At 34.4% G+C, this 288,358-nt stretch overlaps 9 protein-coding genes across 11 annotated transcripts; 4 read left to right on the top strand and 5 right to left on the bottom strand.

Moving 5' to 3' along the window:
* Positions 1-8,899: 8,899 nt before the first annotated feature.
* On the top strand, positions 8,900-68,551 carry VGlut (Vesicular glutamate transporter). Its single transcript, XM_073082924.1, has 13 exons — positions 8,900-9,286; positions 21,313-21,472; positions 22,621-22,738; positions 60,666-60,778; positions 61,262-61,401; positions 61,817-62,071; positions 63,637-63,830; positions 64,225-64,387; positions 64,837-64,944; positions 65,242-65,427; positions 65,736-65,921; positions 67,117-67,293; positions 67,796-68,551. The coding sequence occupies exons 3-13, from the start codon at positions 22,671-22,673 to the stop codon at positions 67,985-67,987; spliced, it is 1,782 nt and encodes a 593-aa protein (XP_072939025.1). The 5' UTR covers positions 8,900-9,286; positions 21,313-21,472; positions 22,621-22,670; the 3' UTR covers positions 67,988-68,551.
* Positions 68,552-78,827: 10,276 nt separating this feature from the next.
* Positions 78,828-94,154, bottom strand: LOC140749706 (pancreatic lipase-related protein 2). Its single transcript, XM_073082839.1, has 7 exons — positions 93,846-94,154; positions 84,347-84,485; positions 83,722-83,947; positions 83,120-83,300; positions 81,300-81,491; positions 80,125-80,293; positions 78,828-79,657 (listed from the first exon to the last, which is right to left on the bottom strand). The coding sequence occupies exons 1-7, from the start codon at positions 93,901-93,903 to the stop codon at positions 79,555-79,557; spliced, it is 1,068 nt and encodes a 355-aa protein (XP_072938940.1). The 5' UTR covers positions 93,904-94,154; the 3' UTR covers positions 78,828-79,554.
* Positions 94,155-100,722: 6,568 nt separating this feature from the next.
* Positions 100,723-107,559, bottom strand: LOC140749518 (pancreatic lipase-related protein 3). The gene is made up of 6 exons (XM_073082598.1): positions 107,480-107,559; positions 106,526-106,674; positions 104,583-104,834; positions 103,390-103,581; positions 102,624-102,795; positions 100,723-101,262 (listed from the first exon to the last, which is right to left on the bottom strand). The coding sequence occupies exons 1-6, from the start codon at positions 107,530-107,532 to the stop codon at positions 101,184-101,186; spliced, it is 897 nt and encodes a 298-aa protein (XP_072938699.1). The 5' UTR covers positions 107,533-107,559; the 3' UTR covers positions 100,723-101,183.
* Positions 107,560-110,755: 3,196 nt separating this feature from the next.
* On the bottom strand, positions 110,756-229,236 carry ft (cadherin-related tumor suppressor fat). The gene is made up of 9 exons (XM_073082597.1): positions 224,068-229,236; positions 130,060-130,368; positions 127,455-127,688; positions 122,151-122,352; positions 121,218-121,405; positions 120,518-120,940; positions 119,933-120,434; positions 114,439-119,797; positions 110,756-114,071 (listed from the first exon to the last, which is right to left on the bottom strand). The coding sequence occupies exons 1-9, from the start codon at positions 229,219-229,221 to the stop codon at positions 111,449-111,451; spliced, it is 14,994 nt and encodes a 4,997-aa protein (XP_072938698.1). The 5' UTR covers positions 229,222-229,236; the 3' UTR covers positions 110,756-111,448.
* A 10,030-nt stretch (positions 229,237-239,266) lies between these two features.
* Positions 239,267-242,670, top strand: LOC140749774 (uncharacterized). The gene is made up of 3 exons (XM_073082931.1): positions 239,267-239,388; positions 239,686-240,454; positions 240,763-242,670. The coding sequence occupies exons 2-3, from the start codon at positions 239,687-239,689 to the stop codon at positions 240,859-240,861; spliced, it is 867 nt and encodes a 288-aa protein (XP_072939032.1). The 5' UTR covers positions 239,267-239,388; position 239,686; the 3' UTR covers positions 240,862-242,670.
* Positions 242,671-245,032: 2,362 nt separating this feature from the next.
* On the top strand, positions 245,033-252,111 carry LOC140749754 (synaptic vesicle 2-related protein). The gene is made up of 14 exons (XM_073082908.1): positions 245,033-245,212; positions 245,302-245,422; positions 245,652-245,811; positions 247,109-247,205; positions 247,670-247,794; positions 247,912-247,975; positions 248,095-248,220; positions 248,506-248,577; positions 248,939-249,078; positions 249,973-250,133; positions 250,745-250,853; positions 251,135-251,219; positions 251,483-251,572; positions 251,926-252,111. Exons 1-14 carry the CDS (start codon positions 245,210-245,212, stop codon positions 252,061-252,063), a joined length of 1,491 nt encoding a protein of 496 aa, XP_072939009.1. The 5' UTR covers positions 245,033-245,209; the 3' UTR covers positions 252,064-252,111.
* Positions 252,112-256,590: 4,479 nt separating this feature from the next.
* LOC140749951 (lysine-specific demethylase 5) lies at positions 256,591-259,895 on the bottom strand. Its single transcript, XM_073083217.1, has one exon. It carries the CDS (start codon positions 259,336-259,338, stop codon positions 256,900-256,902), a length of 2,439 nt encoding a protein of 812 aa, XP_072939318.1. The 5' UTR covers positions 259,339-259,895; the 3' UTR covers positions 256,591-256,899.
* A 3,114-nt stretch (positions 259,896-263,009) lies between these two features.
* On the top strand, positions 263,010-265,041 carry mRpL38 (mitochondrial ribosomal protein L38). Its single transcript, XM_073082437.1, has 4 exons — positions 263,010-263,355; positions 263,492-264,057; positions 264,365-264,526; positions 264,735-265,041. Exons 1-4 carry the CDS (start codon positions 263,180-263,182, stop codon positions 265,007-265,009), a joined length of 1,179 nt encoding a protein of 392 aa, XP_072938538.1. The 5' UTR covers positions 263,010-263,179; the 3' UTR covers positions 265,010-265,041.
* A 1,283-nt stretch (positions 265,042-266,324) lies between these two features.
* Positions 266,325-273,426, bottom strand: LOC140749405 (putative protein FAM10A4). 3 transcript variants are annotated; one of them, XM_073082433.1, is made up of 9 exons: positions 273,270-273,426; positions 272,935-273,137; positions 272,392-272,480; positions 271,810-272,021; positions 270,319-270,428; positions 269,745-269,904; positions 268,731-268,901; positions 268,023-268,179; positions 266,325-267,277 (listed from the first exon to the last, which is right to left on the bottom strand). In XM_073082433.1, the coding sequence occupies exons 2-9, from the start codon at positions 273,117-273,119 to the stop codon at positions 267,207-267,209; spliced, it is 1,155 nt and encodes a 384-aa protein (XP_072938534.1). In that variant the 5' UTR covers positions 273,120-273,137; positions 273,270-273,426; the 3' UTR covers positions 266,325-267,206. The 3 variants fall into 3 exon arrangements, with proteins under 3 accessions (XP_072938534.1, XP_072938537.1, XP_072938535.1); XM_073082436.1 differs by having other exon boundaries at positions 268,023-268,074; XM_073082434.1 differs by having other exon boundaries at positions 273,210-273,362.
* Between the last annotated feature and the right edge of the window lie 14,932 nt (positions 273,427-288,358).

Raw genomic sequence — 288,358 nt, 5'->3', positions numbered from 1 at the left:
AAAAGTTTTTAAGGTTTTTATCTTTTCATCGGTCTGAATTACCATTATGAATGAATGATCAATTTTATCAATGAATTATCAATCAAAGAAAAAGTCAGCTAATACAAAAAGTAATGATTAACATTATATATAATAGAAGTAAGAAACGAATCGGTTACTTTTATTAAAGAGATCTTCGTAAAATCTTCACAATTTTACTATAAAAATCAAACATATTTTACGTAGCCGGATAGTGAGGGAGGGATATTGTTACGGATCATCCTTAAGCCCACTCAGTATCGACTCAGCAAACTTTGCAGCAACTTGGTCGAGAGTAATGAAGACTTATGAGTCTGCCTGTCGCCATCTCGTAATTGTCATCTCGGTTATTAGAGAAGTGAGGCTCGTTACCGGCTAAGTAGTCTTCATCGACGTTGACACATTGCGAAGGCGTCGTTTTATAATTAACTTTATTATTTACTCCGGAAAAGCGGCAAGATTTTTGGATTTTTGAAGAAGATATACCTACTGTTATGAATCATCCTCCTACTTTTAATCTAAAATTATACATACATACACCATTGTTTATCTTGTAAATAATATTTTATAAGCGTACACTTACTTAGTTTTATTTGTTATTTTCGATTTAAATCAATAAAAAATACTTAATCAGTATTGTACATTAGTAGGTGTAATGTGTATAAATAAAGCATCTCTATCAGTATCAACCTTAAAACACTTATTTAACAATGACTTTTGTTTTTAGTAGCGTTCTATAACTATTGCGTTATATTAATTAGTTGCATAACATTAGAAAAAGAAGCTTATATAACTATCACGGGCTTAAAAAAGTATTTAATGCTTACCTACATTGTTTTCGCCGTTTCAATATTTATGCCATATTTTTATACCTGTAGCTTAATAACACTTCATATCTCATATATGGGGGTTGAAATAAACTCCTTACACGTTTAAACCCTCTTTTGAACGCGTATCGGGCTTAATGCGTTGTACATCGTTCCATGTGAACGAGCATGATTCATCAGAGCCCATTCACAGCGATCTCTGGATTCAGACGCGGTTTAAGTAGTGCCGTATGATCGATAGGACTTGAATAAAATCATTCGATTTTTTATACTTAACAATAAGGCATAGATAAATGTTATTCAGTTTGTTTTTACGGTATATATCTACTAAGCGAGCATGTGATTTATTTATATTAAACTGCATAAGAATTCTACATAGTATTTATTTTCTTTTTACAGTTTTTTTTTAGATTAATTCCACTACTAGAAGGTACTAAGAAGAAGTTATTTATTTCATGGGTGCAAAATCGGACAAAGACAAGGCAACATTTATAGCGATACTTCTAATAAATTTATAATCTATAAATGTATTAAAACAGAAATAATGGAGATGGTTGTACCGGATGTAACAGGCAATACATTTGTGACTCTGTGACTTAAGTACTTATAAAAACAAAACCATAAAAAAATAATGAGTGTGTAATCTACACTAATATTATAAAGAGGAAAGCTTTGTTTGTTTGTTTGGTTGTAATGAATAGGCTCAAAAACTACTGGACCGATTTTAAATATTCTTTCACCATCTTTCACCATTCGAAAGCTACATAATCTACGAGTAACATAGGCTATATTTTATATAAAATATATTTGATAAAAAAGTTTGCTGGGTCAGCTAGTGAATATATAAAAAGTGTAGTAAATATAAAATTAAACGCACTATTCAGTTAAAAAATATCGATATGAAAACATCGACAAGCCACATCACGTATGCGTTCGATAGAGATTTAGCGGGTGCGTTGTCGACGGCGCGGATTACCGTGATTTCCCGGGGGGCTCGGACCGAAGACACCTCGGTTGCATCGCGTTATTACTTTCCCATACCACGACAGCTGCCATTTCTGACGACTGATAATTATTTTGCGAGTAATTATTTTGTATAACGCTTACCTTAGCGTCTGGGGTGGCTTTTATACCAAGATTTTTATTGTCTAAGGCATAGATTAGTAAAGATACTTCGCCGCCTTGAAATTGAATGAAGCCACAACGGCTTATTAGTAAGTTCTTTTTTTTAATTCTTGACAAATAAAAACATTTTTAGAGAAAATTTACGAATAAATAACTAATACTGCGTAATTTACATAATCAATAAATAATTATTTCAAATATTTTAGGGACATTTAAGCACTGAGACGTGGCAAAACTTTTTTACGCAACTATTTCAATTCTCAAAACTGGGTACATTTTCTTGTTAGGAGTGAGTAATCTTTACTAATCTACGGTCTAAGGTAATCAGAGTATTTGTTTAATTTGTAATGGACGTATGAATTCAATTTAAATCGTCTATGAAGCAACTGTTGTAGTTTTGGAGTAAATAAGTATTTATGAAGTAAAATTATTTTTTTTTTATCTATGGTGTTTATGTACTTACTCGTACTTTTTATTATTTTCAGACTTGGCTCCGTACTGGGAAATATCAAGAAATAAAAGAAAAGAAAGTGGATAACGAGGATGTTGAATTGAATTTTTCTTTTGAAAATAAATTATCTTTTACTTTTTAATTTAATTTTTGTTTTTAACCAGAATTTGGGATCCTGCATAATACGAAATCTACAGGGCGACTGTTTACATTTGAATCATATGCATTGCTGAGTAAAAGAAGCAGTATCGACTACAAAACAAAAATATTTGCTACAAAAAATCACGAACTTCGAGTGCTTTATACGAGATGGAATTTGTCAAGATGGTTGATATTAATGTTTATGATGAAAATGAAAACATCGGTGTCCACCCTTCAAAGCCGACGACAATGCATCACGAGGCGACATCCGGCGGAAGTGGCGTAACGAGGCCGTTGTTCCGCCCCCACCCCTCTCCACCCTTTGCGACTATTTTTCCGATCCCCGTCGAGATTATTTTCGGTCACATTCATTCGATCTGAATGCCATGGTGATGAATACCGGTTCATATTAATAATTTGTCCGTGGGCGGTTTCGACGTCTGAATACTCCTGGTACTCTTAATTCGATACGGGATCCGTTTCAAAGAGCTCGTTATTAAGACTCGTTTTCTGTTAATTAAAGCCACTTTTCCTATAGATACTTATATTACCATTTTCGATGGCTTTATTTCGTTTTCATAAAATTTTCCTCTTAGAATAATTATGATACAAATTTGTTTTTTATTTACATCGTTTATTACATATTTCTTATTAATATCAGTTTTTCGGCTATTGCTCCCTTTACATAAATGTAACTTAAATTTACCGCAGTGATAACCTAATGTTTGAACCTCGGCTTCGCGATCGAGGGGTCCGAGGTTCAAATCCCACGCACGCAACTCAGATTTTTTCAAAGTTATGTTCGTATTAGAAAATAATTATAACCGTTACAGCAAAACGGTGAACAAGAATGATGAAGGAGAACATCATGAGGAATCATGCACACCTGGGAGATTATAAAAAAAATCTCAAAGTCCAATACGCACTTGACCAGCGCGGTGGACTTATGGTCCAATCCTTCTCATTCTGTGAGAAGACCCGCTCAGCAATGAGACAGTAATGGGTTGACGGCAAATGTGAGTTCAACACCTAAAGTTTAATAGGTTTTAATCGAAAGACCTGTTATTGACCTTCTAATCAAAATATCTTGATGTAAAATAATGCAATGCTTGAGTGATCCAATTGTGACCGTACTGATACCTATTAAAATGATATAACGTATCTGTCATTGTGATATTTTTTATAACTTAACTTGAGGAAGGTGGGAGTTCGAACCGCCCGGTAAGCGACCCCCGGAAGGGCAGCGGTATGTGTGGTCGCATACCGTCGTACGCATCAGACGGTGTGGCGAGCGTCTAGCTCACCTGGGCAGAGCCCGACGGGGCGACACGCTAAGAGGACTCCGGTTGCGTTCCTTTGGAGATCCCGGAGCCCTCTACGCAGCGCCGAGGACGGCCACCGGGGGGGTTTTAGTGCGGTAAAAATCCCACATAACCCGTCGGCGCTCCCACGGCGCTGGGTACCTTTTGAAGGTTTCCCCCTCGTAAACAAAAAAAAAAGAGGTGGCCACTACAACCCTCATAGATATGTATACTTTTATATCTACGACAGGTGAACTTTCAGTCACTAACAAGGCAATCAGGGCCGACGTTCGACTCTCGTCTGAGGCACCAATTACAGCAGATTAGCTCTAAGAGGCTTTGCTTCGGCCGGGCGCAGACGGATGTTATGAATACATCATTAAATGCTGCTTTTACTCGTTATAACGCTGAGGCAAAAGTAATACTTTGATGTTTTCTTTTCAAATACGCATAGAACAAAGTATCTTTTTATCTATAAATAGAGTTATATCCTATTATAAGAGCTATATAAGAGGTATATTGGCTAGGAACTTCACCTACTTTAGGAGTAGTTTGAATCTTTATTTTTAAGGTATTTTTAATAATTGAGTATACAATTTATTTAATAGTAGTCGACAAGTCCGCTAGTGGACATTTGAGAAAATCAATACAGAAACCCATATCAGGAGTTCCCTTTGAAGTCGATCGCAGATGCGTTGCCATTCGTCAGAACTCAGAATATCGCCTAATATATTGGTTAGGTGGTAGGTACATTTCCACATAAATACGAAAACTGCTTCAAGCGAGAAATAGCTGAAGTGATGGTACTTCCACGGTTGAAATGTACCTAACCTTACCCTTACCATGAGTTTTCAAAACATCCCACAATTTTACGTTACGTTTACTCAATTCATTCTTCTGTTCCGCTTGCTTAATAGACTGATAAACGTAACAATAAGTAAGTGCTCAAGTCTTTTTGTCTACCTCACATGTTCGCAAAAGAGAGAGACAAAACATAATTCTTGTGTCCTAGTAGTAATAAGTAGTATGAATAGTACCTAACAATTAATGTAATCTAAAATAAAATCTAAACTAATTAAACACAAATCAATGATGTATTTGTACATTTACCGATTACTCTAATTTTTTCAAACAAAAAAATTTAAGGCACAAATCTAATTTCTCCTCTCAGCGTGCAACAAAAAAGGGTTGGTTTTGCTATCAATTTAATCAGCTTGGACTTCCTGTGGTTTGTAATTAGATTTTAGGATATCTAATGGTCGCCGAAAATAATACACGTACAATTTACTTATTTTTTATGTCTTATTTTGGCAAATTAATTATACTTACTTGTACGTTTTATTGTTGTACAAATTTTATTATAATTAAAAAAACACGATTTTATATCATTTTAAAGTCGAATATATTGCCACAAATTTTATGTAAGATATGTTGTATCTACTATTGTTACTATTACGCACTTTTTATATAAATTACTACCTTTACAAATCTATAAAATGGAATTATCATTTGTTAGTTTATAATAACTATCTTCTTAGTTGTATGTAACTGACGACAATAATTATAGCGTAAGTTGGAGATAAGTATGTAACTTGTATTATAATCATTTTCTAAGACCTTTGTCTTCCCTTTAACTAAAGATGAGTTTACTTATTAAAAAGTCTAAGTAGTAGCATCATCAACATAGAACAGTTTCTAAGACTACATTAAGGACTGCTATCCCGGGATTACAACCGATTAACTTAAAAAAATCTTCGAAGTACGTTAACGCGCATAAAATATTATGTTATTAGTTGTGTACATCTATGTGTGTTTATGTACTCTTATATGCTAGCTGTCTTCATTTCTAATTGAAATTCCATGTTATTCTTTTTTGGCCTGTGTTATCTATAAGTTTTGTTGCATGTAATTTTGTTAATGAAGCAATAAATAAATAAATAAATAAACCTCGCATGATTTTGCTCAACTTTGTAAGCCCATTATGATGTACATAAACCTTCGCGATGTACTAAGCGTGGTTATGCTCGCTTTGTATTATATTGCGTGACAATAATTGTTATGGTGTCGTCAAACCGATTTATGATGGAAATGCATTAGCGAGACATGTAATTTAACTTTGTTCTCTTTCAAAAGATTTTAATCGACATAAAACGCCACGGAACAAAGTCTTATTGTCATTTGATGTCTGACAAAATGCAATAAACATTTATTAATCGCTCTGATGTTTTCAAGGAGAAATATTGACGCAAAATATAAATATTAGTTGAAGTTGGTTACAGTACCCTTAGTATAAGCTTTTACGTTTTGACAAAAATGATTTTTTTTGTATTTGTCCATACATTTCCAATTTGCGCTCCTAGCGGACTGTATCAGAACTGATTGGAAATGTATGGGATACGTAAACATATACAAAAACAGCCATTTTTGTAAAAACGTAAAAACTCATACTAAGGGTACAGATTTAAATGAACGATAGCGGCCACTTAACATCGAGTGATACTTTAAAAATATATTTATTCCTTAAAATACAATTTATATTAAAACTGTTTCTTACACCTAGAAGTATAAAAGTTTTAATAAGACCTTTAATAAACGGTTTGTCCTGATGTTATGAAGCCAATTTCCACCCCTTATAAATCGATGTTTATGGCGTAAAGCTTCTTATCTTAGTTTCCACTCCAGTAGTTTAACCAACCGAACTTAGTAGCAAAAAAAATTTTTAACAAAAAAATAAAACCGACTTCTATGTCACTACAAAGTAAAAAATAATTGAAATAAATGTTGCTTTAGTACATATTTCTGAAGTCGGCGCTCAATATATTTCGTTTGATAACAGCGTAAACATCGTGTCCAATATGAGCGCCGACTTCAGAAATATGTACTAAAGCAACATTTATTTCCATTATTTTTTACTTTGTAGTGACATAGAAGTCGGTTTTATTTTTTTGTTAAAAATTTTTTTTTCACCCTTTTTAGTGATGATATGCTAACGTTTGTATTAATATTATGTAAAATTGTATAAAGGTGATCATGAATAAAGGTAAGGTCTTAATTCATACGGATTGGACGCAACCGCTCGCAGGGCGCTACCGCGCCCTTCTCGCTTAGTTTTATATTGTCTTATATGTTCCAACCTAACCTAACCAATTCAATACGAAACACTATAGGCGAGGCTTTATGAGATACTAATTATTGACTAGGTTAGGTAGGAACAGATAAGTAAATAAATCAAACTAGGTGGTAAAACTCTGCGAGTGAACCGGTCCAATTTACATTAATTCAATAGTTAAGAAAAGAAAAAAAGTTGAAGGACAAATTTTTCATCATATGTCTCTGTCTAGCAACTTCATTACAACAAATGTATATTCTATATACTTTACATGGGAGGCACATCTGCATCATCAGGATTGAAGAATTGAAAGTCATATCTTCCATCATATGTCTCTACTCAAAGACCTCATCATATATTCGTAAGCTCCAAATGCCTAACTTGTATGATTGAGGCAGGAGGCACTTCTGCATTATCAGAGTTGAAGAGTAGAAGGTCAAATTTTTCATCATATATCTCTACCTATCAACCTTATTGAATATTCATAAGCATCAAATGGCTAACTTGTATGGTTGAGGCAGGAGGCACCTCTGCATTATCAGAGTTGAAGAGTAGAAGGTCAAATTTTCCATCATTTATCTCAACTTATCGATTTTATTAAATATCCATAAGTTCCAAATGCCTAGCTTGTATGGTTGAGGCAGGAGGCACTTCTGCATTACCAGGGTTGAAGAGTTGAAGGTCAAATTTTCCATCATATCATGTTAACCTAGATACTCAATGTTCATTTTAAGTTTCATGAGAATTGAGTGGGCAGAAGGTAAGTTGTCATAAAATATGTAAAAAGCAGGGGTAGTGATGATGAGTTCCACCCCATAACTTAAATTCTAATCATCAGAGCATACTAATGTTAAGGTAGGAAAGTACCGCACTGAAACTCTCTTTCATATGAAAAAAAGAAAATTAAAATTGGTTAAGAAATACTCGACTTATTCAAGTTTATATGAAATCGGGTTTTTCCAATTTTCCGGGAAAACTGGCGTAAATTTTCAAATTTCCTCGAAATGGGACCCCCTGTGAAACTAGCCACATACAATGGTGTATGAATCATGTCGATCGGTCGCGGCATCGTGAAAAAATCGCCGAACAAACATAAAAAAAAAAAAAAAAAAAAAAAATATATACGGTCGAATTGAGTAACCTCCTCCTTTTTTGAAGTCGGTTAAAAATACATGTAGCTCAATAGGACAAGTTAAGAAAATCATGTAGGTTTGTCCATAAAATGTAAGTCAAATCCTTTTTTACGTTTTTTTTCAACTAAAAGATTGTATTTTGAGATAATTAAAATACATGTTTGTTTTAATAACGAGCACTTTCATTGGACATGTTATTAACTAGAAATATAGATAATTTATTAGTAGACAAGTAGTCTTCAAAACCAGAACTTGTTCATTTAGATTATACCTACATCATATCGAAATTACGCACTCACGGCATAAATGGGTAATTTGATCAGTAGGTACTTGCCTGTGAGGATCTTATGTACAATATTTGATCTCTTCTGAATTGATTAGAGTCCTTTGTGTTTGGTAGAGCCAATTAACATTAGCTAGGTTATACAGTACCTATACTGCCTACCCGATGTTAATTGGCTCTACATAAACACCAATACAAAACAGGTTTGTTGTTATCTATGCCAAAGTTATAAAGTTTTGTAGATGATATTACAAAACTAGAATGTTCATGTATGAGATAATATATAGAGAGATATATGTCTGTACAGTGTACACATAGTGTTACAGGTAACATGTGGGGGGAAAGAAAATGTGCATGCATTTCCTACCTGGTCGGAAAACGTAGATGCGGCTAGAGGGGATGGATTGCCGGCGGGGCGGCGGACGGCGGGGGATGGCGGGGGATGGCGGGTGGTAAACACAAAGGTTCTGCGGAGCCGGCAGTCACGTGGCGCGTCCGCCGGGGGCGCATCACTCTTAAGGGTGATATCGAATCACCGGCAAAACAAACATCTGATAACATCAAATACAAACTTACAAAAATCAAGAACAAAAATGAGTAGTTTTATAAAAAATATATACCGATTTGTCCTTAAGAGTGATGGCCTCCGGGCGTTGTAACTTGTCATTAAATATAATTAAAACTTCAAAACTTATCGTAAACTTTTAACATCACTTATACGTATTGATTTAGAGTATTTGTATATAATACAACAACCACTCTAAAGAATATCAGTATAAAACATATCAAAACAAAATTAGCATATCTTTCACATATTAATCTTTAGCAATAAGTAATTAGGATAATGTAGTGGTGACATATCGAAGTTCGTAGTTCGTCGCTTTGAAAGAGATTATTGGTGAGTTTGATGACTTTATGTAGAGTTTGCATGAATTAAAAATATTATTTATTATTTTTCAGAGGTTTATTTCGCAAATTTTGTTTTTTCTATTGTTTGTCGACAGATTTTCTATTTTTTTGTTTTATTTGGTAACCTTTGACGAGCTTTATTTTAAATTTTATTAGTACGTGGACATCACTAAAGACAAGCAAATATTTGGCATTTCTCTTATGATTTTTAGAGAGAATTAAAGAAAGTGTTTTCACTTCAAAAAGCTTTCGATCGAACAACTTTTTTAGAGTTCCGCATATGTTTCGCTGATAATTAATTCCAATTTTTTTTTAATATATTTTTTGTGTATTATTGTGCAATCACAGAGGGCCATTCAATGGATGTAGCATAAACTCGCGAAAATAATACTTGTTATAGTTGTTATTATAATGCTCACGATTATCAAATCAAATCAAATCTCTTTATTTGTGAATACAGGTATTAAAAACACAGGTATTAAAAAGTTACATATAGTGCGCTATATTCCACCTTGTCAGGTATACAAATATATATTAAATTAAATTATCAAAATTTATAACAGAAAAATAAAGAAAAATGTCATTATAATAATTTACATTCATAAGTATTAATTGTATTCATTAAATTATTAATTACCATATTCATTTCAACCTTGATACAATTATTATCAAATATTAATAATAATCATAATTATGTCAGTAAGGAATTCGTGAATTGTATTAAATTTATATAATTAAAACTAAAAAATGTATCAAAATTAAATGTCAATTTGGAGATTTTAGTCAAATTTGTCACTTAAGATATATTATATTTGCAGCTAATATTTTTATATGTTTACGTATAACTTTACGTATGAAAAAATTTCAATCTATTCTTCTATTTTGAAAATACATAGAAAAAAATTACATTTCTGAGTACAATAAAAAATGAATAAATACGTTTCTGTTTATAGAAAAATTATGACATTAATAAGAAGTGTGTTCAATTTATTTTATAAGAAAAAGGTCAAGTTATAACTAAAAGCTCATGTTGTCAATTATGTTCCCGCCATTTCTAAGTTGTTCATGTCGTACATTACTCATGTCATTTAATGTTTGTGTGATAAACTTTTAATACAAAACGGAATGTTTCATTTTTTTTACAACTACTCGTGATTGTTATGCTGAGTCCTGACTTTTCACCATGTCTTTCAAACTATATGCACTAAATTTCGTATAACACTAATTGTTTGATAGTAATTAGGAGTTTAATTTGATGATTTAACGCAAAACCGGGTGATTTTTCGAACTGTACGTTGAATATCTTAATAATATTATTTAAATTATAAAAGTTTCCAAAATTGCAAACTATAGGAGAATACATTATTGAAATATGTAGGTTGTTATATAAGAAAAATGCCGGAAGTTTCATTTCATTATTATAAATAGAAGGATGTATTATATAATACAACCAATGTAGTACAACCTTCTTTTCATAATAATGACCAATATAAATAAATATGAAAAAAGAAACAGTTATACAGGGTGTTTGGTAATAGATATCCGAGTTTTTAACGAGATAAATACCAGTAGATTTTAGCGATAAATCATAAGCATTTTTTTGGGTTTCGTACCCAAACGGTAAATTTGGAACCCTATTACAAAGCCTCCGCTGTTTGTCTGTCTGTCACAGGGCTCTATCTTATGAACCGTAAAAGATAGACCCTTCAAAATTTTACAATAAAAGCATAGCGGCGGTCACTATAACAACAAATACATACTAAAAATAAAAATAACTAGAAAATAAGCGGGTGTTGCCATACAAAAAATCTATATTTTTTTTATTGAACTGAGTTAGAACGTTAAATTTTTTACAATGCATTTACTTTTGTGACAATGGGTTCTATGACTAAAAATAAATGAAAATTAGGTGGTAAGGAACCTTCCTTGTGATAGTTTGACTTGCACTTGGCCAATTATTATTTTCTCCGATCATTATGAAATGGAAGCCATTTATATATTTATGTTATCGAAGTTGGAGTACGTGTTTTAATTTATTATTATCTGCCAAAGTACAAGTCTTAAAAATACAATATCTTATTTAAAACATAAAAATATCTCCCATTAAAAATGATATATACTTTACCAAAATATTTCAATAAGTGTCTGAAAATAATAGACAAAAGGAACATTTTGAATAAAAAACAGTTTTTTTAGATTTCGCTTTTCTGAGTCTTTTTAATTCATTTTGAGCACTAAAGGATATGTGCATACAGTAGACATTAGATCATCCAATTTAAATGCTCCATTTGCATTTATTCTACTGCTTAAATAAGAGAACATTTTTAAGGGTCATATTAAACTGCCTCAATTTTTACCCTATACTATTGAATAAAATGGTTTTACTTTTAAATTAGCTTTTCCTTGAGTTTTTTTTATATAGTTACTTACGAGAGTTTAATTTTTACACGCCAGATTATCCGACAGTGGAATAAGTAATATGTGTTTTTTCATAGTGAACTCGTTCGATTCCAGACTGGGGAATAGATGTTTAACTTACTAGTATCTAATGATGCAGTTTTAGTTTTTAAAAATATCGTTACTCCTATCAACATTTTTCGCTATTTCTTATAGTTTGAGATTTAGCCATTAAGACGTACTTGCAAAATATGTAAGGTATTAACTTTGGAGTAGTTTACACGTCAGTCCAATCCTTTCTATTTATTTGAATATTTATTGAATTTTAATATACTGTTTATCTCGGCAGCCCGTGTAGTATAATGTGTATTATACTGCATTATTTCATTTTAAAGATGAAAGTGATAGAGCCATTCGCAGTGATAGACTCCGGACGCACCGCTGCCGCTTTCTTACTTATAGCAGCAGTGTAAAGCTTACTGTCGTGTTCTGATTTTAAAGAACAAGAGACACCTACAGTATTCTAACTTAGTCTTCAGAAGTAGATATGCATTTGTCTTGCTAAGCTAAGGGTACGATTATTATAGTCTAGGCTTTAAGCAAGAAAATACACGTCGTACTGAAAAATACAATTTTTCTTCGCTGTATTTGTGGTTCTACTGTGACGGCATTATCGTTCCACCTTCTGCCCGTTAAATATGGTGTTTCGATTTAAACTCGTAAGAAAACAGAAGACTGAAGAGTTACACTACCTCGTCAAGACAAAAAAAAATAATTCGCCAAGTACGAGTCGAACTCGCACATGGATGCTTCCGTACCATCAAATGATAAGTGAACAACGTATAATAAAATTAAAATAAATATATTAAAATATGTTTTATGGTTCTTATTTGTATTTATTATAATACCAGTTATTGTAAACGGATTGTAAAAATTTCAACCGTTTCGCTAGTACGGTTTAACAGTTAGATCGAAAAATGCCGAAAAATACCGGTTTGTTGTATGGAGACCCCCTTTAATATTCAACTTTATTTTATTTTTAGTATTTTTTGTTATAGCGGCCACCGTTATGCATCCTCTGTAAATTTCATGTGTCTATCTATTACGGTTCCGGAAATTATTAATTTCACAATTAATTAAAATTACACATAATTTAACTCTTGTTCATATAGAAACATTCATTTACAATTTATTGTTTGTAGGCAATGACATTGTATACTAGGTTTAGGTTATATATCTATGTTTGTGGGCGAATATATTTTATTTTAGAGAGACATAAACGTATGTATAAGAAATATTATTTTTAACGGATGCTTCACAGAGAGTTCTTGTTCTGAAGAGGTAACAGCGTAAGAAACTGCAGAAGGTACAATTGTACCTTATGCAGCTTCTTACGCTTACGCATAGGTACAATTGTAACTGTAGCATTACCATGAGTTGGCATAGAAACGCCACTATAGAAATGGTAAATAGAAAACTATTGTCATTTTGCTAGTGAATAACATAACTACTATCGTTACGGTATTTCTTGACAACGTCTGTCAAATTAATGACTCATGGGACCGAATTTGTATGGCAATAGATCATAATGACATTCGCTAGCGATTTGATTTCGATAGGTTTTTTTACGTATCGAGTTACGTCACTACGGATTTTAGTTCTACGAGTAACCACCAGAGGCGCTGTACAATTTTTCATACATTTATTTTACGCAGTCGCTAGCGAGTAATACTTTTGTAAACTCATGGTAGTCCTACTATCTCCATACGTTAAAACGAAAACTGGAACTCTTATAATATCACTATATTGCTGTTATCATCTATCTGTCCGTCGATGACATCCAATTAGCAAAAAATTGACACGACCGATAAAATAGAAATTTGGTACATAGATGCATTTTGTGACTCAAGCACAGTCGTGTAAAGTAAATATATTTTTTTGTAAACAGTTAAGTAAATAAAATATGCGTTCAGAGGGAAAATTAGGCAAGAAAAATATTATGCAATTATAACGACATTTTCTCAATGTCCGTCATAAACATAATTTTTTATTTGAAAGAGCATTCAGGCTCTGTCTGCATCTACTTCTTTGTATGTATGTTTTCACAAAGCTTGTTCAAGATTAGAAGTAGAGTAGCTTATATTATTATATGTAATAAGATAACTATTATAATAAACCAAAAACCCAACTGCTTAAAACTATAACCAATATCACTTCTATAATTAGGACGAATCTAACGACACCTCACATGCCCAAAAATATTATTTCTCTCAGTCTGGTAAAAAATCTTGCGAAAATTCTATCAAATTGATTTCCACCTTTTAAAATGATTAATTATTTTTTTAAATTCGTAATAAGAGATATACAAATGTATTTTAAAAGGGGTTATAATTATACCCACAATGCATAACTATAATCAAATAAGGCAAAATGTCACAAATAAGGTAAATTATAATTAGCCTTATTTAGTACCACTTAACCATGTGGTACTTATTTAGTCACTTATTTAGTGATATATCACTTAACTGGAACAGACGAAATAATTAATTGAACATAATATAACATTTGTGAACATCCTGAAAAATAATTGAAATTCCTTTAATTAGGATTTCAATATACAACCTACAACAGATATGGTTCAATATTAATTTAGCGCAGATAGCAAAATCGATGAAAAGCTCTCTACACCCTCGCCCATCCGAAACTAATTGAATAAAGCGATCGTCCGATAACGTCGACTGTACGTCGGGAGTTGTTTATGTCGAAAGTTAATAGAGTTATTAAATTCGGCTTTAATTTATTCAATTTGGACGTAGACAATGGCAGCAGGGGCGGAGCTTGTGCGGTGCCCGCCCGCGCACCTGTAATTGTATTACGTAGCTGTTTATTGCGAGTGCCGCATTTGTATAAATGCTCTTTGATGCTATAGTATGCTGGTATAGATGGAAGTAAGGCTTCGTTAAAAAGCTTTAATAGTTGTATTGATTTAGGCCGCTACGCTGGTGGTTTAGGTTTGAATTTCACTGTTCATCATTGTATTAAAAATCTTTTTTTTTTGTAATGTAAGAGTAGCAGACGAGCATGCAGTCCACCTGATGGTAAGTGGCTACTGCCGCCCATGTACATCTTTAATCAACCCCAGATAAGATAAGATATTCCTACCTGAGGTCGGCCACAGATGCGCCGCTACCCCTGAGGACTAAGTTGGAACGCCTGTCTCCCTTACCACACCCTTCAAACCGGAACACAGCAGCGCCTAACACTGCTGTTATGAGGTAGACATAGGTGTGGCGGTGGTGCCGCCGGAGTCGAACCACAAAGGGTTCTACCACCTTCAAAATCTGTGAAGTCTATCAACTTGTACATGACAGGCGTCGTTACTTAATATAAATCATTATTCATAAGAGACCTTTGTCAAGTAGTGGGTGTGGTAGAAGCTGGTAATGTTGACATGCGTAGCAATTCATATATAAATGTTACAAGAATCTTAAAAGTTGTTAACGGAAGTATTAAGGAAATTTTAAGACTATCTAGTAGGTAAAACTAAAAAATATCCATGAGGCAGGCCATTCCACTTTCCACATATTTTAATATTTCTAATAATTGTAATTATCACAAAGTAATTAAACGTGTTTAGGAAAAATATGGTTAGTATAATTTTGGTGGTACATGAGACATACTTTTCCGTGGCATTCCAGCTTAATCCTCAGGGGTAGCGGCGCATCTCTGGCCAATTTCAGGTAGTTAGATTCCTACCTGAAATAAGATAAGATTAGTCTTATCTGGGGTAGATCACAGACGTCCATGGGTGGCAGTAGTCACTTACCATCAGGTGGATGACATGCTCGTCTGCTACGCTTATATTATAAAAAGAAAAAAATATAGATATTAAAAAAAAGAATTTTTAAAGTGCCATTATATTCGTTCCATTAAATAAACTGTCCCTTTACTCCAACTTACGGGCACACACATACTAGTAGCGCTTTACATGTCAATATGGGCACGGCGGTGAAAGTTCCTTTGATTTTTATTGCATCTCGAGAAGCCGGCGTCCTTGGGGAGCGATCGGTCGGCAAACATCGCAATCCGATACCAAATCGCTACTTCCACCTGTTTTTGTACGCCTCCACCGTGTTAGCAAATAAATATACTTGCAAAGTCGGTTTTAAACTTTACTGCTAAGTTTTGAGGAGTTGTGGAAATATGAGAATTTGTCCAGAAATTTTGTGTGCGGGTTCGATGTGCTGTTTGCGTTAAATTTTTGTAGAGTTACATTGGTCTAATAAGTACAACTTTTCCAATACTACTTATTATTAAGTATTAGAATTAAGGCAAGTTATAGGCTTATTTTTTTTAAATCTCGTCTCATAATACTTCTATCAGTTTTCAAAAGACATGAAAGCCTAATTGAAACTCGGTCTCTCAATTGGAGGTCCGAGGTTAGAATCAAAGGTGAATTTCAGTTATATTCGTATTAATTAACGATTACTTGTTTACGTACAATAAAACATCGTGATTAAACCTGCATACCTGAGAGATCTTAATAAATATCTCAAGGGTGTGAAGTCTACCAATCTTGGCCAGATTGGGACTATGGACATTTAGAGGAGATCCATGCAGTGATACAGTAATGTGACAATGTTGACAACGTTACATTTTCCGCTATATTCCTGTCAAGAGTAATTTAAGTCCTCAAAGATATAAATTAATTCTTGAGTGGTTGCCTAATAAAGAACACATTAATGCAAGTACGTTATATTAGGAAACAGAATTCAATAAACTGATTCCAATTTACTTTCGGCTGAGTTCACAATTTTCTATATTAAATCGTTGGAGCGACACGGCGCGGGCGGGTTGCTATGATACCTCAGAGAAGTTAATAAGTCATAAATAGTAGGAGTGAGAGAGATGGGTAGACATGAAAATCAGGGTGTGGGAAAGGGATGGGTACCCCAGGTGGAGGCGGTGATACGCAATCGTGTGGAAAAAGGAGTCTTTAAAGAGGCATGAGGTGTCCCCCAGACTGACTAATGTGATATTTGATTACTATCTATATTATATGGAAAAAACTAAATTGAGGTTTTGTATAGCGCGAAGTCAGTGCTCATTACTTTGTACCTCAAAATTTTTAAATATGTATTTCTATTTGTTTATTTTATAGATTTATTTATTTCATATTTGAACATCAGTATTTCAAAATGCTTATTTTTTCATTAAATAGTGTTTTTTGTAATAATGCTTATGTATTTCATTTAGTATTGTGATATTATTTAATAAAGACTAAGTTATTCCTATCTCTTAAAATATTTTAGAAACTCCATTAAGGTCTCTGTACCATATTTTCCTTTGTCTTACCACTTATTTATTGTATTTCTTTAAAACGTTAAAAAATGTATTCAAGCGTTTAAAATTCGAAAACCAATATTTTTCATGTCATTCACTTTGTTGGTATGCAACGATCATTTTACTATTTCTTGGCCCTATATAAAAATTGTTATTAAAGGAATACGTATTAATCTTCATAAAATCTAAACAACAAATCACTATGCAATTCCTCGTATACTTTTACATTAATTTCTTTATAAAGACCACTTCAAAAGATGTAAACCGTTATGAATCGGAAAGAACTCTATAACGACAGACGTATGAGATTAAATATTATTTTATTCTCAAAATTTACACATTCTAAAAAATATCACATTTCAAAGTTGCTGCAGAAGAATCATGTACCTCTGTAGGCTTAAATATAGAAGGCCGTCGGCGGCTCTGTTCGGCGCTGAACCTGTCTCTAGTATCGATAGAGCTTTATGAAGTTGAAGTAGCTTATAGTCTTTAAAAATCTAGGCGTTAATAAAATTACTTAAATGCTAGTGGCACGGAAGTAAAGATATCATATAACATATCACACAACATTGAATGATATTGTCGGCACAAATGTCTACTTATTATCTACACAAACTAACACCTGTTTAATATAATCATGGTATCCAATATTTTTGTTTCCAAAGTGAAATTGGACAATTTCTCCATAATCAGTCTATTGAAATTTAACAATTTCTAGCAATAACAGCAGTGTTAAGCGATGTTGTGTTCTGGTTTAAGGGGATATACTTTTCCGAGGCGTTCCAGCGAATCTCTTATCCTATCTAAGGTTGATTGCAGAAGTCCATGCGTGACAGTAGCCACTTACCATCAGGTGGACTGCATGCTAGTCTGCTACTTCAATATTATAAAACAAAAAAATATTTTAGTAAGCTGATGCACTTTATTTGTAATTTAAAAACGTTTAACAGCAAAATGGTCTGATGTAGGTTGCGCACTTGACATGGTAAGTTGAAAGGCGATAAGAGCTGAGTAGCTGCCGGCGAGTGGTCGATCGTCGCTAAGTGGTGGGGGATGCCACTTTTATCGCTACTAAGAGTGCATTATCCTTCTATCTTGAAAATAGCACACTTTGTAATACTGGCAATATTAAAAAAAATGGAAAATAAGGCAAAAAATTCTTAAGATAATTAAGATTTTTATGCTATTATTAACAATAATACACAATATTTAAAGCATAGAAAATAAATTAATTGAATTCTTGCGTATACAAAATCACTAAGTAATTAGTTCCAGAGAACGTATTAATGAAAGAGTAATCCTAATTCACCTCTAGCCGTACATAAATAATTTACAAATAAATTTATTCGTAACGGTATTAAATACAAAGCAATTTTTTTAATGTACACATACTGAAAAGGTTGAGATTGAGATTGTTCAATATAATAGATCTAATTTAAAAATCTATTTCTTGATTCAAGTATGAAAACCACCGTTTGCGGTGTGGTTGCAGGTTTTAATGATCTCATATAGGGGGCTTTAATTTGTGTGTTGTCTAACAATTATGCAGTCGTATATAGCGATAAGTATGGTGCTTTTAGGTCGCAGTACGCTAATATAAGTAGTAAGTAATTTTGGATTCAGTATTCAGAGAGACCCAGTACTACACCTGGAACAGTAGCTTATGGATTGTAATTATAATATCAATCATTTGATAATCATCAGTATCAGTTATTATGTATCGTACTTATAAACATAGAGCGCTATAGAGTTGCATACGGTACCATCCAACTAGTTCTCTGGGATAGCTACGAATTTATGAACGAACTATTAATATAGGTAATATAGCAATGTGCTGCACTTCTTTTGTCTGAGATTTCTCATATAAAATACGTAGTGTATCGATACAAATCCTTACTAATATTATAAATTCGAAAGTAACTCTATCTGTCTGTCTGCCTGGTTGTCTCTCCTTCACGCCTAAACCACTGAACCGGTTTTAATGAAATTGTGTACAAAGATAGTCTGAGACCCGAGAAAGGACAAAGGATACTTTTTATCCAGGAAATCCCACGGGAACTAGGGATAGCGATCTAAGATCGATTAATCGGATAGTCGAACTTTTGGACTCAAAACATCGATTATTTTAATCGATATTAGTAAGGATTGAATCGTAAACTATGCATTTAACCAAGTGACGATCTTTAGCAAAGTTGAAGGTCCGAATTTTCAGTCTTATGTATGTTAGCATGTTATATTATTTTCTTTTAAACGCGGGCGAAGCCGCGGGCAAAAACTAGTTAATTATAATTAAACAGTTTTAGCATTAATACTTTTAACAATAGCGAATTTATGATAACATAATAACGAGCACCCTCACGAATGGCTATAGAAAGTCATAACTTAAAAGAGATTAGCGTAACAAATCCAAACAAATGGCCGTTTATCCTTGCGTTTCGCTGACGTTGATATCATAGCGATATCGGGAGTTCATTTCACGGGCAGAGGAGCCCGCAAATGAAGTTCCCGGCCCAACGAGCGCAACCGTCTCCCCTGATTGCCCCTCGTGAATATATTCCAATGGATGTGGTACGTTTATAATGGTTTAATAGAGAAGTTTTTTAAGTGACAGCCTCTATTTTCAATGCTTAGTTAGTGGGCAATTGTCACTGGTTAAGTACTTACTGCTCTAGGTAACTTCAAAGGATGTAGAAGATTTTTAGAAAAAGAAAAATGTGGTTCGAGCTACCATCAACAAACATATTCGTAGCGTGAAGCAGTTTTTGCATTTTGGTGGAAGGGTAGGAATGTTGGGAATAAGACATCATAGTGAAAATGAACGAAAATAGTTTATTTTATTAATTATTATTTACTTACCTTTAGGTTGATACTAACAAGTGGAAGATTGTTTTTGGTGGTATGTTTGGGTTAATATTGTCTTTATTACCCGATTGTCAAAAAGGGTTATGTTTTCCGCGCGTGTCTTTTGTGTTTGTTCTATATGACTTTGAGGCACACGGTTGTCATTATATTCGTCTCAAATTCAAAGTGTCGTTTTTTTGCATATCTGGATTGAGATAGAAATAATCCGGGGAATCGTAGGTTATGGGATGTAATAATAAGAAAATTAAGGTAATAAAGTGATAATCGACAATATTAGATAATTCGTATCGTATGTATAACAATAGGGATTAAGGACTGATAAACTGACTAAATGACTATTTTACTGTGCCAGAGATCAACACACAGCCGAAACTGAGAGTAAAACTAGACTAGACTAAACTAGAGAACAAAACTAAGAGTTCCGAAATTTTGCGCACTGGTTCTTTATGTAGTGTAAGAGAGCACTAAGAAAGTGTTTTTGATAATTCCACCCCTTGTGTTAAAATTGGGGTTGAAAGAATGTTTGAAAATCCTTAGATTTTAAAGCTTGCACTATGAAATTTTGTATTTGACTTTTTGGGTAAAAATAATGAAACACCTATTTTGCCGCTTTTGGAAAATTAACTCTTAGGGATAAAATAGAGGTTAAAAGTTCGTTTGAAAAACCATCAATTTTGAAGCAAATACTATTAAATTGATTGGTGTGGATTTTGAATAAAAATAATGAAACCCCGCATTTGAAAATTCGACTTCGGTCTTTTTAGTTCGGGTTTTTGTTTTTTTTAAGCATATTGTTGTTTTGTGTTTGTTGTAAAAGTTACTGTACTGCGCTGTGAAACGTGGATCACAGCGATATACTTAAGTTAATCCAAATAATATCGAAGAATTTGTAACTTATGTAAGAAAATATGCAAATAATCTATTTTCTTTAAAACATACGTTTTACCTTTACATTTATTTGACACTATCCGAAGGCGCAATAATACAAGTTTGTACTTTTCATAACGTATTCAATCGGTTCCCGACAAGCAGAACAGATTTTCTTATGGAGACATTCTTGTATTTAAAACAGCATTTGATTAAAATACATACGTACATTTTTTAATTGCATATTTGGATTTAGGGAAATTATATTTATAAAGATTATTCTTTTCTAGGATATCAAATATGTTAAGCCTTTTTGTAGGATACTGTTTTGTATGAATTCTGACATTGTTGTATATACGTAGAAATTATCGATTTTTTAGAAGCGACCAGAAATGTGCTAGTAACCGTAATAAGCTTTGTAATAGCTTTATGTATATGCTAGTATCGTATGCAGAGGGGTACATAGAAAGGGTTCCTGTGTACTTTGTGAGCTTTCGGATCTCCTGAAAATTTTCTGAAATGTTACAAAACCCCGCCCCTTTCCAGGGTATCTCGCCATTGGTGGATGTTCGTCTATTTCCGTAGACGTACCCTCCAATGACGGTAGGGGCTACGCGCAGCCGTAGCGTCACCGTAGAGCCGCGCGGGGAGCTACACGATCGACAGACGGTGCTACGGACCTGCTACGCCGAGGATCTGGAAAAATGTAAGTATTTCTTTGTTTAAATAAATACTTTATAACTGTGTGAAATTGTATAGTGATATAAATATACGTAAATCTATAGCTAAATGTAAGTAGCGTACCGTTTTAAATATATATAGGACAGTATGTACTATAGTATCTATGTATATGTACGAGTACCTCTCACTGGGTTATGTAACACTTTCGAATCAATACTACCTCCGCGTCTGATGAAACAGTATTATGAAATCCAGCAGTGATTATGAAATGTAGATGTTGAAATGTGAAATAATACGTCAATCTATGCTAATCAATTGAGAAATGATATTTTGAAAGATTTACAATTTTTAAATTTGATTTTTTAGAAAAATATTTTGCTTTATATTGACTTTCCATCACCGATGTCTTCAATTAGCACGTCAGATTAATGTGATTTTTTTAATAAATTTTTGGAGAATATCAATTAAACAGTTTTATTTGGCGACCAAAAGGACTTTTTAAAGATTTAGGCCAATAGTTATTTGTGTCAAATTTTATCCCACTTCATACAAAATTATAGCGTTCGTTATTGTTGGCACTTGATAAAATTTAACCAGAATGGGTGTGGTTGGGTCTTATAATGCTAGGTTTATTTCAAACCAGAGGAAACCACACATTTATTCAGATCAGAAACTCTTATTAAATGTGTAATCCGCCCTATAGGTTCGGGGTTCGAATCTTAGGCACCAGCAATGTTCTGAGATTATGTGCGTTAGAAATTATCACTTACCTTAATGTTGTGTGAGACTTACACATCTAAACATTTATTCATTTCTCTTAAGTGTATGACGGTTAACAACCCTCGCTTGTCCACAGTGATGGACAATGGCTTAAATAGCTGATGGGAAGCCGTTACTCGTCAGTTTGGCAATTATGGGTTGTTAATTGAATAAAAATGTTGTACCTTGAGGAAACCTTGAGGCTGTTAAAACAGTTCTCAAAGGAACATGAAATCAATTTACTTGGCTAGTGCGATGGTATATAAGGTGTCTCAATCTGAGAAGAGATGCGTGCCTCGCAGTGGGAAAATAATGGGTTGACGAAATCAGACAGATTTTTCCTTCAATTCCCGACTTTAGCAACATTTACTTACTTCAATAAGTATATTTTTTAAATAGTACTTTTTATTGTAGGTGTTAGCAAAGTGTGAGTGCAGTTACATGTGGGAGATCGGGCGTCCGCAATGCAGGGGCTCCAAGCCGCGAAAGAGAAGGCCTCAGGCCTGTTCGCTAACAAACCCCTTTTGTTCAAGTAAGTCCACATTATTATTATACTTTTTTACATTAAAAGGTGGTAGAACCCTTTGTGGTTCGACTCCGGCGGCACCACCGCCACACTTACGAGCGTATTTCTGCCTCATAAGGGCAGTGTTACAAGCTGCTGTGTTCTAGTTTGAAGGGTGTGGTAAGGGGTCTTCTTTATTCTACCGAGTCCTTCCAACTTAGTCCTCAGGGGTAGCGGCGCATCTGTGGATGACCTCAGGAATATCTAATCCTATCTGGGGTTGATTAAAGATGTCAATGGGTGCCATAGCTTACCATCAGGTGGACTGCTCGTCTGGTACTCCTATATTACAAAAAAATACAGGTTCATGATACCAGGTAATCTATGCCCAGCTCTTCATATTTAGGAGGATTTATTATACTCGTATTAATATTTTCAAAAATGTAGGGCGTACATATTCTTTAGATGTTACTTTAGCATACAATCCAGGGTAATGGAACAGTGTCCCAATTTAATGTTAATATCCATGTGTAGGTCTTTGGTTTATAATTATTTTAAAATCTTTTGATAATAAAGACGTATCAATCATATCAGTGTACCTTGACCAATTTGGATTACATCACCAGTCAGACATCTTACGGCATTAAGATGTTACTTGTACACTTTGGCATTTATGTAGGTGGTAGAACCCTTTGTGGTTCGACTCCGGCGGCACCACCGCCACACCTATTTCTACCTAATAATAGCAGTGTTAGGCGCTGCTGTGTTCTGGTTTGATGGGTGTGGTAAGGGAGACAGGCTTTTCCGAGGCGTTCCAGCTTAGTCCTCAGGGGTAGCGGCGCACCTATGGCCGACCTCAGGTAGGAATATCTAATCCTATCTGGGGCTGATTACAGATGTCTATGGGCGGCAGTAGCCACTTACCATCAGGTGGACTGCATGCTCGTCTGCTACTCTTATATTATAAAAAAATAAAATCGGGATATCATTATCAAATACTCTTTTAAGTATGAGTGCTAATAAAAGGAAATAATTGGTTAAAATTAAACTCGAACTCGCTAGATCTATAGCTCTAAATAGATCTAGATAGCTAAGGCGTCATAAAATTGTTACGAAGTTATAGAAAAGACAAATTATTGCAGGGTTTGAAATTTTCGTAACGAGAATAAAAAAGATTTAGAATACAAAAAGTTTGATGCATTCTATTAATCTTTTTTATTCGTATTGTCTAAAACTCAAATGTTTTAGCATTGAAAAGAAAATATAACAGAAGTACAAAATATTAAGTTATAGATAAAGAATCTAACTATAAGAATGTTTCTTGTACGATAAGAGAAACGAAGCAATTTGTCTGGAAGCTGCAAGCCGCTGTCGATAATATTGACAAGCGGATTATACGCGTTGCAATAAAATAAAATAAGGGCGCAGAAATCACCAACTAGTAGGAAATACTTTGTAGGGGTGGCAACTATTGTTTTGTCAAAGGTAGTTATAAAATAAAATTAACTGTCGTTAGCTTTCATCATATTGTTAAATGAAGATCTCTCTAAAGTTTTATATCTTTAAAGTGTATAGTAACTCTTAGGTACAAAAAATATAAATATCAAGTTATACTAATACAAACAAAAAAGTATATAAAACTAAATGGTTTAAGTGAATATATTTATAATACGTTACATTCTATAACATAATTATGACTAACATATTTATGAATCTTAAACGGTAAAATCTTAAATGAACCATTAATTAATGTTAAACTTACAGAATAGCTGAAACAACTCAGCAACGAACATATTACTTATTTTTTATGTTTTAAGAGTATTTTTGAGTATTTTCATATTTCAACTAACCAGTCCCTAATTGTACGATACTGACCGTAGAGCTCATCTTAATAAAATAACGCTTATATTTCACGTAACGCTTACTGCGTGCAATCAGTGCTATTAAATGGAGCGAGTGCTATAAATAATGCGATTATTTAGCGGCGGATCGCAGCCCTGGCGAGGCGAGTGCGCAGCGCTGATAACAAACAGACAATCCGGATTTGTGACGTCACGCGGACCGCCCAATCGTCTACCACGCACATTTTCATCTCTTGTTTTCCTTCCAGAAAATTCTTGAGAAATAATGGACAGTCATTAAATATTAAACAGTTTTTTAGGTACGGTATTAAGTATTGATATATCTTTAAGTGACCCGTAAATGTATATTTTGTACATACATGAAGGTTTATCCTCGTTATTTATTACGATAACTGAAGATACGAAGAGTCTTTATTGTCCAATCCTCAATTATCGCTTAACAGATTTTTTAGTCTATCTAAACAGTTCCATTTTTTATCAACATTGGTCCCGTAAATCACTTGAGTATATTTGTGATGTTCCTCATACGTCTGGTCTTCCACGCCTAGTTAAAATTCACTCTAAATAATTATGGACATGAACTGTTTAGATTTATCGTCGCTTAATTACATACAGCCATAGATAAGTATAGATATCTCACCGCCTTGAAATTGAATGAAGCCACAAATGGCTTATTTTAGTAAGTTCTTTTTTTGAATTCTTGACAAATAAAAACATTTTTAGAGAAAATTTACGAATAAATAACTAATACTGCGTAATTTACATAATAAATAAATAATTATTTCAACTATTTTAGGGACATTTTAGCACGGAGACGTGGCAAAACATTTTTACGCAACTATTTCAATTCTCAAAAGTGGGTACATTTTCTTGTTAGGAGTGAGTAATCTTTACTAATCTATGCATACAGCTAGCAATATTTCAGAAAAGGTCATGAATTATTATGAATACATTACTATTAGTATATTGTCATCTTTCAACACGGCTATAATCAATCTCTTTCGGTCGATTCGCGTCACTGGTTGCGACGTACAAGTATTATCCGGATTTACGCTATACTCACGAGCAGGCAACCAGCTATCGGAAATTTTATCTTATTGTATCGAAAAATATGAATAGTTTTTTGACGTGTTTTGTTCTTTCAGCTTTAGCTGAAGTTAAGTTGATTTATCAACTTAGTCACTAGTCATTATATTTTTTTAAAGTTTTATCTGCAAAATTATTAAGAGTTGTTATCGAAGCTTACAGATTTGTGTCATCAAATAGACAGCTATTTGATTATCTGGTTGCTACTGAAAATCAAAAATGAGATTTAAAAAAAAGATTATAACGACTTTTCTATATGTTGTCACGAAAAAGAAATAGAATAAACAACGGTTAATACTGAAGATATAAATTTGTACAGCCAACAAAGTCCTAATAATTGATAAAATCAAAATAATTTGTAATTTATTTTTTATAATTTTGGATTTAAAAATATAATATTAAAAATATATAGTGGTTTAATTAATTAGGCATTATGGTTACTCCATGAAGACTTAAGCTTGAAATATATAAAAAGAAAAAACAACTATTTATCCAAACTTAAAAGGAATTCAATTAAAAATGACCATTCAATTAACAAATATAATGCAAGGTCTATATGACGACATGCAAATTAATCTCCGATGCGCTCTACTAAGGATTTAAGCTCATAAATTGCGAGCGGAGAGAAAGGGTAGCTGGTTCATTATTTAGTCCGTTTAAATCACTAAGTCCTTAAAAGACATTAGCGGGCTTTGTAGCGTTATCGTAGTACACAAAAGAGATTTGAAATGTTCTACCAAGGGGTGGATCCCGTCAATTATTACTCTTTATATCCAGCTTATGTTATATTTGTTATTCGTTCCGCTCTAACGAGTGTATAAAATTTTGGATTATATTTTACATACAACTGATCATTTATTTTTAATTTATCATTTGTTTAGGTAACCGTTAATTGGTAGTAACGATGCGTTAGTACGACCGGTGAAATATGAGGATTTAGGGTTTTGGGTTAAATTTGAGTTCAGACAAACATAAGATTCTTAGTACACATAAAATTTAGGTTTTATTCTGCTTCTTAGAATTATATTTGTGTCTGTTTGTTTCGTGTCCAACAAAATAAGGATGTCGTAAATGTAAGAAATGTGGGAACTTGACCCTTTGTTTTAACGAAATTTAGGCTTAACGTTTAGTATTTCTTTAATTTAATTTCTTAATTAAAACACAATTCATACGCAAACATTACATAGCACCACGCTTATACAACCAAAAAGATTGATTCAAGGCGTGAAAAATAATGGCGCGTGCGAGAAATCTATCATATTTTGTCGTCTATACTCAGTGTAGAGTGCTTAATACGTACACAGCACTCACACTAATTGTTTCCGCCATTTGAATATTGCCGGCGACAATTACTGGATTGGTCCATGGCCGGAGGACGGCTGCACAACGGTCCCCTAAATTAATTGCTCGCTGCCACTTTGTTTTATTTTGCTCTCAACAAAATTTATTCCTAAATAAAACAATAGAAGTGTCATCCCGTATTCAAATTCTCTTAAAATAAGTTGTTGTTTTAACGTTTTGTCAGCATGACTGTTGTAAAAACATTAAGAAAAACCTTGTCAGTTCCATTATAAGGAATGTGAGTTTACAAGTTGATTTACTATATTTTAAAACGTAGACTGTATATACTGTTACTAAACATAAATCGTAAGCACTGTAAAATACCTTTTTTAAATAATTTTATAATAATAATAAAACATTGATGTTAAAATAGTTGTAACAAAACGGTGTTTGAAAATAAAATACGAGAACTAATTATTATTAATTAATTAGTCCTAAAAATTATATACTATATCAATAGCGTATTCGATTCAGCTGAGATAAACATACGAGGGCCTTCCGTAACGATGTAAGCGTAAATAATATTTCCTCAATTTGCACCTCTTACTGAGTAGGTCACTTCCGGTGACGTCACGGTGTTAGAAAGCGGTGATTATTAGTTTAGCCACCCCACTATGATACCAAACTTGTCTTAGATATCAGAATCAAAAAAATCAAAGTAATTTCGTCTATTGTAGCAACGAAACTTTTACTATAGGGCACAATTATTAATACCTATATCGTGTCATATTGTTTTGTGCTAAAGCATTGATGCTTTGTCCCATTTCAGCCTAAAATTTATATGAATGAAGAAAGCTATTTTTATTTTTGACTAAAATTAGCTTGCTGTTTCACGTTTCAGCCCAAAATTTATATGAATGGAGAACTACTCTTATTTTCAGTAAAATCAAATTGTAGCGATTGTTACTGTTACTGACGTTTAAAAACAGTTCTGTAAAGAATCTATTTTAAATAAAATATTTGATTTGATTCGTGTATACTACGAATGTATTGATGAGTTTTGTTTAGCAGACATAGTTAGCTTATCGAAGCCATTCGACTCTACTCCTACAAACAATAGTATGCGACCAGCTTTAAGTAGATAGGAGGTCTATTAATTTTACTTGTTTCTTATAATTTCTTGCGTAAAAATTCACGATTAGCTTAAGAATTGCGAAACAATATCTTGTCCAAATCGAGTATAAATCATTATATTAATTTCTTTTGTATATAATCACTTGAACGTCTTTGACTTTGTACATAAAACATATCAACTCATAGTTAGCATAACATGTTCATTATCAAGTATAATATTACCTATTTAGGAACAAGACAGCCTTTGATGCGGCCATCATATTTGTATCCATGTCAGCGCAAATTGACAGTTGATATTATGTTTCAATAGACCTCAGGGCTTTTGGGTGAAAATTTAATGAGCGGTAGCCCTGCTTTGTGGTTGTTGAAAGGGATCACTAATTAGACCAAAATAGGCGTTGGAATATAATCGGTACTATTAATGAGCTGTGTTCTGGAGTACTTGGGTATTTATCGCTCTATTAGTGTGTTATGTGGGTGAGAATTAGTAGCGATTACATGGTTTATGAAGTGGAGTATTGTGGTGATTGATCTGTACATATTGTTTAGTATCCGTCGGTAGAGTTAATACGTGATTGACTGGTGTCATGAGAAAAGTATAACTTTTCTATATTAATTGGCACTTTTACTTTATGTTACGATATATTAATATGATGATATGTTACGAAGACTAGTTAATACTCAGTTTAATAATAAATTCTGGTGTAAGTAGGCTATAAATCAACGTAAGATTTAAAAATTGTATGACCATCAAAATGGGTAATACATAATTGGCTCGTCATGTTAATTGGCATTGAATATCTATTGTCACGATTTGTTTCAACTATTAAATTAGAACGAATAATCCCCTCGGCCGTCTTGATGTCTGGTATACGTAGCCATAACTTCAGCGTAAGTTCAAAAAATATACCAGTCATTATAATTGGTAATAAGTAATCGGCTCGTCATGTTCCCTAACATTGACTGTTTATTGCCACAGTGTGTTGCCAATTGAGATCGTGGGGTCGATCTATAGCCGCCTCGGAGTCTGGTCGGCGGGACGGAAAAAATAGTAATAAGTTATAAGGTTTGTCAAGTGATATTTAATGAACGATTTGTTTTGACTATTAAATTTTAATGACATAGTACCTCAGTCGTTGTGTCTGGTATTCGTATCTATTCAGCGTTAGCCCTAAAATAATACGAGTCATTAAAATTGATAATAAGTAATTGGCTCGTCATGTTCACTGATATTAAATGTTCATTGCCACGGTTTGTTGCCAATTCGGGAGATCGGGGGATCGACCTGTATTCGCCACGAAGTCTGGTCGGCGGGATGGCACAAAATGGTAACAAGTTTGTCAAGTGATGTTTAATGTTTATTATTACGATTTGTTTTAACTACTTAATTACAATAACGTAGTCCCTCTGTCGTTGTGTCTGGTATGCGTAGCCATTCAGCGTAAACCCTAAAAATAATACGAGTCATTAAAATCGGTAACAAGTAATGAACTCGTTATTGAGTGATTGACACGGTTTGTTGCCAATTGAGATCGCGGAATCGATCCGCAGCCGCCACGGAGTCTGGTCGGCGGGACGGCAAAAAAAAGGTTATAAGTTATAAGCTTCGTCAAGTGATATTTAATATTTATTGCCACGATTTGTTTTGATTATAAAGTTACAGTGACGTAGTGCCTCGGTCGTCTTTATGTCTGGTTACTTCCATGTAAACTTCCATGTAAGCTGACATTGAATTTTTATAATCATAGACTGTTGCCAATTATGTGATCGTGGGATTGATCCGCAACCGCGACGGAGTCTGGTCGGCGGGACAGTAAAATCTGGTAACAAGTTATAAGCTTTGTTAAGTGATATTGAATGTACGATTTGTTTTAATGTAATAACATTTCAATGACGTAGTACCTCGGCCATTGTGTCTGGTATACGTAGCCATTCGCAGAATAAAAATAATACAAGTCATTAAAATTGGCAATAAGTAATCGGCTCGTCATGTTCGTTGACATTGATTGTTTATTGCCCCGGTGTGTTGCCAATTGAGATCGCGGGATCGATCTGTAGCCGCCACGGAGTCTGGTCGGCGGGACGGCGCGACGCCGCGCCCGGCGCCAGGGGGACGCATGACGGAGCCACTAAATCTCCAAACAAACAGATTCGCAAATATTTCTGTTATTGCTTTCGATATTTTGAAATACTATTTTGGTAAAGGTTGCTGTTCGAGTTATTTTATTCACTGTGATTTTAGTTTAACGAATGTTTTTGAATGTACATCTGATGGTTGATTGCAAAACGCACATTAAGAATTTTGTTAGGAATAAGCAGTTTTTTTGCACGAAATTTTATTTCGTAAGTCTTTTGTTTTGCTTAAATAAAGAAATAAATATAAGAATGTCAAGAAAGAAGAAAACATTTAGATGGCAATAGTTAGCCAGCTTCTACACAATCGCCACAACATTGGTTTTAAAACAAATTATACTTATTGAGGCAGTAATTTATTTATCAGTAGGGACCAGTTAATTAACGAGTTCATAGGTACAGATTAAATATATTTATAGGTAGTTATGTATGCTATCGTCATTAAAGCAGGAGCACTAAATTGTCAAACGGTAATGAGAATCCTCTGAAAGGACAGGATTTAATTTGCGGTGCGGCCGATGGGGGCGGTCCACTGCTGGTATTAATCCTACTTCAAAGGGCACACTGAAATTAGACACTGCTCGTAATACTTTAGAATTATTATTTTTTAAATGATACTTCCTGTGCCTTTATTAATTAAAACTTCGTCTAATGAAAATATTTTGTCCTGTGCCTTAAGATTCTTGTTTCTTAATATTATGCTACTTCTATTAAGCTTATTTATTGTTTAATTTACGTTAATATTGCAAGATCAATTAAAAGCAATTGTTATTAGGCAATAATTACTGAGATAGAGTCGTTTAAAAGTCGTCGTCGTATAGGTTATCTTATTGATTTGATAATCAAATATTTTTTTATTGATTTGATTTTTGATAAAATAATTCAATTATATACGAAAATTTACATTTTATTTCATGGTGATCTGAAATATAATTGAGAATTACAATGTAGTATCCTTCTTCCCACTCGTCGGCATCGCGATTGTTTAGCCTTTAAAAACAAAAAAAAAAGTTTAAAGACCACTGACACTGCGTATGACAGTGACAGCTCCGGATTCCTCACTTCTTTTTCGCGCTTCCAAGGCATCGTGATACTATTTTTTCAAAGTTTTGTTAAACGTGTATAGTGAAGCAAAGCTAGTGAAAAAATGAAGAAAATGGAAACTAGGAATGAAGAATCACGTCTGCGTAGTTGTAGTCGCAGTAGCAGGAATTTACGAAGCAATTCTTCGGGTTGGATCACCGGTTCAGAGGTTATGTACAAATTACTTACCAGGTATGTAAGAAAATAATGTATTCATTTATTACAGTTATGTGTGTACAACTATAAAAATGCCTAAATAACTAACATATGCTTAGAGAGGAACTATATTGTTTGAAAAACTTTCTCGTATCTACAACTTCAAAACTATTCACGCACGCCAATCTCGCTCTTGCACGTTACAGACACCAAACGGTGCTCATATTCGCCATTAACCGCAAGATGCTTGCATTTTTATGCATATAATTTAGCAATTAATGGTCCAGATATAAAATGCACCCGAGCCACGAGTACCACCTACTCGAGTACGAGATACTCGTGGCGTCGCTTTGTCGACACTAAATGGTTCCCATGTTCACCATTAAGCACGAGATGCTGGCCCTAACATGTATATGTGACAAATGTTCGAATATTCAAAGAGTCACAACCGTCGAGTACGAGATACTCCTAGTTTTACTTTATTGACACTAAACGGTTCACTCATTCGCCATTGAGTACGAGATACTCGCGCTAACATTTCTATGTGGCAAGTGGTCGAATATACAAAGCATCAGAACCGTCGAGTACGAGATACTCCAAGTGTTACTTTGTTGACACTAAACGTTTCACTCATTCGCCATTGAGTACGAGATACTCGCGCTAACATTTCTATGTGGCAAGTGGTCGAATATACAAAGCATCAGAACCGTCGAGTACGAGATACTCCAAGTGTTACTTTGTTGACACTAAACGTTTCACTCATTCGCCATTGAGTACGAGATACCTGCGCTAACATTATATGTGGCAAATGGCTTGAATGCTTCCATCACTAGCTATTGCACTAATAATACACAGTATAAAGCATGAATGATTTATAAGCACCAAGCTAGAGCTGCTACAACACAAGGTTATGCCAACCCTGTTATACCAACTCTGACAAAATAATTTTCAGAACCAGCTATAATTTCAGGAATCATTCATGGAGTTATTGCAAATAGCAAAACATATTTGTAGCTATATGACAAAACAGTGTCCTAACAGAAATGGAAAATATTATGTCAACATACTGGGACAACGAGTGAATACAATAATATCATCAGAGTTCTCTAAAATTGGGAGGTATGTGTGAAGCAACTGGATGAATGACATATTCCAATTAGAACTGAGGAAATCAACCTGGTACATTTTGATGCTCTTCTCAGAATAACACTTTAACTAGTGCTACCTATAAAGGTCATAATAGGTCATTTATGCTCCACCACAATACACACGATAAAAATATATGTAATACATGGTGGAGAACAGAAAATAGGAATCATCACATTGCTGGTGCGCTAACCCAAAACAAATATAACCCTGTGCATATAAGAATCTTATCAGGATTCACTGCACAGCATGATGCTCATGAGCTCATGTAACGGAATCATACTGAAGACATTGAAACTCACTTAGCTGCATTACAAATGATAGAAGACTAGCTATCTTATCAGAAAATAATGTCTAAAATAGACATTTGTGACATAAATGTTTTATGCAGCACCCCGTTGCCAATTTGAAATTGGTTGAGATTGGTTGTTCCACACAAATCAATTGTGTTATATGATATTAAAATTTAATATATGGCGTCAAGATAAAAATCTTACAACATTGATGACAAAATTATTTTTGTATACTAGTTAATCCAATGCTCGATCTCAAATGGTAATAGATGTGCTCTTCACATTATCACATACACACTGGTGTATATACATGACAACTGTTTCATGTTAACCTGATATAGAACAGAAGGCATGTTCTCTCAAAAGAACCACCTCAGGAGGACAATGATTAAGCAAACAAGACTCCGGCTTATTGATACTTACACATATCTGTCCAATATATTTTTAGTCACATGAAGAAAGAATACTATAAGTATCCCATATATTGGATCCAGCGTCTGAAGTCCTAGCTTTGATAGTAGCATTCTGTGTTAATACCTCAACACAATTGAGCAGAGTTCATTGATTTGTTATGGATACTCTATAGTTCCTACTCAATTTCAGCTGTTTTATAAGCAAATAACAGGTACCTATACATGGCTCAAAGTAAACAATATTACATGGGTTATATTGTAGTACATCTTACTCACATATATACAAATTATGTATAATAAAAGTTAATCAGTTACCAGCTATATAAAGCTGTTTGATTTGATATCTTTTGGGCTAGGTATATATGAATATCCTAACATCCAGATTAGGTGTATTTCAAGATATTGCGGATTTCAGGAAATACTCGTATTATTAAGGTATAACTCTAAGGAGATTTGTATCAAGGAGTACAATCAGAACTATAATGCACCACCTAACTACTGGTACAGAGTACCTACTTAAAGTCATTGAGCTTACATAATATATATAACTCTATTATATATAGATGTAACTTGAATTGAAGTTTTTAAATTATCTATTTAATACACTGGTTTACAGTGATAAAATCAATCCAGAAGTCTGGAGTTGTCTCTGGACACAAATACCTTTATGATTTATTCTAAGGCCAGGTACTATAACAATACCTGCAATACTATAACAATACAAATGTGCTAAATAATAAATGTCCATACTTGTAAATAATTCAAAAACCTTGTTTAGTATTACTTATTTATGTGGCATATGTGACATAAATGCAAATATGTGAATGTCAAGAGTGAACTTTATGTACAAATGTGAGAATTTATACAAAATTAACATTTTGGATTTCGTTACACTTATCTTTCAGTGACTCAATAGGAATAAATACAGTAATAATTAAAGGTTTGGAAGTTCAGTCCACAAACATACAGTTAATTATTAAATATCTGCACATATTTTTCACTTTTACTGTACTTAACTGCTTAAAATATGAGGTTGATCATCATGAAAAAATTGACTAAAGATTGGTAGTACCTATGTAATGTTCTACAACAGAAGCCTGGTACTCCCAACATTACAAAAAGCAATCAAATAATAATATATTATTTATATGGTTGCTTAAACATTTCCTTTAGCAACTCCGGGTTTATATAGAAACATGCATCATACATTTATACACCAGTCATCAGGTCAACAAATAACACAGCAGTCCATTAATCTTGGAATAAAGACAAGCATAATATGAGAATTGCTATTGCACTTAAGTCTTCATAAGGTCTATGTTAGTTACACTAAAACTGAAATTGTTATCATTCATAATGAAATTTAATAATGTCCACCATGGTAATATGTGACACATTAATGATATAAAAGTAATAACAATATTATTATATCATGTGAATGGCCAGCCATTAATATGATATCTTCTTTGGGTCTTTTATGCCTAGTGTGTATACCTAGATGCTCTTATAAAACATAAAACAAAGAAAGTAAGCTGCATGTCCAATCAATTTTCAAATGTAAATCTAGCATCCCTAGAATTAATAGGAATTCCTTAGGGGTATGTGTGATGAATGTTACTATATAGGACACACATGGCAGACATCTGGCCTGGAACAAAGAAAACTATATTATATATACAAATTATTATTATAATTATTATATATAGAAGATTTATCTACTTTCCTTTTCTTAAAGAATTAAGATGGAGAAAAATGTGGGTAATAACTTTATAATTTATCACTGTCAGAGCTGTAACTAGAACCAGTTGTGTTAGTAATCATTACAGGCTAAGTAAGCCAGAACCCCATGGAAGTTATAAAATATTTGACTTATTAAAACTGAATTAATCCTGGGAATGCTCAGCATAAATACTTTTGAGTCAAGATAAGCTTTTCTGGTCTAGTCATGAATGGGGTTTGAAATAATCATATACATAAATACTGCAATGAAAACTGATATCAACTTTTACATACACACAACTGATAGTTACACACATTTTTAGGAAAAGATGTTAGATGGAAAGTCAGATTGGATTTCAAAAGGAAACACATCATAAGCTTTCCAACCAACCATATAGATATGTAACTTTACAGAGGGCATGCATAAGCATGGTACAGCAAAAAGTATAAGTAACTTTTGCAAATCTGATATATACCTACAAAAACAGGAAGTCATATAAAACTAAAATGTTTCATTGATCTAAGAATGATCATGTCCCTCCTGAACATGCACACTAATATAAAGAAACAAAGTAGGTATAACACCCAATATTATACCGGGTATACCTACAACATAAAATATAAATTTATCTCACATGGGGCATATATCATCCCAAGATCAAATCAAATACCCAATCATAATTTGTCAATAAATAATGGTATTAATTCCTTAATATTCAACATGGGATGGCTTCCTATTTTAATAATATTGGAATACATACAATGTACCTACTGGTACATTTAAGTATAGTATTATATAAAAGTACATTATTATTTAATGCACATAACATATGAAACATATTTATACATATATTGCTATATAGCAAAGGAAATAGTATTATTTGTGTCAATAAAATTGACCAAGTAATTCATTCTACACATAATTATGACATACTATGGAGGGTAGAAAACATATTTTCGACCTTGTATGTATTTATTTTTTGCAAGGTGCAAAAGCTTGAATTGAATAATTATTAATACTGACTAAATTACAATATTACTATTATTATTATTATTATTGGCCAATTTTAGTAATAATATATTTAGAGAAAAATATTGCATTATTATTGCACTGAATATTATTTCATCTAATTCAGAGGGAATCTCACTTAGTACTATGTGTTTCAGAACATTTCATCCATATTATACAGTAAGAGTAAATATTCAGTTAGCAATCCTAATAATTATGTATATTTTATAATTATACCTAATTAAGAGAAAAAATTCTTATTAATATGATATTTTCATATTGTATTTTATATATATATTATTATTGAGAATAAATCTCACTAAGCACTATGGATTTCACAACATCTCATCCATATGATGCAGAACAAATAAATATTCAGCAATGTAATTAAATCCATATAATAATATATATGTATGGTAATAAATCTCTAATTTAATTACATGTCCCATTGTTGCAGTTGTCTCTAAACATCTACATTGTAATTCTCAATTATATTTCAGATCACCATGAAATAAAATTGAAAATTAGACGAGCTTACCTGTAAGCGAAGTCTGATTATAATTTTATGAATGGTGATCTGAAATATAATTACCCACCCTCCCAAAATCAAAACCCATACTGCAACAATAAGAACAAAAGAGTCTCCTAGATATAGACAGCATGCATATTATCAAGGAGACTAAGTTGGAAATGATAGACTCTAAATTAAGTGAGGAATCCGGAGCTGTCACTGTCATACGCAGTGTCAGTGGTCTTTAAACTTTTTTTTTTGTTTTTAAAGGCTAAACAATCGCGATGCCGACGAGTGGGAAGAAGGATACTACATTGTAATTCTCAATTATATTTCAGATCACCATTCATAAAATTATAATCAGACTTCGCTTACAGGTAAGCTCGTCTAATTTTCAATTATATCTAAAACATCATATATTCAGTTAAGAGAGTCGTGAATTTTGTGAAGCCAATAAATAAAACATTAATAATACAAAAGTGACTACACAAATACCCACCCAAGGATGGAAGTTTAAATTTATTAGATATTTGCTTGGGTGAAGATCGAACGAGGAACTCTCTTCGCGTCACATCGATATGGTGACCGCTGCGTTACACGGGCCGACAAAATATATCCACAGTCTAATATCACGACATTATTACTCTATAAGTCCATGGAATCCGTGAGATAAAAATAGTAGGTTACGGCCTGATACTTGCCTGGCGCCAGGTCGCGGGCAGACGTAGCGGCGCCGACGCGACGTTCATTCCAGGGATGTTATACAGTTCCGTAACCGTAACCGAAAGTATCGGATATGAAAAATAATATCCGAAACCGTATCCAATCCGATTATATAAAGGCGTGGAATAATGTCGGATAAAGGTGGATTCTAAATTACACACTATTGTGAAAAACTTTCGTCCGAGCAAACCGACGCTATTCAGTTGCTTGAACAATAAAATTAAATCTTTGTTTATATTTTCTTATTTACGATTATTTAATATCTCCTATACGTAACTGAAATCATCCGAAATTATCGGATAATCCGAAATAATTCAAATCTGTAACCATATCCGAACTATATTTTTAATAGAGTATCCGTATCCAGATCTGAATTATCATATCCATATCATCCCAATTCATTGTTGGGCCTTCAAGACATCCTATGTTATTTCAGGGTACAGAGCAACCACTGACCTACTTATTTACTTTTATATAGGTCTTGGTTTTTTATACAATTCACTGAAAGTATGTCAAATAAATATCTTTTAACGATACTATTTCCTTTGTGTGATATTCATTTGATTTGATTTTACGAGTACACATGTTTGACGCAACTTTGAAAACTTGTTTTCGCTACACGGTATTTCTTTGTATGTTATACTATAAAGTGAAGTCTTACCAAGCTTTAGTTAGACGAATCATTAATAGTACGAGAACGGCTTAAGTACGTACCGGTTAAGTATTTATTATTACACAAGGCTTTTTCACTTTAAGGTTAGAATAAAAATACGGAAGATAAAGTTTAAGTAGTGTTAATACATCAGTATTAAATGGCCATCCTATGGATTTTTTTTTTAATATTTGCGAGATTAAATTTGTTTGTTTTTGTAATTAGTTATACAAAAACTACATTACATCATTGGGCGCATTAACTTAATTTGAATTTCATTACACGATAATGTTTTAAAATAAAGCTTTAAATTTTTAAATTAATTATACAGAGGAAGAAAATAATTTCATTAATGAAGTCAAGTACTCTAATATGACTTCTCTGTTTCATCTCTACACTTTGTCATGGCATGAAAATGAACGAATGTGTATTTAATACGACATTCATTCTATTCATGCAGTCGTATTATGTTAATGATGTACCAATGTTTCAGTATATTAAGTCATGTCGATCTACAATGCAGCTTCTATTTCTTTCTGTCACAGATCGTGTAAAACTTCACGTTATTGTACTTAATGATTTTTTTAATCTTATATATAATATTCTCGTGTCACAATGTTAGTTACCGTAGTCCTCCGAAACGGCTTTACCGATTTTCACCAAATTTTATATGCACATTTTGTAGGTCTGAGAATCGGCTACTATCTATTTTTCATACCCCTAAGTGATAAGGGTTGTTCACCCTTAACATTTTTTTTATCTATATGGCAACACAACGTTTGCCGGGTCAGTTAGTATAGACATAAGATTTATAAACAAGTGGGCACAATTTATGGTAGATATATCTAAACTTGCTCTATATTCGACATTGGTCGCCCTTTGTGTAAATATTTGAGAACTGTAAGACTATCGATCATCGCGCGATCATGGTTGAAGAGCTTTTAAGGGCAATACCACATACCTACATGCGATACGATGTCGCATAGTGACACGTTGCGACGCCGAATCGCGAAGCGATGTCGTGTTGTGGAAACCCTGGCGTCCATCCGATATATCGTAAAAAATACGACATGACTTCATATCGAGGTAGTATGTCGCAACGATGTCATCGTGTGTACATGTATTTTCGCACTTAGCACCGTAATCTAGCAATATTTAGATGACGCTTCAGATGATGAATATTCACTTATTCAGACATTAACATTAACAGTAACTTAACTTAAAGTTTGATTTTGAACTTAAAATATATCGCTTGGTAACATAACTTAAAGTTTAAGGGTAACCATGGCACCATGCCTTTGGCTTTCTACAAATAGCAAATGAAATTATCCATTAAAAATAAAAGAGTTAATATTGATATAATGTAAATGCAGCCTTATTTACATTTTAAAAATAAAACACAAGACTGTAAAACGTCCAAGTCAGCGGTTTAGTCGCATTGTGCAAATATTTGAGATGTGTAAGACTATCGATCAGTGCGATCGTGGCACACTTCACGCCGCTGCCGTCACGTCTCGAGGGCTTGTAAGCACCGCACGCTTGCAATTCCACCTTACTTCGCCACTCTTAGTCTCTTATCCACATATTGATGTGGGGGTTCTATGTTTGCCCGGAAAGGTGGATGCTGGGTCTTTTAGCGTGTCATTTTTGATCGTCGCACTTATAATGCACTTAAAAAAGATATCAACTGTAAATGCGTGAATTTAATACGACTTTTCTCATTAAATATTTTTATGCGTGTTATAAAGCTTATCTAATTTATGATCTAAGGTTTGAGAGATCAGTATAAAACTTTGTGTGTAGCGGATATAAGTGTATGAAATAAGCCATGTGATTAAAAGTAAGACGGAGTAAAGCTATTGGAAACGTATGTTAATTGCAATTCCAATTTTCAAAAGCAAAAAAAGAACTGAAAAACTTCCAAGTCAGCGATTTAGTGGCATTGTGCAAATATTTGAGATGTGTAAGACTATCGATCAGTGCGATCGTGGCACACTTCACGCCGCTGTCGTCACGTCTCGAGGGCTTGTAAGCACCGCACGCTTGCAATTCCACCTTACTTCGCCTCTCTTAGTCTCTTATCCACTATATTGACGTGGGGTTCTATGTTTGCCCGGAAAGAACTTTTAGCGTGTCATTTTTGGTCGTCGCATTTACGCACGTGAAACAGTTCCATCAATTTTTTTATATAAGATTGAAGTAGGAAACTAGTACGTAATCTTATGGTAATGTTACTTTAAATAATTTCTAGAAAAATACTTTAATTAAAAAAATATCTATATATGACATTTAATAAGAAAATAACAAAGCAATTCGTTGCGCAAACATGAAGTCTTGTCAACGATATATTATTCGATTTAAAGTTAAAATATAACTTACAATATTATCAGAAATATAAATTATTCAGAAAACTAAGTTATTCTAAGTAAATTCAGGTCAAGCGCCGTTATTATGAAGACATTTCAAAGCTCGATTGAATTTCCGGGCGGTAATGACGTCACGGGCCAAACGCCACCGGAAATACCGTTAATGCATGTCAATTGTTGTTCCCCTCACTTTGTCGCTAAAATCGTGTTAAAGCTCGTTATAGGCTTTTAAAATACGTTTAGTGTTTATTAGAATAATTTATTTTATAGACAAAAGCATTGCATTAGGAATAAATTTCTTTTTTTTATATTACACAATTAGCAAACCAGCATACGGTTCTAGGTGGCTTCTGCTGTCCATGGATATCCGTAATCAATCCTATATAAAATGAAAGCCCCATCCGAGGTTGAACACAGTTGCGTAGCTACCCCTGAGAACTAAGTTGAAACGCCTAGAATAAGAAAGTCTCCTCTACCATACCATTCAAACCGAAACACATTAATACTAAAAACTGCAGAAATAGATGTGGGGGTGGTGGGCTCCGGAGTAGAACCACAAATGGTTCTACCATCTGCAACCTTCAGTTAATTAATAAAGTTTATAAACCAATGTCGTCAAATACATTTTACGTTCAGTTCATGTATGTTTCGGGATTTCGGAAACCTGGACCTGTTCATCTACATACATTTTTTAGTACTGTTTGTATGTAAATGCACGTAAAATTACTTTGTGAACAGAATTCCGTAGAAGCTACAAAATAGATTCGAACAATAAATTGTTTGACATGCGTCGCTGAGCCTTTGAGCGGATTAATTGCGAACGAAATGTATAAATGTATCAAATGTATGGTGCATCTGATGTATCTGAGTATTAATAAGCCTTTTCGAACATACTTGGCATGGGCCTATTGTTTCTGAAAACAAAAGATTGATTAAATCCTTAATAATGATATTGATATTTCGTCAAACATAACTCATAATAATCAATCTATGACTATCCCACTGCTGGATTAAGGATGAAACTATCGGAATATAATGAAGGAATATTTTGAAGATATTTTTATCAGTAAGTCGTCATCCCAATTTTATAGAAATTAAAATTTAAATCACCCACTTTCACATCTGTGCGTTAACTGGTACGAAAAAACTTTGTTCTTAGTTCGTACCTCGAGATCTCATTTTTGGCTCATTAATCATCTCGACTCCATATAATTTACCGCATCAAAAATTTGGAGCAGTTAAATCTGACGTATTTTAAAATTTATATTTATATTAGTCTGTTGATTATATTATAATATTAATATTAATAAGATCATTTATTCGCGGAAGTTGCCTATACACATACATAAACATATGAACAGTAAACAAAAAAATATTATATTTACGAATATTAGTCTGTAGAAGTGCAACCAATGTCATCTATCGGCAATTATACGTGAAAAAGCTAATAAAGCCATCGGTGACGACTACTGCTACGAGTATAAGAATATCAAACGAGAAAAGCTCCCTCATCTCCGTCTGTCAATTATGTCAAAAGCTCTAAGTTCTAAGTCCCGAGATTGGGTTTAGATAATGGGTGGGTAATCACGACGGTGATTTATCACGCTGCTATCGCCTTCACTGTCCATTAAGCAATCAGCCTGCAGCAACCCTTTGTTGTGTCTCTGGGCGGAAGTGCGACAATGTGTGCGAACGATTTAGTTACCCTCATGAATACGCTTTTTGTGTTTTAAATTAGCAATGTATTACGATGTAGAAGTAAACGCAATTCTACAACACAGTGAATGCACTGTTAAATTTAGAACAACATTTATCACAAACCGACATATTATGTATTTTTATACAATATCGAAGATTTTCATCATGCAAACATACATGGTGGTGGAAAGTGGTTACTACCGCTCATGGACATATTTAATCAAGTCCAAATAAAATATGATTCCTATCTGACTTTGGCCACAAAAGCACAGAAACGTTATTATCCCTGAGGACTTTAAAATCTTAAAACATACAGTTTAAATTAAAAAAACTAAAAACAAATAAATATATTCTATAAGTAGTTATTTACTAGTTAGCTCTATATATGAAGTTCCTTTACAACTTTTGTAGAATTTTAATAAGCTACCACTGCTTTGCAAAGTAAGAAATGAATATCCATGTTATGACATAGGTTATTTTCAAATTAGTAACGCATAATTAATATAGAATCTAGAACTAAACCAATTACAAATAACAAATTATTTATCGCAGTTCTCTTTGAAGTTGCAAATACAATAAGACTACCGCACACAGAAACACATCAGCTGTAAACTTACTTTATAAGGCTACACCTCTGTATAGGGCCCCAAATTAAGTTTCATTACGCGAACGTATTGCACCCTCCAACGGCAAAGCGAGTCGATCAGCGGCAAACAAATAAGTATATCGTTCACAATCGAATCTATTTTATGCAAGCCCCTCAACTTCTCTCAAAGCTCCGTCGATAAGTCCTATGCGACTGTGCCTTATAACTCACATAATGGTATAGCTAAAGTTATACGTAAGGAAATTTAAATACATTAAGAAGTTATTCCTCTTTATCTTATATATAAAATTCTCGTGTCACAATGTTAGTTACCGTACTCCTCCGAAACGGCTTTACCGATTTTCACCAAATTTTTTATGCATATTCATATGAAAATGCGTTTTTTAACATGTACATATATTTGCCGGTTTTACAAAAATATGTAAGAACCCGCTCCTCGCCTTTTTTGTCACTTATTGACATCACCGAGAGAGCGTATTGTGATTTAAGATACAAAACTTAAAATTCGGTTAGAAACATTTGTACATATAGATAGCCGTATAAGTTTTGTATTTCAAAGATCAATACCAAATAACCACAAATGATAACAAAATACTCAAAAACACCTGGAACCATAAAATTTAGTAATATACGTTCAATTCTCAACATCTTTATAAAAGTAATATTCTACTGCAGAAAAGAAAACTTTATCGTATAAATTGGTCATGTTTTCATCCGATTTTCGTAACCTTATAAATTTTATCTTCTCCAATATCACATACGACGAATTTTACAAGGGTTTCAATTCTTTTTTAGCTTACTTTACATCTCGTATTGAAACGTTGGCTTTAGTATTTAAATGGATTCCCATTTGTAGTCCCGAAACATGAAAATAGCGTGGCTCTTAAACTGAGAGGGGTCTTGTGTAAAGTTCACAACGAGCTAGAAGTGACTGTCATAAATATTGCTGAATTTATTATATGTGGGGTTAGCAGAATCCATTAGAAACATAAATAATAAGCATATACATTATGATTCAAATGCTTGTCTTATATTTTTCTAAATAATAAAGATAATAGATAGCGTATACTTTCTCTACTATATATTTAATACTTATGTTATAATTACCCGACTGCCAAGGAAGGGTTATGTTTTTCGCGCGTATCTTGTATGTTTGTCTTTCTTTATTTGATCCGATCTAACAAACGGCTGGATGAATTTCAACAGTTAAAGTGTCATTATATTTGTCTCAACGACCCGAGTGTCCTTAGATAGGTGTTAGTAAAAAAAAATCAAAATGGCGGATTTTTGGCGCGAAATAGTAAGATATTTAAAAAAAAAAGTTAACCGAACCTATCGAGTAGGGTATCAAATGAAAGGAAATTAAACGGATATTATAAAAACATATTTGTATATATATAAAACAGTAAGGTGACTGACTGACTGACTAACTAAATGACTTTTTCATTTTTCAGAAATCAACGTACAGCCTAAACCAAGGACCTTACAGTTCTGAAATTTTGCACACAGGTTCTCTATATAGCTTGAATAAGTACTAAGAAAGGCCTTTTGGAAATTCTACCCTTAAGAGGGTAAAATAGGGGAAAACAGTTTTTTTGAAATCCTTTAATTTTGAATCAACTACTATAAAAATTTGTATTTGGCTTTTTGGATAGGAACAAGGACGCACTTATTTATTCCCCTCCGAAAAATCAACCCCGTAGAGGGTAAAATAAGGGTTAAAAGTTCATTTGAACAATCGTCAATTTTCAAGTAAACACTATGACATGTTGTATCAGGCTTTTTGCATAAAAATAATGAAATGCTACCTCTAACGAGGTAAAATAATGACCGATACTTTGATTTACTGAAGTTATATATTTTATAGACCGTAAATAGTGAATTTTTTCGGAAAATAGTAACACGTTTTAAAAAAAGTTAACCAAACCTATCGAGTAGGGTGTCAAAATAAAGGAAATTAAGAGGAGATTACATATACATTATATAATATATCTTATATATAAAATTCTCGTGTGAGTTACCGTACTCCTCCGAAACGGCTTCACCGATTTTCACCAAATTTTATATACATATTCAGTAGGTCTGAGTATCGGCCACTATCTTTTTTTTTACACCTAAGTGATAAGGGTTGTTCATCCTTAACATTTTTTTTATTTATATGGCAACACAACGTTTGCCGGGTCAGCTAGTACATATATACTTGTATATACACATCGAGATGACTGTCTGACTAAATGAGAGAGTTGCTGTGCCACAGATCAACGCAAAGGGAAACCGCTGAACTTAAGCGTGCTGGAATTTTACACATAGGTTCTTTATATAGCGTAAATGAACACTACGAGGATAAAATAGGATAATATTGTTTGAACATCTTTTGTTTTTGAAGCAGACACCTACTATGAAACTTTGTATTTGGCTTTCTGGATAAAAATAATGAAATGCCTATTTCACTGCTTTTGGAAATTCTACTTCAGCCTTTTTGGTGCAGTCGGGTTTTTGATTTTTTAAATTAATTACTTGTTTTACTTATTTGCATTTGTTTTTACGGTATATTATACTATTCTTACGGGAGAATTAAGGCATATATTATGTGTCTACTAACATAATTGTAGGATTGAAAGTATTTCATAATTTCTGTTCCTTTACTTTGTAGACTTACAATCATTTACTGACAAATGACACTTATCAATAATATTATTCGTTTCAGTGAGCAAACGAGTGCGTAGGCGGACATATTTTTCATGCAAGTCAACTATTATAAAATAGTAAAGGCGGAATCTTTATTATTTTATAAGCTAGTGGTAAAATGGTAAATTATTTTTTATTTTGCGAAAATTCGTAGTAAATAAATTAAAAACAAAACATATTGGCATTTCGTTAAGATTCATAGCTCTATGTCCCCAGTACTTTTAAAGTATATTACGTATCCTCATACATACGTATGGAGAGGGTTATTGTTGTTTTTCAAAGCCCATAGTAAAGGCGTTTCGCCTAACTGAAAGGGGTTTCGATGCGGTTTCACTTCGCTTTCACAGATTGCGCGTACAACCCTCGCCGCGGCGGCTGGTTTATTGAGTGCTAAGGAACCATAAAAATGTAAATAGGAAGCCTTGTAAAAACGTTGCGCTTTAGTATGATGAGGAATTCATTAAAACTGTAACGGTATCAGTTTTTAATTTATGACTCATAAATTATATTTATTCCTCATAGTTAAACAGCGTCTGGAGGATATACGGGCGAGATATATCGCGCGAAGTTTTATTAAGTACGACGAAGCCTAACGAAGTGGATTATGTCAGTCTAGACGACACTTTACGCAGATACAATCACTCCCCAGTCTCCAGGTCGATAACATCAAATGGGTGCTCCTTAAATACGCATTAAGAAACATTTTTGCGACCTCCTCCGAGATAAGTTTCCTTGATCCCGACTATTGTGATAGCCATCAGCGGAAAACTCCGTGAAAAGCCCCGGGTTCATTCGCCATTCATGGGGCGATTTGATTTACTTAAGATCTTCGGCCTGATACTGTCTATTAAGCGAGTGGTCTACGGAGAGGACGCTCGTTTGTATAAAGGAATAATACGATGCTTTGCTCAGCTTTACGGGGTGTCTTAAATAAGATACCGGATAAATTGTAAGAAGAAAGAATCACAAAATTAACTTGTTTTTATTTAGAAGACCCTATTGCGTTAAGTTAAGCGTCAAAGGTTTATGGATCTTAAGAATATCTTAATCGAGGAGTGATAAGTTGGTAGTATAAAACTCGGCGTCTAATCGGGGGTCTTAGGTTCAAATACCAAGTATGTATATTTTTTTATTAATTGCTTTAACAACGCAAAAATACTATCTTAAAGAAGCTTATAGGCCAGATAGTTATTTAAACGAAAAAGTTTTCAAAGATATTTGAAGTCCACCTGGTCTACCTACAAGTTGGTCAGCTTAGTGGGCTACTTGTGAACCACTCTCTGAGAAGAAACCCGTGCCCATCAATGCGGTTGAAGACACAATTATTATATCTCAAATTATTATAAATGTACTGCCTATGTTTTGTGATTAGATTTTTCCTAATAGTCTCTTGTTCGCTGACTCCGCATAGGCTGACGTTTGGCTTTATGGCGTGGTGAAAGGGGGTATTCTAGAGGGTGAGTTAACGCGTGGTTCCGGGCGAGCGGACGGGCGATTTATAAAATGAGTTTGCGGTGCAACCAAGCCGTGATACCCCATTGGTTACGTCTCACTTCTTTATTAGTGATGTTCCAGTTTATCGCTAATGTGTATATCGATATGTGAAGAATACTGTTATATCGGTTTTGTGTTTAGCTGATTTGAAATGTTATGATGATAGTCTAGACCGGAAAACGTGATCCATTTGTATTCCTCATATGGAATTCAATATAATTTAATGCGGCAATTTAATTTAGTCCTCCGATCTATTCGATTCGATTGGTCGCGCAAACAATTTTAAATTATGATTCATTTGTTTGTAGTTTTTTTTAATGGGATTCTTTTTCATGGGATTTATAATATTATTCTAATTTTAATATTGTCGAGTGAATGTATAGTCTACCCGCACTGGACCAGCATAGTGACCTTTAATCATCATTTTTACAAGAGGGGACCAATGCCTAGCAGTAGTGTAGTTTAGTAGTGTAACGATAATGGTTTAATAATCATAAAATAAAAATCAAAATAAAAACCAAATTACGATTGTTAACAAAACGTAAAGTCACATCACTAGAACGCGCATTTGTCGCGACGCCACCATTTTCCCTCCGAGCCATCAGTGGAAAGTTAAAAGCATTGAAAGACATATCGCGGGTTCCTTCGCAGTCATTGTTCTCTCGCCCTTTGTCCCGACCGAATGTTTTAATGTAATTGGCTTTATGGACGCTTTTTAAAGTTCCTTCCGATACGAATGTGTTGTAAACACATAATATCAGCTATTGATTCCACTACGCTATTGTTACTCGTTGCTTTATGTAATTTTTGTTTAATAGAATTGGTTGCTAATAATAGAATTTCCAAGTCTGAGGTAGAACGGTATGTATAGCCTTTAAGGATCTATTTGCGGATGGTTATAGATAATATGCTTAGCAGTGAACACCTACCTATACGAACATTTGAAGATGGGATCCATGGTGGATTATTGACCAGGCAGAATACATGTCAAATCAAATCAATTATTTTTATTCAAAATAGGTTCTTTACAGAGCACTTTTTGAATGTCAATAAAACTACCACCACTTCACAAGGTGTTTCGTTATAGAGAAGAAGCGGCGAAAGAAACTTCATAACACACATCATTTAAAAAAATGTTTTTTACAATGTTAAACTTAACGAGCTGGAATGCTCTTATATTATTAAAAAAAGGTATTATTTAAAAGATACCATCAGGTAGACTACATCAGGTAGGTGTTCTTGTTTGCTATTTAAGTCTTATAAACAAATAGTATTTCGTTATTGTAAGTAAATGTACTCCTTAAGACATTCTGATAACGTTCGCGATTTTTATCTAACGATAAAATCGAATCAACATCTTTCCTTTAATGGTAATTTGACAGAAGACTATTTAATTTGATCGCGGTCGATACTCGACACTGCGGCACCACTAAACCATTAGTATACAATTAATGTTGCGTGCAATTTAAGAAATATATTTAAAAGAATAACATGCAAGTATCGTCAGCTTGAATGATAGGCGAAACAGGAAACTAATTATTGTTATATATAAAATTAAGGATATTTTGCGGCATTTTATTTCTTATCAATTGAATCTCTCAGAATAATTACTCCATTTTTATGGCGAATCAAAACTTCTATAAAAAGTCTCGAAGATATGTGATAATCAAAATGCACTTGGCCAGCATGATAGCTAAGGCCTAAACATTTTTCATTTTGAATGGTGACCAAAGATAGTAATGGATCAAAGATCGAAGACAATTCTGATGATGAATTCTTTAGCTAACATAACATTCTCTTCCACATAACGAAAAATAGTACATTACTCTTAAAGACTAACGTATAGTGATAGAAATAGAGATAGATGTAGGTACTTAATGCGCCTCACTCACTCGGCCTCTACAGAGTTCAGTAAGTGAGTTGGATATAAATTGGGGCATTGTCTGCAAAACTGGAGCGTTCGCGAGACTTTCAACGTCATTCAGCAAAAGCAAGCAAAAAGGAAATTCACTATCGAATACTAGATACTCCTTTTACACTGAATTGGATTTATTTACGTAAAAGGGAGCGATAAAAATGGAGAGATTGATTATTATACCGTTACTGAATACTTTGAGAACAAGATCGCTGATCTTGAATGAATTTTCCTTTTGTTTTCTCCCTCTGTGACTGTTGTCGTTTCTCTCTCTCCCGTACAGTACTTTCACGATACGCTCTTGTCACCGGAATACGGGATCAATCGGGCGGAGTGATTCCGAAACTTTTTGCGAAATACTGATAAGAAAATTCGTAATATTTTCTTAACTGATATGAGGAACTGATAAGGATAATGTAATCGATTTGACAGCTAAACACGTCATTACATAAACTTGAATAAACAAAATACAAAAATTGAATAAAGTAGAAAATTTAGTTTGTTAAAAAGTTTTTTCAACCCATAATTAACTAAATAATAATAGTGTTACATGTCTCATATCAATCATATACATTAAAATACTTTTAGTTTCTAAAAATATGCATAATTAACATGTATAGTACAAAACACCTTAGTGTCAATTATTTTTTTGCACTTGAATTTTAATTACGTCACTATTCTATAAACTACTTATATTTTCCACTCGGTATGGAACACTTAAATACCTTACTGATTCATGAAACAATGTTACAAAGGAATTTTCACAAAATAACTAACTTCTAAATGTGCTTTGAAAATTAAAGTCATCTTTAATGAAAATAATATTCTCAGCGAAAGCTTAATATCGTGGAATATCTCTCCGAGTAAGGACAGAGGGAGCGTAGCACGCATTCTGGCTAGTTTGATATCAGCTCCCGTGACGTCACCACCGTTTCTTTGCTCATAAGAAAATACGATAAGCGAGCTTGTCAGTTAATTGGAAACCTTTCTAGTGAAAGCTGACTTCTAGGCGAAGTGTATAAGTTATTGATTTATCGCTGTGATGTTCTGAAGTTCTGAATATAGGTCAAAATTTAAAATTAATTGCCGACAATAATACTAAACGGTTTCTTCGCCTTCACAAAGTTCATGATAGGTTATCTGACATCGTGTAAGAAATCTACAGGTTGTTTTATAGAGGGTTTAACTCCCGAGGGAGTAGTAATTGAAATTTGGATTCTGGAGTGTTGGGGATAAGGTGGAAAATTGTTAAGGAAAGCTGCAGGGTGTGAATTCGTTTGTAACCTGTTGATTCGTGAAGAAATCCTCAGGGAACATGTTTTGGCGATGGCTACTGTAAGTATACCGTTCGGCGAGTTAATAAAAGCTTTTCGAGCTTTTAGTAAATTAGAAAAATGCTTAGTAAAAGTAAATTGTATTGTTTTGGGAGTTTATTACCAATGTTATGTTAATGTACTTATTTAAATCAGTTTTGTTAACTTTGTATCATAATGACTGAAAATATTGTCTAATGAAACTGACTGTAAAATACATTTTAGCTTAGCGAAGCTATCTATGTTAAACAATAAAATAAAGTGTATCTCAGTGGTAGGAATAAAATTGTTTCGTAGAAAAAAGTATTTAGGAAATTCTAAGGAACATAAACGTTACTATTATTCTAATACGAATACGATACGATACTAATCTACGAGTTCGAATCAGTCTTAATGAGTAATAACATGTTTATTCGTTTATTAGTAATAGGAGATTATAAAGCAACTAATAAACATGTTATTAAAAGCCCCAAATAGGACACTGTTTTGGGGCTGATCTTCAATACTTTTAGTAATTAAAATAATTAATTATTGAAATAATTCGAATTGAGTCCAAATACAAATATGAATGTTATGTTATAAATACACTACAGTAAAATATTTACAAGGAAACTGGGAAGGCAATACACGCATGATATCACTTTTCGGCACGCCATTACCAGGGTCATTCATAATTGCCCCTCGAGACGAACTGTATTTCCCGTACAATAATTGCGTGTCCCCACTCAGTTATGGGAAGTCATCGGTAAGTTTTATGTCTTCACATGTCGTACACTCCCCGGGGACTGTATTACGATGTCACAGGTATGCCAATTTCTTTTTATGATTGGGCTCTCTGCTAGGGAAAATGTAGTTTCATCGTACTTGATTTTTTAAGTACGGTGATTTTTGTATGTCGGTTTCTGTATATTTGTGATTTATATAAATATATTACGCATTGTTTTTGTGAGTTGTATTAAAGGGAAATATGATGAGGGGCGTTCAGACTTAGTATTTAGAAGTAGTGTCTGATTGACCTCAGGCAGAACTTTAGACTTTTTTGGGTCTAAGGCGGATTTTTGACCTTTTCTGGGAATTCTGCCGTAAAGTGCGATGTAGATACTGTATATAATTATGCATGAAATATGATAAAAATGTGTATATTCGGATGCTTTTTTAAATATTCTTCTGAAACTATATCGTCACCACTAAAAGCAATGCTGAAAATGATTATTTATTTTCAGTATTTCGTGAAAATAACTGCACATATTGTGTCGTTACCAATTGATCATATATTGCATATATTGTTCGTTGACTTATAAGTTCTTTATGTAGATATCATATTGTCATCATGTTTAACATTCAGATTTAGTTGACTTCGTGACAGCTAAACTCATACTTTTTAATTCCAAAAGTCCACTTGTTCACGACTCTCGTTACATGAAAATATATTTTTGACTACTTAAATAATAATTCCGAATCGGGAAGATTGATAAGAGGTCGATATGGAACTCTTGAGGCCTCGACACGAATATTAAAATGTTCGGGCGACCTTCTTCGCTAACATTTTACGTAAAGCCCGTGGGACTGTTATCCAATTGGCTGCTCATTCTACATTTTATTCATTATGCCACTGTTTCCAATCATCGTTTCCATTTTCCACTTTTCGTTAAGGTAAATTTAATATTTATCTATACAATAGTTTTACAATTTTTACACTTTTTATACTTATGTATGTAAGTGTATGTCACACTCTAAAGACTACAGAAAGAACTTTTTGTCTATAATGTTTAAAAAAAGAATAATGTAGGTTACGTAAAATTACTTAGTTAGTTAACAGATTGATTTTTCTATACTATGTGTATGTATTTTTTTATAATATAGGAGTAGCAGACGAGCATGCAGTCCACCTGATGGTAAGTGGCTACTGCCGCCCATGGACATCTGTAATCAACCCCAGATAGGATTCGATATTCCTACCTGAGGTCGGCCACAGATTCGCCGCTGAGGACTAAGCTGGAACGCCTCGAAAAAGTCTGTCTCCCTTACCACACCCTTCAAACCGGAACACAGCAGCGCCTATCACTGCTGTTATTAGGAAGAAATAATGTATTTATATTATTTTTTTTAGTTATGGTCAGCCAAATCCAGTCAACAAAGTGCACTTGTGGGCACGGTTTTCATTTCAGAGTGAGAAGAGAGTCCATTACGTTGGCCAATTGCGTATTGATAGACTTTAAACACTTGTAAAGCTTTATTTCATTTTTGAAGAACTTTCAGAACTCTTCTTCAGAAATTAAAAAAAAAAAACATAAATAACAAAAACACTTACAGTAAGTACTAAAACATCATTCAAAATGGGTTGTAGCAATTTCCACCCTTAATGTACACAATTCTCTCGGTTCCCGAAGCGGCGCTAAGCCAGGGAGTTTGCGTAATTGATATTTACAACTAACCTGGATTCGAAACACTCTTTCCCGGATTAAACGAGGATTTGTTTGGATTTAACGTCTTCGGGAATTCAACTTCAATTTATTTACCGCTCGAGGTACGTAACGCTTACGCTACCGCTGAGAAGGAACGAGAATTGTTTTTTAAACTTTGACAAAATGTTTACTTTGTACGGGTGGAGTTTAATTTTCTTAAATTTTATAGTAAACATTGACTCATTGGCATACATTTGCACATTGCGTTTTAGTATTAAAATTACATTTAAAGATAATCTTTAAACGAAGGCTTATTTTTTTGTCTAAAATGTTTTTTTTTAATAACTTTTAAACGGCTCTACCGATCGATTTTAGAAACTAAGCTCTTAACATCAAAAAATGACGTCGATCGCCATCAGCCCGTTCGAAATCAATTTAAAAAAAAAAAAAACCTAACCTAACCTAACCTAACCAATTGAATAAATGTATGAATAAATATATTTAAAAAAAAAACGTAACCTAACCTAACCTAACCTAACCTAACCAATTGAATAAATGTACGAATAAATATATTAAAAAAAAAAAAAAAAAAAACTAACCTAACCTAACCTAACCTAACCAATTGAATAAATGTACGAATAAATATATTAAAAAAAAAATTGAATTTGTCACATTGTTTAAAGAAAAAAAAAATTGAATAAATGTATGAATAAATATATTAAAAAAAAAAGAATAAATGTACGAATAAATATAATTTATTAGTCCAGTACCTGTACAAATAGTCACATTGAAAAAAATAATACATAGCAGGTACGTATTTATTTTCTAAGTCCACTTTACAATTCGATATAACGATAACCGTCAAAAGATAAAAACAATCTCTCTTACCAATACAAATTCTTATCTTTTCTATCACAAAAATAGTCTTAAATAAAATAAAAGTACCGAAACATTTCAGTATTTGTTCGATAGTTGTACAACAGATCTGGGATATTCAAGAAACAATAAGCGGGAGTCTCGAACGTGCGCGGCGCGCCTCCCAGCAGATTAGGGCCCGACAAAGAGAATAAGAATCTACGAACCAAATATCATCGCAAATACGACACGCTGTGTTTGCCTTCCATTTTTATATATTTGCCCGACCTGAGCTACGAAGATAAATTCAAAAAATGAAAACTCACGCCGAAGGCACGTCCGGTTTGTTTGTGATTCGTTTTTTGGAAAACCATAAACGCGCTTTTGAGAAATATTTTTGTGTTGGATATTTGCGTCGAATATTGGTATTTCGTTATGAAGCAGTGATAGCCTAGTGGTTAAGGAACACGGCCTCTCGATCGAGGGGTCCGAGGTTCAAATCCCAGGCACGCACCTCTGATTTTCAAATTTATGTGCGTATTAGAAATTAATTATCACTTGCTTAAACGGTGAAGGAAAACATCGTGAGGAAACCTGCATACCTGAGAGATTTATAAAAAAAAAAAAAAATCTTAAAGGTATGTGAAGTCTACCAATACGCACTTGGCCAGCGCGGTGGACTATGGCCTAATCCTTCTCATTCTGAGAGGAGACCCGTGCCCAGCAGTGGGACAGTAATGGGTTGATGATGATTGGTATTTCGTTGCGTTGTATGAGGTTAATATAGTATTTATTACTCGCAAAGGATGATTAACCTTATTAACAGGCATAGAATACTCTAATTCACCTACTTTTAAAGATTAGTTCTTATTAATACCATATGGGTTTCAAAATTGTATCACCCTTTTTAGTACATTAACATAACACGTTTTGATTGAATTGCTTCATCTAGTATACTTATGTATTAAATTATCGTTATATTTATAACATAAACTATAGCTATTTAACAATAACTTCGAACAATTCTTATCCTACCCTATATTTATTTGGTCACCTAAAAAATCGTAGAGAAATTGTTTTGGTGGCAGATTTCCGCCTCATTCGATTCTCCCTGTATCCAGCGTCGGTCATAAAATAAATCTGGCCATAAATAAAGGCATGGAGACGCTAACAAGCGTCTCGGGTTCACTAAGTTATATTTCTTCGGTCGCTTCGCCATTTTTGTCATAACTCTATTATTTTCGCAAGTGTCAAAAAGAGATCTTATTGCTGATTTATTTATGGAGTCTCTTTTATTTTTTATCTCGTTTATTTCTTTATTGTTATAACGACAGTTTATAAATTCAATTTGCTTACAAACTTACAAACACATCAGGTTTTTAGTGTGTTGTTAAAAAAGATTTTTCCGTAAAAACCTACTTGAACTCTCGCCTAATAGGCTTCGTAGATTTATTACATGTTTTATTCAATAGTAAGGTTTCGTTTCGCGTAAGCTGACTGACACTCCGGATTCCCGATTTTTGATCTTATGGCCTTTTTTAACTTTGAATACTACTAATAATTTTATTGAATGATTGTATCACACTCTCAAGGTTTTATTATATTATTCCAATAGAAGTGTATATTTAAAACTTAGCTACGTTTCATTTTATGCTCCACTATAGGATTTTTCCTTACAAACGAGGAGACGTAGTCCAAAATGGACCACGATGGTCCAATGGGGATTATCTAAAAACAATATTTCAATATTTAATCCGGGATACATGTGAGCATTACGGATTATGTTACTGTCGTCCATACCGATCGTACGTACATTTATTTGAGAATCAATTCATAAATATGTCATCGTGACTGATGCCACCAATACTGATTCGATTTTTATTCATCTATCGTACTCCAAAAGTTATGCATTTACGATCCCCGATCATGGGGTGGTCGGGAAACAAATTTAACCGACAATTGTAAATCAATTAAGGAGGGTGGCTTCTCGGGGTGTAATAGCTACCCTCCTCCCACGTGCTTCAGGCCCGGAATTGGAAATATAGAAAGTAGTATCTCTATTACTATGATGAAAATATCAGTGTTGTGAGAAGAATTTTTTTTTTAGCTTGTCTTATTTTTTCAGTATATTATAAACAGCTAATTAATTACAATTAAGATTTACTTTAACGAATTTCTTAAGTCTGTCACTCAAGTATGGCAATCAATGTCTATGAAAAGCAACTTTTGCCTGGTCCGACACCATCTTTATAGGGTTCTGTACACAAAGGTCAAAAACGGAACCCTATTACCCAGACTCCGCTGTTTGTCCGTCTGTCACAGGGCTCTATCTCCTGAACTTTAACATATAGACACTTAATTTTTTTACAGAGTATGTATAAAGACCGCTTTAACAAAAAATACTAAAAATAAAAAAAAGTTGAAAAGAAATACCACCACCGTCAGGTCACCATACAAGAAACCGCTATTTCGGGACGTTTTTAGCTTTATTTATAGAACCGTTATAGGTAGACAGTTCAAATTTCCACAATCCACTCCACAAGCCACTCCAGTGGGTGCTATAATAAAAAAACTAAAAATAAAAATAAAAATAAAAATGTTGGTGGTACGGAACCCTCCGTGTGCGAGTTCCACTTGCACTTGGCCAATTATTTAAATCCTAATATAATAATTAAAGTGACTACAATGTGAATATATTTCATTTACTTAATATATACACTGCGTACTGAATATTGTACTATTGTTGGAAGTTCAGGATATATGCAGGATAAGCTCAGATGGTTGTTGTTCCAATATATTACCATCATACATCCAGTACATCAATTTCTTCACAAGCTGGTTACGAATCAACTAGAAACTTCTATATTAGCCCCTTTCCCCCGTTTTTTTTCGCGCCCAAGCTTCCATTTTATTTTTTTAATTTTATTCCCGAGTGTCATGTCATACATACGGCCAACAATAAAACCCGAATGCAAGGTTTTTAATCCATTTTTAAAATCAATGTTTTGTTATATTTAAACGCAATTAAAATGTAACCTTACACTATTATAGTAGAATTATATGGATATCTCTATCAAATATAGATCTAAAAATAAAAATAAAATGTCACAACCATTATCTGAATCAATCTGATATGAAATATTTCAACAATTGTAGAATGTCAAAAGTACAAAACTAGAGCTGGCGAAGGATCTTAGCACTCGTAACGGAACGTGGATTCTTTGTACGACTCCTTAAACTATTTCATGGTAACAAAGACGAAAGTAGTATGCTGAACTTTACCCAACTTTAACTCACTTGCTTCAGCTTAAAGACAAAGAGAATTGACTGGCATGAATTAATTAGTTGCATAATTACTATAAGAACGGCTGTTGGCCTAGATTCTCGCTATCGAACTAGAATTTAAGCTTCGAGGTCTTATGTCTAACGTTTCTAAATTAAGACTATTGTTTAATCATATTGTCGATTATGATATTTTGAAAATTAATTACAGTATTTTTAATTTGCGAGTCTTTTAATTAGTGATTACAGTGAATAATGAACCAAATAATTTCAACCAAATATATTCATTTAAATTCAATTAAAGCCGCCATTTTGAAGTAAATTAAGTTTCCATGCCAAGATATATAAACACAATTCTACTTATTACTGAGATATCTCAATTAATTAATTAAAACGTCGCCACGTTCTGCCCTGGATTGTATAGGTATTCATAGTGGGGGCCGCTCAAGTGCATATTGTGATACGCAACACCCCGACACCCTGCTCTTCACGTCTCATCCAGGAGTTCTGTCTTCGGAAACTCGAGGAAACGGCATGCAAAAAAATCACGAGCTTCGCGTGACTTGGAGGGAGATTCGGTGTTTTATTGCCAAAATATATAGATGCAGATAAAAAATTACCATGTAATGTCGTTTAAATAAACTTGACAATAAAAAATTTCAAAGAATTTTGCAAACTTGTAAACAAATATGTTACTTAGAATGTATTTAAAATGTGCTAGGCTGCATAAAATTCATCTTGATGTGGGTAGACCAAAATATTGTTAAGATAATTCGATTTTAGTATCGGTTAGAAAGGTACCTCAGCAAAGTAGATACTTCAGCTTATTGGAGAAAAAAAAATCGAATACTTATCATTCAGATGACATACATACATACATACATAATATACATACATACATTATAAAATTGTAATAACCACAACATTAATATTTTTATCTATAAATTAGAAGTAATTTAATTTTGAATATTATATGTAGATGTGATATGAGAAAGTAAAATCATGGTTAAACTATTCTAATTTTAGGGCTAGTAGCGCTTAGTAAATTGTGATGGAGTCCGGTAAAACTGATTATAAAGTTAAGCTTTGTGGCGAGATAGATTATTGCGTTCAATTTCGTATAGAGGCACTTTAAACTATAAAAACGGTAATATAAAATTAAATTATACGGAAAGGGACTGACTTTTAAATATTTAGTATTTAATAGTTGGTTGAAGTCGCCGTCAATTCATTACTGTCCACTGCTGGGGACTGCTTCTTTCTGAATGTGAAAGGTTTTACCATTACCATTTACCATAGTTAATCACGCCAACTGGTTAACCACGCTAATAGTAATCACGATAACTTTTGTGACTTGATATACTTCACATGCCAGAGATAATTTGATTTTCCTTAAAAGTGTAAGGATTGTTATGGATAAAAATATCGTAGAGACTAGATTTCATAATACTCGTAGCCACCGAGTTTTCTCGTCTTTTACAAAAGAAAAGCACTCCGACACACTTGGCGACGATTTTTTGGAAAACAATTGATGCATTAAGCTTTTAAGAAATAATGTACGTTTCGAAGTGCAACTCCCATGTATAGGGTGATGACACACCAGCTCAAAACAATAATTATACCATTTAGTTGCGTTACATATAATGATGGGTATACGTAAGGGTACATTAGAAGCATAATATTTAGGGCGACGCGAGGGGAGATTTGAAAAAGAGATAATCTCTATTTTTGTTTGTTATATTACGGGTGTCTTTATCAAAAATACAAATGTTTTTTGATTAATAGAGATTTATTGGGCGATAAAATTGCTCGCGTTTCTTTGATCTTTTTTTATCGAATTGCACCGATTTAATTTTATTTTGTATTTCAATTTGTTATAACTTCTTTCCAATAATTTACTTTACAATTCCTATCTACATTACATTATGCTACATACAACAATACAGTATCGATAAAAATAACAATGAAAGTAAATAGAAAACCAAAATAAAGCGGCACAACCAAAGTTTGACACATCATTTTATGTGCCTGTTCTTTTTAACATTCATAAAATCAAGATTACTGGTGTGTAAATTCATTTTTCCGCTGACAAAAGTAATAAATGTGGCTATCTGTTCGCTCCCCCCATTTAAACGCCGTTGGTAATGAATCGTCGCATAAAAGGCATAACCAAGTGGAAACGACGGGTCGTCTTTCGGCACGACGCCGACGCAACGCCGCGTCACTGCGTCTCGCGTCACGATGTCCCCACGTTATGCCGTGACGCGTCAATGTCCCGGCGTCACGGCGTCACCGCGTCCCTTATGTCCCACTGTCCCCGCATTACTGTCATTGTGCTCACCAGATCGCGTACTAATGCGTTTAGGTGTGACTGGAAAAGATGTCGCATCAACAGTCGCGCTCTCTAAAGGGGAGTATTGCAAATATGAATACTTAATAAGGTTTGGGCGGCTAATGGACACCACAATTAAAGCAGAGCTGTAGCTTTACAAGATGTAGTCAATTTGCGTTTAAACTGGATCATAATAGTGGAAATTAAATTACGCTTTCCATGTTTTGTGGGGACATTCTGCAAGCACTTTTAGGTTTATTTAAAACTGTTGAATACTAACGAGATTTATTTCTACGAATATAAGACGGAAAAAGCCTGATGTATTTTTAAATTATACAGAAATGTTTACTGTCTTTTACTTAAAATGCTAATTACACTCATACGTATTGATACATTAATGAATGTGTTACTTATTTCATAATTTTACAGTTCATTTTTATAACTTTTTACACTGTACCTAGGCGCAATCTCTGGAACTGCCGAAGTATATTTTTCTATAAGTAATTATTAAGTCCTACTATCTACTACATCACCTACTAAATAGTCTACTGAGCATCCTTGAGTAAGTAAGGCAATGTTTTGATTGATAAGAACCGGTAATGTTAACATTGTATTTGTCTGCCTGATTTAATATTGTAAGTAAGTATAGAAATGTTATGTCACTTTTCATTTTAATCATCAAGCTATCTATGATAAGTAAAATCGCAGCAAGAAAAGCATTATAGGAACAAATTTCGGCTGACAAACTGGTAGTGACGTCAGCTTCCATATCCTCTATGCGATGTGAGGGCGGCATTACGTTGCTGATTCAATTAGAATTCACCCTCTGCGCTGCTGTTCGTTGTTTGCAAATCACCAGTTGCGACGTTTAGCCATTTATTATTATCTAATTTGTTTCCTAAAAGCAAAGTGGTCATAATTAGAAATATGTCAACCTCTATATATGAGAAACTTCTTTTTAAACCGATTTCTTCTTAACCACAAACACAAAATTACAAATATTTCTTCCTTCTGTCGTACAAAATATGTTAATAATTAGTATCAGAGTTTAGTTTTTAGGTCACATCCACGAATAAACTATAATACACATTGAAGGCATTAACATAAAAATGTGTGCATAATAAATTATTTGGCAAACATTATCAATACGTATTTGACAAGTTTCTCCTTAAAATATTGTTTCAGCTCACCAGAATATGAAGACTAACTCTAAGTTTACATTTTAATAGGATTTCTAAAATTAATACCGTGTTCAACTAAAATAATGTCGAAGACTACTTCAGCCTTTAACGTGTAAAATACCCAATAAGGGTTATGAGCACATCCGATGCAGGTACAATCTCGTATGCGCTATTATGCTGCCGTAGAATTTTAACTCTATTTTCTCATCGTTCTACGCCTCATCCTTTCGTTTTAATTGCCCAGGAAATAGAGGCGCAATGTCATTTGTAATCGAACTCTACGTAGAGCCGCCGGTGTGAAAACTGTATCGATATTTTATTACAAAAATTAACACTTCAGTATCGTAAACCGTTTAATATTGCAAAGTTTCTGAAATAGGATTTTAAATTTGAGTGTGACTTGAATCGAAATTAAAGTATTTTATAGGGTAAATAGAGGGTGTAGATATTAGGATCAAAAGAAATTCAAAAGGAAATTAGAATAATATTTAGAATTTCCATTATAAATATACTCTTAAACTGGATATAAAATTATAAAAAATATATACGTTCAACTATATTTAAAAAGAAGATTTGACTTATTTTGCGTATGAGTAACTGAATTTCTTTTGTTACAGAAATGCACAATATGAAAACTTCCATGTGGAGCAAAAGGGCTATGATCAGATGTACGATGGAGAAGACTTGGAGACACCGCCGTCACCGGAAAGACCACCACCTCGACACATAGGTAATGCACTCATTATTAAGGTGGAAATATTTAAATTTTAAATTTGAACGTATTATTGCGCTATTGGACATAGGTGAAAGAGCTTTTCATATTTTGATTGTGGAGGTACCACTCTATTTCAGCTTTATAACCGTGTTAAAATCTGTTATGTTGTCTTTCTAGCTTTTCTTTAAAGGTTTTCATAAAGTACAGACTTTTACTCGAGCATTTTCAAACTGTCCTGCATTGCATTGCAATGTATCGTAAACGATGGCAAATAGGATACCAGCCCTGTTTTTGTATTGTCCTTGTGTGATATGCGTCGGCGTGTCCATATGATGTCATTGTAAATGTATTAAAAAGTAGTTTGCTACATCTACCAATAGAAAATTGGGAAGCATCTTTACACTTTGTAAAGGTATAAGTGACAAATTGTGATATAATTGGGATGTACTTTACTGCTAGAATTAAATAGAATAAAAATGCGAGTGTATTTTCTATCAGATAAGTACGTGCGTGCGGAATGCCCATGTCTGAGCGCTCGCTACACCGTCGCGCTGCTGGCATGCTTCGGCTTCAGCATCATGTTCGGCATGCGCTGCAACATGAGCATGGCTAAGCTTAAGATGACGGAAGTCGTTAACGTAAGTATTTCTTTATTACGAAACGAGTTCACCCTGTGGTAAAGTTTTTTAGCGTGAAACGTCTTAGTGCTCATATAACATAAATAATAATGTGTTAACAACATTTAACGACACCGAGTAGGGCATATTTTGTATGAGTTCGTCGCGGATTTTTTTTTATGGTTAAAGTCCTGTATATCATGCTCGAAAGAAGTTTAATTACATCGCACATATTATAGGGATAATAATAATAGCGATAAAGGGTTACTGTCTTTGTCAAACTTCATTCGTCGAATCCAGCTAGGTAGCTGGTAGCTATAGCATTGCATTTACACTTTTTCATTATTCATTCAGTAGCTTTTTTTTAAAAGGCACATTTTTATATTGAAGTTCATTTTACTTTATGTTTTTTTTTAATTTTTCTTTGTTACTTTAGACCACAAAAGGGGTAAGAGAAGACACACCGTTCAACTGGACAGTTGAGGTTGAGTCCTCAATAGATTCATCATACTTCGCGGGCTACCTCATCACGCAAGTACCCGGCGGTTTCCTGGCCTCTATGTATCCAGCTAACAAGATCTTCGGCGCTGCTATTGTGGCCTCCGCTTTCTTCAACATGGCCATCCCAGGAGCCATGTCTGTTGGCCCAGCCGCTGTCGTCATGCTGAAGATCGCTCAAGGCTTTGTTGAGGTACGTATATTCACATTTTTTGAAGGTGCTAGAACCCTTTGCGGTTCAACTCCGGCGGCACCACCGCCACACCTATTTCTGCCTAATAACAGCAGTGTTAGGCGCTGCTGTGTTTATTGAAGGGAGTTGTAAGGGAGACATACTTTACCGACGCGTTCCAGCGTAGTCCTCAGGGGTAGCGGCGTATCTCAGGTAAGAATATCTAATCCTATCTGGGGTTGATAACAGATGTCCATGGGCGGCAGTAGCCACTTACCATCAGGTGGTCTGCATGCTCGTTTGCTACTCCTGCATTATATAAAAATTGTATTGTAGTCTTATTGCTAAATTTACTTGCAGATACAAAAAAGTTAGTACTTAATTTATTTCCTTCACTCGTGTTACATTTTGTTATACGTCATAACGTTTCAGGGTATTAAGAGATCATATACCAAATATAATGCCGTTCGTTTAAATTTTGAACATTTGGCATTCAATACGTGACGGTGCATGATCAAGCTTATTAGAGATGCGTCAAATTTTGATGCTCGAGTCCGTATCGAATGCGTGACTCGTCACGTTTGGATTTCCTGCTCCCCTTTATTTGGTGCTTTAGACAAAGTAAATTCTGCATATTACATTGCAACTGTTTTTGTAACTTAAATAATAAAAACATTTATATTTTATTTTTATTCTCTTCTTAGGCAAAGATTTTGTACTGGTATTTTCATCGTGTTAAACTACTACAACTATTTATTTGTTTTAATCTATTTAATTTAACGTTGTTCATGCCTATAATTGGCACTCATACGAACCTTATTATTATTAATACTATTATAGTGTACTTCTAAGTACTATACAATGTATTGTGTGTGTTGCTGTTGGCATGTAAATAAATAAATAAATAAATCTACCTTTGATTTATATTCACGTTATCTGTCATATACTATTTTCAATTACAATCGATCGATATCTCCTAATCGTACTTGAGTTCAGTCGAAATCGCTTTCCAAAGTACAAAGGCTCTTTAGGATTACTGATCCCTCCACGCGTCGCCATGGCTACGTATTTACTCATCCTTGTACCCAGCTAAGCCCGATCGTCAATGGCAATGCTATCCTATTAAATCTACAGCATTTATAGATACGAAGGCATTGTGTGATTTATTATACGTTTCAATTCTTTGAAGATACATTTCATTTTATGTGATCGGGTTTTCGTAGGAGTTTTTATTATCTTTTTTGCGTCTTGTTTATATTTTTTATACTTAACTCTTTTTACAATCTTAGAAGTGAGATCAAAATCTAAGTGCTTAGATATGTTTCTCTTTTTTATTAGGTAGTAGATTTAACTTAGTGTTTCAATGCACATTACATTAAGATATTGTAGATAAGAGCTTGTTATGCAAAAATATAAAAAAGAAACTATTTTCCCTGAAAAGTACCTACTGGTTTAATTTTTAAGATAAGACGTCTAAAGATACCTAGAGTGTGATCGTTTTTCAATATTTCTATTACAATAGTTGTTAGTTAACAAAATAGCAAAATATATTAGACACATAAATAAATGACCACTTTTTCCTCTAGGGTGTAACATACCCTTCTTGCCACGGCATCTGGCGTATGTGGGCTCCACCGCTAGAACGTTCTAGACTGGCGACGTTAGCCTTCTGCGGGACCTACGCTGGCATTGTGATTGGCATGCCACTATCCGGCTTGCTCACGGATTACATCTCCTGGCAAACTCCGTTTTACTTTTATGGAGTTTCGGGTATCATATGGTAAGTGGTATTATAAGATGCCTATATATTTTTGATGTCATTGAAATGGTAACCTATATATTTTTGATGTCATTGAAATGGTAGTTTATAGTAAACTCTATAATTAGTTATTATGTAACTAATTATAGAGTTTACTATAAACTAACATAATTAAATTGCAAGAAAGTTTAATTTTCTTAGCAGAATGGATCCATATTTAACGATTCTTATTTTTTGTTTAAAACATAAACTCTATCTATACTGATTTTTAGGCTAAAATCATATTAAAAAGCTAGTGTTTTCAAATCCGTTTTTTAAAAGATCAGCAAAATAGTTAATAAAAATATTATAATTGTATTACAATATTATAAATCAAGAATACTTATCTTTACAAAATACCTTTTGTTTATCAAAGGTACTTCATGTGGCTCTGGCTGGTCTTCGAGAGGCCAAGCAAGCACCCACACATCTCCGGTAAGGAGCTGACCTACATCGAGCAGTCCCTCGGGACCGCGACGCAGGCGGCGATGCCTGGCTTCCGGGCCACCCCGTGGAAAGCCTTCGCCACCTCGCCACCTGTAAGTTCTAATAAATTAAAGTATAATACCTCCAAACTTAGCTATCATTTTGATAATTAGTAGGTAAAAAGCTTCAAATTTTGCAATCATTTTAACTATATGCAATATGACTAAAATCGTGGAAAAACGACGTAACAAAAGTGTTTTGTATTTTTTGTATTGTATAAGTTGTATTGTATACCTGACTGTTGGGATATCAAAAGAAGTTGTATAATATGCATTTTCTTAACAACGTGAAAGTCTTTTACTTAGGAGTTTAATAAGAGAGTGTGAGAGAGCGAATAATCTTTCTAATTTTGAGGTCATCTACATAAATAAAAATACACAAATCATGCGACATAAAGAAGATTAAATGACTAAACTTGTAATAAACAGACTTAAAGTTGTCTAGTATTGTATTGTAGTTGTTGTATTGTATTGCCATTTTTTACAATGGAATGTTTTTTCAGGTGTACGCCATCATCGTAGCTAACTTCTGCAGGACGTGGAACTTCTGTCTTTTAGTTATTTTCCAATCGTCATACTTCAAAACCAGATTCAATATGCAGATTACTGAGGTGATGTTTTACTGTCTTTTTATACACTTCAGTATTGTATATTGTATTGTGTAGTGCAACGTGTATTGTATATCTGATATAATGTGTATCTCTAAGTATGAAGACCAGTCAGTTCGTCTTAAAAATACAATTTAGTATTTTCGTTTACATTATAATGCTTTCAGCGTCATTTAGGAAGCTCGTTTCAATGATTTTAATTAAATAATATCAATATACGAAAATACATTTGGCATTGTATTATTTATTTTTCTGATAGATACACGAGTTATATGTAACTTTTGATATTTTGGTAAACAGTCTGGTTTCGTGGGCGCCATTCCTCATCTGATAATGACGTCACTTGTGCCTATCGGCGGGATGATGGCGGATTACTTGCGTAAGAACAATATCATGACCACCACGAACGTGAGGAAACTGTTCAACTGTGGAGGCTTCGGTCTGGAAGCGTTTTTCTTCGTGCTCGTCGCTTACGCTGATAATAAGGTAGGCCTAAATTGTTTTTAAATATCTCGTACTAATTGTCTAATCTGTATTGTTTCTTTAGCTATATCAATTCTAAGTTTGTATATGGTGTATTATTGGGATGCAAGATTATGAAATTTTCGATATAAATACGGATATTTCAAATCTTCAAGTAGATGGTGATCGCTGATCAATACTATTATTATATTAAAAATTTATAAAATTGTAGCGGGGGCAGTTTAATATTGGTAAAAAATATCGATATTATTGAACATTCGATATATCGGTCCTTCCTTAGTGACTGTACTTACATAAATCACTTTACACAGTACTTGGCCACGATCGAGCTGACGTTGGGTGTGGCCTGCAGTGGGTTCGCCATCTCAGGGTACAATGTCAACCACCTGGACATCGCTCCCCGATATGCCTCCATCCTTATGGGTCTCTCCAACGGCATCGGCACCATCGCTGGCTTCGTCGTACCAATCGTGATCGACTATATGACCCAGGAGAAGGTAAGTTTCTTCGATTTTAATTCGAATAGTGTGATGAATGTAATCGTATTGTGACATTATTTCTTTAATAATTATTAGGATTATCAGTTCATTATTGTCCTATTTCTCGGCAAATATAATATGTATGTCACAGAATAAGAACCATTAAGTTGTCAAAGATTTTATATACTTTTGAAGACTATCAAGTATCAGTCTTCAAAGTCAACTATCTAAAAATTAATTACACATTTTTTCCTATTAATTTCCTTGTGAATTTTCATTCAGTGAGGTATAGCTAAATTTTGGAAAAAGAGAATGTACCAGTTCTTTTCGCCAGTTTCATTACTTATTCTATCGTGGTCGGTACTTGCCAATAAAGTTATTTACTCAATCCTTCAGGAACTTAGCAATAATGACTATATTGCGATTCGATTGCCACTGGAGCGTACTGAGTAACCCTCGAGTTTCTTCGAGGAAACAAAAAGGACACTCGCTCGTGGCTAATTTAAAAAAGGAAATCGAGCTCGGTGTGACGCGCGGTCTGAATATCAAATGAACTGCTTTGTGGGTGCGCGGCGATGCGTTACACCGACTACGTTTCGCGCTGAGCACTTTATTATCGCGGGTCTGAATGCTCTACTGACTCTCCGGATCTCACAGAAAGGGTGTACGGATTATGAAATATTGCACGCTTATAATCTAATATTTAGTGTCGAAATCGGGGACGCGTATCAGTTTGCTATGAAAACGTAATAAGCTATTTGAATAAGTTATTTTCAGACGTGATATGTATAATGTTTCCTCTTTTTAATCGTATAGTTTAAGTGTCTCGCGTAAGCTAATTGGTGATTAAGTACAGTAAATTCGAGGCAATAGAGACTTCCAATTACCTACTTATCGATTTTTGAAAAAGGAGGATAGTCTTAAAAAATAAATTAATACTTATACAATACATAATAGAAAGAAAAAAGAAAGAAAGAAAATAGTTTATTCAGGAATATTGCAACACACAGTACAATTGCAAATATACACCATCACGCCTATTTAGCTGTAATAATAATAGCTTTAAGGTGGTGAATAATTGTACAATCTTAAATATGTATATATTTTATCACTTATGTAATGTAATAGTAATAATTATGTTAATAACTGTAAAAATCTGGTATATTTGATTTGTGTTCCACATGGTTTTTGCATTGGTAAATTTTGTAAACAGAATATAAAGCAACAAGTCATTAAGGAATGGCGAGCAGTGTTCCTTATGGGGGCGACTGTTCACTTCATTGGCATCACCTTTTATGGCATCTTTGCGTCCGGGGAGCTGCAACCCTGGGCGGAACCCACGCCCCCGTATGAGACTCCAATGAAGAACTTGGATCAGGAGACTACTTTCGTAAGTATTTTCGACGAGCTTTTTTAAATCTTAGATCTTGTGCTCTATCGATTCGCTTTTAAGTCTAATCTTAATCCGAAGTTATCACCTTCATACTATTTCCATATAATAAACAATAGTAATGAACGCTTTATACACTCAAATCCCCACACTAGGATATATGAATATATACTACTTCCACGTAAAACAGCAGTGTTGAACGATGTGATTTCCTTTTAAGGGTGTGATATGGGAGACACTTTTTGAGGTGTTCCAACTTAGTTCGAATAAGTAGAAACCCATCTGTTGCCACTTATCATCATATTATAATTATATTATCAAATGCTCGTTTGCTTCCTTGTGTGTACAATAAAAAGGCCACTTAAAGATCTGAATTAGCCAATATTTACTGTTAGACCTAAACAGAATTTCTATAAGACTATTTTACAAATTTTTGAAACAATTATACACTTGAAAACTGTATAAGAGTAAGTATTAGACATTGATAGAGCACATATTTCAGACGGAACAGCCTTCAGCGCCGCTGAAGGGCTCAGAGCCACCGGCGTACGGCGCGATCGAGCCTCCGCAACGCCCTCCCGCGCCTCAGCAGCATGTACCCAATAATCCCTTCGTATCCGGAGCCTTCTACCAAGCCGAACCCGTGCAACCTCCCGCTGAAACATACCAGGACCCAACAGAAAACACGTACTAAATCATAACATTAACTATTTATTACCTCAAATCACTACGGCTTGGTATAAGGCTCGCAAACTTTTATAGGTAGATAGAAAACATGTATGATTGTTCTCGACATTAGGTTGTGTGTAAACCAAATCGTTGATAGCTGTACTATAAGGTCTCTCACTCTTTATTCGTTTGGTTGGTCGTATCTCTGTTCGGCGATATGTGCTAATTCTGTTGTTCCTCTCTAAAGTCTATCGTTGTTTTATAGTTCTAGTTTCTAACGGGTATGTTTTATGTTAACGTGTACAAATGTATATACAATACATTGGCATATCATCAGATATTAATTTAGTAGTCTTACTTTATATCCGAGATTCTGACCGCTCCTAGGAGAGCGACACTTTGGAGTCAGATTCTTTGTATTCTTCTCATCTAGATGTTTTTGGCAGTCTTTCGGTTTTGAAATCTGATAGGCTGTCTTCTAGTTAATTTTCACTTGTTTACAATCTATTACTATTTACATGCTATTTTTCTATCTTGATAGTATCCTGTCCTCAAACTTATTTTTTTTAGATTGAATCTTTAATGTTCTTCAAAATGCTAGTATGTGTACGTTCTATGGAACTCACACATTATAATACTATTTCCCATGTTACATTTCCATTATGTTACAATTTCCCGAAAGAGAGTAAAATTTTAGACGACATTGATACGGACAGGATGCGTGGAATATAATAGTTTACTTCTAATTTAATTACTGAGTTTTCCCAAAAGCTTTCCAAAGCTATGTTCATTTTGTTCATTCTAGATATTTCTCTTGAACAATATCCATTGCGAAAAGCAGAAAAGGATTTTTCTCCCGAATATAGCATTTCCTCCAAATTAATAGAACTCGATACCTATATAACCTCTTACTTAGTTAAATAAACTGTTAGATTTTAACTATTATTTGATTAAATGTTAAATCTTTTTAACTCTAACTTATATTTCATATTTACTTATTTACTCACATATGTTATATCATACATTTGCTCGTCCTTGTTGCTAGTCACAAAATGTTGTTTGTAAAATGTTTATAATACTTATATTTACGAAATAATAATTATCCTAGGGTTGTAATTCAAATTGAAAACATAAATGTACATGTTTAGTCGTAGGATTTAACTAAAAATGTTAATTAAAGGGAAGTAATGTAATCATTATAGTATCTAAAATGCTCTTAAAAATGCTATCATTCTTTAAAATGTACCTTAAAAAGTTTATTTATAACACTCAGTACAAATTGAAATAATATCATTTAAGTAGTCGTGTCACGAATAATTCACAAAAGTAATAATACAGGGTGGAGAATAAAATGTGACAATGTGAACGCGGCCTTTATTTTTTTATTTTAAGTAGCACATTTTTCAGTATTTGAATGTTAAATTTGTAAGTGCTTTGTGATTATTAAAAAGTAATTCAGTATCTCAGAATGTACCAGCATATATTCTAAAGGTTCTGTATCTTTGTATATCCTGTAATATTTTGAGTAACAACATAAATTTGCATCCATGTAAGCATGAATTACTACAAATAGCTCATAAACATCTGCATGGATTAAAAAAATATTGAAAGGCATTTCTAATGCGCCTACCAAGTTAATATTTTATTTACCGTACAGATTATTCACATGAGAATTTTACATCGACCTTGTCATTTTGTCACACCCTGTATAAACTATTTACCTATATTATTATTACTTATATAATTAATTAAGAAAAACGTAAAACAATGCTTAAAATAATAATAATCATAAGATGTATCTTAGAACGCAAATATTATACGTTTGTTTTGAACTATACCTATAACTGTTATCAACATGTATTCAAAACACGCATATATATTGTATACAATGTAGTACTTTTCCTAATTTTAGTGTTACTCATATAAAATAGTATAAAATAAAACAGATTTCCCTCTCTTGATAGTTAAGCATTATTCCTTGGAGTTACTTTTCTGTATATATTTTTTAACAGTTACCTACTTTCATTTCTTGGTTTCAATATAACAATGTAGAGGTAATATTATGTATATTTATGGCTGATGTAATAAACATTTTTTGAATCAAACAAATTCATTTAAATCATTATCACTTTTCATAATTAACCTATACCTAATGTAGCAAACTACAGGTAAAATTAGGTGTTTAGATAAATCTTCTAGTATTTCGGTTTAAATAACTTTAAATCATCAGTGTTCTTTATTTATGACGTCACTTATCAATCCTTCTGGTTTATTTGTATTAATTTTTGTACGTTTTATTTTTACACATATATTTTACTCACTGTCTATTTATTATTTGCTAATGTCTATGAATGTGTTGCCTTCATTTTACATGTCCTACTGCTGGGCACGGGACTTACAATAAGAGGTAGGTGTCTAAGCCGACTCTTCTATAGTTCCGTGCATCGAGATGGACAATCATCACGAATTGTTTATACTATACATATATCTTGTATATATTATGTAGTCATTTCTCGAATGGTATTAGAACTCGAGTTAGCACGTTTTTTTAGGGTTTAATGGATGTACAGAAGTGCAACTTTAGTCACTGATTATAAGGTTAGTTAAGGAAATTTATAAACACGTTTTTGTAGATTTAAACAAAATTTCGTTTTTAAATACATATTCCTAAAATGTTAATTTAATTGTAATCGATTTTATTTCTCTCTCGTTTGTTATTAAATAATTTCACAGAAACACACAAAAGTAGTTTATAAAAGTGTATTTTGTACATAATTTTATTTCTCTATAAAGTAGAGGACAGTACATAATTGTGATACAAGTTTAGTGTTGTAAATATTGTATAATATAAATTTATTGTGTTTTATTATTTCGAATTGCATGCTTAGTATTCATTGCTTGGTTTGTTAGTATTACATTACTTATTAACTCATACACAACTCGTAGTGCACAGCAAAAAATGCACGTACTGCGTACTGCACTGTTCTGGATTAGTCTGCACTCACTGCACTATTATTATAAAGGCACACTGTACATTTGGCAAAATTTTTTTGAAATATTGCAAACTTCTTAGACAGCACCTAATTCTCTGCACTAATATCGTATAGGTAAATTCGACAATATATTTTCGAGAATTTAAAATTGACAATAACGTTTTCGAAATGTAGTGAACTAAAATAATATATAATTTTAAAATTATTAGTAACTTTAAACATAACGAGACAATAAATTTGACTGAAGGTTTTGAGACCAAACCTCACTCGTTAAATAGTGCACGCGAGATGTATTTTTTACTTAATTTTATTATTGGTCATTGGTCATTTACATTATATTCCTCATTTGGTAAACATTAACGTAACGGAAAACTGCTCTTAATTTCACGTTGTCAAAATTCAGTTATATCATAACTGCCATATTGGATCGCATCAGCGACTTAATGTTTAATAATGTGCCAAAAAAATAATACCCATAAGATGCAACAGTACGATAAAACGTCAACGACAAATGGAGTAACGGACTGCAACCATGAGATAAGTAGCTTTGTACAGAGGCACACATTTCCATTGCCATAAATACTACACGTCTACCAAATAATGGTTATTAAAATACGCTGAATATAAGATCTGCTTCACCACGAAGATTTTCTCTATAAAGTCCAAAGGTCTCTCCAATACGTCCTTATAAACAGTGTTTGCATATACAAGTGCTAAGTGAGCAGTACTGTAAATAATACATTAAATAAAATAATAGTAAATTCAGGTTCAGTGAAATACTGGAAACGCAGAACGCTTACAGGATTTAATAAAACGTCATTATGAATAGATAAAATAAACAAAAATATAACAATAATATTAAAACTATACTTTGGTATCACCAAGGATCATTTACAGCGAAAGAAGGATAAGATTGCATGCGTTTCAAAATTCTCAAGAACGACAATAATGTTTTTAGTAATGGTAAGTGTAAAATTAAAAATATTTATGCATGAGCTTCATAATATATTAGAATTTAGAATTAGGAAGAAGTCATTTGGACATAGGTGAGAATTATCATGATGTTCCAAGTTACTTTCGCAATATAAGGAATAGACGCCGGTTACTATTTTTTGCTTAACTGTCCCTACAAAATATTTACATAAAAATAAAACCTAATTTCCATTTAAAATCAAGCTAAAACGTTGGTACAAAAACATGAGATGCCATCGACGAATAAAGTCGCATGACACTTTGAAATAAAAAGGTTTCGTTACATTAAATTAACGTTTAGAATTTTAGAGTTAATGGTAATAATAATGCATAATATGTTATTTTAATGAATCTCTACGCCGTCAATTCTGTGTTGTAAAAATTCTAATTAAATTATAACTTACCTCAACATGTAGCGACTTAAATTTTACCGTAATGCAATACCATCAAATCACTCGTTTTCAGTTCTGGGGCCCTTCCACCATCTTTTAAAAACAATCATACTTCAGGAAAGTTGTATTTCAATATTGCATCAACGTTATTTTATTTCGTACCACGACCTCCTTAAAAAAGTTTTGTTTTGTTCCAGCCGAGCGATGTAAACTTAAACCCTTATTCATTTTTCGCTTTTCCATTGTATAAAACCAACTGAAATTGTCATATTTATTGTCATATTTATTGTCTTGAAGGTGGTAGAACCCTTCGTGGTTCGACTCCGGCGGCACCACCACTACACCTATTTCTACCTAATAACAGCAGTGTTACGCGCTGCTGCGTTTCGGTTTGAAGGGTGTGGTAAGGGAGACAGGCTTTTACGAGGCGTTCCAGCTTAGTCCTCAGGTGTAGCGGCGCATCTGTGGCCGACCTCAGGTCATGCTCGTCTGCTATTCCTATATTATAAAAAAATATATATATAAAAACAATCGTACTATAACGAGGTCGTGGTACAAAATTTCAATGTATGATCAAACTAATAAGTAAACTCTATGTTTTAAGAGATGGTAGTAGGTCCCCTGCACTAGTAGTGTTTCGTATTTTCTAACATGCATAATGTATTCATTTATAGGTATCATATCGCCACGTAGTTATATGGAATTATAGTTAAATACATATGTATAAAATAAATTTAAATCGGTGATCAAAGAAAATGAATAAAACAGCTTTTTAAGGAATTTAAAATAGCCTCAAATATGTTTTTGATATAATTGTCTTTTTTCGCCCAGTTTCGTAAAATGTAACCGTCATTTATATTTCAAGTAATAAATTAGCCGAAGACTTAAAAATCTCGGTTTTAGTTAATGATATTGACGTATAATCATCCTGTGATTACATGATGATTACTGTAGTAATCTGTGACAATATATTAAGTATATTATCATTTGTTACTTCCTTACATATTCTTCTTGTACATTTTTATTATTGGCCGGGGTTTGTGCATGATAAATGGAATTATAATAATGATTAAAGAAAGTTAGTATAGATAGTAGGTATCCATTTGATAATTTTCACAATGTCCAAAATTATGGCGGAAAGGGTAAAGATCCCCCACTCACTCGTTGACATGCACAACTTTATAAGTCACTTAGTGCCTGCTCACATGTACAACACATGCACAACCACATCATGTTCCAACAACACTATATGCGTTTGCCGGCAAATCTATAGTGTGGTGTACCACACAAGCGCAACACAACAAGTGGATCACGCATGAGCCACTCTATCGCAAATACTTTTCTTGTAGTTACTTACTACTTGCCGATATTTTGTCGCTGTAGTGTGGTTGTGGTGCGTGTGAACAGGCACACATAATCTCTATGCTATGGTTTATAAATAAAATGGCCACTTACAACAACATAATGTTCAGTGAGTGTGAAAAAGTGGATCTATATGAGTAGATGAACGGTTTACCTCAGTTTATGTGAAAGTAATAATTTGGATTCTTTATTACGATCGCTTTTGTCCATATTCGTTATATTATATATCAAATAAAATATTACGGAATTTAAAATAATACTTTATTCGATTACATTCATTTTTTACATTGACAATCAACAACATCGGTTGTCTGGAGACTTAATATCCAACATTATACTTATATACGGCTTTGATTTTTACGATATATCAATTTAAGCTTGCATTTGCAATAAATAAAATGAAGCCGTTCAGCGAAATGTCCGCCATAAATGATTGCTTTCGTTATAACTTATAAAGTAAATATTAATGATGTAAGCATTTGTATAATACTTGTATGTATGATGGGAAGTTTGAAACATGTAAATAAATGATGTGCTAACCGAAGATGACTTATAGTTAATATATGTATATTTGAATTCCTTCCTCAAAGTTATTTAAAGTTCATTCTAATAAATTATTATTTTACTCTTTACGTTTTAATTTACTTTTTTCTTAGTTTATTTATTTTCTCTTTATATTAAGGTGATAGTTATTTTTACTATAAAACATGTTATGTCGTTAGAATTACATAAATTGGATTAAATTAATTCGGTTAGACATTGGTGGCATATATTAAGGATATTTAAGTAATTAAAAAAAAAGTATATTATGTATAAGAAACATTGTATGACAATAATATAAATTAGGGTAAGTTTAGAACGGAGTGATCTCACTCTGTAAGGCTGTGTTGACAATAAAGCTGACATACAAGCGACCGTAGTGTGTAAAAATCTTAAATAAGTAATATAGATACTATTATAAATATAGGTAGTACCAGAGGTTTCTGAAAGAAATCGTATTATAGTATTAAATAATGTTCGTGAATATGAATAGAATACTCGTATGTGTACTCAAAAGTAATTGTGATATTTACTTTTTAAGATTTCAGTGGTTATTTTTTATATTCTTATTTGGTTCTACTATTAATAAAATTATTATTTTCATACAGAAGATTAGGTTTATTGATTTTTTTAAAAAGTTTACATTCATTTCAAAATATTCATATATTATTTTACTTATTTAGTTAGTGTTTATTTTTTTCAGTACTTTGTATTATTTTAAAATATAGGTAAGTGGTATATATAGTAAATTGTACAATAATACTGACAATATTTCATTTTGTAGTATTTATTCTTTAGAAATGACAATAATGTATTTAATGGTTATCGAGGTAACATAAAGAAAGATCTATTGAGAAAGGTTTATTTTTTGGAAGTGTGTTGATTTAAAATAAGTGTCTAATTCACGTTTAATTTATCCTATTATTAATTTATCACGTTTAATATTATTGTTTTCTATGAATCATAATGAGTTGGTGACTTCACATCGTTGGTGACATCCATAGAAAACAAATATTCCAAGTAAACTGTCTAAAGTTACAGACAGTTTACTTGGCATAATTTGGCATTGGCATCCTTTCAAAACAAATATGTCCACATCATGATCGTTGATGATGAATGTGGGTGAACCGACCCTGATAGATCAAGAATTCCACTCATGTAAAATGTGTCTTTTCTACACTCTTTACACTAGAATACACGACCACGAAGAACTACTTCTTTAAGCGCTCCTGTGTTCTGGTTTGAAGGGTGTGGTAAGGGAGACACACTTTTCCGAGGCGTTCCAGCTTAGTCCTCAGGGGTAGCGGCGCATCTGTGGCCGACACAGGTAGGAATCTATCCTATCTGGGATTGATTGCAGATGTCCGCGAGCCACTTACCATCAGGTGGTGCATGCTCGTCTGCTACCCCTACATTATTGTATGTTATGTAAATTTCGTTCTTTAAAGTCAGTCTCATAATACAAGTCTCATAGTCTCGTATATACCATTTTAGAGTTAAGTCGTATATAATGTAATTAGGTAGGTACTGTATAAGTATTCTTGCGAAGATGCACTGATTTGTCAATTACTGATTAGACACATGATTAAGGATTTTCTTTAAAGTCCTGATTCGTACGCTGTAAATATGTTGTGTCGCTTTTACGGCACTAGCAGATGTGCTATTTTTGGCATGTGTGTGTTTAAGGCGATTTAATGTACGCTCCAACATGATTTGGCGGTTTACTGCATTCGGCTGTGGTATCGGAAACGCGTATAGCGCCAGTATTAATGCTACATCGCATTTGTCACGTTCAGTTGCTACACCCTATTATTAATTTAAAGGTGGTAGAACCCTTTGTGGTTCGACTCCGGTGGCACCACCGCCACACCTATTTCTACCTAATAACAGCAGTGTCAGACGCTGCCGTGTTCCGTTTTGAAGGGTGTGGTAAGGGAGACAGACTTTTCCGAGGCGTTCCAGCTTAGTCCTCAGGGGTAGCGGCGCATCTGTGGCCGACCTCAGGTAGGAATACCTAATCCTATCTGGGTTTGATTACAGATGTCCATGGGCGGCAGTAGCCACTTAACATCAGGTGGACTGCATGCTCGTCTGCTACTCCTATATTATAAAAAAAAAACATCCAGTGTACAAAAGTAGCTACCACGGGTACTCAAATGTCAAATGTGTGCGGTGTTTAATAGCTTCATCTAGCTTCCGAAAAACAGTCAAATCGTCGATGCTAAAAGAAGGATGTCTGCTAGAGCCCTTATATGATTTTGATTACGTATTTCTATCATATTTATGCTAACGTTTAGTTTTTAGAGTTTGTTTGTATTTGTAACAATTTTAAGTTTTTTTAAATATACCTACTATGTACATATTTTAAATTTAATTAATATTTTATGTAATTAATATCTATTCAAAATTAGAAGATTCAATGATTTATTTTACTTCCTTTATTGTTAGTTTATATAATTCAAATATATACTCACAAATTATTAATATTTTAGAAACACAATTTTACTATATTATCAGTTTGTGACATTGTGTTACGTGATTTTCGGCGTTAGAATTTATTTATTAGATTTTGTAGATTCTTAAGTGTGCGCGACGTTTTACTCAAATAGTAGTGTAAATATAGGTAAAAGTGATTAGGTGTACTTAAGTAATATATTTTGGACTAAGTGTGGAGTATGTTGTAGGGACACAAGCGATTCTACGAATCAAGTGCAATGTGCATGGTTAGCAATGGCGATCGTATGCGCTTGGTTCGTAGGAACGTTGTGTTACTAGTCTGCTCCCCGCCCCCGAAACAAATACCTGTGTCTTGGGTGGCTAAATAAATGTGATCAAAATTTAACATCTTTAATTTAAATTCAAACTAATTACTCCTAATTTAAACTCAAATATATTGGCCTACAATGTCTTGCTCCTTATACTAGGAGTATCATAAAATTGCACTTTTCCTTCGATCACTTTCCTTCGATAAGTTATAATTTTCATATTTATAAACCAATACCATCATATACCTACTCTGTTTTACGAAATTTATGTTATGCAGTATAGAATATGTTATGTTAATCCACACTCAATACATAATAATCTTTAGCGTTAAAAATTACATAAATAAAACGAATTTTAGTCTAGGATACCTTAAGATAACACTGTAAATTACATAAAAATAAATGTAAATAAGTTAGAATACATATGTTGTAAAATATTTAGTTTCAAGAGGCCTATTTTCAAATAGTTATGATTATTCCATATTATTACTTATATTTATTTATTACATTATATTATTATATTAATTTATGACATAGATCGTTTATATAATGGTCCGTATTTATAACAATAATATTATTTTAGTGTCACGAATTATTCGTACTCGCATATCGTTTTGAATTTATATTTTAATTATTTTGTTTTTCACGTTAATTATATTGTCTATCATTTTTAAAGTTTTGTCTAGTTCAACATTAGGAAATTGTTTTTTTATGTAAATAATAAGTCTTTAGGTATAGAATTACGTTAGAAAGTAGTATTTTACTGAAATTTCTTAGATCATTAATGTTACTTCACGATGTCTTAACAATATAAGAGAGGGAAATGTGTTTTTATGTTCACTTTAAGTTATATTTTACATTATATATACAAAATATGTATGTTAATTTATTAAAATTTTAATAATCACTTACATTATTATTTTAAATTAAAAGTTAAAATATTTATTGTATTATTTGTTATGAAAATATAAACAGGACATATATTAGCTGTAGCACCTTGGCTTTTTATAGCATCTACGTATAACGGCGTGTTGTACTTTGTATAATAAAAAGTCCTAGGATTGACTTCTAAAAATGTATATCGAAGTGTACTCGAATTATATATGTACAAATTTTGCAGCTTTCGTTACTTTAATAATATAATAGCCACGAAATAAACATTAAACGAATTAATCATAATAAAATATACTGTAACCCTATTTAATTTTAGATGTAAGTATTTACTAACTAGTAAAATCTTTGATGTTTATAACTTAAATTGACATTGAAAATAGAAACTTTACAAAATTTTCATTAATTCGAAATTGTTATTTACCATGTAGAATAAATGTCTTGTTCGAATTGTCGTGAAATATTTGGTGTTTTCGAAAAAAATAATGATCGTACAAGTGTATAGCTTCAACTGTTTGAATATATACTTCATTGTTCTGTTAAATCAATGGTGACATTATCTTCCCTAATATATGTTTAAAATTATTCCAATTGTTTTATTTTATCTCAGCTAAATATCCTTAACCAAAATAATATGTGAATATTTGCGATTGATTTATAATTATAGTAATTTAAACATAAAATAATCAAAACACGTTTTTTATAATAATTTATTTCATATCCTTGGCAGTTATCACATCTTAAAAATAAATTAAATACAAATAATATAAATATCCAAATTAAATTATATATAAAGTAGCCAACTTTTTCTAATAGCTGTAAATTATAGACGAATGTTACATTTATTTATCAATCTTAGTAAAAATTGTTTCAAACCTATGAAATGGAATTCGCCATTACAGTATTTTTCGGGGTTTGAACACTGGGCATTCACATTAGGTTTTTTGTGAACATAACGTTATTACGTTATTTTTAATGTTTACGTCTAGGAAGAAGCCTAGATTCTGACAATGAAATGCATATTAGGTAAATATAATTAATGATCAGCTTGTGAGTCTTGTAACCTTATTTTTTCCCTGATATCCTTTATTTAATTTTTATTAATATTATTGGTACTTAATAACATAAAATAGTTAATATTAAGTAAATAGTAATATAATAATTATTTCTACAAAAATGGCATTCGTGCTGTACATAGACAAAATCCACGCAAAGCTATATTAATTTTCCTAGTAAATTAAAGCTAATCCCTTCTTATACATAAAAACTACACCAGAAAGAACACGAGCATGACATGAGCTGAAAGCGTAGCAGGTAACTTTCGAGGCTGAAATTATTTGAAATGAGAGTTAAGAAAATTAAGAAGAAAACAAATGAAAAATTAAAAAGAACCCGACTCTAGCTAGAAAAGAGCTGATCTTCAAACAGCAGAATATTTTTCATTAAAATTAAGAACAAATCAAATACAACTAAAATGAAATCTCCATCCGTCCTGGAGCTACGACAGCATCGGCGGACATACATGTAATGGGTATATGTATGTATACCCATTAAACTTATAAAAGCCCTCTTATTGTGCCGGGGATTCGAAGTATTACGAAACAGCCATGAGGTAGGTAACTAAAATAGAATATCTTATTGTCCTCAAATTGTATAATTCTAAACGTTGTATTGTAATCAGCTGTATGGGGACACGGATCTTAGGCGCCTGCTCTTGCCGGGGAAACCTCTCGCGTACGGCGGTTTCGCGTTCGTTGTTACGTAGTACACGCCACGAGCACTGAAATCAATTAAATGGATTAAAAGTCAATACAATAAAATTAGAAAATTGCATAATATACATCAAAATTGCGTCATAAATACTACACCTATTTCTCTGTTAATCCCTACTTTAACTTCGCGCCATAAGATTGTCATGAAGAATTCGCTGTTTAGCAATAAGACCGTCTTTTATATCTACTTCAAATATTTACTAGTACTATTATTTTCTGCATACATGAAAGTGCATTATTATTGTTACATGTCTGTCTGTTAGTACGTTCTTTAAAACGTAATTTATCAGACATTTGTTGAGTCAAATAAAATGCATTCAGCGTTCATTAATAAAAAAACAAGTAAAGTATTTGCTTCGCTAATTCTGTCACTGATTGGTTTATCAAACCGACCAAGTATTACTATTAAATATTTATAACGCTGAGTTCTAATCTGCCCATACCAAACATAGAGTCGGTTAAAATGAGTACTCACTTATGCGTGACGTGCTCTCCCATGAGGACATACTCAGTGTCTTTTGGTTCACACCAGCCGATGAGGTAAGAGAATAAATTAGGGCAAGGACCAGCCCAGAAGCCGACCCTGCTATTAATTGACTCTATAAAGTATGGTGTCACTTTTGTGTGGTCGCAAGATAGAGTTTCTGGAATAAATTACATAAATCATACATACATTGTAAATTTCTCAGTTATACGATTTAAAAATAACTTAAAAAAATTGGGAAACATAACCAAAAATAATTTGAACACATGCGGATTATTATAACGCCATCTAGTGTACATTTGCAAAGATTGTTTTAAAGTTTAACATCACATTGGTTCATTATGCTTATCATTAAATATCACTATTTTCTAAAAGAAGACGTTTAGTAAGAAACGACATCAAACTATTGCAAAATTAATGTAATTATTATAAATATTAAAAATACTAAAACATAATAATAAGTAGAGCTAGAGATAGAGTCTCCGACCGCCCTCTAGTGACTTGTGTGTGTTAATATTTAGTCTACGTTTGCATGATCTAGTTGCCTTAAATCACGACAGGTGGTGCTGTAAATAATACAGCACGCGATACGAATTAAATTCGGTTTAGTTCTATATAGCGAGGAAATCTTTCAACATCTTTCAACAACACCTTTCTAAGGACCTCGTCCTTATTTCATATATGTCAAAATCAATACAAGTTTCACTGTTTCATTTGTAAGAACTGAAATAATCACATTCCAAAAATATTTTTAGTAATTACCAAATTGGCTATTTTTAATTTTCATGAACAATCATGAGAACAATCTTATGCTGATCTATTAAGGCTTATAAATAAAGTACATTAAAATACCCAGTTTAATTCTTAACGTGGTAGAACTCCTTGTGAACGAACGAACAAGATAGTCCTACCACTACCTACATACCTTACATAACGAGTGTTTATGCTAATATCCCTATTTATTTGTAACGAGAAAGGCAAGTATAACCATACTTGTAGAAATTAGTCGACCCTTATTTGGTAAACTTTTTGTTATTTATTTAGTTATTGATAAGCAATAGGTCTTAGGACCATTTAACCACCAGTTAGCTTGTTTGTGTGGCACATTTTTTTTTAATTTTATTAAAGTTAAGTAACGTTTAATAAAATAATGTTTTTTTACTTACGAAAAATAGTATCATGAGCGCATCCAGGCTGGCTCGAGCCACCGTTGACATAAAAGTCAGCATGGCCATTAGGGCCCCACTGCCCAAGAATTCCGGCCCCAGTATGTAATATATCCACAAACAGGGCATCTGTGTGATCCAGGTCTCGGGATCGGTTATTACCCATGTAGAAAAAGATCGTTGGGTCTAAACCTGTAAGAAAATAAACATTTATGTAATAAATATGTATGAGAAAGTATCGTCATCAACTCATTATTATCCCACTTCTGGGCACGGGTCTCTGCTTAGAATGAGAAGGATTAGGTCACAGTCCAACGCGCTGGCCAAGTGCGTATTGGTAGACTTCAAAACCCTTGGAAAACTTTTTTTTAAGGTTTCTCTAGTATGCAGGTTTCCTCACGATGTTTTCCTTCGCCGTTTAAGCAAGTGATAATTAATATCTAACATGCACATAACTTACAAAAATCAGAGATGCGTGCCTGGGATTTGAACCTCGGACCTCTCGATCAAGAGGCCGAGTTTCTCTACCACTAGACTATCACTGATTAGGACACTGTAAATATAATGGAGATGAAAGATAATATATTATGAAGATTAAATTTAATGATATTTTAAGCAGACCGCATAAATCAACGGACCATGTAGTAGGTCTTAACTGATCTATAAACATCATCGGAATTTCAAAGTGTGCCCATGACCTTCCGTGCTTTGGAGGGCATATTAAGCTGTTGGTCCCAGTGGTTATCATTTGTAAGAAAAATGACCCTATCGGGGTCTAACAGGCATTTGAATACATCCGACAGAGTATACCTCTCTAACCTAACCTAACCTATACCTCTCTCTTTCAATCAATTCGCCTTTCATGATGATTTCGTAATGAAGTAGTCTTCCCAAAGATTTGAAGAGTGACCTTGTCCAGTAGTGGAACCATTAAAAGTGTTAGGTAATATTTATGTGCTAGAGGTAATCAACACGCATCTTATACATATTTTTCTTAATACTGCTCATTAATGTCAAGGTAATACGAGTAATACACCAAGTAGTTTTGTAATAACAATATGTCGTGTTTCATTATCTTTAAATAAATAACGATTATTATAAATTTATGTCGTAAGCATTAGTATTTACATGCATAAATATGAATTCAAGGTTGTAGAGCTCTGTTCTACCACCAGTTCGATTCCGGAGGCATCATTACACTTTTTAAGCTTAATAACAGCAGTTTTAAATCTGCTGTGTTCCAGTTTAAAGGGTGTAACGGATACTTATCTCGGTGTAACAATTTAGTTCTCAAGGGTAGCAACACACCTATGGCTGATCGCAAGACTAATTTTATCTGAGGTGAATTACAGATGTCCATGAAATTAATATAATAACATTATGTGGACTGCACGCTAGTTTACTACTTCAATGTTATAAAAAAAATATCACATCTTTATATATATATTTCTTATGTGCGTGTCTATGTCACTGAACTCCTCCTAAACGACTGTGTGTGTTCAAGGGGACTTGAGAATGGTTTAGATTCACAATTTAGTCCGTGGGAAAAGGTTTTTTTAATTCGTAAGTAGTTATAGAATCGGAAACTACGCATTTGATCAAGTGATGATCTTTAGCAAAGTTGTTGTCCAAGAGCCTACGAGGGTGTGGGAGTTGATAAGATCAATTTTTGACAGATGGCACCACTGTCATTCCAATGTAGGTACAAATTTTCCGTTTTATGTATGTCATATTATTTCTTTAAAATGCGGGCGAAGCCGCGGGCACCACTAGTATTTTTATAAAAACAAAATACAAATAACATACGAAATTTTGTATACCTGTGATTCTTCCAAGTTTTCCCTGCCCCAAATGGTTAGCTACTAATCCAAGTATATGGGCACCGACACTGTAGCCAATAGTGTGGATCTTCTCCGGCGGTATCGACTTCACTGGATGGTACTGCAGGTATTCCACCAACTGCGTGATGCACATGCTCGCGAAACGCGGAGCCCATTCTAACTAGAATATTTACATAGTAAATAATGTGAAAAAGTAACAATAGTGTAGGAATAGCTTGTTATTTTACCTCTTTGATGTTAAGTTCATATTAAAAATTAATAATAACTTGATTTAATGGCCAAGGGAAGGCCATTGTGACTGGCATGTTACCGTACTACAACAGGCTGGGAAAACTTCGATAGCGTGATTAAGAAACACATGGCGCCTTTTCTTGACGAGTTGTGGGAAGTCACCACAAAAATAAATAAGATATACAGAATTTTATAAGTTTCAAATTAGAGCCAAATTACAGATATTTATAATTTCAAAATATACGAGCAAACATTGCTTTATATGAGACTAATTATTACGGAATGGTCTTGTAGCTCAAGCAGCGTTTTGGAAAATCAAAATGTGTTAAAAATGGACGAAAAAGATATACCTGACTAAGACACGGCTCTTTCACTAAGCTGCCATAGTCTACGATGATGATGTTGTAGTTGCCCCGTGTGAAGTAGGCCTTCCTCATGTCAGTACTTGGTGATAGGTTCCTGCCCCCACCAAAACCATGCACCACTATCTTCGTGGGATGTTTCGGGTTGAATCTTGAGTAAGTCAAGGAGTCATTGTCTAATGTGTTCAGAAGCTCTCCTTTCTCTTGTGTTTTGCTGTAAACGAATTTTCATTAATTAGGAATGTATAAAATAATTGTAATTTTAACAATTGTATTTAGAAAATGTACTTCTAACTAAGGAAATCACGTTTTATCTAAAAACGGGTAATAACTGTGACATACATATATTTAAAATTGGTATTTTTTTTAGCATACATTGCTGGAATATTTTTAATGTACTGAAATAAGAATAAGAATACATTATCTATTGAACCATAATAGGTAAGCAGTTCAAATTTTCAGAATGTAATTACTTCTATGACTGCTATAATAACAAATAAGGAAAATTAAAAAAAAATGAAAATTTGGTGCTATAGAACCCTTCATGTGCGAGTTCGATTTACTTGGTCATTTACATTGACCGTATGAAATATAATATATACAAAATATTTACCGTGTATACAGATAAAACTGCATGTTTGGATGTGGGCATCTGTATGGTGGTGGTATACATGACGTGGTGTTGAACAGGTCTCGTACAGACTGGGGCTTCTCTTTGCTCGGCTTCTCGTTCCTTTCCTGAGTTTTCGACACTGAAAATTAAGATAAGGTAACATATTACATAAATATGTAAGGAACTCGTAATTCTAGTATGGTTCATGGACTATGTATTAGTAGAAAAAGATGATCTTTCAGATTTGGAAAAATGAAAAATTGATCGGCTTTGCTACAGTTAAATTTCCAATTTAATCTTAAGAAATGGTAATAAGGAACATCCGTAGTGCCTCTGTTTCATTCTAAACTAAACTTTAGAGTTATTTGAAGTATACTCGTACATGGACAAAAAGATCAGATGGACAGCTTAATCAGTGAAAACCTATTGAATCCAGACAGGAAGGATTGTCAGGACTCGAAATACTGTAGGATTTATCCATTTTTTCACTTCAAAGCATACCTACTTCTAATCTAAGAATAATCTTAACCCACACTTTATAATCTATTATTTTTTGTTCTAACAAACAATTCAGTATTGACTTTTAAAGATTAATGCTAACAGGAAGCAAACTAGTTTCAACTACGCTGTCAGACTACTCTCGAGAAGTTTATTAACGTTACATTCCGTTACATTACATTACATTACGTTAATTGCTAAACTAATAAACGTTTCATACAGATTGCGACTTTGATATTCAATTTGGTATGCTACCGGCTTGTACTGGACAAACTAGTTTTGCCTAGGGCAGTGTAGTTCTTCCTATATGTGGTAGGATTAATCGGTAAAACCTAGGCTGAACTAGATCATCCTAATTCCGATAAGATTGATCAATACAGCCTAGAAGGTGGTTATTACCTATAGCCTATTTGAGGTATTATCATTATCATAACCACGACATAATCTCGAAGGAATCTACATGATAATTTGTATTAGTTTTAGGGTTTCCTCACGAAGAAAAACGGATTAATGAAATAGAGCTTTAAAATAATATTATGTTTATAACTATGGACAAGTTTGAAAGTTAGTAGTAGAAAGTAAATCTTGAATTAGGAGTTTAGTTAATACATTATATAATCATTTTTCATCATCTCTGTTGATCAAGAACTACCCAATTCCTAAAACAGCTTCATAATTCTCAAACTGCTGACTTAGTAGAGTTTGTAGTTTAAGAGTAGATAAGTATAATATAAGAAAGAAAAATCAATATTTCATTTAACAACATGAATACGGTAAACGAAGGTAAAGTAAAATATGATTGCGAAATGTTTAAAATAAGCATATTGCATGAAGTTGAAGTCTGTTTTGGCATAGTAATAAAATTTTGATGTCATATTTCAAGGTCAACAATTCAATTTATAACGTAATTGACAGTCGCTTACGAATTTATATTACATGTTTATGCAAATGACTTCAATGACATGACTTTTCTAATAGCATAAACATTTATCGGAATACACGTTATGTGATCGAGCTCCGGTATGGCCGAAATTCTTAATTTTACGGCATTACAAGTACACCTCATGTTTTTATTATATGAATCATAACGTTACCTAATGTTGTAGGCAATTTCTGTGCGGTTTTTTATTCTTCACTCATTTTGCTTATTTACATATTAAAATAGGTAAATATTTTAAGTATAACGAATGTATGTCTCGTAAATCTTGTTACTAATAGATCCCTCTAATTAAACCTACCTAATAGGCTGGATTTAGTACAACACGAAACATAATACTAGAGGGAAAACCAACTATTGTACTTAGTATGTAACTTGTGTAGAGCAGGATTCAGATCTATTTTTAGAAAGTTCTACTTCGTATAATAGCAATTAAAATAAAATGGAACTATTAAAGACAGATCTTATAAAAACTGGAGTACAATACAACTTCATTCACCTTTACATAATACTAAAGATTAATTCTCATAAATCGACGTGGGGATAAAGCCAGTGTAAAATGACCTCCCATTTACTATTCTCTCGAACACACAAAGTGCCATAGTTTACTGGCTAAGCAAATCAACGATTGTGTGACAGGTCACAGGTGTAACAAGTTATACACTTTCACTTCGTTGTGGAATAATTTTCCAGTAAAATCTTAAGATCCGTATCAGTCTGTGTCGGTAACTTAGGGCCCAGTAGACGTGCTACAAAACATTGACAATTGATAATTTAGCTGTTTTTCGGAAACAAGATGCAATAATCAAAAGCAATAACCACACAAATTTGAGCGCATATTGAACGCAAACAACATTAAATAAAAAAATCGCTAAAACAAATAAAATTAATCCACCATTCGTATCCACCATTTGTTAGCCCCTTTCCTTTCACAGGTCTGCTGGAAGAAATTTCATTAGGAATAAGCAGTACCTTTGCACAAAATGTTATCTATAAGTCTTTTGTATTAGTTATCTGTGTGCATAAATAAATAAATAAATAAATTAATACAATCGATAAAATGGACGCAGCAAGTCGCCAAAACGTAATGCACCATTGATGCAATCGCCAAAACGCGAATCGCCGATACTAAAGTAGCATGTCTGCTTCGGTCGTTAATGAAGGAAAGGATAGTGTTTAGATTACATCATCACTGGACATTGTTACAAAGGTGGAAGAACTCGTTGTTAGAGCGTAATGAACTACGAACATAACTATTTTCGCGTTATATCTGGTTTGTAACACTTCATTGTTTTTGATGGATGTGGTAATGCGTATAAATAATTCAGAGTTAAAATGCTTTTGTGATGTCATTCAGCTAGAAATTGATGCCTAATTATAAAGTAATTAATTAATTGGTGTCCATTTTAGACATTCATAGGCAGAAGTGGTAACTTAATATCCAGTGGACTTTGTGTTTGATATTTCAATTCTTAAAAAAAGATTTATAAATATCTTTCAAATATTAAAAAAAATAGCGGGTTCTTGCTTGTACGTTTCCGTGCAATCAAAAATCTTTGTTTGTCTTTGGGAGTACTTAAAAAACTTGTGAAAAAACTATATATCATGTACCTTAACCTCTTACTTACCTTGATAACTTGAAAGGTTTACAAGCTTAGGATTTTATTACAACTTTATTTTTTTAATATATCACAACATACTAAAAGTTTTATTTTGTTTCCTACAAAGTATACGGTTATTACTTAGGTGGCGTGCATCCTGTATTTACAAAATAATATGTTAGCAAAGAATTGTCTAATAGTATACAATTACCCACTAATGTGTAACGTAACGAACTAGAATTACAAGTACATAAATAAAATTTCTGCAATTTTGGCATCTGAAATATCCCGATTTAGACATTAATATAGAATTGAAATTCGTCGCTCGATTCCATGGCACTATCGCCATACTTTCTTTTTTTCCTTTTGTTTATCTCACATAGTCTTTAAGAGCAATATATCTGTGTATCTATGACCGACTTTAGGTGGGATTTAATTCCATCTAGACTTACAGATATTTATAAGCCATTTAGAAGGTGGTAGAACCCATTTTGGTTCGACTCCGGCGGCACCACCGCCACACCTATTTCTACCTAATAACATTAGTGTTAAGCGCTGCTGTGTTCAGGTTTGAAGGGTGTGGTAAGGGAGACAGACTTTTCCGAGGCGTTCCAGCTTAGTCCTCAGGGGTAGCGGCGCATCTGTGGCCGACCTCAGGTAGGAATATCCAATCCTATCTGAGGTTGATTACAGATGTCCATGGGCGGCAGTAGCCACTTGCCATCAGGTGGACTGCATGCTCGTCTGCTACTCTTATATTATTAAAAAAAAAAAATTGTATAATGCATGCACGTTGGTAACGTTTTTATTAAAAAATAACAAAAATAATTATTGATAAACCTACCTAAGTACCCATATTGCAAAATTTTAAAACAATGCAACAATCGATAGTAAATCTACGTTGCCACAACGCATGAGAATGTCATGGGAAAGATTGGAACAAAGATCTTTCTCATTGTAAATCAGTATTCATGCCTCACGGCTTACATGCATATACGTGACAAAACCTCTAGAACGTTACATGAGTGCTTTATTTTGATTATGAAGGCAATGATCACAGCTGCCATGATAGTCTAGTGCAGCGTTCTCCAGCCTTTTTCAGTCCACGGACCCTTAGGAAATCAAGCACAGTTTTCACGGACCCCTTTAATAAAATAAACAGAAAAAAACGGATTAGGTTATTACATTAAAAAAAAAACAAATACAGAAGGTAATTATAACTGTTTATTATGAAAAATATGAAAAAAAGTAATGTGAAGGTTGGTGTTGCTTTTTTTGCAACTAAATCAGGGATATTTGGGTTGATGTTGCTACTAAGCTGTAATCTCAAATCAGATTCTACATGTAATCTGTTTTTTGTATAAACAAAGAGTCGAGAATGCCTTTTCACATAGGTATGTGGTTGAAAAAAGCAGTAAAGCGGCTCTTTTGCATTTAATGAGCGATTTATGTATGGTCCAGAGATGACACCGCGGACCCCCATACATATACTCGCGGGTCCCCAGGGGTCCGCGGACCCCAGGTTGGGAAACGCGGGTCTAGTGGATTGAACCTCTGCCTCTCAAGCCGGGAGTCCTGTGCATATTACAGGTATGTACGCTTCTCTGATTTTTGGAAAATATGTCCGTATTACAAATTGTAACATGCTTTAACGGTAAAGAGGAAAATTATGCATCTGACAAATGATAAAAAGGTTCTCAACGTTATGTAAAGTTTACCAATACGTATTTGGCTAACATGGTGTGCTTAAGTTTAATCTATTTCATTTTGAGGTAAATCGGAGCCCAGCTAATAATGAATAAAGGGCTGATAATCAAAGTTACAATTTTACGTTTTTTTTTTATATAGGAGTAGCAGACGAGCATACAGTCCACCTGATGGTAAGTGGCTTCTGCCGCCCATGGACATCTTTAATCAACCCCAGATAGGATTAGATATTCCCACCTATGGTCGGCCACAGATGCGCCGCTACCCCTGAGGACTAAGCTGGAATGCCTCGGAAAAGTCGGAATTAGCGACAAAAGGGAAGTTATGTCCAACAACAATCTATTTTATGACTTAGAAACTTGTTAAATGTATATAAATAGATTATCTTATGTCAGTATAAGTAATCTTGCGGATTCAGTTTATATTGACTTGATATGAGATAACTAAAGTTAGCGCTTTATTAGATTGAGCTTAAACTGATGTTTTTGAGAAATTACTATTATAATATTTTGGCAAAATAAATGTTTCTTAAATTGTAAAGCCCTTTGTAAATTAAATAGTTTTTGCCTTTTTAGTTGTTTGCTTCTAGCAGTGGTGTAAACTGTTCTATTTTGGTTTGAAGAGTGACAATTTACAAATAACAAATTAAAACGTAGGGATTAGTATTTCTGGTCGATCTTGAGTGAGAAATCTGGGCAGTGTTAGGCACTCCTGTGTTCCGTTTTGAAGTGTGTGGTAAGGGAGACAGACTTTTCCGAGGCGTTCCGGCTTAGTCCTCAGGGGTAGCGGCGCATCTGTGGCCCACCTTAGGTAGGAATATCTAATCCTATCTGGGGTTGATTACTGATGTCCATGGGCGGCAGGAACCACTTACCATCAGGTGGACTGCATGCTCGTCTGCTACTCCTATATAATATTATAAAAATCTGGGCTTTTTGCGATCAGTTGCAGACGAACACGGCGGTAGAGACTATTTAATTTAAGTAGTTGTTCTTCCTTAGACTATAAACATGTATAGATATATTCAGAAAATAGTGAATACTAACAAAATATTTAAACTGGAATAGAAACCAGATTTCTTTAAAGCGAGTATGTTTAATTGCCATGAATTTATTGCACAATGACATGGGTAGACCTACGACCGTGAAGGCTGACTTGACTATTTCTCAAGTTAACCTCAGAGTTAACTTGAGAATATAAAATTTAAATATCAAGGTCAGTTTCGCTCATACTGATCTTTGTAACTGTATGTACATAGAACGGACTTTTTAACGTAATGATGATAATTTGAACTTGATTGGCAATATTTAAATTTCGGTTTTATGACATGTTGAAACCGATGTTGACAACCAAAATTCTGTCATCATTTATAGTTTTTTTAGTCAAGTAAGTATGACAAAGAGAGTGGGTTAACATATTTATTTTAATAGTGGCGGTTCAAATTAATAGTTATAGTTCTTACAAGCTATAAGTAGGTCATTGGCAGCCGAAGGGACTAATTGAGACTAAATTAAGCGCTTTATTTGCAAATTGTTGTGTTAGAAAATATTTTAATATCGAAGTTTAGAAACTTATCCTAAAAGTTAGGTACTAAAACTAAAATAAGACTAAGCATTAAGGATTTATTTTTAAACGGAGAGAAAATAATAATTTCCGTAATATCAAACACTTCGCTTTTAGCAAGTAGGTAATTATATAGTATTGTAAGTGTATTAAGAATATAATGTAAAGCTATCAACCATCATATAAGTCGTGAAGGTGGTAGAACACTTTGTGGTTCGGCTCCGGCGGCAGCACCGCCACACCTATTTCTGCCTAATAACAGCAGTATTAGGCGCTGCTGTGTTCCGTTTTGAAGGATGTGGTAAGGGAGACATACTTTTACGAGGCGTTCCAGCTTAGTCCTCAGGGGTAGCGGCGCATCTATGGCCGACCTCAGGTAGGAATATCTAATCCTATCTGGAGTTGATTACAGATGTCCATGGGCGGCAGTAACCACTTACCATCAGGTGGACTGCATGCTTGTCTGCTACTCCTATATTACAAAAAAAAAACATATATAAATAGTACGTATATACGACTTTTCTTTTTTACTCGTCATCGTCTAAAAACAAAAGATAAACGCCGTTTGACAAATGTAGAACTTGAGAATGACAAAAAAGATAAAAGATACATGGTTTACTTTTGTATTTACCTACATGAAGTGAAGTAACATTGTGAGAGCAGAGAACGAGCTTGTTATGCAAGCTCGAATGTTACCCGACTCACTTTTAACGTAACTGTAGAGTCACCTTCATGCTATGTGCATTCCGGATAAATGTGGGATTTAATGTTCGCGACATTGCTACAAAGTACAATTATGGTTATTATTGTGTCTTACGTTTAATGTACGATGTAATGTACCGTTTTAAATTTCGCCAAGTACGCGTTGGAATCTCTACTGAGATCTGCGTACTACTTCATCATATCGTGTTTGAGTTATATATTTATCAAACACAAGTTAAATTGCACAATTAGCTGATAAATGCTCCAAAAATATTTATAGCAACAGAATGTAACAACGAAAAACAAATGAACACGAACATAATAGGAACATTTCTCTGTTAATAAGTAACATTTTGCCCTTAACTTAAAAAGTTTTAAGATGAATAAATAAAATATTAATAGAAAACGAAAATAAATACTATTATACAAGCATTGCATGAACTATTAGAATCCTTGCTTCTTAGACTTAAAAAATCCATATAATGCATTGGAGGATAAACGTAAATTTAAAATGAATCCTTTTCAGCATTTGGCAGAAAATAAATATAAGTTGCCTTTAATGTATGTAAAGCAGACAATGTCCTTAAATCTCGATATCATGGTCACACAAGCAACCGCATTCGGAAGTAGCGCATTGTGCGCACAACTGTGCGTTATACCTCGTTCACATTAATGTTCTTTATTCACACTTTTATGTACGCTAAATGGCACTGACTATCTTATGACACAGTTTACGCAGCTTACATTGTCAAAACCCGTGTATAATTACATGAGAATTTTTAGTGACAAAACATCAAGATAGTATCACATAAAACAACGGAACATTATATTATTATTATTATGTTTCTATATTAGTACATATTTTAAAAGAAGTTATTTTTACTTGTTAACTACTATTTACATAGTGTAGTTGTAAGTATGATTTTAAGGTGTATCTCCATGAATTTTTTATTTCATTATAAGACCTCTATACTTTAACTTCATCAATCGCTTTTGCCGCCATAATGCCTTTTTCTTTTTGTTTTTATTAATTAAACAGACAGTGTGTATGCCCAAAAAATATTTCCAGTGAAACATTCTTAAGTTCCTTATAATTTTACACAATGGTTATTTTTAGCAGCAAAGTAATACATTGAATTAAATAGTGTCTCAAAATGGTTTATCTAAGTTGACTTTGCGGACTGTCTGCTTTTTATTTAAATAATGGTGACTTCCGTAACTACTTTCGGAAGTGGCACACGCTGCACTGCACGGTGCAGATGACACGTATTAGGCCGTTTATACACTAGGCGTTAAATCGTCACAAATTATGTAAGTGGAACATTACTATATCTGAAATGTTATCTATTCTTGCAGTATGTACTCGTAACTTTATGTAATTTAATTGACTTTTTTGGTAAATTCGAGAATGAACCAAAACATTACTTATGAAAGTTTAATGAAACATACTAAAAATATATTATTTTTTTATTTATCAAAGCCATGCTATTTTTTTACCTAATTATATTAATGTTGCTCAGCTTTGATCTAAAAAAATAAGCTATTTGTATCAAATATATTTCTAAAAATAAGGATTATTTTAAATATAATTGTAGCTTAAGCTCAGATAACGTTTTAAAATCCGCCAACATAAACTTCCTTATAATATGCCTAGTGTGTACACAGCCTTACGGTCAAAAAAACCAGTTCAAAGACTGCAAAGACTATTGAGAGTGACAGTGAGCTTCCTCGTTGCATAACCGGAACCTAGTTTTTCTTGTACACTAAGTAGTTGCCTAGAATGGACGTTTTTATCTATTTCTAGGTCTGTACGTATCGGTATGCGCTACATCGCGCGTTTCGTCTGCATGACCTGGATATTAATTTAATTTATGTAGTTATTAATTGATACTACTTTTACTTATTTTTAAAAGTAGATCCTGGAAGTTTCTAAAGGCTCTAGAAAGATCTAATTTATGTAATAACATAAAATATTTATACATTACCGAGGTTAAGTTACTCACCCGGAGGAAACAATTCATGGTCGAAATATATATAACAAAATAAAAATAACTTTACAAAAATAAAATAACATTGAGAACACAAAAGGTTTTCAGACATTCAAGGATTTAATTAACGTTACGGTTATAATTACATGTTAAAAAAAATGGTCTTAATTATATACTTAATTACTTAGTCTATTTTTAAAGTATCAGGTTAGAATTTATTTAGTTATGACTATTAGCGTAATTAATGGCGTGATATTGTTTTGCAAAAAGTACGTGACTAATATTTGATAAGAAATAAAAAATTAAAAGTAGTAAAGTTTTAAAAGTATTAAATACTTGTACTAAAATATTTAGTAGTTATTACTTCTAATAGATTAAAGTTAATAAAATTTAATTAAAAAGTGCAATGTGTTTTCGATTACATCTAATCGATGATAATCTATTAGGATAAGCCACTGCAAGAATCACAACAATTATTTTATACAAATACATAGTTATCTTACCAGTTATCTGTAGTGCGGTTATTCCGATAACAAGCAACCACTGTGCATTCGTCACCATATTTCCGATTATCCGTTATATCCGATTAAATCACAATTTTAAATCACTGTTTTTATTTTAAGAAATTAAAAAAAACCAGCAAGTTTGGTTACTGTTATCACAGCCATTCACAAAACTTAAATAAAAGGTAACTTCACATTTTTAGCAGACTAGTATATAAAATTGGTTATCGAAAATAATTAAAATTTGAAAACCCTATAGGCGTGTGTTGCGTGCGTTTTCCGTGCGGGAACTGAAGGCGAAAGTGCTTCTATATTATGATGCTGACCCTCGTCTTGACTCCAGTCCCCTCTCGACGCAAGTCATCGCGAATTCCTAAATATTTCGACCTCAACGTAATAATATATAATAACTGTCATTAAGGCCTGCAACTGCTAACCGCAGGGACATAGATACGGTAATTAGAATTTGTCAACTGTTTGAAACAGTGTGTTCCGAAATACGAATTTGATTTTGATATAACGACAAATAAATTATAAATTCAAGGGGTTCAGAATTTCGGTATAATTATTAGAGCAAAGAGCAGAGCCGGATTAACCTTAAGGCAGAGTAGGCAACTGCCTAGGGGCCCAGGATCGACAGGGGCCCACTGCAGACTCCTTACTAACACGCAGCCAACCCGCGTTGAGCACGCATAGAGCCTGCGTATGTCTGAACCCGCCCTTAGCACGTCACCCATGCCTATATCGGGAATTGTATTCAGGAACGTGGGTAGAAGGCAAAAAAAAACATTATTTAGTCAGTCAGAGTAGGTAAAGAAAAGGGGCCGGAAAATTGTATTGACTACAGGCCCATACAGGGTTAATCCAGCTCTGGCAAAGAGTAGCTAATGTATATGAAATAGGAAATGTTGCATGGTTTATGAATAATCTCATTTATCCAATTTCCGTTTTTTGTAATTTTACCAATTATAAATTAATTTTATACTAGGTGACCCGGCAAACTTTGTACCGCCTCAAAATCTATTTATCAAATATGTTTCATATAAAATATAGCCCATGTTACTCGTGGATAATGTAGCTTTCGATTGGTGAAAGAATTTTTAAAATCAGTCCAGTAGTTTTTGAGCCTATTCATTACAATCAAACACACAAACAAAGTTTTCCTCTTTATAATATTAGTGTAGATAATATTCTTCTGTTACATGCATGTAACACAACTCTTAGGGATAACAACGGATTCGAGATGAACTTTAAATAAACTCAAATGCTGTTTCCTATTTCCGTTACATAAACATCTTATACAATATGTCAATGTTCTGTTTAACAGTAAGAAACCAAATTTAATCTTATGAATAAATGCTTCAAACAATTATCGTTAAATATTTTATTAACAAATGTTGTCCCTTATAGACAGAAGTGTTTGTTAATAGGGCTATAAATTAAAAAACAAAATAAGGAAAAACACGAATAATAACATTCAAATATAAAATAACACTGTTATGTTTCCTTGAAAAGCTTGAAAGTTGTTTTAAGCAATATCGTAAGCCGTTCAGAGGTAAGTCCAGCTGCATAATAATTATGTTTTTACCCATTTCCAATACATCCGTGTTGTTATGTCAGTAACCACGTAAAATTTATTTACATAAGCGTTCGATGTGTTGAGGATACTAAATGTTTTGCTTCCTCTAGTCTCTAGGAGACGAGAAGAAATTGTATGCGGAGAAATCCGAAATGAATACCACTTCTCGAGGAGTCGATGTTGTGGTTATGTCGTGTTTTTACAGGCTAAATCCCCACGTTGTTTCTATGAACATACTTTGTCCGGAAATTTCGAATTTCACCGTCGCCTCGAGAGAGTTGGATCCTCTTTAAAGGATTTTTATACATTGAAGCTGGAGTTCCTTCGTCCTGTCTCCTTCCGAGAAGCGCATAGGATCACTGCGCGAGCTTTCACGAAACTTTAAAATGCAACGGCGAATGAGGTAGGCATATGATCTTAAGCAGGAGGTTAAGTGCAGGTAAGTTAGTGGAGAAATCACTGGCATTAGTTTCTTTATCAGGCTTTATTATACATAAACATAAAATCAGTCCTAAAACTACTGCTACAGAAATGAAATATATTCATTTTATATAGGCCTACGGGGGCACTCATAAATTGCTTATTATATTTATTTTATATTCATTATATTTTGCCCTTAGTCTTACCGCATCACAATACAATCGCATATCAATCCAGCTAAAACCTGCAGGCTATATTTATTATAATTTATATTTATTATATTATAAACCTAATGGTAAATATAATTTGTACATAAATAGCGATATTGTATTAACACTTAACAATGTTAGGTATACTTACGGCAGGTTGAATGGACAGACAGACAGACACATACATACTTTATTAAATTCTTGTTTGTCGTTGCGACCCAAGAGGATCGTTATTGGTCGCTTGTGAAACATTACACTAGGTGATACTTTTGTTGGCCAACACTCGACGGAGACGCGATGTTGCAATCGCCTATAAATTGAGGATGCCTATAAGGATATTGGGAAAGTCCGGCGGTCGTCACAGTTACTGTGTTATTATGCCAGAGTACTTGTAACCACTTAACAATATCTTTAAAAAGTATGGAACTTTTCAAGTTATATCGGGATATATCTCGAAAAAATGCCATATTTTCTAGTCCGGACTAGTCAGGTTAAGTAGTTTGGTTAGTAACATGATGACCTCTTGCAATATGAAGCTCCACTATACGTGTGCCTTAAATCTTTTGTATATCCCATTATTGGTCTTTCATATCTTAAGGAGTATGAAATAAGACTTTTATAGGTACAATGCTATATGTTACAGATGGATATCTGATATATGCCGTCTTTTGCTCCACAGGTTGAAGCTAGGGTTGCCACCTTTCTTTTTCTACAGATAAAGTATATTGATTATTATAGGTAAGAAAAAAAAGTACATAGTATCAAAATAAAGTACACTTTATTTTTCTCTATTAATATATTTTAAGTTAAGGGATGTCGCACTGGCGAGTGACGACATCGATTCAGCACCAATCGATAAAAGTCGTTTAAAGAAAAATACTTACGACTAAACTTTTAAATCAAATCATGCGAAATAAAAGTATTTTCGTGTACTTTATTATTCTCATAAAGTACAATTACCGTACAATTACCTGAAATAACGTACAATACTTTATTATAAAGTACGGGTGGCAACCCTAGTTGAAGCTAAACAGATTTACTATGATTTATTCATTTTTAGGCTTTAGAAATAGTGACAGCTTAAACTTTACGAGTACTTCAGATTGAACTTATGACCTTTATGAAATCGGTAAAGGTGTCCAAGGACGTTAGAGACCGTTTAATATCATGTACAAGAAGACACTCTACTAAGCCGAAATCAGCCAACCATCTTTCTAAGCTAAATGTGTAATAATTACGACTTTGAATAAAACTTTCATTTGTTTTATTTTAATAACAGCTCTAGTACATTACTTACCGTTTTAAAACACTTTAGCGTAATGCACGTGTGTTCATTGTTTCGCGATCTGATGAAAGCGCTAACAATGAGACAAGATGAGTGATTTGACAATCGCAGTTTCATTCAGTGTAGTCAACGACCGTAAAACCACAATAAACACAGCGGTCCATCTTAAAGTAGGCTATTATTCAAATGAACAAAGAATGCAAATTAATGTTACGTAAATTAAGCCAAGGAAGCAAACAATAATAAATATTAAATTGGTTAATGGTTGTTTCTTGGACTTCTGATTAATATGTTAAAGTGGTAGATTTTTCCGTTAAATTTTCAATTTTTTCCCAAGTTGCTTGTATGTTAACAGACCTTTTCGAGTTCGTCTTTAATAAACCAAGGACCTTGATAAGTGTGTGCAATAAGTTTCATGTTCGAATGCTAGCATCAAATGAAACAACACATTTACATTTCGTAGACTGTGTTACATGTTGAAATACAAGAACTGAACTATAATAATAAAAAAAAAATATACGAGGCCTCACCATCCATGGTCACGTGATGGTGGAATGGTGGTAACGGTCTAACATGCAGTGGGTTCGCAGTGATATCCGAGTGGTTAAGAAACTCTGCCTCTCGATCGAGGGGTGCGAGGTTCAAATCCCAGGCACGCACCTCTGATTTTTCAAAGTTATGTGCGTATTAGAAATTAATTATCACTTGCTAAACGGTGAAGGAAAACATCGTGAGGGAACCTGCATACATGAGAGATTTATAAAAAAATCTCAAATGTATGTGAAGTCTACCAATACGCACTTGGCCAGCTCGGTGGACTATGGCCTCATCCTTCTCATTATGAGAGGAGACCCGTGCCCAGCAGTGGGACAGTAATGTGTTGATGATGACGCAGTGGGTTCGAACCCCGGTCAGGCGGACATCTATTTCCGTTCTGGATGTTTGTGTATTCGCCTTTGGGCGTACCATCCATGATACAGCAAACAATGAGGTGCTATGAGTCTAGAAAGAGTTATTTTGCGGTGGCAATAAGTAGATATTAGAATTCTCTAAAAGTTTTTACACATTCCTTCGTAAATTATAATTAGATTCTAATATCATTACCTAAACCTTTTTTTAAATGTTTAGCTGAGGCATTGTTCCATTGAATAAATATAATTAAATTAATTATTAATTGTAAAATTATGCTTATTGCAATTACAACATAATTAACACCGTGTTGTTACAGTAATATTTATTTGTACATATTTTTTTCGGAATGTAGTTCGAGATTTAAGGTGTACCTACTTATCTTTACCATCATTTCGCAAGCTATTTTTGCAATGGTGAAGTGGCGAAATATACTTTGTAATATACAAAACTCATTTTGAATATAACAACGTCCAGAGGTTTGTTTCTTGATAAATAACATTTACTTTAATAAATTTAATACTTACTAACCTGGAACGCCTTATGTCAGTGTTTAAACCTAATATTTTCTCCAAAATACTATTGAGACTACTTTTTAGAACGTAAACTCGAGATAGTGTCCAAATGAGTTCTCTCGTATTTACGAAAATCACAATAAGGAAATAAATGTATACAGTACCCTTACCATGAGTTTTCAAAACATCCCACAATTTTAAGTTACGTTTCCGTATGCTTCAGTAGACTGAGTAAACGTAACAATAAGTAAGTGCACAAGTCTGTCTGTCTGCCTCACATGTTCGCAAAAAAAGAGACAAAACATAAAGCGCCATTTTGTCAATTTAGACATGTATGTTACGTTACTGACACTATAGTTCTAATACAATCCGCTAGGGGCGCTGATTGGAAATTGTATGGGCAATTACGTAAACAAATACCAAAACAGTCACATTTGTCAAAACGTAAAAACTCATGGTAAGGGTACAGATAACACAGGCTTGTAATATCAAATGAAGCCGTCTAATAGTTACAATAAAGAGGTTATAGCTCATTGAAGTAAATCGAGCCTTGAATTTTTTATCTCAACCATTTAATTCTCATTATATTGATTTAATCTCCATGCTAAAATGTGGCCTTGTTTTTTGTCTCCTGAAATGCGGATGTCAAAATTCTTAAATATAAAGACAATTAATGTAACCACGAGGAATCTTATATATAAAATTGTTGTGTCACAATGTTAGTTACCGTACTCCTCTGAAACGGCTTTACCGATTTTCACCAAATTTTATATGCATATTCAGTAGCTCTGAGAATAGGCTACTATCTATTTTTCATACCCCTGAGTGATAAGGGTGATTCACCCTTAACATTTTTTGTTTATATGGCAACACAACGTTTGCTGGGTCATCTAGTAATTTGTAAAGTAAACTTTAAAGTAAAGTAAATATTCCTGTAAATGCAATGTCTATGACCTTTGAAGGCCAAACTGTAAAAAAGTGGTCGAATGTTTCATAGTTCAATTTTGGAGGCATCACCTATTTCTACTGAATAACAAGAGAGTATTGCTGTTATATGGATTGATTAGGAGGTAAGTGGAGATGCATATACGAGGCGTTTTAAGCCACACAATATTATGATTATTATCAATTACATGAATATTGTAAGGATCACAGAAAGTAAGGATACTACCTTATTTCATACATACAAATCATACAGATACGTTGTATTAATGAAACACAAAATATTCCTTTAAAATATAACACATATTTTTTTATTATATTAAATTTAAGTTTTTTTTATATAATATAGGAGTAGCAGACGAGCATGCAGTCCACCTGATGGTAAGTGGCTACTGCCGCCAACGGACATCTGTAATCAACCCCAGATAGGATTAGATATTCCTACCTGAGGTCGGCCACAGATGCGCCGCTACCCCTGAGGACTAAGCTGGAACGCCTCGGAAAAGTATGTCTCCCTTACCACACCTTAAGTGCAGTAAAACTTATTTTACAAAAGCAGTCTATAGCTCTAATTATAGGCAATTATATTTTAATAACCTATAATTAATTACCCTATAAATAATACGCAATTTTAAATTTAGGCCTTTATTGAAAACTTTCACTTTTTAATTTACTAACTATTATTACATAAACTATAATTTATTATTTTTGTTATATAACATTTGTACTTAATTACTATACTAAGACCCAAATTAAATAAGACGTTATCTAGTATCATCACAATGAAATTGTCACATTTGGCTTTATTTAATTTTAGGAACTATATGTGTTATATGTAAATATATTATGTCGTTTTTAACAGATATGTATTTATTATTTATCTGTATTTTAAATATAATTTCTATTTAAAAATCCAACATCACGATTTACGAGATAAATATGCTTCTTATATTTTAACATCAAACGTCTGACATTATGAAAAATAGGATTTCAATTACAATGATTGGCTTTACTTAGATAAATTATATGATTAATTATATAAATAACATTGAAATGGTATACTGACATATTAATAAACATTGAATAAGGTAGGAATGGATTTAAGGATAAGTTACTTACTAAATAAGTCATGTTACATTTAAGTGTTTGTGTGTTTTTGTAAAATAAATATACTACTGGCTGACATGCGTAAGGGTATTTTAGTAAGGTAATTAGAAATAATCTAACACATCCGATAATATAAATAATTAATAAATGCCTGCAAGTGCCAAATACTATTCACTTTCGAGTAAATATGTGCATTATGTTGCCAGTAACATTGGCTTAGGCGTCGTTATTATTTTATAGTTTTGACATTAATAAATTATTTAAAGAGCACATAAAAAGTGGTATAAATCAGTCATAAGGTACGTATATTCAAGTTATGGACCTGATCGTTTTTAACACCAGGAATCATTACCTAACATACCAATCTTCGCTTCAAGTCCTGCTTTTCTTGTTCTTGCCACGAGCGTACGGTGACTTTGAATTCGTCGAAAAAAAGTATATACCGGACGCGCTGCCAAAAACAAAATTAATTTTATATATGTCAAGGGTAATTTCATTTATTAACATTCAACATGCCTGAAACGGAATTTAATTTACGGCCTTTAATTTTAGCTAGTTCGACTGCAAATGAAAAGTATAAAAGTTATAAATATTAAACTGAAACTTCCTTACATTTTCGAACAACTTGTTTGTTAAAGGCTATTTTAAAAATCAAAAACTTTTAGCATGTTGTTCGTTCCACGTTAGATGCTTACTCAATCATTATTTCAATTAAAAAAAAAATCAGAAGTAAATTTTGCCGCGGCATTACCGCACCTTCATATATATATACTACTATATATATATATATATATATAACTTTCATATAATTTTATCAATACGAGAAAAAAGAAGCGATCAAATCAAACTGGAACAAACTGGATCAAACAAAGGGAAACTGTTCTCAGTGAAAGTGTGGAAGTGTTTCGGTGTTTGCTTAGGCAAAGTATACGTGTGCGGAAACAATCCACTCGCATGACATGACAATTAATATCATTAGTCTCCGTACGCAGCACTAGTGACCTCTAGAAAATGGAACGTGTATATTACGTAACTTGTATAATTTTTAGGGTTCCGTACCCAAAGGGTAAAAATGGAACCCTATTACTAAGACTTCTGTCCATCTGTCCGTTTGTCCGTACCATACTAGGGAAACGGTTGAAATTTTTACAAACCTGTTACAATACAATTACATTACTGGTATTAAAAAAAATACAAATAAGAACCATAAAACATACTTTAATACAGTTATTTTAATTTTATTATTATACGTTGTTTACGTATCATTGACCATCACCTCAACGCCGTCTATTTTTATGTAATATAACTAAATATTGTTGAAAATTTACTTATCATTCATTATCACCCTAACGCCATCTTTTGTTGTCTAATATAATTAAATATTGTTAAAAATAATAAAATGAATAAAAATAAGTAAAAAAAACTAACATTTGGTGGTACGGAAGCCTTTATGTGCGAGTTCGACTCGTACTTGGCGAATTATTTACAATGTTTGGTCAGTTCCAGTTAAGTACAGGCATGTATAATGAGAATGCATGAGAATAAAATTGCACTGGATTAATTAAGGTGGGGCTAACCACAGTGTGATCTGATACTAACCCGAAGATTTTCGCTGATACTATCCTTTAGCGACTATAACAATAAATTATAGGGATAAGTCTGAAATATGATTATATTTTCAGTTGGATTTTTACATTAGTTGGATTTTTCTTCATATCACAACATTTATAATAACCAACTAACCTATAGCGACGTATATTACTACATGTAGCATTTTGTATTAGAGAGTTTATAATTGGTGAAATTACTTACTTTCTGGGGACATGTTCTCCAAAAATGACTTCGGTACTACTGCCCACCAACTCGCACCAGCCTATCAAGTAAGTTATCCACGAGTAGCACTTAGTTCCATAGAAACCTATGTTGGAAGTGATAGACTCAGCGTAGTAGACTGGTGCTCTAGCGTGATTACAACCTGAATACGCTGAAATAGAATGACTTTGGTAGGTACTTATATAAATATTTTTTTTAAATAAATAAGATTAAAAAAAATGAATAATAAAAATTCAAATAGAAAAATTAAGTTTGGTAACATTATAGTAACAGAGATATTTTATCATCAACTTACTCGTACATATCTACTAGAGATGACGAAAATGATGTAAATGTACATTTTCAGTTTAGTTTACACTACTGCATGCATTTTAAATATTTCCCGATTGTGTAAAAGATAAAAAAGAACAATATAGGTATAAACTATAAAGTAACACATTAAAACATTTAAAATATAGGTTGATCACGAAAGTGAAATAAAAACGGATATCGATACCTTAATTCGCAAATCAGCCAACTCCACTTTTTGTCAAAATATTTTTTTATTTATTTTGATTTCGTTCGACGCCATTTACTATCAAAATAAAAAAAAAAACATTTTGACAAAAAGTGGAGTTGGCTGATTTGCGAATTAAGGTATCGATATGTGCCTACATTGTAGAGTACACATCTATCTGGGGGTTTCCTATGAAAAACCTTGCATTCTTTCTGGAGCAACCGAGTAACACCAAATACTTCAACTTACTTTGTTGCTCTGTGGCCTTGCATCCTGGCTGGTTCATACCGCCGTTGGCGAAATGGTCGACATGTCCACATGTTTCCAATTTCCCTTTCTCTAGGGCATTTGTGTGTAAGACGTCTACAAATTTGGCATCATTGGCATCTATTTTTCTAGTCACATCAGTGGTGACAAAGAGAGGTAGAGCAGGATCAAGCGCTGAAATATATAAAAACAGAAATTATTTTTTATCATCATCATCAACAACCCATTATTACTCTCTCACTGCTGGGCACGTGTCTCTCCTCAGAACAAGATGGATAAGTATTATTTACTATTGTGAACTCTTGTCAGTTATACAAAAATAGAATAACATATATGTTATTTAGCACTAGTTACTTTTTTTGAAAGATATAAGAAGATAATTTTGTAATTTTGAAGATTATTACTAACGGGTTGAATTAAATATTTATAGAAAACGTGCATATCGTGTTGATATGAAATAATTTTCTTTGGAAAATATCCTACTTTTATTATTAAAGAAAAATATTTTATATAACATTTACTGATCAACGAGGCACGCGGTAATTGCGGAAGCGATAACTGTATATAATGATTTAATTAAAATAACCTGTAAAAATTTTGTAGAAAAAATAAAAAAATATAAATAAAAAGCGTCAATGGAACATATAAAATGAAAAACAAGTACCAATGTAGATTAAGGACGTTTACAATCACTTCACACAATTCATGTAGTTTAGTAAAAGTAGGGTAATTTAAAAATATTTAATGAATGTGCTATTTCATTCTGATTATATTTTAATTACAGTTTATTATAACGGTGTAGTTTGTACGCAATCTACGTGGCGTTGTTTCGCAGACGACCGCGGCTTAAAACATTACAAGATTTTTTTATATGCAATATGGAGAACGTTTGAAGTTGAGAATTGAAATGTTAGATTTGTATTGTTGGAATAGTAATAGGAAGCAATTTTCTTTTTTGGATGCCAAGGGGTATTTGTGTGAAGCTAAAACCATGTTTGTGAGGTCACATCTCTTGTTCCTCGACCGCCATATAGAAAAAGGGGGCAAGTCGTTTTCATGCGCTATCAAGGAAACTATTTGTCGCACAGAACATTTCCACGAACAGTCATCCAATTGAATTATCTACAAGTTTGGTTCTATAATATCGTATATTAGAGATATGTAACAATGAATACCTGTTATTCTTTCAAGTTTCCCAGATTTCAAGAAGTTAGAAACGAAGCCCGCTACATGTCCTCCAAGACTGAAGCCTATTATGTGGAACAAGGAGAGTTTGAACTGGTAGCTCTCTACTAGAACATCTATCAGGTGTGCTAAACATTTTCCAACAAGTTCAGTGTTGCGAGCGGATTCGTAGTAACACGGTTCTCTTGTTATTGGGTTGTAATCCACTGATATTATGTTGTAATCGCAGCATTCCAAATACGCTGAAATAATTTTGGATCTACATATATTATTTTTAAATATAGAAGTAGCAACGAAGGGCGCAGTCTAACTATTGGTAAGAATCAACTGCCGCCAGTCATCAGTAGACAACCAAGACAGGATTAGAGTCCTATCTGAAGTCGGCCACAGATGCGATTTAAGGGCATGGCGTTTCTTTTTACATTGAAGTAGCAGAATAGTGCAGTCCACGTCATGGTGAGTGGCTATTGCCGCCCATGGACATCTGTCATCAACCCCTGATAGTATTAGATTCCTACCTGAGGTCGGTAATAGATACGTCGCTACCATTGAGGACTAAGATGGAATGCCTCATATATGTCTCATAACACACCTTTCAAACTAAAACACAGACGTGCATATAACAGCAGCGTTATATGGCAAAAATACTTGGGGTAGTGGTGCCGCCGGAGTCGAACCATAGAGGGTTCTATCACCTACAGTTTCCACTTAGTTAATAAATAAATATTTGTGCCATGCTACTCGTATTCATCGTTATATCATTAAAATCTTGGACAAAGATAATATTATTTACCCAAATAAAAACTAGTTGACATACCATTATCGGTAATTGTAGAGCAATGAACACGGTGAAGCGATATTACGTTTGAAGGACGAATATCGCAATTACAATTAAATACATAGCCAAAAAGCGTGTTTCGAATAATTTAACACTTTCACTTACAATAAGGCTATCAGTTTTCCATGCATATATTTATATTATAATGGTGGCAATATCCTTTCTGTAGTTCGAGTTCGAAGTTAAACCAGAACACTCCAGCACTTAAGCTGTGTTCTGGTTTGAAGAGTGAGGTAAGGGACTTACACCCTTCAATAGGAAGGTGGTAGAACCCTTTGTGGTTCGACTCCGGTTGCACCACAGCCACACCTATTTCTACCTAATAATAGCAGTGTTAGGCGCTGCTGTGTTCCGGTTTCAAGGGTGTGGTAAGGGAGATAGACTTTTCCGAGGCGTTCCAGCTTAGTCCTCAGGGGTAGCGGCGTATCTGTGGCCGACCTCAGGTAGGAATACCTAATCCTATCTGGGATTGATTACAGTTATCCATGGGCGGCAGTAGCCACTTACCATCAGGTGGACTGCATGCTCGTCTGTTACTCCTATATTATAAAAAAAAAATACTTAATCTATACAAGTTTTTCCTAAATTACATTTTTTCTAGAAATTTCAATTTATTTATATCCTAAGAATATCGCAATCGTGAGTGAAATAAAGAACAGCATTTTGGCTTACGTGTTACGAATAATTTAAGATTTTCGACCGAAATGCTAAGGTTATCGCCATCCTCTATCCACCTATTTGTTTATGGTGGGTTGTTTATGCGGGTAACAACATGGTTTGTTAATTATTTAAGGTGAAACCATATACATACGATACGACGTCGTATCGTGAGACAATGCAATGGACTCACCATTTTCTAATTTTCTGTCTTTTCTTCTAGCACCTTCTTAATTTCAGCTAAACACTACAAGCCTATAGCGATCCATATTCAGATTAACTATAACATTTTTTCTTATTTTTGATATTGGCTGGACAACATAATATCGTGTGTTTGATGTTGAAAATCGTAGAAATACATTATATGACATCGCATCACAACACGACGTCGTCACACATCACGATCCGACATCGTGACGTAGCTGTTTTAGCCCTTACCTGGCCTTATTTCCGTGTTAGGCGAGAAATCCTTGTAGCCCGTATAGCCGTGTATCAATACTTTAACCTGACTGTCTTTCACCCACGGTGCTTTTTTAATGGATTCTGGAACATTCGCCATTATCTGATGCGGATTGTCTTTGTTAGATCTGTGAAATAAACGTTTTCTACACTCACAGCCCCACGCTAGGATTCCTGTATTGTGGATGCTAAGCAAATACACAGAGACACAAACACCCAGACCCAGAAACAGAAACCTAAATTAATCATTCAGATGTCTGCCGGGGATCGAACCCGGGACCCTCTGCGCGTCGGTATGGTGACCGCTTCGCCACGTGTATCGTTAATCAAATTATCTGCCATAAAAGAGATTTGATAGTGATACTACATTTGATAATTATTTGCTTTGTTGTAAGAAGTCTTTATAATAAGTAGGTGTTAATCTAAGCAGGGGCGTAGTTATGCGTATTCAACAATTTTATTCCATTCCAATATTGATATAGTTCTTGTAATAGAAGATCCACCAGTACTTTCAACATTTATGTATTAATATCATAAGTTAAACCTGCTTATTGTAGATTTTTTAATATACTAATTGTCAGCAAGCAATATTTGTTATTTCAAAATTTAATTAAAGCTCTGATAGTCTAGTCGTTGAAAGTAGGCGTCTAAATCGGAAGGTTCGAGGTTCGAATTCAAGGCACGCAACTCGGATTTTTCAAAAAATTGTTATGTATTTAGAATTTTCATTAGGTATAACGGTATAAACAATCGTAAGGAAACCTGCAAGCCTAAAAGGTCTTAAAAAGTCGACTGCGGAAGAGAGTCAACTATTCAGGCCTATTAATTAATATTAAATTATGTTTCAACTGACTCCTTTCACAAATTCAATTCTTTATCGATATATATTACACATATTATTACAATGATTAATATGTATGCGTGTATGCTTACCTTGTATAAAGCCAAAAAGTTATATTCTCGTTGGGACATTCCATGGCAGGCATCACGCACGCCAATGACAAAGTCGAAAAATAAACTGTAAATTAAGTGACATAAATATATATGAAAGATCTATTTTTTTTTTGGAAAATAACGCATATCACGTAAACTTGTAAAAAGAAGACATTACTTTATTGAATAATCAATTACATTGATAACTGTTATAAAACCAAAAACATTCGACTATGAAGCAGTACTCTTTACTTAAACTATTTAAAATTTTAATTATTTTAATTTTTTCTCTGTGTCAATGTAATAAACCCGGGCAAAAGTATTTTATTACTATTGTTATCATTAGTGTTGATATTAAATCATCAATACCTAATAACGCTTCATAAATACTATTAAAAGCTAAGGGCGAGAATAATTTCAGACGGTATGAGAAGCTTTGAACTTACAAAAAAATTGCTAAAAATACTCTTTGTGAAATCCTTAGAAAACTCACTTTAAAAATCCTGCATAGTATAATTCTTATACTTATATGATTTAAAGATATATCTCGTTCAAACGTCAAACATGAAATACTTACATTATAAGCCTTTTATACACAATTATCACTATACCTTAGAGTTATGTACAAAAAACGTTTTTGTTAAAATGCAAATAACCTGTAGAACTGCATTAAATGTAAAGTTATAAGTGTTATAACTGATATTAAACTAGTTACTAAAGAAATTCACATATGAACAGGTAATTGCTATAATAGCAGTAATATCTTCAAGCCATATCTACTTAGGTACCCAAAAACATAAGAGAAAACTATCACGGAAAAAGTAACCATTATGATTGCCTGGAAATGTACCTATTTTTAAAATGGGTAGAAAGTCATATATAAATTATGAATCTTAAATATGCTGTTACTCATATAATTTAGTTATAAACAATCACGTTATATCCATTATTATAAAGATAACGACATACTTACAAATGAAAACATAAAGTATCACAGATAAGGGAAACATTTTTCACGTTTTAATATAACTAGAAGTATGACGGAAATATTTAACCATGAATGTACAAACTGAAGACATCCGAACAGTTGTTTGGAACATAGAAAACTGAGGAATCTCTTCATGATATTTTCAGCGGTTTCATTTCTAATCTCAAATCCTAATTTCGAGAACGCCCTTTGACAACCTTATCATTGACATTGTTCATGCTAGTTAATCTGCTTGTTAATTGCGCCGGCCTTCCTATAACGTTCGTAGTCGGATAGCTCGTTTAATTAACACTCCGATTTAATTAGATTTATATTACTGTTTCATTCAGTGCTTAACTGAACGCTTAGTGCTATTTTTATCAATAGAATTAAGTGTTGATATTAACTTTTCTAAAGTGTTAACTGGTAACTTGGTTCACATAGCGCTGGACCCACGTAATTAAGATTACGATTTAAATAACAAATTCGATGATTGATTATATTTCTTATTGCTGGGTAAAATGCTTACTTGGCCGTGGAGTAATAAAGGAAACCTAACGGCGTAAGCAAAAACCTACTCGTACATTATGACGCCATACAATTCGCGGCCGCCGTACCATAATTCTTTATGATACACATCGTAGATTTCTAACGATACACGCGGTGGATTTTCACATGAAACAACTATTTAAATACACAAATATATAGGTTGGTGTTTAGACCGTCCCTGTAGTTCAGGGATCAGAATAGGGTTACGGTCGTAAGAGGCGACTAAAAGGGGGCAAATCCGGGGTTTGCGGGCGACAAGAATGGGAACTCGAACCTGCCGACTAGATACCCCGGGGCAGGACGGCGGTATGTGTGATCATGCTCATCTGGGCGGAATTCTAAGGGGCAACGCGTTAAGAGGAATCCGGTTGCGTTCCTTTGGAGATCCCGGAGCACTTTACACTGCGCCGAGGACGGCCACCGGAGGGTTTTAGTACGGTAAGAATCCCATGTAACACTGAGAAGCTCTCACGGTACCGGTACCTTCTGAAAGTTTCTACCTCGTTAAAAAAGAGGTTGGTAATTAGATGAATCAAAAGTGTAGTTCCAACATACTCCCAAGTAAGTGCAGGAAAAAATTGACACCGAAAAGGTATGATAATTGATAGTTCCAAAAAAATATTTTTGTAAAAAGTACGTCTCTACGGCATCGTTGTTTAAAATTATGCAAATGTTGTGAAAATTATCGACAAACAAGCCTGCTTTGCGATCTTATCGTAATAGCATGTGTTTGGTACGTTTTACAGCGTTTTTATAATTACAACAGAATTCTCCCGTTGATAGTGGAATTGTTTCAGTCACTTAGTAAAAAACTTATTGAATGTTCCGGCGAAACAATTAGTCGATAGTTACAATTTTACGACTAGTTAATAATGCAAATTTTACGAAGTTTATTTAGATATGAAAAGGGAATGAACTACTATAAAACTCAGTATGGAATGACAGATAAGGCGTAGCTAAGCCTAGGCTAGAAGTATGAAAAGCAGGGGTTCTTTATATGTACACGTAGAGTCAATACGCACTTGGCCAGCGCGGTGGACTATGGCCTAATCGTTCTCATTATGAGAAGAGACCCGTGCCCAGTGGGACGTTAATGGGTTGATGATGATGATGATGACACGTAGAGTGCATATATGAAATTATTATTAAAATCTAACCACTAAGTCTCAATGTGGCGATGTGAAATGAAACCCGAAACATACTCGTATAAAAAAATAATTGAATTCTTGATACGCTTATTATTTCCTACTGAGCTCGAATCCTAAACTCTATGTACTCTGTGCGGTAGGTACTGCGTTATAAACTGAGATTTTTTTAATATCAGGCCTAATTATTTCCCAACCGAGTTTTCCTTCGCACGCACATTAATTCGTAATGAAGATCATCCTGGTGGCAGAAAACTTGCGTAAAATGTTTATTGAATTTATTTTTACGTCGCCTTCTAGTTATATTTACCTTTATGAACGAACACTTTGCTTGATATTTACGTGTAATTCGCATCATACGATGTAAATGATATTATACTAAATTCAAATTCAACTTTTATTGCTCATGCATATAGTACATAATTATTGTATTACAAACAAGGTATTCGAACATGCATGCATCCTGCTAGGGCATTGCAATGTAATACATTCATATTATCATAAACCGGCAGAAAAAATCAATTTCGCTGTTAAATTACCAACCAGAATAGACTTAACCCTGATACTTTATTTAATTTATCCGTAAAATAATAGGGGAAAATAATAACACAGAAATTATTTAAAATATTTTATTGTTTATACAAATAATTAAAGTCAGTCGGTTCTTTTGAACAGGGACGCATTTGGCACTTTGTTCACTAATTAATATGGCTCATTTAATAGAGAAATTCTATTAACAATAAGTACACGAAATTAAGAGCTCTGATTGTAAGTCTTGTACTTGTTTATACTTATGAGTAAATTAATAAACACCTTCTAAATATAAATAAGCGTAATTCATTTAGTTTTGCTAATATTTAATTGCTTTTTCTGTAGATATCAGACAGAGTTCTTCATTAAGTGCATTAGCTTATTGCTTACCTAATATTTTAACTGAATTCAAATTTGGGTTACACAAAATACAATTTAAATATTCGTTTAAGTTGAACAAAATAACCTCGTCGTTTAAAAAATTGCTTAATTTTCGATCAATTTCAATAAATGCGCTGTACAAAAGGTAAATTACAAAGTCTACACAATACTTAAAACTAGAATATCTACAATCTTTCGATAATAATATTTACAATGAGGTTCGAGATATTAATCACCTAATACAAAATCCACTACATACATATGAAAATGTACATAGTTTAACAAGATATGGCAAGAGAATTGAAACTAGACAGACCTTGATACAAGATCCCAACAATTTTGTACAAAATATTTAAATTTAATTAAAAATGTATTTACAATTAATAACATCTAATATTAAACATATTCTTCGGACGGTTTCGGCGTACCGTTTGGAAGTCTTAGCGAGGAAGACATTCGACCATTAACAGAATCTGGTAATTCAGCAATATCTTTGAAAACACCAATCATACTTTCAAAATTAGGGCCCCAGTTTAGTAAGTAGTCCCATCCGAGTGGAGCTGGTGCTGGGGACCCATTCGCTTGTCGATATAATGCTGACCCTACATGAGGGGCTAAATCATCATCCGATGCTACTAATGTACTTAATGACCCTCGAAACGAAGAATCAAAACTTTCATAAGGAGGTGGTAGTATAGGCTTCTTATTATTACTTCCACTGCTAACATTTTGTCTCCTTACTTCTTCAGGTTTGTCTGCACTGATGCTGTTATTATCGTACTCTATTTCCGAACATGTAAAACTATCATTTCCACTTTCATCATCAGAGCCTGTTGAACTTCTATTATCTACAGGTGGAGAATGATGCCTATGAGACATATGGTGGCTGACTCCGCCACCTCGAGGTGCTTCACTAGAACTAGACACTGCATCTAAGGTGGAAACTAAACTTGAAGTTCGCTGTCTAGCATTCATTCTTTCAATTTCTTCGGCTGTTAGTCCCACCGCCCCTGACCCCACAGACACCACTTGTGGTACTTGAGGTGCGGCACTTGGTGTTTTCCTACCAGCGGATGAACTCTGACCACTTAATTGGGACATTACCGGACTATTCAGACTACGTTCACTGTTACTGTGTAAAGCATCCTTGCCAACCCCACCTGAACTCGAAGTTGTCGCTAGTAAGGCACTCTGTAATGGTTTACCTGATATATCATGAAGAGTAAGAATTCTTGGTTGTTGACTTAGTTCACTGCTTGGCGATAGCCGTGCAAGTGGTGTAGTCTGATGCTGTCTAGGCTGGGGAGGTGGTTGAGATGCTTGTGGTATAACTCGCGGTGGGTACCCGCTTGGATGATGGGGTGAATGCCTATGCTGGGGAGTTTGATGTTTATGGTGATAGCCTGCTATAGGTGGTGGTGTAGCTTTATATTTTCGAACCCCTGCAGCTTCACGAAATCCTTTGTAATGATAAACAATATCAATATCTGATGGTGCTATAGAACTTGCATTTTCTAAATCGTAATGTTCAGGTATTTCTGAATTCAAATCCATACCACTAGGATGGTCATGAGTATGGTGTGAAGTATTCGTTGACGGTGGGGGCGGTGGATGATGATCCTCTCGAAGTGCAGGACTTTTTCCTACTACTTCTCTTTCTATGATATCTGGACGTTGAGGTCTTGGTGGATCAATATTCATAATTTCTCGATCTTTGTATTTCTTGGACAATAATTCTGGACCAACTATATGTCCAACGTTACGCATTATATCAGCGTTATCAGACATGTAACTGTTAAGACTAGTCTCATTATTGTGTAAGTTGCGATTCATTAGGCTATCGTTAGTTCCTGCTATGAGATTTGGAGCATTTAGCATAGCAGGACCTCCATTTTGCTTAGTATGTGATAGATTGCTTTTTCCAGTAGGGATATTACCTTTTTCTTTCTTTTGTTTCCGTAGTCGAAATACAATGAAGGAAACTAATATAGCAACAATTAAAATGATGAAGAATGATATTACTAGAGTAATTCCAATGCTTAATGGATCTGGATTTTGCGCTAAACCTGCACCAAAGGCACTATGACATCCACTTATTATTTTACCCTTTCGCAGCACATCTTTAAAAATACTACCGTTGCCCATAAAAGGTTGAACTTCGTTATTTATTGTAAAGTTTGCAAGACATCCTTCGAATTTATTAGCAGTTGATATCCATTCGGCTTTCACTCCTCCCAATGAAACTATTGTCAAATATGGATCTAAGAAATCATGCACACTAGCAGCATCAAGTTCTTCCCCAAGGTTTTTACTGTCAACTGTTAATCGTATACTTCTTCCAAAAGCTATTAATGTTATGTTGTGCCAATTGCCATCTGAAATATCTTGTTGGTCAGCTTGGGTCATGTTTACCATTGTGTTTTGTTTTGATGTGTACGATACTTTTCCGTCCAATATCTCAATTAATGTGTAGTACTTATCTGTAGCAGCATAAAACAATACACCATCCTTTTTATGAGTTCTAAAGAAAAAGGATAAAGTCTTCATTGGATTAGTGATTTTAGTAATCGTTTTTCCTAATATTCTAACATTCTTTTTGTCCCATATTGTACTTCCACCATAAAATGATTCTAATAACTGCATTCTTCTATGTTTTTCAGATATTACGTATGTGATGAATCCATTTTCGTTGACTGAAATTGTTTGCAGAGATAAGGAACAATCTGGAGATATCAATTTTTGATCGCACTTGCAGTAATGAGTTTTCCATGTGTCGAAACATTCACCAAGGCCGCATACATCTTTCTTGAAGCAAGCACCTTTTTCGGATCTGTCACAATTGGGTTCCACTCCTCTTGCATGTATAGGATTTGTTAGATTTAACAAACGCCCATTAATAGATATACTGTGCATGCATCCCACGAAGTCATCAGAATGTATTTGTCCTGGGCGTTCTAGTACTGGATCAGCTTTGTGAAGTCCACCGATGAGAAGGGGTTCATTATTGAAGTTAAGTGTTCTGAAATAGAATAATATTATTGTATATAAGTTGTTGTTGAACTAAATTACATACTAATGATAAAGGGCAACAGTGCAAAGCTGCATTTTGATTTAAGTTAAAAAAGTATGGTAAAATTTAAATACTAATATATGGCATTGTGTGTGGCATACAATATTATTCCACAGGAGCCACAATACACATATTTGTAATAGACTGCTTACCCAGTATAGGTTTGGTTAGAAATATCTATGGGTAACAGTGATTCATCAACTTTACATAGAATGAATAATCGATTTATTTCTTAAAATTACTTATTGCTACATATACATTATACAATACACATAGATGAACTTGCTTATGTGAAATAATTAACGAATGTACGTACCCTGCTTGTCCAGTGTCGTCATCGTAGCACGAATCATCACCAGGTTCACAATCCATGCAAACGTCACCGTGATCTGTGCAGGAAGTGACACTCAGCGAAATCACACGGCCATTTCTAGTAGCTGTTAGTTTATACCACCTTCCATCGGCAAGATTTTTGTCCTTTTCTGTAATACTGACTGATGTTATTGATGTTCTTGCTCCCCCAAAAGAGAATACTGGTTTGCCACCCAGAAGCTCAATTGCAATAAAATCTGATCTTCCTCCAGTTTGAGCACCATAATTATAGAGTAGAAGTGCATCAGGTTTGGTAGTTGCAAATATTATCGTTATATCATTTGTAGATGCATCTAATGCTGGGAACTGCATGTAGGATAATTCATTAAATCCAAATGTTGAACTTTCACAATGTGTGCCATAACGGCCGTTGGTGCAACTGCATTTATATCCCGGTTTCAAGCTGATACATATACCTCCATGCATGCAGGGATTAGGCCTGCAAGAGTCGACCAACGCTTCACATTGATTGCCACGATATCCTGGGCGGCATAAACAAAAGAATGAGTTTCTATCTGAACTTTCTTTACATGAGCCTCCATTTTTACATGGATTACTACTGCAGACATCGTCTCTCTCTAAGTCACATGTTTTGCCCTCGCGCCGTGCTGGGCATGTACAAACAAAATCATAGCCTTGTTTTCGACATTGTCCTCCAAAGTGGCATGGATTTGGTGAACAAGGATCTTGGCGCATCTCACAATTATTGCCCATAAAACGATCAGTACAATGACATGTATATTCATGTTTCACCAGAGGAGATGTAAGTATTAGTGTAGAACTTTCTGTTATTTTAGTATCATCCAATACTTTAATTGCATCGGTACATACTCCATCATTTTGACATTTATGGACAGAACAGGGATAATATGATACAATTATCTGAGTTTTCAAAACTTTTGTGATCTCGAATTCTTTTGATTTTATATGATTTTCCGTATTTCCTTTCTTCCAGACTGAATTGTTGCCTTTGATTGCTATTGTTAAGTCCAAATTTTCCTTTGACTCGTTTATACTATACAAATAAATATATTCCTTGCTTTTGAGTCCAACTTTTAATATTTCCAACAAGATACGATAATAATGTTTGAGAAAATCTGTTGCTGTCATGTTTACAACCCGCATAGTGATGGATTGTTCTACGGTTGTATTATCAAAAGTAAAATATTCAACACTAATTGATGACAAAACATCTCGATGAATTCCATCGTTTCCCGATACGGAGAAAGAGTAACCTTGTCCTGGTTTAACAGCATTTGTATATAAATCACAGCCTCTTCTAATACTTAATAACGCAAGAGTATTTTCTGAAGTAGATTCTTTAATAATTTTACATTTATAATCTCCTACGATATCAGGATCATTTGGTTTTACATCAGCGATATTTCCACTAGGTATTTTATTATTAAATGCATATACAAGCACGTGGGCAGATCTTGGCGTCGGAGGATTGTCATTTTTATCTAATACCTTTATTAGAATGGTGTAATTAGAAGTCATTACAGGAGAACCACTATCTTCAATCTGAATTGTAACTTCTAGGTTAGGAGTTTGCTCTCTATCAATTTTTCTAGTCGTTAAGAGCACTCCTGTATGCCTATGCACTTTAACATAAGCTTGATGTTTGCCACCAACTACAGCATATGAGAAAGGAGCGCCATTTGGTGGTAGATCTGGATCTTTAGCTGTTAGTGTTGTAATACTTGTATTCGGTGGTTCATTTTCATAAACTGCGCCATCAAAGTTATTTACGTCAAAGACTGGGCCATTATCGTTTATGTCTGTCAATAGTATCTTGACTGTTGTCGTGCCAGTCTGTGGTGGTATTCCTGTATCAATAGCACCAACAGTGAGAGAGTACATTGATAATGTTTCCCTGTCAAGTTGTCGCGCAACTTCAATATCTCCAGTTTGAGGATCAATTTTGAAATCTTGGTTTACATTTCCCTCGATTATTGAATAACTAAATTGATTATTTTGAGGCCGAACATCTTTGTCTACTGCTTTTACTTGAATAACCTTTTGTCCGAGATTAGCACCTTCTGAAATTGTAGCCTCGTAATAATGACGTAAAAATTCTGGTGGATCGTTACCGTCTTGTATCGATATAATCACTTGTGCTTCATCAGTGTCATTTCCATGAATACCTCCAGAATTCTTTGCCAGAACGGTTAACACAACTCTATTTTGTGTTTCTCGATCTAAATATCTTGCTACTCTGATCACGCCAGTTTGCGCATTGATACTAAAACCTTTATCGTTACTTGAACCTACAAACAAGTAGTATATAATGCCATCATCACCACTATCTTGATCAGTTGCTTGAATTACTCCCACATTCGTTCCAACTTCAGCAGATTCTGATACATCAAAATGAAATACTGGTTGAATAAACTTAGGGTAGAATTCATTAACACCTGTTATATGGACAATAACTTCAGTCGTACTACGCATTACAGAGTCTGGATTTTCTGCTACGATTTTTAATCTGTATTCCGTTTTTTCTTCATAATCAAAAACTTCTTTAGAGAATATTTTACCGGTATTTACATCTATGTAAAACAATGATGACATTTCATTTTTAATGTAATACTTGATAATGGAATTCTTCGGAGAATCTATATCGATGGCTTGTACTTTAAATATAAAGCTATTCACAGGTGAATTTTCAGGCAAGGACGCAACATACAAGCTTTGATTAAATTGTGGAGCATTATCATTAATGTCAGTCAATATTATGGTAACTGTTGCAGTTGTTTCCTTTGATTTAAAACCAAGATCCTTTGCGGTTATATTAAGACGGTATTCTTGTATTTCGTCGTAGTCAAGCGGACGCAATATACTTATAGTACCAGTTATAGGGTGTACTTGAAATTCTTTGCCAGCATTTCCAGACGAAATTTCATATCTTACTATACCATTAGGGCCTTGGTCTTCATCATTCGCCTTCAAAGTCAATATTGATGCACCGACAGGCTCATTTTCAGGTACAATCACCTGATAACTTAATGCGGTGAATTTAGGACTGTATATGTTATCGCCAGTTACTACAAAAGTGATTTTTGTTTCATCCCACTGAGGAGGGACACCTCGATCTACTGCTTTAATATTTAGTTCATAGTACTTTCCAATAAAATAGAATTGTTTATTCAGTATGATCCACCCACTAGTCCTGTGTATTGTAAAGTATGTTGAACCATTTCCACCAGAAACGAAATATTCTATTTCAGCATTTATTCCGAAATCTAAATTATCTTCAGCCTTAAGCCGTACAATTTTTTCTCCAGGCGCGGCATCTTGAGGTACTGGTACAAATTTTTCATGATCATTAAATTTAGGTTTATTATTATTTGCATCTACGACGTTTATGGTAACAAGACATTCAGATGACATTGGTGGCTTGCCGTTATCAGTTGCAACTACAGTAACGGAGTAAGTATTCTCAGGTGAAGCATTTACGGATGTTCTCTTGTAATTCATCATAAATTTACTTGATATTTCCCCAGTGGCAGGATCTATAGAAAATAGATCTGATGTTTGTTGTAAAGAATAGGAAATAATCGAATTAGGGCCTTGCTTATCCTTATCAGTAGCTATCACTTGACCCACAAAACTGTTTTTCTTTTGCAATTCCGGGAAATTAAAACTATAAAACGAATATTCAAATTCTGGTGCGTTATCATTTTGGTCTTGTATTGTAATGGTCAAGGGAGTTTCAGATCTCCAAGCTCCGTCTATTGCTGCAACTTTGAGAATATACTCATCTTGAATTTCTCTATCCAAAGGTCGTGCCACTGTCACATTTCCACTTATTGGATCAATTACAAACTTTTCACCAGGGTTTTCAACGAAACTGTAAGTAGCATTAGCATTCGGACCAGAATCTAAATCTGAACTTGTCACTTTAATTACAAAAGATCCAATATCTGCATTTTCAGTGACGTTAACACTGAAAAGACGAGTAAATCTTGGTGGGTTATCATTCTTATCTAAAACTGTTACTAAAACAGTTGATGTTCCAACTAGCTGAGGGACACCGTGATCAACAGCTTCTACTAAAATTTCATAGAATGGTATTGATTCTCGGTCTAATGCAATATTTGTAGATATTTCTCCGTTTTCAGAATCAATTTTAAACGTTTCTTCGTAATCATTGACAAGTCGGAAAGATATTCTTCCATTTTCGTTTGAATCATCGTCATGGGCGTCTATTTTAATGACTAATTGAGGTGGTGATTCTTCTTCCGGTACAGTAGCATTATACAATACGTTTTCAATCATAGGGGCATTATCATTTGCGTCTGTTACTTTTATTTCTATTTCAATAAATGATTTCAGAGGCGGATTATCAGAATCTTTAACCTCGAACCAAACTTCATAAAGTGGCATTGTTTCGTAATCTAACCCTTTGCCAGTGATAAAAACTTCACCACTCATTGGTTCCACTCGCAAAGCATCGCCGACGTTACCTCCAGCGACAGAATATTGTAACAAACCACTGGGTCCTTTTTTAGGGGATGACGCAGACAGTCTAGTAACTAAAACACCTTCAGGCGTATCTTCCGAAAAAGTAAATGTCAATTTATTTGTCACACTGAACTTTGGAAAGTTCTTTCCAGATTTTGGTATAAGATTTAACTCAGCAGTTGCTTGTCTTGAGGTCACACCACAATCTGAAGCCAAAACTAATAAGCTGAACGACGATTTATTTTTTTCTCTAAACTTCATTAAATTTTCTTTTGCTTTTATAACCCCAGTTTCTCTGTTTATACTAAAAAGGTCCTGATGTTCACCCTTAAGATCGTATAATATCTTTTTGTTCTGACCAATGTCGTTATCTTTTGCTTTGGCTCCAAAAATAAAATCTCCCGGAACAGTGCGTTCAGAAATATAAACTTCATATTCTGTCTGTGAAAATGTTGGAGTGTTATCGTTTTCATCTTCTACAATAATTGTTACATTAGCAGTTGCAGTACGTGGATCAGTTGTTGACGAATCTTGTGCCATTACAATTAAATAATACACATCCCATTCTTCTCTATCTAGTGTGGCATTTGTTACAATAACACCTGTAACCGGATCGATTTGAAATCTTTCCGATTTATCCCCTAAAAGACTGTATCTTATCTTGGCATTATTTCCAACATCTTTATCAATAGCTTTTGGATAGAGCAACACAGTTCCAGGCTGAAGATTTTCTTTTACAGTTGTTTTGTAGCTTTGTCTTTCAAAATCTGGACTATTGTCATTAACATCTTGAACAATTATTTTTACTGTACCCGATCCAGTCAAAGGCGGCGATCCTAGAAACAGAATAATAACAAAATATTAGGTACATATAAATAAATGTAAATTGCTGAAAACTAAAGATAGATAAAATAAGAATTTTATCATATTAATTGAGGAGAAAAAATAATGAATAAATCTTCATAGCATACCTGTATCCATAGCAACTAAGGATAGCGTGTATTCATCTTGAGCTTCTCGATCTAATGTTCTCAGTAATGAAATTTGTCCAGAAGAGGCATTTATTTTAAAAAGGTCCGCATCGCCTTCCTTTATAAAATATCTAACTTGATTGTTAAATGGAGGTGAGTCAGCATCATAAGCGTGGATCGTTATTATAAACCCGCCGTTAGGTGGAATAACATTTTCCATAACGTACGCCAAGTATGGTGAATCTAAGAACGTGGGCGGGTTATCGTTTATATCCTGAATCGAAATAGATAATTCAGCCGTATCAAATCTAATATCGTCTCTAGCACAATCTTCGGCTCTTATGGTGAGTATATAACGAGACTTTCTCTCAAAGTTTAGGTTTTTAGCTACTCTAACTATACCCGTATCTTCACTAATGCTAAAATCTCGATTTTCATCTCCAGAAGCTATTGAATACCTTACTCTTCCGTTTGCGCCTTCATCTATATCTGTAGCTGAAACCTGTAACACAAAGTTTCATAGATTAGAAAAATGTGGTAAGTAAAAAGTAAGACAAAATTAGAATATTCATGAAAAAAACCAACCTGCAATACGCTTGCGCCAATGCTTGCATTTTCAGGAACTGAGGCACTGTATTGCTTCGGATCGAATACAGGGCTATTGTCATTTTCGTCTAGTATTTTAATACTTATTTTTGCCTTCGTAATATTGGGCGGATCTCCTCTATCTTTGGCTGTGATAAGTATGGTGTAGCTAGGGTTCAATTCTCTGTCAAGTTTTCCAGTAGCTCGCAATATGCCATCAACATTTCCGAGAGAAAAGTAGCCATTCACTTCAGGATCAGGTGTCATAAAGTACTCCACATAACCATTTCTACCCTCATCTTTATCTACAGCTTTAACCGTCATGACAACCGTATTTAACGGGATATTCTCGGACACGGTTGTTGTATTGGGAGTAACAAACTCGGGTGCCATATCGTTGACATCTTTCAATTGTATAGTAACCTGTAAATTGTAATTATCGATTTCAATGTTTGATGAAGTAATAAATATATTTAAAAAGTATAATTATAATTGTTAAACTATGACATGATTATGCAGTTCATATTTTGAAAATGAACCCATCAGGGGAACTGTAACGGCGTTATTATAGTAATCATCTGTGATTCATAGTCATAGATACATAAAGACCAGCAAAGTAAGAACTTAAACTGCCTTTCCCGGGATCAATCTCAAACTCCTTACGTTAATAATTTCTAACATATTAGAAAAGCATATATACCTGAACTGTAGATGACAGTTGTGGTTCCGGCGGCTTAGCCAAATCTCTGGCAGTTACGATCAAGTTGTATATCGGTACTACTTCTCTATCAAGAGACTTCGCTGTAAGTATTGTACCATTTGGTGATATTTTAAAATCGTGGTTGTCATCTCCAGCCGTAATGCTGTATGTTATTTTCCCGTTCAATCCTGAAAATTACAAAAATATCCAAGATATGAATAACTATGTCGTTAAAATATAACATCTTTGTACTATAATTAATTGTACTTCAAATATTGCATTTTAATTCAAAAAACATTTTGACTTAATTTATTTCATTATTGATAATATTTAAATAGTCTAATTCTTTTAATTACTGATTTTAAATCATTGTGTCTTTGGTTTTAAAAAATCTTATTTCAATAATAAAAAAACAATATACATTAAACCTTACAAATTAAATTTACTTACAATTTCATTTCTTTCGACGCAGCAAGAAATAAAAAACAGATTTAAGAGGATTTCCAAACCAACATAATATTATTACACAATGAATATCATGTGAAATATAATTATTAAATAACACAGCCATTTTGTAGATTATTAAAGCATTACTAATACTATATTGTTAGCAATATATTCAAATTATTTAATTACGTATAGCATTAGTTACGTATAGTGCCCATTTATATAGTCACTGGCTGTATGGGTTATACGATTGTGTGCATTAGCATAAAAAAAAAGAAAAAGAACGCGCTTGGCGCGGGCCTTGTATTTTACGCGGGAATAATAAAAGTTGTAAATTGGATCAAGAAAACTGTTTATGTTATTAAAATTCAGAAGTGGGATAATCTCAAAATATCTTATACCAAAGGACCAAGAACACTTTGCCCAATAAAGCGTTTTTTAGAAACAACAAGTCATAGATAGTTAAGTGATAAATATTACACATACCGGAGTCCATATCTGTAGCGCTGATAGTGACCACTGGAGATCCGATGGGGACGTCCTCCAGGATCTCGTTGGAGAAGCTCATGGGATCGAAGATCGGCGCGTTGTCGTTCAAGTCGATGACGTTGATGTACACCGTCACAGTACCAGAGAGTGATGGGTGACCGCTGTCCTGCGCTTGCGCCACCAGGATATAATGTTGCGTCTAGAAAGGTATATAAATGACATTTTATATATCTGAAAATGATTAATTCTAAATATTCTTAATAAACCCAATTTTAATAACTTTTGGCATACCGCACAAGTCACGAATTATTTCTGAATAAAGAGTATTCTATGCTCTCCCTATAAAGCTTGCTATCTTTGCAAGAAAACTCGTCAAAATCAGTTCAGTTTTTTCCTTTTCAATCTGTGGACACAGATTACAAACTAATTTGGCATATAAACACATGCAAAACTAACGACTCTTGTTTATGTTAGTATATTTACATAATACCGAAATTTAAATTTTATTTACTATGATTTTGTATTTAGTAAAATAACTAATCGCACTTCGTTACTACTTATGTCGATGTCTCGATTTCCTACACTTAGGGCTTGTAGCTCTTACATAGAATTGTATACAAGTTTAATTATAATAAGGTACACGTTCTAATAAATTATACGGAAGGTGTGGTCACTTAAATAAATACTGGGAAATAACATTAGCTTTACTATAGACCAACCGCAGTATCGCCGTGAGCTTATTGATTTACGTAAAGTACGTCACGATTAAAGTGATATACGGACAACAATTATATAAAGAAAATACTATATATTGCACGTAGAGAAATATATTTCTTTAAATTTTATTACCCTTTTAATATGTATCTTTATATAGGCACAGTCAAAAGAATGCCGTTTTCTGTTTGTAAACTGATTTTCTTTTTTTGTTAGTAACTAACTATTGATTCACGAGCTTTTGTGTCATCGATAAAATATTTGAAGAAGTTTGATTCTGGTATATATTTAACTATTAGGGAAATACCACTTACTTATCATTAAAACTTACTTATCATTTAATCATTTAATAAAAACGTAAAAGTAAATGATAAGCGTAAAGTATAAATAAACCGTAGAAGTAAATAATAAACGTTTCCTGTTTATGTCCAAAGCCCAACATAGTACAACATAAAACCAAGACATTGTATTGCATTCAAAAATGACTGTCAATTACAGAGCACAATGGCAACATTTTAGAGAGCCGGGCTGGCATTCAGATTTTTCATATAATAGGGCAGTCCGGCTTCCCAGCTATGACAAGCTCCCTCATTCGTGGATCGTGAAGCGAAATGGCGATTTAAAAAACAGGCAGTGGTCGCGGAATCCGGCTCGTGGATGTTTTGCAGACGGCCGCTTTGTCAGACATTGTTCGGGCCTTAATTTCGATGGCGGATCGAGTGGGCAAATGCCGAATATGATGCGCGACGCGAAAAAACTGTACCGGGATGAAATTAGCAGCTCTCTAGCGGGGTACGCGGAATTGGCGGGCGGTCGAGAAAACGAATGTACAGCGAATTGTTTTTACTAATTAGCGAGGCCGGCTGACTTGATGAGACGCCGAGCCTCCGTTTGCTTGTGACCCGGCACTTACCTACTTCCAGGACCTGTCTAGAAAGGTTTACTAATGAATATCACACTCACACTAAACATTTGGTAGGATTCCAATAATAATCTTCTACGTAGAACTTTACAAATTTTAATTTGTAAATTTACTTTGTAAGTAAATTTACAAATACATTGTAAAACATAATAATCCTCAAAATTATACCTTCATAGAATATACAAATGTAAAGAATTTAGCAGTTACTATTTAATGCATTATCAATATCTAAATCATTTTGTCACCAATACAAAATATTGTTAATTAGATTATTATCACGTTAAGAGATTTAATTATATATAAACATGACATAAGTTTAAATATGTTAACTAACACACAACGAACAATGTTCTATCTAAGCATGCAACAAGTTATTGCGAACGCATACGCAAGAAACATGGTAGAAAAAAAGATGCATACAATCTGTTCTCCTGAATGAACATAAAACTTTAAGTTTTGTCTTAGTGTACCACAAAACGATGGCTGATTTATGTCCATAGAACCTTAACGACTTGTTTGTCATTTTACTACAACATTGATGAGTATTACAATAAGGCAGTTACGAAGCAAGCAACAAAAACTGGTTAAATAAGCTTTAAGCTCTAGTAGTTCGAAAATATAAATAGTTGTTGTCACAAGTGCCGCCGTTTATTTATTATAACAACATAACTTAATTTATCGGAACTTACGTCCTGCATTCTTTGTTTTTAATAAAAAAGGAATCGCATGTAAGTCATAATATAATGGCACAGAATTTAAGTCATATAACATGTAGTGCAATGGTGAAAATCGTTTGGGGTAGAATAAATTTATTATAATGCAAAACAAATAATTCTTACATAGATATACGTAAAGTGTTCATTATAATTGCCCATCAACAAAATTTAATGAATTAAAAAAATCTTAACGTTGTGAAAAACTGTTGAATTATTCTGTGATATACACATTTTTACTTTTGTCTCGATAACATATGAGATAAACTGAAAAAAAAGTATCATCATAATTTACGTTGGTTATAATTCTTTACTTTTCTTATTATATTTTGGAATGAGATAAATATCTCGCTCTAGGTTTTTAAGATAAATTACATTGCCTATAATTTATAGTAAAGTATTCAGTTTCAACCATTTTTTTATCCAATGCTATATAGTATGCCATGCTTTTTCTATACGGAGTTCAACCGAGACTGATTGTTATACCGATTTCACTATTAATTTTGGAAAAAAATGGAAAACAGCTAAATTTATATGAATTTACAACGCTGACATTAAAATGAGCATATAAATTTATAATAAATATAATTTCATAGTATCTACTCATTCAGAGAAACAGCAAGTCACACTTTATTTTTTTGATACCAAAGTGGAGAAATCTATAAGTTCATCCATAAGTACTTAACATTTAGGAATAGTTTAAAACGCAATCTACCTTTTTAAAATGACGAAAAAACCTACTAATTCGATTTTAGCATTTAACTGTCACATAGGTGCAGTACGTAATCTTAAGGTTTTATTTAATTTATCCACTTAACAAGGCATGAGGCTCAGTTCATATCGGCGGCATAAAAAGTAAGTCTACTACGGGCGCGGCGTCCACAGACTTGCATTAAAAACTCGCTCAAGGGCAACATTGTCCTTCGTCCTGAATTGTGCATCTTACCTACAACCTTAGATGAATAAAATACGTAGATTCATCACTCCTAATAAGAAAGTGTAACCAGTTTTGAGAATTGAAATTGTGTGCGTAAATAAAGTGTTGCCACGTCTCTGTTCTAAAATGTCCCTAAAGTGTTTGAAATACTTATTTATTCATTACGTAAATTTCGTAGTATTGATTATTTATACGTACTTTTTCCCTAAAAATGTTTTATTTGTCAAGAATTCAAACAATAAATGATAAATTATCCTTTTGTCGCTTCATTAAATTTCAAGGCGGTGAAGTATCTTTCTATTTTACTTATCAAGGCCTACAACATGCAATATTTTACACGGCTTGTAATAAATTTTACTTATCCATATCTTATTTTTACGCCCAAAAGGCATTCGGGTAAGTGACTCAAATTATGTTTTATAAGAGCGGTAATTGTGCGTCTGTACTTTTTTACGTGTCGAATATTCAAGACGAGTTATTTTTTAATTTGTTATAAGCTTGACCTATTCATATGTACGGAATGCAGGTTCTACTATACTCGTTTATATTTTTTTATAATACAGGAGTAGCAGACGAGCATGCAGTCCACCTGATGGTAAGTGGCTACTGCCGGCCATGGAGAAAATGGCAGAAATAGGTGTGGCCGCCGGAGTCGAACTACAAAGAGTTCTACCTTCAACTGCATAAAATCGATATTCACTAGTAATAAAAAATCGGCTTAATAAATAATCAATCGCATCGTATGCACGTACGCTACGTATTCTTAATCTTTGACAGCCATTTACACCTGTTTTGTAATAATCAATCTATCTTTATTAAGCAAAACATTTGATAGATTACTAACGGGTTTTAATGTTTAACTTATCCTTACATTAAAAAACTACTGCTATGTTCTGGTTTTAAAGGGTTAGATAAAATACATATTTTTTAATATCTGGCTCTCCAAATTCATCTTTTGGGTTAGCAACGCGTCTGTGCACAACTTTCTTTCTTATTTGGATTTTGATGGCAGTTGCCTTATTATTAAAATCCCCTTGTTATTAAAATCTATTTAATCTTTGCCTGACTATTCTAATGCCAATTTCTAGTGCGCAGAAATTGACAAATTTCGATCTTTGATAAACAAAACATAAACATCAACAAGGGATAATGTAATGTGTTGTCAATGTAATGTCCTATGCTATTATCGATCAGACAGTTAGCCCGCAATTATCATTTAAAACTTGAAGGCTTCAGATTATCAAGAAAAAATAACACGAAAATTGGTCGTGTTTAGTTGTAACAACTTTTGAGACGTAGCGTTGTGTACTAGAACAACTTGAGCGGTCATCGCCCTGCCTTTAGATCTATGTTAAGATAATTGTATCAACCGCAATGTACCCAACCACACAGAGGCAACGTGAAGTGGACGTGGGCTCTAAAAGTGCCCATATACGGGCAGTTTTCCTTCAGGCGAGCCTGACCTGATAGCCTAATCGTTTCGTCATTGTACGCCCGGTTATGAGAGGGAAGTATTGGATTATGGTTCCATGCAAATATTCGAACAATGGATAGGATAAACAGATAATGTATCGGATTTTTTTATTTTGTTTTATTTCTAGCCTTGCCAAACTCGACGCCAAAATAAATGTTTATTTCTTACTGAAATAATGCTTATAATATAAGTAGTATTATCTCATTTTGTAACTTTTGGGCACTGATAGATTCTTTAAAATGGTAAAACTTTATAAAATTAACTTATTTTATTGTAAGAAGGTTTATAGATGGCCAATACAATATACACTTTTAATGCCGACACAATACTTCCTAATTCAAAGAATAAAATTCAGTGCTAGTTATCAGATTTCGTTCCCCGCGTTCCACTAGCTTGAAGCTTTCATCTTTTTATTTTATCGATACCTACAACTACTAGGTAGATAAATTAAACCCTAGGGTTACATTTAAAAATATTTACATATCTGTTTGCGCAAGTACGAGCATAACTTACTACAAGTATTACTTTGAGTGGCACCTACCTCTTCATAATCAAGTCTTGCTGTTAACGTGAAGACTCCCGTCTGCGGGTTGAGCGAGAAGATGTCATTGGCCCAGTCGGATATCACGGTGTATGTCAGCTGTGCATTCGCCCCCGAGTCCAGGTCACTGGCAGCCACAGTGCCCACGACAGAACCCCGCGCCGCGTTCTCCGGGATATCAAAGGAGTAAGCGCTTTCCTTGAAGACCGGTGGATTGTCGTTCGTGTCCGTCACCTGCAAGCACAAAATAATGTATTCCAATCTTAGATGAGTAAAATACATAGATTGATCATTTCTAACAAGAAAGTGTAACCAGTTTTGGAAATTGAAATTGTTGCGTAAACAAAGTGTTGCCACGTCTCAGTTCTAAAATGTCTCTAAAATGTTTGAAATTCTTATTTATATATATATATATATATATATATATATATATATATATATATGTAATACTATGGGATTACATAGTATTGTTATTTATACGTAAATTTTCTCATTTTTTTTTATTTGTCAAGAATTCAAACAATTAACGATCAAATCATTATTTTGTGGCTTCATTCAATTTCAAGGAGGTGACGTATCTTTCTACTTTACTTATCAAAGATTCCAAAGCACAACTCCGAATCAAACTTGACAGCACCGCTACATATGTTATTTGATAGCAGATTAAACGAATAAATGCACGCTACGATAATGTATCATCGTTAGAATGTAATTTGTTTCAATAACCTGTTTATATAATTCCACGCTTAGGTAGGAGTCGTTTAACAAAAAGAGAGCAAGTTTTCCGAAGGTTCTGTAGTATGGACTCTTTGAGGTGAATTTCCCTTACACTTTCCTCACATTAGTTTCCATAGTCCACCGCGCTAGCCAAGTGCGTTTTGGTATACTTCACATAACTATGAAAACTTTTTTAAGATTTCTCAAGTATGCAGGTATCCTCACGAAGATTTCCTTCTTCCTTCACCATTTAAGCAAGTGATAATTAATTTCTAATACGCACATAACTGTGAAAAATCAGGGGTACGTGCCTAGGATTTGAACCTCGGACCCCTCGGTCAACAGGCCGAGATTCTTAACCAATTGGTTATTACTGCTTTTTTTCATATTCTCCCTTCACATATTCTCCTTTTACTTTGTCTTAATCTATAGTTAATAATGACAGTTAAATATCGGCTGCTCTGTTGGTCATTAAACTCTACTAATATGCAATGCTGTTGAATTAATAGAATAATTACCGCACTTTTAATAAGCGGAGCTAAGTAATATCGGCAAGTATTATATTCATAACACTATTTTATACTTATACGCTTGTGGCATTTTGTAGTCATCACAGGTTGGTTGGTAAAAATAAAAAAATAAACTGCGCATTACGACCTTACAATAAATTGTAAAAGAGATACATAAATATAAGAATATTAAAATACTTTTGAATTCCAATTGCATTCATAAAGGTGTAAGAGATAAAGCGACCTCGATTTTATTCACAGCAGGTGCATCTCCCTCACCCGTTGTTGAACATAATACTGTAATTTGATTAAAAAATGGCACCTCTTAATGAAGTAGGACGTTTAGGCAAGACAACCTAAGTAAATGTGTAAACACTTGTGTATTCCAACAAATAACTCAAATAAACCAATGATATTTTAAAATCTAGATGGGTTACATGTCCACTAAACAACTCGAAAAAGTGAGAGAACCGCGAGCACATTGACACACACATACACATTTTGCATTTTACTTACATATTACTACATAGAAACATATTCTATAAAGAACAGAGCTATTGGAACAATGCGATAAAAATACTATTTTACACATTTACGCATTTGCACAAAAAGGCATTTTGAGGCTTAGAAGACTAAAATACCTAATGACTGTTACCTGTACATCAATCGCTGCATTTTGTATATTTCTTGTTTTGCCCGCTTGTAACCTATCTTTACTTTAAAATATCATTGAAAGAAACAAAGACAGTTATGCGTCACGGCAGCAAGTGGCCGTATGCCGTAATAAAATACTGGTCCGCTCTTGAGAAGTCTGGTCCGACATCAAATTTGACAGCACCGCTACATGTGTTATTTGAGAGCAGTTTTGTAACGTTCAAAAATGCACGCTATGTTAAAATATCATCGTTTAATAATATAATTTATTTCGTAAACCTGTTTAAGGAATGCTTACCTAGGTGGAGTGCATTATACGCGCCACGTAGTCGCTCAGGATTTACGACGAAATAAAAGTTTGATTATTTATTTTTATTAATCGGTCCCTCTCCCAATTTTTTATGTAATTAGATTGTAATCCTAAACTATCATTTCAGGTCACATTGTGCTTTGTTGTATAAACATAGCGCATAATATCATACTAACCACTATTACAAAAAACGAAAAACTTTTCAGTCGTACCCTACGAAAAATCTAGAGAATATAGATTTGTAAGTTAGTTATTTAAATATTTAGTAGGACTAAACGGCATAGCAGACCGATATGATGAATGCCTGGCGATTAATCTGTAATTACTGATTTGTAATTACAAACCTACTCCCTAAATCAGTCGGCTACTAACTGAGAATTAGAATTTATAAGGGAAAACATGGAAATGACTTTACCTGTATAGTTACGGTGACATCTGTGAACTGAACACCATCGTGGGCCCGTATGGTGACTTGGTACTCAGAGACCGTCTCCCGATCCAAGGGTTCCTTCAGCGTTAGTGCTCCGGTCCGGGAATCCAGTGTGAACGGCGTGGATTCATCAGACTGTATGCTGTAAGTTGTAGTTCCAATCGTATCTGGATCCTCCGCAGTTATCGTGGCTATCAACTGTCCAGGAGAAAGATCCTCGGAAGCAAAGTAGGCTGATGGTATGTTCTTGAATTCCGGAGGGCTGTCATTTTTGTCCAAGATCAAAACTTCAACCTGCAAAGAAAACGAAATCTTTAACGAAACCTGTTTGTAACAAGTATTGTTCATTAATGATAATTACAGACAATATGAATTTGTAAAAACATAGTAAGGGTAAAACCTACATAAAAAATATGCAAATAGACTCGTTATAAAATGGCTTTTGTATGCGAAAGTCGACAACATCGACCTCCACAAATAATCACATCAAACATTTGTCGAAACAATTTAAAATGTCCGAAGGAAAAACGAACTATTGTTACAGTAACGTATTTAGGTAAGCATCGACTTCTATAAAAGCGAGCCAAGGCAGGACGGGTTATGTTTTATTTATAACTTTCGCACAAAATCGGCCGCTTTAACACAGTATAAGAACACGAACCAAATTAATAATTCTAAAAATGCAGCCAGCGACCGGCGGCCGGGACAAATGTGTGACTGGACTTGACTGACTGGCACGATGACAAAATGTGCCTTCGAGTATTTTATATAAACGTGCCCTTATGTAAATAATACACGTGATTTGCCGCAAATGTCACATTAAGTACATTTATGGAACAATGTTGCTTTAAGTCTATCTTCTAGTAACTTAAGATGGTCTTTACTTTTTTCCTACGACGGCATTTACGTTCAATTTAAAATGACTAAAAATAATTAGTATGTGACAATTTAATACATGGTCTGTGCCCTTAGTATTAGGTTTTACGTATTTGCCCATACATTTCCAATCAGCGCCCCTAGCAGATTGTATAAAAACTAATTGAAATAGTATGGGCAATACGTAAACAAATACAAAAACAGTCATTTTTTAAAAACGTACAAACCTATACTAAGGGTACTGGTTAATAAATGCCAATAACAAAAATAAGGTTGTGCTTTAAACGTCACGATACATTTTGTTAAAGGTAACGAGCCAGTTATTGAAACGCGGTATCGTTTATAAAAATTGACATGATTCTGTCAAAGAGTTTTAATCGTTGACCTTAAAGTTGAAGCCATACTGTTTAATTCCCGCTTGATGAGATTTATTAGATAAGATTTATAGTCAGAGGGGAGCTTACAAACGCAGCCGGTGAACGTTTACAAAAAGCCATTCGAACAAAACTCGACAAGTCAACAAAGGGACAGGGAGTAAAAGACTAAAACCAGCATCGTTTCGTCATCCGTAGTCTGAAGCACGAAGAATTCGGGCCACAATGATCGGAGCCGTCACAGATAAGAACAGGCCGATTGTAGAGAGTTCCCTGCCCTCGACCAAGAGGAGCTGCGCATTTGTTATGATGACTCAATCTTTTCTTTGTGTACGAATGAGGGGTGCCGTCTTAAAGCACGCATAGAATAACTCGAGACGCCTACGATATTTTACGTAAGAGAAGCTGCAATTAACGCTGATTGTACCGTCCAGTTTGTCGGGGGAATAAATTGAAACGTGTTAATAAAATTTATTGTTCAAAAATTAGGAAAGCATGAGAATATGTGGGATCGCTCGTAAACGTTGCGGCATTTTATTAGTACTCGTATCACAGTACAAATTCTCTACGTATCGATTAATGAGAAGCGAAAACCTTACACGGAAATGGCTTTTGTCGTGTCTAATTGTGTAAAGGCAACATGAATTAACAATGTAATAGGTAAGGCAAACTTTGCACAAAAACTACGAACAATAAGTATGTTATTCACGTAGCCTGTAGACGGTTAAAATGTCGGTAAAGCAAAAAACAAGAGATTTATTATGAAAAAGCTTACACGTAGTTCGTCTCGTGCTATTGGACCCCCTAGAGTTCATGTTTGAAGTAATCGATTAAAGGAAGAGAAATGACAGAACGTCGGTTTAGTTGGATCGTCGATTAGTCAAGTTTCGATAATTGATTGTGGTTCGCTACTAGATTAATACAAAGTATTGTAAGTTTCTTGTAGCATACGTTTGACTAATGGTCATTATATTAAAGCTATATAATATTTATTAACTAATGTACATAATATATTGCAAGATTACCATTAGAACCTACATGGATACAATGTTTCTCTAAATAAAATAGCACTCTAAATTGTATATGCAAATGCTATCAAAATATTTTCATACACGCTTAATGATGTTTTACCATCATTTCGATTTTAATTTTCACGTTCGCTATTTCAAGCTGTTATTTTTTCATTTTGTCGATCGAACGGCCGCGGTCGGCTTTAGGCTCTGAAAAATGACCTTTCAATTTTGTCGTTTTGGGCACAGTGCAATGTAAATTCACGAACATCAATCATTCTAGTCATTTACCTCGAAATTTTCGACGTCACTCCTTTTATTGCCTTATTTCATTTTTATATAATTTCACCTTGCACCTTCGATCACAATGGTATCCCTTTGCTACTTTGGTGTTCGTATAATTTATCATTTTCATTATTAGATATTACATCGTTCACGTCAAAAAATGTAATTTACGTGATGTCATACACCGTGTCTCACAAATCTTGTGTCATGTTAGGCCCTTAAATCTTATAATACGTAATTACTTACACGTCATAATTTGTTAATGCATTTTCGCCTGTACAGATACATGTTTCATTAATACAACAATGTCATTTCTAATGTTTGATCATGTTCGTATTTGGTACCTATTCTCTCATATCTGTAACATATTATCAATAACGTAAGAGTTGCGTTATGAGTTATGGCACTAAATTCACGATATGAAAGATGTAAAAAAGAAAATATTAAGTACCTAAGTTTACATTTTTGTAACGTAAACTTCAAGTTTCATTATTTTAATTACGTACCTAACAGTTTTTTTTCATTAAAGTAATTAATGTGTATGTATGTATTTGTGTGTATGTGTGTGTGTGTATAATTTGTATGTCCAAGACAGTACATATGTGAATAATTTTGTAAACTAACTTGAAAAGTATGAGACGTTAACCTACGTTAAAGTTTTGACTTTGAAATATAGAGGAAGTATGCAAAGGGCATACAAAGTATGAGTGGCTGTTGCCGACGGATATGGTGGCATCGTTTAGGTTTTGACTCTACGTTTAGAGCGGTTCGTGACCGCGGAGCGCCTGCGTTCGCACCGCTATTCCCTCAGGACCCGGCACAATTATGTTATGCTGTCAAAGATTAATGTTGCCAGAAGGTAGTTCGCACATTTGCCTCGTACATTGTGAGTAACGGTCACAGAGTATGAACGTTGCACGTTTGTTATGATTTACGAGTAAGACGTTATTTGTGTAAGGAATCCCTATTTTTAGTGTTGCAGAAATCTGAAAAAAAATATGAACACAGGGAGTCTATTCAATGTTAAATATAATGGAGACATACACAAAAAACGGTCCATGTGTAAACTAGAGAGCAAACGACCTCGCTGACAAACTAGCCGCTGGTCATGCAAAAACTTTCCAACGCGGAATCACTTTTTGCTAATAAATTTTACAGTGCATAATATAAAGATTACATTGTAAAATATCGAATAATGAAATCATGATTCGAGCACGTATCTCGTTGAATGGTAGTTGCGGGCAGGTACTTAAAATGTATAATTTAAAATATTTATACAATATAACATAGTTGGTTGGTATTATGGTGCCTAAATGCATGTCTTCACGTGCACTGTTCCCTATGTGAATTAGCATGCGGGCACGGAGTCCGCCCACACCGGCTATCGGCTGCATCCCCGTAAATATATGTAAAATATGCACAAAAGTACCCTGGATAAAGTGCATCGATAAGAGGCGACGCAATTTGCATCGCCCAGAGCGCATTGCTCGAAACATTCGGCCCTGTGTTTAGCGAAATCTCGGGAAGTGATTGCGACATTTTCTTTTGTTACTCTTTTTGAAAACTGAGATGATTTTTTTCTAATTCTATTGTGTACATTTCGAGCAGACTACATATATTTTCGAATCAAACATAAACATTAAAGTTTAGATAGCTTTTTAAGGCGATATCTACTTTTCCATTTTTTCAATAGCATTATTACGCAGGTCTTTAAAATTAATTGTATTTCAATTTTTATAGATTTTTTTTTATCAATTATTATTATTATAACTAAATTACTTAATCATGTCTAAAAGGTACTTACAGATACAAAAAATACAGACATTTGTCAAGTTAGATTTCATTCTCAATATTCATTCATTAAATAATTAATTTAAGGAGGAACATTTGCTATTGATTCCCTTTTAAAACTGTCCTGCGTGTGCTATATGAATCTGATCGTAATAATATTTATTATTGGTGAGCATGCAAGGATCAGGGCTCGCGGGCAGGCACGCAAGCACCCTCAATTTCTCCTAAATTCGCATCCTGAGGGCACTATCTTCGTATTATTCCCAGATCGATAGTATAATTTTATAATAACTACGCGTATCTTAAATATTTCTCAAGAATCACCATGTATACGTCAAGAAGACAGATTCTTTTACGAAGTATATAGAACAGATATAATATCTCCAGAGTAAATGTAAATAGGTACTATACAATACAATTATGTTGAAGATAATATTATTAATGCGACTTAAAGCAGGCAATAACAAATGTACAATAACGGTAGTTCGTTTTTGCTGTAAAGGGAAAGCAGGAAACTCTAATAATCTCGTTGTAAACAATATTCAACGTCTTCTTACAAATAAATGAAGTACACGAACGAAAATCACGAGCTTAGAATTTTTCAACGTCTCACGGATCGAGATCTGCGCATGCAGCGGCGAACACAAAGCGCCTAACGATTATCCAGCTGAAACCAAATGAGAGCATGCCATTTTTTAACAATGTTTGTTATTAATTACGAGACTGTGCGACTTCGTCCGTATCGACATCGAGCGGTTTTCATCTCTACACAACTGATATGTTTGGAATATTGATACAGCATTGTAGAATATACCAATGGTTTTGCACAATACTTGTGTTAATCATGCCGATGTTATTAGAAACAATCTACAAAAGGACTAAGATACATCATAAAGATAATGAAAATATTATGGGTATTACGACGCTATCGAAACAATTATTTTAGGACATCTACTGTAAATATTGCATAGACTTTTCAAATGGCTCCAAAATTTACCCAAACTCTTACCGACTTTCACTATTTTTTTTGTTATCAAGCCATCAAACTTAAAAAAATGTTGTTTCAATGATTATAGTGAAAATAGTATGTACGTCGCTTTATTCGATTGTTTGTACCATGGACCATAGCTGGAACTGTAAGCTAATATTGTTTAGTTTGTTTTTGATTGACATGCTTGTAGCACGTAGATTACTAGGTAGATCAAGATCATGTTCCGGACGTGTTCAAGAGAATAAAGAATAGTTCTTTTTTGCCACAGCATACAAATATGATGTCATCAATAACTGTAAATACTGCAATCGGCGTTAGCGTTCAACAAACCCTTTCGAACAAAAAGCTCAATTGTCATTCCGATTATCTAGGAATCGATTTTAGAAGTAGAAATTCCGAGTCATCATTCGAAAACAATGGCAATGGCAACAAAAGAATTATAATGTCCGGTGCCAAAACGGCACAATGAGTCTCGCAGGTGGTTCTAGCGATTTATCGGTGGGCGATATAACCGTTCCGATAATGACGGGCACCCGCCCCGCGCCGCTGTGTCGCAACCGCTCGCCGATTTCGGTGTGCCCGTCGGTCATCTCTAACGATGGAGCGATAATTAAGATCGGACGTCGGCATTATTTACGCCCGAAGCATCCTGCCGACCCGACCGCGAGTTGGTCACGACTTTTTCCATGTCGGGCGAAACTATTGTTGCTTTTAACCATGTTCAGTTTAGCTAGAAGCAGCACGCTCGATTCATACGCTTCAAGTTTATCTACGCGAAACTGTGCTTGAATTTTGTCTCGTGACTCCGGGCACTTTTGTGTTTTGTTCATGGTCAGTCTTTTAGGGTTATCTAGGCCCTTAGGTACGATGATAGGGGCAAAAATTGTGGCTTAATAATTGTGTATACATTAACATCGGATACTTCATGTTTGAAATAGATGTGTTGTTTTAAAAAACACATTATTGTAGATAGTAAAATAGAATAAGTAACACGTATTACACGTGTAGCATAGGAGAAATACTTAGTACAGGTTACTAGAAATTTGATACTTTTCATTTAAAATTACAATTTTAATTTTGTCGAAATTTAATTTACTAAAGTGTGTGGATTATTGTAATTGAAAGGATTATGGTAATTCGATGCATTACTTAAACACTGATATGTATGTATCTGCTTATACACGAATAAAAACCCACGTAATGATATACACGGGTGAAGGAATGCCGCACAGATATCAGACAATCGGTTTACTGGTAAGCATTGCCTTATTGTGACACTATTGATTTATGTTTTGAGTGAGACACTAACTAGATTTGAGGTAATTACTCATTCCTGCCGATTGCAAGGCTTTGTTCGAGCAGAAACCGTTTATTACGCACTGAACCACCCGGTTATTATCTACGCAATAGGCGCCGGTAAAATAGTATAATCATTTGTTTAATTTAGATACCGTGGTGCACTCGGACTAGCCACTTTAACATTCTTGCACCTATTTCTGAATGTTGTTACGCGACAAGTAATTTTCTCGGTAATATTTTATCATTTACCTATCTGTGTCGTTGCAAATACAAATTTTAATTTGCTTGTAATGTACAAAATGTTAAGGCACTTATTTTAAGTGATACATTTTCTTAGGTACCTAATTTGTAAGAAAAATATATTGATTTTTTTTGAAATGCAAGAATTTAAATATTGACATAAGTATAATAATAATAACGTAATTTTCAAGAATATGAGAAGGAATAATGTTTGCTACATATATATTAATCAAATTTATTCAAAAAGGTGAATTCTATTTTAAGACTATTTTAACAGAAATGCTTTCTAGATAGTAAGTACCAACTAGAATACCGATTGATTTTGGCCAATGGCCAATATGGTTTCATTAAAATTCTCCCTTTAAGCGAGGTAAATGTTATCAAGGGGCCAAAGCACACAATGGGAGCGAGATCGTTGTCGGTCGACAAGCCACGACGACGTCCGTGGGTTCGATTCCCGTTCAACAAAATTCAGGCTAACGAACGGCCCTCATGTACTCTGTTACAGCAGTACCGGTTTTTGCGCTATTCTTTTGTCGATAAACAAAAAGATCATCTGATTAAATGTTGTTATTGTGTAACCGCGTACATTATAATAGCCAACAGCCCGCTTTGTAGCTGTAAATTTACATTAGGCTTACAATGTTTTAATTAAAACTTCAGTTTCGGATTTTATGTTCTAATTGCAATATTTTAGGAATATACCTATTCTTAAAGTGTCAAAGATCTGCATTTTAGGTAGGTTAGGCAGATGAATGATAAATGCAGTGTATGGAGGATTTTTTTTATAACAAAGAGATAGCAAATGAGCATGAAGTCCATCTGATGGTTATAGCCACGACCGTCCGTGGATTGCAGTCCTTCTTGGATTCACACAGATTGGTTGCTACCCTTGAGGACTAAGTTGGAATGCCTAGTATAAATCTCTGTCCCTTACCACACCTCACAAACCAAAATTAATTAATTTGACTTAACATTCATTATTAATTTAATTATTGGAGTGTACAACTCCAAATTGAAATATAAATTGATTTAATCAATAATAATCGTTAAAAATACGTTAGCGGTGCAAGTAACGTTTTTAACAGCCCATTACTTATTATTATTAATAAGTAACAAAATATGGTACTGACTTTCAAATAAATTCTGTCTGGTTACATTCGAGGTTCATTAACGTGCCTTGAACTTAATCGAAAACCTAAAAATTGATGAGACGTCATTGCAAAAATAATTCACACTCGTTCAACCGCCGTGTAAAGGTACCTACACACGTTATGAAATAACCAATGCTTACAAACACCAATACTCTTTAAAATATAATAAGAAAAATCTTTAAAAATATGATATGTGATATATAAATTTACCAAAAGTACCAATAATGAATTCGATGTACATATTATGATACAGTACATATTATGATTTGTTTTATGAAATCTCGGAGGCTGGTTTGAAGGCTGATATTATAAAAGAACCAAACTTCCGTTTTAATTTAAAGAAAGAACAAATGGCCATTATTTACGCGATTTTCATAAGTATTCTGTTTTCCGAAAAAATACGAAAGCCTTAAACATAAGCATCTAGATTTTATCCAGTAAATAATCTATAGATTTTTATCATTAAGATTATCTTAGTATAATTGGGTGATGAATATAACTTAATTATTTGCTCTAAAATATTGTTATCAGAACAATTTACCCCTTTCACTTTATAGAAAAATAAATTTGCCTTTCCATAATCAAAGGCTCGTACCACTAAGCGATCGTAATGCCCGTGGTCATGTGATTATCTTATTCTAGCATACGAAATAAATTGAGAGAACAATAATTATAATACGGTGTGGTTTTTTAGATCGTTAAGTGGAATGCGAGCAAATGTTTGGAATCATGTTATGAGTATCTGTCATGTGCGATCATATTCGTTTCTAAACTGATTTGTTAGAAAAAATGCCACCACATGCATCCATCCACCTGGTATTGTTTATTCAACGCAATCAACATCTCATTTCCTTAAAATCTTTAAGCGTTTATGGAGGAGCTTATAATAATATTATTATTGGAAGATTGCCATGCTCCATATCTTTTTACAACTAGCCCAATCACTGGGACAATTGAAAGATTATACGACCCGTTTTGAATAGTATGAACAGGACTTAATTCTACGTATTATATTACCTAAGGGCTTAAGCCAGTTCATTAAGGATCGTTCAATCATGTCTTAAGGAAAGGCAAGAATTTGCTCGGTCTTGTTTTATTTTTACTTGGTGTTTTTTCGTGGCGGCGTAAAGCATTATAAATCCTTTGGCTAGCACATGAATATTATGTTTGGCTAATTAAACGAGCGAGCGGCACAACTTTCTCACGGGCAAGATTATGCTCGTTATGTATGTATAATGTATATGAACAAAGATTCGCGTAATTCTTTTTACACGACGCAACCACTGTATTTGTAGACTTTATGACTTGATTTGTATATAATAGAAGTGCACAAACATGTTGTCCATCTGATGTTGATGATGATGATGTTAAAATGCATTGCAGGAAGAAAGAAATATTGAATAATTGGTTTTATTTTAAATTAATTTATAAGATAAACAAACAGTCAAATCTACTGTATTAATTATAAAACTAGTTATACTATACAGTTAATAAAAAAAAACCTTTTTTCATCCCCCAATAATCGTAATATAAAAATACCTTGAAACTCCGGTCTGTCACAGTTATCTTTATATGCCCGATAACTTATTTTTAATCGTTTAATGTTTTTTTTTTTTTTGCCTACATTAATCCAATCTATTAGGCAGTCTGCTTTTAAAATGAGATGTATAAAATGTGCAAGCAGGTTGTTAAAATGGATTTCTTTATACTTCTAAGTTTTTAAAATCACTATTATCACTCTAAAAGATTTATGTTCAATAATTGTCAGGTTAAGTAATTTCCTTATAGGCTTAGATAACTTAAATACTAAAACACTAGCTGACCCGGCAAAGGTTGTGTTGCCATATAAATAAAAAAAATGTTAAGGGTGAAAAACCCTTATCACTTAGGGGTATAAAAATAGATAGTAGTCGATTCTCATACCTACTGAATATGCATATAAAATTTGGTGAAAATTGGTAAAGCCGTTTCGGAGGAGTACGTTAACTAACGTTATGGCACGATAATTTTACATATAAGCTAAATTTTATAGCAATAGTTACATAGACTTATATATTTCCATTCGAAAGTTAATGTACAACAACTCTATAAAAGTAGAGTAAGGCGTTGTAGGTTCACTTATTCGACATTAACAGCCACGTACTGATGAAGATAACATATTAAGGTAGAGTATTAAATTATTTACGTATTAATCCTAGTAAATACTTTTATTAACTAGGTTGAAATGACTTTAACCTAGATCGCCGGTTACTAATCGAGTAACTACCATATCGTGAGGTGTAATTACAAGAGAACTAATTAATAAAATAAGTCGTTTCTGCGTTTCACTATAAGCTGTTCGAGACATTAATTTTCATTTCCTGTTTTGCGGCCAGACATTCCGATTTTGTCACAAACCGACTACTAGCTGTCGAATATCTATCTTAGATCTAATTTAGAGCCATTACAGTTCAGCGCAATATCAGTACATAAAGCGAAACGCTACAAACGCTAGTTTCTCCAGATATCTCTCGTTTAAAAATAGTATTTACAGTACTTATAAGTCTTATTATAGCAGTGATAGCCTAGTGGTTAAGAAACTCGGCCTCTCGATCGAGGGGTCCGAGGTTCAAATCCCAGGCACGCACCTCTGATTTTTCGAAGTTATGTGCGTATTAGAAATTTATTATCACTTGCTAAAGGGTGAAGGAAAACATCGTGAGAAAACCTGCATACCTAAGAGATTTATAGAAAAAAAAATCTCAAAGGTATGTGAAGTCTACCAATACGCACTTGGCCAGCGCGGTGGACTATGGCCTAATCCTTCTCAGTCTGAGAGGAGACCCGTGCCCAGCAGTGGGACAGTAATGGGTTGTTGTTGATAAGCCTTATTCGATTATTTATAAGCCAAGGATGGGTTTAGGAGGAGAGTTTAAGCGTCGATTATAAGCTAAGTGCATTATATGTATGTTTTAGTGCTTTTTAAGTTTTCCGTACCTAGAGGGTAAGTGTTTGTACACAAAACTGCAATGCGACGCGACGCGAATTCGCAGCGCAGAAGATTGCGACACGAATTGCTGCGATGCGATATCGTGCGGCATAGCGTCTCCCAGGGTGACCATTCTTCCGCCAACCGTCAACCGTACGGAACGTATTTTGAAAATTAGATCATGACATGGATCGTAAAAAGAAGTGTGCACTTTTGTTTTTGCTTAGGAGATACAGGAAAGAGTAACAAAGAAGATTTTGAGTTCATCCATTTATCATATATCATTTATTTTATATTTAGTTTCCCAAAGAGTCCTGTTCCTCAATCAGTAATATTTAATTAGCAATTAGTGTATATCAATTAGTGTACGAGCCCTAAAACCGCAAACCTATTACTAAGCCTCCGATGTCTGTCTGTTAGTCACGGGGCTCTGTCTCTAAAAATAAAAAAAAGTTTCAAAATAAATGGGCGTCCCATACAAGAAACTTCTATTTTTTAGCATCTTTCAGCTTTATCTATTGAACCGTAATAAGTAAATAATTCATAATGAAAAAATACAAAATTAATAAAAATTTGGTGGCACCGAAATCTCAGGATTCGACTCGTATTTGGCCAATTATTTGTGCCACAAACAGCATTTTATTACACACTAGTTGTATAGAATTTAATACCTAACAGAACAAGCATAAATAAATAGATACACGAAACTCGAAAGTGAAACCCCATACAAATTGAGACAAAAAAGCAAATGTAACAAGTACTTGTTTCATGCTCCATCAGGGTAGGTCGTTAGTGTAGCAATAACTAACCGTACGATAAGATAAACGTATATTAGATAATTGTTCCATCAAACGAAAAGGCCCACATACACGTAGTTATTTGTCAAGAGTGATCGCCGACTAAAATGCGTACACGTTTTCTAACACACGCCTGCGGGCGCTTGCATCTTATATTTTGACATTAGACTTAGTGAGTATTGTGACCATGCTATTAACAAAAATTTAAGGATTTAAAAAAATGTTACTGTAAAATGTAATAACGTTTATGATCTCAATTTGATGCTTTTGCAATCATAGTAATCGTAATTTACCTAGGAATACAAAAATATTAGTCAATGAAGAGATTAATTAAAAAAATGTTTTTTTATTTAAATTTGTGAATCTTAGCGAGCGAGAAGAATGATATCTTAATTAAGCGAGTTAATTAAGATATCATTCTTCTTACCGACTACATATGTATGTAACATAGTACTACAACTACAAACATTTTAAAATAATATTTTGGTCCGAGAATTTCTTGATCAATTTTTTAAGCATACCTAAAGTAATTTATAGTAAATTAGATCCTACATACAAACCCGTCTCAGCAAAATTAAAATTCCTGGCAACACTAGGCACGACCGCAACGTCTTGCAAACGGGGTCGTGTGTTCTGTGTGCCGTACAATTACTACCGAGATACAGGCACTTCTCAATTTTCATTTATCAATCTAGCGGTTCTTAGACAAGATTGTTGCTGCTATCACGATGCGATCCTCACCTAGCACCTCGAATCGAGATCGTGGTAAGTGTGCTGTGAGCACTATTATTGGGAACCATCTAATCGTTAATCGTGTGCCACCCTCTCTTAAATTCCTCCATGTTCCCAAATTAGCAATGTTTTGACGCTTGCGCGAAAACCTATTATTATGACAAATAGAATATAAGTAAAAGAAGTTAAGTTACACAAATACGCTAAAATTAAATAAATGGTCTTAATTGTTATTCAATTCACGGAAGAATAACGTTGGTCTTGATTACGATTCTTGCAATCAGACTCGCAAACTATTCAGAGTGGCCAATTAGTTAGTTATCATAATGCAATGTAATGTAATGTAAAAATGTAAGCTGTATTGATAAAAATACATATCTAAAATACTTATGATTTAATAACTTGTGTTAGAAGTGTGTACCACAAATTCTTACTTGAAGTGCCATGAATCAAATATTATAATAGCTAGATTAGTGCTTTGTTAGACATTTTATTTACTACTAGCTGACCCGGCAAACTTTGTGTTGCCATATAAATAAAAAAATGTTAAGGGTCAACAACCCCTATCACTTAGGTGTATGAAAAATTGATAGTTGCCGATACTCAGACCTACAAAATATGTATATAAAATTTGTTGAAAATCGGTAAAGCTGTTTCGGAGGAGTACGGAAACTAACATTGTGACACGAGAATTTTATATATAAGATGATAATTGAAGTTGGTAAATTAAACGAAGGCATTAACATCAGAGCGCAGTAACTCTTCCGCGTCAGGTATTCTAAAGGCTTAAAGCTACAGAATTGGCGAGCTAAGTGGCTCCGTAGCTCGACAAGCGTTAGTTGTTTTATATAATTACCGGAGCTGTCCTCCCTCAGCCGGCCTTGGGTTTCTCTAATGGCCGCGCCATCGTTCAAACCGTGCCAGTTGTGTGACGGCAACATGGGTTCATTAGCGCTATCACACCAGTCTGAACCCACCCGATATCGGAAGGATGTAAGCGTCTACTATCTCTCAACGCTTTTAGCGCGGAGATTTCTTTTCAGATGCTCGTACGTTACAACCTGACGGCTAGTATCGGGACCGTCAATAGTCTTATCTCGCCACTACGAATAAACAAACCAACGTACGTATCTATCATGGATAGGTGCGACGTTTATGTGCAGGAAACGTCTTAAAGTAATTAATATGTCGCTAAATTTCAATACAAGAATGTATAATGTTGTTACCAATTAATGCATTTCTATTATAGAATGTAAATATTTTCCGTGTCCATGTTCTAAGACCTAGTAGGACTTGTTTGAAAATGAGAAGAGTTAATTCCAATAGGTATGAAATTCTACAATTACATAGACTTTACGCACATTAGAAATTATAAGCGATCAATTATGTAGGTAGCCTCTTAATCTAGGTACCTATTCCTTGATCGATAGGTACAGCCAAGGATCATAACATTTTTTTACCATGATGATGAATCAAGCTTTTCCTTAGATAAGTGGCCCTTAAGTATTTTCCATCTTCCTCTTAAACATAAACGAAACTTCTAACTACTAGGTTACGCTCTGTAGAGTATATGTAGAATAATGCGTAAATGTTTGAAAAATAATAACCAAATAATGGAAATAAGCCAAAGAATTATATGATTTGGAGTTTGAACATCGACTATACGTATATTTTGTACGTAGAGTGAAGAGCAGAATATATAGTAATTCTACTCTTCTCCCTGCGTACTATATATTCTACAAAATAAGTGGTACCTACTTATAACTACTAGAAACTAGAACTTACTTAGTAATTAATTTGTAATTGCAAAGCAAATTCTCAAAACATGAAAACATAACAATCATATTCGTCAAGAAACGGTATAAATACACATTATTCTGTCTGTGCACCCGACGCCGATGCTTCAAGAGGAGTGAAATCGCGACACGACGCGTAAAACTGTCACGATAAGAATCGATTGCAAAGATAGAGATCGCCTCTCGATCGACTCGACCGAGGCAGGTCGTACGACAGTCGCCTGATGCAGGCATAGAGTCTACCTGCTGAACGTAACGTAATGAATACGACACATAGCGGCAATTTGCTTCTTACATGTACCTTTTATTTTACTTTCATTTCCTTTAAAAGGTTGACAATTTTGGGTAAAAAATTCGGAAAATATTTATAACACTTTATTTTAGTTGCGTAGCGTAGATTTGCGCCGCTCTCTATAAGGAATTAGTCAACAAAAAACCTTTGTGTATACTATATACTAGTAGTCTCTGAAATATGTACAATTGCAACTTGTCAGCGAAAAAATAGGTCTTCACATTTGTAATTAATCTGACCTGTCTGATCTGGCCTGAAAATGTCGCATGTTTCCTCAAATGGGACATTTTCTGCAGTTTTTCTTCGTGACATCAGAACAGAGTAGCTAAAAACAGGACAGTCCCATTGCGAATAACATGTTTGGTATTACACATACATTAAACAATAGCTACACGTCATTTTATTCTTCTCATAAACAATATAATTCCACTTATCTTCATTTTCAAACAAATAGTCAAAGATATTTACTAATATCTTTGAATAATAAAGATATTTAGAATTTCTTATAAATTTTTTTGACTTTACCGAGAATATACTATTTTCGCGATTAAGTTTATAGTCAACGCATTTTATAGCATCAGGATGAATGACAGGTTTTATGGCTTCACACCGTAGATTATTGGCGGGAGGTTTTAAAATGTGACATTGATGATGTATAATATAAGAGAAACATAAAAATAGTACTTGTGCGTAAAATAACTATAATCAAATATATTTTTGATATATATTGCAAAGCCTGATACGTGGCTTATTTATAGCAATCTTTATTTAAGAGTCAAACTGATGGAAAACATTTAAGACGAATATTTTCTTGTAATAAAATGTTACAAATCCTATCTGAGACCATTTAATGCGTAGCCAATCTTGAAGTATGCGATAATGGTAAGCACATTAAACGTATGTCATAAAACGCAACAGAACACAGCATACTAATATATGTATCGATGTACTTCCAAGAACAGTTATGACAGCGGCGCTTTACAGTAGAATCTGTTATTTTACACGCTTTATATTATCTTCACTTGTATGTTTGTCAGTGAGTAATTTCGTTTTTCAGTAGAAAGAGATTAACATCCTTATCTTACCCTGCATGTATGAAAGAATGAAATAGAATACCGAAAGCTTTTCAGTTGATTTTATCATAAAAGCGTGTTTTTAGTTTTTTGAACTATATTTATTTCCTTAAACGAGTAAGCTAAAATAATAAACTTATTTACACTAAGATTGAAATACGTGAATAAACGAGAAAGAAAAGAAAATATATATTTAAGAGAGAGAAAAGATATATTTGGAGTACAGGGGTAAATAAGTTAGCGGAATGAGTTATGGGTGAAAACTATGTATTACCTACCTTAAATCATATTGTATGTAGTCTTAATTCTAATTATCGATCGATCGATAATTATTACTTTTTACCAGTTTACTGTTGGCTACGACACTGTACTTGCATTTCGGTAACATATTATGATGTAGAAAACAAGTATGCCTATATGTATATACACATCATGCGAGTATGTTCCCTAATATAATAAACGACTAAATCTTATGACGTCGGGGGACCATTGCAGGAGCGGGGTCATTCACTCGGCCTGTCCAATTTATTTACTTTTTTCCCAGGTGTAGTGTTACGGCTATAAAATTCAGTTTTTGTTGGGCGGGCGCATGCTTGGCTAGATCTCCCGTCGCGAGATATGTTGATTTACGTTTAACGCGCGTGACCCCTCGTCGAAGCCGATCATAGAGTCGATAGACGATTCGAACTCGCGCTCGCCAGATATCGGCACATCGCACTCGTGCCGATGCATCTCGGGAAATATTTCGCGGTGCATAGGTAGCTTGTTTGCCGGCCACTCGCCCTAAGATTCGCAGATTTCTTTGTGTTTCACACGATTCACTTCGCTCCGCTAATAGAATCTGGGGCCCAAATATCATAAATTTCAGTATTGGCGACGGTTCTCGATTTCATCGCACTTTTGCTATTGATTTTCATTTTGCAAACCGTACACGGAGATCGGGGTATTGATTTAAATCACTTTAATTTTGTAATTGGGTATTAGATTTCGGTGATTCCATTTTACTTAATCGTCAATTAGCAAAAGTGTAATAAGTTATGTTTATATTATAAAAATACATCTGCATCTGTCCCATACGTTATCCCTCCACGTTCTAATTATATTTATTATGGGTCTTAGTGTTCTTGAAGCTTATTACAATTAATGCCAGACACAACAATGAATTATTGTATGGAAATATTGTACTCATTACATTGAAATTGCTATAGCTCGGTTTGAAATCTGAGACAATCTATGACCTTTAAAGCCCCAACTGTTATTTGATTCAAACAAAACTTGTTTGTAATATGTCAAAGACAGTAATAACTATAGGACAGTAAAAACATAAAAGACCATTCAAAAAGGTTTCAAGGATGCAGTAAATCTGCTTCACGTTTTTATAAAATACTCTTATAATATATTTTTAAAAGTTTTTATTGCCGATTGACATAACTATAACCAAGTAGCTACTGTTAAAATTGTAGTTTTTGTTATAATCTAACTTACTCGTAAATATCGCTATTTTAAATCGCTTCTTTTCTCTCCTTATGATCTTCTAACTTGGTCCTTGTTTTTGAAAAAATATTATTATTTTATTGTCCTTAAATTTAAACTGAAGTGTGAAGAGTTATCACACTCCGCTTAATACGAACATTAAGCTTTTAGATAAAAATCTGCTAAAACACAGATGCGATAACCATAAAATGAAACCAACATCTCAGAATTACATCTACCAGAAGCGTATTTTTAATGGCCATAAAATAAAAAGTTTCAGACTAAATTACCTAATCTTTAATCAACAGCTCAAAACGTCAGCACTTACATTTCGGCATCATAAAAATGACAAGACGTTCTTTCTTTTAGAAAGATAAACTTTGTTTTTTAAACAAAAGGAATTACTAAATGTTTATATAAAGGCCGATATTACATAGATCCTAGTAAGTAGCCACTAGTAATTTCTATATGGCTTGTCTAATTTTAGAACAATTGTATGTTCTATCCTGCTTAATCAAAATTTGTTTTCGCGGTTTCATTGTTTCAATTCGGTTTTAGGACTCTACCGTACTAATTCTTCAGTACAGTTATATATGAAATAGGTAATATAAATTTTACAAAGTGCCTTGTAAAAATCATATATTATAGTTTTCATCGAATAACTTACTTGTAAAATTTACTTAAAAATTTAAAAAAGAATTTTCCAGTATTAAAGGTAATTCCATGCAAATGTATCTGTATTTCTTCCAGAATCTCAGTAGTACAGGTAAAATAAATAAAAGAAAATGTTAACCCATTAAATTAATGAATAATGGTCATATAAAAACAAAACTTTTATTCTAAAAGACCAAAACCACGATCGCTACATTTTTCATATATTTATGCAAATGTCTCAAAAGATGAGAAAATTGCAAATAACACCCTGCTGTGCCTTCGAAAACATATTTATTAGTGGACAAAAATATCAATTTCATTAATGTTTCAATTTTTTATACTGAATGTAAGTTATGTGGTTCATAATCTTGATAAAATATAGGTGAGTGTTGTAACATTTTTTTGTTATTTAATTAATGTTTGTACCTTTATTTTGGTACCAAATTAAAGTGTTTATATGGTATGAGTTGGTATGTAAACACTTTGGGAACTGTACAATATGACTTTAGGAAGGTTTATATTTTCATTTAATTTTCCATTTCGGATATATACCGTAGTTCATTTATCACATTTAGCGAAACAAAAGGCACTTCTATAAATGAGAGATCGTAAAAATTTTAGATCTATGAATTCATGGAATTCAATATGAGAAATGGATTTTGTTCAAATAGCAGTAATGGAAATCTTTCAAATACAAATCGACAAATACTTACCGTTTGACCAATCGCAATAAAGTACAATAAAGGTAAACGTCTTCCGGCATTCGTCAGACGGACTCAGTCGCCAACTTACGAGTTGCGCAACCCGCCACCCAACTAGTTGGAACCCGACATCCTACCGACCCGGGACAATTGAGCGATTTGTCAACTATTGCATTAGATAACCGGTCACCGTGGTCGATATACGAAAGTTGTTTGACGAACCGCAAAGCTTTCAGCCTGTCCATTTCTGGCCGCAATACTTCGCTCAGTGTGAGTGCACGATCAAAACCAGTAATGTACATGACGTCGCGATAGTTATAGTCGAAGGTCTTTGAAGGTGGGTAGAGCGAGAGCATAACCGGCGCGAATGGCAAGTTCCTTACGCAAGATATATCTGCAAGGAACACAATAGACGCGGTATGCTCGCAGAACAAGCTTTTTGGGTATTTATTGGATAGATTTCGTGTGGGATGTATTTGCTGCGGCTGCATCTCCCGCCTACCCTTTGTCAGCGTATGTGTGAGGTCCGTTAGTTATTTCTATTCTATTTTATCTATAATTACGCCATTGAATTCATGGCTTTGAATACCACACGTCTGTTCATAAACTCTGAAAATCAATATATGTTTTTCTTTTGTTATCCGGAATTTCAAAATGGAGCTTGTATCCTATGAAAAAGTAATTTAAATCAAGACCGAATTGCGACTTCATACATAATGGTGTGATCAAAAAATCTTGCATCTTGGCTCCCCATGTCGCCTTACTACTAGTCATTAGCTATCATATAACAACAACAACAACAAATATATGACATGACATACAGTGTATAGCAACACATTCATATACAAATTCATAAGTGATTCAAAATTCATGTACGTATTTTGGTCCACGTACTAACAGCGCAAGATACATAGTATATCATATACAATTTTGTAACTATTTCCACCGAAACATAATCGCCGCTTAAATTTACCTACAATATATCAGTTTCGGGTTAATTCGTACACCTAATATCAATTTTCATTGACCTACACATCGTTAGTGAACCGTGTCTCGCTACTCGATACTTGTAGGTCGACATAGATGCTTACTTCTTAGAATAGACTATTTGTAACGATCAAGCTACTTAAAGCAGTCAGTCAGCCATCACCCGCTTTTACTTTGTAACTGATGCGGGATTTAAGTTATTTGAGATGTTTATTTACAAGTAAGCCTACCGATTTTAACCAAACATAGAAGTAGAAGACAAAACAGTTCAACAAACTTTGTTCTGTTTGGTTTGTCAATTGTTTTTTCCTTTTTTGTTTAGTATTAACGAACTGTAGTGTCATTAAATATATGGATATTATAGGTTTATGGTTGACTTTGAAACGCATTGAACATTGGACTTTGAGACTATTTTAAGAGTCTAGAAATAAAGCCACCTAATCATTACATCCAATGAAGATAGTAATTGATTGACCTTAGGTACGATTACTAGGACAAGAGTAGGATTATTATCAAATATGTTAAATTCCTACTAATTAATAAAAATACAATTTTTGTACATTCATAATAATTCATGCACAATACATATAATAATTTGTTTAAATAGGCATGATATATTAAAATCGAATACAAATAAGCATTGAAATAATAAATGGAATTCCTGAACGAAGCATGGAATAAAGGAATAAAGGTCTTAAATCCATAGTATGTTCAAAGCCTTACGACTAACGGTGGATGCGCCCACTCTAGGTGTCGCCTGACTTCACTTCAGTGTTCTAACGATTTACGAGACATCTCTTACTTTATTGGGTAAAGCAATTCACATAAATCCACTAAGTACCACAACTCAGGGAATATTTTTAACGAACCACGCCATCTGTATTCATTATATTCTGATAGTACGGTGTACGTGTTACAGCATATTTGAATCAGGATGCTATTGGGATCATAAAATATTCTAATTATTTTTAAGTAGAGGAAACATTAGTCTTTTTGGGAATGTAATCGTAGATGTAAGTTATGAAGTTATAATGGAATACAATGTATTTATATTTGGAGGATTGTTTAATAGCTTTATGATTTTAGACTGACAATATTACATTAAATATTTCTGCCTCAGTAGAACCATAGATATACAAAATATAAGCCATTGAGTGAAATCCAGTACTTATTATTTATACAAATTTTAACAAAAAATACTCGAAAGGGAATGTTAAAAAATGTAGCCTCTACGTCACTCACACAATTTAGACGAATCCTATGACACATCATATGTTAAGATCACTCCAGCCGTTTGGGCTATTAGGCGTGCCAAAGAATAAAACATACACACAAACAGACATACATTTAAACTCGAAAAATATTAGAATCCGCAGTCGGGTAATAAGTAAGGGTAATGTCCCTCACAACGTCTTTTTGTATTTCCTTACGAACTTCCAATGAAAGTAACACAAAACGTTAACAAATAGCGTAAATGCAGACAAGCGGAAAATTTGTTGAGTGATAACATATCCGGCGCGCAATCTGCGAAGGTAGTTCAGGCATAATAGCTTGAGAGATTGACTAGCGCTTGGACAAGGGGTCCGTCTGTCACTCTGGACGTAGCGCCCTGTTTGAATCCAGACACATCCGTTAGACCAGTGGTTTTCAAAGTGTCATGACCCCTTTGGGGATCGAAAATATTCTTTAATGGGGACGCGAACTCCTAAAAGAAAAGGAAAAAAATACAATACACCAAAAAAATACAACCTACTTAAAAAGTGTAAATTAACGGACATTTGTAGGTATTAAATTATTTATTTTTTAATGTTTGTTAAGACTAAAAAAAATAAAGTCCAAGTTATGTAATTAACCGAGACTTAATTATGGAAGTAAAAAAAATACTGATTTGATAATCGTAACATATTACAATATCGGAGAGAAACTACGGAGATTAGGGGATCGCAATAAATTTTCAGTCGTTAAGGGATCATGCCGTGACAAAAGTTTGAGAACCACTGCGATGGACATTCCGCTTTACACAGATTGTCTGGATTCTGACTAGATATCATCTGTTTACCCATCGCATTTGTTTTCGACCTATGCTTCGCGACTTCGGTATCAAGGTTTCCGTGTTCAGTAAAGTTAACGAGACGTCTACTTTAACAAACTACGAACTTTGTCGCTATTATACACTATATATTTACAAACATATTATGTTAAGCAATTGAAATTTTGGTGTACTTGATATCGATAAAAACGGCATAGGTATAACAACGTCATCTGAAATTTAAAATATACAAAAATAATATGGTTTCATAAAAAATTATGGTCATAAACGTTTTGAAAGTCATGGTTGAAATTTAATCCTAATTATTATACAAAATTAAAAAAAAACATCCAAAAGTAAGTTCGTCAATAACTATGAAATATGAGAAAAAGGTGTTTTTAATTTGAAACTCGTAAACCATAAGTATAAAAACAGTATTCATTGAAAAAAGTATCGAGAACAGTATTTTAAAACTAACAAGATGCTTATTACTTCACAAAGAGGCTTAGAGGGCCTGTTTATATGCAAATATAATTAAATAACAATAAGTGAATGAACTGTTTCTATTTTTGCATCATATTGCAAGAAACATTTTAATGATAATGACTGTAGAAACAGCTTTGCGATAAGCGCGATAAATGGATCGGATTCCCCGTTACCTCAACGACAAACCACGACAGAACGGAACATCATTATAGAATGTTAATTACCAGCGCAGAGTATTTACCTCTCTCTAATAAATACAAATATGAATGTGTGGTACTAAGCGCTTACCTTGTCTAGTTGTGGCGAACCTATCAAACTGGTTCCGTAACAGGGCTGCCACTGATTATGCAAAAATAAAGTGATTTTGAGGAATCCAGGAAAAGAGAGCCCACTTCTTATATTGACTTGGATGACATACATTTTTCTCATGTCTTATTTTTCGTAGCCTAAAATAGATTATTTTCTGACGAAATTTTTTCGCCAACGACCATATCACTGTCCTTGAAGCAATTAGGCTGCATGATCAATGAAGGTGACATCTGAATTAGCGATGAAAAACATTTTGTGTATTTATTTGGAAACTCTAATAGATTATCATCGCTTAAAATATTAAATACATAAAATGATACATTAAATAAAATTACATTAAGTAAATATAGTACTAGTACTAGTACTAGTACAGATAACAATGTATAGACTGTACAATTTACTAAAATATAGTACGATCAAGTACGGTACGGTATGATACGATTTATAATAGTGCAGGTGCCAACCCTACTCCGAGCCTAACTAGCAACGAATTGAGGGTCTCGAAGCATTAGTCATCACCAAAGATATAGGTAAATTTGTTTGCATTTCATAACTTATCTCCATTAGATATGTACCAACTAGCATCTCAAACTTGTTTTATGGGGCGACGTTATCGTAAACGTAATACTATGCAATTCACTTAGCGATATCCTCATTAATGAAATTTAAATGTCGGTAATTTGTCATTTGGAAATGATACACATTTATCTGAATTCGTCCTATTCTGTATCTATTAAATATTTTCTTAATTGTTTCTAGTGCACGATATGACTGTCCGATATGTCCGTAAAATGTAAAGACTGACACTTCGCTACTGTATATATTGCACCTTTAAACTTACAATGATATAAGTGCAAATTGCACTCAAGGATACTGCATTTGTATCAGCTACTTGCAATTCCTTTCCCATCCGAAATTAAAACTATTTCTAGCTAGTAGTATTTAGCTACAATTTTTAATCGTGAGTCAATGTCGTATTGGAATTTGGCACTTTTAAAGTATTTTGGTATATAAGCGATATATAGGTAAATCACCGGTTCTAGATCAAGTATGTTTATAAGCATTTGTTCAGCGTTCCAGTTCACAAGAACGTGAGGACAAAGGAAGATACTATCAGAAGACAGTGTCAGAAGAATAGTTGTTTACAGAAAAAAACCTTATCATGATCTAGATCGTCGATAATAACTTTCTAATCTGGTCATTCAACGTTAGCATTTCAAACTAGTTGAAGAACGGATGTCTTTTTAAGTGTTGGACGTTAAAACTAGTCCCACTGATTTAATTTACAACTAAGCCAATTATTTGATATCTAAACCACTACTTCCTTGCTATATTCGATGAATGAATATGTGAAATCACAGCGTTGACACCAAACAGAACTTTTAGTTGCTAATGCATAGATTTTAATTGCGTCATAGCATTGTTTCTTTCAACAAATCAGAACATTATTTTAGAAATAATAAGCTTATAAATGAATCTAAATTAACCTATTTTTTTTCTGTAAAATATATAAGAAATAACGGTTTAATGCATCGCAGCACATTAGAATTTCCTTAGTTGGGATGAAAAGGGTAGGAGTACTGATTTAGCTTATAGAAGGCCTTAAGGGTTTAATTAACTTTACCTTTTCCGAAATACTAAATATTTATTATACTTTTTACATGTAATACATACAACTTCTTTAACATAAGGGTATCCGTCTTCATTTTGATTTAAAACAGACATATCTTCTTAATTTGTTTCTCTCATGAAATACACAATATATAAGCAATTTTCTTAATATAAATCGATAAACGGGATGTAAACGATAGCAACAGGAGTGTTCCCGTGTAATAAAGCCGGCTGACTAATAAACCCTAATTAATTTTCTACCGTAGTCATCGCCCGAAGGCAACCTATAGGCAACCTAGGCAAAAGTTGGAAGTCCTTGGTAAAATATAACAAGGATTCAAAACTCATTTAGATATACGTATACAGATTGTAAGTCTACATAATATGAGTGGCAGATGTGAAAAATCTTTGAAAATTATAATCCTACTTAAGGCAATTTCGAATTACAGGAACTTATACTTTGATTGATGTACGTAAATTTTATGAAAATCGGTAAAGCAGTTTATGGGTAACGCTGGAAGATACAGATTTTTTTCTTCGCTGTATTAAGAAAAAATATATACTTTATACATGGAATAAGAAAACGACAATTAGGATTGATATAAATATATTCAAATTATATAATTATAGTATCATTTTAATTAATTATTTTGTGTTATTTTCATGATGCGATAGCGCTCCGAATACTTCAGGAGGAAGCTCATTCCACATGCTACACGTTAGCGGCAAGAACGTCCGTGCAAGCCGAACCGTGGAGGACCGCCACGAGTCCAGTTGGTGTGGATGGAACTTCATCCTTCGGCGAGTGGTGCGATGGTGACGTAGGCACCAGGTCTAATAGTTCCTCAAAACACTCACCATTGTAAAGCCGGTAGAACACAGAGGGAATCTATGTCCCTCCGCATTTTATTTAGGTTTTGACTACACACTCACTCACTCACACTAAGTGGGTCTCACTTACATGTCGTAGGACGCAACACAAAACAAGTGCAAATAACTCAAAATCAGCACAGAGCCTTTTCGCTGTTCTTGACTAGTTCTATTGGACGACCCACGTGGCACAATGGTCACCATACCGGTCTGCCATATAGAGAGTTCCGCATTCGTTCTCGTGAAAGCAGACATTAAAATAATAAATTGAGATGTCCGTGCTAGGTTTGGACATTTATGTTTTATTTATTTATGTCTTCATGACACCTTCGTAGCTTCGGTGACTTTCTGCCTACACAAATAATTCATAACGATACTCATACAATAATTATTTAAGGAATATACAAAATTTTGTATTTATTTTACACTAACACATTACTTGTACTAAAATTGTAGGTAAGATTTAAATTACTTGATTTTAATACGCAATTAAATGATCACCAAAAATTTATAATTTTTAAGTAAAATACACAAGTAATTCTTGTTTTAAAACTCTTCATAAGTAATTCTAGGTTAATATATAATAATATATAAATATTATAAGAAACTCGGTTCTAAAACAGTCCGCTAGGGGCGCTGATTGGAAATGTATGGGCAAATACGTAAACAAATATAAAAACAGTCATTATTGTGAAAGCGTAAAAACTCATACTGGGCGCAAAAAAATAATGTGTTTTGTTTTGTTCATTCAAGTTAATTGTTCAAGCTTGTTTTTTCAGTTTAATGTTCAGTAAAAATATTGAAGTATTTACTACGTGTTGTATACAGGGTGAATCTCCATAAAGTGCACATATTGAAACAGGTAAAATTAAACCGCATTTTGTCGACAAAAAAAATATAAAAAAATTAAAAAAAAAATTTTTTTGGGTTTTACGACCTTTTGAATTTTTTTTGGGAATTGTGCACCTGAAGTAAATAAATCGCTATAACTTTTAAACTAAGCGGGTTATCAGGTTCAAACAAAAATAACAATGATTGCCAATGATAGGCCGTACTGATCCATGAAAAAAAAGAAACAAAAAAGTTTGTATATTAAAGTAATAAAAAGGCAAACAAATATAATGGAATGCTAATATATTGTTTAATGCGATTGCACTAAACCCTAAAGTATCTAAGGGCTTCTTAAGCGGTATAATAAACAGATTAATCACATTCCAGATTACTTTATGGTGGGAACAAAGTTACAAAATGACAATTTCCTGAATCTCTGTTCACGACTCACTAAACTTTTGATGTCACTGAACTTTTTGTGATGTTACTGTCTTAAAACGAGTTTGATATAAAAGTTTAGTGTTTTTTGCTTCAATACAACAATAAGCTACAGAAATGTGTACCACCTCCGTTCTGACCCGTGGAACGTAAGCTTTGTGAGGCTATTTCGTTTTTGAAATGAGTATTTTAACCTACACTTAAGGATATAAGTTTACTTATTCGTGTATAGTGTTTTAAATAAATAGAATTCACATGTATTCACATGTATAACTTTATAACACATTGATATTAAATACATAAATGCCTTTATAAAAGGAATTTCATTAAGTACATCAATATTAATATTGAAATTAATAATCGTATTATTAATAAGCAATATTAAATTGAAAAAAAATAATTAAATTAAGAAAAACTTTATAATGAAAATCGATTATATTTTTTTCATTTATTGCAATAATTTATTTTATTTATTGCAATCAATTATTTATCAACAATTTTATTTTATTTATTGCAAATTTTATCGAGTTTAGAGTGAGTTATTATCTTGGTACTTTTGTGTGAAATCGACCTTTCAAGACACTAAGGTAATTTACCGAACATTAGTATTAATGAGCTGTGGTAAGCGATGCTTGGGAAATTACTGAATATTTCCTAAATAAACACAAATGAACGTGTAATACGAGTAGGTTTATATTTATAGACATTTCGAAGACAAGGTGTTAACTTTTCTGTTTTGCGTTCATTATTTCTTGTTAAACCTGTTTTTTACGATCAGTGGTGGAGAAACGGCCAATAAGCATACAGTCGAAATGGTATAAAGTGATACCGTGGCCCATCAGAATCCGTAACCATTTTTTTATGAAACAAATTAATTAGACAAGTTTTGCATTTACTACTTATACTGAACGCCTTACGTGCCCTTAACTACTTTGGTATTTAAGATCGAAGTGTAGCTACAAACTAATTGATTTTCTTAGGCATGCCATGCCAGGAATACCATATACGGCGTAGAGTATTACAGGCTTCCAGGCTGATACCGAACTGATGCTAAGGGGCCACTGTCAATAGAAATTTCCTAAGTATTTTACCAAATCATAATCAACTACAAGATAACATGGTTCGCTTTAGGAAAGAAAAGTACTACTTAACGATACATGTAATTCGTTTATATCCTAGTAGATTGGTACAAGCGATCGAGCTAGGCTTGTCTTCAGCCACATTCTATTAACCAAGTTCACAATCATCCTAACAGTAAGAAGAAAGAAAGAAAGAAATAACTTTATTACGAAATGCATTGTACACACACATAACAACGACAAAATATGTTAATTATTTACAAAATAGTGGGATATAGGTAAATAGAAAACTTAAGATACATAAATGGCAACACAAACGAATAAAAACAAAATATATATATAATAGTTAAATAAATACGTTACAGTATATCCCTATGCTTGTATGTATACATTGCATACGGAAAAGGTACTCACTCAGCATTAATGCCATGGTGTGTTGCACCACGGCGCTGGTTTTCAGTGAGCCCTCAGAGTGACTGAGTGTCAGTACCATTTGTTGTAACAAGTGATGTTGTGGCATATTGTCATTAATGTAGTGGGTACGTAATTTAGTGTTGGGACATAATACTGATTAGTGTCTGAATATTAATCGCATCGCATGACGTACATAATCGAATTATTTTTATTACATATACATACATATACGTGGTTACACATAATACCAGTAGATAATTTGACAACAAAAAAAAACAAATAGAAAAAGAACATCCAAATCTAGAGAACACTTTTTAAAAATCAAATACACATACAAATATAAAACACTGTCATTTTAATCTTAACACATACAATTTATAAATAACATCGCGGTATTTTAAATACATACATAAACACATAACATATCAATTTGTTCGTGTTCGCTAAAATTATTGGCTTAATAAAATCTCGCAATCATTCGCTACTAGATACAATCTCAAATTATCTGAATAAATCTGATACAATTTAAGTCACGATAATCGAACAATGTCATGTTCGTTTCTATTCGTTACTCTGTATCGTGTAGATATTGCCGAGCCCGACGGCCGATATGATCAGACTCCCCGTTGCCTTATTGATAAGGTTTCCATACTTCCCGTGTATGTTGGAATGCTTCTGAGTTTATTTAATGTAATTTATATGATGGTTTGAGCGTATCTTGAGAGTAAATTTATAACTCCCTGACTTCGTACCTTACTCGACTGAACGGGTGTCTATTGTTACATATCATTCCTTCCACATCAGACGTGAGCACATGCAAGCATTGTAGGTACTCGTAATATACCATATATCCTATTTATAGCATAACTATCGGGCTTTGCGAATAGTATGTTGAAGGTGGTAGAACCCTTTGTGGTTCGACTCCGGCGGCACCACCGCCACACCTATTTCTACCTAATAACAGCAGTGTTAAGCGCTGCTGTGTTCCGGTTTGAAGGGTGTGGTAAGGGAGACAGACTTTTCCGAGGCGTTCCAGCTTAGTCCTCAGGGGTAGCGGCGCATCTGTAGCCGACCTCAGGTAGGAATATCTAATCCTATCTGGGGTTGATTACAGATGTCCATGGGCGGCAGTAGCCACTTACCATCAGGTGGACTGCATGCTCGTCTGCTGCTCTTATATTATATGTTTAGGCTGTTAAGTTTTAAAGACGAATGGCCCATACAATGAGCGATAGCCACCGTAAATTGAAAACAACGATTATGATGGGCAAAACAGATTTGCCGGGGTCGAGGCGACATCACGAAGCGAGGCAGGGTTAAAGAGCAATCCTTCTAGGCTGTTACGAGTTATGAGCACACCGAACACAATAGCCAATTTCTCGTAAATTCTTTCGATAGACAACTTGACCTACAAGCGTTAATCGTAATATCTAACCTCCGTATTCATTAAACGTATCCACTATCCAGTTACTTTTGCTGAGTATTAAGTTAGACGTTTAACAACTTCATTGTGTATTCTAGGAATAGCAATATAATAATATGTATATCTATATCTGTACCCTTACCATGAGTTTTTACGTTTTGACAAATATGACTGTTTTGGTATTTGTCTACGTATTTGCCCATACAATTTCCAAGTTCTGACACAATCCACTAGGGGCGCTGATTGCAAAAACTATAAAAACTCATGGTAAGGGTACTGCAACGTGCTTTCTCGCGTGGCTCCATCCGTAGGCACAGTTTTTCGATTATTACTCAAGTAACCTACAGATAAACTGTCAAGTTAAAAGTTACTTAAGTACTCTACGAATGTCCCTGTAGTTCCGGGACGAGAATAGGGCTACGGTATCCTCTGCCTGTCGTAAGAGGCGACTAAAAGGGGGCTTCCGGGGTTGCGGACGGCAAGAGTGGGAGCTCAAACCGCCCGGCCAGCGACCCCGGGAAGGACGGCGGTATGTGTATGCGCCGAGGACGGCCACCGGGGGGGGGGTTTTAGTGCGGTAAGAGTCCCACATAACCCCGTGTCGCTCCCACGGCACCGGGTACCTTTTGAAGGTTTCCCCCTCGTTAACAAAAAAAAAAAAGTACTCTACGAAAAATCATTTACTTAAAATACTACCAATCTACCCATTTCAATATTATTTTTCAATATTAACTTGTACAGACATACAGAAATTAAATATGAGGAAAAAACAGCATTTATTTATATATTTTCGTAAAAACCGTAAAAACCATATAAAATGGGAGTTATTTTTTAATCACCGACAGATATTTTTGTTTACTTTTCCAGGTACAAGTATCGGTTGTATCGAGAAGCGGACAGAATAGTCCCTCTATCACGCGTCCAAATGCAATAAGTCTCAGTTGCTCGCCGTGTCTTGTTTTCCTCACAGTATACTGCTTTCGGTATCTGAACAATGTATGTTTATATCAGTTATTTACTCAAGATAAATCTATCCAGATCTCTCTATAAGTACACAATAAAATTGTAATACAAGCACCAGGGTGAGGCCTTTGCCCTGAAATGCAACTATGATGGCCTATTACATTAGTTATTTTACGACGTCTGTCCGTCTATTACGATCCAACGTAATTCAAGAGAGTTATTGGTATATAAAATAGAATGCTATCTCATCTCTCATGTTTATTAGACATACCACACATTAATTAATTTAACGGCAAGTACAACCTATTATTTCATCCAAGAACGTGTTTAGGTCATAAGTACTCTTACTACCTACCTATCTCTGTCAGAAACGTGAACGAAACGGACAGATTGTGAATACAATCGGAAAGAAATTAATCGAGTTTCCCTTTTTTTGTAATCGTCAATCTGATGACCATTGAACTAGTCCAGATATTTCTCACAGGATTGGATACGGACGGCATGACCATAGTACCGTGTCACGACTGATCTGCCGGACAAATAAATTGATATTTCGAGTAAAATATAAAGGTTTGTACCAACATGGTAGGTACTGTATGCGGAAATATGAGAAGCACAATACCACGAACCTACGACGGGTTTATTGCCATAAAAATGAGAACAATCATTCAGCTCACACGGTTCCTCCATTAATATTTATAGAAATCAATTTCTATCTCCAATCTTCCATGTTTGTTCATTTTTATGACAAAAAAATCTTTGATTGAATTTCGAATTAATGTAGCGAGTACTCATTACACAAAAGGGAATGAGTGAAAATAGTCAAGAAGTAAAGAATTCCTGTCTAGTAGTATACTTATAATTAAAAGTATATTTATAATTACATTACTGTTTTAAAGTTGTAGTGTAGTATGCTCTGATAGAAAAGATGCCCAAAAGAGAAAATTTGTATTATAATCTCAATCTTAATTTGTATTTGAAGGTGGTAGAACCCTTTTTGAAGGTGGTAGAACCCTTTTTGGTTCGACTCCGGCGGCACCACCGCCACACCTATTTCAACCTAATAACAGCAGTGTTAAGCGCTGCTGTGTTCCGGTTTGAAGGGTGTGGTAAGGGAGACATACTTTTCCGAGGTGTTCCAGCTTAGTCCTCAGGGGTAGCGGCGCATATGTGTCCAACCTCAGGTAGGAATATCTAATCCTATCTGGGGTTGATTACAGATGTCCATGGGCGGCAGTAGCCACTTACCATCAGGTGGACTGCATGCTCGTCCGCTACTCTTATATTATAAAAAAAAAAAAATTGTTAAATTATCTACTTCGTAAAAATTAAAAAATATATCAGCAACCTTTGAATATGTTTAGCTATTCTTACCTGCATTATTAAAAATAGTGCTGAACAAGAAAAAACCCAGGGAGGGCGGTTATAAATACCAGCAATTATGCATTTAAAAGATAGATGCTACTCCATGATAAAACTTGTTTTACTAGTGATAGAAAAACAGTTTACGTCGCTTATTTTCTTACTTTGATACACAATGGCTGCTATTATGTATTATAATAAATAGAAAATTGCCGTATAACTTGCAAATTAGTTATTGAATCCACATTAATATTAATTCAATTAGAATACGTTATCAGATGTCAGTGGATAAATTACATACAAATCTAAAAATAAAATGTAAAGGAATAAATACTTCATTCATAGCGTTTTTAGTTTCCACTTCAATTAATTGCTATTTTCTACCCACATAATATTAATTCTCTTATGTAGTTATAGTTATTGTACCTAATTTTCTACATGTTATGAGTATATTCGTTTGGTACAAGTACCTACATACTATTAGATATTATATTTTACGCATCCTTATCCCGAATGCAATCATAAAAATGTGTTACAGTTAAAATTCATTTCCTTCGGTAAAAGCGCGTTAAATATTACGAGGATGGAGGCTTCGGCGTCCATTGCGATCCTTGTAAAATAAAACTGTGTGGAGCTTCGCCGTGACAATTCGACACACGGCCGCCCGCCTCAGCGATCACAAAGCTTTCTCATTAAACCGTCACTGGCCAAGCCGTGACACTAAAAAGTCATTTGAAAGAAAAAAATATTCCTCAACCCGTTCTGTTACATTTCTTGACGCTCGGAAAAAGAGCACAAAAGATTTTTCTTAGCTGAAGCGTGACTGTCGTAATTAAGTGGCGAGAAAGCGCTCGGCATGTTGACGCAGCCTGTGCCGATAGATAACCATCGATTACTACGACGCACTAAGTAATGATACACTTTTTAGTTATTACGGCGAGTGTAAATACATCGCAAAGTGAATTCTCGCTACCACGTAATTTCTGGGAACCCGTCTTTGATGTTACGTTCGTTTTTCCGCAATTCATAACTTTAAAGCTATATCCTTTAAAACAATTTGTTACTCTTTGAGCTGCTCGACTTGACTTCTATTACATAAAAGTAACTGAAACATGCTTTACTTGTTCGACAACCGCATTCTTACGCCGAATGACAAAAACTAGAAACTTTAATAGATAGGGGGAGTCCGGGAGAGATGACCCGCCCTCCACTAAAATGCTCATAAATGTTTCCATTCTTACAAAATTGCTATTTCTATAAATTGTATCTGAAGCCTCATTATTTATCTATATTTTCTTATAAGAAAGTTTAATACATTATTAATAGTTTATGAGTAATTAACGATTTCTACCAAATTGACATTTGGCTAATATCTCCCGCCTGGGTGGGAGACTTGACCCTCCAACTAGGGAGCCTTTACCCGGATTTAAAAATAGGCAAAATAATTATTGGAAATTGTAATTCTACAAATATTGTAATTCTACATAATACAAATTCAATTATAAGAATATGGTACATAATGTTACATAGTAAATGAGGACACGAACAAGGTACTTTGGGCATCTTTGATATATATATATATATATACATTCAGATTCCTCCTCGGCCAAAATTGATGGTGAATTGGCCCTAGACGTTTCATTCATGAATGATGAAACTGATGCTGATGTTGAAGGCTCTGATTGACGTTGTACAATAAATGTTGAATGTAATTCGATAGTGGTTACATTTGGGGGTAGTTCTGCAGCTACTAAAAGTTAAGAAATCGAAGAAACATCTTGCTCTTGCAGTTCACTAGTCATTCCTCTATCTGTTACCGCGTAGCATCAATCATCAAAAAGTCTTCATCTGTAAAGGTGTCGGGGTTAAAGGGGTGTATCCCAGTTTTTCAAAATCCACTCAAAATATTGGATTAGCTAATAGTCTACGACATAATAGTTCTTACAAATCCGGGTATATTGTAGATCGTAACAGTTCGTCCTGGGTTACTTATCATCCAATTATTCATGGCTGAGTTATATCTAGTCTTGAAAGATGAATAAATGGAAACATGTATGTAATGGGGTGGTAAAGTCAGCAAAGTTACTACATTTGATTTTGCGTATTTCACGACTTCAATAATGACATGACTTTCGTGGTTGTCGAGGATAAACAGAACACGATTTTGTAGAGACGTGTTGGAATATTTCACAAAATGCTCCAAAAATTTGACAAAATCTTGTTGGTTTGAGGTTTTCAAAGAAATCAGTAACGCTTTTTTTATTAAAGCTGATTTGGATAAACTTGTTGCTTATCAATATCGCCTAAAGCATTTCTTATTACTGACAAATATAAATTACTTCTGTTTCTATCTGTTTCTTTTTTTTATATTTGAAAGGCTTTTTGGATGATTATCTGAAATAAAATAAAAAAATATTGCGGGAGAAACGAGACTGATAGCGGGAGAGATTACCCTGGGTAAAGTCTCCTCCCAACGCCGGGGTAAAGTCTCCCACCCCACGCCAAGCTGTCTGTTATTATTTTTTTATAAAAAACTATGTCACCTAAGTACAAGCTGTCTGCCGTGAATGTTATTAGGATATTATCACTTACGATGTATATAAATTACGTGCTGAAATTTATTCACAGTAAACAATAGAAATCAAATATAGAAAATTGAAAAAAGTTACTTTCCGGGCACGAAAACGTATTATAATTTCTCACTTCTAAACCAAACTGCCGATTGCAACGGCATCGCGTAAGCGAGGTGGGGGGCGCCTATAGAGTTTAAGAAATTTGACAACGTCGCAATATCTAGTTCTACAAAGGTTCTATGAGCAGTGGCTAATATCTCCCACCTGCTAAACTCTCCCGGACTCCCCCTACGCTGGATGCACCGCCGGGCTCATAGGATTTACGTCCTTATTTGAAAGTTACAAATTAGCCCTTCATTTTTTCCATAAATGCCACACATTTTAATTGGGTATGACAGCATTTGCGGGTTATTTTTGCTAATTATAAAAAAATGTTGAACTTTGAAATTCCTTCAGCACTGACGCATTGAATCCGCCAGTCATTTACCATGTCCCATCACATAAAACCCGGGTTTAATAAGTTGCTTCCAATTTAAAATCAAAATTATTTTTAAGTCCGCTGTCTCTCAGAAGAGGGGACCCGTCGGGGGCCGGATTATAAATCATAAATGCCACGTTAGCCCGCCAGACGGCCGAGTTTCGTATCGAAATTATCGCCCGCGAGCCCCGCGTAAAATATACAAAACAGTTTCAGGTTACGCGTCAAATATTTCTTTTGGCCGTCTAAAATAAAACACACTGACTCATTAGCTGGCTCGCACCTCCATAGAGAATTATTTTTCCGTGAATCGTAAATATGTTATGACTTTCTTCACGCAATACAAACAACAAATAATTTCATTTATAATATTTAGGTATTTATGCACATTAACTTTACCATACTTATGATTTTGTAATCTATGATACATGGGCATACATTCTCTTTGATGTTAAGTGGACACTTCAGCTCTAACGAACTACAAAATGATTGGACTCCGTCCGAAGGTCACATAGGTCAAACTACAATTCTTATAAGACCTCACGCTAACTCCTCTGCTCTACAACATCTTTCGACAAGAAAATTAAAGTCAGTTTCGTCGAAAGATCAAATCAAAGATCCTACAGATAAATTGTTAATTGTTTATATTACTTACCTAACGAAACAATCTGCTACTTGTAAGTATCTATTTAAAACTAGTAACGAGTTTACTAATGAACGATGTTCGTTACTATTGATTGCCATGTGCTTAACTTATAAGGTTCTGGAGTTTGCGCTGCAACACAAAGACTCATCAGCAATACTATAAATAATGTCAAAGATGTAAAATCTATCGCATACGCATTACAAACATGCTTTGTGTGGGCTTAGAATGGGGCCATATAAATTATATCTCTCATTGTTCTGAAAGGTTCATGATAAATGTACTGAGTTCTTAATTTAAGTTCGCTATTGATATGACTTACGGAGTCGAACAAACGAGTAGGTGTTTTAAAGTTAAACGCAACTTTAACAATGTGTAAAATAGTATATTTTAGAAAAGAGCCAGCAGATGAGGATAGATGGTTACTGCAAGCCATGGGTAATTTTATGTTACTATATATATATATAACTCAAAGGTGACTGACTGACATAGTGATCTATCAACGCACAGCCCCTAACCACTGGACGGATCGGGCTGAAATTTGGCATGCAGGTAGATGCAGGCAGGTATGACGTAGGCATCGGATAAGAAAGGATTTTGATCAATTCTACCCCCAAGGGGATAAAATAGGGGATGAAAATATTACTTTGTAACGCGAGCGAAGCCGCGGGCAAAAGCTCGTCTTTCTATAGGCTTTCGTTTGGCTGCAACGTTACCTGATGTTAAGTGAGTTGCAGCCTTGGATAAAACACGCTTACCTAGAAGTAGCCTATTACACAAGTAGCCTATTACACCCTTGACTTAAACAATCCCAAGTCGTATGTATCGGGAAACAAGGCCCGCCTTGTTTCCCGATACTTGGAACACCTCCCGAGGTGTTCCATTCTTTGGCATTTCGCAGCAGGAATGAGTTGCTAGAACGCTTAGTCCGCACAAGAGGACTAGAAGAGAAGAATGCAATTAAGCCCAGAGAACATTCGGATAGTATATATTAGACAGGATTATGATAGGACAATTTAGGACATATTAGGGTTAATTAATTGAATCCTGTCTAAAGTTGGCCAACAGATCCATTGCTACCCTTAAAGTACTGGAACGCCTCGTATAAGTGTTTCTCCTCTAACATATTCTTCGAATTAGAATCCTGTAGCACTTAAAATACGTAGTAATAGTAATAAGTAAAGCGGTGTTGCCTCCAGAGTCTTACCACGATTGAACCCAATCTTCGAATTTAGCATCCCAAAAGTGAAACATACGTCTAAACAAATTGCTGTTGCAATAAGAATGACAAACTGTTGTTTACAAAACGAACATTTAACACTATATGTATGAACTTACACTATATGTTCCAAAATATATTTTACTAGGTTTTGCCCGCAGCTTTGCCCGCGTTTAAAAGAAAACAATATAATATACCTACTAACATACATAAAACTGAAAATTCGTACCTTCAACTTTGCTAAAGATCCTCACTTAATCAAATGCATAGTTCGATTCAATCCTTACTAATATCGAATAAAATAATCGATATTTTGGATCCAAAAGATTGATTCAGCGATTAATTGATCTTAGATCGCCTAGTTCCCGTGGGATTTTCGGGATAAAACTATCCTATGTCCTTTCTCGGGTCTCTATCTTTGTACAAAATTTCATTAAAATCGGTTCAGTGATTTGGGCGAGAATAAGAGACAACCAGACAGACAGACAGACAGACAGACAGACAGACAGAGTTACTTTAGGATTTATAATATTAGTAAGGATAGTAAGGATTACGATTACACTCTTAAGAAAGTATCGTTTTTTCATTGCACCATATATCTTAGTAAAAGACAATGCTCATTTTCAAAGCTTACGCAACTAAGTAACAGTAAAGCACGCCAATATATTTCACCGCAGGACCCAGTGCTTGCAATATATCATTTGGAAGCAAAAAGCGGTGTCAGATCGTTGCGACAGTAATCACGCCCGCAAAAACCTTTACACACGCACCTCCAATTACAAACCATCTATGGGATGCCTACGTGCCTAACATGACACTTCAAATCTAGTTTAGGTTCAATCCAAGCAAACTATAAACAAAAATACATTTAACACGTTAGCTGCGGAACGCGGCTTAAAACACCTCGTCCATGTCTGGTCGTTATAGCGGTAAGAAAAAACTTTAACTTCTCTGTGGTGCGAGAGGCATAACTTCCGTCTGGTTCAGTGTAGGAGAGTGATAACTATATGTTTGTAATGTGCTACTGATTCCTAGTTCTATGGTACACCAACCTAATGTCGGGTTTGTTAGACCTCGTACCGCACTGAACAAAAAATAATGCTAACACAGTGCGGAACGAGGTTGGGAACGCCACGTTTCCCCACGCACCTCGTACCGCACCCCACGCTAGCTTCACGTGGTTAGTGTTGTGCAACGCAGTCGAGGCTGCGTAGCGACGAAGTAGGACCGCTGTCTTTATGTTGAAAATTATCATGTCGAAACGTTGCCGAAAAAAGTTGATTATGGAGGAAGATGAAGAAAAACCGGTTGAAAAATCTGAGCCAGAATCAGAATACAGGAAGATATTTAAAAAACAGGTAAGTCACAAATATACTCTGTCTAGGTGAAAGTCCAGTAGTGAGACTTGGCAGGCTAGGCGTATATCCGTATAGTAAGAAATTACATTATAGATAATTACGTTTCCTGTTATGGTTCAAACAAAAGTTAAGTAGCTACATTATTGATATAGGAAACGTAGGCAAAATCGTTACCGAGTATTCCGATTACTCTTTACCCTAATCTACTCGCTCCTACTTTTCAGAATCCACTGCAAAGAAAGCACATCATCTCGATAAGGGTCCAAAGAAGAAGAGATGTGTCGGATGCTACGAAAAACTCCGCACATTCTTGACATGTCGTGAGGCAGACAAAAAGACCAAAAAAAAAATCTCACGGAATGCACTGTTTGCAAAAAACCTTATTGTCTGAAATGTTTCAATGAAAAACATCCATAACTTTTCTCCTTTTTGTATTCATTCTGTCCATAACGTTGATAAATAAAAACAATAAAATAAAATCGATATTTATTTTCCCATCACTAAATTATATGGAAACCTGCCATTTTTCAGTGCGGTCCGAGGTGCATTAGACCCACATTTTATTTTACCCATAGAATCTAAAGTAACGAATTTAACCAAGGGCGGCGGCAGTTTTAGGTTAATCAACTCATTGTTAATAATAATCAAGACAAAAGCCGTCGATTTTGTCTTATTTGGCGCCAAAAAAAGGATTTTAGTCTCCTTCGGGCGGTGGGATTTAACACGCCTCGTGCCGCCACAATGTCGGATATAGGACGAGGTTTAAAACAACTCGTAACGCAGTAATGGAAAGTACAGAAAAATCTGTGCCGCAGGGAACGTGTTAAGAAGTGGGCAAAGAAAATACGATTCACATTTTTTTCTCTTTTGTTTGATTTTATTTTTTTTTGCTAGAAAATTAAAAGCTTTAGTCTTATCACTTAAAAATTAGAACTGCAATTTTATGTTTTCTGTATGGTCGAATTTCGGTCACAACGCAAAAACTAATTTTATTCAATATTAACTGTTATGTACGCTGAAATTACTTGTAACGCCGTCAACGCTATTCGTAATATATATACTGTTAAAGTTTTCTTTATATTGTAATAAATGAGGAGCTTATAAAGTCATTGTAGTGGAAAGAAGTGTAATTGAAACAGCATTTTATTCGCTTTTTCCCGCAGATTTATTTGAGAACGACGAGCTGTGCGCGCCGAACATAAATATGCAGGACCTTAATGTTTTAGAAAAACAGCTAGAGGGGAATAGCAGTGCAATTACAGGCAAAGCGTTTTCTCGTCCGTCCGTCTGTCCGGGCGCTACAAGATGGCCGCCGCATGCCTACCCAAGATTGACTAGTAGCTGAATGCTCCTTCGCCAACGGCGATCTGGGTGAGACATACTATCTCAGACCAGCTTGCTATGTAGGAATGAAGCTCTTGCCCTCAGTAAATTAAAATTCTTTTTACTCGATCAACGAATTGCGATTATTCGTGTAACTATTGAATTACGAGGGAATTGTAAAATCCGTTTATAATTTAATAAGTAAATATCACATACACGCAGTCTTACTGCTTAGAACATAAATTTAGACGCTTGATTGCAAAGATACAAAAGGCTGTTTTAGTTTAGTAATTTATGATGCTCTTTTCTATGGCTTATTTTTAGAGTTTACGTCATTTAATTAACACCAAACTGAGACTATCGGTTTCATATACTCCCGAAAAGATAGTTTTTGAATTAAATATTGTAATTATAATAGTACTTTGTTATAATAAGAGAAAGGACTTGTTATGAATTAAAAACACGAGTCTACAATTCGAGTATATGTATGAAGTGAACCTAAGAGGTACTATAAATAAGATAAAATTAAACTAACGTCATTATTTTTCTGACTGAATCCCAGATTATTTTGGGTCGACGCAATATAAAGTATAGCATTCGAATATGTATTACGACAGGGTGTCTGCCTTCAACCTTGACTGACTGGTAAGAGATATAAGAAGTGAGGCAGCAACGTAGCCAAAGGAAATCATAAATGTGTATAAGATCTGTATACAAAGCCTTGAAATAAATAAGTAGGTGATAAGGTTTCCAGATTGTGTGATTGTGAGTCTTCTAGCGCGGATACCGTTATATAGTCAATGGTTCCTGACATCCATAAAGTCCACCTCATCTAAACAGCTAACAGATACGAACTTATGTAGTTAATTTATGGAGTAGTTACATACTAAACTTATCCATCCAAATGACGCATATTATTATATACTTCGTAAATCGATAGGATTTTATGAGTATGGCTTTTTGTTTGCCTCTAGTGTGGTATTTCATAGTTGAACATAAAATTATCCTCGTTTTATGGTATACCTATTTAATAGTTTGTAATATATATTTATAGGATACAAAATCTGGATGACTTCTTGTGAACTGGAATTCATAGTTACAATACCTAGTATTCATAGTTACAATAGTTTGAAGGTGGTAGAGCCCTTTATGGTTCGACTCCGGCGGCACCACCGCCACACCTATTTCTACCTAATAACAGTAGTGTTAGGCGCTGCTGTGTTCCGGTTTAAAGGGTGTGGTAAGGGAGACAGACTTTTCCGAGGCGTTCCAGCTTAGTCCTCAGGGGCAGCAGCGCAGCTGTGGCTGGCCTCAGGTAGGAATATCTAATCCTATCTGGGGTTGATTACAGATGTCCATGGGCGGCAGTAGCCACTTACCATCAGGTAGACTGCATGCTCGTCTGCTACACCTATAATACATAAAAAAATGTACTTACAATGAATTACAATCAACATTAATTATAGAGACCACAGGTCACATTAGTGTAGTTCCGAAAAGAATCACGCAGACAGAACTAGTTTCGGTAAGTAGGAGTGTAAATGCATAATTAATTTCTACATTATTTAAATGACAACAAATTTTAACATATCCTAATACGTATAATGACGTATATTAATATGCTAAACGATGTTAAAATAACAAATCGGGACATAAGACTAAACAAGAATGCAAAGTTTAATTAGCGTTCGGCCGAAAACTACTATAGCAGATGGAGCATCACAAAAAAACGTAATAATAACGTTCACACATTAAATGGTCTCCACTTAAAATGCACAAAACCCATCATTATACAAATGTATTCGCCGTTAACCCAAAACCACATAAGTCACATTTATCGCCACATCAAAAAGTAATCAAGCGACAAAAGTTGGCCCGAGTCATCTCAAGGAACTTCGGAGAGAAAACCTTTAAAACGCACTTAATCGATTCCAGAGGAGCCACAGGTAAGAATTGCTATAACTTATACGAACGCATATAAAAACGAGTCACAGAAGCAGCAACTGGATAGACACAGATTATAAATTTTATAAAACTATTTAACATAATTATAGGGGCAGTTCTTTCGTATTATGAATGTACTTCATACGTGAAATATATTGACGGTTATGTACCAACAATTACTTGTAGCTTTAGTTCACCTGTTTGTCCTGCATACCCTTCCAGTGTCGTGCTCTTAAATTATATCCCGGTTCTATATTACAGAGATTTTAGCTGCAAAGGTAATCGGCTTAGAAATTTAATATTATGTCTATCGACGTATTAAGCGTATTCAGTGTTCCGTTCCCTTCATTATATATGAATTAACCTATGTTTTGCTCAGGTATGACCGAGTTTTAGCTTGATCATATGCAATCAAAGCTGAACTCATATAACATATAAGCATTCAAGGTGTTCTATCCATACAAAAATGCCTTAATAAGAACAATATATCCATCTGACGTGAAGATTCCGTTCTAAAGATGTTTTATTACATCTTATCTTTTTACATACTTTTATATTATTAGGAATAAAAATAAAAATCTCTACCGAGGCAGTTTTCGCATAAAATGTTGCGATGCTTTACACAATGCAATAAAATATTTATAAGCATAAATGCAATAAAACTGTTGCTCGTAAAACAAACTCACCTGACACCTTTCCTGCGCCAATAATTCTTAAGTATCGTAATGAACATATGCGTACGGTTATAGTATAGAGCCGAGAGGAGCCACTCCCTCGCATCCTTTAAGTCTGCCCCAGACACCCCCCGCTGCCATGAGAAATATGTTACCTGCCGCTCTCTGGAGGAAACAAATACTAACGTATTGACGAGGCAATAAATTTCAGAAATGACCCCGCATTCTGATTAAAAATCCAATTTAGACGCCCGACTAAAACTATGACTTTACGGTTATGTTTTTTGTGAACGGCCGTTACGTTATTAGATTTAACATAATCCCTGTTTATCGCATTTTATGTTTATGTAAGTAATTTTGGAAAACTATTCGTTGATATTTGAATCCAGTACCTTAGTTGATCCGGCTTTATTTGGTACCTACTGGGTTCGATTCAAATGGGTTTGACGACCTATGTTTCATAATAATTACCGTTTCGGCTAACCGTACTGTGTCTCGGGTTCAGTTCCCGGTTGAGTATTTTGATATTTACGCTTGATCTGAATCCTTGTATACTTACACTAGTATACACTTGATACAGTTTTCTTTTTAAATAATTCCAACATTCCAAAATCTTAACTGAATCAAATTAAAAACAAAACTTGATTTCGAAAGATCTTTGAAAAGCAACATTCAGATCCAAACAAAAGATGTGTAAATGAATGTAATCCAGAAAATTGTGGGTGTAACTTAGTCCCCGATTGTGTATGCCAGAACATCTGCTGCAATTAAGGCTTTAAATGTATTCTACCGTACCTCCCCGGGCCGAGGGACAAAACATAATTAACGGCACAATAAACGCGCTTACGCATGTCCTCCGACTGTTACTTATGTAAACAGTAGATCCGTTTATACAGATACCGGTTATATGTATCGATAAATCCGTGTATTTGTCATTGTATAAAGGGTCAGTTTAACTGTTTATGCCATACGAGATGGGTTTAAAAGATTATCTGGTAAAGGCGCGTAAACATTTTTATATTACCTATGCTTATTTTTATATTACTTGGTGGTAAGTGGCTACTGCCGCCCAGGGACATTTGTAATCACCACCAGATAGAGTCCTGCCGAAAATCGGTAAAAGATACATCGCTAGTCCCTCCCCCTGAGGACTATCTTGGAATGCCTCGTCTCATTGTTTCTCCTTAACACATCAAACCGAAACATATTATCGTTTAACACTGCTATTATAAGGCAGAAATAGGTCTGGCGTTTATGTCACAGACCACAAAGGATTCTACGACTTTCAATGTTTACTTAACTTAGCATAACTTCATAACACAAACATAATTAAATTCAATTTTCTTTATTTTTATTCGCCCAAAGGATTCGAACCCGTGCCCCCTGCGATAACAATGACATTATTAATGCCACTACGCCTCCCCACTCGATCGGTCGTGTAATTAAAGATTATATTCTTACTTGACAATTAACAAGGTGTTTATTGATATAAATTAATTCACTTTAGTTGTCAATTTGTATTATTGTAATTTACCATACTTATAAATATTTATAAACATGTATTATTAATACATTCTTTAAAGAGTAAAAACCATATTGTGACTTTTTTCTAGTGCAGGATATCTATTATTTATAGATGCTAAGAATAATATCTACGAGTTTTATACTATTTATGTATTAACATAAATAAATATATTATTACAAATGGAACTCCTAAAATTACGTTTGAGTTTACAAGTTATCTAAAATCCTAAAATATTACGTATGAGAATATAGTTCTACTATTTGTCATAAATCCCTTGATCATCAATTTTTTTAAGTATTATTTTTTTGTAATATTAAAGTAGCAAACGAGCATGCGGTCCACCTGTACCCTTACCATGAGTTTTTACGTTTTGACAAATATGACTGTTTTGGTATTTGTTTACGTATTTGCCTATACAAATTCCAATCAGCGCCCCTAGCGGATTGTATCATAACTGATTGGATGTGTATGGGAAATACATAAATATATACAAACACAGTAATTTTTGTAAAAACGAAAAAAACTCATACTAAGGGTACTGTTCCCAACAGTGGGATAGCGGTATCTTATCTACATCACGACCCTTACCCATGAAAACTACGATTATGTAGCGAAAGAGTATATCCGTCGTTTAATCAACTAAAGTGCTATTTATCGAGCTTTAAGTAGTGGTTAGATGTTTAACATAATCTTACCCGTAGTTTCAAACTGACTAGCTATGCACGAAGGCTTCTGGCGTAGAAAACAACACTTTCTCTAAAATAATATGCATTATTTACTCAACTGGATATTGTGCATTGTAAACATAAGTATGTCCGAAAGAGAATATATCCATATATATCTGGACAAACATTGCTGTGTAAGTATAAGCCCAGTTTATTAAACTTCCGTCCTAATAGATTTTAAGATCTTACTACTATAAGCTTTACTTACTAAACTGGTAAATAGAGGTAGGTAGGTCCCTCTGTGTTTCTTTTCCGGCGGTGTTTTTATTTTTTTATTTGCCCATGCAAAAACTTAGACAAATAAAAAAAAAACGTAATTTTTGTAATAACGTAAAACCTCATAGTAGGGGTACAGATCTCCTCTCAAAACGGGAAGTTAGTGTTGTTAAGTTTAGTTGTTTTCGCTAATTAATTAATGTAGCGATCTTGAATCTTTTTTATTTAAGTTCAAAATTTTGAAAACAAATTCGACATGCATGAATTAGGTTAAAAGGTTCCATTTTATTAAGGTTATTAACCTCCAAAATACAGATAAGCACTACAATACAGTGTTATAATCCAAAGATAAAGTAATACGTAAAAATTTTAATCTCCTCAATAAATTGTTAAGAATTACAACCATAAAAAATATAGAATTCAAATTTCTAGATTAAAGTCGAAGATACGTTTGAAGAAAATTAATGTTACGAGTAGAGATAATTTATGACATCCAAAAACTTATTACATCGATGAATCATTACGGAATGCCCAATGCATCCATCAAGTTTCTCAATCGAACCGTGTTTCCCATATCGATTATTATGTATACTTTAATATTATATTTATGTTTCGTATCATGTTTATATCACATTAATATAAGTTTATCAATTTGGATAAATAAAGTTAATTATTAACATAACCATGGTTATTATATTTGTTTTTATGTTTATGATAGTTTAGGTTAAGTGAGAATACATAGATTATATAACATAACCTATATAATTAAAAAAAAACAATTAAACAATATTTTAAAGTAAAAATACTAAGAATAACACGAAAAATATATAAATAAAATAAATGAGCCAAATCACTGCCCCGAGGAAGTGTACCCAAGATACTGGCAGCATTACCTCGCTGAATTGACAAACTAATTTGCTGGCCGAGGTAAGCTCCAGCTTTTGGGTCACCGGAGGCCTCAAATACAATAAATAAATTATATAATACATATTAAATAATATTTAAAAATATAATAAAGTTTTTTTTTATAATAGCATATTAAAAATCGAATACACTATTTTTATATAATTTAAGTAATGTCGTGTTTTATATAATAATGTAACCTTACATGAGGTTATGTAGCATTCATAATTAGTTACCATCAGGTGAACTGCATGATCGTCTGCTACTCTAATATTATAAAAAAATTGAACAGGATTAAGTTGACGATGACATAAAAGGTGACTCAATGTTACATTAATTAACCATAATGATAAGAAAAACAAATAATCCATGGATTATACAATTTATTATGATATAATAATAGAAGCGTGACATTAAATCAGTATAACTAATTATGCTATTAAAACTATAAATTAAATGGCAGGTATACCAAAGTTACGTTACAAGCAAAGACTAGTTAGGCTATAAAATGTTTATAGCTTTTCTTCCTCTCGATCGAAAGGTCGTGAACCTCATTTATTTAGTTTAAATTTACAATACAACTAAATATGTACATATGATTACCATTAATAATGATAATTCAATACTAATAAATGTTTCGTATGCCATTCGATGAGATCTTACTACAAATTTAGCAAGTTCTCTAAATTGCTGTAGAATTTATTATTATGTACCTACAGCGAACTTAGGATAATCCGTTTTGTTAAGAATTCGAGAGGTGTGAGAATACGGTGGCTGAGCAAAATAAATTTATGATTTGTTTTCACATAAAACATATTTTAAGGATATAAATATTAGACTGAATTGATTCATAAATGAGAAATAATAGTTTCTTGATACCGTCAGTTTGAATATAATAATTTTTGTTACTCTTTAAGGTAATAAGTATCCATGATTTTTTGGGGAACCAAAATTGAAACTTTGCGCGCATTTGACACTAGTAATTGATATTTAGGTAATGTAATGTTTTTTGTATTATTATTTGTTTTCTGTCATTACATACGTATATAACAGCGTGAAGGAACCAAATACTATTGAGACAATAGAATTTTATTTAAAACAAAAATAAATGTTATTTGCAATGTTTCACGCCAGCAAGATTCTGTAACAACCTTTTGGGAGTAAGGTTTTGGTTGTAGCTATTTAACTTGTACTATGTAATGTATTCCTGTTAAATAACAGCACTGCAGTAAACCAATTTGAAAGTTGACAAAAAATACTCACCTATTTGAAGCATTTAATCGTAGTTTCAACATGTAGTCGTCGTTATGAAAACATCCAAAACTCCTTCATATAATCTTAGTGCTTCATGTAATCAGAGTGCAAGGTACATTTTTTTTAGTTTTTTATTCAAACTATAAGTTTGAGGCGACCGTATACTCCTTTACAAAAAAAAAAAAAAAAAAAAAAATCGGTAGGTGTGATCTCAACCCCTCCGAAGAGCTACCACCTTGTCGTGGTGGGGGGGCTTGAGTGACCCTATGATCCCCAAGGCTATACCGGCAGGAATACCCATACCGGGCAGGCTTGGTGGGGAGGGTCCAGACTAAGAGTGGCTCACCCCTCGTCGGGACTTGTTACGAGTCTGTCAGGCGGGGGAGGTGTACGGGAATACCCTGCACTGGGCGTTTTTCCCACAGTGGAGAAACCGGGACGGGCTCGGTGTGCACTTACCCTGCCGCCGGGCGGGTTAGGTACTGATTGTACCTAGTCACCGTCGTATATCGTAATCCCACCCACCAGACGTGTCGTGGTCATGTCTCGCGGCCTCGGGTGGGACCGAGGGTCTTGCCTTAATTGGCCGGACCGTGAGGAAGAAAACCTCTATAAAAAATTACCCCAATCCCAAGCGGCAGCGCACCGCGAGGGGATGCATGGCTGGCGGGTGGCCAGTCATTAGTGCGACTCCCGTCACGGTAAAGGCCGACACCGTGGCGGGTTACACCTAGGCTTACCCGGGTACAGGGGGCACTGCCCGGGCGGACCTTCCTTTCCCCCATACTCGTGGGATCAATTATGGCGTCTTTAAATAAAAATTTGAATAAAAAAGGGGACGAGGAAAAGACACCGGCATTACGCACTACATCGCCGGTAGTAAGAAAAACCAGATTGTCAGAACGTCAATCTGAGAGGTGCACATCAGAGGCGGAAGAATTTTCGGACTGCTCAGTGATGTCCGCTATATCTGGGCAGTCCACGGCCACGCTGGCTTCGCGAAAGCGAATGCCAGTTGGAAGCGGCAGTAGCGAGGGTGACAAGCCGAAGAGGAAGACCGCAAAGCCTCCGGCTCAGCAGTCAGCAGTCGAGGACTGCTTCGTGGACCCAGCCGTCCCTGTGGCGAGGACGAGGTCCAAAATAGCCCTGCCTAGTGCTGAGGACTTAGGCCAAGAGATGGTGGCGAAGCCAACGCCCGATCTTGGTTCTCGTATTTTCGAGAACCTTGAAATAATTGAGAAGGCGACCGACAAGTCCCGCAACATCAAGGGCAGTCTGGTGCAAGCCATGAGGTTGGCCGTCCGCCACATTCAAGCCGCTGCCACAGAAGTAATGCAGCGGGCTTCATCGATCTCTCTTGAAAGGGAGAACGAAATGCTGCGGGCACAGCTTTCCGAGCTCAACAGTAAAATAGATCTACTGACGGTCGAACTGGCTGAGCTCCGCCGAGGCAGTAGTCAATCCCGGCCTACGGCAAGTCAACCCCAGCCCAGAGAGCAGGATTGCTCTGAGGTGCTCCTCATGGAGCGGATTGGAAACCTCATTGAGGGCAAATTGGCCGCCTTTAAGGACGAGCTGTTCCCAGGGAGGGCAATCAGGCCTCCTTTAGGCCAAAAGGTGGCTCCCGCTGCAGCTCCGCAGCGTCTCTCCAAGGGTAAAAAGAAGTCGGGGACTGAGACCTCAGGTCAAGTGGCCAAAGCGTCACCTTTGGCATCGGTCGGATCGGCGCCGGCAATACGGTCAGAAGGTCTACACGAGGAGGCCTGGAGCACCGTCGTTGGCCGAAAGGCGAGAGCCAAGGCTCGGGCAGCTGCTCGTCCCGAATCGGATCGCCGACGAGAAGTACAAAGTCGAGAACCGATAAAGGAATCCCCGGCCGTTCTGGGAACCCAAAGGTCCAAGGCGGCCCCTAAGGCACCAGCCCTGGATAAGAAGGGTAAGAGGAAGGCGAAAGCAGGCCGGCTACCCAGAGTGCCAAAGACCGCGGCAGTTACAATCACAGTACCCGAAGGGAGTACTGTGACCTATGCGCAAACAATGGCGGCTGCTAAAGAGCGCGTCAACCTCTCCGAGGTAGGAATCGCCGATGTTAGGCAGAGGAGGGCTCTAAATGGCGGGCTTTTATTGGAGGTTGCCGGGGAAGAATGTTCCGAGAAGGCTAATCTCCTTGCGGCAAAAATTCAAGAGGCCGTTTCAGACATGGGCATTCGAGTGGCGCGGCCAATGAAGCTGGGTGAAGCTAGGGTGATGGACTTAGACGACTCCGTCACCCAAGCAGACGTGGCCAGCGCCATCGCCAGTTCTGGCGGCTGCAATGTCTCCGACGTGAAAGTGGGAGAAATAAGAAGGGGACGCACGTCATTGGGAACGGTCTGGGTGCGCTGCCCGCTCGTCGTCATCAGGAAATTGGCGGCTGAGAAGCGAGTCCGAGTCGGTTGGGTGTCTGCACGAGTGGAAGTACTCAGTGCCAGGCCTCTGCAATGCTTCCGGTGCCTAGAAATGGGTCATGCTAGGCACCAATGCACGAACACGGTCGATAGGAGTGCTCTGTGCTATGTCTGCGGCGAAGCCAACCATAAGGCTAGCCAATGCGTGGCACAGACACCTAAGTGCATAGTGTGCGCAGAATTTGGCCGCAAAGCAGACCACCGGTTGGGTGGTAAGCATTGCAGACCCCCTACAAGAAAGGGTAAGAGAATGGCTGCCAAACCCGTACGGGCAGATGGGCTTGCGCAGGCGGAAGCCAGCGCATCGGCTCATCGCCCGTCTGAGGAAATGATGGAGCAAGCATAATGAACGCTGCTCCATCATTCAAGCTGCTACAGGGGAACCTGAACCACTGCAGTCGAGCCCAGGATTTGCTCCTGCAGTGCCTCACGGAGTGTTCAGTCTCGTTGGCAGTGGTGGCAGAACCATACCGGGTACCGGACCATCCGCGCTGGTTCGGTGATAACGCCCAATTGGTCGCCGTATATTGGGCTGGCGGAGAAACCGACCCTCCATGTTCGAGGCGACATACGGGGCAGGGCATAGTTGCTGTGGACTGGGGCCCCCTGGCGGTTATAGGGTGCTACATCTCCCCCAACTGCAGTCTGGCGGCGTACGAGGCGTTCCTGGGCCGGGTAGGAGACTGCATTCGCGGTTGCCTGCCCCGCCCAGTGTTCGTCCTCGGCGACTTCAACGCCCATTCCAGGGCCTGGGGGAGCAAAAGGGACAACGCCAGGGGAAACGCGGTACTCGAATGGGCGGCGGAACTGGACCTACGCCTATTGAACCGGGGCTCGGTTAGCACGTGTGTGCGTTGGCAGGGGGAGTCGATCGTGGACCTTTCATGGGCGACTGCCTCTGCCGAGCTTTTGGTGACGGGCTGGCGGATGGCGGAGGAAATTGTCACGCTATCCGACCACCGTCACATAACGCTGGATGTAGCCTTACAGCTCCCGGTTCACAATGGTCGACTGGGAGAAGGTCCCCCGCGACGTTGGGCTCTGAAGCGGCTCGATCGAGACATGCTCATTGCCGCCGCCCACGTCGTGGATTGGTCCGGTACCGCCGCTGAGGGCGCGACCCCAGACTTCGAGCAACGGGCTGTTCGGCTCCGAGCAGATATGGCCGCTATCTGCGACGCCGCCATGCCGCGGGTCAGATCCGGCAGAAGGGGACCGGCATACTGGTGGTCCGATTACATCGCACAGTTGCGTGCAGCTTGCTTGCGATCCCGACGCATGTACACGCGCGCCCGCAGACGTCGGACTGCCGGTGCCGAAGAGACGGAAGAAAGGTACAGGGAGTACCGCAACGCGACCGTGGCGCTTCAGATTGCCATCTCTGATAGCAAGTCTCGAAGCTGGTCGGGACTCCTGGACGGGCTGGATAGGGACCCATGGGGGCGCCCTTATAGGATGGTGCTTGGAAAGCTGCGTCCATGGGTCCCGCCGTTAACGGAGACCATGGATCCCGACTTTGTCACGGTCGTTATGGGAAACCTGTTTCCTTTCACTCCGGATAGCCCCGATGCCGCGACAGAGCCATCGGTGCTGCCCGAGTGAACGGAGGAGTTGACAGTCAGTGAAACAGAACTAGGACGGGCCGTGAAACGGTTGGCCGCGCGAAACACCGCACCAGGCCCTGACGGAATCCCGGGTCGGGCCTGGGTGTTGGCCCTGACCGTCCTAGGAGAGAGAGTGCGGTCTCTGTTCACTGACTGCCTACGTGCCGGTCGCTTCCCAATGGAATGGAGGCAGGCGAAGGTGGTACTCCTCCACAAACCGGGTAGACCTTCAGACTCACCCTCGGCCTACAGGCCGATATGTCTGCTGAACGAGTTGGGAAAGCTTTTCGAGCGGATTATTTCCGCCCGTATCAGCGGACATTTGGCGTGCAGCGGTCCGGATCTATCCGACAGTCAGTACGGCTTCCGAAAGGAACGCTCGACTGTCGATGCTATACTCCGTGTTCGCGCAGTGAGAGAGCAGGCCGTATCCAGTGGCAGAGTGGTTTTGGCTATAAGCCTGGACATTGTTAACGCTTTCAACACTCTGCCCTGGAAAGCGATAAGGGAGGCCCTCGTATACCACCGGGTGCCTCCTTATTTGCGTGATGTGCTGACGGCCTATCTGTCGAACCGGAGTATAAGCTATCCGGGCCGTTACGGGAGTGTCGGGGAGAGGCGTGTCGTGTGCGGGGTTCCGCAGGGGTCGGTCTTGGGGCCACTCCTGTGGAATCTCGCATACGATGTCGTACTGCGGACGGAACTCCCTCCTGGTGTAAGCGTTATTTGCTATGCCGACGACACTCTCGTACTGGCCGAGGGTGAGTCTTTTGAGAGGTCGGCGAGGTTGGCCGAACTAGGGGTGGCACGCGTTGTCGCGAAGATACGTGAAATAGGCCTTAGCATTGCCGGCAATAAGACCGAAGCGCTATGGTTCCACGGCCTGCGGCGGGGCGTGGAACCACCCTGCATGTCAGTGCGGGTGAGTGACGCGGATGTCGAAGTGGGCAGGTGCATGAGATACTTGGGACTCGTGTTGGACAGCCGCTGGCGCTTCGACGAGCATTTCGACCGCCTGGTCCCCCGGATTCACAAGGTAGCGGGTGCTTTGCACAAACTGCTGCCAAATCTAGGGGGACCGAGGGAGGAAGTCCGCCGTCTCTACGCAGGCGTCGTGCGCTCTGTCGCGCTCTACGGTGCGCCCGTATGGTCTGATAGACTGTCGGGCTGCCGGCGCTGCGCGGCCAAACTGAATGGCGCGCAGCGTATGATCGCGATCAGAGTCGCACGAGGATACCGGACGATATCGTATGAGGCGGCCACAGTCCTGGCGCGATTTCCGCCCCTGGACATCCTGGCGGATATGACCGCAGAGATCTTTTTGAAGATCCGCGGTCTCCGCCAGAGTGCCCACCCTCCTAGCGATGAGACGGTCGAAGTGCTCCGGACGAGAGCCAGCTGGCGCGCCCTAAGACGCTGGCGTGATAGGCTCCAGGAGCCACGGGGCGCACGCCAACGCGTGGTCAGTGCGATCCTGCCCAACTTCCGAGCCTGGCTAAAGAGGAAGAAACGCGTCACTTACCGACTGACACAGGTGCTCACCGGACATGGCTGCTTCGGTGAGTACCTGCACAGGATAGGCAGGGAGGCCTCAGCGCGGTGCCACCATTGTGGACATGCCCAGGATTCTGCGCAGCACACGCTCGAGGAGTGCCCAGCGTGGCAACCCGAGCGGCAGATCCTGGTGCAGCACATAGGGCCGGACCTCTCCCCGGAGAATGTTGTTGCGGCGATGGTCCGTTCTGGCGAAGCGTGGGATAGCGTGGTTGCGTTCTGCGACCGCGTTATGCTCGCTAAAGAGGACGCCGAACGGGCCAGGGAGCGCGCCGATCCCGCGCGGAGAAGGAGACGCCGTAGGCGTCGATAGCGCCCACTGGCGCGGTGTCCCTGTAGTTCCGGGACTAGAATAGGGCTACGGTATCCCCTGCCTGTCGTAGGAGGCGACTAAAAGGGGGCTTCCGGGGTTGCGGACGGCAAGAGTGGGAGCTCGAACCGTCCAGCAAGCGACCCCGGGAAGGACGGCGGTATGTGTGGTCGCATACCGTCGTAAACATACATGGTGTGGGAGGAGCGAAGACTGCTCCCCAGGGTAGAGCCCGTTGGGCATCGCGCTTGGAGGGCTCCGGTTGTGTTCCGTTGGAGATCCCGGAGTTCACCAAAAAAAAAAAAAAAACAAACCGCTCGAGAAAAAAAAAAGGTGTGATCTCAAAATATATGCTATATAACCAAAATTAAATTATTAGTGCATTATAAGAAATCCTTAAGATAGTATATTATAAAACATCTGCTGTTTTACGGCGGTCATTTCATACTTTTATCCCTTAAAAGTTTTTAGCATTTTCAATTATAATTCAAAATTATATGTTTTAATAAAATGATGATCATGCTATTTTTATATAATATGGTACTTCAATATGATATATTTAGACAGAGAAAAAAGAGGCGACATTCGTTAACATACGCATATACCATTAATATATATGAATTATTACATTTAAATACATTCATCACTATTTTCATCAAAACAAAATGAAATAATTATGACGTTATTCTGCTAACACACTCGTAACTCATTACACGTTTTACACGTCTCTACCTAGAATTTCTCACCTCGACGAGGTTTTAAAACAAAACAACACTGAATTATTGAGTGAACGTGATTTTCATCTTAGTTTGAAAATTTCATTGCACTAACCAATATGTGAAACATAATGAATAAATTTTATTGTTTAAGCAAAGTCGGCAGCTACAGAGTATGCAGCAATCTAATGTTCAGTACCCTTACCGTGAGTTTTTACGTTTTGACAAATATGACTGTTTTGGTATTTGTTTACGTATTGGCCCATACGATTTCCTAGTTCTGACACAATCCGCTAGGGGCGCTGATTGGAATTTGTATGGGCAAATACATAAACAAATACCAAAACAGTCATATTTGTCGAAACGTAAAAACTCCTGGTAAGGGTACAGTGGTCACTACTGCTCATTGACCGTAACTGACCAAATAGGACAAGTATCCTATCTGAGATGGATCTATCTATCAGATGCGCTGCTATCTCTGAAAATTAAGTTGAATTACTTCTTTATACTGATGCTATGCTAGTATCTCTGTTTAACCACACCTTTCAAACCGGAACTTAGTGGTTTGACACTGGCAAAACGCAAAATAAGTATGAAGCCGGTCCCTCCATAATTGAACCGCAAATACTACCTTAAAATATTACGTTATTTCAAAGAATTCATTTCATACAAATAAGTAAAAACTAAGGTCAACTAATATGATTACTTAAAGGAAAACTAAAGTGACTCATTTATATTAAACATCTCCAAACCTACTTATTAGTCCCTTACATACACACGTACCTTAAATAAACCTATACACCTCTAGAAAAGTTAAAGTCACCTGTAAAGACCACTTGATTTAATGAGGCAAAATAATTGCATAACGCAATGTATGGGTCTTGTACAGTATAAGTGGGTACAGTAAATTATTTGCTCCTGTCAGGAACTGACCTCAGTTCAAGTTGAATTTGTATTTGGAATTATGTTCATTATATTGGGAATATTTACAGAAACCCATTAAATCACACATCTCAAAACACGCTACCGGCGCCGAGGCCTAATTGAAAATAGCAAGTACTCCGTCCCTAGATTCAGCGTATTAATTAAAACTAAAGATTCTCGCCTCTACCCGTTTACGCTCAATACCTACTTGCTTGCTACCATTTGTACCTGCTCACGTTCACGCACACGTACACGAAATTAAGCGTTCAGCCTAGGTTCTAAAGACCAAATTTCAATAACTATTCTTCTACAGAACTTATACGACTTTAAACTACAACGGAAAGACATAAGGCCCATTTCGAATCGACAAATAATGGGCAAGAATGTTAAATCAAACAAGGAGCGTAGTTAATAATTTATTGATATAAGACATGCGAAGCCCATAAAGTTACCTTTGGCACACGTCTCGGTCTCTTTTAATTTGTAAGTCGTTAGTATTAAGCAGACGGAGTGCGGAGAGTTAAGATTAAGATTTCAGCAAAGCCCAATGAGCAATTTCAATTTTGTACTGCTTAATTGACTCGAATGTTATCTAAATACTGATTTTTGTTTTGCATGCCTATAAATGTCGGAATCTGAATGAGAAAGCAACGCGCTTGGTAAATAAACGATCCTGCTAATTGGCACATAACTGAAACCATAGTTAATCAATTAAAACGCAGCTGTAGAGTTATAGAGCTTTATTACAATTTGGTAAATAAAAATCGAGTCAACCGTACCCAAGCATAACAACATAAGTGTCTCACACAAGATTGAACAAACAAAACTTATCGTTGGAGACCCAGGCGTTAGGTCGAAACCGACGGGGCGGTGCAAGCGGAGAATGTTAGAAAAACTTATAGAAAATGACAAGCGACTGACAAGGACAGACAGAGATATGCCGTAGAGAAGAGAAGGACGGATAGAAAACTCGTTCGCCGGCATTCCGCCGCATGGTGGATTTAGGAACGGGGGCAGCACGATACGATTAGGTGGTTATGCCTTGTTATTTTTAGGTTTTTGATTTGATTTTTGTAGCGCATCCTAACAATTATACGTACGCGAATAATTTTTGTCTATTTCTTATTCTTTCTATTTGTGTTTTATGTTCTTTAAATGGTGACTTCGATTCGGTACCTTACATATTACATGCATGGAATTACATATCCACAGGAAAATCAACTTTCAGAAACACGTGTAAGGTCCATGAATTCATTTTAACGTCAGAATAATTGAAAGATCATCCTTGTCAATAGGGAATTTCCCAGCAGTTATAAAGCAACAAAACGAAATACTCGTAGGTACAAAAACTATTCGTGCGAATACGCCAAGATTTGTAAGCAGAAATAATATTTTTTGTGGTCCTAAAAATATTTTTGCTTAGTTGCTATATTTATCATATTTATACTTAGCTAATGATTATAACATTAATCATCATAAATGACAATGTAATAAACAAGTAAGTGTAATTGGCCTTTCATGATATTAAATCAGCATGTGAAAATAATTAATGGCTTTTATTAGCTCTAGTTCATTAAGGCGGAGGATAATAATCTTGTTTTAGACTACTTTTACCTCCGTATTTGTATGCGAGTCTTGTACGAGCTTTTGTAACCTAACTATAAGCACTAATCTGTACGCACAGCGTGCACACTTTTCTTACGTTGCTATCCAAATGAAGATCGCCACAAAAAGAACAAGTCTTTCAAGATTTTCTGTTTATGCTGATCGAACCTAAAAGCTTATAGGGAATGTTTATATGTTTTTAAGTAATATCATATAAAATATTATCACATCAAATAAATCAGTCGTTTTTCGCTCATTGCTTTACACAAAGATTGTTATGGAAGCTTAAAAATATAAAACAAACACCTCGACACAGTTTAATTTTATTTTTATATAGGTATTCGTAATTCTAGTACCGAATTGCTTTAGTATTCCTCAGAAGCCTTCAGATAGTCTGTTTAACTAAAAGAAGTCATACCCATTTATTTCTTGAACAAAAACCGCATTCAAGAAAGCGATTGCATTTAGACACACGTACAAGAAGCACTTGCTCGATATTGTAGTATAAACAAACATACGATATGATATTAAAGCAACATATATATGCTTGGTAGCAATGACCTACACGACTCATGAAGGAAGGAGCCGCGTAACTGTTTACGTCAAAAACCGTAGCATATTTCGCGGAGTCGGTTTGATTATGTTTATTCGGTTCAACTATATCTTACTGTAGAAACGGAGACATTTCTCGTCATCCCATAACTGTAGATAATTATTTATTATGTGTTTGCATAGTACATGCACCTGCTAAATCATTAGCTTCTTCATTTCTTCATAGTTCCTTCATTTTTATAAATAAGAAGCGGATAAGCGCGAAAATTCGATCCTGTCTGGAATTGGATCCGTATTCTTAGCATAAGAAACTACCGATAGGCTACCTGTTCACATTGTATCCATAGACTACCACTATTGCTCTCAATAGAAAATGATTTTTATATTTTTACAATCTAGGCTTTATTTCGAATTTCAACCGAAAGGTTTGTAGAAACCGCCGCATCCGTGGGCGCCACACGCAAGCAACACGCAACGAGGTGTCCGGTTGCGTCCGTGTAGCGTTACCGACGTGTAACGAACCTCGCCACGACAAGTTATGACACGACAACAAACGCCGACACAACGCATCATAAAGACTTTCTTTATTTTTGATACACCAACTCCTGTACCCTAACGTATATACCTAAAAAGTTCCAAATCACTGATTTTAACTATCCCAAATTAACTATTTATTCCCTAATGATGAATGAATGAAATCAATTAAGAATCTACGTTTAATTGAGTTTATTGCCAATGGCATACAGAAAGCTATTCTGGTATAAAGTTTGAAATGCATTATTTATACAGAGAACTCACACAATGCGTTGAAGTCTTTTATATGAAGCAATGAAACGAGCTACGCGTCGAAACCCATCTGCACGATAAGCAGTTGTCATAGAACAAGGACATTCGTTAAGGCTCTATTATTTAGTGGATCTGCTATTTCCACTCTACTTTCAAATGATACAAGGTTATTTTACGAACATATGAGGTTTAATGAATGAAGATAATATCATTGTTATAAATTAATTAGTTCGTAAAATTTAAATAATTAATTTCGTTTATCGTTTTAATATTTCATCACTAAAAGCTCTTGTTAAAATAAGCTGTTACAAAAGACGTTTTTGATTCGTTAAAATTATTCGTAATTTTCGTGATAGGTGAATTAGCACACAGAATTATACCAAACAATTTTTGAACGTTTCAAAGGAGAATTTATTTGTATACTTCGCATTTGTTATTTTTGGATAACGGTGACACCAAAAATTTATACAGGTGAACACGTAGGTGAAAGTTCGAGAACTTGTATCTCTTCTGTGGAGAAAACGACATATTTAAAATTATATCAGATGTAGCTGTCGCAATCGAAGTATTAGCATTTTTCCCCAACGCTAAAAGAAAAAAGGAACTTATAGAGCTACGTGGCCAATAAATGACGGGTAAAATATCCTACTAAGATATGCAATCATTCCGTGTAGCCACACAATTTGTGCATTAACATAAAATAATAAAAAATACCTATCATAAACTCAATCGATCGTACACTCAACCCTCGAGCAACAAACATGGTATTTTTAAAAATTTTAAAACGATACGTTATATAAATTCCGAACATTGGCGCGGCAGGCTGCATCCTGAAAAGTGTCGTAATCACACGGCAATAAGTTATATTTTGTGCGAGATTTATTCAGTCCTCTGTTACTCATTATGAATAATTCGCCTGCAAAGCCTTTTCGAAAACTGTGTACACAACAGGAATTCTTAAGCAGCATCTCCATTTTTTATGCTCATTAACCAACTTTATGTGAACAGAGGTAAGAGTTAAGCTAGATTTGCTTTCAATGTTTGATATTTAACACCTTATCCGTTCTGTGGCTTGGAACATGTGAATTATGCTTGACCTAGAAGTATAAGTTACATTGAAAGTGATATTACAAGTGGGTATACAACATTATTAAAAGGAAGCGGTAATAACCAGATATAGAATCTGGCCTCCCATGGCGATCTGGTGATAGTATTTTTTTATAATATATTATTTTATAACACAATGAAATAGCAGACGAGCATGCATCTGTAATCAACCTGAGATAGGATTACATATTCCTACCCGTGGTCGGCCACAGATGCGCTGCTACCCGTGATGACTAAGCTGGAATGCCTCGGGAAAGTATGTCTCCCTTACACCCTTCAAACCCTAACACAGCAGCACTGCACTGCTGTTATTAGGCTGAAATAGAGAGAATATTAGGTAGAAATTAATAGACAACCTTAAATAGGACTGAAACTGTATACACGTTCAGCCGTGGATGCATTGTTCTCTCGAGACCTACGTTTTGATGCCACCATTTCAAATATTTAATGAACTCTACCTTAACTGACATATTATAATGTCCATACTCTATCTATCCATTACCATTAACCATTTTAAAAATAGAATGAAAAAAATACGTTAAAATTATTTATGAATATTGTTTTGAATAAATTATTCGTAATTTAATATTTTAAAAGCTCACGCATAAATAGAATATTATTCTACGTGTAATTATAAAATGTCTTACACAATACGCATTTAAATTGGTTTTGCTAATCGAACAACGACCTAATCTTCTCACTTAAGCAAATAATAATCAATTTGAATATTTTAACTTGAGTTATTGCAAAAAATAATCTATACGAATATTTAACGTCGACGATGAAGAGGACGGTTTTTCCTTTTTTCATTGAATTGTCGAACCCGACGCGCGAAGTGATAAAATACAATTCTGTATACGGTAACAAGCCAAGAGACAATGCCAGTGTTTTTGTAAGCAATGGCAGCTCCTAGATCATTACAATAGCATAAAGTAGCCAGTTATGAAGTAGCCGTACGTTGTGAGACTTGCAACCGGTTTATCGCTTTTTTAGAAAAGGAACTCGATTCTGCTACAAAAAAAATACTCAAAACTCTGTTGTCCATTTAATTTATTACGTTACACCATTATACATATTTATTGCTTAGCCGTCGCAATGGGACCACATACCTACGTACATGTGTTAGAAATGTAAAATAAAGGTCGATTTGGAGTTATCGATTCACTGCGAACACTCGATTCATAAAAGTCAAAAAAGAAAAATGGAATATCGTATAAAATCGTATCGGCAGAGATAAGGGCGGCGACGCGTTCGTGCTGCGTAGCCCACGGCTGCGACTCGATATTTCATGAAACACCCGATTTATATGCGCGCTCCAGCAAAACCTTAATGTTCACCGTACGTAATTACTGATAAAAAAAAAAATCAAACATAGGAGTAAATGTAGCCGCTCTACATACAATAAAGCACAAATGCACTATTATTTTTTGTTCCGTAATAGATCTTTCTTTCAAATGTAACATAACGAACTCCAACTTCAAAATTTCAAAGCGTGTAAGCTAAAATTCCAACTATTTGAAATAAGTTAATATTTAGATATATGGGTCGCAGTGACCACTTAACGTGATGAGGACAGAACGCCTATTCGCTACTTCTATATCATAAAAAATGCTAGAGAGTTCATATCTTGCTCACTGGAATGGAGTGTCCAGCGCGTTTTTTACGAGGTTCGCTTTACTTATCAGTGTGTCAGGTAGCATGCGCTTATCTGCGCCCACTCTGATGGATCGATGTTAAAACCTCGCTCTTATTGCTCGTGCGTCTGTCCTCTAATTGAGTGCTCTTTAATGGAAACCGCACTCGATTTCAAATATGTAAATACGTTATATCGAAATCGAGGACGTTGTTTTATATAAAATAATATAAACGTGTCATACTTTATGACTTTTGAATAACTTCATTAGATGAAATACATATAAGTTTTAGTATTGTTATTAGTTTAATTCATTTCTAATTCTAAAGACAGTAAATGTCAAAGCAAAAGATTAAATATAATTCATAATTTGAAGACGTAAGAATTTTATGTTACATCGCTTCCTAAAGTCTTTTGTCAATAAAATATCATGTCGTAGGAAAATTTATTTCACAAAAACATTACTTTCCGCTAAATCGATTCATAGTTCACAAAATGGCGGCAGCAAGGTTCGTTTGATAAAAAAATGAAGAACGCTAAACCTGTATTGGAATTTGTCTACCATCTTATACAAAACCGTATCTATAAGGATCTATCTATACGTATTCGTGTTACATGAACAAATGGTAACCGAGTGATACAAAAACCTTCAACCTCTCACTAAACCAGAGGTTCCCAACCATTTCTTAGTCAGGGACCACTTTTATGACATTCTTGTTAGCAGAGACTGTCAAACTGAAACTTTAACTTTTAATGAAAATGAGCAACATACATAAAAAGAAATAATAATATTATAGCATAAACTTTTGTAGATTTGTATTGTAATTTCTGTGGGTACTTGCATCATCTTTACAAGTTCAGGTATCCTAGGACTAACATTGTTACTCAAAGTTGCACGCAAATCATCACTTACTTTTAAACGACTAAATTTAATTAAATCCTCGCTAAATTTAAAATTGTTCGCGGACCATAATTTGGCTTCTGCGGAACACTGGTGGTCTACGGACCACTGTTTGGGAACCCCTGCACTAAACCTACACCCGTGGTCAGCCACAATAGAACTTGTCAGATTATAAGATGAATGATTCGGATTTCGGCATCCCGCCAGCCTTCGTCTACCTGAGATAAAATATGTTATTAGAGGTAATACTACTTTATATTATGATATACCTAGTGTTTAACAATTGATTTTAATAACACGTATTTAATAAAAACTGCCTAAGTGTGAGTCGATTTTGTGCACTAAGAGTTTTATAATAAATACAACAACAAATACAACATTTTAAGTTAATATCCTTAGCGCAATACCGATGCATAAATCCTCCATGACCTTGTAAGAGTTTCGCAAAGTCTACCAACAGTTTTTTCGACACCGTGATAGATTATCGCCTAACAAATGGTCTAAATCATTCTGAGAGGTACAAAAATATAGAAGAATTGCATTTAATTAAGCTGTGCTCATAAATTCAAATGTGGGATCATAATTCATCGTTGCCATAGCTAATTACGCCAGTATTGCGTTTATTTAGGATTGAATTGTGCAATGGGGACCAGGACTGCATATTAAAGCTTCGGGTGTCGGATATCCGATGCAAACTAGAAGTACAGTCGCCGTCATTCCGAGTCGTGTTATACTTATTTTTCTCAACCACATTGCTTTCCATCGCATTAAAATATGACTTAGAATTCCAATTGCGAAGCAAACAATAAAGTTACAGCACAAAAAATTGTCACGTCACAGACTAAAGATGCTTAAGTAATCCATTAAAAGAAACAATACAATTTTAGACAAGTCATAATTGTTCGTTTCCATAATTTATCCTTGGTAATTGGCACAGGCAATCCGCCGACGTCCGTCTCCGACTGTACAAGTGCAATCCCGAACAATAGCTGCTAATAATAAGGAACGTCGTATTTACGAGCATACGTGCCCTCCAAGCTGAGACGAGCAAGCCCTATTGTGCTCAGACCTCCTATGATTATTTCAGTCGCTCGCACTTTTCCAGAAATCTTTAAGTTTAGGTTTATAGTGCTTAAATGAAATAAATCAAGTGCCTCCCGTGTAAATCGAATGCACGATTTATGAATGTATCTTGTTACTAGATTTTGTTGGACTGCTTCGGAGTATAGGATTTCAAATGAATTACGTAATTATAGTTAAAAATTTCATAATTGAATATTTGACATGTACCTACCAAGAAATTTACCGAGTTAATCTAAGCAGAATGCGATCTACTCTCCTATTTATGAGCGATTGCTGTAAATATTCAGAATTCATTAAACGTTGTCAAAAGTAGTAGGTGGTTTTGAAGCATGTGCGAGTATATTTGGTTTTCATAATAATTCCCCACGGAGCCTGCGTCCTTCAGACTTGTAATGAGTCATTTATGAGTGGCAGCGAAACAAACACACATGATACGAAGCAAGTCAACTTGCTTATACAGTTCATGTAAGATTTTTACAATTGTAACTTTACAAAACCTGTAACTGCATTAAACGCATTCAGTAACGTATTGTAACATAATGTATTGTAATGCAACCTTAACTAAGTGTCTATTGTAAGCATACATTCCAGTATTTCATATAATACCGTGAGCAGTGGCTAGATTCGCGGCCCACACGGCGACCTAAATACGCGTGCGCCTGCGCACCCGGCGCCCGCCAATCACACAACGCCATTCAAATTACGAACCGGCGCCAATACTAACGAATAAATCTATACACAGATATTACATTTAGAATTATAGTTATCTGAACCATTAAATATTGTTGGCAAATGCCCTTTACAATACCGTTTCTGATTTCTAATATTGCACGTTTTATTTATGACTTCCAATAATTAGTCAAGCTGGTCGTGATATGACTAACATTTAAATTGTTTGTCATTTGCATTACGTATAGCTACTTATAACATTATTTAAACACATGTAAGAGAGAAATAACACTTCTGTCTATACAAAATAAAATAATAAAAAATTAAGATGCCTAAACATTTAAGCTTTTTTTTACTTTTATATTTATGTATTTATTGAAGAATTCAAATTTTGACGATATGGATATGTGAATTTACCTACATACATGTGTCAAAAGCTTATTTATGGTTTTATTAACAACCATTTGGTCCAAAATTTTACCTTGAGAAGAGTTTTTGTTCTCGAGTTACATACATAAGATGGTATTTTTATTTTTAATGTACCAAGTATAAAAGAACCAAAGGTGCGAAAATTAACACGTCACGTATTCATACCAAACAAACTTGAGGCAAATCGTGTTTGTTTTCACTTAAACTATCCTGTTGCAAGTACCTTGCGGTTTGTTCACAACTAATTGGTATTATATTTGCAAGATAATACGTATTGGAGATTAAACAATTTAAGTATACTTAAACCTTAGCTATGTATGCTATTATGTTACTAAATACTAAAGTTTCTTTACGTCTCAAAGATAATGTGTAATGTGGAAACAAACTGTGTATGACTAATGTTAACATAATGTTATGAAAACGTGGACTGTGTTATGAATTACCAAGACTTAAGAAGAATGTATAATAGATAACCCTAAAATGTAAAACATGTAGTATAAATATAGAAGTCTAAAATAAAAAAAAAAACATATAAGTGAATTATTTGATTAATTTTTATGGAATAATTGTTAATGGAATAATGTTAAAAAAAAATTATTACTAAAAAATGCAAAACAAAATAAAATAAGTGAATGTAATATTGCCTATTTAGAACGTATAAAAATTATAATTAACACATTCATATCTCTATTGCATAATCAGATAGCTTACACGGAAATAAGACATTATTTTCTTTCTTGTAAACGACAAAGCTACAAGCGTAGGCTAATATACAAATAAACCAGACATTAAAGCGTTAACAATATGAGCTTTCGTTGCTCGAGGGATGAGCGAACCTTTTAAAAGCTTTTCCAAAGCCGTGCAGAGCATTAAGCCAAAGTAGAGATAAAGCTGGTAACAACCTCCGGACGATATGTTGCCCGTGCCATAAATATATTTATCTACTTTGCTTTTGTTGTTAAGATAAATCGGCTCGTTTGACTAGTTCAAGGTTTTCACACTGAAACTTGGAATTCTCTTGTTCCATTTATATAAATCTCACCTTTTTGCTTTTTATACTAGAGTAATGTAAACACGTTATGAATATTTCTTAAATTCAAGAAAATGGAATTGACGTTGAAAATTAATATTGAAGTTGTGCTAAATAAAGCTATTTATTAAAATAATCTCTATAAAGTTTATTACCTTGTTTTCTTTTGTTTTTTTACTGTTTTTTTGTTTGGTCGATATTGACTTTATCAATGATTATGTAGATTATGATTATTATTAAATAATACATTATTATGATCAAGTTTCGCTAGTGGAACTAATACAAGTTAAACATTAATATTATTAAATTACTAAACGATAAAATGTCTGTCACGTTACAATACAATGTATTTTTTGTATCGTCGTGATATCACAAACGATGCCGCACTTTGGTATTTGGTTTCGTGAACAATGTTTATACAGTTTTGTTTTATGTTTTATTTTCTGTCTATTCAATGTCAAAAGTTCAGGCGAACGAAATCTGCGGTTGATTAAAAAAAGTATACAGAAAAAGATTTAGATATCTTATAAAATAATTTATTTATTTGTCATAATTGTACAGGACACTGTATTACATTATTATCACTAGCTAATTCTCAAGGTAGTCGAGTCAATTATAAAGAACGATAGCAATATAAACATAAAATAATATAATATAAAGATGCAACATACTTATAAAAAATATCCTTAATATTATAATAATTCCTTAGATATCAACAGTGCGACATAAGCCTTCACCAGAATTGACATTTTTCCATAATCACTATCCTTTAGTGTGCGTGCGGGTTACTCCAATTGACTTAGCTTCTTTGCTACTGTATGTAAATATGCTTTTATGAACGAATGTTAAAAGACATATTAACATTTGAAGAAGCAAAGAAATAACCATCAAGAACATTAAAGTTACACGTATAGTGAACTAAAATCAATGTAATATTAACTTGTAATGTAAATTTACTATTACATAAATTAAGTATGCTTACATGACTGCAGCCCCACTTAGAATGTGTAAAATTATGTCTTGTTATTCTTCATGAGACATTATTTAGCAGGTTTATTTGTATCCGAATGTGACCGGTTGGGTTCTATTCATTTTGTTTTCTCTGCTAAAGCTAACGGTATTCCTTGTTATACTGGTTTCAGAGGTAAAGTATATAATAAAACAGGCCAAAAGAAGAATCATATTTTAATAATTCAGAATAATTCGCGGAATGGTCGAAATATAGCATACCTAATAATTATTTTTTCTAAATTTTCTTATTGATAACCATAGATAAGTATAGATATCTAACCGCCTTGTAATTGAAGGAAGCCATTAAATGGCTTAAACGGCTGACAATTCTGTCAGCCATTTAATGGCTGTCATGGTGTAATTTACGCGGAACAATGCCAACTTGCGCAGATTAGTGGTGTAAAAACACGAAATCGAAGAAAAAGTGCGGAGAAATATAGTTTCATTCTTAAATTTAGTGCGGAGTTTCATTCTTAAATTATCTAAAAACTACATTTTTTAAACAAGAAAATAGATGACAGTGATAATTTCAATTGTCGAAACTGGTTACATTTTCTTGTTAGGAGTGAGTAATATTTATTAATCTACGATTATGTTGATAACACTAAAGTTCAGAACCGGGTTGACAAAAGGCTACCTAACTATTCTACCTTTGCCTATTTATAGGTAAGAGCCTAGCTGTAAAAACTGCTCAGAAAATGGATAACTGTTTTGTTCATCAAAATACATACTCATAAATCCTAGAGTTTATTGAAGTTAGACGGGATGGATGGAACATGATTTTATAACAATTTACCGTGCAGTGTAGTCACTTTACGCAGCTTTCGACAAATACTTAGTTTTCAGACTGATGTTATTATGCAAGTATTTGTTAGGACAATTTGCATTGAATAGCACTAAAATCTTTGAGCTCTAGTTAACGTTGTATTAGAAGCATAGTCAAATTATATACGTAATTATAGTATTATTTTAATTCATTATTTTTAAAATAATATGTTCCAATTTATATAGTTACTGGCTGTACGATTGTATGAGTTCGAATAAAAAAAAGAAAATGAACGCTCTTGACGTTTGAGTTGCATTTTGCGCGGGAATAATGAAAGTTGTAAATTGGATCAAGAAATAGTGTTATTTTATTAATTGGAATCACAAACGAGCAGGTTCCATTCACAGTTAATTATTATTTACATTTGTATAAACATTACACTTTACTTAAGTATGTATTATAACACGTAAGTTATGTTATACTATAACAGTCACTATAACTTACGTTATAGTAACTGTGCCCGGTTTAACCCAAGTTGCAAGATGTGATATGTGTACATAGCCTAAAACCTCTCTCAATATTCAATAGGTCTTACATATGCTCCAAAGAATAAGTGTGATCCATCAAACAAAGAAATTAAAAAGTTTTATAGTCTTAGTATAGATAAAGATTCTTGCCAAATGTAACGGATATTGGAATACGATCAAAAAAGGAAAAATATTAAGTAATAATTATATTTACATGGTGTTGCAAATGTCCATAGCCGGCGTTGACTACTTTCCATCAGGTAGCACGTCTGCTCAATATTTAGTTTAAACAATAAAAACTATATGAAAAAAACCCATAATGTAATCTTTGTCACGATAAGTGTACTCTTGTAGATTTGAAGGTGGTAGAACCCTTCGTTGTTCGGCACCGGCGGCACCCCCGCTAAACCTATAACAGCAGTGTTGGACGTTGTTGTGTTCCGTTTTGAAGGGTGTGGTAAGGAAGACATACTTTTCCAAGGCGTTCCAGCTTAGTCCTCAGGGTAGCGGCGCATCTGTGGCCGACCTCAGGTAGGAATATCTAATCCTATCTGGGGTTGATTACAGATGTCCATGGGCGGCAGTAGCCACTTACCATCAGGTACTGCAAGCTCGTCTACTACTCCTATATTATAAAAAAATAAAAAGTCTAGTAGATTACCTACACGTAAAATAGTGCTAGTATGTCATGGACCAGCCATTTATGTCATAACTATCTTATTTTTTCCCAAGCATGTCCGTTTATTCCGGTTAATTAGTTTCGACGTGTAAAAAAGAATTTGTTGTCGTATTTCCACCCACATGAATGCGTGTTTCTGATATTTTACAAAATATTTAAACGGTGAGACCCTTGTCATGTGGTCGCAACTCGTGCGAAGGTCGTCCCACATGTGTGAGCATAAAGACGAATGACTATACCTGATTAAGAATTACAATAAATTTAAAAACCGATCAAGTGCGGGTCGGGTTCGTGCAGAAGGTTTCCGTGTTAACGTTAGGCCTTTGGTTGTGTTGCAACTAATAAGAACGTAAAAGCACAGTCTACAACACTCAAAAAACTGATATGTTGTATCGGAACCCCCTCTAACTCTTAATTTTATTATTTTATGCTACGGGGTCATTAGTTGTAAATTTTATGAAAATTTCAGGTTAATATGTAAGTACACCTTGGCTAGGGTTAGAAGAGACTCAGCATATGATATATCCTTACTAATATTATAAATCCGAAAGTAACTCTGTCTGTCTGTCTGTCTGTCTGGTTGTCTTTTCTTCACGCCTAAACCACTGAACCGATTTTAATGAAATTTTGTACAAAGATAGTCTGAGACCCGAGAACGGACATAGGATAGTTTTTATCCCGGAAATCCCACGGGAACTAGGGATGGCGATCTAAGATCGATTAATCGGAGAATCGATCTTTTGGACCAAAAAGTCGATTATTTTAATCGATATCCTTACTAATCCTTACTAATATTATAAATGCGAAAGTAACTCTGTCTGTCTGTCTGTCTCTTCTTCACGCCTAAACCACTGAACCGATTTTCATGAAATTCTGTACAAAAGTAGTCTGAGAACCTAGAATGGACATAGGATAGTTTTTATCCCAGAAATCCCACAGGAACTAGGGATAGCTATCTTAGATCTATTAATCAGAGAAGCGATCTTTTTGACCAAAAAAATCGATTTCTTTAATCGGTCTCCGGTAATGGATTCTACCTATGTTTATGGGTCTTTTGGCATACTCTAAATAACCATGAGTTTAATGAGTTCTTGCAATCGGAGACGGTTGCAACATTATATTTGTTTATATAGATTTATTGGGATTATAATAGGCGTGGCGATTCTTACCGAAAAAGATCGATGTTTGAATCGATTCGAATCGAAGTGCAATAAATCGATTCACAAAAAATCGAGGCCCTAAGAATCGTTCTATCTTCGATATTTTTTCGAGGATAGCGAAAAAAAAGGTTATCAGGATCAAACAAGCACTGAAATTATGTATCCGTCAGCAAATCCTTACTTCCTTACTAATCCTTACTAATATTATAAATGTGGAATTAACTCTGTCTGTCCGTCTCTTCTTCACGGCTACACCACTGAACCGATTTGAATGGAATTTTGTACAAAGATAGTCTGAGACCCGAGAAAGGACATAGGATAGTTTTTATCTCGGAAATCCCACCAGAACGGACTCCAGTAATGGATCGATTCAGTGAATCGATCTTTCAACCCAGAAGATCGAAATTCGATTTTCGATAAAATCGAAAATCGAATCCTACAGTTACTTTACTTATCCATTAGTTGATCATCTATCTATTTATATAAAAATGAATATTTGTCTATATACATTTTATAGAATCGGAAACTATGCATTTGATCAAGTGATGATCTTTTGCTGAGTTGTTGTCCAAGAGCCCACGAAGGTTTGGGAGTTGGTAAGACCAAATTTCGACAGATAGCACCACTGTCATTCCAATGAAAGTACGAATTTTCTGTTTTATGTATGTCATATTATATCTTTAAAATGCGGGCGAAGCCGCGGGCACCACTAGTATGATATATAGAGACAGCCAAGCCTCAACAATAGGGTTTGTTTTACACCATTTTGTTGCGGAATCCTAAAATCACGAAGGGACAGTCAGTTGGAAATGTTGAATCATGAATAAGAAAAAATATTGACTAGCCAATAGTGAAGAATGACCTATAAAAACGTGGTCTTCTCTTCCTGTGATGCCCCAAGCATGAATGTCACGATTCTGATTGTCATTTACTAAAGCCATGCCGAGGAATTTCTCAATTTATTTTATTAGTATTTTATCTATACAAATAAATACATTTAAGGTGACGGCCTGTCTAGCATATTGAAAAAGAACCGTTTACAAGCAGTGGGTTCCGGGATCGAGCCCGGGCCAAACCGATAACTCAATAACGAATTTAGACGTCTACTCTGAGTCTTGGTGTAAATCCAGCGGATTATGAGTGTAGAAAACGTGATTATTATTATTTTATTCTGAAATACTTTCAAATGATGCGTCTCTACAATGTGGATGACTTTTAAGAAATACACGTAAGTATACAATAATATATGTAAGCTTACTTTTAAAGCTACTTAAAATCTATTGTTCGGTAATCAGTCCATTACAAAATCTTCAATTACCTTTATTGTTAGACCCTGAACTATTTAATCCCTTTGGAGAATTACGTCATTATGAGACAATGAGACAATATAAACCTACAATGTCATATACAAGCTTATGCAGTCATTTCTGGCCCATTGCCACCACAAGATGACATATTAGAATACCAGCTTAGAACATTAAAACTAATATCTGTTACCTCTAAAAGAACTAATCTGTTCTTTAATGGTATCTATTTGTACTTAAGTAGTAACATATAAATAATACGTGTGGCTTGAAAATAAATCCCGCATGTGAGCCCGTGACAAAACCCTCTCGATCCGGAAAAACATTCTTAGGTCAGATAATATATGACTCTCGCTTAAGCAAAAGTAAGTTCGATATTTCAAGTCGCGGTTAAGTTATTGGCTGTTATTAATAACGTGCCTTTCCTAACTTAATCTGACTTGAAAGGCATTGAGTCGCACGTCGTGTAGGCTATGCATTGTTCGGACAGCAAATGGAATACTTTAGACATTGTACGGTGCTTTAAACTACGGTGTCTGGAACGATATGGCCGCCTCAAATGGTTTTGTGTTGTAACATAAATTTGACAAACTTTTTGATTACTATTTCGTAACAAGGCATTAGTAAAGATTGTGTAATATCTTCGCTTTATTAGAGGATTCAATTATGCACATATTCGGTGCCTAAACTAAAATTAATTACCTCAACTCAAACGGTAAAAAACTCAACTGTGTGTGTAGTAGACATAAGTTTCTCAAAATAAGTATACTCTTATGTAATAGTTCACTACGCTGTCTATAGAGGTCAATAAAAACTCCTAATCATTCGAATTTCCTCACGAAACATTCGATTACAGTTAAAGCAAATAGTCATTGATTTTTAAAACACAGATACCACAACAAAAATTAGACATGCGTGATTATATATGAACTATCAATAGGAAGTCGAAACTCAAACCGCCGACCCATCGCTTATACATATTATAAGGTAAATAGTTATAATTAAAACCATAAAATAGAAATGATTATGATAATAGCGTGTAACACAATACAAATGGCCGCGTCCATCCCTAAAGCTTATTTGAATTGAATGTAGAAACAGTAACACCACTTAGTGTAGGCGTTTCCTTAGAATTCGAGTATTCATGTCAAACGTTTGAATTTTCTTAAAGGTAGTGTTCAACAAACATGACCGAAGGGTTTTTGTCGCTTGCTTAATGTAGCACTATTGTATTGGTATTATGCTTCCACCCCTTGACTTCTACTGAACCTCCAAGCACAGTTTTTTAGTTTTACACGGGACCTTTATATTTTTTTGATAAAAGTAGCAAACAAAGTTGTATGAAAGATTTCCAATTTTTCCAAGATTTCAATTTTTAAAATGGTAGGTAGTAGTCTGATACTTTTCAAGATTAATCCATTCATACAGGCAGCCAAAAATATAAATTCTTTTGTAGTTATTAAGTCTTAACACGTTGCAGAAATTTAAAAATGATTTGATTTGTTAGATCGACTTGGTAATATTTAAAAGGAGTCGTTGAACTTTGTCGGCGGCCTCAAGGATGGTTAAGGAACACCTAAAAGTGGGTTGGCCAGGAACCCATACGCCACCCCCAATTCGGGTTGAAGAAGATCGGTGGATTATGCTCCAAGTCTTCCCAGTTATGAGAAGACGCCGTCCAGCAATCTGACGTAAAAAGGTTTACTTGCGGTCATCTATTATTTATAAACTTTATTACATACCCACCACAGCGTAAGGTTATTCACACAATAAAAGCTTCGCAACACAAAGAATATGTTTATGTCACAATTCAATAATCAATCAAGTCAATATAATATAAGAGCATTCTATCGATTTAAATAAAGCTCGGACGCCTACGTACGTATCAACTTTAATTATATATACGAAAGAAATAACAATAAGTTGGAGCTCGTAAAAATATTTATACACTTAAAAATGTTCGACTCAATTGTTACTCGTTAGCAGGCCTCAACTTAAAGTTAACTCATAGAATCAAAGTATCTCTTAAGAGTTAGCGCTGTGTCATTGCTCGGACTAAGTAGGACAAAAAAGTGTCGAGTAGCCTACGAATAAATAATCACATAAGTGATCTATCATTCTGTTATTTAAAAATTAATGTATATTTTAAGTGCTTAATAACTTATAATCAATACTTGTAATAAAATCACTTAGTTAAATATGTAGAGCGCCATCTATTATCTCGTTTGCTATTTAGAGTCGTTTGTTGGGTAGTAAAAACTTCGGGTCTACTTCACACCGCTCACAGAAAAATATACCAGTTTGAAATAATTTTTACTACAACATTGTTGACGGGCGGAGGTCCAGGAGAAAAACTCGCCATAAATAATAAAAAATAATGAATAAGATTGATTCATACTCATTTCTGTTTTAAGAGGAATTAAAAGTTAGGAATATTTTACTTTTTATTCAATTGCGAACATTATCTACGGGCTTTTTTTTTTTTACTATTTCAGCTGCGCATAATCCTTTAAGAGCCTTACTGGTAAGAAGAAATAAATAACGCAAGCGTAAGGAGCTGACAAAAAATAAAAGTAAAATATTTCTACAATAACACCCAGTTTCGTCTCCTTGAGTTTTTGTGCGGTGCTAGCGGAATACGAACGATTGAGTGGCCATAGGCAGGCGTGTGGGCAGTCGAGGACTATTGAGTCTTTTCTTTTTTTACGTCCGCGCCTCGTGGCACCGCGGCCTCGTACTCGCTCTATTGTCCACCGTCCACTAAAATAACCCGCATTTTAGTGCCCCAGCGAAATGTACGCATAAAATGACATTTGAGTTATGGCATTTGTGCTGCGTAAGTTAAATGATTTATTGGTTAAGTATTTTCTTCTCACAGGTGATCCATTCTACGGAATCGACTTAATTAGTCCTATAGTTTGTTTTTATTTACGAGTATAGCTATACCTAAATCACCATTAGGATGAATGAAAACATTTAAAATTACTACTTCTTGTAACTCACTGACGCTTTGACGATCCTGGATAAGGGCAAGGTTTAGTAGCAGGTGGTAAATGAATCGAAGCTTTTAATAGGTTGATATTAAAATGACATAGGAATTTTCTGTGGAATTTTTACTCATTTCAAATATAACAAATGAATTCCTGTTCTTTTAAGGACAACTTCGTAGCGCTACTTACAAGTAACAAAAAGGAAATACCACATATAACTTAAAAAACGGTCGAAGCTGGGCGTATATAAATGGAGGTAATTCTAGCCGCTAGCGGATTATAAATTAACGCAATTCCGAAACGTCCCTTGGAATCGGAATTAAGATTTTACTATTTTACTTTATCGCAAAGATGTACATCCATGAGCCTTTGTGGAGGCTATAAAAATCACCTTTACTGCGAAGTAAGATAGCAAGTATCTGGTCGATTACTCAAAGAGACATGGGACAAATAAAGCGCAGGCTTATCGACCGGCCAGTTGTTGTCGTAAACTTGGGGACAAAGTGCTATGCGCTGCGTTGTCATGGAACTTAATTACGTGTTACTAACGAGCCTGCCCGCGAGGTTTTCAATTTTTGCGCCGGCAAACTAGATAATTTCGACGCAAAAAGTAAGTTGGTGCGACTACAGCAATAAGTACGTACTTTTACAGTTTTCCACTCGCATCTTAAAGTAAAATTCTGGTCTAAAATCGGTTGAGTTCTTTACAAATTGGCCTCTACGGATCACTATGTCCACAGTCTAAAACATAGAAATTTAAAAATTCTAATATTGTAGTACCGTAAATAGTAATAATAATAGACGAATACGTTGAAATATAAGTACGATTTTTCAATCTATTTATTTATAAGTATGTAGATAGAGCACTCAAGCCATGTAAATATTGTAATAGCTACCATTTTTTTATGATAGTCCCTATCAAATTCAGTGTAGACCAATCAATAAAACTTAACTCACAAGTACCGATTAATCAAACCAATTAAACATGTAAAGTTTATTTTAACACAAAACAAAATACGACAAATTGAATTAAAACTCAGAAATTGTTAATTATCAGGCAATCTTTTTGTTCGTGTCCTATTTAATGTATTATATCGATGAATACTGAGTACTACTCATACTAGTTCACATTTATAAACTGCTCTACCTACTGTCAATTTGTGATAAAGTAAAGTGGACACTATTCGAGATACGAAGATACATCCACGAGAATTAAGCTTAAATTAACATAAATGTAATTATTCTAGCAACCTTAAGAGCTGGCGTTGAATACAAAATATGCACACATTGCACGTCGGGAAACATGGATAAAATCAATTTTGTACTTTACTATTGGATGTCATAATAAATACTGTTATAAAGCTATTCATTTGAGCCTCATTTTGAATTAACTACCGAAACGAGGCGTGACCGAAAACCAATCTTGACTACTTAATGTAGAGATCAAAATTGAGTCGCCCTTTTTATAATACACCGATGTTGCCTTTCTCATGTTTCGTAAACAGTATTTATTTTTGTGTAAGTCAAAAATTCTTGTTAGAACCAAGCGGTGAGAAGGAACCGGTTTTGAATTTTTATCTCATATAAATAAGTAGATGTAGTAACGCCCCCGAGGTGATCACTTGTTATGAGTATTTTAAATATTATCTCAAATTTCTAATAACTTGATAGTTAGTATCTCAATCAAATGACGATTCGTGAGAAATAAATGTAAGGTTGTCTGGGTACTACGAAATCTTAGGTTTGATTCTCAGGTTGAGTTTTTACATAAGGTTGAAGTAGCTAACGAGCATGCAGTGCAACTGATTAATAGTCAATGTCTCCCATGGATATTTGTAACCGATTTTATAGAAAAAGTGTTCATATGTAATTCAGCCGTCATCCACACCTTTTGGTTTATCATATTGGTTTACCTTTCAAAATTCCAGCTATTTCAAAAGATCTCGATAAATATTTAAATAAAGTTATAATATAATGACAATATCACTAAATTATTGTCCATCAAATGCCAACTCATGCGCCATAATAGTCAAGAAGTCAAGATCATTTTTAGCTGGATTTATAAGTTCATGAGCAGGCCGGGAAGGTTTAATACAATGTTTGGTCAAAAAAGTATGTGACTCCAATGAAAATCCAAGGAAAATATCTGAACATGAAACTTTATAGCCGAATATAATTAAAATTGTTTGTTGTAAGCCATTTTCGTTTTAAATTACTATAGAAATGCCTAATAACATATATGTATCTTATATCTATGTGTAATATTAGCCTGACATGACAATACTATCAGTTTCATAGATAGCGTTTATGCACCAAATAATATAATATTTTATATTCTAGCTCGACAGCAATCAGTATTCAGAGCTTATGTGGCAGTGAGAACGAATTAAGGAAAGCATGTTGTGATACGACAGAGAACAATAGAAAGGATACGACACAAAAACAAGCACGCAAGCCCAAATACATGCCGAAACCCGAGGCATGCCGGTGCTTGCGGACGCGGGGGTATTAATTAGTACCTAACTGTAGGGTGACAATCGACACGAAAAGCTATAAATTAACATCGTACCTCAACATTTCACTCACAGATGACAAATCTATTCACAGCCCCTTGATACAAGCGACAAAAACGGACCCACTAAAAATTCTCAGCGTCAACACACATTGACGTCACATCTCAATATTGCTAGCATTTAAACACGAATGTCCGGAAAATTATCCTTAATGATGGTTCTCCTAATTAACGAAAAAGTGTCGCCACGTTGACGAGGCACCAAAAAAGGATGCCCGAATGAACTCGGGCATTGGCCGTTGTGAAACTCAAAAAACCGTTTAAAAATCACTCGCTCCGCCCACAGTCCGCCCAGCGACTCTTGCACACTTATGATTTATCGTTACGACGACATCCCGCCCCTCACACTAACTACCCGGCTTCCGTCCCGCTAATTATGTACCTATATATCGCCCTTACAAAATCTCAACCGCGTTCTCGATTCCGCCAACGTTCGCTGGTTTGAATCGATACCGTATTCGATTCGGTACGGCACGGCTGGCCCAATCATTTACGCATGCACCTGTGTAACCGCTTTATAAGATTTCCTATACATTTGTCAGAAGTAATTAAGCGGAATAAAAGCGTCTATATAATAAGGCTCGCTCAAACGTTATCCTTTTAAAGTTTTATTGTGGTTTAGTTCGTTGTACACTGGAAAGCTTTACGGAGAACGTTTTGTTGTCAGTCTGAACACGTGTCCGGCGAGCGCAGGTACGCTGGAAGACACGCCTGAATGCATGTAGCTAAATAACGTAGACTTCTAGCTCGGTTATACTTATTATTTTGTTAAACTTAAACCGTTATCGTAAAATGAACAAGTTAACATATAAAACGCGTACTATTATTATTTTCAGATTCATAATAATTATAAAAAAATATATACATTTGTATCATGTAGTTTACGACGAAAGTAATATAACAGAAGGACACCTTTTTATATACTTCTTTTCATAAAAAAGTTTATGAAAATATGTAGTATAAAAATCGACATATTTTGACATTTTTGCACTTCTGTAGACAATATTACGTCAGAAATCTGAGGATTATGAATATCATACCTACTTGAAAGAAAGAAATCTGGTCAAATATTTTTCTTATTATCTCTTTGTTCATGTTGTGGTTAGTAACGACATCTTTAGAAGAGTCTCGGTTCGATTACAAGGCAAGTGATTCCATGTACTGGTGGCCGATTTGCTAACTGGTCACGCATCAAGGACGTGAATCGAACGGATTTTGAATAATTTTGAAGTGCTTACTGCCAGTTCTCACGCTATTGGCATTCTTAGTTACTGGTAATATATGCGACTTCATACTGTAACTTATAACCCGTACAGACTTACTTGTATTAGCAAAGAAACGTTGGGTATAGTCCGCGTAAAACTCCTAGTCCGCTCTGAATATAGAAATGAATCGCGTCGCCATAGTAAATTGTATGACTACACCTGCTCGCAACAACTTCAGAGCGAACTAGCAGTTTGGCGCGGACTAGCAGTTTGTCGCGGACTATATATGCCTAAGTGTTAAAGTAGTGAAATTATTTTTAATCAAACTAATTTTGACATTACAATTTGGCTAAAATGAAATAAAAATATTCTATCAAGAACTTTTAATCTTTTTCATAGCTCAACATTATTTTATTATATGAGTGTTGGCCCAGTGCTTAAAACTCGACCGAAATAAATTTCCAATTTGTATTGATAACACCAACGGTCGGTAATAGCTAACAAATACTACAAAAATCGTACACAAACAAAAGAAACAAACAAAAGAAAAAATGTACTGATACAAATATAATAATATGTATCTAACATTCAATAGTCGTATATTGTTTCTTACAGTCAAACATACACCTAATTGCACAGTCATTTATAAATACACTACCAAACACCCACCGCTACACTACCAAACACCCACCGCGATAGCTAAAACTAATAGAGAACTTATCCATGACAAATTGGTGGCTAGCGGACACACGCTGCACTGAATAAATTAGCTACGACCAACAAGCGGTTTGGGAAAAACTTGTTCGTTCTGTTGTGACAGCGGGAAAGATTAACGTGCACGTCACACACAAATGAACCGTGTAATCAACGCTAATCAAGACATAAATTGAAATGTAGCGTAGCTCTGCCGATATTATATTAATAGGTTACAATGCTAGTTGATAGGGAAGGTTCGGGTATCTTGGTCGTGGTTGGCGGATGGTACAGTTTGTGGGATTGGGTGTTATACATATTCTCCAATGAAGAGATCTTAGTAGTTAATGTATGTGTAATATTTATTTGTTTTTGTTATATCCATTAAAAATAAATATATCAAACAGTTAATACAGTTAATACTGACTCTGTACACTTACTGTATCCCAACGGGGCCTACAAATATCCAATAATAAAATTCGTACCGTTCTTTCTAAAATCGGTCGCACATGTAAATTTGACAACGATTGAACACTACTTCAAAATATGTCCAGCAATTAAGCTACGCTTTACTGACACTATAAGGAAAGATAGGTTTTGCTAATTAGCAGATTGGACGCAAAATATTTCTGTACCCCACTTGACACATTTAACACGTAACACTCAAATTGAAATATACTGACGATAAATTAATAAAATATGTCCAAGTAGGTAATAAGAAAGCTAAACTATAAATTGAACACCGTCAACATAAAGAAGATATTATAGTATTGGCCAGTTCAATTTTATTCATTTATGACATCACTACGCCTTTTAGTGCTAGCGCATAAAGTAGTTGTCTATAGATAGATAGAAATAGTATGAGAATCAATATAAATAAATTGCCCAGTAGAATTGCCCGAGGTACACGCTTGGCCTGGGATCAGTAGGACTACCATGAGTTTACAAAAGTATTACTCGCTAGCGACTGCGTAAAATAAATGTATGAAAAATTGTACAGCGCCTCTGGTGGTTACTCGTAGAACTAAAATCCGTAGTGACGTAACTCGATACGTAAAAAACCTATCGAAATCAAATCGCTAGCGAATGTCATTATGATCTATTGCCATACAAGTTCGGTCCCATGAGTCATTAATTTGACAGACGTTGTCAAGAAATACCGTAACGATAGTAGTTATGTTATTCACTAGCAAAATGACAATAGTTTTCTATTTACAATTTCTATAGTGGCGTTTCTATGCCAACTCATGGTAGTGCTACAGGTACTATAACTCAACACGCAACATATCAATTAAAGGGTGTATTAAACATGCTCGTCTCCGTACGCAGAACGTTGTGATTTAAATGAGTACATCGCGCTTATTTATAAGCTTAATGTGTGAGAACGTTTTTTGCTGTCTACACTATTATTTGCATTATTCTTATTGTTGGTTGGTATTAGATTTATTAACCCATTATTGTCTCTGGACTGGTCAGGCTGAGAACCGTTAAGAATACTATGCTAAGTTTGGGTCAATATACTTGAGCCCTCAGCGCCATAATAATGCGATTATTATAAAGTACACCCGATACCCGATATTTGTAATTCGTTTCTAATATTTAAGTACATGATTTTAAAAATCATTATCATCATATCATCATCATCATCAACCCATTATTGTCCCACTGCTGGGCACGGGTCTCCTCTCCGAATGAGAAGGATTAGGACATAGTCAACCGCGCTGGCCAAGTGCGTATTGGTAGACTTCACATACCTTTAACATTTTTTTGTTATAAATCTCTCAGGTCTGCAGGTTTCTTAACCATTAGGCTATCACTGCTCTTAAAAATCACTGTTTTTAAGCATCACCTTACCTTAAATGTATAGTCGACCTCCCCATGTAAAAGACTAACAGTAACTAGTAAGGTCTATAAATCTCACTATAGTGCACTTATTTGTGTTCACTATATTAATAAAGCTGTTTATATTTGGTTTTATATAAATATTAAATTATTACCAACAAGTTTTAGATGCAATTTGCATTTTACAAAAGTTTAAAATAATGTGTATTTTAAAGTAGGTAATGCAAAAGACATCCCACTTTAAGTTTGCTTTAGTTTTAATGGTCATTACTAGTCTTCTTTAAAAAAAATCATCATTTTACGCAATTGTATACCAAACAGTGTCATACTTGAGATAAGAACTTAGACAATTATTTAAATTCACATTTTTGCAAAATAATTGATAATAATTTAACATCATAATCATCATCAACCCATTATGTCCCACTGCGGGGCACGGGTCTCCTCTCAGAATGAGGAGGATTAGGCCATAGTCCACCGCGCTAGCAAAGTGCGTATTGGTAGACTTCACATACCTTAGAAAACTTGTTTTTTTTTAAGATTTCTCAGGTGTGCAAGGTTCCTTACGATGTTTTCCTTCACCGTTTAAGAAAGTGATAATTAATTTCTAATACGCTCATAACTAAAAATCAAAGATTTGAACCTCGGACTCCTCGATCAAGAGGCCGGGTTTCTTAACACTAGGTTATCACTGTTTTTTGGAATAATGTAACATTACAATAATATTAAACTAAACCGCTAACCACTAAAGCGCCGTTAGAGTAGATCACATAAATTATAAATAAATTTGTCAATAAATTATATCGTATTGCCCATAAAGTAAAAAGTTATAGGAAACATAGAATAACAAAGGGTCAAGATATGCCGTGATTATTTTCTTGTATGTCCCTAAGTACTTCCTCGAGTGAGGGCTGGGGTTATCACAACATACACCCAGAGTGCATCGCTACATCAACATTGATTTGTCGTAAACCCAGACTTTATTTACGGTCATTATCTCACAGAAATTTACAGTATCGCTAATATATTCAATAGTAATTTACTTATACATATGTCGATAATTTCCTTTCAAGTTTGTCTTAAAATAATCCTTACCGCGAATCTTGTATTATTATGAAGGAATTTTATGCTTGACCAATCCCTAATAGACCTATAGTAGAGGTCTATATTAATTATACTTTAAATGTCTACTTTAAGGGAGTTTTAATTCAAAGACCTTTAAGTACAAATTTAAAAAAAAAATGATTCAATTGCGAAAAATACTAAAAACCCATTTCACCATAACATTATTATTATGCAAATACTATATTCAATATACATAACCCCCTGTTTAGTTACATTCAATACATAACTGTAGATTCCATATTTACATTCTGATATTTAGTATTAGTAAACATATAATAATGCTAGAATGCAATAAGGTGCAACAGTGCAATGTAATTGTAAGGAATGTGAATATTTCAAAATATAACTAAATAAATTTCGCAATATTTCTCCACTCGGCAACGATTTAAAACAAGGAATGCATACAGTAATTCATGATGTACACTTGATCCTTGTCACTGCAGTCATAGTTCCTTCGTTAGTCTGCGACTTTACGCTTTAGGGCCAATTTACACTTCGTTAAATGCGTTAATAAAAATGTATAAATATATTTGGAAAAAAAATCTACTTATATATAAAATTCTCGTGTCACAATGTTAGTTACCGTACTCCTCCGGAACAGCTTTACCGATTTTCACCAAATTCTATATGCATTTTCAATAGGTCTGAGAATCGGCTACTATCTATTTTTCATACCCCTAAGTGATAAGGGGTGTTCACCATTAACATTTTTTTATTTATATGGCAACACAACGTTTCAGGTCAGCTAGTTATATTATAAAAATATTATATTATACAAATAAAAATAATATAAATTGTACTAGTAAAACTGACAATATTTAATTAGATCAATAAAATTTAAAATAAATTAAATGAAATGTAAACTATTATATAACCATAATATTTACAATTTCACTTCGATTTAAAATAACAACAATAATATATTTATAGCAGTAATATAAAACTTACGAAAATTATTGTAAATTTATTATTAGTTATTGTGGAATAAATGGGCTTTATTATATTATATTATTATAAATGCGTTAAAGTCAAGCTATATTATAATAAAATAGAAAGTTATTGTAAAACCATAAAACCAGACTTTAAAAACTTTAAAAGCTTAAGTCAATTTTAAAATTTAAACCAATGCAACACGAACTCGTGTACTTAAAATCTTTCAAGTCTTATGGCATGCAGGGAGTACGAAAGAATAAACATAAACCTACCCATCCAAGCATACTCTCAAAAAAACATTGCTCTCTGCAGTCGGGTAATGATTTCAAAGTATTTATACATATTTAAATGTCAATACGCTAGTATTTTGGAACATGCTGAATACGAAATCTAAATTAACAAAATAATAATACATAACAACGTCTGATTGAACATCTGATTAACTTTAATCAACATCCATCTTTCTTATTAAGTGTAAATCGAGCCTTATGCGTTATCAGTTGGTCGGAGCCAAGAAAACGTAGTTCACGCAATTATTAAGGCATTCCTAGACCGGCACAAAGAAAGATCCGCGATTGACCAAAGATGTATTTCACGGCCTATCTCGATCTTAATGTCCTAAGATAGACATATTTACCCATAAATTAACTACCCGGAATAAAGGGAACTAGTAGGTATGTACCTTCCGTATTTATAATTACGCGTTTATAAGTATTTAAATCTTAGATCTTAGTCCATGATTGGATTAAAAAAACCTAATTTATATTGCTTACCTTTTCTTATGGGTAAAGGTATTTAAATCCACCCATTACATTCACCTATGAGACACTAAATAGTTTACGAAACTTGTGTTATTGTATAGTACTAATAACTTTTAAAAACACGCAGTACTTTAGGACAACATAATTATTACGTAACCTTTTAAAATATGAATTCAATATACAATTATAGGCGAAGATACGTACAAAAACTACTATAAACGTTTTAGTATTTTCTAACTTAAAGTCAAACTGAGGCCATTTATACTACATAGTCAAATTATTTCTCAATTTACCCCAAAATATTCCCATATCTTTATCAAGTTCCAAAAGCATTTACGATTGGTGAGAGGAATTATTTTATTTGTATCCGAAGCTATATATTTTCAAATATATCTTACTTTTAGTGATCATTAAAATTAATTTATAGCCACGTGTACCGCTATTAAAACGCTTAGTGGAACTTATACTAGTTTCGCTTCCACTTGTCATTTTTATTTATGGATTATTCACAAGTTATTCGACTCGTTTTATCTTTTTTGTATTTAGCACAAAAAATACCTGACCAAATTTTGGCTCCGCCTATTCTTTAACGCCGGATTATATGACAGATAAAGTGTAGACCATTCATCTTGTCCTATTCTTTACAATGTTTGAACAAAATTAATAGATTTTATCCTGTTATTTTGTTTAAGAAGAGTTACTTTGAACACCTAAATTCATTATTATTGACATTTTTGATTATTATTGTATTAGTTATTATTATTATTATGTGCGATTATTGTGTTATTATGTAACTACACTAACGAATTAGGCTATAAACCTGTAATGTTAGATGTAAGAATTATGAATAAATAAATAAATAAATAAATAAATTATACAACACAGAATATTACTTGTTAAAAATGTATCACATGATTATACCATGTGTAACTACTTAACCCAGCTTAAAAGTCATGACATAAATTAGCAGACTACCTACATCGTATCGTACAAGGAGATCGAAAACTACATATATGTGTTTACAACCTTATCGTGACTATCCCCATATCGCGTGGTCATTTAGATCATAAAACAATAGAACAGTTGCAGCCGAGAGAATGCAATGCGCAGTTATGCAAATAGCGGAGGTCGCGACCGTAAGCATGAATATTGATACAGCATTGTCGAGATTGCAGATTTACCCGGCGATAGCCCAGCTCCTACTTTCTATAAGCACGATTCGTAAACGAATTATCCTGCACTGATTATTCAATGACGGCATTCGATCCTTTGTGAGCTCCCGACGTGAACTAGAAACGTAATGAACAAACCAAACAATAATCGAAAAGTGTCTCGATACTTCGATGTAATAAAAAAGTCATCCTTGTGCAATATTTTTAAGATAATACGAATAGCACGAGCAGGCGGCAGACCGGTCACGCAGCCACAATGGTCGGCCCGACTAAGAAATGGCTTTAAACGTATAACTTCGTCAAATGGTCATAAAATGAGACCCGTTTTATGGCGCACCTTTATAGCCGCGGGCTGCGTAAGGATGGACCGCGAATACCACGGCTCAGTCAACGCTGACGCTATGTTCTATAAGTCGTACAGACTTGCTCTGTCGTGACAAATATGTGAGATTTGGTTCGTTAATGCCTTTAAATTATCCTACTTGAGTATGATTACATTTTTTATAGCCGAAGGAAGTAGATTATTTAGTAAAATTAAATATAACTAAGTAATAAAAATGCTACACCTATCTTAAACGCAGCTTACTAAGTATTATTATTTTTGAACATTTGTGACATTTAAGTGTTATTTAATTACATATTATTAAAAAAATGCTATGTATAATAAGCACTAACAAATAAATTAATCAATATATTGTATAATTAACTGCATTTGTTTCTGATTTTCTGCATTTTAATAAAATAAATATTGTTGTTAAACGAAAAACTATATTATTGTGTTATCTATACTAATATTATACAAAGTTTTCCGGTTCACCTAGTTTTATACATAATCAACTTAGTAACTTATATTCATTTTTACATTAAAATATAAAATTGACTACGTATAATTTCCCGAATACCGATCATTCAAAATATTCTGCATAAAATATATCGTACTAAATTATAATTTTTAGTTAACAATGATTTGCGATTAAGCAGTAACGTCTTCAAATAAGTTACTAATTCTTACACGTACAAACGTTCCTACATTCCGGTTTGAAGGACACGTATTAGCTTAATTACTGACTCTACATGCCGCCTGGGTGAGACGTTAAACTCTAGACTGATATTTATGAAAAGGCTGTTGCAGAAAGATAATTACGATGACAAGTTAATATCCAAGCATTTTTTAATAAAGTTATAAAAAGGTTTATTTCACAACGTAACATAAATATACAATCCCTTAAAGTAAAAAAACTTACATTTGTATTACGTAACAACACACAATCCAAAGAATATAGATTTTTATTACATGATTTTGAAATATAAAACTATATAACTGGCAACTGTGCCCTTACCACGAGTATTCAAAACATCCCACAATTTTACGTTACGATTACTCAATCCATAATTCTGTTCCGTTTGCTTCAGTAGACTGAGTAAACGTAACAATAAGTAAGTGCTCAAGTCTTTTTGTCTGCCTCACATGTTCACAAAAAAAAGAGACAAAACATAAAGCGCCATTTTGTCAATTTAGACATTTAACGTTACGTTACTGACACTATAGTTCTGGTACAATCCGCTAGGGGCGCTGATTGGAAATTGTTTGCACAAATACGTAAACAAATACCTAAACAGTCATATTTGTCAAAACGTAAAAATTCATGGTAAGGGTACTGTTTATGATTTCCGATTTTCCGATTACTGTTTATAGTTTCCGAGTGTGAGTAAACATTTAGGAATGCAATCCCGGAATCGTACATCCGTGGTATAACCACCATTCCGTTCTTGGAAGTAGAAGATTTATTTAAAAGAGCAATAAAGTTACAGGATGCTTACAAAAAACCCTTGTTCACATTTGCTATTTCGTATTGTGCTCTCAATAGTAAAACGTGTTGCTACCTGTACCAGGTAAGTTTTACACAATGAGACTTGACGAGTGATAAAAAAGGGTTCTCCAAACCACCACAATGTGCCGGTGCTCTTGCCGCTAAAATGTGACAGCAAGATTTATATACCATGTTAAAAGTCGCATCTTCCTGTTATTAATTTATTTAAGCGGTGGTTTCAGATCTTAGATACGTGCCTTCCGTAAAAACTGGCGTAATTTGTATAAACATAATGGACATAATTAATTAAATGAACATTTCTTAAAAAAGGCAAATTGTGAGAAATATTATTCATCATACGTATTTTATTAGGGTTCCGTACACAAAGGGTAAAAACGGAACCCTATTACTAAGACTCCGCTGTCTGTCAGTCTGCCACAGTGCTCTATCTCCTGGATCGTAATAGTTAAACATATGATTTTTTTACAGAGTTAAGTGTTGAGTTTTTACAGTGCTCTCGGGGCGCTGATTGAAGATATATGGGCAAATATGTAAACTAATACGAAAACAGGCAGATTTGTAAAAACGTAAAAACTCATACTAACGGTACAGGTGAACTGCATGCTCGTTTGTTTCTTAATCTTATAAAAAAGCTACTGCAAATAAATAGAAATATTATTTAAATAAGGTTATTTGATATATCGTGTGATACGCATATCCTTACACCTTATGATTTAAAATCTGCCTTATTTTATTCTCCATTGCCGACAATTTTTTTGGTTTTATTTAAATAATTGATATGAAATACGATTTTTGGTTTCTTAAAAATAGAATTTAGGTGTTAGCGGAGAGATGAACGTGGACATTGTAATTGCTCATACATATGTATAGAAACCCTTTGATTACAATGTTGGACGAAAATTTATGGACTAAATTGATACCCGTAAAATTATACCCACTTAGATAAAACCGCTCCAATAGCCTTAAATCAAAGGTAGAAGAATGAGTAGATATTTTTGTTTGTTTTATATTCATGTTTCAGTGACTAAGGTTAAATGTTTCTTTTACACAGTTTTATAAATATTATTTAAAAAAATCCTATAATATTTTAGTAACGCAACAATAAGCCGTAATAAAAGTAATGTATCCGTGTTATATATGTAAAAAGATGATGTATAATTGGATATTAATGTTTAAATATACATATTTCTAAGTCATAGAAACTCCTTTCAACCACCTACATAAATTTGTATATTACACTTACAATATACATCCTACGTAGTTCCTACACGAAATAACAATCTATGTAAGGATATAGAATATTAGTATACGAAATGACTGACATAATGAATTGCATTTTCCTTAATCGAAAACATACTTTTTGCACTCCTTATTAGGGTAAAGATTCGATCATTTCTCACTGTTAAAATGTTAAACACCGAATAACTATTTGATACCTGTTATTACTATGTAGCCTGAATAAGGTAACGGTACGAACGTTTAATGTGGGCGTAAGATTCTTAACATTTCACTAGCGCCATTTGCATTTTACAACTTTTATCGGTGTTTCTAAACGAGACATTGCCGCGAGACGCGAGAACCACCGACCACCAAACATACGTACGTTTATCTTATGAACGTTAAACGATTAATAAAACGTCATTGAGTTATGACGTCATTTTTTATATGTAAAGGAAAAAGTACGATGTCTTAATTATATGGCTAACTAATTTCGTGGTAAATTCAGCTTTCGAGCTTTATTATTTTGCAGTCTTTTTTCATTGCATATTTTTATTGCTAAAATATCGTTGTTTTGAATTAAATGACCTGTGAAATAGCAGTGAGCAGAAAAATAAATACATAAATTTAAAATTGTAGTTATGTTAACGCGAGATTCTTTTATCAAACAATTTGTGACTGAAAGCGAAATAACATGTACTTTGAAATAAAATACAGACACCATAACAATATAGTTTTTAAATACAACAACGCTTCACTGGAAAATATTTTAATACAAAATACCGTAAGGCTGATAAGCCAAAGTTAATACTCAAAACAGAGCAAAACATGGGTAAGGCGTACTGCAAATAAAGAATGCGCATTAAATATAATGCGATATGTCAAAACCGTAACCCTTAATTGTAATTTAGTAGGTAAAATTTGAGCGCGCGAGATCAAGATCAGCTTCAGCCACGCTCATTTCGGCCTTTTCAAAATTTATTTGACTCATGTGGTACGAAGGATAACCGCTCCGCTATATACAATAACACGGTAAATCATGTGAAATCGTAACGCGACGGAGGTGTGTCGAGTACGAAATTAAAATGCAATAATATCTGCGGCGTGCTGTAATTCTGGCCTGTCTCAGATCTGTGGAGATTATCGTAAAGTATTTATTTATCCAACGTTCCCTCGGGAGGTTAGATAGCATCAGGAAATCAATTTTGCGGCGAAACGTCGCGGAGGCGTAAGGTTTGCGTAAGTTACAGGTGGCAGTAATGCAGATTTTATAGTTTAATGCATGTGCACTTGAGACGTGCGCCGACTCTTTTAATTTCCTTTAGATAAGCTCCGTAAATTAAAATCATATTACAAATTTATTAACGTGTGGCGCTGTGCACACCAGTGTACAAGTTTGTGCAACATTACAAGTCTTTATTTACCTTAGAAGCTACATTAAACAGGTCCCGTTTGCGCTTAGTCTAAAACTTGTTTAAATACTCAGAATTTATTTTATTAGAATAAACCCGTTAGAAGACACAGTCGTGTTACAAGCAGACGCAATCTTACATCTGGGAATGTAACAAAATAAAGACGATAGCCACCAGTTTGCTCTAGCTAAACTCCCATCACGCCTCCACCTCAATGATGCACAAATCATAATAAACTTCATACAAGCTCAAACTTATGACCAGCATGCAGAGTGTTCTTGTATAACCATCCCTACATAAACACCAATGTATGACGTAGAAAGCAACAGACCCACAAGAAACCGGTTGGACTTCACATGAATGCACACACATATAAGTGTCCAATTAAACAAGATCCGTGACAGTCTGTGATACGCTCCCCACTTAGGTCTTTCCGAGGTATGTGCGGAGGCAGGGAAGATCCCGCATGAGTGGTCGGTACAGTCACAGTGATAAGAAAGCGAGCATAGTAGACTGTCGAGGTACGATCTATTATAATATTGTGATTGCCCTCCGTATTGGACAATTGAGCAATAATGGAATTTTGAAGACAGAAGGAAGTTTGCTGGCATTCACCGGCGTTCAGGGGGATTGCATATTCAAATGAGATCTTCAACATTTACCGCGTAATTATGCTTAATAAGTAGGCATCGTTCTATTTATAAAACAAATTCAAAATAGCGCCATTAAACTTTATCGAGAATGTTTGTTATTCTAAGAATATCAATGTATAAGGTATTGGTATGCTTTATTAAATAAAATTGGAGGCGTGATCTTATTGACACGCGATAGTTTTTGCCCATTTTATAATTCACAAGCTGTAAATGAGACAAATTAATCAGAACAACACATAAAAATTCCAATGATTATTGCCAGACAAACGGCATTTCGGTAGTAATAAAAAGCTTTTTGTATAAACTTCTTTCCTTAAAATGTTTTCTCACTCGTTACTCCATAAAATGAACGATCACTTGTTTTAACGGTAACGATCTTAAGGCAATTTACATGCCTGAATTCATTGTTTTTTTTTTTTCTCAAAGGCGCGTAGACCAAAAATTCGCAGTTTACCTATATAGAGACATTAGTGACTTATATCCATGATATGACAGTGATGGGTTAACAACAAATCGTTAACATTTAGTCTTCTACCAGTATGGAGACCTACTATAATATGCACTTATACGAAAAAACTTAACATATAGGGTTTCTATAAAAAACTTAAGAAGATCTGCCAATACTACATACAGTCGTACATATACAAAATAAGAAGTAAATACTATATACATCATAGTATGTGTATGTATCTATAATTTCATTGTGCATACTATGATGTTTACCGAGATAAATATTTTCTTTCTTTCTTTCAAATGTTCCACATATACTCTCACTGTGACAAACATGTTGCACAAATGTTCCGCAGAGCGGTAAAGACGCACGTGTAAATTAGAACGCGATGGATCAACAGGTCGGTCTCGATCTCACTCAATCGACTCTCTCTACACGTAAACGGTTGAGTTTCTATCGAGATCTCATGCCCTGTTGTTGATCTAATTAGACGCCTGTTTTTGCTCCGGTCGACAAGTAAAAGTTATAAGCATACTATATCACTTCCGTCTTTTAGGTAACTCATCCAGTCACCAAAGACGTATATACAAAGTAGAGGAACAATACGATTTTTAATTAATAATAATTCACATATCGATTTTATTTACGTATATCTTCCGGTCGGTTCTTGTGTTTTGTCTTTTTGTGAACCGACAATTCACATGCCTAATACTACAGATATAGACTCATTTACCGTATATGAAATTGATTGCAATAAAGGTTTGAAATCACTAATTTCAAAATAAAATGTCTGATATATTTTTAATTTCTCATACAATGCCAAAATAAGAAATCCTTTTGACGGACTTCATTTAATTCTGTTTGTCTATCTGTTTATATTTTTTTAATATCATACTTTTTATCGTTTAAGAGATATTTTCTTTTGCATATTTATCATTAAAATCTGCATAATTATGTGTTTTAATTAACAAACACGCTACCAGTACCAAGCTACCATGACAACGCGGAGCTCTTTTATAGCAATCGGGAAGGGTACCGCATTCCATCCAGATGTCTAGTTAAGTCGACCGTGTGGTAAGCTGGTATCATGTCTAAAACGTTTGAACATTATAGCTATACCAACAGAACATAACCGATCTTAATCATCTTTGACCTTATACATCACTTTGATAGACAATTCTTACCTTCTCGCAACGTCTATCAAAAGGAAATTTTCCTCAGTTTACGCTAATTTTGCGTAGGATTAGTATCTGCCATTTAGTTGTGAGCTAAGGTTCCCATTTCGAGTCACGACTTTGACAGCACGCCAGTCAAATATGGTTGTTGACTTAGGTGCGGTAATTGCTGGTTAAATAACACGGCCCAACAGCAGGAGCATTATAATTATGGATACAATAATGTAATATATGGATATTATATGCCCCGATGTATGTTTATGTTGTAACACTAAATCGGTACACGCTAAGCTTTCAGTAGGATTCTAAACGGACTTATCCGCTTTCGGTGCGTTTAGGAAAACAGATTTGAAGGCATTTTAGCGGGAGACAAAAGTTATGCGTGGCAATGTATCACACAATTTGTTCAGTTTCTTTTGACTGTAACATTTTATTGCACATAAGTTTTACACACTATTTCTGTATAATTATGTCTACCGGGTATTAGAAATAATGCATTCTATTATTTTTTATATTCTGATATTCGATATGTCACCGTCACACCTTATCTGCAGCAATAAAATTCGGAATACTAATAAACGTACACGATAAAACGAATTCGTGGTGATAATAATTCTATAAGTAATATCTTTTAATTGTTCACCACATTAAAAGTTATCACTGTATTATATCAAAAAACATTGCAAACATAAAGCTAGTGAACGTTTTATTTATTTAAATGCTTTCAAGAACATATGTGACTCTAGCAAATATAACTAAAGTCAATTCGTAAGGATAAAAAACTTTTATAGATTAATGATGTCGATTAATGTGACGCTTTAGACTTTTTACACAAGTACTCACTATTGTTTTCAATAAACTTAGATTAAACCATTTGACCAATAACCGTCACGGACCCAAAAAAAGAAAAACGAAATTACGAAACATTCTTTAGTAAAGTAACTCCATTTCTTAACCTACTTTAAAAAAATAAGATACCTAAGTGACTTTTTTCACCGATAATGCTTTTAGAGGACGCGCCACCCAAACTCGTTATCAATCCGAGGCTCAAAACGCATTTAGGCAACGCAGCCGGTTAAAATAAACGTTGATTTAACATTTAAAGTTTTCTTCGAACGTACGTCCGTCTTGGCCACCATAAATTCATTGATAAAAAGCGAAACGCTAATAACTTAAAAGCGCCCGAGAGTGAATTGCCAATTTCGCCTAACGTCCTTTATCGGTCACGTTTTATTCTTCTTATCGACACAAAACTTGCAAGGCCATAAAGTAAATAATATATTTTTTAATTTATTTTTGGTATGCAAGACGATTTTTATTCAATATACCAACAAAAAATTAATGTACAATATAGACTATACGGACAAGAAAAAAAATGGTCGAAATAGGAAATGTATTTACGACCTGTAAACCATCTTTTTTCAAATGTCTTTATTAGCACACCAAATATATAAAGTTTTCCATTAAAAAACTTTACCCATATAATTTCGATAAATTAATTAGAATGCATAATGTACGCCCGGAAGCTACTACTAATTAAGTGCAACTTATTTAGTACTAATCAAAAACGATTGTACCTTTATTATACAATAACTTTACCTATTTTCTTGTACAATTGTACTTTCGCATCGATTTACAACGTAATATACCACGTGCGCTTCCAGGCAGAGATAGTTTATCATAAACCGATGTTCTAATATAAAGCAGTTTATAGCTTAATACAACCAGACGCTGCAGTTTAATTAATATTACGCATGGACAGCAAAATAGACAACAAAAACAGGTGTAGCTCTAGAGCATCTAGATGCAGCGAAATGGAATCGTTGTCGTATGAATTCCGAACATGACAACCGGTGCGGCGGGACCTGCCGGCCACTTTTATATGCGTTCGAAATCCGTTACATACGGGCAAAGTGCACGCAAATACGACCATTGCATGAACATCGTGGTTTTTAGAAAGGAAAATGTATTTGTAGCATATTTTGGTTGCTGGACAACTTTTAATAATATTAGTTGTATTGAAGCTTAATAGGATGATTATTATGGACGAATAGTGTGAAATATTGTGAAAAAAAAGTATATTGAAGAAATCTATGACCATAATATGTTTCAAAACATATGCTTGAAAGTGTCTGTCTACTAAAACGCACACAGCCGTTAATAAGTCTTAAAATTTCTCCTACTGAGAAATTAGCGTGATCATCGGTGAAATAATAGTGGATTGATGATGATAAGTACAAAAATAATTTCCAATCTATCACTGATTTTTTTAGTAACACTTAACTTTATAACCTTAGATATGCCCAAATTTATTGTCCTGGGACATAAATAATTTTTAAACATTTTGTTCATACTTTTACTCTAGTATAAATTTTTTTAAAGCTCACAAAATTTGGCAGATTTTTTTAAAGTATAGCCTAACCTACTTTTTTTCTTGTGGATTTGTAGAAACACTTAATTATAAAGATTTTTATTTTCTTTCCTTAGCAGCTGCATATAAAAATGCGGTAGCTACTTTTTTCCAGGCTTGTACGTAAAGAAACATATACCAACGATTTAAATTTAACATGTAGTTTAAGTAAAGAATGTGAAGTAAACACATACATTACATCCGCACTTAAAACTATAAACTAAAAGGTTATAGCTATGTTTTTGTTCCCCCAGTCTTTAACAAGTGTTTATTAGGTTTCCACCATAAACATTTATTGTACTAAAGTGGGATATTTTTCCATTATTGGTGTTTATAGTTTCTACTTTTTATTCACTAGTTGGCGCTACTTGTTTATTATTTCTTCCATTCACGATTTAAGGCAGCGACCGACCGCGCTCAAATATCACACGGAGACGCGCTTAATTGGTTCTCGCAATGAATAAAGAAATAGTCGGTGGTTAGTGGGTGAACGCATTTGCAGACACAGGTCTATTAGTATTGGCGTGAAATAATGAAAGCTATTTCACAGTATAACGTAACTTGTACGTTCATTAAGGCGGGTGTCGATGCCCGCGCGGGTGCACATTGCATAAATCAGTCGGGAGAATGCAGCCCGGCGCCCTAATGCGCTTTCGATGTCGGTTGATAGCTCACCCCCCTTCCCTGTCCACCTTAAATTGGTCTTCTTTCACACAATCATATCCCTCAATGATTTCTATAGCATTCCGATGTGCAGCGCCAATTTTTAGCCTACCTTTAAATAACAAAGCGGCATACGTTTGGTTAAGTAAAGCTTGCGATGTTTTTATATATAACAGGTAAAATTTATTTCAATTTTACCACAATTGGCCAATTAATTCACAATATAATAAAACCATATTGTACTATATAATAGTCCGTGTCCCAATTATTATCATAAGATAAATCACAGGAATATAAAAACTACTCTTCTCATGTCTTATGACCGTCAATAATGTAATGAATGTTGCAATTGATGTGAGATGAATGGTGAGTGATTACCCTGGCATGTTGACATTAGTAACACCAAAAGGATTTCTAATGACTCACCAAGCTGAAAAGCTGTTTAAAGGTCATTTTTGAGGCTACTCATAACATAACAAAGTGATAGCACTTTTAGAAGGGTATTTTCATAAAACACATAAGCATTATAAGCATAACCTTAAAAAACAGACAGTTGGACACTTGCCTTGTATATAAATGTTAAAACACTTTGTATTATAAAATCACCATCACAAATATTTCCCAACGGTCAAATAAAAACTTACAACAAAATCAGAATTTAAATTGCATGCAAATTTGAATATACGAAAGTTCCAAAGTGCCAAAGTAAGAATAATAAGCTTAAATAACCAGATAACGTTCATAACAATATAATACATTATTATGAAGTCAAAAAGCGCGAAAATACACTGTTATATATCGAAATATACTGCACATTAGGCATGACACTTTCGAGTTTCCGGTCAACAGCCTGCAGTCGATTAAGTAAGATATTCAGACCGCATTTAAATAAGCAGGGTTAAGGTTTTCATATTACACTTATTATTTTTCAAATATTACAACAATTTTGTTGGAGCCATATACTCGTAATTGGCAATAATTGGGGTTTACGGTGTCGCTTCGGAATTTAAACAATTTTATGGGCGATTGCAAACGTAGAATCCAAACATTTCGCGCGTTTAAGCTAATCTCAATAAAATTAACGACACTGTATGTTGCAAAGAAATATATTATTTATTTTTTACGATTTTCCTTAAAAAATATAATACCTACAAACATTTTTTTTGTAACTCAGCTTTCGTATTTAGCATACACTCATTATACATCTATAAATAATTTAAATATTTATATATATATAAATATTTAAATTATTTTATATATTTTATATCAAGGACATTAAAATATATAAACCGATTTACAAACAAAATCCATGTTTCATGTAATCTTTGAGAGGTTTCAGAACGAATGTTGAGATATCGTCGCGAGACGGAGCTTATCGTTAATTTAGAGTCTCCGATTAGAGTCCGCCAGCCGACATACGCTAACGAGCATTCGTTTTAAATTTATTTTTATTGTAACAGCAGTACGGTGCCGATGTTTTGTCTTCCACCGACGATTGTGCGAAGTTAATTGGATTGTCTGCTCTAAAATGCATAAATAAATGCATACCCTTAATCATATCAATGTAGGTTGATCATACCATTCGTCACAATGGTTTTATACACACGAGGCGATTATTTGTTAAGGCATTTATGTAGCTATAATGATACTTGAATAACCAAACACTACTCGCGTTTACAGATCTGTCAGATGGCGTAGATAGTGTTACGAATACTTATTCAATTAATTGCATGGAAATTTATTTTTGAACGCATATCCACGAGTTAATCGTCTTTGAAAATAAAACATGCAAATACGAAATATTATTCAAATTACCAAAAAATTCTACCAACCAATTCCAGAATTAAGTGTTTCGAATAAGAATTTTTCTTTGAATATGATTATAAGTAATTGTGAGTGTATACCTATATAAAAAATGAAAAAAATATGAAAGTATTTATATTCACCTTCGTCGTTGTAGACTGCAGCGGGGTTCCGGACGAAACTGCACAAATTTCCACTTCATATCTCTCGATGCCAGCTTCTCGATCCAGAGGCACTGCCGTCGATAAAATCCCTAATGATGAATCTATATCGAACAATCTATCCACTTGTTTATTATCACCAGTCACATTCACTATGTAATATTCTAAGCCCGACTTATAATTGTTTGTCAAATTTAACACAGCTGTCCCTGCAGGTTCGTTTTCTGCCACAGAAACTGAACCCACATTTGTCCACGTCAGACCTTCTAACTCTGTTCCTCCCATTATAACTGTCAGATACGTCTCAGTACTCCTCTGCTCGCTTAACACAGCTTCATCAGTAGCTTTTATAACCAGATTCCATCGCGCGTCTGATGTTGCCGGTGGGTATCGCAATACCAAAGCGCCATTACTTCGGTGCAAATCAAACATATCGTTTCCACCATGAATTAGTTTGTATGTGACAAGACCATTAGTCCCTGAATCAAGGTCACGTGCTAAGACGTTCATGATAAATATTCCTCGACCAGCGCTTCTACCCAATCTTTCCGAATTGATCACTGCAGCATTCATTGACACAAAGACAGGAGCATTGTCATTTATATCTTCAACAATAACGGTTACCAATTTCTCGGCTGAGAGCCTTGCAGACGGTGGCTCAGCTCTGTCATAGGCGGCTACCGTTATACGGAAAGTATCTATACTCTCTCTATCGATCGGTAATAAAGTATGTATTACCCCAGTAACGTTATTAATGGCAAAATGACGTCTATTATCTTTAGGATCTTGATGCGTGATTGAATAATAAACTTTACCATTTAAACCAGAATCCGGATCTTCTGCTGTAATGGTAACTATAGGTGTATGCGTTGGAATCCCTTCTCTAATTTGACGTACTATAGCAGTGTTTGTAAAAACTGGCGCATTGTCATTTGCATCGATTACGTTAACGGTAAACGAAATACTAGACGACAAACTCGGACTTCCATTATCTGTAGCTGTGATGTTTAATACGTAAGAAGTAAGATCTTCATAATCGAGATGCTTGTGTAAAAAGAGCTCGCCAGAATAACTGTCAATAAAAAAGGCTTCTTTTCTATTACCCGATGTTATAGAGAATTGTACTTCATTGTTAATACCCAAATCTGCGTCATTCGCGTAAAATTGTATTATTTTTTTATTTACAGGTTCTGTTTCAAGTACAGATACTTTTAGTTCGGTTTGCGTAAATACTGGAGCATTATCATTTTCATCCAAAACATCTACTTGTACTGTTGTCGTAGCTGATAAGCTCACTGGTTGTCCAGAATCATGCGCCAATATCGTTAATTGATAACGATCAGTAGTTTCCCGATCTAAATGTTTATTGATAAACAACTGCCCAGTCGCTTCATCTAACATAAACTTTCCAGAATCATCTCCTCCAATCAACTTGTAATAAATGTCACCATTAAGACCTTCGTCTGCATCTGATGAATAGACTCTCATTATCAAAGCGCCTACAGCTGCGCCTTCAGAAACTTCAACAGTGTACGGTGTACGAGTAAACACAGGTGCGTTATCATTTACATCCGTTATATAAATCGTTACTCTAACAGAGTCTGTCAACTTCAGTTTGCCATTATCACTAACTGTTACAGTTAATGTTATATAATTTTGTCCACTATTTTGTGCCAAACTCTCTCTGTCAAAGGACTTCAACGTTTTAATGAATCCATTCCTTGAATCAATCCTAAAATCATTTTGAGCGATTGGCAAAGTAAATGTTAATTCAGCGTTTCGACCAATATCTTTATCCGTTGCTGTTAACTTGCCTACAAACGTGTCAGGCGGCTCATTTTCTTTAATTTTAAATACGAAAGTAGTATTAGTAAATTGTGGACTATTATCATTTTCATCTAACACATGAATAACCACAGGTACCTGTGATGATCTCGGTGGACTACCTTGATCAGATGCTACTATCGTTAATGAATAGTAATCTCTTTCTTCTCTATCCAGGGGACTTTTGACATACAAATATCCATCTGGGAATACTCCAAATTTGTTATCAGTATTTCCTTCTGCGATAAAGTATGAAATTCGGCCGTTAAAACCCTGATCAGCATCTGATGCAGATATTGCAAAAAATCTAGTGTTAACTAGTGTAGATTCCAATAAGGATGTTTCATAAGAAGTATGATCAAATACGGGTGTATGGTCATTTACATCATTTATGATTGCAGCTATAGTATGTTTTGTTGCCAATGCAGGTCTGCCGTTATCTGTAGCAGTCACTTCAATAGACAACATTGTTCCAGGTTCACTTGTAATTGCCTTGTTCAAATATATAACTCCTGTAGTTTCAGATATCCGAAAACTGTTCTCTGAATTATAACTAAGAGTATATGATACTGTTCTATTTGAACCGGAATCACGATCGGTTGCTCTTGCAAAATATACTTCTTGTCCGACGGCCATGTTTTCAGGAATATGTACTTCATCTTTGTCTTCAATAAAAATAGGATAGTTGTCATTAACATCTAGAACTGATATGTTAACAATTGTAAATCCAAATGCTAAGCCACTTTTCGCCATAATTTTCAAATGATATGTCATTTTGTCCTCCCTATCTATATTTGAATCCGTGGTTATTATTCCAGTTTTTTCGTCAATTTTGAAAACATGCTTATAATCCCCTTCTATAATGTAATAAGCTATACTCTCACTTGGTATTCTTGTTCTAATTTTACCAACAAATCGACCAATTTGAGCTCGTGATGTACCTTCATCTTCAAGAATTTTAAAATTATAACCATTGTAGCCCTCAAAGTCGATAGTTTTACGTTGCGATGTTTTTATTATTTCAACAATAGCATCGTCCACTGCACGTCTATTTCCTTTGTCTTTGCAAGATATTCTTAGTGAATACAATGCTTTTGGGGATTTCCGGAAATCTTTTTGTAAAATAATGTTACCAGTCCATGGTTCGACATCAAAATAACCATCCCCGCCGCTTTCAAGTTTATATATTACTTTCGCATTATCTCCTTCATCTAAATCAATAGCTTTAACTTGAATAATCCTAGATCCAGGATTTAAATCTTCTGTAATATTATGAATATATCTTTGAGGATAAAACATCGGGTCATTATCGTTGACGTCGAGAACTTTTAGGAAAATAGTTGCAGTTGATGATTGTGGAGGAAATCCTTGGTCTTTAGCAATTACTTGTATTTCATATAAAGAAATTCTTTCCCTGTCTAGTGCCGTAATAGTACTTAGTTGTCCAGTTATCGGATCTAGAGTAAAAGTATTTGGATATTTTCTTTCAATACTAGATGATAAGTAGTAAGAAACAGAACCATTAGTTCCTTGGTCGTAATCAGACGCTGTCAAAATAAGAATTTCTTTTATTGGTTTGATATTTTCGTGAAGTGTTGCATTTATCTGAGCTTGTGGAAATGTGGGCGCTTCATCATTTTCATCAAGGATGGTAATTTTAAGTCTCGTATACGCCCATTTTGGATTTGGACCGCCATCCCTCGCAGACACATTCAACTCTACTGTCCCTTGAATTTCACGATCTAAAATGGACTTTGTAGTTACGAGTCCAGTCAAATGATCAATAGTGAACCACTGTTGCTGATTTCCATCATAAAAATCATAGAATATCTCAGCATTAACACCAGTATCTTCATCTGTTGCTGTTATGCCAGCTACGTATGTACCAGATGGCGCAAGCTCACTTAACACAGCTGAATATTCCGATTTTTCAAATACAGGTTCATGATCATTTACATCGTTTACGTGAATTACTAAAAATGAAGTCGATGTACGTGGAGGTATTCCTCTATCAGTAGCAACTACAGTCAAATTATACTTGCTTATTTCCTCTCTATCCAAAATACCATTAACATGAACTATATAAACACTGCTAGAGTTTTCTAATCGGAAATGGTTCAGTTCATTTCCTGTAACAATGCTCACGCTTGTCTTGCCATTCAAACCTGCGTCTAAATCAGTTACTGTAATAGCTGCTACCAAAGATCCATTTTTAGCATTCTCATCAACTGTGGCAAAGTTCGCTGTTGGAGGTACATAGGTAAAAGTAATAACTGGATCGTGATCATTGGCGTCAATTAAGTTAACAGTAACATACGTTCTAGCATCTTGACGAGGTACTCCATGATCTTTAGCGATTACAGTTAATACACATGTCATATTACAGGTTGTATTACTGCAGTATTTAGGACAATTTAATTTTTTAGTAGTTGTGATAACTCCTGATTCAGGGTCTACTGCAAATTGTTTTTCTGTATCTGTAACCTCATAAGTTATTTTGCTGTTGTCACCTAAATCACTGTCCGTGGCTGTCACTTTGAGAACAGTTGTCCCAGGTGGAACACTCTCGTTCAAGGAAACTGAGAAGTCACTTTGATCGAATATAGGAGGATTATCATTTACATCTAAAATACTAACATTTACTTGCAAGTACCCGTATTTTGGTGGACTACCACCATCACGTGCTGATATGTTTAATATATAAAAATCATTGGTTTCTCTATCTAACTTGCCAGTTGTTTCTAAATGCAAATATGATGTTTGGCCACTAGGGTTCACTGTAACATTTAACCGAAATTTTCCCTCGTTATCGCCATCAACAATTCGGTAATCATTTGTTATTCCATTTTCTCCTAAATCCAAATCCGTTGCTGCATCTAGAAGTAACTTAGTACCAGCTGCTGCGCTTTCAGAAAAAGCAACCGCTATACTAGGTTCAGGAAATTCCGGATAGTTATCATTCACGTCCGTTACTCTTAAACGCACTTCGATCGGATAAGTCGGTTGACTTGACAACACAACAAACGCATAACGATCAACACTCTCGCGATCGAGAACAACATTGGTTTTAATTTCTCCAGACACCGGATCGAGAGTAAACTCTTTGGGTGGTTCATTGAAGCGATAAGTAAAACCAGGCTTAGTAGGAATCCTTCCAACCACAGTGCCAACAGGTTGGGCCTCTGGCACTCGAAGATCAACACCGGTGTCGACGGCGCGAGACTGCATCTGTTCGGCGGCGGCGCCAGCGCCCGCGCCGGTGAGCAGCGCCAGCGCGACCAGCACCGCGTGCCACCGCCCCATCATAGTCATGATGCTGATAAGAACATTGCAGGGTCGGTCCCTCTTCCACAAAAGTTATCGTACGTCTAAAGCGCTCTCTGTGTCCCGTTCGCGCAGACTTGCGCGCTCGCTCGCCTCAGGTATGCAACATGGCCGCGGCGACCTGCGCGAGCACGAATATCTCACGGAGAGTGCGACCCGCCGTTGCGCCTACGCCGTCACATTCATTTGTAAACACACGTGACACTCACTATCACCAGTCAACTGCTCGTTACGTTTGTGATACGATAACATAAACACACAACAATCTTTGCCTATACTTGTCCACAACTATTGTAACACGATTTCAAAACACTTTTCTGTTAAGTTTTTGTCACTTTGACATTTAAGTCGCGAATGAGATGCGGCATGCGGGCAGCGTCGCGGTCGACACGGCACTAGCAGGCGGAGGCTTTCACGACGCCCCGCGACCCTCCCTGCGTCGCGCCGCTCCTCCCCGCAGCTTTTAAAGCTCCGACCGTAGCTGCGGGATGATGATGCCAAGATAATGGCCGCCTAAAGATTCTGCTATTTATTGTTCGATACTAGTCACTTACCATTCCGAGACGATAATATTGAACGCAGGTAAACTTTTATTTTTTGCTTTCTTTGTTAAACTTTATATTAATATAGCGATATAGGTAGTTATTCGAATCACGATTTATGACCTGTAAATAATTTCAATATAACTTTGAATGTAGCTACTTAATTTCATACTTCACATTTTAAAATAAACTTTAAAATTAGTTATAAGTATACTACTTATAATATTTTAACGTCTTTTGCATTTTCTTAATATTAGACAACTCGTATTCAAACTATTTGTAACATTAAATTTTCATTTTAGACATAAATAATGGTATATGTAATATTTTAAGGATTTTATTAGTATACATATTTCTTTACTCTATAAATGAATAAATACATAATAAAATTATAATTTCGTCAATTGATAATCAACTAACATATTCATGCAAGCTTCCAAATGCAACCTCTTTAAGGGTTCGAAGGCAGGATTTCGCATTGCATAGGAGTAAAAATTACTAAGGGTTACTAAAGCATTTATTTTTAATTTCACCTTATAACAAAACTATCACCGCTGAGGAGCGATACAATAAGAAAGTTTAAAATAGAAAAAAATAATAACTCATTTTTTCGATCGCTGTTTTTGGTAATCCTCTCTGAAATTTAATAAGTCTCAGCTAGAGAAAATTTAGTTGATCACCACGTTTTTACTGCACGTGCTTTGCTATCCTTTCGTTAACCCCTTAGTGTCACATTACTGGGCACGAGTCTGCCTCTCAGAATGAGAAGATTTTAGGTGTTAGTTCATCGCGTCCCACATATCATTAAGAACTTTGCGTTTTTTTATACATAGTATAGGAGTAGCAGACAAGCTTGCAGTCCACCTGATTGTAAGTGGCTGCTGCTACCCATGGACATCTGTAATCAACCCCAGATAGGATTAGATATTCCTACCTGAAGTCGGCCACAGATGCGCCGCTACTCTTGAGAATTAAGCTGAAACGACTCGGAAAAGTATACGAGTACTTTTCCGAGTCGTTCCAGCTTAATTCTCAGTCTCCGTTACCACACCACACTTATCTTACTACTACTGCATTCCTGTCATAGTGGCCTGGTGGTAATATGTAATATGTAATTCATGTAGTAATATGTAATACTTAGTGTTATTGGAGACCAATACCAATTAACTTATAGCATCTAGTTACATGATAACGCTCAATTTAATAATATACTTCAAATACAGTAAATACTCGTAGGTACTTACCTAAGTAAATACAAATAAGACTTAAAGCTCAGGCCGATTGATGGTTTCTTGTGCGAATCAATAAAACACTAAAAATAAAGAAAATAATAGATAGAATCCACTGTAAAACTATTTCACTAAACATGAACATCGAAACAATGCAGGAACTATGAACAGACCCTATAGTGAAGCTGCATTCAAATTAAAATGGGATAATTGGCAGCATGTTTGGGACATAAAACTATACAACTACAGGGCCGTGTAGGGCTTCAGTCATACTTGATGGTAATATATTGTACTTGGGCCGTGGTCAATCAATATCCATTGAGCTTCATGCTCTGTTAACAGTTTAATTACAATTGATACATTAAATTAAAAATATATATGTTGTTGTGAAAATCGATTTATTTTTTATTAATTTGTGAATATGAATTTTTATTGGCTAATAATAATTAAAGTCTGCGACTAGTTTTAGGTACTTTTGTTAGATATTCAGGATTTATATATTTGGGACACAGGCCTGTATTCTGTGATTTAGTGCTTATAATTAAAACAAAGGTGTATAGATGCGACGATGTAACTATAACATTAAAAGTATCGTATAGATAAACAATCTGACACTTTGAAACCATCCGAAAAAGTTTTGGATACAATGCCTTGTCAGGTAAACCGGTATTTCTTCAAAAGTGTTATCTAGACGTCAGGCATCTTTAAAACTGTTGGTAAGAAAAATGGCGAAGGAATTTTCATTTTTTAGCACATGAGACCACATAAAATTAAAATTTCAGTAGGGCTATAGTATCGTAGCAGTTTGCCACAAAGCTTATAAAAGCTGCGCCACCTGTCGGCGGTGTCTGACATAACTTAAACTTTAGGATCTACATGGTAGCCTTATCTCTACACCATGCAAGGGAGCCAAAGCTCCAGTGAGTTAATATTAACATTTGCCGAGAGATGGCTCTAGTTGAAGTAAGTTTGAGGTCAGTTTATCTCTCGCTTATTTTTGCTTAAAAATACCACTTCGTAAAGGCATTCTAATTAGTAATCTGTTATACACATAATTGTGCAAATTATTCTTGAGGTGACGAAATATACTGTAATATGGAATGACTGAATTTTCTTTTAATTCCCATAATATACAGCGACATGTACATGTATTATACCTATACTATAATAAACAATTTCATATTTTACCCTTCTTCATATTTTTACGTAGTATATCACAATATATATTTTTATTCCGAGACGTCTATTTGAAATATCCATATCATATCCATTTAGCAATTTGAGAATCATATTTGAAGTTTTTTAATTGTATCCCAACAAGTAATATATTACAAGGTTCCAGTATATTAGCAAGATCCTTGTCTACAGAATGTCCAATATACATGCATATTTGGCTGTATCTAGACTACGTGAGACCTTTTGGGCCAGTTAAAAATAGCCTTGTATCCATACATACTACATTTTCATACACTTGTTGCATGACAGCTTTGACGTCATCCCCCCCAGAACATGCGCACTGGTTTCGCCTGAGGGGGAACCGCGCCCCCCAGGGGGCGACTGACGTAAGAACTACGTTCATGAATGGAACGGGTCCTAGCGCGACTGAATTAATGCTACATACGCACAGATATACATATTACATAATTATCTATTTACATTAAAATAGGTTTGGGACCACGACTAAAGGTCATACAATGATGTCAATGCAGGACGTTTGTAATCCAATTATATTTCTAATATAACAATTTGTAGAAGAAAAATGTATTTATTATGTTAAGGACAAAATACTATGTGTTGTCTACGTATTGAATGAAGCTTTCCAAACATTGTTATTGTTCACAACAATAATAAAAAAATATTTCTGACATATTAACAAAAGCCTATTTATATTAATGTAGTGTAATAAATAAAAAAAAAAATATCTGTTAAACTTATATTTCAAAATTACGTATTCCCATAAATGGTTACAGTAACAGCACAGAAAACTGAATATCACAGAAATATTAAATGGTACATATATGTTATTACATATAAGTCATTCATGAATCCGAATATGTATAAGATAGCCAGTTATAGAAGTAGGTACATCCCGTAAGTACGTCTCTGTTGTAGCCAATGAAATGGTCCAGCTATTTATAGCAGAAGCTGCCACCTACGCCACAACGTTCAGAAGCTTTTCGAACAAAGGAACGAGAAATTTCAGTTTGCTCTAGAAATTCAGGGAATCTTTTGTTACCCACAATACCGAAAACATATAACAATTATACAATTCTACCTCGATTTCGTAGCCGAAAATAAGCCCAAAAATGGAAGCTTCAATAATATAAGGTTGTAATGAGATTCCGGAAATACTTACATTTATTTAAGTTTGACAAAGTAAAAAAGTTGTGATTATGATAAAATAAGAGATTTTTAATTAAGGGGACTTTTTATGGATGGCTGTGGCAGCACCATAGACCACAGCTATTTAAACATCATAGCAACACACCTGTATCTTCTAAAATTACAAACGAGATATTCCAACTTAATCCATATCAATTTGAGAATAATATTTGAGGTTTTCAAATAAACTACAACACGATTAGTTTTCTAATTAAATACCAAAACCAAAAGTAACACGTCGTGGTAACATGTTTTTGGAGTTGGCTCAGATATTATATGAGTCTAAGGGCTGCTGCTCGTTTGCAACTACTCCTATATTACGTAAAATATATTATAAGATAGTTTTAAGTAAGTTTCTAACACCGTAACACATTTCTCTGTCTTACTTCTTGTGTAGTATCTTCATATATAGATGCGTAGCACTGTAGCATGTATTATTTAAGTTCCGTAAGGGTATAGAAGATTTAATCTATTCATCTCAGAAAGATTCGCAAATCCGACACCATTCCATAATTCCTAGACAATGGCAGTTAGTAAAATAGTTTAATAGGCAGTAGTAATAATCTGTCGAGAACAGAGTTAGAATAACGCTAAGGTAAATCCGAAGGATCGTAGCAACCGTAGCAAAATCTAACGTATCGTAAACTATAATTAATGAAATATTTTAACAAACATAATAAATATAAGAGATACAGTCCCTTTATAAAGATTTAAATATGAAATAGCATTTTGTATAATAAACACTATTAAGGATTATAATGAATAAACTAAATGAATCTGATGTATCTGGTGAGTTGGTCTAAAATGGATATAGAGATATAGAGAGGGATATAGAGATGGAGTTACCATCTCTATTCTACTCTAACTATGAAAACAGAGGTGAAAGAAGGATGAAATGAGGCCTTTTTAAGTGAAATTCTCAAATGCGGTCACCACAAACAGGTCAAGCCACATAGTTACAACAAAATCAATGCAAGTACAAACTTACGTATAATATTGTATTTTAAGTCGAGCCAACAGCATAAATAGTGTAGCGAAATTGAAGAGACTAAGTTACCTTTTATATTGACCAAGTACAATATTTTTTTTTATAATATAGGAGTAGCAGACGAGCATGCAGTGCACCTGATGGTAAGTGGCTACTGCCGCCCATGGACATCTGTCATCAACCCCAGATAGGAATAGATATTCCTACTTGAGGTCGGCCACAGATGCGCTGCTACCCCTGAGGACTAAGCTGGAACGCCTCGAAAAAGTATGTCTCCCTTACCACACCCTTCAAAACGGAACACAGCAGCGCCTAACACTGCTATTATTAGGCAGAAATAGGTGTGGCGGTGGTGCCGCCGGAGTCTAACCACAAAGGGTTCTACCACCTTCAAACACACAAACAATTACAATGATGGGTGCGGAAAATTACAAGCCAACTAGTAAATGCCATTACCGAGAAACATATTTACGTAGTTAATTAATTACCAACGTTAGCATTCTTAGAACTTATTACAAGCTTTCAGCAAGGTACTAGCAAATGTTGTTATATAGTATAGAATATATGCTGAATATTTCATTACTTACTATTGGAGTCGAACTTATTAAGCTTGTTACTTAACTTCTTTGAAAGGTTTCCTTTTTCATGGAACTTGTGATACAACGTATTTCTGAGAACCAAAGAACCTTTTCGTACTACGTATAATTACAGACACTTCCACTCTTATGGTAGTAAGAGTCTTATAGGAAGCTTTCTTAGTCTTCAGGGGTACTAGCTAGGCATCTGCGACCGACATTCAGTAGGGCTCATATTATACGAATATTTAGATTTAATTACAGATGTCTATGCGCGGCACTGGCTACTTATCACGGAATATGCAGTCTACTTCAGTCGTATACATGTCAGAAAGGTTAACAATATAAGTAAACATTTGAAAACTTAGTTTTACAGCGGAAGACATCACGAATTGAGAACAGAGAATTGCAGTTATTGATATAACATTGCAAGTATTGACTGAAATGTCGCCGTGAGGGCGCCAGCCGGTCATTGACCTGCTGTTTGTGACGACTTCCGCAAACTATGCACTTCGACTGCAGCGAGCTGTTACCGATTTCGCCACCCTCTCCCGACCTATCTTATAGCGATTTGGCAAATACCCGAAAGGAACATCACCGGCCCATTGAATACTACGAGTGCCAGTGCTGTCTTGGCTAAGCTCGTCAAACTGTGCGAATAAAACTAATGAATGTGTAAAAACTGATTACTTTACGTTCGTATAAAATAAAAAAATATTATCGTAAACATGAATTTTAGCTCGTTGCTGTTTTACCGATACAGTACTCTTTAGTATAATTATGTCATCAAATATAAAATTTAGGCTAATATTTAAAGGTAATGTGATAAAAATATCTATGTCAAATAAAAGACTTAAAATTTCCAAATTAAATTACGTACTGACGTTATGCAATATGCAAAAAATACTTCATTTTTAATTGGCATATAACAGGCGGTTGCTCCCTCCGCGTACACACATATTTATGTAGGAAATAATAGTAATAAAAGGTTTTTGCCTTGTTTCTATTTTCTTAACATTTTTCACGTACCTTAAAAGGTGATACTCGTAGAGTAATTATGTTTCAACTGGGTTAGTGATAACTACCCTACATATCTAGTAAATTCTATGTATTTAGTAAATTTATTTATATTTAATTCTATCAATACCGTCCTCGCTGATCTCTGTTTGACCTAAAGGTTGACTGGTAGAGAATGCTCATAGCATTAAGTCCGCCTTTATACCATATTTTAGGTATATTAAGAATGAATAAATAAATAAATAAATATCTCAAGTTACCATTAAGCTTTTACTCTCTAAATTATGCATATAGTTATTGCTAATTATTGCACTTTTCTAAGAACATTATTTGTTTGAACAAGAAACTGATTAATATATTAATAGTAAAACTTAAACTATTTAATACAATATTTTCTACTACGGATCCTATGAGTCACTCTACAGTGAGTGGGTGGTTCCTTAACTCCTACTGTGTTAGAGATAGTCGTGGGTGTTACAAAAAGAAAAGACGTAGGTAAGAACTTGGCAGACGAGGACTTTATTACTTATACATTTATCTATCAACGTAGGTGTTGAAACTAAATATGTTCGTACTACGATTTGGAACCAATCGTAATGTATGTACATTTTAATAGTTCGGGTTGAACTTTTTCTATTGTCTTCTAGAATGAAGTATGACGTAAAATATTTCCATGATAAGTTTTTTGGAACACACACTCGTTTCTAATTAGTTTTAGCTACTTTACTTTACTTACTTACCGTGCATGAAATCAAAAACATTTTGTGATTTTAAGTTCACTTATAAGTTTATTATTATAATCGGAAATAAAAATAAGAAATTTATTTTACTAGATCCTCGTGAGTATAATAAATATTTATTTATTTACCCTACACTTACATCAACGCAAATAACAATGTAATCTAAAATAACAACACAGTCGCACTCAGAAAAGCTTATCTGATAGTACCTAGTCCTAAATGCCGCTTTAATAACATAATGTTGAAGCTTCCAGATAAGATAACACTACTACCTCCATATATCGCCTTCTCAGTTGGTAGTAATGTATGTAGAAAACTAAGTAGGTGTATGTATGTAAATATTCACTTTAAAGAGATTTGCGTGGTAGAACTTTTCGTGGTTCGAGCACCACCGCCACTCCTATTCGTATTTCTGTCTAATAATGTGTGGTCAGCGTCACTGTGATCTATTTGAAGGGATAAGGGAGACGTACTTGTCCGAGGCGTTCCAACTTACGCCTAGGGGTAGCGACGCAACGGGGCTGACCTTCGATACGGCTATAATCCTACCTAGGATAGATGATAGATTATCATGGAGAGCCATTTACCAGGTGGACTTGCATATCGAATACTTGTATAATATAATCAGTAATATGTATTCACAGTTTTTATCTGTGAAAGCTTTTAATATGTACGAATATTTACGACATTACGAATCAAGTCATAAATACGTCCTGCCGTAGTGCGACAATGTGACAGAACAACAGTATTACGTGTGACAATTCACATGTGTTGACATCCCGAAAAGCATATAATTTAGATACGCATCTAATCCAAAGACATAAAAGTAAATACATTGTATTGCTATTGTGTTTTTGAGTAATTTAATAAAAGAAACTGAAAGATGCTTTACATTTTACAGTCCAGGTCATACTCAAGTTATTATAATATTCTCTTAAGACATATTTATAGAAATAAGTACTTGATGTTTTACATTGCCAAATACGTACCTAAAACACTCGGATTTAAGCATAAAAAGTAATGCGACCTTCATAACCGAGAACAAGGCGGCCAATTTTCATAAATCTATGTGGAAAAAACCGCGTAACTTCATAGTAATAGCAAAATGTATAAAAATGGCAAAGTTCAGGATTTTTTCCACCATAATGAGTGCGTGTGTGTGCCAAACGGTTTCTATTTACTGATTTGGTCTCAATTGCTCTAATTGAAACAAAGCGTAGAGGCCAAGATGTAATTGATATCATCATCATCAATCCATTACTGTCCCACTGCTGGGCACGGGTCTCCTCTCAGAATGAGAAGGTTTAGGCCATAGTCCACCGCGCTGGCCAAGTGCGTATTGGTAGACTTCACACACCTTTGAGATTTTTTCTTTTATAAATCTCTCAGGTATGCAGGTTTCCTCACGATGTTTTCCTTCACCGTTTAAGCAAGTGATAATTAACTTCTAATACGCACACAAATTTGAAAATCAGAGGTGCGTGCCTAGGATTTGAACCTCGGACCCCTCGATCGAGAGGCCGCGTTTCTGAACCACTAGGCTATCACTGCTTTTTTGATTGAGAACAATAATATATCTCACATGAAATATTATAAGTACCTGTGTCACCATAAATATCAGTCTATGAGACAAAGTTCTACTAGCAGCATAGTAGGTATTTGAGGTATAGTAATAATAAGAAAACATTTAAAATGTATAATCTTATAATTTAGTACGTACTTTATACAAGGAGTGAAATATGCAAAAAACTTGCTTTTACACGATGTCATATATCTACATAATTTAATAAAAAACTGTACAATTTATTCCCTTGTTATTTTCATATAGAAACATAATCCGACAAAGGAGTCTGACACAAACATAACATCTTTTCTTGGTTATTTCATCTGGCATAGCCTTTGAAATGAATACGCAGAGTCGCGCACATATGCAAAATTTTCCACGCCGCTCTCCTAACTACTTTTTATCATATGTACATCTACCGTTTTCTAGATACAACGCAAAAGTTTTCCGCGGTAGAAGTAACTTCAAGCTATATCTTAAACTACCAATTTATACTTGGCCAGCACCGGTGAACTAAGACTATGGACTATAACCGTCTGACTAAGACGAGCCCAACAGTGGGACAGTAATGGATTGATAACGAAATATCTAAAAAAACAGCATTCAATTTGACTCCGATATTTCCAATTAAAATAATTTATCTCTTTGAGTAGGTACTTCAAGCCTTTAAACACCTTTCAGTTTCAAATGCAGTACCCCCTGGGATATTATTATAAAAGCTATTACGATTGAGGAAGTTCCTTGTACCTGTTATATATGGTTCTGAGAATTCGTATCCATTCAGATTACAGATCTCACTAGATGTCATACAGGACGTCTGTTTTCCAGGCAGCTATTAGTACGTTCGGAAAAATAGTATAATGGCTTAGTAAGATGAATAATCTGTGAGCGCGATCGATAGCGCTGCGCGGGGTTGAGGGGTTAGGGGCTGTTGGGGTGCGAGGTGGTAGGTGCGGGCCAGAGGGCTGGGGGGACATTCATTGAGAACGTGTGGGCGGCGCGCGTGGGCGACTAGCTTATAAAGCGCCCGCGGCCCGCCCTGCCTACGTAGTCGTGCCGCGATCGTCATACGAGAAGTATAAAGTGATAAAAGTGTATTTGCAGCAACCGAGCTTAATGTAAGTACTAATTGATTTTGTTATAATCAATGAAAGAAACCTGTTTGATATTTATTTTCTACATTTTTTTCGTTTCTTAATATACCGTTTCTTGTTAATTAAATAATTGTTATACCATGAAATATATTAAGTTAAATAATTTACAAATAGAAATAGATTTAAGTGACTTAATTAAAAGCAGAAAACTATTAGTTTACAAAAAATAATTAGGTACCTAATCCTGCTAATAATAACTATGTATAATTATAATGTTTAAATATGTTAGAATTTATTTTAAATCAAATACTTTTGTTCTAGAATGTGGCCTGTTCTGATTACCTACTTATTGGGTCAAGCGATGACCTACCCCCTTCAGGCATGGCCCGCTTACCCTCAGCCGCCTAGAGAGTATCCAGATGAAGATTATTATTATTATGCACCAAAAGTGCAATATTACTACGATGCGCCGGCTATTAGCGTACCCGAAGTGTATGGTCAAATCCCCAACGCTTACTTCTATGATCCTTATGGACACTTTGCTAATGAAGCGCCAAAAAGGCAAGAAGAGAGATTAGCCGCTTTACCTATTGGTCAGGAGACTTGGTTCGAAAGCGATGCCGATCCAAACTGGCGGTCCAGCAATGTTGACGACGTTAGTGCAGCTTTCCTCGATAACCTGATTCTCACTCAGATGGCCCAAGACGCTCAAAGACGCCGAGAGAATGCCCGCGCCGCTTTCCCCACACCTGATTATGATGACAAAGATATTGAAGATGAAGACGTCAGAGAATTAAAGGCTTTAGCCGGGAAACCATTATACCATATGCCGAAAACAGTTCCTAGAATCGAAGAAGACGACTACGTTGGTGATGATTCAGACAGCTTCATTAACTGGAACGGTAACAAAAGAAGTATGTCAACGGCAATGCCTATCACCACTACCGAAGCACCAAAATCAGGCGAAAAAGAAGTAATGGTTCCTCGCCCGGCACAGAACAACTCACATCAAAGTCATCATTCAAAACAGAACAGAAAGAATTCATCATTTTACAAGACCATTGCTCAAATGCTGGAAACGCGCAATCACGTAAGTATTTTAATTTCTAAAACATTACTCATCTTGCCATAAATTTTCAACGCCAATCTGAATAACATTCAAAGAAGTATCCTATAAGTACATTATATAGAATTCGCTATAGATTGTGAAACCCCCAAGTCTAAAAATAACTTGGCCGGGCCGGGGGTGGTGGGTGACACGGCGCGCAGAGGCCGGGTCATTCGGGGCGGGCGGGGAGCGGAGAACCAATATCACCTAAAATCCTCTTCTGGTCTAACCCACTTTGAAGCGATCGTTTCATGAATGAACTTTGACACTTAAACTTTTTCCTTTCACAGGGCGACTCGAAACAACGAAGAATTGACAAACGCTTCGTAGCTACTGACTCCGACCTGGTTGAAGAACTCCGAGGATTAAAACGTCACATCGCTACTTAAACGGATACAACAGACTATCGCCAACAAATATGAGACTGAGTATTATGTAGAGTTATAGGCACTTGCGGCAACATGAAACACGCGACCTGACGACACGTTCGCGAACCAGGCAATCAAAATTATAAAAAAAACTTAAAATGTAATGAACTTGTCCTATTGTCCTTCCTCGTTTTTTAACTCTTTATCGCTCGATTTTAATGCCGAACTTAGAGTAATTTTAAATTAAAATCATAATTCTTTAAAAACATTTCACATTATGCCCAAATTCTATCTTTTGTGGCTTATGTAGAACAAATTTCCAAGTCTTCATCATCATTACCCATTAGAATCCTAAGATATATCAATCTGGTTTTCAATCCTTTTTGATTCTTTACTAGTTTGATAATAGAAGTGTATTGTAGTAACGGGAGTAAATGATCGTACAAAATGTGACTATAAATAATCAGCATCGAGCAAAGGGTTTTGGGTTGTTTAGAGTTTATGGTAACTTTTTAAATACGAGTATACTTATTAAGGTTTCCCTTCACTCGGCAGCTGCATGATAAGTCGCACAAAATGTGCTTTTGTAAATATATTAGGTACTGATCGTCTAAGACTTATCGTTAGATAGAAAATAATGCATCTAAACGTTACATTCATCCACCGACTGTATACGCCCGGTGTATTGAAATCGAAGTAATTATAAAAAAACGTACTTCTATGATGAATGGCGCAAAACTTGATAGGCTTTCTTATTTTTGTAGTATCTATATCCTAATCATAATCACTTTCCATTAATATTTTATATAAATACGTAACTGACTTACGGTTTCAAAATAAATAAATATTTCAACTATCGCAAATATAATTCTCTAAAATTAAAGGATTAATTCAGCTATCTTAAAACAAAGCAGTATAACTTAATACTTTTCCTATCTTTACTAAATTTTTTGGCCTAACGTTTGTACTGTATATATTTATTATTCAGGTGCTAAATATTTATTTACTTCTTCGGTCTAAGACAGACAATACCAGAGATCTTATTGCAAAGCAAAGATATAAAACATAGTATACATTTGTAAGAAAGAATGATTCTCGCGGGAGGTAGAGGATTAGGTGATATTTTAGCTTTACAGCTTCTTAACTAATGTTTGTATTACAGCAGGTCTAAAAGACCGTCGCTGAAGTTAAAACGAACTTCGTCCTAACCCTAAAGGAGCTTTGTAATTTTTCTATGTAACCATTTCCACCATGCATCTTATTTTTCATGTAAAACTACTGCGCCCTTAAATATCTTTCAAAGTACATATCTGTTTATAATAATGTCAAATTACCTTATTTCCTGTTGTTTATAAATATTGATCCAATTCCTAAAATTTATTACTTACATACTTAGTTCGTAATTTTAATACCAATTAATGTCACCTGTAAAGTATTACTAGTTCGTGTCAATATAGTTATTGTTGATATAATTTGTAACTAGATTTATTTTTATTTTTATTTTTAATTTTCATTTGAAATTTTCGGTAAATGTAAGAATTTATTTCATGGTAGAATAATGCCTTAATTAATGTCATGTAGATAGAAAACGAATATTTAAACTGTAAAATGGCGAACTATTATAAATATTACTGTAATTTTAGCATGAAAATTTGGCTCAAAATATCACTTTAGATACATACACAACTATCCATTTATATTTTATATAGAATGTATTAGTGTATTTTTATGTTTTATTTTAAATGAATATGGATACATTTCCGATACCTAGAAACTATAATAATGTTGTATCCTAATAAAGGAAAGAAATAAAATGAATTCAAAGCAAAATTGCAGTTTCATTTAATATTTACAGAATATTATAATGTCTCATCTTATGTAGTCAACTTATACGTATATTCAAATGTGATAGAATTAGTATGATTGAGTCAGGAAGGTACCTATAGTCTGCGCCAAACTGCTAGTCCGCTATGAAGTTGTAGCGAGCAGGTGTAGTCATACAATTTTCTAGCATGAAAAAGCTTTTACCGGGTTTAGATGCTGTCTGACTTACATATGAGGTGACCCATCGTAGTCCTTAAGTAAGGCATCTATTAATTATTATAAGCTTCAAGTAAAACCTCTTGTCTATGAGAGCCAGTTATAGATGACCACAGAGAACAGTATCTACTTACCATCAAGTGGACTGCATGCTCGTTTGCCATTTCTAAGTAGAAAAAAATATATGCTCTATGAACTACGACACGTACAAAATGTAAGCAAAATTGAGACTAATTCTAGCACTAGCACGTCGATTCTTTGCTTCTAAGTATTTTTTTCGTTCTAAGTAGTTATTCAGTGTTATATTAGGTACATAATGAAGACACATTTATATATCATAGGACTTTATACACTGCTGCTAACTGTTAGAAAAACGCTGCCGGAATAGCAATAAGAAAAGCACATAGTTAGGTGTACTTCGACATACTATTATGTAAAACCGGAACCTTGCTTTCAGTCCTTAGGTACGTTTATTTTATTTCAAAACGACTTTCTTATACTTGTTACAAGTAGCAATTGCAAAAAAAAGGTAAAAGAAAAGGTTTAGGTATAGGCCTTTACGAAAGGTCCCCCTCGCAGTTACTTTTTTTTCACCTCTATCAGCCTTCCTTAAATTATTTTAACAAATAATTGACTGTTTATCGTTTTATACTGGTTAATAATTGTATAGAATTATTGTTTAACGTATAAATATGAGAAATATGTCTTAGTAATATAACGTATCCTTACAAACATGTTCCACGCGTGTTGTAAGGAGTATCGTATGAATATTTTTTCTAGGAATTATGTAAGTATATGACCTATAGGTATTCCTGTGTGTATTAAAAGAACTTAGAAGCTCCGCAAGTATTTAAAAAACTTTAATAAAATTATAATACCCAATACAGTGTGATTTGGTTTCATTACAATCAATTCGCTTTTCCAGTAAATCATCATCACCAATTTCTATTATGCAACGTTACTTTCTGAAAATATGGCTACTCTAGAAATGTTTGAATATTCATAATTCTAAGATCAGGTAAATAGATAAGTAGGTATATACCTACATTTTCACCTCTGACCTTTTCCTTAAAGGAGACGGCATTTCGGGAGCGCGCCCACACATTGCTTTCTTTCTGCTCAGAAAGTCAATAACTACAAACCCGGGTGCTTCGAGGAGTCGAAGTTAGGCAGGTACTCTCTAACTCTCATTTATAATGCATGACGGACTTCCAATGAATAAACAGAGTTATTGGATTTAAGGGCTCAATTATCTGGTGATTCAAATATATTCTTTTCGATTTTTTTATCATCTAAATGTTACTATCACCTTAAACAAGTAGTTTTAAGTATATTACGTATAATTATACTTAAGTAATATAAACACGTAATGATAACCGTGTATAATAATCTGATGTACCTAAGTTTACCTATGTAGGTATTGGACGTAGGTACTCACTTATTTTATGACTTTTTTTGGGAAATGGCTCAAACGATTTTGATGAAGTAGGATATTGAGATAATATGTTATATATACATTCCTAGTTTATGTAAATAAATGTTAAAATAAAACAATTTTTACACAAATCGGGAGAACTCCCGATTTCTATGATAATCCTGACTAATTTCGTATATATAATATATACGAAATTTGTAAACACGTTATCAGAGGTCCAGCGAAGGTTATAAGGTACTTTTCCCCGTAATAAATTACTGTTCCCGAGGGATAAGTAAAAACAACTTGTCATAGACCTCTTCCTAATCGCGAGCGAAGCCACAAGTAAAAGCTAGCAAACAAATAAATGTCTGTATCATGCTGTTTACAATAAATTATGAAAATTGTGATTGATAAAATTAATTATGGACGTAGGATTTATAAAAGCGCAAAGCCAAATTTAACAATGCTCAATTCTATAAATGATCACTGTTCTTGTTTAGTGTTCAAAATTATGAATTAAAATTGGATTAAATTTAAAATAAAAAAATAATTTAAATTTTGCAACTTCCTTATCCCAAAAACCTATCATTTTTAACAACGAAGAAACATTCGTAATATATGACCTTCTTAGTCTTGGAATATTGATAGGTTAAACCCCTGGGTGTCACTGCTTTAATAAAAAAATAACCGTCATCCACTAATCAGGCAACTTGTCAGCCGTCAACGTCATTACTGTCAACGTATTCAATGTCAATGTCACCCTCGGTCTCTAGAATACTTTCAAAAGTAAACCTTTGAAATTGTAAAATAAATATTATTCAGCATACTAAACACATGTTTACTATGAATCAACAAAAATAACGAAGACGTGAAAAGTTTCATTGTAAAACTTTCTTACTATTCTCGAACAATATGGTAAGAAACCATGTGGAATCTAAAGTTGGACTACCGTTAGTCGACCTAAGAAATCCACGTCAGAAGTGATTTATTTTATATTTCTGCAGATGCGAAGAGCTAAAGGGTATCAAGACTTAGACGATAATGCGGTGGAAGTGCGGGCACCGGCGCCGCCGATGCCTCCTCCACAGGAAATCGAAATGGCATCGGTGTCGGTAGTTCCGGACGGTATGTAAATAACAAACAACAAAAATATACAGTAGACTGATTTGTAGAGATAAACATTAATAGATGTTCACTGCTAATAGATATATTGCTATAAGTAAACAGACTCTGTATATTTATGGACGTAAGAGAGAGTTAGTTTATTTTACAAAAAATACACTATGTAATTCACTATAACACTTTATGTGAATTATAAAAATCAAATGCTAATGCAATGTTTCTGGCGTTACAGATACATTTACAGTAACCCAGGCAGTGAATGCTCTAGGTTTTGGGTGGTTCCAAGTAAAACTGTCACTTTGCACTGGTTTGTGTTGGATGGCAGACTCCATGGAGATGACGATATTGAGCATCCTGTCACCAGCTCTGCACTGTGAATGGAATATAAGCAAGTAAGTAGGTTCTTGTATTAATCCTTACTAATATTATAAAATCCAAAAGTAACTCTGTCTGTCTGTCTGTCTGTCTGTCTGTCTGGTTGTCTGTTCTTCACGCCTAAACCACTGAACCGATTTTAATGAAATTTTGTACAAAGATAGTCTGAGACCCGAGAACGGACATAGGATAGTTTTTATCCCAGAAATCCCACGGGAATTAGGGATGGCGATCTAAGATCGATTAATCGGAGAATCGATCTTTTGGACCAAAAAGTCGATTATTTTAATCGATATCCTTACTAATCCTTACTAATATTACAAATGCGAAAGTAACTCTGTCTGTCTGTATGTCTCTTCTTCACGCCTAAACCACTGAACCGATTTTCATGTAATTCTGTACAAAGGTAGTCTGCAAACCTAGAATGGACATAGGATAGTTTTTATCCCAGAAATCCCACAGGAACTAGGGATAGCGATAGATTTGAATGGAATTTTGTACAAAGATAGTCTGAGACCCGAGAAAGGTCATAAGATCGTTTTTATCTCGGAAATCCCACCAGAACGGACTCCAGTAATGGATCGATTCAGTGAATCGATCTTTCAACCCAGAAGATTGAAATTCGATTTTCGATTTTACCTACAGTTACTTCACTTATCCATTAGTTGATCATCTATCTATTTATATAAAAATGAATATTTGTCTCTATACATTTTACAGAATCGGAAACTATGCATTTGATCAACTGATGATCTTTTGCAGAGTTGTTGTCCAAGAGCCCACGAAGGTTTGGGAGTTGGTAAGACTAAATTTCGACAGATGGCACCACTGTCATTCCAATGAAAGTACGAATTTTCTGTTTTATGTATGTCATATTATATCTTTGAAATGTGGGTGAAGCCGCGGGCACCACTAGTTTATTATATTGTTATTTTATTATACATAGTATGACCCTTAACATCATTGTCAGGTAGGATTCCCATCCTATTTGAATGGATTTTCAATTTCCTTAACTTGGCTTATACTACAGATCCTCAAAATATTTTATCTCGCAGATCCCTTGGCATGTTGTTCATTTTTGGATAGACCTCCTACCAAGCTAATATTAACTTGCAAATTGATCACCAACAAATGTGTTTTTTGAAAATTCATCTCCTTTAAATGTGATTTTGAGTGATTTCGATGGCCATTTCTAGAACACTTTGGATCTCGCTAGCCTAGACCATTGTCATTGATAATAGTGATAATAAACAAGTACTCTATATGTCATGAATATTGTACAATAATTTTGTGTAAAATAATTTCACTTTTCAGATATCAGCAAGCCTTAACTACAACAGTTGTCTTTATGGGTATGATGTTGAGTTCAACATTTTGGGGCAACATAAGTGATCGCTACGGTAGAAAAACTGTGAGTACAATTATTATTTGCCATTATTCTTGTAGCAACTGCCTTTAGAATACAATTACAATGCAATACTAATAGATGTGAGGGTAATTGCACAAGAGTCCAACCACAAAGGCTTCCTAAAAGTCCTAGATAGAAAACAAATGCTAGGTACTTATTGTGTAATATTATTTGTCAGTTAATTACTGTTATATTAAATTAATTAGATAGTAATCTGGTATCTCATATTTTAATAATGTTTATCTATACAAAGAAATTAAATTGAGGTGTCAGTTTGTTCAAAATAACAGCTTTTTCGTAATTGCATCCATAAATACATATATAGGAAAATTGTAACAAAAAAATATCGACCATATATTTGTCTGTCTGTTCTGGCCAATTTCCGAAACAGCCCAAGCAATTTCGACTGGAAATAATAATAATTTAACGAAAACTATACTATAATAATGTATTTTTGTTTGTTGCAGGCTCTAAGCATGTGCGGTGTGCTGTTATTTTACTATGGATTACTAAGTTCTATAGCGCCCAACTTTTTATGGTTGTTGTTTTTGAGAGGACTTGTTGGCTTCGCAATTGGATGTGTTCCACAATCGTAAGTATATAAAATGCATGCATGTATAGAATAAACAATAAAATAAAGTATTTATTAAGAACTTCCAATCACAGAAAATTCAATTTTTATTATATAATTATTATTATTTTCTTTCAGAGTAACACTATATGCAGAGTTTTTACCAACAAAACAAAGAGCAAAATGTGTCGTTCTTCTTGATGTAAGTTATAAATTTATAAAGACAAAAAAGAAAAAATCTTTTTAATAAATTATTTATTGCTTTTTTTTCTAATTTTTTTAGACTTAGGTTAGACTAAATTATATTTTTGTATGTCGTAGTGTTTTTGGGCACTCGGTGCCTGTCTGGAGGTTGCTCTCGCATTGGTGGTGATGCCAACTCTGGGTGTCCACTGGCTGCTAGCATTATCAACCATACCACTTCTGTTGTTTGCTATAATATGCCCTGTAAGTAACTACTCGTAATTATAGATTTATTCAAATTAATTATTTTAATAGACTACCACGGTGACTAAAATAGCTAGAAAATTTTACAATTTAGAATGAGATTAATATTTGCCTTATGTTCACTTTTAAACAGAGATATTCTTATTTATTTGTTTTATCATACACTATAATTTATATGACATGTTTTGTTTTCATGGCAGCAAATTGGGATTGAATAACGGTATGTCATGAAATGATGATAATTTTCTTAATATTCTTTTTTAATAAATATTTTAATGTTTTTAGTGGTTACCAGAGTCTGCAAGATTCCATGTAGCGAGTGGCCAGCCAGACAAAGCTCTGGCAACTCTTGAACAGGTAATTTATAACTGTGACATTATTTAGCGTGGAGACTGTACAATAACTGTAGGTTTTTTACCATATAGCAACTATTGACGTTTCTGTGTTATGGTTTGAGAGGTGTAATGAGCTACATGAATTTTTAAAATGATGCCTCATCTCATCATCATCTCTCATCATCATCATCATCATCATCATCTCTCATCATGAGAACTCTAGATCTCTTTGGGGATGTGACAGTTGTTGGTTCAATGTTAATGGTTCGCAGTGAAGTTTAAATCAGATGATTTGCATGTTCGTTTGTATTACACAAAATACCTATACCTATATTATTATATATCATAAATAAGATGTAAAGGTTTTTTGTTACTAATTTCAGATAGCTCAAGATAATGGGCGGCCAATGTTGCTGGGGCGATTGGTATGCGACGATTCTGTTGGAATTGGTCAGCGTGGGCGACTAAAGCACTTGCTGATACCACACTTGAGGAATACCAGCTTACTGCTATGGTTTATATGGTCAGTTGCTATCAAATAAATTTATTTTTATTATTATTTGTATGCTTACTTGCCTTACCATTATCATTTTGTATTATGAATTTAGGTAAGTCCAGACCAAAAGATTCACTCACTTACTTTGTAGTTTAAACATCACTCCTTCTGATATTATAAAATTTGGCATTAATCCTATATCCCGCCATTAATTATTTTAACAATCACATAGCAAATAGAAGATATAATAAATACATATTTATCAATAAATTAATTTGCTGTGATCAAATGTGTTGATTATATCTAAATGTATGAATTATAAGTACACATAACTTTAAACAGCATGTTGAAATGGTTACTTAAGTTGTTTTATGATATGCATTCATAATTTTAGTCTTTTCTATACTTTAATATAACTATACTAATAGTTATTCTCTTTGATACAAGCTGTGCAATTAGTATTTCGGTAAATGTAATTTTGTTTGTGTGCGTGCATAGATACATAGTACTCATAACTACTTACATTTATTTTAAATAATGTTTACTTTTATTGGACTTTAAATAATGTTGGATTTTAAATAATGCTTATTTATTGGACGACCGGCGTGGCGGAGCGGCCACCATACCGGTCTGACGCGCAAAGGGTCCCGGGTTCGATCCCCGGCCAGACAGATATCTAAATGATGAATTTAGATTTCTGTTTTTGGGTCTGGGTGTTTGTGTATTTGTCTATGTGTGTGTCCATGGCACCCGCGATACAGGGAATCCTAGTGTGGGGCTGTGAGTGTAGAAAGCGATGTAGATACTATATTTATTCGTATGTCACCTTGTGAAGAGGTGGTAGTTGTATAGACTGAATGTCAAAAGTGCTCTGTAAATAACCTATTTTGAATTAAAAAGAAATGATTTGATTTGTTTCAGGATGGCGTGCGCGTTCTGCTACTACGGGCTGGTGCTGATGACGACGGAGCTGTTCGAGACGGACGCGGACGGCGCGGCCGAGGCGTGCGCGGCGGACTGCCGCCCGCTGCAGACCACCGACTACATGGACCTGCTGTGGACCACGCTCGCTGAGTTCCCGGGTACTGTTTCACTAGCTGTAAACAAAGTTAGACGGATTTAAAGATACACCATTAGAAAGGCCTCGCAGGGACCTTGCTGGCTGAGTTCCCGGGTACTGTTTAACTGCTTGTCATACTCGTGAAAAATTAGATCACACAATCCAAGGCAGGATTGTTGTGTTAATATTGAATGTAAGCCCAGAACTACAGATACCACATATAATGTTAAAAAAATCCTTGAAGCCCATGGCTACCTTCAACCAAATCTATACTTAATATTATAAAGGGGAAAACTTTGTTTGTTTGTTTGATTGTAATGAATAGGCCCAAAAACTATTGGACCGATTTTAAAAATTCTTTCACCATTCGAAAGCTACATTATCCACGAGTAACATAGGCTATATTTTATATGAAATATATTTGATGAATAGATTTTGAGGTGGTACAAAGTTTGCCGGGTCAGCTAGTATCAAATATAATAGTAATGAGTATAATCTCTATGTTGGTTTATTTAGTACCAAGAGTACCATTTGTCAATATTACGAAATCTGTTAAAAATTACAAATAGTGATTTGGAATCAAATTTAACAAAAAAATAAATGTTAAATATTTCTTATTCTTATGTTTTTCAGGAATATTCGCAACAATATTCATTATTGAAAAATTTGGCCGCAAGAAAACGATGGCATCACAATTTGTTATATTCGCTATATGCATATGTGCCTTAATATATAACGGAAAGTAAGTATAACATTGTAATACATACAAACCAGCCAATATACATTACACATCAATTAAGGCATTACATAGAAAGCATTGTAAATTAAATAAATTGATGAAATACAATACTATTTATAAAATATATTTAAGTCGTGTAATTTAATAGAAATATATTTATACAACGGAATTATTTCGTTACTGGGTCTACTTATATTCAATCATCGTTTATTTTATTTTTTTATGACGTAAATAAAGTTTTAATGATCATAAATATCGAATTAAAAATCAACTTTATTTTTCAGCCGCACATTCCTTACGTGCATTTTATTCGTGGCTCGAGGAATCATAGCAGGATTGTTTCAAGCAGCGTATGTTTACACTCCTGAGGTAATTAAATAATTCTTAATTAAATTAATTAATTTTTTAGGTGCTTTTTTTCATCATGACCTCATAACTGTCTATTTGCATTTGCCTCTTTGCTAGAGAAAATAACACTGAAAGCTGAGTGTAACTTAGCTTAGTGTAACTTAATAAGATTATTAAGGAGGAGAATAGTTTTTTCATACAACATATTTATGTCATAATATCATAATATACATATTATAATAATATAATATAATACAGGTATATCATAATATAATATAATACAGGTGTACCCGACGGCGCTAAGGTCGACAGCGGTGGGCGCCTGCAGTGGAGTCGCAAGACTTGGTGCTATGATCACACCTTATGTGGCTCAAGTAAGTTCCCACAGGTTTTGTCTGTCATTTGAATATTTTTCGCTTATACTCTTTACCTATGTGAGCTTATATTAAATGTATTTGAATCTATTGGACGGGACTGTCACCTAAAAATATTATTTTATATGGAATTTAATAGGCTATGCCAGTTTGATTACCAGTGCAAACAAACAAAAAGTTCTTACAAAAATTACTTTTTTTCTTTATTTATTATGTATTTATAAAATTATCCACATAAATAAAAGTGACAACAAAGAAATTTAATGGATTTATACAGAAAACAAAACCGCCTTCTAATTTTTGTTTTATTTTGTGAATATTCGCGTTAATAACTCATTCTAAATTATTTTCAGGTGCTTCTAAAGAACTCGATAGCAATAGCGACTGGCGTGTACTCGTTGGCGGCGTTGCTCGCGGCCGTCGCGTGTCTCGCGCTGCCCATTGAAACCAAGGGCCGGGAGATGAGGGACAGTGTTACGGGACCGACCTAGTGGAGGATTCCTTTGGGGGCGTTTATTAGTTACGTGAGGCATTAAGGGGGGGGAGGGGGGTAGCCAAATCTCACCTAATCTTACTTTTATCTCGTTAAATATCGCGTTTTTTTTCCACAAGAAACAAAGTAAAATTGTATTGTATGGGAATCTATATAACATTAGGTTAGGGGTTGGGGAAGAGGGTTGAGCCAAAACTCAAGACATCTCACAATTACGAAAATCGCTAAAACCGTCTCACGTAATTAATGGATGCCCCCTTGGAGACTAAGAGCATAAGTTGTATAAGATAAAATTCTGAGCAAGTCAAAATCATGGTTCGAGAGAGGCGTCACCGTAACAACTGCGTTCCCAATTGAAAGGAGCAATGTAGCTAAGATGTATGTGTCAAAATCATCAACTTCATGTTACTTAATTTTCATTCAATGAAACACTATTACTCCTCGAACTGTTCTGGTGGTAAAGCATCATTATACGTTAACGCATAAGGCATTCCAACTTCGCTCTCAGGAGTAATGCGTCTGTAATCATTTGGTGTGGGTGGTGTCCACACGCTCAGTGGTCATATAACATCAAATAGACTGCCAATTTATGCTTCATTTATATAAGAACACCAAATGTTTCCACTAAAAATTGTGCTAACTAAACTTTATTCAGAAACCAGTGACGTTTTGGGGAGCCTGGAAAACTGCCCGCTCATATATTATTTATAACGTATTTTTTTTAGATGGTACTATGTATTTATGATACAAATAGGCAAATAAAATGCACTATTACAATATCTAATCAGATTTTTGGTATATTATCATATGTAAAGTATAATTTTATCGTAATCAATATAAACAGTTCATAATATACTGCCACTTTACATTATGCTTTTGAAGTCTAACTTAGAAGAATCTTTGTTTAATTTATGAATGTGTATTTTAAATTATTATTATTATGTGATGTTACTTTTAGTATATCGACGCATTTATTTTTAACCACACTCTACTTAATTTTAAGTGATATATTTTGATATTATATTATCTATGTAAAGTGACTAATTTTGATTGTTAAGCATAATTAATATAATAAGATGTATTGCACAGGACTGAATAGAAGAACTTATTGATCTGATTATTAATATAGACATAACTTTTACTTATATGTATTTTTAATTAGTTTACTTTTCTTTTTTGACGCTTATTTTTTCATTTATATTAATATATGGTCATAGAATTTAATTCCCGGCCGAGCAGATATTGTTTTAGGATGTGTTGTTTGATTTCGTGTTTTGCTTCATGTTATTTTACGGACTAATCGTACAGTTACAAGTGCGATTAGCCCGTATATTATATCGTAAGTAAGTAAAACTACTTACTTGCAATGAGACTTAAGTTAACACAAACTAACGTTGATTGTTTATCACGTTCGATTATGAAGACACTTAATGTGCAATATGCATACTATGTATATCTTTATATGTGAAATTGTAAAAAAGTCATGGCTTTGAAAATCTTCTAAAGGGCTTGACCGATTAGGATAACGGTTTTTTATAACTATGTTGACATCGGTGGGTAGTTCTTATCCAAAATATTTTTTGTTAATTGTGCAGTTTTTTTTAACATATTTATTTCTCAAGCAAAAAAAATAATCTTATTTTTTGTAAGCTAGCAAAAAATATCTCATTTTTATTTCAGTGTTTTCGTATTATATATTATTAATCAATAATTAACTAATTAATAAATAAGGATCCGCTACTTATTGATAAGTATATAAGTAGGACTAGATATGCTTTTAAAGTGTACCTGATATTATTTAAACGTAGTAATATTTTTCAGTTTCGTTGAAATAGATACAAATTGTTTCTTTCATTAATTTGAGCGTGATTTCTTAAATTGTGTTGTTATAATGTGTGCCAGTTACCTAAACATTCGTAAAAAATGTTGTATTGTAAACGAACTGTTACGCAACTTGCACACCATACATTGTCATTTTATTTGTCCAAAATTATCCACAAAGCGCCATGCGCATGAACGGAAAAAATACCTACCATTATATCGATCTATTGATACCGATTCTTTGTTGTCACTGATTTCTGATAATTTATCAGTATTACGCTTAGCTTAATCTTTTATGGTTGTGATATTCTGTACTTAATCACATAATTACTACCTATTTTGTATGAAATTCGAATATTGAGATATGAATGTTAACATTCCTCAAAGGTGCAAATTTTTATAACGATCTGAATTACTTCTCCTTTTATTACTATTAACCACACTTGATATTTATTATATGTACGTAACAATTGTAATCACTTTTATATAATGTTAATGACATTTTAACTTGTTCTGCGTGGGACCCTTCCCAAAATCATTAAAATATTAGAAATGTATAATTATCTATCTAAATATTTAAAGACAGTATCACGAATACTGGAAATGTTGGATTATAGTGTGGAACCAATATATAAGTGTAACTTAACTAAAAGGATATTACTTAGCTTTGCACATCTGATGTGAAGACAATACCATACAGTTGCAGCTTATGGTCAAAATATTTTTATTTTACATTTAATTTTATTTAATCTGTCAGATATTCTCAGTGTCTTACCAAATAATTTATTTGATGGTAGCTTCGAATTATGTTGCAGGATTGTTATGTTTTATACACAATTTATATAATAAAATTAGCACAGCTTACGCAGTTTTTCTTATTTCTTCCTTTTGGGTATAAAAAAATATAAATTCATGAAAGTCAGGTAGTTTGACAATAAAACAAAAAACTTTAGCTATAGATTTAATTATAATTCTAATACATTCTTGCGTTTAACTAATAATAACTCACTCTATAATTCATGCAGATTTTAGTTTAAGTAATAGATATTTTAGAAAACACAAGCACAGCTTCAAGTAAATCCTGGACACCTTACATAACCTCGAACTTTACTACTAAACGGACATCTGTAGAAAACGTAAGGAGTCGCTAGTTAAGATATAATAAAGTCAAACTGAATACCTACTTCTTTACTTAAAATAAATTTCTGGATCACAGTAAAAAATGTGCAACTGAAAAGACATTAACTGTTACACACATTAAGATTAGATAAAACTAAACTTATTCTAAAAGTGAAATATATATCAGTCAAACAAATGGCAATTAATTAAACTTCTTATAAAACCACAGTGTGAAATGCTGGTTTCATTATGAAAACATTTATTTTAGTAACATTATGATAAATAGGAATACTGGCTAAGTTTATGCTAAAACCTTTCTGTCCATATTTACATATCATAGCCTTTATTCATTTGAATACAAATTGAAAACAATGATCACTTCCTGTAAAAATAAATTATTATTATTAACATCATACTACTTGCTCCTAATTATTATTCTAAATATTATCTTATATTATTAAAACTGTGATATTTGTATTTTTTTAATAGTACAAATTGTTAGTATGAATATACATAGGTACTACAACATTGACTTTAAGTGTTTTTAATAAATGTTCTCTTGAAATTAAACTGCATAATTTTTTAATCATAATGTTTTACTGATAAAGTTAGAAATTTGCAATATAAAACCTATATAATATTAGGTTTTTTTTCTCAGTATTAATTTCCTTATCAAAAATGTGCGAAATTGCTGTGGTTTTTATACCATTTGAAAGAGTACATACATGTTTTTAGTCACTTTATACTTAACACTTCTAAACACAACACATTAACACACAAGTTTCCTACAAAATTATTTTTGAGCCAATATTTGGTTATATCAAATTTAAAATAGCATCTATTGCAAAAAATACTATTCAATGCAACTGCTTATTAAATAATAGCCTATATAAAAATATAGTAAGCAAAGCTAAAACACTGAGTATGACAAATTTCAACATATTATAAATTTTGAGTCAACATAATTCTGTAGCAATAGATTTATTAAATATTGTCAATTGTCATTGATTAATTTTGAGTAAGTTGTAAATGAATAACAGAATTACACAAAGAAACATCAAAGTATTCATGAAAACAAAAATATAATAGTAGAAACAATAAGCATTAATTTTTAAATAATAATCATATTATCATTTTTAAAAGTATTTTTGCCTAGTTCTTTATTATGTTCGAATATCACCAAATACAGTACTATAAAATAATCAGTAATTAATATTTGTGTTATTCATAAGATAATCATTTAATTTAGAAAGTGCTGGTAAAAATCACATGAAAATTTGGATAGCACTGGAATCATGTTAGTATATAGTCAATAATATGTTAGTCTAAACACTGTTATAATTTATTTCAGTACTGTAATACTCATTGAGATCAATAACAACAAAAAAGCAAAGAATTATACCATAAATAAAGCTTAATTGTTTTCACAAAGGAATAGAGTTTTCCCCTGTGTTATACAAAATATATAGATAATTATAATAAAACGGTGGGATATATTAAGCCCGATCGCTTAGTCAATGTGCATAAAAAAGAAATTTTAATTATATCCCTATCCTTATGCTTACAACTTGTATGCAACTGCATATATACACTAAATTTTAAGTGACAGAAATTATTTATAATCATCTTTAATACTAAACACTACACACTACTGCGTAATTCAACAAAATGTGATGATTTAAATATTAAGATACAATGAAGGGAAACATTTTCTTCAATTCAACTGCCCATTGTGATGTAAGAATATTAAACACCATGAATATAATTAATTGTAATGAAATTAAGTTCATTACAATTTAGAAAATTAAATTAATGCTAAAGTATTAATACTATGGAATCATATTTTGTACTAAACCACAGTCACTTGCTATAACATCAAAGTAATATGCCTTATTCAATCATCATCTAATTCTATGACAATTGGTTCAACATTCTCCGTAGCTTTTGTGTATTGATCTTTTAATTGTGTTAATAATGAACACTTTGGTATTTTTAATTCCTCTGCTTCGTCAACCAATAATTTTAATTTTTGTAATCTTCCAATGTCAGGTGCGGTCGGAAGCAATATATTTTTGGTTTCTGTCATCCACTTGTCAAAACTATTGACTCTAAAGTCAATAGTCTGTAGCATAATATGTAATTCATCCATATCGTACCGATAATTGAGTATCTTCTTTTCCCATGCACACTTGCAAAATTCATCTGCGTGCTGCAAACAAGACATGTGTTTGCAGTCTTTACATGACACAGAGGAGAGGAAACATGTAGTTTTACATACTTCACAAAGACGTTCATCATCTCCAAGCAATTCAAATGCCGTTCTGTGCACATTTTTCAAACCCTTCTTCGCTATTTGCGCTCTTAGGCGCCCTTCCTCATCAGTCGCATTGACAAGTTCTTTTTGAGTCTCCAATGCTGTCTCTAAATCAAGACGGTCCCCTTCCAAAGCCATTTTACAAATCAATTCATCATGTGAAAAAACACAAAATCTCTTTAGATTTTTGTAATGTGTTATACATTCTCTTCCAATTCGCAGCCAATCCGGAGGTGCAAAGTTTACTGCTTCGGCAAAATTATATCCCTGATTAAACCCTGCGTGATAAGCCCTTGGAAATGTAACAACAAATTCTCCAGCCTGTTGATCAGTTCTGTATATAGGGACACCTGCGGCCATTAATATATTTGGATTCATTATTGTTACTAACTGATGTAGTAAATCTGGTTGAGATTTAAAAAGCTCTGGAGCTGCTGCCTTCATAGCAGTCTCTAACAATTCTGCTCCACTCCCTGGTACTCCGTACCATGTCTTAGCTTCCCCCCAATGCAGATAATTAATCGAATAACTCCAATGGTCCTCATTATGCCAACAAAAGGCTGAGAAGCACATCCCAACATACATCCATGGTACTGTCATGCCAGATATATCTGCATTTATGAATCTTAACACAGAACCATCTAATACCGGAAGGTTATTCAAATTCCATCCTGAGTCAACATATTCCTGGTCACCAGGATACAAATTCAAGGACGACTTGGTAGGAAAACCAGAGCCATGATCCATGGAATGCAAATCAGCGCCGTATTCTACTGTAACATCTTCTTCCACAGAAGATATTATCCTCCAAAATTCTTTTTCAGCCACATTTGTAGGCACTAAATGACCAGACATTCCAAAATAATCAGACTTAAATTTGTCTGCCATTTCTCCAAACTGTTGAAGGGAATACTCTCTCTCGGCCTGAGCAAATCCAAATGCTTCTGCTGGTTTGTGCACTTCCTCAGCTATACAACATGGGCAACGCCAGTCACCATCTGGTACCGTATTTAAGGGTGGCTTCAAACAAAACGTGTGGTAAGTATCAGAACATCCGTTACATATTAATAATAGATCATCCCTGTGGTCTTTCTGACAGATTGCACAGACATATATAGCTAGAGGGTCCAGCTCATATCTTGGCCTCTTTCGTGATTTTGTTATGTCAAACTCCTCATCATTCAATCCAGGCATTTTTGGTCCTGGCCCATAACAAGCCAGCCTCCTTAACTCCCTGCTTCTCTTCATCTCCTCAGTAACAACAGTAGTATGAGAGCTGTCTTCACACTTAATGTCAGAACCAGTTTTAGTCTTTTTAATACTTCTGTATGGTTTCTCATCTTTTATATCTTCATTTTTTAAAAGAGTTATGGATTCCAGTGAGACTTCTTTAAATATATGCTTTCCCCCAGCACTTTCACCCTTAATTTCAGTTTTAATTTCTGTCTTTTTTACGGTTTTTAGAATATCAGCTTTACTTTTTTCAAATATTTCATAAGGGAGCAATATTTTTTCGTAATTATTACGAAGGAAATTCATTGCATGGGCGTTCTGACTATAACCCATAGCATTCGCAATCTTACGCCATTTTTTTGGTGAATTGCAATTATCGAATCCACCCTCTTCATCTACCCAAAATTTCAAACAATACAAATCCAAAGTTTTATTTTCTATCATAGGTATTTTGAGGGGTGATCCTTGAAGTTCCCAAAATTTCAATATCTTTTCCAAAAACAAAAGCTTAAGGCGTGTTATGGCTTCCAACTCGTTCACTTTTTGTATTCGTGGGACAAATTTTAATTTGTCTACATCTAAAGAAAAAGGTGGTTGCCAGCGTGCTGGAGGCTTTATTTTACAAATGCCCGTTGTTTCAGCAACAGGACGGATTTTAGCAATATATCCCAATGGATCCATGAATTCTTCGAGCGTGGGCTCAAACACGGGCGCCTCCGGTGGTGGAGTGAAAGTGAACTCTGCACTTTTCTGCATGGCATTTTTCTGGATATTTTTGCTATCCATTTCCACAAACACAACACGCGTCCTAATTAAAATTTGATTTCACAATCAAAAATGTCCACCAGACATTTCACAAACAAAATAGACTACGTGACTTTCCGACATGTGTAAATGGCTCCTTAGATCCTAAGATCGGGAAATTGTACACGCGATGGTCTTAAAAATAAAACGTAATCATGTTTACGTTACGCGACTGTGAAATAATTCACCTGAGTAATGTATGTATTTTGATTTTTATGTCCATCGGTGCAACACACACAACACAAAGTCGACTGAAATTATATAAATGAATACAACTTCCTAAACAAATAAGGAACCTTCACAAAACACGCAATGGTCGCCGATACGATACATTGCAATCGCAATCGTTTTGTCGCTTCGCCAGATAATCGCTTCGCTTCGAGTCGTACTCGTTTATAGTATTGTAGTTGGCTAGTCGCCAGTGGTCGTCCGTAAGTACATACTAGGTACATAAAACAATATTATGCGATACCAATCCCAAGTATCAAGACACAACGTCAGTAACGTCACACTAGTCAAGTCAAGCAAGAGTAGTACAGACTGACACTAAAAGAGGGAGATATTAATTATTTGGTAGGGCAGGACACCAGTGCACGGGTCGATTCTATTGGTCATTTCATTCACGTTTCATTGTTTTTGTAAAGTATTAGCAGGCCTACCAACATTCGAAAATCTTTACCTATACTGTAACAAAACTACATTTATTTCAATTAATTATAGTGTTATTTTGTAATGTAATCGTTCAGTAAAATGTACAAGTAGGCAGCATGTTATAACGATATGGTTATTAATCCAAAAAGTTCTTAAATTATTCATTCTACCAGAGTACATTTACATCAAAATCGATCTAGCAAAAGATATGAGAACAGTTTTTCTTTTCCGTGATTTCAAGAAGTTAAGCTTTATAAAGAATATTATTCAATGCCTTATCATTATCAGTGAAAACATAAAATTGAATCAAAAGCAGCTTAGCATCATTTGACGAATGAAATGAAAATTTTATTATGAAAAGCCGCACCGAAAGGCCAAATATTTTTTTAATATTATATCAAACTTAAACCTTAAATTGAATTGAATAAGGTTCATCCGACAGCTAAATGATAGCATTATTTTATTCATAAAGTAATTATTTTATAAGAAGATTTTAAAAATAACCAATTAACTTATTGTTGCTTTACTTAATTTTATACTTCCAAAGATAAAAAAAATATTTGCCATCCTAATAAGCTCCATATTGCGTTAAGTAAATAAAAAAAAACGGTCTAAAAACTAAAATACAAAAATACATACATTTCATATACTTTTCATTATAATTTATCGATTAAGCTAACTGGTTCTCAGTTCGATTGCCAAAATTAGCATCATTAATTCTTTGTTAATTGACCTCCAACATGACGCAGTACAGCGCTGAAGCCGCTGAATGTTAAGTATAAAAATGAATATGTACTATGAATTACAAAGAACGGTTAACTGCGGTCGGCAACCTTTAGGCAACTGGGCCACATAGTAGCAGTTAGCACATAGTCCGATAAATATATTTGTGCGTGTCGCAGGGCGTCACAGGCGGTTATAATGTTGCTAGGTTGTCAAAACTATCTAATGGGGAATTTTAACGATTGTACATCGTGTAATTAGGAATGTATAATAATAACGAGTATTTTACTTTTTAAGGTCCTTATATTAGCAATAGAACCGAAAAACTCTTTAAGCTGACTGTAAATTACTTTCTTTCTATGAAATTTTGGACAGCAAAAAATCAAAGTTATCCTAAATATATAATAATTGGCCAAGTGAAAGTCGAACCCACGCCCATAGGGTTATCTACCATTAACATTTTAAGTCATTGAAGTACACGTTTTATGAAAATTCGGTTTAGGTAAAGCAAAAGACGTCTAAAAATAGCGGTTTCTTTTATGGTATTTGTTGTTATAGCGGCCACTACTACGACTACCTACGACGTATCTACGACGGTTCAGGAGATAGAGTCTTGTGACAGACAAGCAGCGGAGGCTGAGTAATAGGGTTACATTTTTTTCCTTTTGGGTACGGAACCCCAAAAATGAAAAAAAACTTCAAAGCAAGAGCCAAAGAGTAAAAAACCTAAACCAGAAATTGTTATTTTCGGATTATTCTGGAATCAGTTTAATTTTAATCATACAGGTCCAGACCCCATGTGTATTGAGTCCCTTATAATATACGATGACTACTTAAAATTCCTGTATTTATAGCGGAAAATGTGGAGATTGTAGACATTAACCGATTCAATGCGGCGGCCTTTTGGACAAACTTTAACGCCTGGTGGCGAACATATATTTCGTGGCACCACTGTGGTGCCAAACGCCAGGGACTTTGATGGCACCGCTAAGGTGCCCTCCGCCATGAATTGTAACTTATCGTTTTTTTTGATGTGAAACATCTATAGCCGCACGTAAAACCGATTTCTGGCGTGGCGACGCATTCTATACGATGGTATATATATATACAGTCTATACGCAGTAGTGTGTACGGTGTGGCGACGCGTCGCCATGCGCAATCGAATTCAATAAATAGTCATCGTTATCTGGAAAAAAATCGTAATATTTTATTTTATCATTATGACATATTTAGTTCCTATCACAATATGTTCTTTTCTGCATATTACTTTTACAAAATAATGTCGATGTTTCACATCTGCCAGGCGTCCCGTGACGGCTCGCATTTTTTTTTGCTTTTTCCACGTGCTGTAAGTTTAGTAGCCATCCAAAAGCGAAAGTGAATGGTTTAACTTTTCGATTAGTGTTTACAAACATGACTATCTACGTGTAATAACGGAAATGGAAGGTAAGTGTCTTATTTCTATCAGGTGTTGTAAACATTTTTGTAAGTTTTTGATGAATTGATTTATTTAGTGTTACTAAAGAATTAAATATGAACATTCGAGACGTGCAGAGCACTATGATAGTTATTTTCTGGTGTTTTGTTTAGAATAAAAATCATCATCAAATTATTAATGTATTGGTTTCTAATAGAATATCGAAATTGATTGCGCTATTTATTCAGACAAAGATAAACACCAAAATACGAATATTTTAATCCAATTTCTATTGGCTTACTATTAACGAAAAGTAGGTACTATTATAGTAATACAATCACAGTAATTTGCAAAATAATATAATATATTTTTTTGAAAGGTTTACAATCCCTGAAGTAAGTGAAATCACGTGATCTGCTGAAACTGACATTCTAGGAAGGATCTGCGTGATAAATAAAGACACTTTTGTTTTCAGAACAACTTTGATAAACGTCAATTTATCCGAGTTTTATGGCTTCAAATTTTGGCACCTCTCGGGTACCACCCGCCAAACACAAAAGAAATTCATGGCACAACTGTGGTGCCATCCGCACGAAATCGGTTAATTTCATGTTCACAGGACCTTTGAGAATCTTCGGGACAGGTGCTAAAAGTTAAAGCTTCTAGAAATGCTCAAGGAACATTTATAGTGTTGATTTTAATCCCAAAATTGATCTGTCAGTGTGGTTATAAATTTCTTATTTGGCGCCAGACGTTTTATTCTAGCGCTGTTTTTTTATTTACTACAGTAAAGCATTCTAGCGCGACTTTCGCTTAAAGAAAGAGACAACACTATCAAATCCTGTCAATACTTGTCGCTTTCGCTTATGTCATTATCATTATCTGCCAAAGTCAAAAAACAGCGAAATTTGTGTTCTGTCGTGTACCACTTATATTTATTAAATTAATAATGATTTTGTCACATTAACTGTACAAATATAACACGATAACTGATAAAAATATATCTAATTGTTATTAAGCTAAGCATTCACGATGTTTTCTCGTGGCATTCGTTTAGTAAATAATGTTCAGTTCCAACATCTTAGGTTAGGTCACAGAATGCGAGGAAAGCCACCAATTTATAGCAGAACCATAAACGAGCGTTTGGATGAACTAAATTACAAGGACGAGTTGTATACAAAAAGAATTGATATTGGTCTACCACCAACGTAAGCAAGTTTTTAAAAGTAGTTTTGTATGTAATTGAAACAATTATTTTTAGCCTATCCCAATATTCGATTTACTGTGATCAACGTGACTAATATGCCATCCAAATTCTTTTGATTGTACATTTTCAACTTTCAGGCAACCAAAACTTAGTCGAGAAGCTTGCTTAAAACACTTAAAAAGAATTAAAACGAATACAGAATTAGAGCAATTGGCACGCCACAATAAATTAGAAGTTGATTTGGATACTGTAAGAAAGGACTGGCTGGAGTTACTAGGGCCACAGCATAAGAAGCGAATTGCAGAACACTATGGCATATTTGAACATTTATATGGAGAAGGATACTTCACACCATTTTTAAATTTAGAAGTCTTATATGACTGTTATCCTGATTCTTACCTGCCAGTATTCACCGGTAATGTCATTAAGCCATTGGAAGCTTCTAAGCAGCCTATAGTCAATTTTGAATCTGATAATGAAGCTTTGTGGACTCTCGCCTTGACAAATTTAGATGGCCATTTAAAAGAGAATGATAAAGAATATGTGCATTGGCTAGTTGCTAATATACCGGGTAACCATGTGGAAAAGGGTGATACAATTGTTGATTATTTACGGCCTTTTCCACTAAAAGGCACTGGTTACCACAGATATGTCTTTGTAATCTACAAGCAGAATGGAAAAGTCACATATGAGGTACCAAAAGGTAAATTTAAAGATTAAATTCTATTCAGTATACCAGATTGAAATAACAACCATTACAAGAGATGTATTTATATTTGTTTGTATTATGGATTGCTCTGAACTGCCTCTTATTTATATTTGTCCTTGTGGATTGCTCTGTAATGCCTCTATTAAAAAACAAAATAAAAAATTTTGTGCAAACATTTTTAAAGTAAAACCATATAGATGCTTCTGTTCTAGAAAACAACAGTGGTGCTGGCACATTTGATGAAATATTTTTCATATGGTAATATTAATAATATTGATTGTGTATAATTTTTGTTTTACAGTAGTGGCTTCTTCGTCTCTTGATGACAGGACTTTTGTTACGAGAGAATGGTACAAGAAATACCAAGATGATATAACACCAGCAGGTCTGGCATTCTTCCAGAGTGACTGGGATCCCACTGTTAAAGACTTTTTCCATAACACCCTGAATTTAAAAGAACCAGGTATGCATATATTGAAATAGTGATAGGTCATTCAATATATTGTTCTGTTTTCTTCAAGATTTTTATTTAACATTTTTATCTAGTGTAATCAGTTCAAATCGAACTTAAAAAAAAATCATGTTTAAAATAAATAATTGTTCCTTTATTAAATAAATAATAATTATAGAACATTAATTTTTAATATTATACTACTATTGTTTATTTTCAGTTTATGAGTATGACTTCCCAGCACCATACATCAGGCCACAAGAATGGTTTCCTAAAAAACGACCGTTTAACTTGTATATGGATAAATATAGAGATCCTAAGCAGATTAATAAGGAATATTTGTTGCGGAAACTTAAAACTGAAGATCCCTTCAAGATGCCTCCCCCTCCTTTGAAATTCCCCAATGCTCATCCGCTGCCTAAAAGTATGCCATCTTGGTTGAAACTTCATGAGAGGAAGATAAGATTGAAGTGGGGTAGAGTTAATGATGTGTAAAAGGCAATAAATAGTAATTAGTTGTGATTCAAGCATTTTTTTTATTTCACCCGCTTTTTTTTCTAGTTTTCTTTCAGGAGAAACAGCAATAAGCCACACTGTACTAGATATTATCGCAATATTTTTTTACCACGCTTTTATTAGCTTGGGTTGTATGTATGTATGTAAACGGAATTTTTAAACTCTATTTTTACCCACTTCTAACAGTCCAATTAATTTAAAATTTTAAACAATTATCAAGAACTGATGACAATACACGATTTTAATAACTCTATCCTATTCTCCTTATCAGGATCATCAGGAATCAGGATTAATGATTTTCCTTGTGCGATTTTAGCGTGGTTTTTAGTTTTAAAAGTTTAGTTATTTGGTGTGACATTAAAAAATCTCTGTTTAGTTTTCAAAACATTGGCTGGCTTACATGAGCAGCCAATGTTTTGAATTGTTTGAAAATAACAAAATTTTGGTATCATGGGGTTGGTTTGCTTATGAAACTGGATTACTGTTGATCAACAGTCAACTAAACAACCCTATTGCATTTGGCTTTAATGAATTGTTTGTCAGCCCATTGTTGTTTTACTGAAATTCACGGGTTTCCTCAGAGTCCACCATGCTTACCAAGTGCAAATTGGCAAGTTGTATTGGCAAGGCTTCATCACATACGTTTTTTCAGAATTTTCTTATTTTTGATAGACTTGTAGGTTTCTTATAAAGTCTTGCTTAATCGATATAGCAAGTCATAAATATTTTTTAACATACTGTAACTTCTGAAATATTACAGTTTATGCAAATTCAGCCTCCTGATAGAGAGGTCGAGCCTGAATTAGGCTATCACTGCCTAAGTGGCATAGGATTTTAGTTTTAATCACAGACCTGTTCAAATATAACCTCAAACCTAAAAGAATATATCGATTTTTTAAAAGTCGTAGATTCGTGTACATTTTGTAATTGGTTAAATTGCATATTTGACCAGATCAAGTGTTCTAGTGATCAAGTCTTCACTACTGAAAATCATAAAAGTATTGTAAAATTTCAGCCATGCAGAACCCAGATAATCTTAGATATAAAATTCTCGTGTCACAATGTTAGTTACCGTACTCCTATGAAACGGCTTTACCGATTTTCACCATATTTTATATGCATATTCAGTAGGTCTGAGAATCGGCTACTATCTGTTTTTCGTACCCCTAAGTGATAAGGGTTGTTCACCCTTAACATTTTTTTATTTATATGGCAACACAACGTTTGCCGGGTCAGCTAGTTAATGTAGAATATACCTAAACTGTACAGGCAAGGAATGAAGTCAAAATCGATGTACTTATATAATTTTATTAACAGTAAAATGTTGATTATAGTAATGTAATCAGACATTTGGCCACCTAATTATATAGAAATTGGACAATAGAATGAGTTATTGAGAATTTAAAAATTTTGTTCAAGCAGACATTTACAATGTGCAAGCAACAATAATAACAAAGTATTTGTTTAGTATTTATACATATATTATTGCGACAGATGGAATTTTTGAAGAAAAAAAGATAAAGCAACATTGTAAATATCTTGAATGGAAATTAATTGAATTAGACATTGCTTCATTTATTAAGCTACACAGTCGAGTACAAGTGCTTTAACTGATGTAGTTAATAACAATGATTTTGATCATTAAATTATTTGGTAAATTAGACCGATAATTCGTTTATATTATACTTTAGTAGTACGTGTATGACAAACCTATTGCATCAATTTACGAAGTAATTTAATTTACAAACTAAATATAAATCCAAAGCTACGTATTTTTCTTTAATATAATATATAAAAATAAACTATTTAATATTCCGAATTGTACACACAATTTATATATAACACTAACATTTAAGTGAATTTATATTGTCACAAAATAAATGCAAAAATATTATACCATATAAACACCTTTCCTTAATTGATAGGTATCATTAAGCAAAAGTATTCATAATTATTTGTTAGCCGACTACAAATGAAGTACATTTTATAATATAGGGTTCTTATAGATTTTATTGTACTGTTCTAAGCATCAAACATACAATATTAACCAATTCCCTATTTTTGGTAATTTAAAAGTAAACAATCTATTTAATGATAGATATTCAAGAAACTATTTAGTATTCAAATCAATAGTTTCTCATAGACATGTGATGTTATGGATATATATTTTCGATGTTTAGTCAAGTCCAACGTCATCATCGCCCGCTTTAGGACCTGTTGGGGGAGGAGCACCAGCACCACCAAAACCTGAAAGGAAATGTATGAAATGAGTTTTTGTACACATACAAATTCACTATACTATTAGGACTTCAGTTTAGTTTCATATATTACATTTTTATTTACTTGTATGGATATAGTATAATGTTACCTATGTGTTGTCAATAATATAATAATAAATAATGTGTTTTACAAGTAAAGGAAAATATTGTAAGGAAATCTACATGCCGAAGATCTTAAAATAAGTTATCACACTAAGGGGCCATTCAAGTATTACGTAAGCAGATTTATTACAAATATTTACCCCCCATCCCCCTTGTCAGCAAAAGTAAGCAAAGCTCTTACCCCCTTCCCCCATGCTTACGTAAACATTTTCCAATTAATGGATTGTTTTTTTTTATATTACAATTATAATTTTAAAAATGTGTAAACGTATGCATTACTTGCGGGAATCCCCGAAAATGAGTTTCGTTTTCAAGCAAAGACAATGTGAGGGTCGCCATTTGTGTAAACAAGTAAATAACTACCGATGACGTAATCATCATCTAGACTCCCCTACCCCCATGTCATCCAAAATAATAATAAGCAATAAAAATAATAATAAAATAAGCAAGGAAAAGACCCCCCCCATAGTGCTCACGTAATACTTGAACGGCCCCTAAGCAATGGATCGTTCATATGGTCGCGGTCGCGAATATCGGAATTATACTTTTAAAGGGGGCCCATACCCAGCAGTAGGACAGTAATGGTTTGACAAAACAGATATGATAGTTACCTGGGAATTCACCTGGACCTCTGCCAGCAGCACCACCTTTGCCCATCTTCTTCTGCAACATTTCCAGAATTGCAGCAAATTTAGGATTGCCTTGGTATTTGATATAGTTGGACGGATTGGACGATACATCATAGATCATTTGTGATACTTCCGGATCCTAAAATTTAATTAGATTGCAGGATTACTTTGCCATTTAGACACTTAAAACTTATTGACTTTTAAAATAGTACTTTTTGTAACAATAATTCATTTAGCGGTACGATTTCATGTTAGTTTTTGGATAAGAAGGTTAACAATCATTACAATAAAAAAAGGAGATGAAAGAAACATTTAGATCTAGGATCAGTGAAAATCTAAATTTGCCACTTTGTTTGGCATGGGGATTTATTTATCTTCTATCTAAATATTACTATAAGTAATCACTTTTAGAAATATTTAGATTTGAATCCTTATATCTAATTTTGATCAAAAGTTCATGACTCCGTGAAGATTATGTTCTTTACACTTAATATTTTATGTAAAAAAGTACTATGATATCTAAATAATTCATTCAGAACTCTGTTGTTTGTGTGTCCTTGGCATTGACGACGTTGAAATATTAGTAGAGGTATGGGTGTCGAAAGCGATATCTATTTTATTTACTAGTATGATAAGAAAGTAAGATTATAAAAAAATCACTATAAATAACTAATTTTAAACTGCGCTCACCTGGAAGGCCGCAAACAATTCAGGATCGGAGAACAGGTTGACAAAGTCCTGTGAGTTGGCCATGTTAGCGAAGGCCCCCATGTCGGGGGCGGCGCCGCCGGCCGCCTGTTGTGCGCGGGCCTGAGCTCGAGCCTCTTGCGCCTTGCGAGCTCTGCGCAACTTCTCGCTATGCTAAGGACATAGGAATGTTCATATACTTTGCACTCATTGTTGGTATTAGGGGCAATCCGTGGCAAATACTCAATATTCTATTGCAATCATGATTCGTTTTACAATTTTTCGATAATTATTTACAATTTCTAGGAATACATGAACCCAGAATGGGTGCAGCAATGAATGTGTGTGAGAGCGGCCGATTTATATTAGAAACATAGACATTAGATTTAGAGGATTATATGATTTAATTAGTATTTATTTGTTTGTTTATTTTTATTCGTATTTTAGATTTCTTAATATTCACTTAATTTGTAATATTATTTTTTTAGGTTGGCGTAGAGCTCCTTGTCATTTTGGGTTGATCTTATTTTTGCTGGCAATTTATTATAAATTTTTCATTACATGAAATTGGGACCAGTGCTATATATTATAAATTTGGCAGTTGGTAATAATAATAATTTCATGTGTAGATGAACAATATTTTCGATTTATTTATAGTTAGGACTAACTCGGGTACAATATCACATTTATTATACAAACTCCGCGGTACTACCCTCGGGGGAGGGGTACTACCCTCCGTTTGTATAATAAATGTGTATCACAACAATGTTTAACTTCATATAAAAATGTGTCAGACTATTATATTATTACATATAATTGATAAAACGCTCATTTTCATTACACATTACAGCATACATGGTTGGTATAGTCCATGCCAAACTGATAGCTCTGAAGTTGTTGCGAGCAGTCATACAATTTGCTATGGCGACGCGATTCATTTCTATATTAATAGCGGTCTAGCAGTTTTACGCGGACTATACCTATAAAATTATTATTTAAAGTAACATATTAACTAACCTCTTTCTCCTCCTTCTTCCGTTGCATGCTCAATTTGTGTTGGCGCAGTTTCTCAGCATTTGGTTTGATTTCGGCGAGCCACTCATTAGCCTGATCGTCATAGTCGATCTTGAGCGATTCACAAAGATCGTGGGACGCCTCTTCAAATTTACCTAGCAACCTACCAAAATAAAATATTATATAAGTCGAAATATTATATAGATGAGCTGGGCCGACATTGTTCTGAATTAAAAAAAATATATGTATCTGAGGTATTCCCTGAGCGCTATGAGGGTTATTCAAAAATGGCGTAAAAAGAGCTCTCCTTGAAAACCGGCGATGCATTGGGGACTCTTCGGGAGTTGCAAATGTCCATAGGCGGCGATGACTACTTTCCATCACAAGCATGTCTGCTTAATCATTAAAAAAAAGTAAATCTCAGCAAAAATGCCACTTATTGGGTTCAAAAGTATTTCGATAATACATTCCATACCTACGAACTGAAGTGAAATTGATTGCATGATTAATCTTTATTCATTAGGATTAAGCTTACTAATTCTAAAATGTGTTTATTGACAGCGGATGTTTACTTTACCTGTAAGCGCGTCCTCTAAATTTGTATCCTGCAGCACTGTCGCAGTTCAGCTCCAAAGCACGTGTGCAGTCCTTGATACATGCATCCAGCTTGTTTTGTTTCAAGTAAACCTGAAAATTTACATGCTTTTTAGTTCACAACATTACATTACATTAGTCAGTGGATACAACTGTATTTTTTACAAAAGGTTAATGATATAATGTATGCTCTGGGTTTTTGATATTGAATTAATTTGATTTTAACTGATAAAGTTAAAAATGTTTTAAAATGATCTGAAGTTGGTTTCATGATGGGGTTAGATAATAAATTTGATATGACGAAACTCGTTACTTTTTGCATTTGTAAGTCATTTATCATATTTGTGACGACTAATAATTAGATTTCAAATTGTTAATATCGCCTTGTTTGGAAGAGCGGGGTACCCAGTAACAGAGGTTTTTCAACCCGGTACAGGGGCCCTTGCCACTTGTTTTGTAAACACCATTTTAATGCAATAAACTATTTTTTAACAGACTTCCCAAAGGAAGAGAGGTTATCTATTTGACGCATATATTTTTTTATTTTTATGGATATTATTGATGATAATAGAGCTGAACTGATAATAGAGTATCTCACAAGCTTACCACACATTCAACCACAATGTAATAACCATATTAAATGAACAACTTTTGATAGTAACAATAATATACCACAAACAATTATAACGGAAACTTGCATCCTTAGATGAAGCAAATTTCTGATAGTATATGTCAACATAAAGTATGTAAATTTATCTAATCAGTGAGTGGTGAAATCAGTGCATAATAATTTTAAATGAAATGCTGCAACAGTTATATTGTCATCATCATCATCAACCCATTACTGTCCCCCTGCTGGGCACGGGTCTCCTCTCAGAATAAGAAGGATTAGGCCATAGCCCACCGCGCTGGCCAAGTGCGTATTGGTAGACTTCACATACCTTTGAGATTTTTTTTTTATAAATCTCTCTGGTATGCGGGTTTCCTCACGATGTTTTCCTTCACCGTTTAAGCAAGTGATAATTAATTTCTAATACGCACATAAATTTGAAAATCAGAGGTGCGTGCCTGGGATTTGAATCTCGGACCCCTCGATCGAGAGGCCAAGTTATTTTGTAAATGTCTATAAATAGCAGAAACATATGATAAATTCTGTTTATTGAGGCTGTACAATCCTTCGTTGTTTTATTGTGGAAGCCCCAACGCCACACCTATTACTACTTTACCTAATAACAACAGTGTTTATTGCTGCTGTGTTCTGATTCAACATTTAAGAATTTTTAATTTTAAGAAATTATTATTTGACACACAGCATCGGTCAGACGATAATTAGGTTTAAGTTATATTGTAATTTTTTAATTAATTAAAGTTAGTTTTAATAGTCTTTGGTTTTTTTAAGTCCTCCGGTTGTCGCTAACGTAATTCACTCATTACATCTTATTAAAGAATAAAAATTTTTTTGCATAAATCCCACCTGTCCTCGCTTAGCAAATAATAAGGCACTCTGGGGGTTCAACTGGATAGCCTCTGTGTATAGAGCAATGGCTTTATCAAACTCTTGCTCGGAGAATGCCATCATGGCTTCCGAGCGCTTCTCATCTGACTGGTCCCTTTCTTCATCAGTTGGCTCCTTATCAGGGTCTCCCATTTCTTGTGGACCCTCTAGAGCGATACCCTCTATGACACCTGAGGAGTACATAATCATTTAATTTAACAATTATTGTTGCCAGCTGTCTATATGGACATTCAGCAATAATTCACTGAATTATTGTAATGTAATTAATAACATTATTAACACTTTCTACACTTATAACCCCACAGCAGGATTTTTTGTGTCGGTGATGCTTTGGAGACTAACAAAGATTTACAGAAATATCCAGACTAGAAATGTAAATTTATCATGTAGATTTACACAATCTTTTTTTAAATATTCTGCTATGGTTTAAAGCCTGCAATATATAAATGATTTATTGATTGATATTTTTCAGGCTAGAATGTTTTACATTATATAAAATAGCAAGGGGCCTGAGTAAAAATAATTAATAATATAGCTAACCTTCCATATCAAGTTCCACATCTGATTCAGGTTCAGATTCTTCATCAGATGATGATTGAGCAGGATCCATAGGTTTAGGTTCAGCATTACTGAAATATGTCAAAATTTTAAAAGGTTGTTGACCACTTTCTATAGCGGAAGTATTGTATCAGTAGTTCATAATCTTTTTTTAGTGGTCTTTACTTAATATTGTACTTAGTAGCGGCTTACATTTTTTGAAAGGGTATATTCACAAAGATCAGAGTAACAATGTCTAAAGTAACCCAACAAACAAAACATGATTAGTCTGATTTACAGTGATATGCACATAGGCATAGAATGATAAGAATTAAAGTAAACAGCTTAAACTCGGACTTATTTAGAACGCATTTTGGAATTAAAACGTAATAAGTGCCAAGAGAACGGATAATCAAAGTTCATTTGTATTTGTTTTGTACATTCAGTTGCTATGACAATGTACGAATTCCAACACAAAATCAGAAGCTGATTAACATATTTAAGTGGGAACCATTGTGTGAATTAGCGAATAAGTAATGCACTTACGCGTCGCCGGCTGCCGTAAAGTTTTTAGCGCCGAATGTAGCCGTCGGGAGAGTTACTCCGAGAGATAGCAAGTAATCTTTGAAAAAAGATAGTTTCGGGTTCTGCACTATCTGAGGCTGTTCCTTGCAGAGGTTCACGAACGCCTTCAACTGCGCTAGTTGTTCGTCGTTGAACGGGCAACTCATTTTGTTCGTTATTCGAAGCTGCCGGCAAATCGTATCAATGCAACATTATGCTAAATATATACAACATCAAACGAACTAAACACTACTTACCAAGCAAATCAAAGATTATTAGGAGCAAATATTACTATATCACGCTAATTTGATACTTACTTCTCCAAAAACCGAAAATAGATTTAACGCTATCACAATTCACAACTGCAAATTCATTAATGTTAATTCTCACAACTTTGACAACTTTCAAGAATAATATTCCCCATTTCCCGCTTGCCCAACAAATCAGTGTTGCCAACTCTAAAACTTTTAAAAGAAACTTCGCGCTGTCGCGCGTAGAATCTTTGAAGGCAAACTAGATAGCGTCAAATAAAAACATCAGAGTAATTAGTAAAATTGATAAAAAACACTACAATGGGCGCCAAGATTATTGTATGTAGTCTAGAATTTACATAAAAATATTTATTTTTAGTATTTGTTTATTTTGTTATTACAGCTATGTACATGAATTGAGAAAATTTAAACTGTCGTCCTATTACCTACATTAAGTGCCCAAAAATATCAACTATTGTATGGGGACTTTTTATTTAAGTTTTTTTTATTTTCAGTATTTTTATTGTTATAACGTATATAAGTAGTATAAAAATCAAGTTTCTATCTATTTCTAAATTTCTATATATTGATGATCATAAACTTGTTTGAAATGGAAGTGAAAGCCATGCGAGAAGAAAGTGGTAAATAGTTTTTAAAAGAGTTTAAATGTTCTGCATTTATGTACTCCAAAGACTCCCTTGCTAATAGACAACAACACCATCTAATGGCAATTTAGTACATTATGTAATTAAAATCAAATTTTAATGTAAATGTCTTCAGCGATAAACTCAATGCTTTTTATTAAAAAATATTAAAAATCAAATACTTACAAATACTGCCCACCAACAATATTGTTAACTCATAATTATTATTATAAAAATAATTATTCTTATACGAATATAAAATTGTTTGCGTATTATTCCTGTAACAACGGCATTATTATGAAATTGTAGCATTGCAACACGGACACCATAGATAAGAAAACATAAAATGACAGATAATTAAATACAAACGAAAGATAACAAACAGGCTAAAATAGTAGAATCCAAAGATTTCGATGATAGAGCTCTACTGTTATAAAAGGGCGGTAATATTTAAAGGGCGGAAAATTAAAAAAAACATAATCTAGTTGGGGCCAATTTTTATTGTCCGCGCCAAACTGCTATTTCGCTCTAAAGTTGTTGCGAGCAGTGTATACAATTTAAAATGGCGACGCGATTCATTTCTATATTCAGAGCGGAGTAGTTTTACGCGGACTATACTTCTGATGATCTAATAATTAATTAGTTCTGAATTGATCAAAAATATTTTTTATCATATTCTCATCATCAATCTCTTTATTCCAGATATTTAGTTTATTTCACATTGCTTCCAAGTCCATGAGTTGTTAAAATGTGATTGATTTGATGTAAGCAACTGAGAGAAATAAGATACTTGCACGTGAAGATGGTGAACAGGGTTTGATAACATTAATTACTATGTATTTAATCACAATGTTGTAATATGGGGCTAAATTGTAATGATAATAATAAGCTATAGAAATTAGAACAAGAATAAAATAAAAAGAACAAAGAAATTTACCAAGTATAAAGTTAAAGATAAAGATAATTTATTTGCTTTGAACAGTGAGAAAAGATGTTACATACAATATTAATAGTCTCTTATTTAGCCTTTTCAAGCATGCAAATTAAATTAAATTAAATTAAATTACATTATATAAAATTAAATTAAACCAAATTAAATTAACTATACAACCTACATTAAATTAAATGGTTTGAAATTTTAATTATTTAGATTAAATTATACATTATACAAGGAAATACATTAATTACAATTAATTTAAATGTCAACATCATCATTCAAAAATTCTTTTATATCATAATAAACTGCTGTCAAGAGAAATTGTTTCAGTTTTATTCTAAATTTATTTATTTTAGTAGAACATTATGAAAAATTAATCGATGAATGACAATAAACAAATAATATTATTATTATTTAAAATTACATGCATGAGTACATAATATATGTACACGTCATTATGATATATATCTGAATTATTATATATCTGGACCTTTCTATTGAAAATAAATATCTAAATAAGTAAAAAGTACTTACCTAAACTTATTATGTTAGAATATTAGGTACGGATTTATTAATGTATTTAGTTATCAAATTTGAATGATCTCTGTATAACATATTTACATAAAATTTTACATACTATGCAACATGTTTATATAAAGGAACCAATATAATTTATTATACCATTTGAACAGCTAAAAACAATTAAGTCAGTCTTCCTGTGACGGGTTTGAAATCGCTGCGTCGCAGAACGCCAGGACTCGAAAAAACTTTCCTTTTATTTAGCTCTTTACAATAGCGAACAAAAAGTCGAGACAGTGAGTAGCCTCGTTTTTGGTCTTCTTTCTTGAAATGCTTGAAAAACTTTTTGTAAAGCCACGATTGTGTAGTATTCTGAGAACTGATCTACAGTTTTCTAGCGTGGAAGTCGCAAAATGTTCGCTAGACACACAAAAACTTGCTTCTTTGTGAAGTTATTTTTACTGCAGTAATGTTTATGAGTAAATAGGTAACTGTGATATTATATTCTTGCTTTATATTATTCCCAATAGGGTTTACTAAATGTAAGTATATTGCCCATATAAATGTACCTATAGGTATATTTTTTTCTAATCAACTTACAGTTTAGAAAAAAAAATGTACCATTCATCCACAATGCAGTTTTTTTAAACATTAACAATGAAGTAAATCATTTTAAATAGTCGTTGTCAATTCTTGAATAATAAAAGCGTAGAACTAGGGAATAGAATTTTGTAAAGGAGATATAATTAGGAATAATTTATGGTCTATTTTATAGTTTTGAAGGTGGTAGAACCCTTTGTGGTTCGACTCCGACGGCACCACCGCCACACCTACTTCTACCTAATAACAGCAGTGTTAGGCGCTGCTGTGTTCCGGTTTGAAGGATGTGGTAAGGGAGACAGACATTTCCGAGGCGTTCCAGCTTAGTGGTCAGGGGTAGTGGCGCATCTGTGGCCCACCTCAGGTAGGAATATCTAATCCTATCTGGGGTTGATTACAGATGTCCATGGGCGGCAGTAGCCACTTACCATCAGGTGGACTGTATGCTCGTCTGCTACTTCTATGCTATAAAAAAAAAGTTTATATCGATGTTTCGTATATCACTTGTGTACTACATACTTTATAAGGAATAATAGTTGGTACCTAATGTCTTTTATATAACAAGATATTTCTCCATACGGAGCCCCAACTTGACTACAGGGCAACAACAAATCAAGGACAAGAGTTTGATCAACAGAGACCCGTTCAGTTAAGGAGTACCGATTCAAAGACCCTTTCAAGATGGCTTGTTAAATCCGAATGGTGAATACAATTATATTCTGGCTCGACCTTTGCATACGTAATTGAAAATTGGGGTCATTATTTCAATTGTATTGTTTATAAGGTACTTATTCACTGAGAATATTTAAGTATCATGAAAAGAGTATATTCATTGAGTAAATTACACCTATTGATATTTATATACGTTTTTTCTTTTACACCTTTCATACTGATTCTCAAGCTGTCAAGGTTCTTATTGTTAACGAATATAGTGCTTATGTATTATTTCAAATGTTAAATAAGTTTTAACGCCTTGAATGGATGAAACATTTTAATTCAAAACACAGTAACTTAACTAAACTAAAATAGAAAACTATTAATTTTATAATATATCTAAAGGTTAAACTTATTTTTAATAATGTAAATGTCCTTGAATTTCTCCTTAGCTCGACTCTACAAGGTAAGGAAAGGTAAAATGAATTTTCAAGTTTTCTTAAAGGCTGGGAAAGGCAATATAAAGACGGTATGACTGAGCGAGTCTAAAGACGTCGTTGGTGGACGCGTTTTCGTTAGGATTCCAATTAAACTATCCTTTCGAAAAAGAATCTTGCATCCTACAATTTTATCGCAAAATGTCTTTCTTAGAAAAGAAAATTACGCGTCACCATTTTGTCATTGTGGGACAGAAACGAAGGCATCTTTAGCCTTTGAGAAATAATAGTCTTACAGGATGGTAGAGGTTAGACCCAAGGGATCTTCGTGTTGAGGACGAGTAGGGAATTCAAAGAAAGTTTATTTGACTTCGAATAAATTGAGATACCTTCATGATAAACTTTCGTTGTAAGAAAGTAGCAAACTTATTCGTGGACTTCGCATTACATTGCGGCGGCGGTGATCCTTTGCTTGTTTGTTTTATATTGAGAAATAATCTTAATTCTTAAAAAAATATCTAATATCGTATGGAACAATAAATTACACGATCTATTTCAGATTGTATTGTTTCTTATGGAATGGCGCAAGAAACCACGGAGGGTTACAAACTTTTGAATTGACTACCCATTTATATATAGCCTTGGGATACTAGATCAAGAATCTAGATCAGTTGACTATTTAGAGTACTTAATCATCGCCTTGTATGTATAATATAGTATATTTGTGTGTGTGCTTTTTGTAACACTATAACACTAATGGTAAAAACAAAACAGTAGGTAAATTATAATTATGTGCCTGATTTAAGCGTTCCTATAACACACATTTATATCCGCAATAACGAAGTAATTACGATATTGGTTATTAACCAAAATGCTGTAACACGGTTTATAAATTGCCCGTGGCGATTAACTGATTTGTATGCCATAATGGACATGATTTATCACATCTGCCTTGCCACGTACGACGTTTTAATTGCAGGCGCTTACAGATTGCTTTATGATTGCATGTTAATGATTGAACGTGCTCGTCTTGTACTAGGACTAAGTAATATTTAAAAGAACTAGAATGTTTACAAGTAAAATAATGATGCTTTAGTAAAAAACTAAGAGTTGTCTTTATTGCCGTGTTATAAAATATCCTTGAATTAAATAATCTCCATGATCCACCCAATTGTTTAATTGGCTTTAATGTGATATTATTTTTTAAATCAGGTAAGACATTAAAATAATCTAAAAGTATGTAGTTGTAGGTATACTAAAAGTGGTAATCATTCGGTTAAGGGCATTTACGGGTACTGGATAATTTACAATTAAGTAAAACATTCGTCTAAATACATTACCTATTAATTATATAAGAAAATAAGTGTTTAATACTGGCACCATATTAATTACTGGCACTTATAAAAACATCGTTAAAAATAAGTATTTGAAAGAAAAAAACAAATGCAGTTTCCAATGATGTGGTTTATTTTTGCAAGTATATCGTATAAATACAAAATAGTTGATGATTTTATAAAATCAAGGGATTGCTAACATAAATATTTATTAGATATGAAGTCTTTGCTATTAGTATACCTAATTAATGTGGATCAAAATAAAAAATACATAACATTAGCGTCAACATTAGCTTCGTAGGTAGGTTTTTGTCGTTTATTCCATCGTCTCTCTTAAAGAAAATTTATGTAGACACATAACATAAGAGTAAGAGTAAGTAGCTATTTTGCATGACTTGCTTTCTGTAATAATCTTTCCATTTGAGTGATGCGTAAAAACATAAAAATACTTTCTGTGGTAGTGGTATGTATCTAAAAAACTTAACTTAACTATAAAACAAATTAATTTTTAATTCAAATAAAAACATTTAACTCACAATGGATTTTACAAACTTATTTTTTAATATCAACAACTTACCACTTCGCAAGGTGTTTCGCTTTGTATTTTGTACAATAATCTTGAAACCAAAACATAATTTAAAACAAATAAATAAGAGTGGAGTTTCAGCTTTTTCTTCTTTGGAATCGGTCAAAGTAAGAAATGCTGCTCTAAGAACATGATCCTTCACTGTCATGTTTTACGACGAACATGCAACCCGCCTATTAAGTGGCCAAGGCCGCATACTATGCGGAGAGATCTTTAAGTGACCCCAAAACAACACACGTGCTACACGAGGTACGTCTCCGATGCCTTAGTACCTACTTCTATCGTAGTATTTTACAGAACAACAGTTTAATACAACTACGAGCTTTTGCCCGCGGCTTCGCTCGCGTTACGAAGTAATATTTTCATCCTCTATTTTATCCCCTTGGGGGTAGAATTGATCAAAATTATTTCTTAGTGGATGCCTACGTCATAACATCTACCTGCATGCCAAATTTCAGTCCGATCCGTCCAGTGGTTTGGGCTGTGCGTTGATAGATCACTATGTCAGTCAGTCACCTTTGAGTTATATATATTTAGATGTAGATATTATCAGAAAGATATTAAAAATAAATAAATAAAAGAAAGATACCTACAGCTATCGTGTTAATGCCAACTTGCCTCTGCTCAGATTCATGATTCAGATTCATGATTTCTTCTATAAAATATACATAAATGTTCATCTATAGTTATATTTATATTTGTGTTTAAATTGGCATATATAAACAGATCAGAGAATAAATTATAGGTGTAGACACATACCGTGAAGTCTTTATACTATAGATAAAATAAAAATACAACGGTATAGAAAATAGGTTGCGTTATTAGTCCTTACATTAAGTAGGAACCAATTGGATACGGGTATACGAATGATTGTCGGATCAGTAAATCGAAAATGTAGTTACGCTTATCCGCAGCCTCCACGATCCGTTACCTGGAAAATTAGATGCCGTCAGTTAGTGAGGAACCTCGCAATTACATTACGGCAATTATCCGTCCAAATTTTCGTTTTTTTGCAAGCCTGTATTATAGCCATAGATTAGTAAAGATACTTCGCCGCCTTGAAATTGAATGAAGCCACAAACGGCTTATTAGTAAGTTATTTTTTTGAATTCTTGACAAATAAAAACATTTTTAGAGAAAATTTACGAATAAATAACTAATACTGCGTAATTTACATAATTAATAAATAATTATTTCAAATATTTTAGGGACTTTTTAGCACGGAGACGTGGCAAAACTTTTTTACGCAACTATTTCAATTCTCAAAACTGGGTACATTTTCTTGTTAGGAGTGGGTAATCTTTACTAATCTATGTTTATAGCAAAGGAGAATATAGTCCACCTAAAGGTTAATTGTCCGTACTGCCCATGGACATCATGGACAAGATTATATTCATTATTTATTATCTGTGATGCAAAAAATAATTACTTTTTATGTATGAATATAGACACTGATATTCACGTGTAACGTGGTTACAAGGTACGTATCGATATTGGACGCACGTACGTGTGATTGTCGGATCAGTAAATCGAAATTGTCGTTACGCTTATCGGTCGTTTCCATAAAAATCAGCTATCAGTAAAATTACACATCGTCGTCAGACATTTGGGAAATTCGAAATTACACCGTTAAACTCATGTTTTCAACACCATTAAATTATAAAACCATAGATAATGTATACGTTAATGTTATATTAAAATCACTGCGTATTCACATATTAATTTGTCATAGTAATATCGATATTGGATGCACGCTCCTGTGATTGTCGGATCAGTAAATCGAAAATGTCGCTATGCTTATCGGCAGCCTCCATGACGTGTTATGTGGAAAATTACACGGTACAGTCGCTGTCGTTCGTCGAGTTTAGTATTATTTTGTTCACGTTACCTATTAAAATATGATAGGCATAAATATGAAATTTAATGAGAAAATTAAAAGTGAAATAGAAATATTTATTTATAACAAACTTCTGCTTGCGAGCATGTTTTTCGATGGAAAAGTAGTATAATATATTTACTTGTTTTTTTATTTTTGTTGCACAGTTAGACAGAACATTAAAATTATATTTTGGGTATTAACATTCGGTATATGATGGTGTAATTTGGTAAGGTGAAACAAATAGGTATATAGCATGCAATAGTAAATAAGACAGGAATATAATACAGCTAACGAATCACATAACATCAATTCCTTTAACAATCAACAATAACACATTGTTTAGACAAAAATCTATCCATCCTAATAAAAGCCGAATCGAAATCCTCTGAAACGTGTTCAATAAATGCAGGCACTTGGCCTTCTTTGATTATGAAAAAGGTGAAGAGAGGTGCTAAGGGGCAAAAAGGTGGAGTACCGAGGGAAAAGGGTATGCCGGGGAAATTGTGTAAAAGCACCCTCGAGTGAATCTCGACTTCTGAGTGCGTTTATATTATCTTGGCGCGAATATGCCGAATAGTCGCTATTTACGAGATTATGGAAACAATGAGAAAATTGTTGTAAAATAACTGAAATTATGCAATTCCATTTGCTAAAAAGTAATGCCATTCTGTTCGTAAGAATTTTTATCTGTAAAAAGTGTCTGAACCAACTTTAATTACATCATACCAATGATACGTATAATAAAACAATAACAAAACATGCTGAATAAGATCAATACTTATACTTTAAACCTTAGTTACGTTTCCTAACAATTTCAAGGAACACAAGAAAGTATCCATGTCTAAATTGTGTAGTAATTCCGCTGGCAGTAAAATAGAGCTTTACATAAATTATGGTTAAGCCATTAAACCAAACAATTTAATTTAAATTGTATATTATAAATTCATTAGGGTTTCGCAATAAGTATAAAAGACTACCATCTTTCGTATAAATCCTTCAAATTAAGTTGTTCACTGTTTGCAGACTAAAGTCTCAGTAAACACAATTAAAACGGCATCTCGCATGTGGACGGATTCCAGCAGACTTAAGGTATAATTTTCTGTCGTAAATCCCGGTTTTAAGGAGGCCTTTCAATATTCCAAGTCCGCCCTAAAGGAAATTTTAACGACACTAAGATACTTTGCATTAAAGTTTTAAATCTACTGAATAAGTATATTATTTTCAGTCATCGTTAAATTTATTCATGTGATGGCATGTGTTTTGATTGTTGCTTAGTAATGTTCTAAGACAAACAAGTATGTTATACATAAATACACTATAACTATAGTCTTCTTGTTTTTTTAACCTAAACCTAAATAAAATAACTTATAAATATGTCATTTGTTAAACTAAGAATCCCTACCTAGATGGCGTTACTATATACTCAATTCAATGGGCCACGGTTTGCCCTAGTTATGAATCAATTGTTTATAGAAATCCAAAATTCCAAGCAAATTGAATCGCGGGTACATGTGTATAGTACTAGTAGGTATAGGTATCACAACAAAGTTATTGATTATTGTCTTCACTCAACTTTACCATATACCTTTGTTATTTAAAGTTGTAATCCTAGATTCAGGCTCCACAACGGTATCGTACCTCCTAATTTGGAAAGCCATTTGATTCGAATCGACGATCAACGTTTCGGGAATTGGGAGGGTTACGTATAACTAATTCAAGTGCGTCGTGCGTAATATGCGAATTACGGTTCGAGTTGGATAGTGTGCATTGCGAACGATTGATAAGTATTACATCCTCATTTTTACATTTTGGAAATTGTGACTATTACTTATAACATTTTTTTTTTATAATATAGGAGTAGCAGACGAGCATGCGGACATCTGTAATCAACGCCAAATAGGATTAGATATTCCTACCTGAGGTCGGCCACAGATGCGCCGCTACTCCTGAGGACTAAGCTGGAACGCCTCGGAAAAGTATGTCTCCCTTACCATACCCTTCAAAACGGAACACAGCAGCGCCTAACACTGCTATTATAAGGCAGAAATAGGTGTGGCGGTGGTGCCGCCAAAGTCGAACCACAAAGGGTTCTACCACCTTCAAATTCACCTTCAACATATTTCGTAATTTTTAAATTTCTCGAAAGCTCAAACATTCGACTGCCCTATACTACATTCTACTGATTAATCGTAAATATCGATAATGTGTATAATTTTATGCAAATTGATATTAACTGCTTGTTTTTTAAATTGTTATTAGGTTTTTTTTCTGTAAAAGTAAGATCTCCTAAACCATAGACTCGTTTCTTCTTGCATAGATATATCTATACTCGTCTAAGTAGTAAGTTGTAATGGATAATGTATATACTCGACTACTACAATATATTGTACTCTAAATATATAAAGTTTATAAATATAAAAGTATATATGATTTAAAATTTACTATAAAGTTTACAGCACCCCTAGATATAAAAGTGTCGTTCACCGGCTTTTACGGCTACCGGAGATGAGACCTTTCCAGTTTTAAACAGCTGCATATTGCATCATGGAGCGGAACTGCAATAAAATCGGGATCTACCGTTATGAGTTCTCTTGAAAAGTATAACAATGGCATTATATGGTCTGCGTTTTATATGAATCAGCGTTGAAAAGCTGGCACTGGCAAAAACTGGCAATATGGTATAATATACTCGTCTGTAAAAATATGAAGCACACAACTTGACAATATTAAATTTTACATTGCTTTTATGTGGGTAACAAAAATGTTTATACACGGTGACTAAAGCGTAGTATATATATATATATATAATGTAATAAAGTACCTATATTGATTAAAAAAAGGTACTGTTAATAAACTGAAATTAAAACGAAGAGCAGACGCTTAAAATAATTCTCGTTAGCTTGTTTGACTTGTTTTAAAAGTATTGAATTTCTAAAGTAAATAACATTCATTTTGTTATATCTGAAACTCTAATAAGATTATCTCTTACACTTTCATATAAAGGAAAACTTTTAGTATACATACATACATTGTATTAAATGTTCTAAAAGAGCACGGGATTGGGTTCGCATGAATTTGAAAACGCGGGGTTCGTCCCTTTGATACGATAGACCTCAAATCTCCCAAACTTTGTACCCGTGCTTATATCTTTTGTGGAAAACCGAACTTAGTGAAAAGTTGTTTCGCAAACTATCTATAGTACTTATAGAATGAATGTTAGTTATGACCCAATTGAATTAGTTGAAGCATCTTGAACAGTTGGAAATTATTCGAAATAGATTTTACTTATCGTGGAGTATTTCCAGTATCGTATTTTGTAAGTAGGTATTGATTTTTTGTACGTTATTAATCAATCTATGAAGACTTTACTCGCCAAATATCGAAATTTAACAATGTTTAATAAGAACTAAATTAATAAATTAGTGTTGTATTAATTGTCTAATTTGGTAGGCAAAACAATGTATTGATTGATTATAAATAACTGGCGTTAACTAATAAGCAGTGATAGCCTAGTGGTTAAGAAACTCGGCCTCACGATCGAGAGGTCCGAGGTTCAAATTCCAGGCACGCACCTCTGATTTTTCAAAGTTATGTGCGTAAAAGAAATTAATTATTAATTGATAAACGGTGAAGGAAAACATCGTGAGGAAACCTGCATACCAGAGAGATTTATAAGGAAAAAAACAAAAAATCTCAAAGGTATGTGAAGTCTACCAATACGCACTTGGCCAGCGCGGTGGACTATGGCCTAATCCTTTTCATTCTGAGAGGAGACCCGTGCCCAGCAGTGGGACAGTAATGGATTGATGATGATGAGGAACTGGCGTTTACGTAAACCACCCTTGTTTTCGACAAATCTTATTATAGTCCGCGTAAAACTGCTAGTCCGCTCTGAATATAGAAATGAATCGCGTCGCCATAGCAAATTGTATGACTACACCTGCTCGCAACAACTTCAAAGCGGATTGACAGTTTAGCGCGGACTATACCAGTGTTACTATTACTAACTATTAGTTGTTATACATAAATCTTTAATGACTATGGCCTAGTTTCATTACGAATGTTGGATGAAATAAATTTAAAATGAAATTGTAGTGAAATGAGTGATGCATTTTGTAGTGATCATGATGAAGTACAGAGAGTGCTCCGGTACTCGTGGAGGAGTCTTAGTCTTGGTGATTTAAGTATGTGGGTGTTAGTGTGTTTGAAATTTTATACCCACAGTTCTCTTTCTGCAAATATAATTTGTTTTGTTAGTCTAACACTATTTTTTACAAAGTAGCGCGGAACTCTCCACCGTTATTATTAAGCTTAATAACAATAACTGTTTCAATTCAATTTCAATTTCAAACTTAACACGAAGAGTTAGCGTGTACGGTATTTTTTTTTTGAGAGGACACTGCCTTGTCTGTAGTCTCTTTAAATTTTTAGAGTGTACGGTATTTTTTTTTTCTCTGAAAAGACAGTCTCTTACCTGTGTTCTCTTCAAATTTATTGTGGTACTTACGGGACATGTTACATGGACATGTATATTGCTATTTCGATTAATTTTACTAAGCTGTAAAAATGCATTCATATTTATAATGGGTAAGGAGCTGAATCTCGGCCTTCCAATCGGGAGCCTCTAGGTGAACAGCAAATGAAATAGGTAAAATACCTATCAGTTTATCGTCCACAAAAAGACTACTAAGTGAAGGACATTTAGCTGGATCGTTTCAGTAATGTAAGCAAAGCGACCAAAAGCTTCAAATGCCGCCGATGCTCATTTTCTATAGTGCTTCAGTTTACCTCAGAGCTTCAGGAAATTCAGCATCCTCGATTTACCTTTGGTATTATTTAAATTGTATTTTAACTAGTTCAATTTTGTGATAACTGTAAGAACGAACGTTATGTGCGTATTAGAAATTAATTATCACTTGCTAAACGGTGGAGGAAAACATCGTGAGGAAACCAGCATACCTGAGAGATTTACAAAAAAATCTCAAAGGTATGTGAAGTCTACCAATACGCACTTGGCCAGCGCGGTGGACTATTGCCTAATCCATCTCTTTTTGAGAGGAGACCCGTGCCCAGCAGTGGAACAGTAATGATGATGAAGAACGATTAGATTAAAGAAAGATTTACACACCCGTTAGGCACGTAGTGGTTCTGGGGTCGATCCCCGGCCAGACATTATTTGAATAATGATTTTAGATGCCTGCCATGAGTCTGGGTGTTGTGTATTTCTCTGTGTGTGTCCATGACATCCACAATATGGCTCACGGAGCGGTGAATCTCAAGTTTATTTAGATTTAATTACGGTCAAATTTCTACCACCACCAAATTTCTACCACCACCAATTTCTACCACGTATGAAGGAATACATTTCGTATATTGGTTTGTAGGCGTCGTCAACGTTATTAAATTGATGTATCCAACGTTTTGCCTGCCAAAGATTATTATTTGACCATTTCTGCATACTAACATTTGTGAAACTTCGATTTTTAGTCAAAAATTGGAAACATTAATAATCATTTAAGGGGCATAAATATTCATAGAAATATAAGAATATTTGCACCAATGTTTTCCGTTATAAGCAAAGTAGGCGAAAGCTTCGGATTCCGCTGACGTTGCTTTTCTCCTATGTTTGGTCTTACATCAAAGCTTCAGGCTATTTCCACATAGTGACATAAAAACGAAGCAAAACGTGCAAGGAAACAAAAGTAGATTCAAATGTCTATGTTACAAATACTCATATTCAATGATTTAAGATGAAACATGGTTACAATGTTTGTGTTGTTAGGGAAATGCTCTTTGATCTTTGTCATAGAGGAGCAGGATGTATTGTTTCATCAAACAGAGAGATTCCATGAATTGGTTAGATGCGACTCTGCCAGTAATATCCAGTCAGCGTTCTGCAATGAATGCCTATATTGAATAGCCATGTGACCAATTTAAATTTTTCACGTGTGTTCATTGAATTTCTAGCCAGGTTTATATATACACATATTTTTAACAAAATAAAAAATGCGAATTTCTAAATTCATTTTGTATTGTTATGATTGTAGGTATCATGTTTGGTAGGATATTTTTATCTGAAAATTATACCTAAATGTAAGATAACATTTGGTTGAGATTTTTTCATAGACGTCGAGTATTTTTTTAAGTGACTCTTTTGTTGTAAAAGTCAGGACTACCAACGAAAATATTTAAATTTTAATTGTATTTTTTTCTTATTTTCTTTACACTTAATTTGTTGTAAGTGTCCAAAAAAGGAACGGCCCGATCCAAATGGACAGAAGAACCAAATGGGAGTATGGTATGGAGTTTTAATACTTACTCCCATCTAATTTTGATTTTCATACACTTATATTTCGACGAATAAAAAATGTTATAAACCATTGAATAAACTGTATGTTCTAAAATTAGCTAGAATGTTAGTTTCCTAGACATACTTATAATATGTTTGATGGCAAAGGCAAACAAATGAAATACAAAGTGCCTCTCGTACACAGCTTTTAGTGTGGGAGGCTGAATACACATTACTCTACAAATTACCTACATTTTTTACTGTCAAAACATACGGTATTTTCTGTACGTTGCAATAGTTTTATGTCTATACCGCCTAACGTTTTACCTTATATTCGTATAGTTTGATGTTTTGACGAATGGCTAGCTTTTAGAGTTTTATTATGCGTTTATGGCGATCAATACGGAGTAATGGTCTTTATCCGGGGAGTACTCGTATGTAGAGATTACCGATTTATACCCAGACGAGCAGATATATGACATCTTCATTGGGCGAGTCGCGTGGGAATAATGTTTTGTGATATATTAGGACTGTGGCGAACATGAGCTAGGTTAAGCGGAACTTTAGCATCATTCTCAGAATCATCCTCCATATGTGCATCTCCACTGATTGGCACTGAAAATGAGTGCTGTTTGCTGAATGTTGCAACTTGACCGATAGAGTTAGCATCATTGGTACTGAAACTAGTGTTAGTTTCTTCTACTATAAGCACGGAATAACTATGACTAATTTACACGATTTAGATGCCTGAATATGGAGTGTCTGTGTATGAAGTTATTATATAGACGCTCATCTATAAAATACACAATCCTTGTTACTTTTTATAAAGATTACATGAAACCAAACGCCTATTCGAGAACATATAACATTAGCATGAAATATTAATGCTTGCTTTAAGATTGTAGAGAAATATATCATGAGATAATCTATATAGAAAAACCTTGAAATTTATTTAACAAGTAAATGTTACCTACATATAATATAAATACTTTATAATTTAAATATTAATGTATCAATAAAACTCGTAAAAGTTGTGTGAAGTTTTCTAATCACCATTTAGGCACAATGATAGACATGTCCATCAGTGGGAAAGTAATCGATAATAAAAATGTGAACATTAATTAGGTTATACGTATAGTACGTACAATTTCAGATATTAGATATTGAAGGTATCTAAAGCGTAATATGAGTTTACGTGGAGTGAAACACAACCCAGTTCAATTAATAAACGGAGGATTCAGACCCCTGTGCAACATAATATATTATAGTACGCACG

This window comes from Epargyreus clarus, unplaced genomic scaffold (genome assembly GCF_041222505.1).
Source record: "Epargyreus clarus isolate Ecla_fem2 unplaced genomic scaffold, WU_Ecla_fem_2.2 ptg000018l, whole genome shotgun sequence".
NCBI lineage: Eukaryota > Metazoa > Arthropoda > Insecta > Lepidoptera > Hesperiidae > Epargyreus > Epargyreus clarus.
This window is presented reverse-complemented; position numbering and strand designations above follow the sequence as displayed.

Bases quoted from the DNA above. Each gene is read 5' to 3' on its own strand.
- VGlut (XM_073082924.1), top strand. From the start codon at position 22,671: ATGCAGGGGCTCCAAGCCGCGAAAGAGAAGGCCTCAGGCCTGTTCGCT. The intron at 22,739-60,665 runs GTAAGTCCACAT...CTTTTGTTACAG, and splicing joins AACAAACCCCTTTTGTTCAA to AAATGCACAATATGAAAACT. The intron at 67,294-67,795 runs GTAAGTATTTTC...CACATATTTCAG, and splicing joins TGGATCAGGAGACTACTTTC to ACGGAACAGCCTTCAGCGCC.
- LOC140749706 (XM_073082839.1), bottom strand. From the start codon at position 93,903: ATGGTGACGAATGCACAGTGGTTGCTTGTTATCGGAATAACCGCACTA. The intron at 83,948-84,346 runs GTAAATATTTTG...ATTCGTTTACAG, and splicing joins CAGTTTTATCTGTATACACG to CAAAACACAAGAGAAAGGAG. The intron at 83,301-83,721 runs GTATATCTTTTT...TAAATATTCTAG, and splicing joins AAGAGCCGTGTCTTAGTCAG to TTAGAATGGGCTCCGCGTTT.
- LOC140749518 (XM_073082598.1), bottom strand. From the start codon at position 107,532: ATGCCTGCCATGGAATGTCCCAACGAGAATATAACTTTTTGGCTTTAT. The intron at 104,835-106,525 runs GTAAGGGCTAAA...AAATTATTTCAG, and splicing joins TAACACGGAAATAAGGCCAG to CGTATTTGGAATGCTGCGAT. The intron at 103,582-104,582 runs GTATTCATTGTT...TATATATTTCAG, and splicing joins GAAACTTGAAAGAATAACAG to CGCTTGATCCTGCTCTACCT.
- ft (XM_073082597.1), bottom strand. From the start codon at position 229,221: ATGACTATGATGGGGCGGTGGCACGCGGTGCTGGTCGCGCTGGCGCTG. The intron at 122,353-127,454 runs GTAGGTGCCACT...ATACCTTTCTAG, and splicing joins CAAGACTTGATTATGAAGAG to ACGCAACATTATATCCTGGT. The intron at 121,406-122,150 runs GTATGTGTAATA...TGTAATTTTCAG, and splicing joins CGCTACAGATATGGACTCCG to GATTGAACGGGAAAATAACA.
- LOC140749774 (XM_073082931.1), top strand. From the start codon at position 239,687: ATGTGGCCTGTTCTGATTACCTACTTATTGGGTCAAGCGATGACCTAC. The intron at 240,455-240,762 runs GTAAGTATTTTA...TTCCTTTCACAG, and splicing joins TGCTGGAAACGCGCAATCAC to GGCGACTCGAAACAACGAAG.
- LOC140749754 (XM_073082908.1), top strand. The intron at 247,206-247,669 runs GTGAGTACAATT...TGTTTGTTGCAG, and splicing joins ATCGCTACGGTAGAAAAACT to GCTCTAAGCATGTGCGGTGT. The intron at 249,079-249,972 runs GTCAGTTGCTAT...GATTTGTTTCAG, and splicing joins TTACTGCTATGGTTTATATG to GATGGCGTGCGCGTTCTGCT.
- LOC140749951 (XM_073083217.1), bottom strand. From the start codon at position 259,338: ATGGATAGCAAAAATATCCAGAAAAATGCCATGCAGAAAAGTGCAGAG.
- mRpL38 (XM_073082437.1), top strand. From the start codon at position 263,180: ATGTTTTCTCGTGGCATTCGTTTAGTAAATAATGTTCAGTTCCAACAT. The intron at 263,356-263,491 runs GTAAGCAAGTTT...TTCAACTTTCAG, and splicing joins GATATTGGTCTACCACCAAC to GCAACCAAAACTTAGTCGAG. The intron at 264,058-264,364 runs GTAAATTTAAAG...TTTGTTTTACAG, and splicing joins CACATATGAGGTACCAAAAG to TAGTGGCTTCTTCGTCTCTT.
- LOC140749405 (XM_073082433.1), bottom strand. From the start codon at position 273,119: ATGAGTTGCCCGTTCAACGACGAACAACTAGCGCAGTTGAAGGCGTTC. The intron at 272,022-272,391 runs GTTAGCTATATT...TGTACTCCTCAG, and splicing joins TGTGGAACTTGATATGGAAG to GTGTCATAGAGGGTATCGCT. The intron at 268,180-268,730 runs GTGAGCGCAGTT...ATTAAATTTTAG, and splicing joins AATTGTTTGCGGCCTTCCAG to GATCCGGAAGTATCACAAAT.